The sequence below is a fragment of the Bos taurus genome, chromosome X (genome assembly GCF_002263795.3).
Source record: "Bos taurus isolate L1 Dominette 01449 registration number 42190680 breed Hereford chromosome X, ARS-UCD2.0, whole genome shotgun sequence".
Classification (NCBI taxonomy): domain Eukaryota; kingdom Metazoa; phylum Chordata; class Mammalia; order Artiodactyla; family Bovidae; genus Bos; species Bos taurus.
The window spans coordinates 29279583-29567940 of NC_037357.1; the positions used below are offsets into that span (position 1 = coordinate 29279583).

Consider the following 288358-nt stretch of genomic DNA (forward strand, 5'->3'; position numbering starts at 1 on the left):
CTGTGGACTGTAGCCCTCAAGTCTTCTCTGTCAATGGGATTTCCCAGGTAAGAATACTGCAATGGGTAGCCATTTCCTTCTCCAGGGGATCTTCCCAACCCAGGGATTTAACCCTTGTCTCCTGCATTGGCAGGCAGATTCTATACAACTGAGCCACCAGGGAAGCTCCATCCACCCTATAGATTATCATAAAACAATAAAAAGAACCAAATTAGGGCTTTATTGAGTGGTGAATTGGGAAGATTGCATGGTGTCCTTTTAAGCAAAAAGAAAAGTCTCAAAGTGTGCACAATCAATTTTTATGAGAAGATGATTAAAAACCACCTCCCTCTCTATATATACGATTAACAAAGATAGCTTGTTATAGGATTATGTAGACTTGGAGAAAAAAGTAGGATATGTTCTGGGTTTTTAATCTTGGCTACTCAGGGTGGTAGAGACACGACAAGAGAAGAGGGAATCAAGAAAAATGATCCCAAAATTAAAAACATAAAGCAGCTAGCCAATAAAGAGTATATTAATAAAACGAGGAAGTTTCATTTAAGTATGAGAAATATTCATGACCATAGATTTCATGTTACGCTATTTACAAAGGCATCCTAGGTATAAATTGTATTATATATATTAATGGTCAAAGTGGTGGCGGTGTTGTTTTCTTTTTTTTTTTTTTTTTTAATAACCAAAACATGTTCTCTCTTTGAGGAGAGAATCCTCACAATGTATTTTTCTGCTTACAGGTGGCAGGGCTCTTGCCCTCTCTCAACTTACTGGCCATATTCTTTACAAAAGGCTATTTGAGGATCTTATCTTAAGCCCCTTAACAGGAAAAGAGAATTGTTAAACACAGAGACATTTGTGGATTGCCCTACTTAATAGCATATTTATACACTATTTGGCATCACTGATGACAGACACCATGTTTGAACTTTTCAGTCTCTGACATGAATCATAGTTTTGCTCTCTTGATTATATAGAAAAATTACACTGTTGCAGAGTTCAAGCCTGGTTATTTTGCTTTCAAAAACATCAGAATATGTTTTTCTCTCTGTTATTTCTAATATGCATATATTTCACCATTGCTTATCAAGAAGTCCCAATATTATTCATCTGTTGTAGCTGTTGTGATATTTCTTTCCCTCAGCTTACAGTATAATCACTGAAACATCCTTTACCTAATTTAATAACCATATCAGTAATTTACAACTCCACTCTACTCCTGGAAATATACACAACTATTCACATACACAATTTTAAACTTCCTTTGCATTTAAGATTTCTTTCTTCCCGAAAATCTGCTGTGTGCTCAGTCCTGTCTGACTCTGCGACTCTTTAGACTGTAGCCTACCAGGCTCCTCTGTCCATGGGATTTTTCAGGCAAGAATACTGAAGTGGGTTGCCATTTCCTCTTCAAGGATCTTCCTGACCCAGGGATCAAACTTCTGTCTCCTGTATCTCCTGCACTGCAGGTGGATTCTTTACACTGAGCAACAAGAATTTGAGGGAAATCCAGGAGACAGTGAAGGACAGGGAAGCCTAGTGTACTGCAATCCTTGGGGTCACAAAGAGTCAAACAAAACTTAATGACTGAACAACAACAAAAATCTACTTTGCTTCTATCCTATACAATGTTCAGTTTACCTCCTTCATCAATCTGATAAAATATTTTAAATAATTCTGGACCTTTGGGCTGTACATAAGACATCTTTTCCCAAACTCAGAATCTTATTGTAGTAATAATTTGCCTTCCATACTGTTCTATAGCCAAACTAATTCACATCATATTTTTGTCAATTTTATCAAGGTACAATTTATTTATTTGAGTAACTATCACCACAATTTAGATACATATTACCACCAGTGATTACTTATATTATTTTCAGTTGAAGATGCAGAACCTCTATACAAGCAGCAAAAATAATACATGGAGCTGACTGTGGCTCAGATCATAAGCTCTTTTTGCAAAATTCAGGCTTAAATTGAAGAAAGTAGAGAAAATCACTAGACCACTCAGGTATGACCTAAATCAAATCTCTTATGATTATACAGTAGAAGTGATGAATAGATTCAAGGGATTAGATTTAATAGACAGAGTGCCTGAAAAAGTATGGATGGAGGTTCATAACATTGTACAGGAGGTGGTGACCAAACCTATCCCCAAGAGAAAGAAATGCAAGAAGGCAAAGTGGTTGTCTGAGTGCTGCCTGCTTGCTAAGTCACTTCAATCATGTCTGACTCTGCGACCCCATGGACTTCCAGGACCTTATAGCCTTCCAGGTTCCTCTGTCCATGGGAATCTCCAGACAAGAATATTGGAGTGGATTACCATGCCCTCCTCCAGGGGATCTCTCCAACCTGGGGATTGGACCCAAATTTCTTATGTCTTCTGCATTGGGAAGTAGATTCTTTACCACTATGCTACCTGAAAGCCCTGGTTGTCTGAGGAGGCCTTACAAATATCTGAGAAAAGAAGAGAAGCAAAAGGCAAAGGAGAAAAGGAAAGATATACCCAACTGAATGCAGAGTTCCAGAGAATAAATAGCAAGGAGAAATAAGAAAGAATTCTTAAGTGAACAATACAAAGAAATAGAGGAATGGAAAGACTAAAGATCTCTTCAAGAAAATTAGAGATACTAAGGGAACATTTCATGCAGAGATGGGCACAATAAAGGACAGAAACAGCAAGGACCTGACAGAAACAGAAAAGATTAAGAAGAGGTGGTAAGAATACAGATATGAACTATACAAAGAAGGTCTTAATGACCTGGATAACCATGACAGTGTGATCACTCACCTAGAGCCAGATATCCTGAAGTGTGAAATCAAGTAGGCCTTAGGAAACATTACTACAAACAAAGCTAGTGGAGGTGATAGAATTCCAGCTGAGCTATTTCAAATCTGAAAAGATGATGCTGTTAAAGTGCTACACTCAATGTATCAACAAATTTGGAAAAGTCAGCAAGGGACACAGGACTGGAAAAGGTCAATTTTCATTCCAATCCCAAACAAGGGTAATTCCAAAGAATGTTCAAACTACCATACAACTGCACTCAATTCACATTGAGCAGCAAGGTAATGCTCAAAGTCCTTTAAGCTAGGCTTCAACAGTACGTGAACTGAGAATTTCCAGATGTACAAGCTGGATTTAGAAAAGCCAGGGGAACCAGAGATCAAATTTCCAACATGCTTTGGATAGTAGAAAAAGCAAGAGAATTCCAGAAAAATATCAACTTCTGCTTCATTGACTACACTGAAGTCTTTGATTATGTGGATTAATACAAAGTAAAGCCTTTGACTATGTGGACAATTCTTAAAGAGATGAGAATACCAGTCCACCTCACCTATCTCCCAAGAAGCCTGTATAAATATCAAGAAGCAACAGTTAGAACTAGACGTGGAATAATGAACTGGCTCAAAATTGGTAAAGAAGTACATCATTGGTAAAGAAGTACATTTGTCACCTTGTTTATGTAACTTCTATGCAGAGTACATGCGTGCCAAGTTGCTTTAGTCATGTCCGACTGTTTCCAATGCTATGGACTGTAGCCTGCCAGGCTCCTCCGTCCATGAGATTCTCCAGGCAAGAGTACTGGAATGGGTTGCCATGCCCTCCTCCAGGGGATCTTCCTGATCCAGGGATTAAACCCACCTCTCTTGCAGCTCCTACATTTTTTTTACCTCTGAGCCACCAGGGAAGCCCTCTGTGCAGCGTACATCTGTGAAATGCTGGGCTGGATGAAGCTCAAGCTGGAATCAAGATCACTGGGAGAAATACCAATAACCTCAGATATGCAGATGACACCACCCTAATGGAAGAAAGGGAAGAGGAACTAAAAAGTCTCTTGATGAAGGTGAAAGAGGAGAAAAAGCAGGCTTAAAACTTAATATTCAAAAACTAAGGTCATGGCACCTGTTCCCATCACTTATTGACAATAAATGCAGAAAAAGTTGAAACGGTGACAGATTTTATCTTTCTGGGCTCCAAAATCACTGTGGACAGTGACTGCAGCCATGAAATTAAAAGACACTTGCTCCTTAGAAAAAAAGCTATGACAAACCTAGACAGCATATTAAAAAGCAGAGACATCACTTTTCCAAAAATGGTCCATATAGTAAAAGCTATGGTTTTTCCAGTAGTCATGTATGGATGTGAGAGTTGGACCAGGAAGATGGCTGAGCACTGAAGAATGTGGTGCTGGAGAAGACTCTTAAGAATCCCTTGGACTACAAGGAGATCCAACCAGTCCATCCTAAAGGCAACTCAGTCATGTTGATACAGTTCAACCTGTCCATTTTTTTTTCTTGTTGTGCTCTTTCCAAGGAATACTCCTAGTGTTGCCTATGAAAATAAACCCTGAATATTCATTGGAAGGACTGATGCTGAAGCTGAAGCTCCAATAATTTGGCCATGAAATGCAAAGAGCTGACTTATTGGAAAAGACTGATGCTGGGAAAGATTGAAGACAGGAAGAGAAGGGGACGACCAAGGATGAGATGGTTGGATGACATCACCAACTCAATGGACATGCATTTGAACAAACTCTAGGAAATAGTGAATTACAGGGTAGCCTGGCGTGCTGCAGTCCATGGGGTCACAAAGAGTCATGCATGACTTAGAGACTCAACAAGAACAACCACCAGTGAACAAAAAAGTTGCTTGGTGCTTCTTTGCAAGTCAATGCACTTTGCAAACCAATGCCCCATGCAACTGTTTATCTGCTTCCTCTCACCATAGTTTAGACTGGTTACGAATTTCATATAAATGGAATCAAATGGTTGGTTAATTTCTTCTGGCTTATTTCATTCATCCAAATTCTTTTGCAATTCAATCATATTGTTACAGGTGCCAGTTTTTCGTTTCTTTTTATTTTTGAGTAGTACTTCATTGTACGTGTGTACCACAATTGATTTATTTACGTGTTGGTGGACATTTGGTTTGTTTCCATTTTCTCAGCTTGACTAAGACTGCTCTGAACATTCATGAACAAGTCTTTGGACATATATATTCTTTTTTCTTGGATAAATATATGGGGGTGAAATCATTAGGCAGCAGAGTAAGTGCATTTTTAATTTTATGTGAAACTGCCTAACTCTTTACTGTGCTGGGCTATGCTAAGTCACTTCAGTAGTGTCCAACTGATTCTGAAGAACCCCCACGGACAGAGGAGCCTGGTGGGCTACTGTCCATGGGGTCACAAAGACTCAATCATGACTAAGTGACTAAGCACAACACAGCATATTTTCTTTGAGTTTTCAAATAATTTATCCATTTTTAGTAACTGGTTTGTCTTCTTATTGATATATAGAGGTTCTTTATGTAGTACGGTTACTAATTATTTGTCAGAAATGTGTATTGTGGATATTTTCTCCCAGTGTGTGACTTGCCTTTTCACTTTCTCAACTGTCTTTCCAATACCAGATGATTTTAATGTTGATACTGTTCAACCTGTCCATTTTTTTTCTTGTTGTGTTCTTTCCAAGGAATACTCCTAGTGTTGCCTATGAAAATTTTCTTCTCAGAATTCATCAGGAAATTTTTGTTTTGGCTTTCACTTTTAGATCTGTCATCTGTTTCACTTAATTATGTATATTGTGAGGTAAGGGCTTCCTTGCCTGGTGTCTCAGATGGTAAAGAATCTGCCTGCAATGCATGAGACCTGGGTCAGATCCCTGGGTCTGGAAAATCCCCTGGAGAAGGGAATTGCTACCTACTCTAATATTCTTGCTGGGGGAATCCCATGAACAGAGGAGACTGGTGGGCTACAGTCCATGGGATTGCAAAGAGTCAGACAAAACTGCATGACTAAGCACATACACACACACACATTGTGAGGTAAAAGTTAATTGTTTTTTTAAGTGGATATCCAATTGTTTCAGCATGGTTTTTTTGATAGAGTATTTTCCTCCTTGAGTTACCTAGGCAACGTCATCAAAAATCATGATGTATGGGTTTATTTCTGTAACTTCTAGTCTGTTTCATTGGTTTACATGTCACTTCCTTTCACCAATACTATACTATCTAGATTATCATAGCTTTCAGTACCAACTTTTTTCTTTTTCAAAATTATTTTGGCTATTTTTGGTTCTTTGTGTCTCAGTACAAATTTCAGAATTTGCTTAAAAATTTATACAAAATATACCATACATTTTGATTATGGTTTTATTGAATTGAGAGCCCAAATGGGGGTTAACTTAAATCTTAATGATTGAGTTTTCTGACCCATGAACATAGCATGTCTCAAATTTATTTCTTACAAATTTCATAAATGTTTTGTAGTTTTCAGGGCATAAGTATTAGATGTATTTTATAAATATTTCTTGCTTTTTGTTATCATTATAAATTCTACTTTGTATATTTCATTTTCTAGTTGTCTAATTTTTGTACATAGAGATAGAATTTATTTTTTGTATTGACCTGTATCCTGAGAGACTTTTGTATTGACCTGTATCCTGAGAGACTTTATGTTTCCTTACTATTTCTGGAGGTTTTCTATAGATTCCTTGTAATATTTTACACAGACAGTGATGTCATCTATGAACCAATCTGGTTTTATCTCTTCATTTCTAATCTCTATGTCTTGAATTTATTTTTCTTTCCTTATTACACTGCATACAGCATCTAGTATAATGCTGGAAATGTTCTGGAGAACATTTTTAGGTTTTTTTTTTTTTTTAGTGACATTGGTTAATTTGGTCACAATGAATCATATGAGGCCTTAACTATGAAGCCCATCCTACTGTGGATTAACTCTTAATTAGTAAATTACTGCTAACCTCACTAGCAACCAGAAATGTAGAAATCCAAACAACAATGTGATACTACTTTTTATCTATCAGATTTGCAAAATTTAGAGATGCAAATAATATCAACTGTTGCTGAAGATGTGGAGAAATGGAAGTGTCATAAACTGCTAGTGAGAATGTAATTTGGTACAGCCATTCTAGAGAGAAATCTGGCATTCACTAGTGTAATTAACAAATGTTTATGCCTATTTACCCATACATCATCCAGGTATTTGCCTTAGAGAAACTCTTATACAAGTCCAATTACAAACTTCCAAAATGGTAGCAAGATAGCTAGATGTCTGTCACTCAAGGAGTAAGCAAATGTAATGCACTGGGGGCACACCAGAAAATGCTCTGCAGATACTAAAAACCATGAACTAGGTTTATATATAGTGACACAGGTACATCTTTGAAACACATCACTGAGTGAAAGGAAAAGAAAGAAAACTAATTCTATAGTATAAGGCAAGTTATATGAATTAAAGCCATATATACACACTCAACCATAGTATATATTTCATAAGAATATATATATATTCTTATATATCTCCAAGAGAAAAGGCAGTAGCTTGTTAGGAATGATAATTGGAAAAATAAAATAAAATAACCCAAGGATCTTGAACCTATCATAATGATGAAAATACTCAGTGAACTGAAGAATATGATTAACTCAAGTCTTTATCCCTGAGTTTAAAATAATGAAAAAATAAAATCTCAAGCTATATTAAATGGAGAGTAGGATATACACCAAAATATGTAGTGTAGTCCCATTTTTTAAAGCTTTAAACATATGGGTAGAAAAAGAACTGTATAAAAAGCACAAATATATTAACACTGGTTGTCTCAACGGGAGCGTGGCTAGTAAGAGTGATTTTCAGTTTTTAGTTTTGCCATTACACCTTTCTCTTCTTCACAATAAGCATGTACAATGTTCACAATGAAAAGAATAACTGTTACTTTCCCAAAACCGTGTAAATGAGAAAATTATGTCTAACAAAATTTATGCAGATTAGCATGATCACCATGATTCCACTGAAGTGAATAAACCCCTGTTTCAGGTCACAGAACACCAATAGTCCATAGAGACATGGTTTGAGAGAATACCTGTTTTCTGGATGGTCAAGACATCACTATAGACATTTTTGGCTCCCTGAAGACAGCATTGCTTAAACACAGGTCTTTTGTGTTTTCAGGATGATAATTATTTCAATGGGTATGGGCTCTTTCTTTCTAACCAAGACTATCATGGTAATATTCAGAAACTGCACAAGTTAAAGTAATATGCTTCTAAAGCTGGAGTAAAACTAAATTAATAAGATCTTAAACCGTTAAGAAGTAATTAGAAATATAAAAGCACTAAGAGCAAAAGCTAAAAACCAACTAATGGACTATGGTGAGCATGAGAAAATTATTCCATGTTACAATAGAACCAGGAGTAGACTTCAAACTGGCAGGATAATAAGGTCTTAACATACTAGAAAACATCATGAAATACTAATAGCAACTATGGCATGGGGGTGATAAGAAAATATGGTTTTAATTCAACATTTCAGGGTCAGAATATTCTTCACTTTCCCATTTTTACCAAAGCTGATGTTGAATTTTCTGGTGTTTACTGAGGGAGTGGGAAGTCTCTATATTTCTATACCATCCTACACAGTGAATTATGAATAATTAAATGAACACATCACGAATTTTAAACTCAAGCTTTAAAAATTAAAATGATTGCATGCAACTCTATAAATGTCTTTATATTTTATTGTTTTTAAACCCAGTGTGCTTCTACCTCTGTGTCTAACATGAATTGCATGTTCATCATTTCTAAACAAACATTTCCTATGCAGTTGAAATGCTCCTACTTGCACAATTTTCTAACAATTTAATTCATTTCCTAACAGGCCATTCCCTGCCCCGTTATATTAATACTGTCTAATAATTTGTTTCAAAGTGTGGTTTCCTGAACCATAACTGTCTCTAACAGAAGCATTAGTGTATATTAAAAAATTCATTTACTTAGATCCCACCCCTGTCAGTTTCTGGATCTAAGATTTGTATAATTAACAAATGTTCCTGTTTAAGGACCATTGTTCTAGGTGTATGGAGATCCTCTACTTCTGCCCTCAAGGAAGAAGGGTGTTGATCAAAGTTCATAAAATTCAAAGGTACTAATTTGGTTCCTTGTGATGGTGGCTGGAGACAATATGCCTTGTTCAAAGACCTAGGGAACTTGACTTTAATATCTTTTCATATGATTAGATGATGAGGATGAGGTTAAAAGGCTGAGATCATCTCCCTTCTATTCTTTCTTCTTCTATTTATGAGGCCGTTGAAACAGAGAGAAGCCTAGGATCAGTTCCCCCAAATTCTAGAGGCCCTGGCCTGTCTCTCTTATGCTCTCCCTTCTCTATGTATTCTGCCATGTTTGAAGATTTGATTGGCTCTTCTCTAGGCAATGCTGGCAAATCGGTTTCTTGTTCTCTTTGGGTTCTTTTTTCCCCTGACACTCACAGGTGCATCTTAGACCAGCATTTTCTCTATAGCTAAGACAAGATTTGAGATTCAGGTTTGTACTTAGGGCAAAAAATAGTCTAATGAGCACCTTTGGGAAGTGTGTCTGTTTCAGATCTTTTTTAATGTGGTAAGAATACTCCACATGAGATCTACCTCTTAAAAGGTTTTCAAGTGTACAATACAATCCTTTCACCCATAGACATATATGTTCATAAGCAGATCTTTAGAATTTATTCATCTTTCTTAACTAAAAGTTTATGCTCATTAATTAGTAACTACCTATTCCTACCCCCAACCCAGGCCTCTTTCCTCTGAAGCCTGAATCCACTGACAAGTATTTTGAAGGACCATAGCAATCAACAAATCAACAGCTTTATGGCTGGCCGTGCTGGTTTCAAGATGGCAGATGGTTAGGTTTCTGACATCTTCCTCTTTTAAATTAATTTATGCACCTTGTCACAGACATCACAGCTGCCAGAGGACAAGCACAAGACTTCCCCACAGAGGGGCTGAGCTAGACTGGGTCTTAGTTTTGGCGTGTAGGATCTTTGATCTTCATTGTGGCATGTGGGATCTTTAGTTGGAGCATGTGAACTCTTAGTTGTGGCATGGGGGATCTATTTCCCCAACCATAGATCAAACCTGGGCCCTACTACATTGGGAAGGCAGAGTCCTAGCCACTGGACCACCAGGGAAGTCCTAGCACCATTTGTAGGACAGACAGATCTTTGTCTTGTCACCCTTATTGAAAATCAATTGACTGTGGCTGTATTTGTTTATTTCTGGATTCTCATTTCTGTTCTATTGATCTGTATCACGTGGTTTTGATTACTCTAAATTTGTCTTCACTTTTGAAAACTGCAGTGTATTTATTTAAGAGACTTCAACTTAATGGAATATTTCCATGGACTGTGCAGACCACTTCAGGAGTACTGTTGCCTTTGAGCCTGCTTTGGAGTATTTTCTGGTATTTTTAAAAATTTATTTATTTTAATTGGAGGCTGATTACAATGTTGTGGTTTTTGCCATACATTGATATGAATCAGCCACAGGTGTATTTTACTAGTACTAAAGTTTCAACCTCTGGTATGCTTCCAAGCTGAATAAAAATTTGGAGATAAGTGGAGGAATCATTAAAAGAAAAGATCATGTAAAATACATTAACATAAATTCCTGAGGACAGCCTTGAAAAAATCCTATGCTGTAGCATTAGTGAAGATAAGCAATAAACCACAATTATTTAAAAGATTGATATCATTTGTGATATAAATCTTGTATATACAGATCAAGACACTCAAAAAGGTCATTAGGGGGGTTTATTTAGTTTTTAACCACTGTATGCTCATATTTTTCTCCCTTACATATTTTGCTCCAGCGTATTTGAAATAAATGCTAAATAAATTAAAGGCAGTGAAATAGATTATTCTTTTGTATGAAAATAACATGTTTTACATTGAAGATGTTAATGAATTCTTTATACATTTTTTTCAAGTAAGAATCTATTTCCATATATCTCCATTATAGTCAATGACCTTCTAAGGTGAGAGATTTTTAATAGATGATGATAAAAGCCTGATTTTGGAAGGGGTGGTTGGAAGCTTAAAAGAGGATAAGTGAGTAAGACTGGGAAAATACACAACAGTTTTAAGAAGTTATATTTTAAAAGGGAGCAGAGAAATTGGACAGAAGCTAGAAAGGGATGTAGGGGCCAAGAGAGCTTTTGCTTTTTTAAGATGGAAATGATTGTGTCATATCTGCATGATGATATCTACTATATGGTGAAATATTGATTTTACAGAACACTGGGGTTAATTATAAGAGAAAATTCCTTGAGTAGGTAAGACGGCATGGGATCCCAGTAACACTCTAAAATATTACTCTAAAAAATAAATTAATTCTAAAGTGTTAATTTCAACATACTAACACCAGGATTGATCACCCATTGAAGTAGGGAAGGGAAGGTTTATAGAGAAGAATTCTATTATTGGGCAGTATTGAGTATACATTTGAGATTTATGACCTTAAATTTCATGTAAGAGTAGTCAGTATCCTTGGTATTTTTCTCCAGTCACTTTAAGCTGCATAAGTGAAAGCTCCAGAGATCTGTGTTTGAGCAGTGTTCAGGTTTTGTCAGAGAGAGAAAAGGATGTGTGAGTTCAAGGTGAGTATATTAAAGGCCATGATGCTAGGCTATGGAAGCCACTATGGGTAAACAAGAGGAGGGTTAATATTGAGAGATGACAATTTAAAAAGTAGTAGGGTAATTGTGTTAGAGGTCTCGATGCGGTCCCCAGAATTGTTGGAATGGGTGTCATCATTTAAGTAAGCTGGAAAGGTAAAAGATGGTTCATGAATGGGGTGACTGAAAATGAGATTTCAAAGCAGTTCAGTTATTAATGATGACAAAGTTTATAAATTAGGCTTAAATTTTTCAAGAAGTGATATCATATAGACTACACATGCAATCAATACAAATGTAGGTGACTAAGTGTCATAGGTTTAGATATTTTAAAATATATTGTTCATGGTTAGAGAATAAATCATAATATTAATTAGAAAATACCTATGGACAATGAAGAAAATATCACACATCAAAACTCACTGGACACAGTTCAAGCAGTACAGAGAGGGACAAGGATGGTCTTAAAACTTCTGTGAGAAGAACATTCTTAAAATTAATGAGCTAAGAGTCCTAAACAAGAAGTTAGACAAAAAAAAAAAAGAAGAAGAAACCCAAAAAACGAGAAGGAAGGAAATAATAAGAATAAAACAAGAATGCATTAAGTAGTAACATATATATATAGATAGATAGATAGTAAAAAGAATCAACAAAGGCAAATGTTTATTCCATGAAAAGACAGTTAAAGTCAATAAACTTCTGGTAAAATTAACAAGAAAAAAGAAAGCACAAAGAAAGCATAAATAATAAAAATTAAAAAGGGACATCATGACAAATAAAGTAGAGATTAAAATGATAATAGGATCTTATGAACAATTTTATAACAAGATATTTGAAAATTAGTGGCATATGGGCAAATTCCTAGAAAAGAAACATTATCAAATTTACTCAAGAATAAATAGAAAATAAACCTGATTTGTCTAATAAGCATTAAGGAAATGGAATCTGTAGATAAATGTCTTTCCACAAAAATAAAAACCCATCTCGGGTCCAGATGATTTTATAATTAATTTTTATCAGTCATTCAAGGAAGAGGTACACCTAATGTTTGCAAAATTCTTCAGTAAATGTAAACAAACAAAAATAACAAACACCTCACCTATACATTCATTTTATAAGACTACTAGACCATAATAACAAAGCAAGCCAAGAGTAATATGAAAATAATAGTAAGTAGAGGCCAATCCCACTTATGAACATAGACACGAAAATCTTAAAATATTAAAAGTAGATTTTAAATATATCCACTAACTGGCCACTTCTCACTACTTCTTCCACCACCATCCTGAGACAAAGCACCATCACCTTTTTTCTGAGTTAATATAATAAAATCCTTGCCACTTCTTTTGCCCCCATTCAACATGACAACCAAAGGGATCCTTTAAACGTGCAAACCAGGCCATGTGCCTCAGTTACTCAATATTCTCCAATGATTCCCCATCTCAATCAGTGAAAGCCTCACAACGATCTTCAAGACCCTAGATCAGAGTCAGCCAACTGTGGCCCATGGACCAATTTCAGTCTGCTATTTATTTTTATGTGGCTCATGAGCTAATATTTGTAAACATATTTTGCATAGTATTTTATATATTTTAATGCTTGAAAAATAATACAATAAAAAGAAAAAGAAAACTTCATTGTATGAAAATCACATAAAATGCATATTTCAGCATGTTTGGAACAAGGCTACACCCATTGTTTATAAATTGTGGATGCTTTTTTTTTTTAATTTTAATTGGAGGCTAATTACCTTACAATATTGTGATGGTTTTTGCCATACATTCACATGAATCAGCCATGGGTGTACACGTGTTCCCCATCCTGAACCTCCCTCCCACCTCCCTTCCCATTCCATCCCTCAGGGTCATCCCGGTGCATCAGCCCTGAGCACCCTGTCTCATGCATTGAACCTGGTCTGGCGACCTATTTCACATATGGTAATATACATGTTTCAATGCTATTCTCTCAAATCATCCCACCCTCTCCTTCTCTCACAGAGTCGGAAAGTCTGTTCTTTACATCTGTGTCTCTTTCACTGTCTGGCATATAGGGTCATCGTAACCATCTTTCTAAATTCTATATATATGTGTTAATATACTGTATTGGTGTTTTTCTTTCTGACTCACTTCACTCTGTATAATACGCTCCAGTTTCATCCACCTCATTAGAACTGATTCAAATGCATTCTTTTTAATAGGTGAGTAATATTCCATTGTATATATGCCTCTTGAGAAACCTGTATGCAGGTCAGAAAGCAACAGAACTGGACGTGGAACAACAGACTGGTTCCAAATAGGAAAAGGAGTACGTCAAGGCTATATATTGTCACCATGCTTATTCAACTTATATGCAGAGTACATCGTGATAAATGCTGGGCTGAAGGAAGCATAAGCTGGAATCAAGATTGCCGGGAGAAATATCAATAACCTCAGATATGCAGATGTCACCACCCTTATGGCAGAAAGTGAAGAGGAACTAAAGAGCCTCTTGATGAAAGTGAAAATGGAGAGTGAAAAGGTTGGCTTAAGCTCAACATTCAGAAAACGAAGATCATGGCATCCGGTCCCATCACTTCATGGCAAATAGAAAGGGAAACAGTGGAAACAGTGTCAGACTTTATTTTTCTGGGCTCCAAAATCACTGCAGATGGTGATTGCAGCCATGAAATTAAAAGATACTTGCTCCTTGGAAGAAAAGCTATGACCAACCTAGACAGCAAATTAAAAAGCAAAGACATTACTTTGCCAACAGAAGTCCGTCTAGTCAAGGCTATGGTTTTTTCCAGCAGTCATGTATGGATGTAAGAGTTGGATTATAAAGAAAGCTGAGAGCTGAAGAATTGATGCTTTTGAACTGTGGTGTTGGAGAAGACTCTTGAGGGTTCCTTGGACTGCAAGGAGATCCAACCAGTCCACCCTAAAGGGGATCAGTCCTGGGTGTTCATTGGAAGGACTGATGTTGAAGCTGAAACTCGAATACTTTGGCCACCTGATTCGAAGAGCTGACTCATTAGAAAAGACCCTGATGCTGGGAAACGTTGAGGGCAGGAGGAGAAGGGGACGACAGAGGATGAGATGGTTGGATGGCATCACCGATTGATTTACAATGTTGTGTTAATTTCTGCTGCATAACAAAGTTGTTCAATTATACTTTTTCATATTCTTTCCTGTTATGGTTTATCCTAGGATATCAAATACAGTTCCATGTCCTATATGGTAGGACCTTGTTGTTTATTCATCCTCTATATAATCTCTTACATTTGCTAATCCCAAACTTCCAGTCCATCCCTCCCCTCCCCTCTCCCCCTTGGCAGCCACAAGTCTGTTCTCTATAGACACTGTACTTTTGTATCATTATCCATAATTTGCACAACAACCTTGTAATTTAGGCATCATTAGGACACAACTGAGTGACTTCACTTTCGCTTTTCACTTTCATGCACTGGAGAAGGAAATGGCAACTCACTCCAGTATTATTGCCTGGAGAATCCCAGGGACGGGGGAGCCTGGTGGGCTGCCGTCTAGGGGGTCGCACAGAGTCAGACACGACTGACGTGACTTAGCAGCAACAGGCCCATTTTACAGTTTACAGAGCAAGGAGCTGAAGTTCAGAGAACTTATGTAACTTACCCAAGATGAGAAGAGGCACACAGAAATTCAGGGCACTGGTAAGTATTGCAAGCTTTAGGAGAAAGACATAAAGAGTGGAAGAGATTATTAGAGGAAGAATCTGGGCTGACCAAGTCCCCTTGACATCCTGGGACATTTACATATTCAAGATAAGGATTTTGCTAGTTTGAGGAGTGATTTAAACTGGGGCAGGCATCTTTATTCGATTGGCAATGAAGCAAATCTGATTTTATAACAATTCCAAAGGAATTTCAGTTCAGAAAGAGACTTCCGAATAAATCAGTCACTAGACACAGAGATGGCAAACATGCTTATCATGTTCCATAAGTACCGCCTGTCACGGTCGTATCACAGATAATGGCTATAAAATAAATATCACATGGAGTTAAAAAGAGCTATGGAGACAGAATGCATTGCTAAAACCTAATAACTAGTGCAAGTGAAATATTTTGTAGTATAGAGATGAAACTAATAACAGTCATTATGGACCAACACTGTTGCACTTAAGGATTACGATTCCATTTGCTCTGAGGATTGAGGATTATAATTTTATAGTTGGTAATTTCATAGCTATACAAGGTTCTTTTATGAAATCGTGTAGCAATGTTTAATGTTTCAATATCAAGTGCTGTATTTATTTGTTTCTCTTTCTTCTAGGGCAAATAAAGTTGTGAATGTTCTTTTCTGGGATTTATCAAAGTTTCCACATAAAGTTTTATAAATATGATTTCTCTATCAATCTCTTAGGTTTCTATGGTAAATCTCCATAAGACAAGTCAAACAATGTGTGGGTTTATCCCAGTGACTGATGCGCATCTGTTTTCACCTTAAAGTCACCAAGAAACTTTTTTTTAAAAAGTACTTATGCCTGTGCCTGGCACCCAGAGATTTTTATATAGTTAGTGGGATGGGGTCTGGGCTTCATAATTAAAAAAAAACAAAAAAAACAAAAAAACTTCCCCAGTGAATTCTGCCAGAGTTGCGAAGTGCTGCTGTGGAGCTAGACTTCAGCATTCAAGAGTCACATAGCTAAAGGTTATCTCGATATAGGCATGATTTGTCTGTGTAGCATAGCCGTACTGTTTGTTGCACAGTGAAATTTCTAGTTACTAAGTCTCCTTGGAGAATGTCTCTAACTAACTCCCATACATCATATCCTTTCTTTGGACTTCAAATGGGTTGTGTTGTAGCCTATGTGATAAGAATGACCAGAGACTAAGATGGAAAATAAGGAACTCAGGAATTTCCTCATTTACTCTCCAAACTGCCGAGAAAGGAACAATGATATTCACATGAGTCCATTTCATTTCATTTCAACAGATGGCAGTGTTTGGGAGGAACTGTCTTATAGTGATTAAGAGTATAGGATCTGTAGGCAAACTGATTTCAGTTCCAAGTTCAGCTAAGAAGCTCTGTGACTTGTCCTAAATTACTTCCCCCTCTGTTCCCTAGCTCACTTGTGTTAAAAACAGTGCTAGCATTAATTTTCAAGATCAGATTATGTGCATCAACAAATTCAAAAGGAAGCTCCCATTTCTTGAATGCCTTTTGTCTCCATTATATCCAGTTTCCTTTTGTTCAAGACAGGGCTAACATTAATTTCTACCACAAAAATAATAAATGCTTTCCCTATCAAGTATTATTATAATCTGTTTTAGGTGAAAGCTATAGCTGAGAGGTTCAATGAGGATGATAAACCTCTGGGTTTATCGTTACTAGATATCTGAGGGCCCGCAGTCTAGGAAGACTACAATGCTATTCCTAGGTGATCTCATTCACTCCAGTAAAAATAATTCTACATACATCCACTTGTATGTAGATGATTCTGAATCAGTATCTATGGTCTTGACCCTCTCTTAAATTCAAATTCCATACTTACAAGTTCCTTTGGGTAATCTCCAACTGGACATCCCACGTTGTTTTTTAGTTGCTAAGTTGTCTCCAAATTTTGCGACCCCATGGACTTTATCCCTCTAGGCGCCTCTGTCCATGAGATTTCCCAGGCAAGAACGCTGGAGTGGATTGCCTTTTCCTTCTCCACGGGAACTTCCAAACCCTGGGATCCAACCCACATCTCCCACACTGGTAGGCGGGTTCTTTACCACTCAGCCACTAGGGAAGCCTGGACATCCCACAGGACCCTCCAGTTCATCATGATGAAACTAACATTTTCCCTGTCATACTCCAGTTTCTACTCCCCTTCTCTTTGCAACATTGTATTACAGCCTTACCATCTACTTCAAAAACAAGCAGAAAGAAAAACCAAAGGAACAAAAGACAAAACAAAATATTACCCTATTCATCTACACCTCTAACAAGCTATTGGACTAACTAGTTTTATTTTTCTTCCAAATATCTTTTATATATATTTCCTCCTCTCTAGTCTTATTGAGCTCCAGTACTCTTGCCTGGAAAATCCCATGGGTGGAGGAGCCTGGTAGGCTGCAGTCATGGGCTCACTAGGAGTCGGACACGATTGAGCGACTTCACTTTCATTTTTCACTTTCATGCATTGGAGAAGGAAATGGCAACCCACTCCAGTGTTCTTGCCTGGAGAATCCCAGGGACAGGTGAGCATGGTGGGCTGCCGTCTGGGGTCGCACAGAGTCGGACACGACTGAAGCGACTTAGCAGCAGCAGTCTTATTGAGAATACCTTACCCGGCTTGGAAGGCAGCATGGCAGAGAGGAAAGAGAGTGATAAGTTAGTTATCTCATCACTTGTAGAATCATCATATAAAAACTATCTTTGGCAGCCTGAGAAGCAAAATGAAAAGAGTGCAAAGCCACAGGACCAGATTGTAGCTCTGCCACTGACTTGTTGCGTTGCCTTGGTGAAGGGACTGAACCTTTGGTCCTTGGTTGTTTCATCTGTTAAATGGTAATCCTAAAACCTATTCTGCATGTAACACATGGTATAATGGAGATAGAAGACATTCAAGGAATGGGAGACTCCTTTTGAAATTGTTGATGAAATCATCTGATCTGCCAAGTAGCATTGTTCAGCAGCCCAACAGAGATTTTAAAATAATTTTATCCTTTATCAGCATCTCTTGCAAAGTGTTAATGTGAGATCTAACTTGCAATCCATCGTTATGCCTCAAAAAATCTCCTTCTCATCTTTCTTCATTCCCTTGTACCACTATCTGCCCCATAGTCTTCCCCATTGTCAGCATTCTCTTTCCAACTCCAAACCCAATTAAAATACTGATTCACCAGGCTTAAAAACCATCCAACCAATCAAAAAAAAAAAAAAATCCTTATTCCACTATCACCTCATCTACTTCTTATAATACAGGTCTACCAGTCCTTCCTCCCAGTAAGCAAAACCCCTTAGGCATCAGGAGGGGAAACGAGGAGAGCAAGTGGCATTGGAGGGAGAGGGAGAAGAAACCAAGAGAATAAATATAGGACTCTCTTTTTCTTGGAGGGGGTGATGCCTATAAAATTTTATGTCCACAGTGTTTATCCTGTGACAAGTGTTATTGTTCAAAACATGGACATCTTTTCCCTTGTCTATTGCAACTACTTCTTAACCTGATTTCCATCTCCCTTCCACTAGTCTCTCCATGCCCTGATCTGGCCACCTTGACCAGTCCATCTTTCATATTGCTCTTGGAGGAATTGTTCTCCTACTCCCACACAACAGCACTCATCATAGGAATCTGTCTCTGCTCCCTCCAGCCCAGTTTTCCCACAGACCATAGGGTTAAAGCTAGAGCCCTTGAAACAATGTATCAAGTGAAGCACAATCTTCCCCTCCTCCAGTTCTCCAATCCCACACCCTGCCCCTGCCATTCACTCAGTGTACTAACTAGTGAGGACACCCTGTCCTATTCCAAGTTTCACTGAATCTGCACATGTTGTTCCCTAAGCCAAGATAATCATTCTGCCTTTCTTCTTTATGTGTATGTTTGTATGATCAGACTTGAGAGAAGTGGTATGCTTTTCTTTCCCTTATGATTCACAGGGACATCTATTTCTGGTATTTTGTATAATGCATTCATTAGCCAACAAATAGCTATCAAGTGTCTCCATGCCCCAGGTCACACAGTTCTCCTAGAACAGATCCAGGAGGAAAAATCTTGCTCCTCTTTGCCTTTCCAGTTCTGTGTTCTTTTCACTACATTATGTTACGTTCTAAGTGCCAGATGCTGTGTCAGGCATTAATGATAAAATTATCTTGGAATGGGCATCTGTTATGAAAGCCCTTAAAAAATACAATGTCTGCTTTACTTGTGTGGTAACTAGTTTTTTAATGTAACTTGAGTTGTAACTAGAGTTTTCTGATATTTCTTGGTAGCATTAGGGAGTACAGTCCTAATGCTAGGCCCCTCTTTTTTTTTTTTTTAATAACTGTGTCTCACCCTATTAGGCCACATGGTTAATCAAGACTGAAACATAATTTCTAATTTTTTTTTACTACTGGTGACATACATCCCTTTCTATGACCAGTGGAAATACATTCATATATTTACTTTCCTTTCCAGGCAAGGAAAAAAACCCTGAATGACCTTGCATGGCCTCAGGGAAGGGAGTGGATGAAACCCCAGCTGTGGCAGAGAGTTCCAATTTACTGCCACTCTGCTGATTATATGCTTGCATATTTCCTGAAATAGTGAAAAGCTGTCCAGGCTATAAAACAAATGGAAGACATACAATGTGGCTGAATGTGGGGGTTTTAGAATCTGGGAGAATATGGTGAACTGAGCCTCAGTATCTGTACTGATGCTCTCAGAATATGCAAGGAATGTTGGTACCACTTAGGAATCAAAGAGCAGAATGTGATTTCTTTTTGCAGACTTCCTAACTCAAGGTAAAGAGGTGAACCTGGCTGATACTCCATCAGCTTCCTGAAATGAGACCCAGGAATAAAGATACTGTCACATCAAATATCACAGTATTTGGAAAGCCTATCACTGTGACACTCATATTTACTATGCTTTTTAGCCTAGAGGGTGCTTTTGTAATCACTATCTAGTTTGATCATACTGACAACGGTAAGGACAATTATGATTGTCACTATTGTCCCCATGAGGTAACTGAGGCACAGAATGGAGATGACTTGCCCAAAGTCACTCAGCTTGTCTTTAGTGGAACCCAGATAAAAATCCGGATCTGTCATTTCATAGTATTACATTGCTGACTTTTGCTTAAATAAATCATTTTTACGTGTATGTGTGTGTGTGTGTGTGTGCTTGGTATGTGAATTCTTGTCTTATTATGAACATTAAAGTATTATGAGCCACAGGAAACTCAAACAGGGGCTCTGTATCAACCTAGAGGGGTGGGATGGGGAGGGAGATGGGAGGGAGGTTCAAAAGGGAGGGGATATATGTATACCCATGGCTGATTCATGTTGAAGTTTGACAGAAAACAGTAAAATTCTGTAAAGCAGTTATTCATCAATAAAAAATAAATAAAAAAAAATTATGAACCAGTGACCAAATCAGATTAAGAGACATAATAGCATAAAGTGGGATAGGTGACCAAAAGTGGGAATTAATTTTAGTGAATTCCCATTGGTAAGAGGAAGTGTTTAATTTTATACCAGACTCTAGAATAGGCTGATCTCCTCAAAGAGATTCAGAACAGTATTTTTTTCAGTTCTACATCTTCCTTGATTTAAAATAATGTGCTCTTTATAGAAACAGAGGCATGAGTAGAAGAGGCAGAGAAGAGAGCTACCTGTTTTGAACTTAAAATATCAGATGCCATGCTAGCTGCTGGTCATTTCATCTCATATCAGCCTCACAGCATCTCTACATAGTCCTCTTCTTCCTGGGACTGAGGAGATGTAGTACTTTTTGGGCTAAAACCAGGAGATGCGGTCAGCCTATTCGAGGTAAGCAGAATGAATGCCATTGAGTGACTTCGAGATCTGAGGCCCAGGGTGATGGGGAAATTGCCCCTAGAAGAGTATGGTTTGCAGGGGATATTTGTACATGTAAACAGAAGTTTCCAATCATTCTTTCCATGAAATTCACGTTTTAAGTTCATATGTTATGGGAATTAATATGCTGCATTGGGAAGCATCACCAACTCAATATACGTGAGTTTGAGCAAACTCCAGGATATAGTGAAGGACAGGGAAGCCTAGAGTGCTACAGCCCATGAGATTGCAAAGAGTAGGAGATGACTGAGCCACTGAACAACAACAATTTGCTGCACTGGAAAAACAAAACTTAAAATCAATTTTAGACAAAAAGATGTGGTTTGAAAATATATTCAATTAAAACGTTAACATTTACAGCATGTAGGCTCTGACTTTGATTTACACTTTTATAATTTAAATTATAAGAATAAGATAATATGTCCATCAACAGATGAATGGATAAAAAAGATGTGGTATATATACACAATGTGGTATATATACTCAGCCATAAAAAGAATGAAATATAGGGGGGAAAATGAATGAAATATTGCCATTTGCAGCAACATGAATTGACCTAGATTATCAAACTAAGTGAGGTAAATCAGACGGAAAAAGATGAATACCTTATGATATCACCTATATGTGGAATCTAAAAACATGGTACAAATGAACCTGTTTCCAAAACAGAGACTCACAGACAGAAAACAAACTATGGTTACCAAAGGGAAAGGGGGTGGTGGTGACAAATTAGGAGGTTGGCATTAACATATACACATTGCCATATATAAAATAGATAGTCAACAAGGACTACCATATAGCACAGGGACCTCTACTCAATATCTTGCAATAACCTATTAGAGAAAAGAGTCTGAAAAGAGTATATTTGAGAACCTTCTGGAAATGATTCAGTATTCTAGATGTCATTAAGAACATTTGTGATTCATGAGAAAGGATCAAAATATAAGGATTCATAGGAATTTAGACATTGATGCCAACCCTCATGGATGACTCTGTGGGGTTTTGTGGAGAAAATAACTGCAGATATGGTGGAAATAATAAGAGAACTAGAATTAGAAGTGGAGCCTGAAGATGTGATTGAATGGCTGCAGTCTCATGAGAAAAATTTAATGGACGAGAAGTTGCTTCTTATGGGTGAGCAAAGTAAGTGGCTTCTGGAGATAGAATCTACTCCTGGTGAAGATGCTGTGAAGACTGTTGAAATGGCAACCAAAGATTTAGAACATGACATCAGCTTAGTTGATAAAGCAGTGGTAGCGTTTGGAAGATTGACTCCAATTTGGAAAGAGGTTCTACTGTGTGTAAAATGCCATCAAACAGCATTGTATGCTACAGACAAATCATTTATAAAAGGAAGAGTCAATCAGTGTGGAAAAATTCCCTGCTATCTTATTTTAAGAAACTGCCACAGCCATCCTAGCCTTCAGCAACCAATGAGTCAACAACCAACTTCATCAACATCAAGGCAAGACCCTCCACCAGCAAAAATTTCATGATTCACTGAAGGCTCAGATGAGCTCAGATGATGGTAGTAGTTTTTAGTATAAAGTATTTTTAATTAAGGTGTGTACATTATTTTTTAGACATAATTCTATTGAACACTTAATGGGGCTTCCCAGGTGGTGCAGTGGTAAAGAACCCACCTGCTAATGCAGGAGACACAGGAGACATGGATTTGATCCCTGGGTCTGGAAGATCCCCTGGAGAAGGATCCCACTCCAGTATTCTTGGCAGGAAATTCATTGGACAGAGGAGCCTGGTGGGCTACAATCCATGGGGTCACAAAGAGTAGGACATGACTAAGCCACTGAGCACACATTGCACTCTTAGTAAACTACAATATAGTATAAACATAACATTTATGTGCATTGGGGAACCAAAAAATTGCATCGTTTGCTTTATTGCAATGTGTGCTTTGTTGTGGTGGTCTGCAACCAAGCCTGCAATATCTCTGAGGTTTGCATGAATTTGCATAGCTACCTATTGTCTACTCGTATCTATGGTTAGAAAACTAAAAGAGTGCATATGTGCCAAATAACTTCATTCAAGTTCGACTGTATGATCCTATGGATTCTAGTCCACCAGGCTCTTCTGTCTATGGGATTCTCCAGGCAAGAATACTATAGTGGGTTTCCATGCCCTTCTCCAGGGGATCTTCCAGACCCAGGGATCAAATTATGGTCTCCTGCATTGCAGGCAGGTTCTTAACCATCTGAGCCACTAAGCAAGCCCTAAAAGGGTGCAGAACTAAAAAAATGTCATGATGCATACAGTTTGAGATCCCTGACATAGAGGTCACAGCCCAAACCCACTATCTCTATTAGGGGGGTTGTGCATCGGTTTAAAACTGCTCAGTTCAGTTCAGTCAGTTGTGTCCAACTCTTTGTGACCCCATGAACTGCAGCACACCAGGCCTCCCTGTCCATCACCAACTCCGAGAGCCTGCCCAAACTCATGTCCATTGAGTCGGTGATGCCATCCAACCATCTCATCCTCTGTCATCCCTTTCTCCTCCTGCCCTCAATCTTTCCCAGCATCAGGGTCTTTTCAAATGAGTCAGCTCTTCGCATCAGGTGACCAAAGTATTGGAGTTTCAGCTTCAACATCAGTCCTTCCAATGAACACCCAAGACTGATTTCCTTTAAGATGAACTGATTGGATCGCCTTGCAGTCCAAGGGACTTTCAAGAGTCTTCTCCAACACCACAGTTCAAAAGCATGAATTCTTCAGTGCTCAGTTTTCTTTATAGTCCAACTCTCACATCTATACATGACTACTGGAAAAACCATAGCCTTGACTAGGTGGACCTTTGTTGGCAAAGTAATGTCTCTGCTTTTTAATATGCTGTCTAGGTTGGTCATAACTTTCATTTAACTCTGAATGCTAACCCCAGGGTCTCTGGCAGCACTGCCACCAGGAGTCCAAAAGTGTCTCAAGCCTTACTAGCTCTGACAGAGTCTGGGCACTTGTGGAATTCACACAAAACCTATTTTCTGAAGGAATTCACATGTGACAGGAGACTGTCAATTTAGAGCAAAAATCGAACTATTTATAAACTCCAAATATATTTAGACTGAAGAATAGCTTCAATAATACAGAAATTAATTTTTGAAAAGCCTTATGAATAAGAACAACTTTGTAGACCTGTTTCAACATGAGATCACCAAATATACAAAATAATAGTAAACTAACATCCTGTTGTTTTTCCTTTGTTCCCTTTAGAATCATGGGAAAGGTGGTTGATCCTTATCACTTTATGTATAAACAAAGCCCCATTTCTTTCTCCCTGGTGATTCTGGCAGAAGCGTAAATATAACCTTTAAAATGTAGACATTCCCTTAACCTAATTAAGGATGCAGTACAATAATTAGGTTATGTATAATTTCCTTTCCTTTCCAATCAACCTCAAGTCTAGTGATTTCCATTCCCTCAGTAATGTTTCTGGCATTTCCTTTACCTGTCATCTCTCTGGAGAGCCCCTGTCAGTTTTTTTCATCCTCTGTCAGAAAACGGAGCCAACTTCCTCTTCTCTTTCTCTAATTGTGTCCTGAACATAATCTTATACAAGACTGTAAACACCTTATGTCCTTGCTTGGAAACAATCATACCATAAATTGCCAAACATTTTTGTTACCACTCTTGGCATGGTGAAAGCACCCAATAAATATTTGTTGACTATTTTCTTGTTGAATACAAGAAGTGTGTTTATAAAATCTACCCTTTGCAGCCTGAGAAACCAAGTGGACTTATACAAGTGCTGACTTCTCCACCTGGCAATATGAAAATACTAAGGGATGTAGTTTTTCTGTCAAAGAGTTGGACATGGAAGCACCCTAAACCTGTAATATGTTAATATCGCACCCTTGAAACAAACACCTGGCAATGTAGATGCAATGGCATTGACAAATGATTGTGTGCTGAGTGGACTCCCTCTGAAGTTTTACACTTGCACTTAATTATCACATGTGTATTTCTGTTAAATTAGTCCCTTTCCTATTTTAATTCTCTCCTCCAAATTCAGAGTATAATCTAACACCATAATAGATGGCCCCTGGCACTAGTGGGCACATTCCTGCCAGACGACCAACTAGGACTGGAAAAAGCAGTGTCTTTTTTAAGGTGCTTTCTATAGAACTATACTTTGTATCACTGATGACATAGAGGTATGTCAGGCACAGGGGGATCTAGTTGTCTCTAAGCCACTGAATCCCTTAATCCCCTCGGAATGAGTGACACAATAGAGTGTTAATGCAGCCACAGATGAATACTATATGGGATCCCTCTTGTTTATAGCTTCATGTTCACAATACTATACAAGTAAAACTGTTCATAAGCAAGAGGGTACACTGGATACATCCTAGATAGACATCTGTCACTTCTAAAAGATATATAAACTAGGAAGGAAAAGAAAGAACAATTCAGATCCTTCCTTTCTCCTTCTCACACATCGTTAAGGACTCCCCATCCGTTCCTGGCTGGTCACTCAATGCTCTCGTTTATCTGGCCCTGCATTCCTTGCCTTTCCAACATGATCTTTGGTGACTATATAAGCAGCAGGGGAGTTTTTATTCTTAGTATTTGTATAAATCTTAAGATCTTTTCATAGTTGCAGGTGCTTTTTGATGTTTGTGTTCTCTGCCTCCAAATGAATTAGATTTTTATTTTAGTTAAGGGTAAGCTTGAGAATCAGTTGTCTCCTGCTGGTTTTTCTCTTTTTCAGGCTCATGTAACTGGTGGTGTTTATGGCTCAAAAGTTATGCTTGAATTAGGTCTGTTCAGTTGTTCTGTAGATGTCTATTCAGTAGCTACTTATTGTTTTCTGTGATCAAGATAAGCTTCTCTTATTTCACCTCTTTCTCTTTTTCCTCATCTGACATTTTACTTACCACCTGAGAAAAGACTGTGAACCAATTCTTTTTGTTATTTTTTCTATTCTATTAAGAGATAAAAAAAAAAAAAGTCTTCAAATTCCCCCAGAATGCTGCCCACTAAATTTAAGCATCCCTCTTTCTCCTTATCCCTGAGGAAAGCTGTCCCCTCATTCCTAGTTTCCATCTTCTAGTTTTCAGTATCTTAGAGTCTTTCCTTAAGCTGCCAAACAAGAATGGAGCAGAGACGTGGAGCATGCATGCATCACTGTTTAAACCTCCCACTTTTATTTTTAGTTTTGAAAACTTTATTACACCTAGTTATCACATTTAATGTGCCTTCTAAATTAGAACAGCTAAGAAGAAAACAGCATTTTAGGAAAGCCATCTTTTTTTTTTTTTAATCATAGCTTTGTTTCTAAGCTGCAATGATAGCAAACTTATGTTTGTTAGCTAATAGAAAATCACTTTGCCAACAAATGTCCATATAGTCAAGGCCATTGTTTTCAGTAGTCATGTATGGATGTGAGAGTTGGACCATAAAGAAGGTTGAGCACTGAAGAATTGATGCTTCAAACTGTGCTGCTGGAAAAGACTCTTGAGAGTCCCTTGGACTGCCAGGAGATCAAACCAGTCAATCCTAAAGGAAATCAAGCCTGAATATTCATTGGAAGATCTGATGCTGAAGCTGAAACTCCAATACTTTGGCCACTTGATGTGAAGAGCTGATTCACTGGAAAAGACCCTGATGCTGGAAAGGATTGAGGGCAGGAGAAGGGGATGACAGAGGGTGAGATGGTTGGATGGCATACTCACTCAATGGAGATGAGTTTGAGCAAGCTCCAGGAGATAGTGAGAGACAGAGAAGCCTGGTGTGCTGCAGTCCATACAGTTGCAAAGAATTGGACATGACTTAGTGACTGAGCAACAACAAATTAAAAAAGAAACAGCAGACAGTTAAAAAAAAAAAAAGGTAGAGAAATCCTGAAATCAAAAGAACCAAGCAGGTGAGTATGTTTCTTGTGAGAGAGAAAAGGGAAAAGATGTAAAGAAGATAAATTGCAGATGCCAAATAATCAAATTAACAGAAAAAGGTGATGAATAGGTAAAAGAGACACATGGGGCTCTGGTCAAGCAGTGCCTGTAGCTTTAGTACAGGTAGGGAAACAGGGAAAGGTTTTAGAAACCTACACAAGGTCCCATCCAGTCTTGTTGGCACTTGGTGGCACCAACCAGTCAATGTAGGTTGTAAACAAATGTTTAAAGTCCAGTTGAACAGCTCTTCATTAGTATTTAATTAGCCAAGTTGGATGTTGACTGCCATTTCAATCAGAAAATTTCTGTACCTACTATCTGGAAGGCTTTATCACACCTAATTCTGTTTTGAGCCATTTCATTTGTGAGGATGATTCAGTAGTCATAAATTATGGTGGAAAATATTGTTTCTTATAGGCCTGTCAAACCTCAAATCCAAACATGACGTATTTAAGGAGGGTGTTTTGTAGAAAGATTTAAAATTCATCTACACTCTTATTATGATTTTTTTATGTTTTAAATTCTAGCTGCTAATAATCAAAGCTTTATTAAAACCATCATCATATTAAGGACTTAGTGAGGTCTCACTCTCCCTGGTGAGGCATTCCTGGATTGAAATAATTGGGTTAGTGTCTAGAAAGAGCATTGTTTTATTTGAGTCAAGTTACAGTGTTATAACTGAATGCTACAACCTGGGGTCAAATTGCCTGCTTGAATTTTCAGTTTCACTGTTGATTTCTTGGATGAGTGACTTCACAAGGTGGGAATGAGAACATACTTCAAATATTTGCCCATGTTAACCATCATGGATACATTATATTACTGTGTGTGTATGCTTCCAAACCACAGGCCTACCAGTGATATATATTGCTACTATGTTCCCTTCAGATTTTATTACATAAACACAGGCACAGGCCTAAATGACTTTGTGAGCACAAGAACATAAGAGTTTTAGAGTTCTTAACATACATTTATCGTTTTATGATTCTTGCGACCACACTGTCCACTAATCAAGACAATGGTTTTTATCCATGCTGTTTACTTTTTGGACTAAAAAAGCTGAAAGATAGTATTATTCATTTAAGTTTGTTTTTGTTTTAAACTGAAGTGTAGGTAATTTTCAATGTCATGTTAGTTTCAGATGTACAGCAAAGTGATTCAGTTATACATATCTATGTATCTATTCTGTTTCATTTTTCCTTATAAGTTATTAGAGTATTGAGTATACTTCCCTGTGCTATACAGTAGGTCCTTGTTGATTTTCTATTTCATATATAGAGCCCCAGCAAGATGGTAGGTGCTGGAGTGATGGCTGCTTGGCACTGAAGCGACCTTGAGGAGATACCCCATGACCAAAGGCAAAGGAGAAGCCCCAGCAAGACAGTAGGTGGGGCAAAATCACATTTAGAATCAAACCCCATACCCCCCAGAGACACTCAGAGGGCTCAAACAAACCTTGTGCCCACCAGAACTCAGAGACCCCACAGAGACGGAGCCAGAACTGTGTTTGAGTGTCTCCTGCAGAGGTACAGGTCAGCAGTGGTCTGCCGCAGGGACAGGGGCTCTTGGTGCAGCAGACTGGGTATGACATAAGCCCTCTTGGAGGAGTTCGGCACTAACACCTTAGAGCCGCCAGAACTTACACAGGACGGGGAAACAGAAAAGAAAGGGCATAAACAAAACCTTGTGCGCATGAGGACCCAGGAGAAAGGAGCAGTGACTCCAGAAGAGACTGACTCAGACTTGCCCGTGAGTGTTCAGGAGTCTCTGGTGGAGGTGGAGGTCACTGTGGCCTGCTTCAGCTTTGGGGGCACTGTGTGCAGCCCTGCAAGCATGGGACCTTTTGAAGGAGGTTACCATTATCTTCATTACCTCCACCATAGTTTGGCCTCAGGTCAATTAATAAGGAGGGAACACAGCCCAGCCCATCAACAGAAAATTGGATTAAAGATTCACTGAGCATGACCCCACCCATCAGAACAAGACCCAGTTTCCCACTTAGTCAGTCTCTCCCATCAGGAAGCTTCCATAAGCCTCTTATCCTTCCCCATCAGAGGGCAGATGGACTGAAAATCACTGTAACAGAAAACTAACCAATTTAAGTTAAATTCACCCATTTCAGTCCATCTTAGTTCCTTGATTCCTAGTATCTAGTAGCATATTGGGCACCTACTGAGCTGGGGAGTTCACTTTCAATGTCCTATCTTTTTGCCTTTTCATACTGTTCATGGTGTTCTCAAGGCAGGAATACTGAAGTGGTTTGCCATTCCCTTCTCCATCTCCCTTCTCAAGACTGAATGTTGACATTCACTCTTGCCATCTCCTGTTTGATCACTTCCAATTTGCCTTGATTCATGGACCTAACATTCCAGGTTCCTATCCAATATTGCTGTTTACAGCATTGGACCTTGCTTCCATCACCAGTCACTCAGTCATGTCTGACTGTTTGTGACCCAATGGACTGTAGCCTACCTGACTCCTCTGTCCATGGGATTTTCCACACTAGAATACTAGAGTGGATTGCCATTTCCTTCTCCAGGTCATCTTCCTGACCCAGGGATTGAACCCAGGTCTCCCACATTGTAGGCAGACACTTTACTATCTGAGCCACCAGGGAAGCCCTCAACCAATCTAAGTTAAATTCACCCATTTCAGTCCATCTTAGTTCCTTGATTCCTAAAATGTTGACATTCACTCTTGCCATCTCCTGTTTGATCACTTCCAATTTGCCTTGATTCATGGACCTAACATTCCAGGTTCCTAGGCAATATTGCTCTTTACAGCACTGGACCTTGCTTCCATCACCAGTCACATTCAAAACTGAGTGTTGTTTTTGCTTTGGCTTCATCTCTTCATTCTTTCTGGAGTTATTTCTCCACTGATCTCTAGTAGCATATTGGGCACCTACTGAGCTGGGGAGTTCTCTTTCAATGTCCTAACTTTTTGCCTTTTCATACTGTTCATGGTGTTCTCAAGGCAGGAATACTGAAGTGGTTTGCCATTCCCTTCTCCAGTGGACCACATTTTGTCAGAACTCTCCACTATGACCCGTCCATCTTGGGATGGAAATGGACTGGAATGGGTGAATTTAACTCAGATGACCATTATATCTACTACTGTGGGCAAGAATCCATTAGAAGAAATAGAGTAGCCATCACAGTCAACAAAAGAGTCCAAAATGCAGTACTTGGATGCAATCTCAAAAATGACAAGATGATGTCTGTTCGTTTCCAAGGCAAATCATTCAATATCACGGTAATCCAAGTCTATGCCCTGACCAGTAATGCTGAAGAAGCTGAAGTTGAACAGTTCTATGAAGACCTACAAGACATAGAATTAATATCCCCCAAAAGATGCCCTTTTCATTTTAGGGGACTGGAATGGAAAAGTAAGAAGTCAAGAAACACCTGGATTAACAGGCAAATTTGGCCTTTGAATATGGAATGAAGCAAGACAAAGGCTAATAGAGTTCTGCCAAAAGAATGCACTGGTCATGGCAAACACCCTCTTCCAACAACACAAGAGAAGACTCTACATATGGACATCACCAGATGGTCAACACCAAAATCATATTGATTTTATTCTTTTCAGCCAAAGATGGAAAAGCTCTACATAGTCAGCAAAAACAAGACTGGGAGCTGACTGTGGCTTAGATCATGAATTCTTTATTGCCAAATTCAGACTTAAATTGAAGAAAGTAGGGAAAACCACTAGACTATTCAGCTACGACCTAAATCAAACCCCTAACATTTATACAGTGGAAGTGAGAAATAGATTTAAGGGACTAGATCTGATAGACAGAGTGCCTGATGAACTATAGATGGAGGTTCGTGACATTGTACAGGAGACAGGAATCAAGACCATCCCCAAGATAAATGCAAAAAAGCAAAATGGCTGTCTGAGGAGGCCTTACAAATAGCTGTGAAAAGAAGAGAAGCAAAAACCAAAAGAGAAAAGGAAAGATATACCCATTTGAATGTAGAATTACGAAGAATAGCAAGGAGAGATAAGAAAGCCTTCCTCAGTGATCGGTGCAAAGAAACAGAGGAAATCAATACAATGGGAAAGACTAGAGATCTCTTCAAGAAAATTAAAGATACCAAGGGGACATTTCATGCAAAGATGGGCTCGATAAAGGACACAAATGGTATGGACCTAACAGAAGCAGAAGATATTAAGAAGAGGTGGCAATAATACACAGAAGAACTGTACAAAAAAGAGCTTTATGACCCAGATAATCACGATGGTGTGATCACTCACCTAGAGCCAAACATCCGGGAATGCGAAGTCAAGTGGGCCTTAGAAACCATCACTACAAACAAAGCTAGGGGAGGTGATAGAATTCCAGTTGAGCTATTTCAAATCCTGAAAGAGGATGCTGTGAAAGTGCTGCACTCAATATGCCAGCAAATTTGGAAAACTCAGCAGTGGCCACAGGACTGGAAAAGGTCAGTTTTTATTCCAATCCCAAAGAAAGGCAATGCCAAAGAATGTTCAAACTACCACACAATTGCACTGATCTCAAATACTAGCAACATAACACTCAAAATTCTCAAGGCCAGGCTTCAACAGTATGTAAACCTTGAACTTTCAGATTTTCAACCTGGATTTAGAAAAGGCAGAGGAACCAGAGATCAAATTGCCAACATCTGCTGGATCACAGAATAAGCAAGAGCACTCCAGAGAAAACATCTACTTCTGCTTTATTGACTATAACAAAGCCTTTGACAGTGTGGATCACAACAAACTGTGGAAAATTCTGAAAGAGATGGGAATACCAGACCACCTGACCTGCCTTCTGAAATATCTGTATACAGGTCAAAAAGCAACAGTTAGAACTGGACATGGAACAACAGACTGGTTCCAAATAGGGAAAGGAGTATGTCACGACTGTATATTATCACCTGCTTATTTAACTTATCTGCAGAGTACATCATGAGAAATGCTGGACTGGATGAAGCACAAGCTGGAATCAAGATTGCTGAGAGAAATATCAATAACCTCAAATATGCAGATGACACAACCCTTATGGCAGAAAGCAAAGTAGAACTAAAAAGCTTCTTGATGAAAGTGAAAGAGGAGAGTAAAATGTTGGCTTAAAACTCAATATTCAGAAAACTAAGATCATGGCATCTAGTCCCATCACTTCATGGCAAATAGCTGGGGCAACAGTGGAAATAGTGAAAGACCTTATTTTGGGGGGGGCTCCAAAATGACTGTAGATGGTGACTGCAGCCATGAAATTAAAAGATGCTTGCCCCTTTGGAGAAAAGTTATAACCACCTAGACAGCATATTAAAAGCAGAGATATTACTTTGCCAACAAAGATCCGTCTAGTCAAAGCTATGGTTTTTCCAGTAGTCATGTATCAATGTGAGAGTTGAACTATAAAGAAAGCTGAGCACCGAAGAATTGATGCTTTTGAACTGTGGTGTTGGAGAAGACTCTTGAGAGTCCCTTGGACTGCAAGGCGATCCAACCAGTCCACCCTAAAAGAAATCAGTCTGGAATATTCATTGGAAGGGCTGATGCTGAAGCTGAAACTCCTCTATTTTGGCCACCTAATGCAAAGAACTGACTCATTTGAAAGACCCTGATGCTGGGAACGATTGAAGGCAGGAGCAGAAGGGATGACAGAGTATTAGATGTTTGAATGGCATCACCGACTCAATGGACATAATCTTCAGTAAGTTCTGGAATTGTTGATGGACAGGGAAGTCTGGCGTGCTGCAGTTCATGGAGTCTAAAGAGTCGGACACGACTGAGCGACTAAACTGAACTTAACTGAGTGGTTATATGTTAGGCTTCCCAGTGGTGCTAGTGGTAAAGAACCTGCCTGCCAATGCAAGAGACATAAGAGATGTGGGTTTGACCCCTGGGTCCAGAAGATCTCCTGGAGGAGGGCACAGCAACCCACTCTAGTAGTCTTGCCTGGGGAATCCAGTGGACAGAGGAGCCTGGCAGGCTACAGTCCATAGGGTCACAAAGAGACAGACACGACTGAAGCAACTTAGCATTCATGCACACATCATCTTTTGATGACAATATTAATTGGTAGTTTTCCTAATCACTCTAATCTGATTTCACTGTTGAGGAAACATAAAACTCAGAAGAAAACAAAAGAAGAAAATGAAAATCACCCATTATCTCACCGTTCAAAGATGCCCATTGACATTATGGTATATATCATCCTAGCCTATGTAATGTGCAAATGTGTATACACACACACACACACACACACACACATACACACATGGGGCTGGCCTTGTGGGTGTGCAGCCTGGGTAGTTGCACAGGCCCACACATTAGAAAGGACTCTGTGCTTGAGGTAATGCACTGCTGTCACCTTCATGAAAGTATTAATAAGTTTTGAACAAAGGGCCCCACATTTTTATTTTATACTTGGCCCCACAAATTGTGTAGCTGCTCCAGCATTCACATTAGAATTCAGACAAAATTGGAATGATCAGTTTAGTTCAGTCATTCAGTTGTGTCAGACTCTGTGACTCCATGGACTGCAGTGCGCCAAGCTTCCCTGTCCATCACCAACTCCTGGAGTTTAGTCAAACTCATGTCCATTGAGTCAGTGATGCCATCCAACCATCTCATCCTCTGTCATCCCCTTCTCCTCCTGCCTTCAATTTTTCCCAGCATCAGGGTCTTTTCAAATGAGTCAGTTCTTTGCATCAGGTGGCCAAAGTATAGGAGTTTCAGCTTCAGCATCAGTCCTTCCAATTAATATTCAGGACTAATTTCCTTTAAGATGGACTGGTTGGATCTCCTTACAGTCCAAGGGACACTCAAGAGTCTTCTCCAATACCACAGTTCAAAAGCATCACATGAGAGAACATTACTAAAAATGAAGAATTTCAAGATATATTTAAAATATACTATCTAAATGGTGGCTCAGAGGGTAAAGCATCTGCCTACAATGCAGGAGACCCGGGTTCAATCCCTGGGTCAGGAAGATTCCCTGGAGAAGGGAATGGCAACACACTCCAGTACTCTTGCCTGGGAAAATCCCATGGACTGAGAAGCCTGGTAGGCTACAGTCCATGGGGTCGCAAAGAGTCGGACACGACTGAGTGACTTCACTATCACTTTCACTTTCATCTAAGTAGGCAATTAGGTAAAGCTAATTCTCAAAAAATGCTATGTCTTTCAAACTGTGTCCAAAGTTTATTTTTCCCACTGAGTATATGAATAGTAGAAGAGCATTACCTTTCTATGTTAGTGGAAGTCTTGGATAGGTACCATTAAATGATCATTAGGGGAAGACAAGGACAATGTTATGTTCTTTGATGGAGACAGAATTTTGCTTGCCTTTCTTAGGCATATACAAACTGAGGGAAGAGTAAAGAATTTATAACTTACCTAACACTAAAATCTAGCCTGAAATATCCCATGACATGAACAGTATAATACTTTATTCAAGACAAAAATTACTAGACTTGAGAATAAATACGATAAAGTATGTCAGTCTCTAAATATAGTTAAATGAGGAGCTATCTCTTTTTCCCCCATATCTGAACAGTATAAAATGATAAAGGAAGAGCATTTGAAAAATGAGACCAATAAAAGATTCTCTAATTTTCAGAAAGAAAAGTTCAAAAGTGGTTTTGCAAATCAAAGAGTGAATTTGAGATTAGATCTCAAAATGAAGACTGGCGTCTCACATCTTTATCACAGCAAGAATGGTGAGCCAAGCAAGCTTAAAAGGTGGTCACGTGAAAGAAGGAAGAGAATAGAATCTTGATTGTAGTTAATTTAAAATTGGCCTGACTAGAAATGGTAGCTTTAGCAGAAAGGCAACGGAAATTACACTGAAACGTGGCATAGCTCTCAGAATGTAGATTCAATGAATAATAATAGTCACAATTTCATGGCTTTAAGAGCTCAGAGAATCATCAAATATACATGCATAGTTCCTTTAAAAAAATAACTGTGCTTTCTATCCAGTTTTGATTGGGAGAGTCTCTTTATAGATTCAGTTAAGTCAGTTTTATTAATCTATTGTAAATGTGATTAATTTCAGTAATATGCCCTCTTGTCCTCTTAAGGAATCTTACTAAACTGAAGGCAGTAATAGTGTCAAGTATCCAATCTGAACATCAGGGTCCCACTGGACATCATTTAACAGTGCTTGCCCATGATTTCCACTAACGAAGAAAAGCCATGCTTTTCCTGTCACTCATACTCTCAGTAGGTAAAGCAGACCCTTGACACAGTTTAAAAAATATAACATTTACAGAATTTATGGTATGGGAATTAACTTTACATATCTGTCTGCTTAGATGGTATATTTTAAATACTTAAATATCTTTCCACACATTTCTATATTATTGGTGTTGACTTTTTGCTTAATTGAACTATAGGGTCTCCTGTTTTCTCTTCATACAACTTACCACATTATAATAACTAATATGTGTGTGAGTGTGTGTGTGTGTGTGTTTTAGGAAGAAACTATTTTGACAGTCATGCAGTGTACTGGTGCCATCTTACTCTACCTATGGTCAATAGACCAGAAGTATCTGTACCACCTGAGAGTGCATTAGAAAGGCAGAGCCTTGTGCTCTGCTTCACATCTACTGTGTCAAAACCTGCTTTTTAACAACATCTCCAAGTGATTTCTATGTAAATTAAAGTTCTGGGGATCTAATGTACAGAGTGATGACCATAGTTAACAAGACCAGACTATATACTTGAAAGTCGCTCCAAAGAATACATACAGATGGCCAACAGGCACGTGAAAAGATGCTCAGCATTGCTAATTATTAGAGAAATGCAAACCAAAAGTACATTGAGGTATCACCTTACACCTCTCAGAATGGCCATCATCAAAAAGTCTACAAATAAATGTTTAAGAGGATGTGGAGAAAAGTGAACCCTTGTACACTGTTGCTAAGGACGCATACTGGGATATCCACTATGAAAAAAGTATGGAGGTTTCCTCAAATAAATTAAATAAAACTGTCATATGAACTGGGCTTCCCAGGTGGCACCAATGATAAAGAACCCTCCTGCCAATGCAGGAGACATAAGAGATGAATGTTCAATCCCTTGGTCAGGAAGATTCCCTGGAGGAAGGCAGGGCAACCCACTCCAGTATTCTTGCCTGGAAAATCCCATGGACAGAGGAGCCTGATGGGCTTCAGTCCATAAGATTTGAAGAGTCAGACGCAACTGAAGTGACTTAGCATGCACACACCATTTGATCTAGTAAACATACTCCTGGGCATATATCTGGAGAAAACTATAATTTGAAAAGACACATGCACCTGAATGTTCATTGCAGCACTGTTTACAATAGTCAAGACATGGAAGCACCCTAAGTGTCCTCCAACAGATGAATGGATAAAGAAGATGTGATATATATATATATATATATATATATATATATATATAAACAAACATACATTTATATATATACACACAATGGAATACTACTCAGCCATAATAAGAATGAAATAATGGCATTTAAAGAAACACTGATGGACCTAGAGATTATCATACTGAGTGGAGTCAGACAGAGAAAGACAAATATTATGTGATATTGCTTTTATGTGGAGTCTAAAAAAAACTGCTGGGCATACACACTGAGAAAACCAGAAGGGAAAGAGACACGTGTACCCCAATGTTCATCGCAGCACTGTTTATAATAGCCAAGACATGGAAGCAACCTAGATGTCCATCAGCAGATGAATGGATAAGAAAGCTGTGGTACATATACACAATGGAGTATTACTCAGCCATTAAAAAGAATACATTTGAATCAGTTCTAATGAGGTGGATGAAACTGGAGCCTATTATACAGAGTGAAGTAAGCCAGAAGGAAAAACATAAATACAGTATACTAACGCATATATATGGAATTTAGAAAGATGGTAACAATAACCCGGTGTACGAGACAGCAAAAGAGACACTGATGTATAGAACAGTCTTATGGACTCTGTGGGAGAGGGAGAGGGTGGGAAGATTTGGGAGAATGGCAATGAAACATGTAAAATATCATGTAGGAAACGAGTTGCCAGTCCAGGTTCGATGCATGATGCTGGATGCTTGGGGCTGGTACACTGGGACGGCCCAGAGGGATGGTATGGGGAGGGAGGAGGGAGGAGGGTTCGGGATGGGGAACACATGTATACCTGTGGCGGATTCATTTTGATGTTTGGCAAAACTAATACAATTATGTAAAGTTTAAAAATAAAATAAAATTAGAAAAAAAAATGATACAAATGAATTTATATCCAAAACAGAAATAGACTCATAGAGATAGAAAACCAACCAATGGTTATGAAAGGGAAAAGAGAAGGAGGGAAAAATTAGGAGTTTGAGATTAAAACATACACCCTCAGTTCAGTTCAGTTCAATCGTTCAGTCATGTCCAACTCTGCGACCCCATGAATCGCAGCATGCCAGGCCTCCCTGTCCATCACCAACTCCCGGAGTTCACTCAGACTCACGTCCATCGAGTCAGTGATGCCATTCAGTCATCTCATCCTCTGTCGTGCCCTTCTCCACTTGCCCCCAATCCCTCCCAGCATCAGAGTCTTTTCCAATGAGTCAACTCTTCACATAAGGTGGCCAAAGTACTGGAGTTTCAGCTTTAGCATTATTCCTTCCAAAGAAATCCCAGGGCTGATCTCCTTCAGAATGGACTGGTTGGATCTCCTTGCAGTCCAAGGGACTCTCAAGAGTCTTCTCCAACACCACAGTTCAAAAGCATCAATTCTTCAGTGTTCAGCCTTCTTCACAGTCCAACTCTCACATCCACACATGACCACAGGAAAAACCATAGCCTTGACTAGACAAACCTTTGTTGGCAAAGTAATGTCTCTGCTTTTGAATATGCTATCTAGGTTGGTCATAACTTTTCTTCCAAGGAGTAAGTGTCTTTTAATTTCATGGCTGCAGTCACCATCTACAGTGATTTTGGAGCCCCCAAAAAATAAAGTCTGACACTGTTTCCACTGTTTCCCCATCTATTTCCTATGAAGTGATGGGACCAGATGCCATGATGTTCATTTTCTGAATGTTGAGCTTTAAGCCAACTTTTTCACTCTCCACTTTCACTTTCATTGCATATAAAATAGATAACCAACAAGGACCTACTGTATAGCAAAGGGGGAACTATACTCAATATCTTGTAATAATTTATTAGGATAAAGAATCTGAAAAAAATATACATGTATAACTGAATCTGTTTGCTGTGCACCTGAAACTAACACATTATAAATCAAGTATATTTCAATAAAAATTTAAAAAGAAGAAAGTTGCTAAGAGAGAGACACTTTCCACAAAGAAATTTTTGTTTACTTAAAGCTGAAATACTGCCATATATTATTCAGTTTTCCAGCAGCTATCCACTCCCATTACAATGGCAACAATGTCAGAATAAGAGAGTTCTGTCTTACCACACCAAAATTGTTTAATCCTTTGAAATACCGATGTTTACACTACTACACACAAATTGTCATTATGCCTTGAAAATATCAGCTTACCTTAATTTATAAATCAAGGAAGATAACACCTATCAAAGATATATTAGAAATAGCAAATTTAATCAAACACAATTTGCTGATAAAATGAGCAGGTAAGTCACTTTGCAAATTTGGGGTTGGTGTCAATAATTTTGCCTTGAGGAAATAATGGAGGTAGAAGTCAATTGAAGTGAAAGTCACTCAGTCATGTCCAGCTCTTTGTGACCCCATGGACTATACAGTCCCTGGAATTCTCCAGGCCAAAATACTGGAGTGGGCAGCCTTTCCCTTCTCCAGGTGATCCTCCCAACCAAGGGATCAAACACAGGTCCCCCGCATTGCAGGTGAATTCTTTACCAGCTGAGCCACAAGGGAAGCCCAGGATCAATCCAAGAATGTTCTCCATTTTAGAGCTCCTTGATTAATATTTGTCCTCTGAAATCTTAATAAAGTCCTATTCTTGAACATTATGGTAAGTTAAACATTCATCTACATGTTCAGAGTTTTCATGACTTCTGCAGTTTTACATTTAGCTCTTTATTTAATCTATCTGAAATTTACCTTGGCATTTGATTTAAGGTGAGGATATATTAAAGTGATTTCCAAGTAGTTCTTTTCATAATATTTTTCATAATATTCTTTCATAATATTTTAAAGGAATAAATTTCTCCACTATAATAACTAATAACTACAAAGTTATTGATTTTTAATGGGTTGCATTTGTTTTTATAATAAAGTGTGTTTCAGGGCAATCTAGTATGTTCAAATGATCTATTTGTTGATTCTTGTGTCAGTGTCAACTTTTTTAATGCCTGTGACTTATAGTTCATTTTAATATCTCATTGAACAAATCTCCCTGTGATACCTTTTTTAAAAAATGTTTTTAACTATTGTAGATATTGACTGTTCACTTTTCCAGATGAATATTAGAATATAATTTTAATTCGGTTTTTTCTTTATTTTGATTTGATTTGCTTTAAAACTATGAACTAATTTTGGAGAATGGATTTATTTATAACATTTAATATCCTTCTTTAAAAGATAATTAAAAGTGTAAATTGATTGACAGTTGTAATATTTTCTAAAAAATATTTCATATCTCTTTTATAGTTTTCTTCATTTAGGTCTGATAAATCTCCTCAAGGGAATTTCCAGATATTTCATGTCTTTTGTTTCTATTATAAATGTAATTTTCAAATTAGTCATCTTTTCATTTTATATTCTAAATAATTATTGCCTTGTGCCCTGATCAACCCAAGAAAATTTTAAAACTCATTATTTGATTTCATTTTATTACCCTTCAATTGTTTCTGGCATATGCTTCAGGTAGACTATTAGATCATCTTGTATTTTTAACATTTTTCCAGTTCTGTTGTTCAGAGCATAAAAGTTCATGGCTGTAACTTCTTCATGGTGGAATGTAACTTTTATCCATGAACGATATCTTGACTTGGTAAAGAAAACTTAGGTCACAACCTTTTTCCCTCAGAACTCTGTAGACATTGCTTCACTTTCTTCCAGTGCTCAAGATTGTAGAGCAGAAGTCTGAGACCAGACTGGGTTTTGTTCCTTTGTAAGTTGCCTGGTTTTTCTGTTGAGCTGTATGTAGGATACATTTTTCTTTGTCCTTGTAATTCAAAAATACCACAGGGATAAGCCTAGATGGTGTGCTACTTTCATTAACTTTAACTGGAATACAATGGACCTTTTCAATCAGCAAACTCTTTATAGCTCGGGAAAATTTTCTTCTGTTATACATTTGATTATCATTTCAGCTCCATTTATTTTGGTTTCTTCCTCAGGATAGCCAATTACCTACAAATTGAATCATTCCTTTTTCTTCTCCTATACCTCATCTTCTCTCATCATTTCCATCTCTTTGTCCTTGTCCTGGAGAAAAATCTGCTTAGAGAATTCAGGGACTGCAAAGAGTAAGGGATTAGCAAATGATAACTGTATAATTAATTTTATTGGAATATAGTTGTTTTACAATGTTGTGGTATTTTCTGTTATACAATAAAATGAATCAGTTATACATATACATATATCCCCTCTTTTTTAATTTTTAATTTTCTTCCCACTTAGGTCAACACAGAGCATTGAGTAGAGTTCCCTGTGCTACATAGTAGGTTCTCATTAGTTATCTATTTTATACATTGAAGTGTTTATATGTCAATCCCAATCTACCAGTACATCCTACCCAACATAATTGTATAATTATTATTATATTAACAGCTCTCCTCTATTCAGTTTTCATTCAGTGAATGAAGTTGTTCATAAGTTTTATTGGTGTGGAACTTAGAATTTATAAAGCATTTTGCAGTCATTCTTTCAGTTGCTCCTCATGACAAATCTTGGAGGTGAGAATATTAAATCCGTACTTTAAAAATGGAAAAAGTGATGTTCAGAAAAGTTAGGTAATCTGCCTAAGATCACAGAGCTGGGTAGGGGTGAATGTTAGAACAGGGACCTCAGCTTTGGGTGGATGCCCTGGTCACTCTTATTTTTCTAGGGAGCATTGCTCCCTGGTTTCTGTTCCTTTTAGAGCACAAAACCCTCCAAAGAAAGCATTAGCTATGGAATTTCAGCTTGAGGGATTTGTACTCTCAGAAAGCAACAAATCATATTTTGTTACTTTTTTCTTTGTTTAGACAGACGTCATGGCATTTTCTTTTCTTCAAACAGATATTTTAATCGCTTGAGCCCCTCTAAGCAATATGAAGCAATTGTAATCACAGATGTCCTTGATCCTTCCTGCCGTTCTCATTTCCCAAAATAGAATCCTTGCTCAGGATTCCTCATGAAATAGTACAGTTGAGCCTTTGTGTTTTAAAATCCTTATTATTTGAAAATAGCTTTATCTGCAACTATAATACTCCTGAGAAAAGAACCAAAAAAGAAAAACCTCACTGTAGATTTTTGACATATCTCATCCTCTTATAAAAACTTTCTTCACACACTAACTGACAGTTAGATATTTAACTCTGAAATTCAATATTTCATATTTATTGGTGGGAATATGATTGTGCATTAGGATCTTAGATCAGATCCTTCATTAATTGTTAAGGATTGAGGCGCTGAACTGCTGAAATCTGTCATATGAATATGACATAGTGAATTTATATATGAAGTCTAACTATTGATCTGGCCTTGATCTATCTATAGCCCAGTTGCACTTAGGCTCATGTTGCTGTACTAGTCATGGGCCCTGCTGCTAGACCTAATTCTGTTTCCTGACCTCTCTCTCTTGGGTGGGTCTTCTTTGCAGACATACACATACATAAATCAATCACGACTCGTTAGAGTCCTGGAGTAACTGAGACAAGACAAAGACTCATCCTGCTGGGGAGATTTTATTAACCCTTTGAACCCAGAGGAACTTCTGGAGGGAGTTTTGTGATCTTTCTCCAGAATGAACAGTGGGAGCTGAGAGAGTTTTGCTCTTTGCCATTTCCAGGGAAATATCTTCTTTCTCACATTCTGAAGTTTACAGCCTCTCCACCCTGCCCCAGTACATTATTCCCATTTTGAAATGTCACATCCTTTGAGGTGTCAAGTTCTAGTTAGAATATTTGAAGATCCTAAAGTGCCCAACAGAGAAGGCAATGGCACCCCACTCCAGTACTCTTGCCTGGAAAATCCCATGGATGGAGGAGCCTGGAAGGCTGCAGTCCATGGGGTCACTGAGGGTCAGGCACGACTGAGTGACTTCACTTTCACTTTTCACTTTCATGCATTGGAGAAGGAAATGGCAACCCACTCCAGTGTTCTTGCCTGGAGAATCCCAGGGACGGGCATCCTGGTGGGCTGCCATCTATGGGGTCGCACAGAGTCGGACATGACTGAAGTGACTCAGCAGCAGCAGCAGTGAAGTGCCCAAATTGTTCATATCAGAGGGGCTGACCTTTCCTCAGAGATCCAGAAAATCCCAAAGATGAGAAACAGAGAAATCTACGCAGAAGTACTCTGAGCAATTTTACAGCCAACAAAAGGATCAAAACCATCTCATCATGTAAATGTCAGGCCCTCAAAGCAATTCTATCTACAAGAAGGAGATAAAGCCACCTTCCTGGTTGAGGCTCAAAGGGAAGGCCAAGAAATTTCCCAAGCCCTTTTACCTTTCTATTCATTCCAATTCCAACCTACTTTTCTTTAGGTTAATTTGAATTCTTTGTAGCATTTGATTTCTTCAATCTTAATACACAATAAACAACAGTGCATATATGTATGTGAGTATACATATTTTTTTCAAATGAATATTTTGAGTGCCTGTTCTGTGTCTGACTCCGTGTTCAGGTTCCTTTTGAATAGGAGACCTATTCTTTATAAGCTTCACTGTTTTATGCTGAAGGAGAACAGATTATCTCACCCTGCTGCTGATGCTGCTGCTAAGTCGCTTCAGTCATGCCCGACTCTGTGCGACCCCATAGACTGCAGCCCACCAGGCTGTGCCGTCCCTGGGATTCTCCAGGCAAATACACTGGAGTGGGTTGCCATTTCCTTCTCCATTGCGTGAGAGTTAAAAGTGAAAGTGAAGCCACTCAGTCGCCTCCACTCATAGCGACCCCATAGACTGCGGCCCACCAGGCTCCTCCATCCATGGGATTTTCTAGGCAAGAGTACTGGAGTGGCTTGCCATTGCCTTCTCCGTATCTCACCCTAAAATATGCCATTTTGGCATGAGGAGCTGAAGGCAATGGAGACCTAGTAAGCCCAGGAAGAACTTTGTATCTCACCCTTAACTGTCTAAAAGAATTTAGAAAGGGGGCCTTTGCCAGTGTTACAATAAAGAGGGACCCCTTCCAGGGCCTGAGAGTGGGCTCTTGTCTAACACTCAGAAATGAATTGGCTGAGAAGACACTGGTGCTGACAAAGCAAGAGACTTTATTGGGAAGAGGCGCCTGGGTGGAGATTAGAGATTAGGTGGGTAGGATTAGAGAACCCAAGAGAACTGCTCTGCCATGTAGCTCAGTCTTGGGTTTTATGGTGATGGGATTAGTTTCCAGGTAGTTTCTGGCCAATCATTCTGACTCTGGGTCCTTCCTGGTGATGCACATGTCACTCAGTCAAGATGGATGCCAATGAGAAGAATTCTGGGAGGTGGTCAGACATGTGGAATCTCCTTTGACCTTTCCCAAATTCTTCTGGTGGGTGGGTAGCTTGTCAGTTCCATGGTTCTTACAAGGACCTCCTGTTGTAAGATAACTCATGCAAGTGGTTACTATCATGCCTGGTCAGGGTGGGCAGTTTTGGTTAGTGGTTCCCCTAGCATCGGGAAGGCAGCTATTACCAGAGATAACTTGAGAGATAATCTCTCATCTGAGAGATTTATTTTTTGCAGACAGGGCAAACATTTGTTTACCAAACATTTCCTCTTCTCCACCTATAAATTGTTTTCTTTCTCTTGAAGCCCTGGACCCCTATCACTTGCTCAGCGCATGGTGACATACAAACCATAAGTGTCTGGCTGCCTTCAAGTCTCATATGTTTGTGGGATTCCTGTACATAAGTAATTAAATTTGTTTTTCTCCTGTCAGTCTATCCTTTTTATTATTATGGGGAGGTTTTAGCCAAGAACCTAAAGGGACAGAGAGAAAATTCTTTTTCCTTCCCTTCAGTGCTCTGTGTTTTCCTTTATTAATTACCCTCTAGGTATTTGCTTATCTTTGCCCCAACTTGTATCAGTTCTGCTGAGGCCTCTTTGGTTATCCACACTAAGGTTAGAATCTTCAAAGGGTAAACAATACCTGAGGGGAGAGAGGCATGTTGGTAGCAGTGTACATCCATGTAAGCACAGCCTAAGAATAGGAATGCCTGGGGACTTCCCTGGTGGTGCAGCAGCTAAGAATCTGTGCTCCCAATGCAGAGGGCCTGGATTCATCTCTAGTCAGATAACTAGATTCCACATACCACAACTAAGACCCAGAAACAGCCAAATGAAAGAATAAATATATATTTAAAAAAAGGATAAGAATTTTCACTGAAACAATTAATATTGTTTGACCCTCTTAAACTATTCCTCTACACCAGAGATTTCTTAGCAGACCTTGAGGACTTTTTGCTTTGTTTTAACTAAGGAAACCATTCCACTTGGTGAGAAAATTTGTTCTCTCATATATCCTGAATTTGTTTGACTTAGTTTCACAGAATATATATCAGATAGTAGTTAGATCCATACTGATAATAAGTTTCTTGGTACATGCAATCCTTATAGATTTTTGACACATGTTTTCTGCAGTAATATAATGAATAAGTAAGTCCCTAGACCTGAAAATGGTCTCTTAATAAAGATCGCCAGTCCAGGTTCAATGCAGGATACAGGATGCTTGGGGCTGGTGCCCTGGGATGACCCAGAGGGATGGTACGAGGAAGGAGATGGGAGGGGGGTTCAAGATGGGGAACACATGTACACCCGTGGTGAATTCATGTTGATGTATGGCAAAACCAATACAATATTGTAAAGTAATTAGCCTCCAATTAAAATAAGTAAATTTAAATTAAAAGAATAATAAAACTAAAAAAAAATGAAATAGTAAATTCATCAAAGGTATTCTGGACACCATAAATTATTTACCAAACCTAGCCTCCAGAAAGAATGCATCCCAAACAGAGAAACCTCATTTTAAAGGACACTCAAGGCCAAATAAACTGTCTTAATTTGACAAATGTTGCTTAACAAAGTGTTTACAGCACATATTTTCAGATATGAAATTTGTTGCCTTAACTAATCATCTTTGTCCTGGGGAAAATAAATGAAAGTCAACAGAAAACTGATCTCCTAGATGTGTGGTTTTAAATAAATAATGATGATGAGAGGGAACCATAGGTGCTGAACCACCCTGTGAATTCTTAAATCATTAAAGTAAGCAGCCCTGGCAGAACAGTCCTCCCCCATCCCTAAGTTTCTGCATAATAAGAGAATTGTGAAAAAAAAATCATTTCTTATCCAAATAAATCTTATGGTATTTTTTTTTAAATAGTAACAACAAAAGAGGGAAAGAAATAGGTTGCTTGAAAGCCAGGCTGTTTTGAAACAATATTTGCTTTTTGTTTGTTGATTGTTTTGTTTTGCCTTCTATTAGACAATTCACAATTGTGTTGAAACTCAAGTATTTTTAATTCTCCCATTTATTCTTGAAACCTAGGAAAGCAGAGACCATATGGCATAGCTATAGTTAAAATAAGCTTTATCATCATCCTCCCAGGGCCCTGAAAGTCATAAACTATTTAAGTCCCTTTGTTCAGTACTCTCTTCTCTCCCAAGGCTTCGAGTAATGGCAAAAACCAGCACAGAAACCAGTGGTAATAGAAAAACCAGCACAGATACCAACGAAGGTGTCTTAAGTTTCCATTTGATCATGTATCCCTTGCTCTCACCCATGCTTCCCTCAGCCAGAGCTTATGTTATTGAACATGGAAGCAAGAACCATGTGTTTAAATATTTTACAGATTTTGTCACCCTTGGCCACTATCTGCACTGATGTCTATCTCAGAGTGCTACAGAAGTATCCATAAGTGGAAATGACACTCCTGAGGTATTCAAGCCAAAGCATTTTTGTGACTATCTAAATACATGAAACTTGCTTTGCTGTATGAACTGACAGCATTTATAAAAGACACGAAGTTGAAATGGAAAAGGCCATTGTTAGCTAAATGAAATGAACATGTTTATTGACTGAAAATCACGTGGAAAGACTGTCTTATCTAAGTGTCCAGGGCACCTGCTGTTATTCTAATCTTCCTAGTTAATGGTCTCCAAAGCATGCTCCTTCCTCCTCTGTCTCAACCCCTGCCTGGGCTTGACACTAATGACTATATTGGCATTTTACATTATTTTGTGTGATTCTTAGTTGATCTCTGTCTCCCCAACTAGACAGTATAATCTACATCAGAAGGGGCCATACCTGTTTTGCTCATAGCTGTATCTCCTGTGCCTAGAATATTATCTTGTCCACTGTAAGTTTTCCATTAAGGGGAAGAAAGGAAAGGACAGATTCCTATGAAGTGGAAAATTAGGGGAGGAATGTAGTTAGAAGTTAGTTACTGGAATAGTAGATATGCTGAAGTTCAATGTAAGACACTGTATGATAGGTAGAACAATGATTGTCCATGTCTTAATTTCTGGATCTTATGGCTATGCTACCTTTATATGGCAAAACAAACTTAGCAGATGTGATTAAATTAACGGTTTTGAGGGTTTTGAGATGGGGAGATTATGCTAGATTATTCAAGTGGGCCCCCTATAATGACAAGGGTCCTTAAAGTAGAAGAGAGGGAAAGAAGTCAGAATGAAAAGAAGGATCTAGACTCTACTGTGGTGTTTGCTAATAGAGGAAGGGAGGAGCCTGAGCCAAGAAACATGGGCAGCCTCTAGTAGCTGAAAAAAGGCAAGGAAATGGATATCCCCTGGAGCCTCCAGGACAACACAGCCCTGTTCACAACTTGATTTTAGTTCAGTGATACTTTTGTTAGGCTGAGAGCCAAAGAATTGATGCTTTCAAATTGTGGTACTGGAGAAGGCTCTTGAGAGTCCCTTGGACTGCAAGGAGATCAAACCAGTCAGTCCTAAAAGAAATCAAACCTGAATATTCATTGGAAGAACTGATGCTGAAACCGAAGCTCCAATACTTTGGCCACCTGATGTGAAGAGCCAATTGTTTGGAAAAGACTCTGATGCTGGGAAAGATTGAGGGCAGGAGGAGAAGGGTGAGACAGAGGATGAGATGGTTGGATGGTATCACTGACTCGATGGACATGAGTTTGAGCAAACTCCAGGAGACTGTGAAGGACATGGAAGCTTGGAATGCTGCAGTCCATGAGGTTGCAGAGTCAGACACAACTTAGCCACTGAACAACTACAATCTTTGTTAGACTTATACCTCCGGAAATGTAAAATAATAAATTTGTTTCATTCAGGCTGCTAAGTTTGTGATACTCTGTTACAATAGCAATAGGAAAGTAGTACAGGACCCATTAACATTTTCCTTTCCTTTTCTTTTTTTTTTTTTTGGCATTTCCATTTCTGCTAACACTTTCCTTTCCTATATATTACTAGGGACTTCCTGCCAGTGTATCCCTGAGGTGACAGTTTGTTTAAGGAGCTAGTTTTTTTTTTTTTTTTTTTCCTGTAAGAAGTAACAATTATAATTATAATAAGAATAAAATAATAGGATTGTTTCTATAACAATTACATAGCATCAATTAATATATATTAGGGGTTTTGTAAAAGTGACATTGTACACAGAACACTTAACCCATAGTAGCTTACCATGGTTATGCTCTTAGATTTGGAGAAGAGGGCCTCCTTGACTGAACTCCATGACATAGAAGGTCCCAGGGAAGCCCCAGATAGTAGAATCACATATACCCACAATTAATTTATTAAAAAACAAAACAAAACAAAAAAACCTGAGTACCTGCATCACTCAGAATCTTTTCCTCAGTGCTGGCACAGCGTCACCATAGCACAAGTCAAGGGAGTGCTGAACCAGAGTAACTCACCAATCCTATGAGGTTATCACTCATGACTAACACTGATCAAACCCCAAGTCTTCTCCTGGGTCCTTAAACAAGAGGAAACTGCAAATGCAGTGGTGCCACTGCTCATGTCAGAGAGGGGCAAGGGACTTTAGAGTACAGGGAGCATTTGACTAGAGGTATTTAGGTAACAGAAAAGACAAATGAATCCTTACATCTTCTTTGATAGCACGAATGCACTGAATTCTTCCATAATATTGAAGAAGGAATTCATAGGGCCTGGACTCCATCTTAGGCCTGTTCATGCTGATCATGCTCAGCCACCTTTCCAATGGACTCTGAACTCTGTGTTTAATGCCTATTAAAACAACAACAGAAGGGTAAGACCCCCTCAAGACAGGGGAACCTTGAAGATCATATCTAGGTTACTTATTGCCTAAGAGAAAACATACAATAATCACCCCTTCTCCAGACAGGCCATAAATTTTTCTGTGTCTATCAGAGTGTAACCTCGGGTTTACTGATTATTGGCTAATTGTTTGACTCTTTGAGCACATGAGCACATAGCATGTGAATAATGGGGTTATTGGGATTGTATTTTCCTTGGTTTATGTGAAACTCAAGGAGTTTGGAGTGGCAGGTTCAGACACATACACATGGGGTATACAAGATTTTCACAAATGCTGGTCAGGGTCCTTGGCTAAGAGGAGACTCTGCCTTGGGCCCGCCGGTGTAATAAACTGCACTCAACTATCTGCGTTATCCTTCTGAGTGAGTTTGTTTTCCGGAACGCATGGCTACAACAATATCATTTCCTAGTGTTTATATGATTTTCTTTCTTTCATTTTCTTATGTTTATGGTTCTAGAAATACTTGCAAATTAATAGGCACATAGCTATTGAAGAACATCATTCAATATTAAATGACTCATGCTTTCATAATTTTACCTTTATATAGGTATAAAGCTTTTATATATCTGTATATGTATATATATATATATATATATATGTGTGTATATATATATATATATATACAGAAAATAGAAATTCTTTACATGCTAATAAGTATAAAGTATATCAATTTTTTACACGAGCAAGGATAAGGATATGGAAGACGAGAGTTGTGAATGGTGTTATTTTTATAAAACTATGTATAGTTGTTATAGTCACGCATTCCAGGAAACAAACTCACTCAGAAGGACAACGCAGATAGTGGAGTGCAGTTTATTACACCGTTGGGCCCAAGGCAGTCTCCTCTTAGCCAAGGACCCTGACTGACTGTTGTGAAAACCTTGTATACCTTAAGTGTACTGCTCAAGCTCACATCCCCAAATTCCTTAAACCTAGCCTGGAAAGTGTTAAAGGGAGATACAATCAGGTTACAGCCATGATTCATAATCAGAAGCATCAGCTGGTTATATATTGTAGCCTACACCAATGGGTGCCATAAAGATTATAAAGGTGACTGACTACATAGGGGAATATTACATTCTTTTCAGTGACGGGAAATCTTGGTATGGAATCTAGTGTTTATCAGTCCGGGACCCCAATTTGGCTGTAGGTATGTTATCCCCATGGCTACCAAGCACATGGTCCAAAGCTCACTGAAAGTGCAAGATGGAGTTTCCTTTTTCAAGATGGAGTCAGCTCAGTGTGTTCCTTTCCTCCCTCATAATGATTTCACTTTTAAAATTAATATGTTAAAGAATGTTTCCCTAAAATTAAAAGCTTTGTTTACCTAACTTTGATTTAAACATTTTACATTTGTTAATCATAATTTGCATTCTTTACTTTAACAGATGATTTTGACTATTTTAAAAATCCTGTTTTTTAAGTATGTTAACAAATCTTTATTTTAAAAATAATTTACATTGTTATAAACATATATTACATTTTGCATATTTTGAGTATAATTATATTTTTATTCTTTACAACATTACTAAAAAATTTTCACAATCTAAAAATTAAGAGTTCTGTTTTGAGATTCAATGGGAATTTTTAGGACTTAAGCCCAGGAAGCAGCATCTCAGGTTACCCTGAAAGAACTGCTCCAAGGAGGTGAAGGGGGAGCCAGGATATGTAAGAGTTTTGCAACAAAGGGCAGGTAGTAGGAACACAAGATTAGTATTAATAAAAGAAAACTAGGTATCTCAAGTTAAGAGGCAGTCCTGTCTGCCTCTTGGTGACCCCATGTATTGTTTGATAGGCTCTCATAAACTGGTGCAAGCCAGCTCCAGCACACCGTCTCCAAGTCACAGGGCTAATAGGTGGTCAGAGCAGAAGTGTGTCCCTGGGTCATATGTGAACTTCAGAGCACTCCCCCTCATAATTCTTTGGTTTCAGATCCAAGGGTTCTGATTCACTAATTGAGAGGTGAAATCACACACCTACTGGTCTTGCAATCTCTTCACTTCCACTCCCCTACCAACTTTGAGTTAGAAGAAAGCTAAGCACAAAATATCCTTGACTATGCAGCTAATGAATGTGATAAGCTCATTTGAAATTTCACACTTGCTTCTGAAATGGTTCCACTCAGTTCAGTGAGCCTTTAAATAGGCACCATTTCAAGGCTGTGATGGCTTACCCATTAGTGGTTAAGTGATTTGCCTTAGGCTACTTTAGGAAATTACTTTAAATCAAAACCTCCATATGATAGAAATCTGTATTGGAAGAGTCACTAGAACTTAAGGCAGCAGGAAGAATACATTTTACTTTCAAATACATTATTCTGGGGGAATCAAAAGGAATGCCGATTATCTAGGAAAAGGGTAGTCCACATCTAAACTACTGTTAGGAGTGGGCCAACAGGAGTTTCAATGGGTTCCAACAGCTCCCTTGTTTGGAACAGGGCCTCTCTTGTCCTGCTAAATCTTCCTGGCATTTGAAGAAGAATCATCACAATAAAATAGGATTTAAGTTCTAAGTTTATGTTGAAGCCAAGTAAAAGTGTTTCATATAGTGTCTCCTTAAAATAGTAACTTCTAGCTCTTAAAAAATTGTTTTGCATAACTTTTATCTCATTTGTCTGCTTTTTCTTTCTTGCTGACCTACTAGAAGGACACAGATGAGGAGAGGACAGAGGTGGCCCCACTCACCAACTGGAAAGAGGCAGGTGGCTTTGCCATCAGAGAAGCAGATGCATGGAAACAGTGCATTTATAAAATGCCTAGAAGAGGCCCTTAGAATTGGACATGGAACAACAGACTGGTTCCAAATCGGGAAAGGAGTACATCAAGGCTGTATATTGTCACCCTGCTTATTTAACTTATATGAAGTGTACATCATGAGAAACACTGGGCTGGATGAAACACAAGCTGGAATCAAGATTGCCAGGAGGATATGCAGATGCCACCATCCTTATGGCAGAAATCGAAGAACTAAAGAGACTCTTGATGAAAGTGAAAGAGGAGAGTGAAAAAGTTGGCTTGAAACTCAACATTCAGAAAACTAAGATCATGGCATCTGGTCCCATCACTTCATGGCAAATAGATGGGAAAACAATGGAAACAGTGACAGACTTTATTTTTTGGGCTCCAAAATGATTGCAGATGGTGATTGCAGCCAGAAATTAAGAGATGCTTGCTCCTTGGAAGAAAAGTTATGACCAACCTAGGCAGCACATTAAAAAGCAGAGGCATTACTTTGCTAACAAAGGTCTGTCTAGTCAAAGCTATGGTTTTTCATGTATGAATGTGAAAGTTGGACTATAAAGAAAGATAAGCACTGAAGAATTGATGCTTTTGAACTGTGGTGTTGGAAAAGACTCTTGAGAGTCCCTTGGACTGCAAAGAGATCCAACCAGTCCATCCTAAAGGAAATCAATCCTGAATATTCATTGGAAGGACTGATGCTGAAGCTAAAGCTCCAATATTTTGGCTACCTGATGCAAAGAGCCAACTGATTAGAAAAGACCCTGATGCTGGGAAAGATTGAAGGTGGGAGGAGAAGGGGATGAAAGAGGATGAGATGGTTGGATGGCATCACTGACTCAATGGACATGAGTTTGAGCAAGCTCCACGTGTTGGTGATGGACACGGAAGTCTTGTGTGCTGCAGTTCATGGAATTGCAGAGTCAGACATGACAGAGCAACTGAACTGAATTGAACACCTGCTTAAATCCTGTTTCTGAATGCAGGACAACACTGAGGTCCCCAGCAAATGCAGAGCCTGGGGGCCTGATGTTGCTGATAGAAATGAGGCTCCACTGAGGGAGTGTTTAGGGGAAGAACGGAGCTTAATGTTGGTGGGAATGTTCTGTGGCGTCAGTCTAAAGTGCAAGGCCAAGAGGTAATGAGTAAACAGGATTCCAATTATGGATAGCCTTTTGGTGTTTGGAATTGAGGGTAGTAGCTGAGTCAATGGAGCTTTTTGATGTGGCTGATGTACCCAAAGAAAGGCAATGCCAAAGAATGCTCAAACTACCGCACAATTGCACTCATCTCAAATGCTAGTAAAGTAATGCTCAAAATTCTCCAAACCAGGCTTCAGCAATACATGAACAGTGAACTTCCAGATGTTCAAACTGGTTTTAGAAAAGGCAGAGGAACCAGAAATCAAATTGCCAACATCCAATGGATCATGGAAAAAGCAAGAGAGTTCCAGAAAAACATCTATTTCTGCTTTATTGACTATGCCAAAGCCTTTGACTGTGTGGATCAAAATAAACTGTGGAAAATTCTGAAAGAGATGGGAATACCAGACCACCTGACCTGCCTCCTGAGAAACCTATATGCACGTCTGGAAGCAACAGTTAGACCTGGACATGGAACAACAGACTGGTTCCAAATAGGAAAAGGAGTATGTCAAGGCTGTATATTGTCACCCTGCTTATTTAACTTCTATGCAGAGTACATCATGAGAAACGCTGGGCTGGAAGAAACACGAGCTGGAATCAAGATTGCCAGGAGAAATATCAATAACCTCAGATATGCAGATGCCACCACCCTTATGGCAGAAAGTGAAGAGGAACTCAAAAGCCTCTTGATGAAAGTGCAAGTGGAGAGTGAAAAAGTTGGCTTAAAGCTCAACATTCAGAAAACGAAGATTATGGCCTCTGGTCCCATCACTTCATGGGAAATAGATGGAGAAACAGTGGAAACAGTGTCAGACTTTATTTTGGGGGGCTCCAAAATCATGGCAGAAGGTGATTGCAGCCATGAAATTAAACGACACTTACTCCTTGGAAGGAGGGTTATGACCAACCTAGATAGCATATTCAAAAGCAAAGACATTACTTTGCCAACAAAGGTCCGTCTAGTCAAGGCTACGGTTTTTCCAGTAGTCATGTATGGATATGAGAGTTGGACTGTGAAGAAAGCTGAGCGCCGAAGAATTGATGCTTTTGAACTGTGGTGTTGGAGAAGACTCTTGAGAGTCCCTTGGACTGCAAGGAGATCCAACCAAAGGAGATCAGTCCTGGGATTTCTTTGGAAGGAATGATGCTAAAGCTGAAACTCCAGTACTTTGGCCACCTCATGCGAAGAGTTGACTCATTGGAAAAGACTCTGATGCTAGGAGGGATTGGGGGCAGAAGGAGAAGGGGACGGCAGAGGATGAGATGGCTGGATGGCATCACCGACTCCATGGACGTGAGTTTGTGTGAACTCTGGGAGTTGGTGATGGACACAGAGGCCTGGTGGGCTGCAATTCATGGGGTCGAAAAGAGTCGGACACGACTGAGCGACTGAACTGAACTGAACTGAACTGATGTACCCATGGTGACAGTGGTCAATGATTTCGGCTACAAAGTTGCTTCCTCTTAGGGCTGGAAGATGTGTAAAGAGTGGCTCAGGAATAAATGGTCTTGGTTCCAATCCTGCTTCGTACAAGACCCAAATGTATCATTTAGTGCCTCAGCCTATCCCCTCGTTAGACTGAGCAGGACTCTGTGGGGCCCTCTTGGATACAAAATATTTCCTTTCCCTGGGAAAATGCTTCATTCAGCCTCCCAGACCTTCCCTGAATACCAAAGCGCACATTCAAATAGTTACTATTCAGGAAAGGGAGGGGATGCAGAAGCCTTGAGGGTGTGATCAAGAAACAATAGCGCAGCAATTAAAGCAGGGCCTGTTTCTTCCTCAAGGGATACACAGAACCAGATCTTTGACTTCTTCTGCAGGAACTAATCCACCCCCATCCGGTGGAGAATGGTAACTTCAGGCTGTGCACAGGATTCCTGGAGCCCCGCCCTATTACCTCACCACCAGCCAATCAGAAGAAAGTGTACATGGTTCAGTTCACTTCAGTCGCTCAGTCCTGTCCGACTCTTTGCAACCCCATGGACTGCAGCACGCCAGGCCTCCCTGTCCATCAACAATGCCTGGAGTTTACTCAAACTCATGTCCATTGAGTCAGTGATGCCATCCAACCGTCTCCTCCTGTCTTAAAACTTCTCAAATTTTGCTGTTGAGGAGACACTGCTTTGTGAAAGTGTTTTTACTTGTGGCGAGTAAGAAAGCCTTCTTCTGTGCTTTGGCTTGGTTGTACCTTTTGACTTGACACCCACCAAGAGGCAAACCCCATTTTCTTTCTCTCTTTTTAAAAGTTATGTGTTTGACTGCACCAGATCTTAGTTTCTGCATGCGGGATCCCAACCAACGATGGAACCCAGGTCTCCTGCACTGGCAGGGTGGAGTCTTTGCCACTGGATTACCAGGGAAATCCCCAAACCCAAGTAACACTAGGATTTCTGTCCAGAGGATGGAATTAGGTAGTTTAACAACTGCTCCAGGTGGCTGTTATCAAAAGGCCAATTCGGGAAACACAGCTGTGGTATCTTGTAACTTGACATGTCGTCCTGGCTATCGCCGTGCAGATTATTAGAAATGCAGAATCTCAGCCCCAGCCGGATACTGTGTGCATTTTAACAAGATCCACAGGTGATTTCTATGCACAACAACATCTGAGAAGCCCTGTTCTAAGTCTCTAGTCACTGCCAAGTAATCATGTGACCTGTTCTGGAAATTGAGCTATTGTGGTTGTCTTGGGAAAGCAGACAAGAGGAAGGTTATTGCTTTGGTAAATGTGGATAACTTTAAATGTTCTGCTTTATCTTTTAAATCTACCCGGTATTGTTGAGGCCAGTAAGGAAACGTAAAAGTGCAACATAAAATTGTAGACAATGCTTATGCTCAGTCAAGTCTGACTCTTTCTGGCCCCATGAACTATAGCCCACCAGGCTTCTCTACCGGTGGAATTCTCCAGGCAAGAATACTGGAGTAGGCTGCTATTTCCTCCTCCAGGGAATATTCCTGACTCAGGGATGGAACCCCTGTCTCTGGCGTCTCCTGCATTGGCAGGCTGATTCTTCACCACTGAGCCACCTGGGAAGCCCAACGTTGATTCCAGTGGAGTAAAAAAGATTGTTGCATAGTACGTATGATTTAGCTCGCCATTTCCTTGGAGGGAGGAATAATGGATATTCTTTTTCTGAAGAGGAGAGACTGAAGGTACACAGCAGAGTCCAGAAGAAATTCAACCTGGCGAACGAGGTAAGTAAGGTCATGTTCCCTTCAAGCATTTCATTTAGAAGATTTGTAGGATGGTGCTTCCTCATAATCTTTTCAGTTCTTCAAAAATATGCAACTGGGATTCTTCCTTCTGCTGTGATGGTATGAAAAGCAGTCAAGTAGTCTGTTTGAAAACCATAGTTGTCTTTATGAATTCAATGACCTACAAAACATCAAAATACATTTTCTAAAATCTTTATTCACAAACAGTTTGGGATTTAACAATTTCAGTTTCATGGAGCTGTAAGTTTTACCGTCTTGTCAGTAGGCATTACAGAGAAGGCAATGGCAACCCACTCCAGTACTCTTGCCTGGAAAATCCCATGGATGGAAGAGCCTGGTAGGCTGCAGTCCATGGGGTCACTAAGAGTCAGACACACTGGGAGACTTCACTTTCACTTTTCACTTTCATGCATTGGAGAAGGAAATAGCAACCCACTCCAGTGTTCTTGCATGGAGAATCCCAGGGACGGGGGAGCCTGGTGGGCTGCCATCTATGGGGTCGCACAAAGTTGGACATGACTGAAGCGACTTAGCAGTAGCAGCAGCAGCAGTAGGTCTTAAGCATTTATTGATCAACAAATTGTTTTTCAGCCAGTTTTCAATACCGTTCTTAGTCCACACTCAGACTTTTTGTACCAGTGTTAGCCAAAGTGATAAACCTACATTTAATGGAGAGAAGGTTATTTACCATAAGTACAATTTCTTGTAACAGTATCTTTGAAATATTTCATGTTGAACTCCTATTGCATTATTATTATATCAGATTATTCCTTTGATGGCTATCAGAGGATGAGAGACACATTGTTGAATCGCAGTTAATAATCATCAGATCAGATCAGATCAGTCGCTCAGTCGTATCTGACTCTTTCCGACCCCGTGAATCGCAGCACGCCAGGCCTCCGTGTCCATCACCAACTCCTGGAGTTCACTGAGACTCACGTCCATCAAGTCAGTGATGCCATCCAGCCATCTCATCCTCTGTCATCCCCTTCTCATCCTGCCCCCAATCCCTCCCAGCATCAGAGTCTTTTCCAATGAGTCAACTCTTCGCATGAGGTGGCCAAAGTACTGGAGTTTCAGCTTTAGCATCATTCCTTCCAAAGAAATCCCAGGGCTGATCTCCTTCAGAATGGACTGGTTGGATCTCCTTGCAGTCCAAGGGACTTTCAAGAGTCTTCTCCAACACCACAGTTCAAAAGCATCAATTCTTCGGTGCTCAGCCTTCTTCACAGTCCAACTCTCACATTCATACATGACCACTGGAAAAACCATAGCCTTGACTAGACGGACCTTTGTTGGCAAAGTAATGTCTCTGCTTTTGAATATGCTATCTATGTTGGTCATAACTTTCCTTCCAAAGAGTAAGCGTCTTTTAATTTCATGGCTGCAGTCACCATCTGCAGTGATTTTGGAGTCCAGAAAAATAAAGTCTGACACTGTTTCCACTGTTTCCCCATCTATTTCCCATGAAGTGATGGGACTGGATGCCATGATCTTCGTTTTCTGAATGTTGAGCTTTAAGCCAACTTTTTCACTCTCCACTTTCACTTTCATCAAGAGGCTTTTGAGTTCCTCTTCACTTTCTGCCATAAGGGTGGTGGCATCTGCATATCTGAGGTTATTGATATTTCTCCCGGCAATCTTGATTCCAGCTCGTGTTTCTTCCAGCCCAGCGTTTCTCATGATGTACTCTGCATAGAAGTTAAATAAGCAGGGTAACAATATACAGCCTTGATGTACTCCTTTTCCTATTTGGAACCAGTCTGTTGTTCCATGTCCAGTTCTAACTGTTGCTTCCTGACCTGCATACATATTTCTCAAGAGGCAGGTCAGGTGGTCTGGTATTCCCATCTCTTTCAGAATTTTCCACAGTTTATTGTGATCCACACAGTCAAAGGCTTTGGCATAGTCAATAAAGCAGAAATAGATGCTTTTCTGGAACTCTCTTGCTTTTTTGATGATCCAGCGGATGTTGGCAATTTGATCTCTGGTTCCTCTGCCTATAGCTAGCATGTGCTGTGCTATGCTATGCTAAGTCACTTCAGTTGTGTCCGACTCTGTGTGACACCTAGACAGCAGCCCACCGGGCTTCCCTGTCCCTGTGATTCTCCAGGCAAGAACACTGGAGTGGGTTGCCATTTCCTTCTCCAATGCATGAAGGTGAAAAGAGAAAGTGAAGTCGCTCAGTGGTGCCCGACTCTTAGCGACCCCATGGACTGCAGCCTACCAGGCTCCTCTGTCCATGGGATTTTCCAGGCAAGAGTACTGGAGTGGGGTGCCATTGCCTTCTCTGTAGCTAGCATATAATGCTTTACAATTAAAAAGTTTCAAACACCAAATCTTATTTGATGCCAGGAAGAGACTGTGATTTCCTCTTGGTGAACATGGGGCTTCCCTGGTGGCTCAGATGGTAAATAATCTACCTTCAATGCAGTAGAATGGGTTGGAAAGATTTCTGGGAGAGGCAGTGGCTCCCCACTCCAGTATTCTTGCCTGAAGAATCCCATGGACAGAGGACCCTGGCGGGCTACACAGTCCATGGAGTTGCAAAGATTCGGACATGACTGAACATGTATAAGAAAACTAAAATGGGATCCAGGAAATTGCCCAAGGTCACAGTACTTGTTATGTGGAGTTAGGACCCGAATCTGGCTCTTCATATTCTCAGTGTGATTTTCTTTCCACCAATGCACAATGCCTTCAGCAAGTTTTGGATGCTTCCATTAGTGTTGTATCGTATTGGGTGTTGGGCTGAATTGTTTGTTGTTATCCAACTTTACTGCCTTTCTATTTGAATTTCTAACCAGAAGCTGACAACTATTCCAGCTCCAGAATTCTCTTCACCAGTGGGTTTTCTAGTGAAGGCAAATTCCTCTACCTGACGAGCAGTGAGGCCAAACAGTAATGAAATGTCAGAATTTTGAGCAGAGAAACGTTTATTGCAGGACCATGCAAGGAAACAGGTGGCCCATACCCCCCAAACCCCCTGAACTCCTAGACAGATTTCAGCAAAACATTTTTATTTTTAATTTATTTTTAAATATTTATATATTTATTTAACTGTGCTGGGTCTTAGTTGAGGCATGTGGGATCTCTAGTTGTAGCTTGTGAACTCTTGATGTGTACTTGTGGCATGTGGGTTCTATTCCCCTGACCAGGGTTTGAACCCAGGCCTCCTCCATTGGGAACTTTGATTCTTAGCCACTGGACCACCAGGGAAGTTCAGCAAAGCAGTTTTAAAGGCCACGTGAGGGAGGGGGTCACAGGGTATGTGACAAGCTGGTACACAAGTCTCTGGTTGCTGTTGATGTAACAGTGCGATGAACTTTATCAATTGGTAGGTGCCAGAAAGTCAGGAGCTACGTGCTTGTGATCATCAAGTAGTTAATTTCTTCCATTGGGTGGTGGTTTTTAGCATCTGAAAAACTCAGGAAATATACATGAGGTACTATTATCTTGGTGCTTCTGAGAGGAACTACAGCAGAGGATGTTAGGAAAGGGCTTGTTCTGGGAAGACCCCATAGAATCCTGTTTGCTCAGGTACAGGTTCAGGGTTACAATCCTTCATCGAGGGTGACTCATGCCCAATATGGAATGCAGAAAAGAAATGGTCTTACATCCAGAAGGCAGTTGTAGGTGGACATGGTAGAGAGATCTTGGGTTTGAAGCCACTTAGTGGGGGATTTCTTGAGAACCACTTGCATCTCGAGGGGCTTCTGGGAAAGTACTTAAGAACAGCAGCTTTGCTGTTACCATTTAGATTGTGGTGACTTCCTTGATCATTGTATGCCAGTCCTTTCATTCTTGTATATGTTCCCATGTCTGGGGTGGGGATATCTGTGGGATGGGCTTCACACTAAAGTGGCTTCCACTTCCAGATGAAACCTTGAATAATAGAGGATTTGAAGTGAAAATGCATTCCCTCTTCCTCCTGTAGTTTCTAAAACAACATTTCCAGGGCTTTTATTTTTCATAAGTAATTGTAGTGCATGTGAAACTTATTTAATTGAAGAATATTTAGAAAGTCAAACATCTTTTCAACGCATACATAATGTTGCTTTCCATGGATATACCATAATTTATCCACTTGTGTTCCTATTGGGTAACACTTGGATTTTTCATTCCTATTTTTAAATTATGCTATACACTGCTGTGATGAACATCTGTGCATATCAATCTCTATCTGAATTTTGTATTTTCCCTTAGCACACATGCCTGCACTAGGTCATTTCTTTCGTCCCTTCATTATGCAAAATACTTAGCAATTGCTTTCTATGGGCCAGATATTGTATGAGGTAATGAAGATACTGTAATGAACCAGACAAACATGGACTCCACCTAATGGAGTTCATAGTTTAGCCTGGTGTTCCTTCCAGTCACTAGGCAAATGATAACAATTGTTAGGCTCTTTATGCAAAGGATTATATAGTAATAGGAGAGAACCTAGGAAGACTTCCCAAAAGAAGTGATATTTATTGAAATTACAAAATGGATGTGAATGAAGCAGAAAAGCATGGTACCCACAGCAAAAGCACATTACAGGCCAGGACATGGGAGAACAGGGTACTTGGGAGAAACTGAAAGAAGTCCATTACGCTGACAGCACAAGTTATGTGCTGATGGGCCAGATCATTCTGGGCTGGTTAGAGCATCTTAAAGGTTTTGGATTTTAACTTGAGTATAATGGAAGCCATTGTAGAATATTAAGTGCTTGTTCAAGGTCAATCTTGGGCATGGAATTTGAGGTACCTGTTGGGCATCCAAGAAAAACCCTCTAGCAGTAGGTTCACTAAATGAGTCTTGACCTCTAAAAAGGAGACATGACTGGAAATCTAGATTTGGACATCATCAATATTTATTTATGGAGAAGGAAATGGCAACCCACTCCAGTATTCTTGCCTAGGAAATCCCATGGACAAAGTCTGAGCCTGGTGGATGACAGTCCATGGGGTCACAAAGAGTCGGATATGAATTAGCAACTGAGCAGATTGTATATTTAAGCTGGATATGTTGAAGTGGTTGGGGGGTGACCTGCAGCATACTCTGGTGACCACCCACATCACAGTTATCTACCATCTGTTGGAAATGTGTATTTCTCAGCTCAATCCCAGGTCTGGGGAAGCTGACCACCTGTGGTTGGTATTTATGCAATTTACATTTTTAACAAGCTACCCAGATGATTTCTTTGCACACTAAGCATGAAAGTCATGGTCTAGGGAGGGCCTATATCAGTAATCCTCAGTCCTAGCTACATGTTTGAATCACTTGGAGAAATTAAAAATATACTTAAGCTGAGGATCATTCTGGGACATTTGTTTTCGCTCCTTCCCAGCTCCTCAGTCTTGTTTACTGCACCTGTGCTATGTGTTGCAATAACCCCCAACCCCTGCCACCACTGCCAAATTGGCATAGCAATACTTAACTGTAATTTCTCATGCCATCCTGTGTTGCACCACTAGCTGTAGTTGTATAAGCTTCCCATTTTCACTTGGCTAACTTCTAATCACTTTCTAAGACTCAATTTGGGTATCACCCCCAGGAAGGGTTCCCTGACACCCCTCACCATCTGGATTGGGTGTCCCCTCTTTGTGCTTCCAGAGGGTTTTCAGATGTCTGAGCATTTAGAACACTGCTTTAGCATTGGCCATTTGCATGTCTACTTCTCTATCAGTGGATGAGGTCCTCAGGACCAAGTTGTAGTTGGTTCTTCTTTCTAATTCCACACATCTTATCACTGTGCCTGTAACACAGTAAGCCACACACTGTGTCTGTTGAAGTGAACTGAATTCTGGCTCCACTGTTTGTTACTCTTAATATGTTTGAGCAAGTCAGCTAATCTCTCAGAGTGCCAATTCTTTATAAGTCTGATATTTTCTGTGCTGTCTGCATTGTATCATGGGGTTGTTATAGAGATTACACAAGATTAAAGATGAATGCATGCTTTGTTTAATAGAAAGCATTATTAAATCATGAGTTATTATTACAAAAAAATGGCTTTCATAAAAATGTGTGTTTTTTACAAGGCTTTGACTTTGGGAAGCTCAATGATGGTGTCACCATTGCTCAAAAAATGTGTGGCTCTACTCTTGTGGCACTAACCATATTGATTTATGATGACAGTAATCTGTGTGTTTGAAGCCTGCACCAACCTTGGAGACAATAACAATGGCACTTGACTCTAGGCACTTATGCAGCATTGTGATAACCCTTCCCTTCCCGTGGGTCACATCCACTGCCCCTAGGTAGCCAGCACAGTTTTCAAGTCCTTCTAAATCAATGCCTTTTTGTGTAATTCTTAACTGTGCCCTCTATTCCCAAGGGAAAGATGGCCTTCTGCCCAGGTATTTTAGCTATTTCAGCTGAACTTGAACCTTTAAATAACCATAGGCCTCACTGTCCCTGAAAGATTCCCTGGTTCATTCAACTTTCTAATTTCTCTGTGAAGGAATATAAATAGGTTCTTCTGGAAACCACCTTGGTGATTTCACTGGTTTAGGTCCACCATGAACCACTATCCCCAAATGGAGCCCAAATACCCCAACTCTTTATTCCCTTGGGGTGAGTTCCCAGCATTATCAGGGTACTCATTTCCTTATTCTCCCTCTTTCCACAGTGGTGGAGAAATTTTGATCCTCGGGAGGTTACATAAGTTTTGTTCCATGTCCCTTCAGGTCAGAGAATGAGGCTGATTAATTTCTGTAGCCTCTTTTTTGACAGGCTCATAGTCTTTCGTCCAGCAGGTGCTTGATAAAGATTTGTTGAATTAGAACCTAAAAGATGGGGAAACAGTGGAAACAGTAGCTTACTTTATTCTTCTGGGCTCCAAAATCACTGCAGATGGTGACTGCAGCCATGAAAGTAAAAGGCACTCATTGGAAGGAAAGTTATGACCAACCTAGACGGCATACTAAAAAGCAGAGACATTACCTTGCCAACAAAGGTCCATCTAGTCAAAGGTATGGTTTATCCAGTGGTCTTGTATGGGTGTGAGAGTTGGAATATAAAGAAAGCTGAGCACTGAAGAATTGATGCTTTTGAACTGTGGTGTTGGAGAAGACTCTTGAGAGTCCCTTGGACTGCAAGGAGATCCAACCAGTCCATCATAAAGGAGATCAGTCCTGGGTGTTCATTGGAAGGACTGATGTTGAAGCTGAAACTCCAATCCTTTGGCCACCTGATGTGAAGAGCTGACTCATTTGAAAAGACCCTGATTCTGGGAAAGATTGAGGGCAAGAGGAGAAGGGAACAACAGAGGATGAGATGGTTGGATGGCATCACCAACTCAATGGACATGGGTTTGGGTGGACTCCAGGTTTGGTGATGGACAGGGAGGCCTGGCGTGCTGTGGTTCATGGGGTCGCAAAGAGTCGAACACGAGTGAGTGACTGAACTGAACTGAATTGGAACACTCAAGTTCCAGCCTCATTATTATACGGTCAAACTTTGTATACTAAGACCCCAAACCTTCTTACTTGTTATAGAAACAATTTCAGTTTCACATTTTTCAAAAAACTGAGATTGAAATTGAATATTGACTTCTTTGGTAAGCAGGGAACCCTCAAAAAATATGTGGTGCCCATTTTCTATTGAAATGTGTTCACCAGACATGCTATTTGTGCTTATGCCATTACAAGAAGGTCAAGTCCAGTGAGCTTTTTCTGGAAATGAGGTTAAACATACACCAACCCTGCCTCTCTTGTTTGCTTACCCCTGTAGCCAGTAGTTTGAGAGCCAATGTGTAGAGAGGGAGAGCACTGCAAAGCTAATTAATCCAAATGGGGATCACAAGTAGGTCAGGCTCAATGTCCTACCCCAACCCCCTGGATGGAAGAATATGGCTGATGTCTGTCTGCATCTCGGTTGGCAGGCTTGAAGTCTCACCTGCCAAGAAGGTTCACCTTTCCACCTAGTACAAGTGTACCAGCTACAAGGAACCTGAGCTATGAAGAAGTAAGATAGAAAAGTGTGGCATAGCAGCCGTTTCTGTCGACTCTGTCTTTTGACCAGAATCATGACTCATTAGAGGTGACTGGGACCCTATGCTGTGTCTGGTCTCACTGCCTCATTTTACCCACAAATGACTTGGGGTTCAGTGAGCACAGCACAAGGGTAAAGAGCACGGGCCTAGGAGTCCCTTGCAAATCCCATCTCCCAGACTCACAAGCTGTGTGAGTTTGGGAAAGTCCCTTGAGTTCCCTGATCCTTACTCTCAGGCAGGTCACATGAGCTATTGTGTCTGATACAGGTGACAGGCACAGGTGGCAGGTGCCTGGTAACAGGGACTGGAGTCACTCTTGTCAGCCCCACTAAGGGCTGCATTCCAGAGTTCCTGATGGCATTCCTTCCTCTCCCTTGAACTTACAGGAGCTGAGAATACCTCCCAGCCTCCTTCCCATGGCTAGGCTGAGGTCTTCCTGCCTGTGCCAGTCAGTTGACCAAGCAACAGTCCTGGGTGGCCTTTCTGCATGTGAGGATCATTTTATCCAGACATTGGAACAAAGGACTTGAACTAGGCATGGTCCTGGGACATGAGTGGGGCTGGGGGGGGGGGTGACCCCGGAGAGTTGAGGTAGATGCTGTTTGAAAAGGGAGAAGCTGGTTGTATAATTCCTGTGAGTGGAGAGGAATGGAGGATGCCAGCTGATAGCTCGGCCAAGCTTTTAAGGGTGAGGAAGAGAGAAAGGGCAGCAGTGCGTTGGGGTGTAAGCTGTGTTGGGTGGATGGAGACTGGGAAATGGGGTTTAGTTACTCTGCTCTGTTTCAGTCACACTGGCCTCCTTGCAGTCCCCTGATCATGTCAGATTCATTACCTGACTAGGGCCTTCACACTGGCTGTTTCTTCATCCTGGAATGATTTCTCCTTATACATTTCCATCACTGGCCAACTTGTGCCTTTCAGGTCAATTACCACCTTTTCCTTGAGGCCTACACTAGACACTCTTTGAAAACTGAAACCTGTCCCTCAGTCCAAGGTACCTCCTGTTCCCCTTATCACACTCCATCTGTTCTCTATTTCTTTTTTTTTTTTTTGGTTTATAAGTTTTGTGTGTATTAACTTTACCAAATTCACATATTTATTATAAATATTTATTTATCCATCTGGAATTTTAAAATAAGTAATTAAGTATTCTAAAAATAATGGTATTACATCTTCCTTTTTAATTTTTAAACCTCTTAGTTCTCTATTTCTTAGCACTGTCTAAGTTCAGTTCAGTCGCTCAGTCATGTCTGACTCTTTGTGACCCCATGCATGCCAGGCCTCCCTGTCCATCACCAACTCCAAGAGTTTACCCAAACTCATGTTCCTTGAGTCGGTGATGCCATCCAACCATCTCATCTTCTATCGTCCCTTTCTCCTCCTGCCCTCAATCTTCCCCAGCATCAGGGTCTTTTCAAATGAGTTAGCTCTTCGCACCAGGTGGCCAAAGGATTGGAGTTTCAGCTTCAATATCAGTCCTTCCAGTGAACACCCAGGACAGATCTCCTTTAGGATGCACTAGTTGGATCTCCTTGAAGTCCAATGGACTTTCAAGAGTCTTCTCCAACACCACAGTTCAAAAGCATCAATTCTTCAGTGCTCAGCTTTTTTTATAGTCCAACCCTCACATCTGTACATGACAACTGGAAAAACCAGAGCCTTGACTAGATGGACCTTTGTTGGCAAAGTAATGTCTCTGCTTTTGAATATGCTATCTAGGTTGATCATAACTTTCCTTCCAAGGAGTAAGTATCTTTTAATTTCATGGCTGCAGTCACCATCTGCAGTGATTTTGAAGCCCCCCAAAATAAAGTCAGCCACTGTTTCCACTGTTTTCCCCATCTATTTGCCATGAAGTGATGGGACCAGATGCCATGATCTTCATTTTCTGAATGTTGAGCTTTAAGCCAACTTTTTCACTCTCCTCTTTCACCTTCATCAAGAGGCTCTTTAGTTCTTCTTCACTTTCTTCCATAAGGGTGGTGACATCTGCATATCTGAGGTTATTGATATTTCTCCCAACAATCTTGATTCCAGCTTGTGCTTCTTCCAGTCCAGCATTTCTCATGATAGTCTCTGCATAGAAGTTAAATAAGCAGGGTGACAATATACAGCCTTGACATACTCCTTTTCCTATTTGGAAACAGTCTGTTGTTCCATGTCCAGTTCTAACTGTTGCTTCCTGACCTGCATACAGATTTCTCAAGAGGCAGGTTGGGTGGTCTGGTATTCCCATCTCTTTCAGAATTTTCCACAGTTTATTGTGATCCACACAGTCAAAGGCTTTGGCATAGTCAATAAAGCAGAAATAGATGTTTTTCTGGACCTCTTCTTGCTTTTTTGATGATCCAGCGGATGTTGGCAATTTGATCTCTGTTTCCTCTGCCTTTTCTAAATCCAGCTTGAACATCTGGAAATTCATGGTTCACATATTGCTGAAGCCTGGCTTGGAGAATTTTGAGCATTACTTTACTAGAGTGTGAGATGAGTGCAATTGTTTGGTAGCTCAAACTACCGCACAAACTACCAAACAAAAAAACTGTCTAAGTTACTGTATAATTATTCATTATGTCTACGGTTGAATGTGTATCTCATGCTGCCAGAAGATAAATCAGAGGAGGGCAAGGATCTTTATCTTTTTTTTTTTTTCACTAATATATTCCACATGTCTGGATTAGTGCCTAGTTCAGAGTAGGTCCTTATGTGTCTTCTCTTTTCCATTTGCAATAACTCCTTCTGTCCTCTCACCCAGGATCGTGGCTTTCCATGACACCTATACTCTAATGACTCCCAGATTTCAATCTCCTGGTGCATGCCTGTGTTTTTCCCCCAATACATGTAACTAGCTGCTTGCTGAGCAGGTCCCACTGAACGTCAATTAGACATCTCAAAATCAATGTGTCCAAAACTGTCTTCATTTGTTTGGGCTGTAATTACAGAATGGCATAGACTGGGTGGCTTATAAAGAACAGAAGTTTATGTCTCACAGTAACTGAAATATGAAGTAAAGAGGATGGCGGATGGGGTGCCCCTTCCCTCACATCCCATTGGCTGTAACTTAGTCACATTGTCTCACAGTGACTGGAATAGACTAGGGTACACAGCTCTTACTTCTGGGAAGCTCTGTGCACAGCTAGATTAAGGTTCTGCTATCAAAGAAAAAGGCAAGAAGAGAGATTATGGACCAACAAGCAGGCTCTGGGTCTCTGCTTTTGTACCCCAATAAGGATCTGAGGCAAACAGCCTAAGGGTTCATTAACATTTGTTCAGTTTGGGTGGATGCATGGGTGTTTGTGATCTTTTTTTGTTCTTTTCTGTATCCTTGGAATGTTGCGGAATGACTAATAGGTATTTTAAAGGAGAAGAAAGATACTTCTGTTAGAGCATAAAATATTCTTCTCTACCTAGATACAACAGACATTCCTGGTCATGTGGCCCATGGCCTGTGGCTTTAGGCTGATGCCAGTGATATACACAGTGTTTTCATTCTGTGGAAACAAGAGATGGGTTACCATCCAAACTTCAGCATTTTACAACTTGCCTTCCTCTCCCTGCCTTTCTGTTTCTCACACTGACACCCTCCCACCACATGTATCCCATCACAGAATATTCTTCCAGAAGCAGACACTGGACAGGCCCCCTCTACTCCCAGGGCTCAAAGCCTGCCCTGAAATTGGGCAGCATTTTCCCCCTGTGGGTCTCAAGCACTGTTACGATCATCTGCTTTTCTTTCATCTCTATCCTCTGAAATCTCTGTTTTGATAAAAGCACTTTTATTTTCTTGTTTCCTTGAAATAAATAGTTGAATGGTTATGATGTTCCTTTTCACTTCAACTTCAGCCCATTTGCAGTTAATTGATGGAATCATTCAGAAATGAATAAATCTTTTAAAAGGTATGTGTGTGTGTAGGAGGGCTTGCAGTATGTGGTTTAAAATATCTACACCAAGTCAGAAAGATAGCATTATATTAAACTAGAGTGGAACAAATTGGTCCAACATAGCTGAAATTCCAGAGAGAGACTACAGTAATTTCATAAGGCATATGATGGCAGCTGCATCAGTTTACTGCTGCTACCACAAATCCCAAATGAAATGGTTTTCATGTGTGAATATTTTACATATTCATTATTTCTTATAATTCCATGTAATTTTAATTTGGGTGGGGGAGAGGGCCATATGGGTGGTGAATATAGAGCACACAAGATGAAAGTCATAGACAGTGATCAGTGATGTCCTGGCAGCTATGTTATGAACTAGAATGTCAGGTTACCCTGGTAGTTGTACTTTCTTTTATACCCACAAATGCACGCCTCAAGGAGCAACTCTGCAAAATTTCCTAATGCACTCAGCCATCAACTCTTGCCAAACCTTGTCCTTCCTACCTGGTTTCATAAACCAGTAAAACCCCTTTAATGGCTTCATAGAGTTTGACCTGATCTGTCATTTGCAACCAAAAGAATCTTGGCTACTGAATCAGTGTCACGGCCATCAAAACACAACCAGAGGAAAAGGATTGATTTGATATTTCAGTAATAAAGCGGGCAGATGAAAATTTCCAACCTCTGGCAATATGTGAGTGCAGACAAATTTTACTGTTTTGTTATGCATGCTATGTATGGCCTTAATTATGAATCAATAATGGAGAAATGCATTTGGAAAATATTTTAATAATCTTTTAAAAATGGGAAGCCCTCTTCTTCTCATCTTGCTCCCTGGGGTGCTGACTGGGCATCCTCCATCGTTTCACCACTTCTCCAGCTCTGGATCTCTTTGCTGTCTCTGCTGCTATGCTGGCCTCATTCTGCCTAGCTTGGGTATGTGTGCTGGTGCATGAGCACACATGCGTGCAAGAAGGAAGGAATATTGATGTATAGGGCATGTCTCAGATTTATCTGCTTTACCCTATGCAAATCCTAGCTTCCTTCCATGTTCTTTTTTTAAAATATTTACTTTTTTGGGGGGGGGCTATGCTGGGTCTTAGTTGAGGCATGCAGGATCTAGTTCCTTGACCAGGGATCAAACCTGGGTCGCCTGCATTGGGAACACGGAATCTTAGCCACTGGACTAAGAGGGACATCCCTCCTTTACACGTTGTAACATACAGAAAGGAGCTCTTTTTTTTTTTTTTTTTCCTCTCTTTGTGGAGCCGGGGAAGGTGCCAAAAGTAACTTAATCCCTTTGTGAATGAGGGAGGTTACATATTTTTGAGTCTTCCCATAAGAGAGGTTACCTGAAGTGTAATGAACTCGTTTTCACAGTGGACAATTCCCCTATATCCAAATTCACAGTGGACAATTCCCCATCCTGCCTCCAGGCACTTCTGTTAGCCACTTTGCTCACCTCACCTAAGGCCATTGTGAGAAATAGGAGCAAGAGGTCCTAAGAGAAAGGGAAAATAATATAGCAAGGAAAATAAAACTAGGCAGGGCATCCACACATTCTCATCAGAATCTGCTCCTTCCAGAGGCAACATGTGGAGCTTTTGGTTTTGTGGGAGAAATTTCTGTTTCTCATCTAGATTTGAAGATCAACTTGCTCTTTTAATGTATCCTCGCATTCTTTTATTCTTGCTCAGGCTTTCGTTGTGAAAAGTGGAAAAGCTCCTAATAACATTTTGCCACTTGAAGATGGTTATGGCATATGATGTGGGGCTTATAATCCAGGGTGAGGCCACAGTGTTTCTTGATTCAGAAGTAGTATAGATGGATGGAAGACCATCTCTGCAGAGGCTTTAGAGAAACTGGAATAAAGTGATGAAAGAGCAGGGCATTTACTCCGTGTATTCATTATCTGCCAGTAGGTTTTGACTTACATTGTACATATTCTACATTTATGTGATAAATATTTTGACCTTGTGGATTCTTTAGGAGAGAATTTTTTTAAATCAATGTAAATATACCTTCTGATTTTTTCAAATATCACAGTTTGCAAGTCTCTTTTCCTTTGATATGCACAAAAAGAGTTTCTCTGAAATAGGCTACCATTGAATTTATACATACTGAGATTTGGCTCATTCTGAACCAGCCCAAAGATTGAGAAGCTCTATACAGTCAACAAAAACAAGACCAGGAGCTGACTGTGGCTCAGATCATGAACTCCTTATTGCCAAATTCAGACTTAAATTGATGAAAGTAGGGAAAACCACTACACCATTCAGGTATGACCTAAGTCAAATTCCTTATGATTATACAGTGGAAGTGAGAAATAGATTTAAGGGCCTAGATCTGATAGATAGAGTGCCTGATGAACTATGGACGGAGGTTCATGATGTTGTACAGGAGACAGGGATCAAGACCATCCCCATGGAAAAGAAATGCAAAAAAGCAAAAAGGCTTTCTGGGGAGGCCTTACAAATAGCTGTGAAAAGAAGAGAAGTGAAAAGCAAATGAGAAAAGGAAAGATATAAGCATCTGAATTCAGGGTTCCAAAGAATAGCAAGAAGAGATAAGAAAGCCTTCCTCAGCAGTCAATGCAAAGAAATAGAGGAAAACAACAGAATGGGAAAGACTAGAGATCTCTTCAAGAAAATTAGAGACACCAAGGGGACATTTCATGCAAAGATGGGCTCGATAAAGGACAGAAATGGTATGCACCTAACAGAAGCAGAAGATATTAAGAAGAGGTAGCAAGAATACATAGAAGAACTGTACAAAAAAGATCTTCACGACCCAGATAATCACGATGGTGTGACGACTGACCAGAGCCAGACATCCTGGAATGTGAAGTCAAGTAGGCCTTAGAAGACATCACTACGAACAAAGCTAGTGGAGGTGATGGAATTCCAGTTGAGCTATTTCAAATCCTGAAAAATGATGCTGTGAAAGTGCTGCACTCAATATGCCAGCAAATTTGGAAAACTCAGCAGTGGCCACAGGACTGGAAAAGGTCAGTTTTCATTCCAGTCCCAAAGAAAGGCAATGCCAAAGATTGCTCAAACTACCGCACAATTGCACTCATCTCACAAGCTAGTAAAGTAATGCTCAAAATTCTCCAAGCCAGGCTTCAGCAATACGTGAACCGGGAACTTCCAGATGTTCAAGCTGATTTTAGAAAGGGCAGAGGAACCAGAGATCAAATTGCCAACATCCGCTGGATCATGGAAAAAGCAAGAGAGTTCCAGAAAAACATCTATTTCTGCTTTAATGACTATGCCAAAGCCTTTAACGACTATGCCAAAGCCTTTAACTGTGTGGATCACAATAAACTGGAAAATTCTGAAAGAGATGGGAATACCAGACCACCTGACCTGCCTCTTGAGAAATTTGTATGCAGATCAGGAAGCAATAGTTAGAACTGGACATGGAACAACAGACTGGTTCCAAATAGGAAAAGGAGTATGTCAAGGCTGTATATTGTCACCCTTCTTATTTAACTTCTATGCAGAGTCCATCATGAGAAATGCTGGGCTGGAAGAAACACAAGCTGGAATCAAGATTGTTGGGAGAAATATCAATAACCTCAGATATGCAGATGTCACCACCCTTATGGCAGAACCTGAAGAGGAACTAAAAAGCCTCTTGATTAAAGTGAAAGAGGAGAGTGAAAAACTTGGCTTAAAGCTCAACATTCAGAAAACGAAGATCATGGCATCTGGTCCCATCACTTCATGGGAACTAGATGGGGAAACAGTGGAAACAGTGTCAGAGTTTATTTTTTTGGTCTCCAAGATCACTGCAGATGGTGATTGCAGCCATGAAATTAAAAGACGCTTACTCCTTGGAAGGAAAGTTATGACCAACCTAGATAGCATATTGAAAAGCTGAGACATTACTTTGTCAACAAAGGTCTGTCTAGGCAAGGCTATCTTCCAGTGGTCATGTATGGATGTGAGATTGGACTGTGAAGAAAGCTGAGTGCTGAAGAATTGATGCTTTTGAACTGTGGTGTTGGGGAAGACTCTTGAGAGTCCCTTGGACTGCAAGGAGATTCAACCAGTCCATTCTGAAGGAGATCAGCCCTGGAAGGACTGATTAGTCTCTGGAAGGACTGATGCTAAGGCTGAAAGTCCAGTACTTTAGCCACCTCGTGCCAAGAGTTGACTCATTGGAAAAGACTCTGATGCTGGGAGGGATTGGGGGCAGGATGAGAAGGGGACGACAGAGGATGAGATGGCTGGATGGCATCACTGACTCGATGGATGTGAGTCTGAGGTGAACTCCAGGAGTTGATGATGGACAGGGAGGCCTAGCGTGCTGAGATTCATGGGATCACAAAGAATCGGACACGACTGAGCAACTGAACTGAACCAGCTAAGTACATCCTCATACTGCATCTCTTATCCTCAGCAGTTTAAAAATTGTGTATTCCTAGGTCAGTAAGGCGAGCACAAAGCTTTTATAGAACAATAGTTTCCGCATGAATCTGACTTATGTTTTCCCATATCAGTTTAAACATTAATTTGCTAAATTTCAAGTGTAATTGTACCTCAGTATAAAGAAAATATATGCCTGATTTTTTCATGACATGTGAAAAGAATTCTTGATTTCCAGAAAAAGTAGATGCTGTGTTCAGTGCTTTGATGTTTGTTTATTTCCTTTGGTCAATTTTGCCAATAGTTACTATGATGTTTGATGTACTGTGCAGCTCTCACGGAAAAGTGTCCAATAATTTGGTGAGGGTCAGAGTTTGGATAGTGGGTATCAAGTGACATGAAATTAGAAAGCTTAGCCTTTGGGAATGCTGCGATGAAAATTCCTGAAGACTCAACTGGCAAATAAATACAGGTTGAGCACTTGCTCTAGATTAAATGGCGTGAAAAGACATGAGATGCTTTCCAAACAAAATAGACAAGAAATCATTCCAAATGGAAGAAGGGAGGTATTTGACTCAAACATAGTCATCCTGGTGAGAGTTTTCAGTTTCTAGCACGTTGCTCTCTTGGCCTTCAGAGGTTGGTGGGGGTGAAGAATGGTGTCCTCAGTACTGACTGCCTGTCTGTGTCTCTCTGAGACCTCTGAGGGTCGTGCCTTTTCCTGGAGTCCTTTAGGGTTTTCAAAATTAAAAAGTCATGCTCTGCAGCTTTAATGCTGCTACAGTTAAATCAATTGATACCACTTCCTATACCATCTTTCCATATTCACTTTCATACTACTTAACATAACATACACATGACAGTGAGTTGGGAGGTTGAAAACTGAGTGGACAAGGCAGCCCAATGGCACAGGAAGTGGCTGCAGGAAGAAGAGCCATGGATGACCAGTACTTACAAAAGCAGTTAAATGTCCCTCATCCTGGGCTGTGCATGACTCTGGGTGGAGAATTGTCTAGATAAAAGAGCTGCTGTGAGCAATAGTAGCCATGAGCAAGCAGGGAGGTGTAGAATATCTTGCTGTGAAAGGTGACATTTTGACTGCACTGATCAAGGGGATGTACCTGGCAAGTGTCAAGGCTGAGAGCAAGCAGAGGCACCCTAAGTAAGCTGGGTCCCTTAATACAGGAGCAGGAGAAGGCAGGATCCAGTTGTTTGAATCTGTTTTAAGGTACAAACTTTTGAGTCTCCATTTCCTTCTGTAAAATAGGGGTAATCACATCATTTTGCAGAATTGTTGTGAGAATTATAAATACTGTAGGTAGAGCCCCTGCATACTGTCTAGTCCATAGATTGTTCTAAGGAAAGGGTAGGTATTACTTTGTTTTATGCCAGAGAGATTCAATAGCAAGCACTAGAAAAAAACAAGAGAGGCATTCAAAGTCCATGGCAAGGAGGTTAGGCAGGTGAGGGGGTGGTATGAAAAACAAAGGAGAAGAAATACTAACTCACAAAGTATCACCACTATTAGACAACCTAAAGTCTGTATCTGGAGGTGCTTCATTTTAATCCATCCAGCAGTTCATGGTTTAGATCTAAACTAACTGTGTCCTTCAAGGCCAAGCCTGTAGGTTAGGCTCACCAGTCAGAGTAGAAAACTTCCTGGGGTTGCCTTCATAACGTCACTCTTTCTTTCTGGCTGATGCAGTGTATCTGATTCAGATTTCTAGTTCTCCACCAACCCTCTGATATCTGACAATTGACACTCATTTCACAGGTCAACGTGATGTGACCCTTTTATCTTTATGTCCTCCTTACTCATATTGCTTATCTTACCTCATGCCCAAACCCTTTAATGAGCCCAGGTTTCCTTCTGTTTCCTTCAAGTCCATAGCTGCCTACGACGCAGCATGACACTGAGGCAGCAAGTTCACCCTACAGACTTTAAACTCCTGAGTCACAAACTTGTTTCCAACCTCCAGAAATCAATTGCAAGTGAAAAGACTTAAGAGGGGATGACTTATTATTAGGCCAGTGGTAAACAGATTTTTACATGTGTTGGTTTTGTCTGTACAACAGTTCTATTATGTCTCTGGCAAATTATAGAGGGTTTTGGTGCTGAACAAAATGGGTATATTGTTCTCATTTAGACACTTTTAGCTAGAAATCCAGCTCAAAATAGGCTCTTAAATAAACCTGTTTGAACTATTTGTGAAAAGACAGACTTAAGAACATCTTAATGTATGTTTATCTCCTTCCACTTCCCTTCTATACATGAGCCAATGTGAGATATTTCTCAATAATTTAACAACATACTTCTGATGTGGGCTTTGCTTGTCAGGCCTAACACATTTATTTTTCTCTAATGGGAGAATGTTTCTCTATTGTTTATGCTATTGACTACTATTGTCTTCAGATAAAATGTCTGTTGGCCCAAGAAAAGCAGCTACTGACACCCAGAAGCTAAACTGGTATGAGCACGAGGCCTTGTTTTTGCCATGAAGTAGTCTGGCACTCACTCATTACTAGGCCTTGGCATTCTTCTGTTGAACATAAACAATGTCATAGAACATCAACATCCAACAAGGCCACTCTGGCCATGATGGATCAGGAGAAGACCATTCCACAACCTTGTCTGAACAGAGACAAAATATAAACATTGTCCAAGTCAAAGAATACTAAACATTCCCCCATTCTGTTTAATATGAGTGACTGATTTTTTTTAAACCAATTACAGCTTTAGCTCAACTCTGGTCTGCCTTCTCCATAGATAATGTTTATTAATATAGCTAACTGTAGAATTATCCCACTTCCTGATAACGTCTGACCCAGGGACAAAGCCCTGCTTCATTAAAGTCTCCACAAAATCACCTAATACAAGCCCTAAACCTTCCTATATAAGACTTTTCTAAAATCAGTCCTTTCTAATACCCTCTCTTAGAAATGTCTCATGGTTCCTCATGTTGTGTGCTCTTCCTTCTTATGGTAAATAATATACATAGCTTGTTTAACCAGTGGTGTGTTCCTAGTGGTCTTTTGTTTGGAGGGCCTTGACTGAAATGGCGGTTCCATTGAGATTCAGGACCCTCAAGACAGTAATAGTGCACGAATCTGTGGTCCATTGTGTTTTCCTATTTGATATGCATCCTGCCCAGACCGGAAAGGTAAATTCATGCTTAATTGGACTCCAACATTTCATGAACCCCTTCAACACTGGGTTTATTTTGTTTCCCTAGGAATAAGGTCTCTTGGAAGGACTGATGCTGAAGCTGAAACTCCAATATTTTGGCCACCTGATGTCAAGAACTTACTCATTTGAAAAGACCCTGATTCTAGGAAAGATTGAAGGCAGGAGGAGAAGGGGATAACAGAGGATGAGATGGTTGGATGGCATCACAACTCAATGGACATGAGTTTGAGTAAACTCTGGGAGTTGGTGATGGACAAGGAGGCCTGGCGTGCTGTGGTTCATGGGGTCGCAAAGAGTCGGACACAACTGAGCAACTGAAGTGAAGGTCTCGGTTCAGTTCTTTGTTACCCAATCTGCTTTGAATTATTCCTTGGTAAAATTGGCTTAGCATCTAATACCTCCTCTCATAGTCTGCTGTGCTAACATCTTGAATGTTGTTTGTTCATAAGAAAAGTTTGTAGGAAGCAGGTAAGTATAGTTCAATAGATTGTCCATGACCTGGTCTCCTCAGACCAGTGTGCTTGAAACAAATACTTTCATGGGACACCATTTTAAAAACCTTCAAAGGACTTCCTTCTCAATCCTGGCTTTGTGTTCTGGAGAATTTCCCTGCTTAGTTTCATCTACTCAGAATCAGCAGGTTTTGTTTGATCCCTGACTGATGATGATTGCCCTTTGGCCAAACATCAGAGACACCAAGTTAACACAAGTACTGTTCTTACAGATTTTTCAGTTCTCAGAGGAGTATTCTTTTTCTCCAGCGATGCCTTTTACAGGCTGAACACCTGCTTCCATCAGCCTTTCTCACTCTAAAGCTAAACTGTATGCTTATCAGACAGTTTCAAGAGACAGTTTGGAATAGCAGTGGCTGTTTTGGGGAGCTTTTGACATGACCAACATGGTTCATATGAGGGGTACCTTAGAACAAAAAGCAAAGAAAATCCTGATGAGAATGTTTGTCTATCTTGTTTGTCTCAAAGATAGATCATTTTTTTAAACATGAGTGATATCCCCTCCTTGTTTTCTATAGTTTGAAGACTAATAAGTGCTGACTTTTTAACTATATGATTTGATACAATTGTCAAGGGTCCAAGTTATGTCAAAACCAGCTATATGGCATTCCCCTTTGTGTGGGTGTGTGTTTATATAAAACTCTCTTTCTGCATCTAAGTGTTCTTCCCTCTCTAGTCTGCAGCTGGCTTCCTCCTATCCCAACAGTCGCTTCTTATGAAATTTTAACTGATTAACCAATCAAAAAATAATTCAGATATTTTGCGTGCATTCTGGGGATATCTAGTCTAGATAAACAGAATGGTTTAAAAGGTAAATATATATATGTAAATAAATAAAGTTACTAAACGGTGTTTTTGTGGAGACTGAAAACTGTATACTTAAAAGCATTTGTTGCTATGGCTATAAGAGAATAAGTCTTCAGTTTCAAGACAAAATAAGATAGTTGGCATGTTTCAAAGTCTTTATAAAATGTTTGCCATGAGAAAAAAAATATTAGCATAATATTTTGGTCTGTTCAACACTAGGGTTAAGTTCCTTGTAATTCAAATTTCCAACATTTCCCATATTGGTTTAATTAGTTTAAAAATTTATCATGTTTCTACAAATTGTGGAAAATTAAAACTTTTTTTAGAAATGCTATTAAACGAAATTGGATCATAATAGTGGATGTCTTTTTAAAGGATATAATTTTATGAAATTCTTAAAATACTATCAGTCATAAGTATTTAATGTGCTAACTAGGTTGCAACGTTCTGATTCTTAACCAACTTGTATATCTTATACCTCAGTTAAATAATCTTTGAATGTACATTTGTGCATAATCAGTTGCTTCAGTTGTGTCTGACTCTTTGCAACCCTGTGGACTGTAGGCAGCTAGGCTCCTCTGTCCTTGGGATTCTCCAGGCAAGAATACTGGAGTCGGTTGCCATGCCCTCCTCCAAGGGATCTTCCTGACCCAGGGATTGAAACCATGTCTCCTGCATCTCCTGCATTGCAGGCAATTCTTTACCCACAGAGCCACCTGGGAAGCCTGTCGTTTCTTAAAATAAAGACATTAAATAAACTAACAAACTATGCAAATACTTTTCAGTGGTGTTTCAGGATATAAAACCCTACAAAAATTAGTTGTTTTTCTATATTCTAACAAGGAAATATCTGGGAAAGAAATTAAGAAAACAGTCTCATTTGCAATATCTCAATAGCATCAAAAAGAATAAAATACTTAGGAATATAAATTTAACCAAGAAGGTAAAATATCTTTACTCTGAATTATAAAATATTGATGAACAAAAAGGAATACATATTTTAATGGAAATATATCCTATGTTCATAGATTGAAAGAGTTAATATTGTTAAAATGTCTATACTCCCCAAAGCCATGTATAGACTGCATGCAATCTCTATCAAAATTCTAATGACATTTTTCACAGAAATAGAAAAAGAATCATAAAATTCGTATGGAAAAGACCTTATATAGCCAAAGTCATCTCAAGCAATAAAAACAAAGCTAGAGGGCTTCCCTGGTTGTGCACTGGTAACAAATCTACCTGACAATGCAGGAGATACAAGTTTGATCCCTGATCTACGAAGATCCCACATGTGTGCAAAGAATCTAAGCCTGTGTGCTACAATTACTGAAGCCTGAGGGCTCTAGAGCCTGTGCTCTGCAACGAGAGAAGCCACCACAATAAGAAGATCGTGTACTACAACTTGTGAGTAGCCCCTGCTCTCTGCAAGTAGAGAAAAAGCCCATGGGGCAATGAAGACCCAGAACAAGCAAAAATAAATAAGTAAAATAATCAGTTTTAAAAAGCTAGAGATACCACACTGCCTGATTTCAAAATATACTATAAAGTTATAGTAATAAATATAGTATGGTACTTTCATTAAAAGAATCATATGGACCAATGGATAGAATAGAGATCCCACAAATGAACCCTCATATGTATGATCAATTAATCTGGATAAAGTTGCCACAAACACAAAGGTAGGGAAAAGATAGTTTCATTAGTAAATGGTGTTGGAAAAACTGGACGCTCACATCAAAAAGAATATAATTGTTTCCTTATATACAAAAAGTAACTCAAAATGGATTAAACACTTAAACATACAACCTGAAACTGTAAAACTATAATAAAAAAGGTACAGAAAAAATTTTTAACGTTGTTCTGGGCAATGATTTTTTAACATCATCATTAAAAGCCCAGGCAATAAAAGCAAAAATGAGTATATGGAATTGCCTCAAATAAAAGCTTCTGCCCCCAAAGGGAGACAATCAACAGAATAAAGACAGAACCTACAGAGAGGTAGAAAATATTTGCAACCCATATATCTGGAAAGAGATTAATATCTGAAATATATAAAGACCTCAGTAGCTAAACAAGCAAAATGAAATATGGGTAAAGTACTCCAAAACCCATTTCTCTAAATAATACATACAAATGTCAGTAGGTATATCAAAAGGTACACAGCATCAAGAATCATCAGAAAAATCAAAATCACAGTGAGATATCACTTCACACATGTTAAGATGACTATTGCCAAAAAGACAAAAGTATTGGTGAGGATGTGGGAAAAAGGAACCCTTATACACTACTTATGGGAATGTAAGTTGTTATTGCCATTATGGAAAACAGAATGGAGGCTACATATAACAGAAAAACTATTATATGATCCAGCAATTCCACTTCTGGTATTCTTTAATATCCAAAAGAAATAAAATATCTTGAAGAGTTATCTGCACTCCCATGTTTATTGCAGCATTATTCACAATAGCCAAGATATGGGAACAATCTAGGTGCCCATCATTGGATGAATAAGAAAAGGAAATGTGAGAAAAAACATATAAAACAATGGAATTTTATTCAGCCTTAAGAAAGAAGGAAGTTTTTTCATTTGGACAATGGATGAATCTTGAAGGCATTATACTAAGTGAAATAAGCCACATACAGAAAGACAAATACTGTATAATCTCATTTATATGTGTAATGTAAAGAATAAAATTTATAGTATCAGAGAATAGAATGGTGGTTACCAGGGACTAGAGAGTGAAAACAATGGGGAAATGTTAGTCAAAGGGTACAAAGTTTCAGATATTCATGATGATATATGCAGAAAAAGCACAGGAGGTAGAAAGTAAACGTGTTAATCGTTCAGTCTTTTGTGACCCCATGGATGATATCCCACCAGGCTCCTCTGTCCATGGAGTTCTCCAGACAAGAATACTGGAGTGGGTAGCCATTCCCTTCCTCAGGGGTTCTTTCTGACCCAGGGATTCAACCTGGGTCTCCCACTCTGCAGGCAGATTCTTTATCATCTGAATTGCAAGGGTAAGCCCTAACATTCAGTATTACTCTCTCATACTTTTATAAGTATTTGGTTGTGAGTGATATTAAAAAGACAAGTTCTGTTTATATGGGACATACTTGATAATATAGGTTCCTCCTCATTAAAAATTCAGTGTTCTGATCAACTATATAGCAACATACAACTTACATAGCATCATAACACCTGCCACAAAGTGCCTAAAGATAGCAGAGGAAGTTGTGGAACTTCTGTATCATTGTGCTTCAGCTTTAGCTCTGGAGGTATCATGTGTTTAGGCAGTTGTTTTAGTTGCTAAGCCGTGTCAGACTTTTGTGACCCAATACTATAGCTCTCCAGGCTCTTCTGCCCAAGGGATTTCCCAGGCAAGAATACTGGAGTTGGTTGCCATTTTCTTCTCCAGGAGGTCTTCCTGATCCAGGGATCGAACTCATGTTCTGCACTGGCAGGTGAGTTCTTTACCACTGAGCCACCGGAGAAGCCCTTGTATAGGCAGGCAACAATCAATAATTCAGTGCTAACAGAACTTTTTTGTGGACCCAATTCTAGGTAGTACCTATTCTTTAATGCAAGATAGAAACACAAACTTAATAGTCAGTCAATTTCAACAAAATTATCCTACGCCTGTAAGTGCAATGCAAAACAAGATGTGATTCAGGAGTAGGGTATTGTGATGGAAGGAAATTTTGTTAGAAATGTAGAAGACAGAAACTTCCATAAGCCCTACATGGAAGCAGTAGGGTGTCATCTAGAAAGAGTGCAGACTTTAATTTTAGTTAGAAATTGACTTTAATCTTAACCAGATAATTAATAGCTTGGTGACCTTAGGCTAGTCAGTTAATCTTCTTGTGCTTCACTTACCTTGCAGAGTTGTTGTAATAGTTGTAAATGTGTAATAAATCACATATCAAAATGCATGGCTCCCAGTAGATATATATCATAAGTGGTAGGTGTTGTTTTCTTGCTGGTGGCGTAATCAATATTACTGCCTTCTCACCTCAGCTAAGTGTAGAAATTCACAATAAAAGAAATGCATACCAGAATTTCAATGTCACAAATCTTTTAAAGATTTTTTTCTAGCTTTATTGAGATATGATTGACACATTATACTGTATAAGTTTAAGGTGTAAGGTGTAATGTTTTGATGCACATATATTTTGCAAAATATTTATCAAAATAAAATCAACCATCTTTCAGTTCAGTCCAGTTAAGTCACTCAGTTGTGTCCAGCTGTTTGTGACCCCATGGACTGCAGCTCGCCAGGCTTCCCTGTCCATCAACAATTCCTGGAGCTTGTTCAAACTGATGTCCATTGAGTTGGTGATGCCATACAACCATCTCATCCTCTGTCATCCCCTTCTCCTCCTGCCTTCAATCTTTCCGAGCATCAGGGTCTTTTCCAATGAGTCAGTTCTTTGCATCAGGTGGCCAAAGTATAGGAGTTTCAGCTTCAGCAAAAGTCCTTCCAATGAATATTCAGGACTCATTTCCTTTAGGATTGACTGGTTTGATCTCCTTGAAGTCCAAGGGACTCTCAAGAGTCTTCTCCAACACCACAGTTCAAAAGCATCAACTCTTCAGCACTCAGCTTTCTTTATAGTCCAACTCTCACATCCATACATGACTACGGGGAAAACAATAGCTTTGACTAGATGGGCCTGTGTTGGCAAAGTCATGTCTCTGCTTTTTAATATGCTGTCTACGTTGGTCACAGCTATTCTTCAAAGGAGCAAATATCTTTTATTTTCATGGCTGCAGTCACCATCTGGAGTGATTTTGGAGCCCAAGAAAATAAAGTCTGTCACTGTTTCTATTGTTTCCCATCTATTTGCCATGGAGTGATGGGACCAGATGTCATGATCTTAGTTTTTGAATGTTGAGTTTTCAGCCAGCTTTTTCACTCTCCTCTTTGACTTTCATCAAGAGGCTCTTCAGTTCCTCTTCACTTTCTGCTATAAGGGTGATGTCATTTGCATATCTGAAGTTACTGATGTTTCTCCTAGCAATCTTGATTCCGCCTTGTGCTTCAACCAGCCAGGCATTTCACACAATGTACTCTGCATATAAGTTAAATAAGCAGGGTGACAGTATACAGCCTTGATATACTCATTCCTAATTTGGAACCAATCTGTTGATCCATGTTGGGTTCTAACTGTTGCTTCCTGACCTGCATACAGATTTCTCAGGAGAAAGGTAAAGTGGTCTGATATTCCCATCTCTTAAAGAATGTTCCACAGTTTGTTGTGATCTACACAGTCAAAAGCTTTGGCATAGTCAAAAAAGCAGAAATAGATGTTTTTCTGGCACTCTCTTGGTTTTTGGATGATCCAGTGGATATTGGCAATTTGATCTCTGGTTCCCCTGGCTTTTCTAAATGCAACTTGAACATCAGGAAGCTCACAGATCACTTACTGTTGAAACCTGGCTTGGAGAATTTTGAGCATTACTTTGCTAGCAAGTGAGATGAGTGCAATTGTGCTGTAGTTTGAACATTCTTTGGTATGACCTTTCTTTGGGATTGGAATGAAAATTGACCTTTTCCAGTCCTGTGGCCACTGCTGAGTTTTCCAAATTTGCTGGCATACTGACTGTAGCACTTTCACAGCATCATATTTTAGGATTTGAAATAACTAAACTGGAATTCCATCACCTCCACTAGCTTTGTTCATAGTGATACTTCCTAAGGCCCACTTGACTTCACATCCCAGGATGTCTGGCTCTAGGTGAGTGATCACACCATCATGGTTATCTGGGTCATAAAGATCTTTTTTTGTGTAATTTTTTCTGTGTGTTCTTGCCACCTCTTAATATCTTCTGCTTCTGTTAGGTCCAAAGTATTTCTGTCTTTTATTGAGCCCATCTTTGCATGAAATGTTCCCTTGGTATCACTAAGTTTCTTGTACTGATCTCTAGTCTTTCCCATTCTATTGTTTTCCTCTATTTCTTTGCATTGATCATTGAGGAAGGCTTTTTTGTCTCTCCATGCTATTGTTTGAAACTCTGCATTCAAATGGGTATATCTTTCCTTTTCTCTCTTACCTTTAGCTTCTCTTCTTTTCTGAGCTATTTGAAAGGCCTCCTCAGACAGCCATTTTGCCTTTTTGCATTTAGTTTTGTTCTAGATGGTCTTGATCCCTGCCTCCTGTGCAGTGTCACAAACCTCCATCCATAGTTATTCAGGCACTCTATCAGATCTAATCCTTTGAATCTATTTGTCAGTTATGCTGTATAATCGTAAGGGACTTGATTTAGGTCATACCTGAATGGTCTAGAGGTTTTCCCTACTTTATTCAATTTAAGTCTGATTTTGGCAATAAGGAGCTCATGATCTGAGCCACAGTCAGTTCCTGGTCTTGTTTTTTTCCTGACCGTGTAGAGCCTCTCCATCTTTGGCTGCAAAGAATATAACCAATCTGATTTTGGTGTTGACCATCTGGTGATGTCCATGGGTAGAGTCTTCTCTTGTGTTGTTGGAAGTGGGTGTTTGCTATGACCAGTGTGTTCTCTTGGCAAAACTTTCTTAGCTTTTGCCCTACTTCATTTTGTACTCCAAAGCCAAATTTACTTGTTACTCTGGGTATCTCTTGACTTCCTACTTTTACATTCCAGTCCCCTATAATGTAAAGGAAAACTTTTTTGGGTGTTAATTCTAGAAAGTCTTGTAGTCTAGAAAGCCATTCAACTTCAGCTTCTTCAGCATTAGTGATTGGGGCATAGGCTTGGATTACTGTGATATTGAATTGTTTGCTTTGTAAACGAACAGAAGTCATTCTGTTGTTTTTGAGATTGCATCTAAGAATTGCTTTTCGGACTATTTTGTTTACTATGACAACTACTCCATTTCTTTTTCTTTATTTAATTTATTTATTTTAATTGGAGGCTAATTACTTTACAATATTGTATTGGTTTTGCCATACATCAACATGAATCTGCCACAGGTGTACATATGTTCCCCATCTTGAACCCCCTCCCACCTCCCTCCCCACTGGGTCCCTCCCCAATGGGTCATCCCAGTGCACCAGCCCCGAGCATCCTGTATCATGCATTGAACCTGGACTGGCGATTCATTTCACATATGATAATATACATGTTTCAATGCCATTCTCCAAAATTATCCCACCCTTGCCCTCTCCCACAGAGTCCAAAAGACTGTTCTATACATCTGTGTCTCTTTTGCTGTCTTGCATACAGGGTTATGGTTACCATCTTTCTAAATTCCATATATATGTGGTAGTATACTGTATTGGTGTTTTTCCTTCTGGCTTACTTCACTCTGTATAATAGGCTCCAGTTTCATCCACCTCATTAGAACTGATTCAAATGCATTCTTTTTAATGGCTGAGTAATACTCCATTGTGTATATGTACCACAGCTTTCTTATCCATTCATCTGCTGATGGATATCTAGGTTGCTTCCATGTCCTGGCTATTATAAACAGTGCTGTGATGAACATTGGGATACACATGTCTCTTTCAATTCTTGTTTCCTCGGTGTGTATGCCCAGCAGTGGGATTGCTAGGTCATAAGGCAGTTCTATTTCCAGTTTTTAAAGGAATCTCCACACTGTTCTCCATAGTGGCTGAACTAGATTGCATTCCCACAAACAGTGTAAGAGGGTCCCCTTTTCTCCACACCATCTCCAGCATTTATTGCTTGTAGGCTTTTGAATAGCAGCCATTCTGAATGGCGTGAAATGGTACCTCATTGTGGTTTTGATTTGCATTTCTCTGATAATGAGTGATGTTGAGCATCTTTTCATGTGTTTGTTAGCCATCTGTATGTCTTCTTTGGAGAAATGTCTCTTTAGTTATTTGGCCCATTTTTTGATTGGGTCGTTTATTTTTCTGGAATTGAGCTGCAGGAGTTGCTTGTATATTTTTGAGATTAGCTCTTTGTCAGTTGCTTCATTTGCTATTATTTTCTCCCATTCTGAAGGCTGTCTTTTCACCTTGCTTACAGTTTCCTTTGTTGTACAGAAGCTTTTAATTTTAATTAGGTCCCATTTGTTTATTTTTGCTTTTATTTCCAAAATTCTGGGAGGTAGGTCATGGAGGATCCTGCTGTGATTTATGTTGGAGACTGTTTTGCCTATGATCTCCTCTAGGAGTTTTACAGTTTCTGGTTTTATGTTTAGATCTTTAATCCATTTTGAGTTTATTTTTTGTGTATAGTGTTAGAAAGTGTTCTAGATTCATTGTTTTACAAGTGATTGACCAGTATTCCCAGCACCACTTGTTAAAGAGATTGTCTTTTCTCCACTGTATATTCTTGCCTCCTTTGTCAAAGATAAGGTGTCCATAGGTGCGTGGATTTATCTCTGGGCTTTCTATTTTGTTCCATTGATCTATATTTCTGTCTTTGTGCCAGTACCATACTGTCTTGATGACTGTGGCTTTGTAGTACAGCCTGAAGTCAAGCAGGTTGATTCCTCCAGTTCCATTCTTTTTTCTCAAGATCGCTTTGGCTATTTGAGGTTTTTTTGTATTTCCATACAAATTGTGAAATTATTTTTGCTAGCTCTGTGAAAAATACCATTGGTAGTTTGATAGGGATTGCATTGAATCTATAGATTGCTTTGAGTAGTATACCCATTTTCACTATATTGATTCTTCCGATCCATGAACATGGTATATTTCCATCTATTAGTGTCCTCTTTGATTTCTTTAACCAGTGTTTTATAGTTTTCTATATCTAGGTCTTTTGTTTCTTTAGGTAGTTACATTCCTAAGTATTTTATTTTTTTCGTTGCAATGGTGAATGCAATTGTTTCCGTAATTTCTCTTTCTATTTTCTCATTGTTAGTGTATAGGAATGCAAGGGATTTCTGTGTGTTGATTTTATATCCTGCAACTTTACTGTATTCATTGATTAGTTATAGTAATTTTCTGGTGGAATCTTTAGGGTTTTCTATGTAGAGGATCATGTCATCTGCAAACAATGAGAGTTTTCCTTCTTTTCCAATCTGGATTCCTTTTATTTCTTTTTTTGCTCTGATTGCTGTGGCCAAAACTATTTTGAATAGTAGTGGTAAGAGTCGGCACCCTTGCCTTGTTCCTGACTTTAGGAGAAATGCTTTCAATTTTTCACCATTAAGGATAATGTTTGCTGTAGGTCTGTCATATATAGCTTTTATTATGTTGAGGTATATTCCTTCTATTCCTGCTTCTTCTAAGGCATTCTTTCCCACCAGAAAAAATACAGAAAGCCCAGTAAATCTGAACTACAGATAAACAACAAATATATATTTTAGTATGTATATGCCATGCAATATTTGGGACATACTTACCATATAATTATTTTTGTTATCTGAAATTCACATTTAATGGAACATTTTATATTTGCTAAATCTGACCACGTTACACTGGTTCCTTTTTTAGGTCTCATTTATTTTGGGGGGAAACAACTTAAGGAATGTGTTGGAAAGCTCATGTTGTCAGGCTGTAGCTTGTTCCTTGTATATTAACCGCTTGGTGTTGAGAAGTGATAAAGCAGATATATTCTGGAGTTGTCATCTGGAAAAAGAAGACTATTGGTTATATTTAAGTATTTCCTCTCTTCTATATTTGGTGTAATGTGCTTTAATATGATTATTGTGTTTATTTTTACTATAACTACCAAAGATCTTGTGTGGTCATTGCTATTGATACAGCAATTTCAGTTTACTTAATTAATTATAGGCGATGTGGCTTGTGCGATCTTAATTTCCCTTACTAAGGATTGAACCCACGCCCTTGGCAGTGAAAATGGGGAGTCTTAGCCACTGGACCAGCAGGGAATTCCTTGATTCAGCCATTTTAAAGAGGAGGAAACTGAGGTTCAGAGAGGTTAAATGATGCTCCCAGTGAGAAGAATTAGTAAGTAGGGGAACTTACACTTGAATCCCAGTAGACTAGCTTGTCATCTCACACTCACATGCACTGTGCTAGGCTGCAATTGGATACTAAATATGAAATGAAGTCTAAAACTATGGCAGATCATCCTGGAGGAAATACTGTGGAGAGTGTCGGATTCCCTTAGATACCAGGCTGAGAAGGCCAGCTATCCTGCCTGTCTGGGAGTCAAAGCCTGGCTCAAGTTCTTTGACACAGGGAACCGCCTGTCAGCTCACCCTTCTTCTTACAGCGGAGGCTGGACTCCTGCACCTGTGACGAGAATGTTTAATTCCATTCATGAAATTCAAATCTCTGAAGCAGACACTGTAACCTTTTGTTACCTCTCACCTGTTAGTCTCACAGGAAACAGAGACAGCAACATAAAATATTCCAGCATGTGCTTGGGTTCCATTGATTATTGGAAATGTAAACCATATTTTTTTCTGGATAGTCTGTTTTTTTTTTTTATTCTTTAGAGCCAGAATAGAAACCTCTCAGCATAGCCATCCCTGTCAGAGGTCTGACTAGTCTCAGTGAGACCCCAAAGGAGGCATTTTAAACAGGTTTCATGACCAAGGCCCCATTCAATTGTTCTTCAGAACTACACAAGAGTGGGTTAACCCTGCCCTTGCTGCTATGCATATTTTTTCTTCTTTTGGCTTTCTTTCATTTTTTTCTTACAGCATTCTATCCTTGCTAAGAGGTGTTATATCAGCTAGCAATGAAGCAGGAGATACAGCCTTTGACAGCCCATTATTAGAACCAAGGCCACTCAACCAAAGTCCTGTGTTATATGCCAACTTCTGAAATTATAAGTGAAGAAAAACACAAGACCAACATTGAACCAAAGTACCTTGTGTTGTACACGTGACATCCTATTCTTCCTCCCCATTTTCCCCCTCCCTGGCCTGTACCTCAATGATCTATCCCTGTTCCCCTTTTATCATTCAAATTTCAGGGCCCACAAAACCTTGCCTGGATGACTAATTCCATCTTTTCCCCACTCCCTGTGATGAGCACGTATCTTGCATTTGTTTTAAGAGCATGCTTTGTTCTCAGATTATTGGTGTGAGCAGAGAGAACATGATTAGCTTGGATTCCACCCCATACAATCTGAGGACAGTTCCTCATCATGACTTTTAATAAGGGTTTCCTGGCTTAGCTTCAGAATCCAAAGTGTCCTCAGTTGCATACTGCCAGCCGCTTCCCTTGTCTTGAAATATAATGGAATGAAGCTCTGGGAGGGACAGGGGCCAGATGCAGCTCGAGTGTAGGGACACTAGGACCCAGGCTGAGAGGGATGCTCTTGAGTCCTGACAGAGACCCAGTCACACTGTGCTGGGAACAGCACCAGCTGGGGGCCTGGGAAAGTTTCATAGAGATATTCTGTGACTCTCCCTAAAATGTTCCCTATCAGCCACGTAGCTTTGCAGTTTGGGAATTTGTTGTTGTTGTTGACTCAGCAATAGGAAGACTCCAAATTGAGGGTTTTATTTCCCGGGACAAAATAGATCTTTGGAATTTAAATTCTCCCCAGTATACCCATAAGTAACAATTTAAATGTAAGAATTCAGGACTGGGAGTGGATATAGATACTGTTATGGGCCATAAATTGTATATACTTTCAGAATATTTGTCGGTTTTTTTCTTTCCAATGATGCACTTACATTCTTTAATATTTACCCTTCAGGAAAATGTTAGTCCAAGACTGTGAACTGTTTGTGATGCCCTCTTTAACATTACCTGGGTAAACCCTCAACTGGCCTACAAAATACAATGGGTATTTCAGTCTCTTTTTTCCCTTCCCAAAGGGCCATGGATTACTAAATAGCTCTATACATTCAAGGATTTAGAGTTTCCTGTGAGTCCTTTGTGCTCACAAAAAGACATTGAGTACAAGTATCCCTCTGAATTGGTAATTCATCTCTGTTTTCTTTGGGCTGTTTTTGATGATATTCATCAATTTCAATGATACCCCTGCACAGGTCATGTTATTTTTTTTCACATACTATAGCTTTCTAATTTATGAAAAAGCAATATGAATTAGCTGTTTCTTATTGATAACACTGGACAATAACACATCTTAATAAGAAAAAACATCTCTCCTAGAGCTTCATTACACATAGGAAATTAGCAAAGGTTGCTTTAAACTCCTAATATAGCTCTGTGTGAACTTTCCAAGAACAACTCAGACACCTCTTCCTGCTACTTTATGCATAAATTATCCTATCAAAGAGCTGGTATTTATTCTGGGCTCTTTGAAATTCTAATCACTTGTATACACCTCCCCAGGCTAGTTGTCTTTTTGAAATTTGGATTACTTACAATTGGCTATTCATAAGTGTATAAGAATAAACAATGTGGAGTGCCGCCCATTTAGGAGTCTTTAAAGATTCATTGTTCAATTTTCTTTAATGGAAATTTAAATGTTTGATAATGATTTTAAAATGACTCTGCAATTTTCTTTATTTTAATATTAACAGCCTTTTTAATATCTTGCATGCATGTTGAATAGTTTTTAATTAAACAAATATGGTACCCAGGAATCACAGGCTGGAAAACACCTAGAGATGTCATCAAGTTCATTTCTCTTAATTTGCCCCACTTGGAAGAAGAATGTCCTGGAGCGTGGGTTTGTGTACAGACACAAAACAAAATCTGTTTTCCTAAAAATATCTAAAAAAGAAGGATTCATGATCTTAATATCAACTTTTGCTTCCATTCAGCAATATTTCAGTACATGCTTTCTGATACCTGCTTTGATCAACTCTTCCTGTAATTTTTAATTCTTGCCCTGTATCTGAGATGAAATATGCTGAAACTCATCCTTATTTTGTCACTTACTGGAGGATCATACTTGCAATCACTTTGATTCTTCCTGCATGCTCTCAGGAAACATCAGAGGAACTTATAGCAGGGCCCATGTCACTTCTGATTTACATAAGTGCTTCAGTTCAGTTCAGTCGCTCAGTCGTGTCCAACTCTTTGCAACCCCATGAATCACAGCACGCCAGGCCTCCTTGTCTATCACTAACTGCTGGATTTCATTCAGACTCACGTCCATTGAGTCAGTGATGCCATTCAACCATCTCATCCTCTGTCGTCCCCTTCTCCTCCTGCCCCAAATCCGCCCCAGCATCAGAGTCTTTTCCAATGAGTCAACTCTTCACATGAGGTGGCCAAAGTACTGGAGTTTCAGCTTTAGCATCATGCCCCCCAAAGAAATCCCAGGGCTGATCTCCTTCAGAATGGACTAGTTGGATCTTCTTGCAGTCCAAGGGACTCTAAAGAGTCTTCTCCAACACCATAGTTCAAAAGCATCAATTCTTCGGCGCTCAGCCTTCTTCGCAGTCCAACTCTCACATCCATACATGACCACAGGAAAAACCATAGCCTTGACTAGACGGACCTTTGTTGACAAAGTAATGTCTCTGCTTTTGAATATGCTATCTAGGTTGGTCATAACTTCCCTTCCAAGGAGTAAGCATCTTTTAATTTCATGGCCGCAGTCACCATCTGTCGTGATTTTGGAGCCCCCCAAAATAAAGTCTGACCCTGTTTCCACTGTTTCCCCATCTATTTCCCATGAAGTGATGGGACTGGATGCCATGATCTTTGTTTTCTGAATGTTGAGCTTTAAGCCAACTTTTTCACTCTCCACTTTCACTTTCATCAAGAGGCTTTTGAGTTCCTCTTCACTTTCTGCCATAAGGGTTGTGTCATCTGCTTATCTGAGGTTATTGATATTTCTCCCAGCAATCTTGATTCCAGCTTCTGTTTCTTCCAGTCCAGCGTTTCTCATGATGTACTCTGCATAGAAGTTAAATAAGCAGGGTGATAATATACAGCCTTGACGTTCTCCTTTTCGTATTTGGAGCCAGTCTTTTGTTCCATGTTCCGTTCTAACAGTTGCTTCCCGACCTGCATATAGATTTCTCAAGAGGCAGGTCAAGTGGTCTGGTATTCCCATCTGTTTCAGAATTTTCCACAGTTTATTGTGATCCACACAGTCAAAGGCTTTGGCATAGTCAATAAAGCAGAAATAAATGTTTTTTCTGGAATTCTCTTGCTTTTTCCATGATCCAGCGGATGTTGGCAATTTGATCTCTGGTTCCTCTGCCTTTTCTAAAACCAGCTTGAACATCAGGAAGTTCACGGTTCACGTATTGCTGAAGCCTGGCTTTGAGAATTTTGAGCATTACTTTACTAGCATGTGAGATGAGTGCAATTGTGCGTTAGTTTGAGCATTCTTTGGCATTGCCTTTCTTTGGGATTGGAATGAAAACTGACCTTTTCCAGTCCTGTGGCCACTGCTGAGTTTTCCAAATTTGCTGGCATATTAAGTGCAGCACTTTCACAGCATCCTCTTTCAGGATTTGAAGTAGCTCAACTGGAATTCCATCACCTCCACTAGCTTTGTTCATAGTGATGCTTTCTAAGGCCCACTTTACTTCACATTCCAGGATGTCTGGCTCTAGGTCAGTCATCACACCATCATGATTATCTGGGTCGTGAAGATCTTTTTTGTACAGTTCTTCTGTGTATTCTTGCCACTTCTTAATATCTTCTGCTTCTGTTAGGCCCATACCATTTGTATCCTTTATCGAGCCCATCTTTGCATGAAATGTCCCCTTGGTATCTCTAATATTCTTGAAGAGATCTCTAGTCTTTCCCATTCTGTTGTTTTCCTCTATTTCTTTGCATTGACTGCTGAGGAAGGCTTTCTTATCTCTTCTTGCTATTCTTTGGAACCCTGCATTCAGATGCTTGTATCCTTCCTTTTCTGCTTTGCTTTTTGCTTCTCTTCTTTTCACAGCTATTTGTAAGGCCTCCCCAGACACCCATTTTGCTTTTTTGCATTTCTTTTCCATGGGGATGGTCTTGATCTCTGTCTCCTGTACAATGTCATGAACCTCATTCCATAGTTCATCAGGCACTCTATCTATCAGATCTAGTCCCTTAAATCTATTTCTCACTTATTTATGATATATTAGTTCCCAAGTATTACCATCCACATGTTGATTGGTTCTCATCATTCAATGCATGCATTATCATAGCGATTTACTAATGTAAATTACTACATTAGTAAATTTGGTTTTAGACCTACTGCCCACACCATCCCAACTTCCATCCTCCCAACTTGCATTGCTATGTAACCATGCTCTTAATGACTTTGACTGGATTGTTCTTCTTTTCAAGATACTTCAATGACTCTCCATTGGTTATAGTGGGAGCAAGCCCCTGCTTCTTGCCTTCAGAATTATTTATAGTCTGGCCCCAGTGGGTCTTCCCAATCTTCTCTTCCTCTATTCACTACCTAAATTCCTACTACAGGGTCCTTAAACACATGCTATTTATTGTTGTTGTTGTTCAGTTTCCAAATCATGTCCAGTTCTTTGAAATACCATGGACTATATCATACCAGGTTCCTCTGTCTTCCACTATCCCTCAGAGTTTGCTCAAATTCATGTCCACTGAGTCAGTGATCCTATCTAACCATCTCATCCTCTGCTGCCCCCTTCTTTTGCCTTCAATATTTGTCAGCATCAAAATCTTTTCCAATGAGTCAGCTCTTTGCATCAGGTGACCAAAGTATTGGAGCTTCACTTTCAGTATCAGTCCTTCCAATGATATTTGTATCTTCCTATTTACATTTCTCTATGCTATTCATCTGACCACAAATACTTATCTCCCTCTATAATTATCTCAGTACTACCAATTCAAAGGGTCAGCTTCACTTCCATTCCCTACATCAAGCCTCCTGCATTTTCACCAGACCATCATAAGCTCCCTTTCTTCTTGCTCTCTCTTTCTTCTGAAGTAAGCATTGCCATTCTGCTCTTGAGGAAAAATTTTGAAGTTGATGTTTATTGTTACTTACAGCTGCAATGCATATGTCTCATTCCCAGTGTAGGAATAGTAGATCCTCAGAGCAGGAATCCTGCTTGATACTTCCTAATATTCCTGCGAGTACCCAACACATGGCTTTCACTGGGATAACTGTAACTTTATATTTATATACAAGTTAACATAAGCAGTTAAGATGATAGTAGGCCCTCAATGTGTCAGCCCTGGGATTTCTTTGGAAGGAATGATGCTAAAGCTGAAACTCCAGTACTTCAGCCACCTCATGTGAAGAGTTGACTCATTGGAAAAGACTCTGATGCTGGGAGGGATTGGGGGCAGGAGGAGAAGGGGACGACAGAGGATGAGATGGCTGGATGGCATCACTGACTCAATGGACGTGAGTCTCAGTGAACTCTGGGAGTTGGTGATGGACAGGGAGGCCTAGCGTGCTGCGATTCATGGGGGTCGCAAAGAGTTGGACACGACTGAGCGACTGATCTGATCTGAATGTGTTTGTATGTGAAAATGAAAAGAAAGTAATATTTTAAATGATTTCTATTGAAATAACTCCTGTTTCTGAGAAGTGGAATACTTTCATGATTTAAGTTTTCTCTGTTATGATTTCATCTATTGAAGCAGAAAAGATAGCCTACATTATTTTCCATTTTTTCTGGCCTTTATAAGTGGTCATTTGCTCTCTACCTTGACTCATGTGTTATGACTTAGGTTCTGGTGGTTTCATTACTTGGTCAAACTTCTTACTATTGTTCTGGCATCCTCTTAGCTGCCTACTGTCATCACATGATAAAACAGAGGTAAGGGAAACATGGAGAACTTTCAGGAGCAGCTCCAGAAAAGCTACCCTATGTATTTTGAAAAGTGAAAGTGTTAGTTGCTCAGTCGTGTCCAACTCTTTGCAATCACATGGACTGTAACCCGCCAGGCTCCTCTGACCATGGAATTCTCCAGACAATAATACTGGAGTGGGTAGCCATTCCCTTCTTCAAGGAATCTTCCCGACTCAGGGATGGAATCATCTCCTGCATTGCACACAGATTCTTTAGCATCTAAGCTACCTGTTAGGCCTAGATAATATGGGAGATTGATCAGACAATAGATCCCATTACTTATGCTTCTGTTAGCTTCACTCAGTACTAAAACAGAGTACTTACACTGACATCACTGTACATAGCCAGAGTTAGCACAGCTTAGATCTACTATTTTATGCCTACATACTGTTTATACTTGTCCAAGGGCAAAGGAGAAGCTGCAACAAGATGGTAAGAGGTGCGAAATTACATTTAGAATCAAACCCCATGCCCACCAGAGATGCTCGGAGGGCTCAAACAAAACCATGTGTGCACCAGGAACCTGAGGCTCCACAGAGACTGACCCAGACCTGCCTTAGAGTGTTTGAGTGTCTCTTGTGGAGGCACGGGTCAGCAGTGGCCTGCTGTGGGGACAGGGGCTCTCACTGCAGCAAACCTGGGACACGTGTCGTGTTGTATAAGCCCTCTTGGAGGAGGTTGCCATTAGCCCCACAATAGAGCTGCCAAGCCAATGACCCACAAACTCTAGAACAATTTCAGTTCAGTCACTCAGTCATGTCCGACTCTTTGAGACCCTATGGACCACAGCATGCCAGGCTTCCCTGTCCACACCAACTCCCAGAGCTTGCTCAAACTCATGTCCATTGAGTCAGTGATGCCATACAACTGTCTCATCCTCAGTCATTCCCTTCTCCTTCTGCCTTCAATCTTTCCCGGCATCAAGATCTTTTCCAGTGAGTCAGTTCTTCACATCAGGTGGCCAAAGTATTGGAATTTCAGCTTCACCATCAGTCCTTCCAATGAATATTCAGGACTAATTTCCTTTAGGATTGACTGGTTTGATCTCCTTGCAGTCCAAGGAACTCTCAAGAGTTTTCTCCAACACCACAGTTAAAAAGCATCAGTTCTCTGGTGATCTGCTTTCTTTATAGTCCAATGCTCATATCCATACATGAGCAATTGCACCAAAGAAATTCTCCGACTGATAGAAAGTTCTAGGATCCATAACAGATTTCCCAACCTGGGGATATGGCAAAAGGGCTGAGAACCCCCAGGGAATTTCACTTTGGAGGCTAGTGGAATTTGATTACAGAACTTCCACAGGATGGGGGAAACAGACTCTTGGAGGGCACAAAAAAACCTTGTGTGCACCAGGACCCAGGAGAAAGAAGGAGTGTACCCACAAGTGACTGTATGACACTGAAAGATGAACTCCCCAGGTTTGTAGGTGCCAATATGCTACTGGTGATGAGTGGAGAAATAACTGCAGAAAGAATGAAGAGATGGAGCCACAAGTCACAAGCGACTGTGAGTGTCCAGGAGTCTCCTGTGGTGAACAGTTTGGCCTCAAGCCAAACAGCAGGGAGGGAACACCACCCCACCCATCAACAGAAAATTTGATTAAAGATTTACTAAGCATGGCCCTGCCCATCAGAACAAGACCAGTTTCCCCCACAGTCCATCTCTCCCATTAGGAAGCTTCCATAAGCCTCTTATCCTTATTCATCAGAGGGCAGACAGAATGAAAACCACAGTCACAGAAAACTAATCAAACTGATCACATAGACCACAGCCTTGTCTTAACTGAATGAAACCATAAGTCATGCCATGTAGGGCCACCCAAGATGGATAGGTCATGGTGGAGAGTTTTGATCAAACGTGGTCCACTGGAGAAGGGAATGGCAAACCACTTCAGTATTCTTACCTTGAGAACCCCATGAACAGTATGAAAAGGCAAAAAGGTACGACACTGAAAAATGAACTCCCTAGGTTTGTAGGGGATAATATGCTACTGGTGAAGAGTGGAGAAATAACTGCAGAAAGAATGAAGAGATGGAGCCACAGTAAAAACAATGCCCAGTTGTAGATGTGACTGGTGATGTAAGTAAAGTCTGATGCTATGAACAACAATATTCCTTTAGGAACCTGGAATGTTAGGTCCATGAATCAAAGTAAATTAGAAGTGGTCAAATAGGAGATGGCAAGAGTGAACATCGACATTTTAGGAATCAGTGAATGAAAATGGACCAGAATGGGCAGATTTAATTCAGATGACCATTATATCTACTACCATGGGCAAGAATGCCTTAGAAGAAAATGAGTAGCCCTCATAGTCAACAACAGAGTCTGAAACGCAGTACTTGGGTACTATCTCAAAAATGACAGATGATCTCTGTTCATTTCCAAGGCAAGCCATTCAGTATCACAGTAATCTAAGTCTATGCCCCAATCACTAATGGTGGAGAAGCTGAGGTTGAAAGGTTCTATGAAGAACTACAAAACCTTCTAGAACTAATGACAACAAAAAAAGATGTCCTTTTCATCAAAGGGGACTAGAATGAAAAAGTAGGAGGTCAAAAGATACCTGGAGTAACAGGCAAATTTGGCCTTGGAGTACAAAATGAAGCATGGCAAATGCTAACAGAGTTTTGCCAAGAGAACACAGTGGTCATAGCCAACACCCTCTTCCAACATCAGAAGAGAAGATTCTACAGTTTCAAAAACATAAGAGAAGACTCTACACATGGACATCACCAGATGGTTAACCCAGAAATTAGATTGATTATATTATTTGCAGCCAAAGATGAAGAGGCTCTATACAGTTAGCAAAAACAAGACCGGGAGCTGACTGTAGCTCAGATCATGAACTCCTTATTGCCAAATTCAGACTTAAATTGAAGAAAGTAGGGAAAACCACTAGACCATTCAGGTATGACCTAAATCAAATCCCTTACTACTATACAGTGAAAGTGACAAATAGATTCAAGGGATTAGATCAGAGAGTGCCTGGAGAACCATAGAGAGGGGTTTGTGATGTTGTACAGGAGGCAATGATCAAGACCATCCCCAAGAAAAAAAATCCTAAACGGCAAAATGGTTGTCTAAGGAGGTCTTTCAAACATTTGAGAAAAGAAGGGAAGTGAAAGACAAGGGAGAAGAGGAAAGATATACCCATCTGAATGCAGAGTTCCAAAGAATAGCATTGAGAGATTTTTAAAAAGCCTTCCTCAGTGATCAATGCAACGAAATAGAGGAAAATAGAATGGGAAAGACTAGAAATCACTTCAAGAAACTTAGAGATACCATGGGAACATTTCATGCAAAGATGGGCACAATAAAGAACAGAAATGGTATACACCTAACAGAAGCAAAAGATATTAAGAAAAGGTGGCAGGAGTACTTAGCAGAATTACACAAAAAAGATCTTAATGACCCAGACAACCATGATGGTGTTATCACTCACCTAGAGCCAGACATCCTGGAATGAGAGCTCAAGTGGGCCTTAGGAAGTATCACTACACACAAAGCTAGAAGAAGTGATAGAATTCAAGCTGAGCTATTTACAATTCTAAAAGATGATGCTGTGAAAGTGCTGCACTCAATATGCCAGCAAATTTGGAAAGCTAGCAGTGTCCACAGGACTGGACAAAGTGAGTTTTCATTCCAATCCCAAAGAAAGGCAATGCCAAGGAATGTTCAAGCTACCACACAATTGCACTGATCTCACATGCTAGAAAAGTAATGTTCAAAATTCTCCAAATGAGGCTTAAACAGTACGTGAACTGAACTTCAAGGTGTTCAAGCTGCATTTAGAAAAGCCAGAGGAACCAGAGATCAGATTGCCAACATGCGTTGGATCATCAAAAAAGCAAGAGTGTTTCAGAAATACATTTGCTATAATGCCTATGTTAAAGCTTTTGACACTGTGGATCACAACAAACTTTGAAAAATTCTGAAAGAGATGGGAATACCAGACCACCTGACCTGCCTCCTGAGAATTCAGTATGCAGCTCAAGATGCAACAGTTAGAACCAGACATGGAATGACAGACTGGTTCCAAATTGGGAAAGGAATATGTCAAGGCTGTATATTGTCATTGGCCTTATTTAACTTACATTCAAAGTTCATTTCAGTTCAGATGCTCAGTCGTGTCCAACTCTTTGTGACCCTATGGACTGTAGCATGCCAGGCCTGCTGTCCATGACCAATTTCCAGACTTTACTCAGACACATGTCCATTGAATCAGTGATGCCATCCAACCATCTCATCCTCTGTTGTCCCCTTCTCCTCTCGCCTTCAATCTTTCCCAGCATCAGGGTCTTTTCAAATGAGTCAGCTCTTCGCAGCAGGTGGCCAAAATATTGGAGTTTCAGCTTCAATATCAAGCCTTCCAATGAACATTCAGGACTGATGTCCTTTAGGATAGACAGTTTGGATCTCCTTGCTGCCCACAGGACTCTCAAGAGTCTTCACAATACCACAATTCAAAAGCATTGATTCTTTGGCGCTCAGCTTTCTTCACAGTCCAACTCTCACATCCATACATGACTACTGGAAAAACCACAGCCTTGACTAGATATATCTTTGTTGGCAAAGTAATGTCTCTGCTTTTTAATATGCTGTCTAGGATGGTCATAACTTTTCTCCAAGAAGTAAGTGTCTTTTTATTTCATGGCGGCAGTCACCATCTGGAGTGATTTTGGAGCCCCCCAAAATAAAGACTGCCACTGTTTCCAATGTTTCTCCATCTATCTGCCATGAAGTGATGAGACTAGATGCCATGAACTTTGTTTTCTGAATGTTGAGCTTTAAGCCAATTTTTTCACTCTCCTCTTTCAATTTCATCAAGAAGCCCTTTAGTTCTTCTTCAGTTTCTGCCATAAGGGTGGTGGCATCTGCATATCTGAAGTTATTGATATTTCTCCCAACAATCTTGATTCCAGTTTGTGTTTCATACAGCCCAGCATTTTTCATTATGTACTCTGCATATAAGTTAAGTAAGCACGGTGACAGTATACAGCCTTGATGTACTCCTTTTCCTATTTGGAACCAGCATGTTGTTCTATGTCCAGTTCTAACTGTTGCTTCCTGACCTGCATACAGATTTCTCAAGAGGCAGGTCTGGTGGTCTGGCATTCCCATCTCTTTCAGAATTTTCCACAGTTTGTTTTGATCAACACAGTGAAAGGCTTTGGCATAGTCAATAAAGTGGAAATAGATGTTTTTCTGGAACTCTCATGCATTTTTGATGATCCAGCAGATGTTGGCAATTTTATCTCTTGTTCCTCTGTCTTTTCTAAATCCAGCTTGAACATCTGGAAATTCATGGTTCACGTATTGCTGAAGCCTGGCTTGGAGAATTTTGAACATTACTTTACTAGCATGTGAGATGAATGTGATTTTGTGGTAGTTTGAACAATCTTTGGCATTGCCTTTCTTTGGGATTGGAATGAAAACTGACCTTTTCCAGTCCTGTGGCCACTGCTGAGTTTTCCAAATTTGCTGGCATATTGACTGTAGCACTTTTACAGCATCATCTTTCAGGATTTGAAATAGCTCAACTGCAATTCCATCACCTCCATTTGCTTTCTTTGTAGTGATGCTTCCTAAGGCCCACTTGACTTCACATCCCAGGATGTCTGGCTCTAGGTGAGTGATCACACCATCGTGACTATCTGGGTCATTAAGATCTTTTTGTACAGTTCTTCTGTGTATTCTTGCCACCTCTTCTTAATATCTTCTGCTTCTGTTAGGTCCATACCATTTCTGTCCTTTAATGTGCCCATCTTTGCATGAAATATTCCCTTGGTATCTCTAATTTTCTTGAAGAGATCTCTAGTCTTCCCTATTCTATTGTTTTCCTCCATTTCTTTGCACTGATCACTGAGGAAGGCTTTCTTATCTCTCCTTGCTATTGTTTGGAACTCTGCAATCAAATGGGTATATCTTTCCTTTTCTCCTTTGTTTTTTGCTTCTCTTCTTTTCACAGCTATTTGTAAGGCCTCCTCAGACAGCCATTTGGCTTTTTTGCTTTCCTTTTTCTTGGGAATGGTCTTGCTCCCTGTCTCCTGTACAGTGTCATGAACCTCTGTCCATTGTTCATCAGGCACTCTGTCTATCAGATATAGTCTCTTAAATCTATTTCACACTTCTACTGTGTAATCACTAGGGATTTGATTTAGGTCATCCTTGAATGGTACAGTGGTTTTCCCTACTTTCTTCAATGAAAGTCTGAATTTGGAAATGAGTTCATGATCTGAGCCACAGTCAGCTCCTGGTCTTGTTTTTGCTGACTGTATAGAGCTTCTCCATCTTTGGCTGCAAAGAATATAATTAATCTGATTTCTGGGTTAACCATCTGGTGATGTCCACATGTAGAGTCTTTTGTTGTGTTGTTGGAAGAGGGTGTTTGCCATGACCATTGCATTCTCTTGGCAGAACTCTATTAGCCTTTGCCCTGCTTCATTCTGTACTCCAAGGCCAAATTTGCCGGTTACTCCAGGTGTTTCTTGACTTCCTACTTTCTTGACTTTCCTACTATATGCAGAGTACATCATGCTAGATTTTGGGCTGGATGAAGCACAAGCTGGAATCAAGATTGCCGGGAGATATATCAATAACCTCACATTATGGAGATGACACCACCCTTATGGGAGAAAGTGAGGAGGAACTGAAGAGCCTCTTGATGAAAGTGAAAGAGGAGAGTGAAAAAGTTGGCTAAAACTCAACATTCATAAAACTAAGATCATGGCATCTGGTCCCATCACTTCATGCAAATAGATGGGGAAACAGTGGAAACAGTGACAAGCTTTATTTTGGGGGGCTCCAAAATCACTGCAGATGGTTTCTGCAGCCATGAAATCAAAAGATGCTTGCTCTTTGGAAGAAAAGTTATGACCACCTAGACAACATATTAAAAAACACACACATTACTTTGCCAAGAAAAGTCCATCTACTCAAATCTATGGTTTTTCTAGTAGTCATGTATGGATGTGAGAGTTGGACTAAAGAGAGCTGAGCACCTAAGAATTGATGTTTTTGAACTGTGGTGTTGGAGAAATCTCTTGGGAGTCCCTTGGACTGCAAGGAGATCCAACCAGTCCATCTTAAAGAAAATCAGTCCTGAATATTCATTGGAAGGACTGATGCTGAGGCTGAAACTCCAATTCTTTGGCCACCTGATGTGAAGAAATGACTCCCTGGAAAAGATCCTGATGCTGGGAAAGACTGAAGGTAGGAGGAGAAGGGGGTGACAGAGGGCTAGATCGTTGGATGGCATCACTGACTCAATGAACATGAGTTTGAGTAAACTACAGGAGTTGGCAATGGAGAGGGAGGCCTGGTGTGCTGCAATCCATGGGGTTGCAAAGTTGGACACTACTGAGTGACTAAACTGAAATGAACACAGCTTAGAAGCTCCTTCTGCATTTCTTTTTTTTAAATTTTTTAAAAATTTATTTATGTTTTTTAAATTAATTTTTTATTGTATTTTATTTTTTAACTTTACAATATTGTCTGCACTTCTTAAATGGATTTATTCCCTTGGGAAAGTCAAGAACTGCTTTGTTTTGCACTTGAAGCAAAGAAACAAAGTGTTTTATTTTATTTTACTTTAGTTAATGATTCTAAACTCAAAAGTTTATTGCATGTTAATGATTCTAGAGTGGGATATTTCAGGAGATCACAAATTATCTTGTCTCTGCATTTTAAAATTTAGGTCAGCCTTGTTTTGTTTAATTTTCTGTGTAAAACAGAGTTTTGAGCTAGATTATCAATGTAGCAAGGCATGAAAATCAGTCTAAGGTACTACAGTAAACCATCATATTCTGATTACTATATTCATATCTAATTTCATGTCATGAGTTCAGTATAATAAAAAAAAAGCAACTAACATTTTAAAGACTTTACCTTGTATCCAAAACAATGATTGAAAGTTATCTTTTCTACAGTCAGTTAAAATTTAACTGCTTAGGTTTTTACTAGAGGAAATTCAATATCAAGGATGCTTACACAGCAAGTATCTAGATGTTTTTTGGGAGGCATTCTGTTGTTAGTCTTAAGAATGAACTTTAAGTATCCAGACTTTGTTAGTTTTAGTAGAACATTCACATGAAAATCCTAAACTTAGAATTTTCTGCAAGCTAAGTGCATCAAGGTGGTTTGGCTACAAATAATAGAATATCCAAGTCAAAGAGACTTAAAGAATAAGGAGACTTATTGTCTCATTATAACATCTAGGGCCTATGTTCTTCTTTTTAGTTTATTGCAGTATAGTTGATTTATAATATGTGAATCTCTACTGTCCAGCCAAGTGATTTAGTTATATACACATATATTGTTTTTTCATATTCTTTTTCATTATGATTTATCTCAGGATACTGGATGTATTTCCTTGTGCTATATGGTAGGTCCTTTTTGATTATGCATCCTACATAGAATAGTTTGCATCTGCTAATCCCAGACTCAATCCTTCACTTCCCCATCCCCCTTTCTCTCCCCTTTGGCAACCAGAAGTCTGTTCTCTATGTCTCCAAGTCTATTACTATTTCATAGATATGTTCATTGTTGTCACATTTATTTTAGATTCCACATATAAGTGATATCATATGCTTGTCTTGCTCTTTCTTACCTCACTTAGTATGATCATCTAGGTCCATTCATGTTGCTTCAAATGGCATTATTTCATTATTTTTATGGCTGAGTAATATTCCATTCTATATATGTATCACATCTTTATCCATTCATCTGTTGATGGATATTTAGGTAGCTTCTGGCTACTGTAAATAATGTTTCAATGAACACTGGGGTGCATGTATCTTTTTGAATTATAATTTTCTTTGGGTATATGCCCAGGAGTGTGATTGCATGATCATACAGCAACTGTATTTTTAGTTTTTTGAGGAATCTCCACACTGTTCGTCCTAGTGACTGTACCGATTTACATTCCCACAAATAGTGTAGTAGGGTTCCCTTTTCTTCACATTCTATCCAGCATTTGTTATTTGTCAACATTTTGATGATGGCCATTCTGGCTGATGTGATACCTCAATTTAGTTTTGATTTGCATTTCTCTAATGATGGTAATTATGTGAGGTGAGGATTGTTAACTAATGTTTTTGTGGTAAGCATTTCATAATATTTATGTGTTTTACATCATCACACTGTACACTTTATGAGATAAAGCATATGACTACCTCATAATGTACACTTTCAGTTCAGTTCAGTCTCTCAGTTGCGTCTAACTCTTTGCGATCCCATGAATTGCAGCACACCAGGCCTCCCTGTCCATCACCAACTCCCGGATTTCACTCAGACTCACGTCCATCCAGTCGGTGATGCCATCCAGCCATCTCATCCTCTGTCGTCCCCTTCTCCTCTTGCCCCCAATCCCTCCCAGCATCATAGTCTTTTCCAATGAGTCAACTCTTTGCATGAGGTGGCCAAAGTCCTGGAGTTTCAGTTTCAACATCGTTCCTTCCAAAGAAATCCCAGGGCTGATCTCCTTCAGAATGGACTGGTTAGATCTTGCAGTCCAAGGGATTCTCAAGAGTCTTCTCCAACACCACAGTTCAAAAGCATCAATTCTTTGATGCTCATCCTTCTTCACAGTCCAACTCTCACATCCATACATGACAACAGGAAAAACCATAGCCTTGACTAGACGGACCTTTGTTGGCAAAGTAACGTCTCTGCTTTTGAATATGCTATCTAGGTTGGACCTAACTTTCCTTCCAAGGAGTAAGCGTCTTTTAATTTCATGGCTGCAGTCACCATCTGCAGTGATTTTGGAGCCCCCAAAAATAAAGTCTGACACTGTTTCCCCATCTATTTCCCATGAAGTGATGGGACTGGATGCCATGATCTTCATTTTCTGAATGTTGAGCTTTAAGCCAACTTTTTCACTCTCTACTTCCACATTCATCAAGAGGCTTTTTAGTTCCTCTTCACTTTAAACATACACAATGTTCTGTGTCAGTTATATATCAATAAAGCTGGAAAAAAAGAAAGATAAACTCAGGACCTTTGTGGAAGGTGATAAATGTTGAAGAAGTATATGAAGAGTTGTTCAGTATTGTTAATCATCATGTAATTGCAAAGTAAAGACACATGATAACAATAAATCCTCATCTGAATGGCTAAATGAAAAGGACTTCACAACATGAAGTGTGGCAAGGGTGCAGAGCAACTAAATACTCAGATACTGCTGGTGAGTGTATGAATTGGTTCAGTCTCACTGGAAATATGTTTGACAGTGTCTACTGAAGCTAAACATATGTATATGCTGTGACCTAGCAATTTTCTTCCTAGGTATATAATCAAACAAAATGACAGCTTATCTGCCAAAACACTTGTACACGAGTGTTCTCCAGATGTATACATAATAGCTTAAATCTGGAAACAACTATTAGTCCATCAACAGTGGAAAAGATAAATACATTTCCCTATATTTGTGTATTTTTATAATTGATGACAGGCAACAATATTGGTTAATTTCCCAGACATGCTGAGTGACAGAGATGTGATGATAAGGACACATGTTGTTTACATGAAATTCAAGAAAATGTGGAATTAATTTATGGTCCTGTATTAGAGGTCAGAGGATATAGTTTTAAACTTTGAGAGAGTATTGACTTGTTGAAACACTAGAAGAGCTTTACAGGATACTTGAAATGTTCTCCATTTTGATCTATATTAAAGCCCCCAACATACAGATATCGTGTATTCATTGAACACACAATTCAAATATTTTATCACACTGGTATATCAATTATTCTTACTGAAAAGGAAAAATATTAGTTCATAATTTTGGTTTTTAAACTGTCATATAACAGGTAAATTTTTGAGGAGAAGGGGATGACAGAGGATAAGAGGTTGGGTGGCATCACCAACATGATGGACATGAGTTTGAGTAAGCTCTGGGAGCTGGTGATGGACAGGGAAGCCTGGAGCACCGCAGTCCATGGGGTCACAAAGAGTTGGACATGACTGAGTGACTGAACTGAACTGAACTCAATACTAAGCACTAATGAGAAAAACAGCATTCTAATGGCAAAATCTTTGCCCTCGATGACTTGACTCTAGTCGATGGAAACAAATATGGATAGGTAAGTGCCTGGAAATACTGTAGGTTTTAAAGAACATATACAGGGTATAGTTCTCTAAAGGGGGAAGTTGGATTATGAAAGACTTCATTAAAGAGGAGACAATTCACTTGTGAAAAATGACTAGATAGATAGTGTGGGCACAGGAGTTGGATGATATTTCCCATAAAGGAAACAATGCAGGTAGAGGCCTAGAGTTCAGGGTTTCATAAATGAACATATGGAGCTAAGGAGCCCAGATTCTAGAGAGCCTGGAATATACTGTTAAGTACTTTGGACACAGTTCCAAAGTCAGGGGAATCATTATGAGATGAAAGCTCATCTCTCATGTGTTCATGGATTTCTTGATTACTAGTATAACCTAAAAGTGAAAAATAATTTTACCAGCAAAATTTTAAAAGTTTTTATTGTTCATTTGTTTCCTGCCACATGGTAGTCAAATTATACCCTCTGTTCAGAGAAAGGAGGTGTTCCCCAAAATGTCATAATTTCCAAATTACAGTAACTTCCCCTCAATTTCTCTCCTTGACTTTATCATTCTCATGATAAGATTTTAGTGATGTGCAGGGAAGGGGATGGGTTAACGTGTCTGACTGAACAATGACAACACAGTTAAATAAAATTCTGGAATATCCTACTATGTCCATTGTTGATAATCCAAACCAGGACCCCAGGTTGTATGCTCTTTTCTTATGGTTAACAGACTCTAAGCAAGGCCACAGATGAAACCTAAATAGATATTCTAATTATGGCACAAAATGAACAAAGAAAAGCAATTATGCAGAAGCAATGACATTTAAATCCTTAAGAACAGAGTCCGCTACTGGGAGGGAGAGGGCAAAGTGTGAATTTTTCTAACATCTTTTATTTCCTTGCTAATTATATTTTCATATTGATATTTAGTAACATTATAGCTCATTCTTTACCTCATGCAGAATGACATGGCTGAAGCTATGTCTCAGATAATTCTGGATTCTTTGCAAAGGATGGATGGCAGTAAGTTAATGTCAGAGGCAAGGTGACCAGTTAAAAGCGTCCTAGAAAATCTTCCTTTAAATTGGCTTAAAATCTGTCTGGCTGTGACTTCCAACAGTACGGTTCTTGATTTGGGGAAAATGGATGGCATCTACTTGTAGTGCATTTTGCTGCAACTGGCAATGCTCTCCCTTCAGTCTAACTCCCTCCTGACACAGTACCCAATCAATATTGCTCTTCTTTTCTCAAGAGTTTATGCTCTGATCTGTTTCATAATCTTATCACTTCGGTTCCTCTAATTTTCTCCCAAGGATTCCCTCTGAACCTGATATATTCTTTTTTGGACAGCAAGTTATCATACTTCCTTTTTTATTTAAATTAATTTATTTTAATTGGAGAATAATTTACAATGTTATGATGGTTTTTGCCATACATTTTTGAACTACTTATTTTGAATAATGTAAATCCTTACATTGTCATTTTTAACTCATAAATTACATTTTAGGAATTAATTCATCCCTTCCTACCAAGTTTTGAGACCACTCAGAAGTGAGTTGAATAAATATAGTAAGCAATTTCAACTAAATTAAGTAAATTCAAGTAAATGGTCTTTGGAACAGTCTATATTTTTTGTTGACCTTTGTCTCCATTGTTCTTTGTTTTGTTTCCTTCGTAAACTCATTGGATTCCAATGTATAAAATAATTCCTAGGAACACTCATTTTATATTTTGTAGAACATTTGTTTTACATTATTGTGACTTTTGATCAAGATAAACAACTTGTTAGTGTACTCATCTTGGTTGAATGTCAATACCTATAATTTTCTGGGAAGCAAAAGATATTGCACAGTAAGTTTAAGAAATAATATTACTTAGTGACTTCTGCTTTTTAAAACATATTTCAAAAAAAAAACTGTATTTGCACATATACTTCCACAGAAGCAGTGCATTTTCCCCAGGAATTATTATATTCATGTTGTCTAAGCTTATTTCGAGAGAAACTTAAGGGAGAACCCATTGTCAGTTTTTCATACTGGTAGTTTTGTTATATGTAGGAACGTGCAGTTAGTAACATAGAAAATAAATTTACAGTGTGAAATATCAGTAGTATATTTAATGGTTAATTATATTGTTTGGATGGTAATAAGAAACAGGTTTTGAATTCTCTTTTCTAGGTAATATAGTTGTTACTGTTATCTAAAATATATATATATATATTTATTTTTGCTTTTTAAGTCACTATCTGCATATTTGCATTGAAAATATTTTTATATTCCTTCCTTCCTTTCTTGATTGTGTGTGTGTGTGTGTGTGTATGTGTGTTTCTGTGTAGGAGCATTGAGTGAATGTTTATGATAGTAATATAGTATTCACTTTTTTCCCTTCTAGTACTCCCACTACATATCACCCTCTGACAGGCAATTAGTTCCTGTTGTGTAATTAATTATTAAAATCATCTTATTGCATTTTTAAAAACCAGCGCACAATATAGTATAATCACTGTAATTTCTATTCTACTAAAGTGTGTAATGCTATTCTGTCTGAATAAAAAAAAATTTGTCCTTAATGTAAAGGAGATAGATTGTTGTTCCCATGTGAATACTAGTGTAATTTTCTTTAATGTCATATCAGCAAATATTATAGCAATACTATGTCTATATTGGTGAAAAGGTTTGCCTGACTGAAGAAATGTGTATGAAAATTTGGCTCAATAAATATATAGATATTTCCTTAATTTTTCAAGTTTGAAAAATGATCAGTACAGTTACTAGAAGTCCTTATTTTCAGATATCAGGTACAACTTGATCAAAAGTGGAGGTCATCTGACTTAATACCAGAAGTCAGGCTAGTTACTATACAATTAGAAAGGTAAGTTGAGAGAGGTCCTAGGTAGATACACAATCAATAAGAACTTTTCTAGCTCCTGTATTAGGAAGTTTTCTAAGTAACAATACACCTTGATAGTACTGAAACTTACTTAGATACACTTTGTAGTTTGGAGATTTTAACACACTCCTCAGCATTTAACCACTTCCCAGATGAGAAATCAGACAGATCAAATGAATGACTTACAATGGAATGTGAGTTTGGCAAGTGAAGAGATCAGACATTGTTTAAAGAGAGTCACATCTACTCATCTTTCTTCCCCGCCCTTGAGCAAAAATCCAGATCCAGTGCTGTGATAACTTCTAATTTTTCAAGTGAAAATGAAAGTGTTGATTTTTATGTAAACTCACCTATTTTTTTTTTAAGACTGCTCTTTTCCCATGGCATGGTTTAGGAAATCTTGTCATAAATACATAAAAATGTAACAATATATTTCTGGACTCTCAAGTCAATGCCATGGATCTAAATGTTTACCCTTATGCCACTGCCAAACTCTCTTGCTTTAGTACTGTCATTTTGTAGTAAGTTTTGAATTAGGAGGTATGAACACTCTTTGTTCATCCTTTTAAAGTTTGTTTTAGCTGTTCTGGGTTCCTTGTAGAAGGGCTAGAATATGAATATTGTTGTTGTTCAGTCACTAAGTCACATTCGACTCTGCAACTCTATGGACTGCAGAACGCCAGGCTTCCCTGTCCTTCACTATCTCTTGGAGTTTGCTCAAATTCATATCCACTAAGTCAGTGATGCTGTCTAACCATCTCATTCTCTGTTGCCCCCTTCTCCTCTTGCCTTCAATCTTTCCCAGCATCAGGGTTTTTTCCAATGAGTCTGTTCTTTGCATCAAAGAACTTTGTGATCAAGGTATTGGAGCTTCAGCTTCAGCATGTCTTTCCAGTGAATATTCAGGGTTGATTTCCTTTAGGATTGACTGTTTTTGTCTCCTTGCTGTCCAAGGGACACTCAAGAGTCTTCTCCAGCACCACAATTTCAAAGCATCAATTCTTTCAGCTCTCAGCCTTCATTATGGTCCAACTCTTACATCCATACATGACTACTGGAAAAACCATAGCTTTGACTGTACAGAACTTTGTTGGAAAAGTGATGTCTCTGATTTTTAATATGCTGTCTAGGTTATTCATAGCTTTTCTTTCAAGGATCAAGTGTTTTTTAAATTCATATGTTGAAATTCTAAACTTCAGTACCTCAGAATGTAACCATATTTGGAGACAGCCTTTTCACAGAGGTAATTAAATTAAAATGAAGTCATTAGGATGGACCCTAACCCAATATATCTTCCCTGGTGGCTCAGACGGTAAAGCGTCTGCCTACAATGCAGGAGATCCAGGTTCAATCCCTGGGTCAGGAAGATCTCCTGGAGAAGGAAATGGCAATCCACTCCAGTATTCTTGCCTGGAAAATCCCATGGATGGAGGACCCTGGTAGGCTACAGTCCATGGGGTCTCAAAGAGTCGGACACAACTGAGCTGATGTTCCTACAAGAAGAGGGAAGTTGGACACAGAGGGAGGAATAGGTGAAGACACAGAGAAGATGGCCATCCACAAGCCAAGGAGAGAGGCCTGGAATAGATCTTTCCCCCATGGGCCTCAGAAAAACCAATGCAACTGTTTCCTTGATCTCAGACTTCTATTTTCCAGAACTGTGATTTCTCACAGTTTATGTTGTTTAAGTTGTCCTGTCCATGATACTTTGTTGTGGGAGACCAAGCAAATGAATACAAGTGGCAAGATGTATTGCCTTTTCTTAGGCCTGATGTTATGGAAAATGTGTTCAATCTTTTACCAGTAAGTATATGGTGAAAGTGAAAGTGAAAGTGAAAGTGAAGTCACTCAGTCCTGTCCGACTCTTTGCGACCCATGGACTGTAGCCTATCAGGCTCCTCCATCCATGGGATTTTCCAGGCAAAAGTGCTGGAGTGGATTGCCATTTCCTTCTCCAGAGGATCTTCCTGACCCAGGAATCGAACCCAGGTCTCCCCAATTGCAGGCAGATGCTTTACCGTCTGAGCCACCAGGGGAGCCCAAGCATATGGTGACTTATTTATTTGGGACTTATTTTGGGACTTAATCAAAGGGAAAAAAAAAAAAAACGTGACAATGAGGTGGCAGTATTGCTCAATAAGTTTTATTGGGCAAAGTTTAGACAGAATTGCATGAGAGGGGAAATTCCTTAGAGCAGGAGACTGTCCAGAGACAGGAGGGCTTGTTTACCACCCAGAAGAAGAGAGGGCAAAGGATTCTCTTGCAAGAGGGTACTTGGAGAGGGGGCTTATGTGTTTAGGTGATGTTACTCAGTAGCACGGGATTCTGTGTCAGAGAGTTCCAAAGGCTAGTAGTGGTTGTGGTATATTAATAGACACAGGGTTTATTTTACTTATGACCAGCAGATATTGGGTGCAGTTTTGCAGAATATGAAAAGCAGAAAGGCTCTAAATAGCTAAAAATCTTCCTTTTAAAGTTATATTTAAAGCAATTGCATGTGTAAAAATTTGAGTTTGGTACCAGTGGGCTTCCTAACCTGCTATGAAAAACTAAAGAACAAAAGGCAAATATACAGAGGCTATCCTTTACCCACGTATAAAACAAATATGCTAGCTGTGTGTTTTTATAACTAGTCTTAACAAGTTGAGGATGTTTCCTTGTATTTCTAGTATTTGATGGTACTTATGAAACAGACACATGCCAAAAGATTTTTTAAAAAAGCCAGTTTCATTTCTCTACACAAACAACTATCTGAAAGAGAAATAAGAAAAGTCATATTTATAAGAGCATCTAGCAATTAAATACTTAAAAATAAATGTAAACAATGAGCTAAAAAGTCTGTACACCTCAAGTTATAACACATTGATGAAAGAAATTGTTGAAGAGACAAGTCCATGGAAAAATGTTCTATGTACATACATCAGAATAATAATATTATTATTAAAATGTCCACACTATCCAAAGACATCTATAGATTCAATGCAATCCCTATCAAAATTCCAATGACATTTTCCACAGAAATAGATACATCAATCCTAAAAATTTTATGAATCACAAAAGTCCCCAAATATCCAGAAGTAATTGTAAGAAAAAACACAGCTGAAGGCATTACATTTTCTGTTTTCAAACTACATAACAAAGGTATAGTAATAAAAAGCCAGTATGGTACTGGCATAAAACAGACACCCAGACCAATGCAACAGAATTTAGAGTACAGAAGTAAATCCACACATATACCATCAACTAACATTTGACAAGAAAGCCAAGAATACTCAACAGGGAAATTATATGGAAAAGGATGAAACTGGACTGATATCTTACACAACATACAAAAATTAACTCTAAGTGGATTAAAGACATGTAAAATCTGAAACCATAAAACTCCTGGAAGGAAACAAGAAAAGGCTTCTTAGCATCAGCGTTGGCAATGATTTTTTGGATATGACACCCAAAATACAAGCAATAAAAGCAGTAAACAAAAAGTGGGATTACATCAAACTATAAAAAGCTTCTGCACAGCAAAAGAAACAACCAAAAAACTTTAAAGGGCAACCTACCAAATGGGAGAAAATGTTTGCAAGCCACATATCTGAGAAGGGGTTAATATCCAAATTATATGAGGAACCAATACAATCCAATAACAGTGAGACAAATAATCTGATTTTGAAATAGGCAAAGATTTGAACAGACATTTTCCCAAACAAGACATACTAATGGTTAGTAGGTGTATTAAAAAAGGTGCCTAACATCACTAATCTCAGGGAAATGTAAATCAAAACCACAATGAGATATCACCTCACATCTGTTAGATTGGCTATCATCAAAAAGTCAAGAAATAACTAGTTGAGGATGAGGAGAAAAGTGGGAATGTAAATTTGTACAGTTACTATAAATAAAGCAATATGGAGGAGCCTCAAAAATTAACGATAAAACTACTGTATGATCCAGAAATCCCACTTCTGGGTGTATACTGGAAGGAAAAGAAAATACTATCTTGAAGGGTTATCTTCAATTCTATGTTCATTGCAGTGATAATAACAATAGCCAAGAAATGGAAACTATGTAAGTATCTGTCAATGGATCAGATCAGATCAGATCAGTCACTCAGTCGTGCCCGACTCTTTGCAACCCCATGAATCGCAGCATGCCAGGCCTCCCTGTCCATCACCAACTCCCAGAGTTCACTGAGACTCACATCCATCGAGTCAGTGATGCCATCCAGCCATCTCATCCTCTGTTGTCCCCTTCTCCTCTTGCCCTCAATCCCTCCCAGCATCAGAGTCTTTTCCAACGAGTCGACTCTTCGCATGAGGTGGCCAAAGTAGATGGATGCATAAAGAAAATGTTGTGTGTGTATACACACACACACACAAACACACACATATAATGGAATATCTTTCAGCCATAAAAGAAGGAAATCCTGACATTTCCTATAACATGAATAAAACTTGAAAGTGTTATACTAAGTGACATAAGCCTAACAGAGAAAAATAAATACTGTATGATTTCACTTATGAGTGGAATCTAAAAATCTGAACTCATAGAAACAGTAGATTGGTGGTTGTCAGGATCTCTGGGATAGGGGAAATGAAGATATATTGCTCAAAGGATACAAACTTTCAGTTATGTTATGAATAACTTTGGGGATCTTATGTACAGTATGGTGATTACAGTTAACAATACTGTACTGTATACTCAAAAGCTGCTGAGTAAATCTTAAACTTTCTCACTAGATACATAAACAACAGTTACTTAGTAAGATAATGGATGTGTTAACTAACATTATTGTGGTAATCATTTTGCACTACACATGTAAACCAAATCATGAAGTTGTATACCTTAAACTTACCCAATGCTGTATGTCAATTACATCTCAATATAGCTGGAAAACATCATAAACTTGGCCTACCTTTTAGGGACAGCCAAATCATGATTGAAACACTCGGAATTTCCAATCTTTGAGCATTTCTGTGACTTCAGAAGGGCTCTTCTTGGTTTCTTTTTCTGTTGTTCTCCCTTAAAATTCTAGGTGGAATCTACTGTTTCATTTGTTGGTTACAACCTAGACTTCCATTGTTTTCCTTAATTCCCTTATCTATGAACTTTCCTATGTTGTATGCAAAATAAAGTCAGTTTGCTTAGGAAGAGCTATGGATATCTCTGCTCTTATGTCCTGCTTCTCCACCTGAGCAGAGCCTCGGTACCACTGCACCAGAGAGGGGGCGGGCAAGGACAGTGACTTGCTTCTCCTGAAGTATCCTCTTGGTCTTTGAATGGGGGAACTGAGCTGTGATGGTTAGCCCCTGGTCATTTCACCTTGCTATTCTGGTTTGGAACCTTCACCCTATGAGCAAGACGTAGCTGGGGCTATTGGGTCCAAGTACACTTGGCCTGGGCTTCCCTGGTGGCTCAGTGGTAAAGAAAGCTGCCTCCCAGTGCAGGAGATATGGGTTTGATCCCTGGGTCAGGAAGATCCTCTGGAGAAGGAAATGGCAACCCACTCCAGTATTCTTGCCTGGAGAATTCCAAGGACAGAGGAGCCTGGTGGGCTAAAGTCCATGTGGTTGCAAAAGAGTTGGACATGAGTTAGAGACTAAACAACAACAGTACTCGGCCCACCTCATCTTGGATGAAGCTTCTATGTAAATAGAGGCTGATAAGGTGAAGGGAGACCCAGTCCTTTAAGTTACACCAGTAAGAAATAGAAATTCTGCAACACAGAGCCATTGGTGAATGAGAGATTCTATGGTATCTCTCTTTCAAGGTGCCATCAATTGTAATATTTTAAAATTGTAAGATGACTTAATATTGGATACTTAGAAAAGAGAAACTGTCATATTAAATTTTAGGTTTCAGAAACCTTAAAATATATGGCCCCAAATCAAGTAAGTTAGAAACTGTGAATAATTGAACTCATATTGTGAATATAGAACTCCATATGGTGATTGATTGCATAACTTAGGCAGAATTTTTGTGTCTGGAAATAACTTTGAATTAGGTAAACTTCCTCTGTAATACCCGTATTTCATCTCACAAAGAAATGGTTGCATCTTTGTATTGTGGCTGTTAACAATTATTGCTCAGAATTGCTCACAGTTTTCATGTCTGGGCTTTCAGAGAATTGCAAAGAATGTAAAATACGTCAATCTCTTCCAAAATGCCCTGCAAAGTATCTTTCATCTACTATCTTGAAAAGGGTTTCACCCTGGTCCTTCCCCTCTCCCAATGCAGACAGCTCTTTCATGCTCTGTTTTTCAGAATTTCATGGCTTTGTCTCATGATGAGAGAATAGAAAGTTCTAGATGATGTCCTCTGGCAAATGTCCCCAGTATTATATAATTCAACAAATGATTCTGTAGCACTCACTACTTTATAGTCACTAACTGAATCCTCGTAACAACTCGGAGCAAAGAGTCAGATGTGACTGAAGCGACTTAGCGACAACTTGGGAGTTTAAATTGAGGCATGATTATTATATCATTTTAGAAAGGAGCTAACTATTAGCTGTAGGATGCACAGCTGACAAATGTCAAGGCTGGGCTCTGAACTGGTAAAATCTGGCTTTAGAATCTACCTTATTAACTATTGTAATCTATGAGGAAAAGTAAAGCAAAGGGAGGTGGAGTGAATTGGCCAAAGCTCTCTAAGGGAAGCAGAATTTCCCTCTGTACTCTTGACTCCTTGTCTGGTGTTTCCACACTTCCCCCAGTCTCCCCCACCCCCACTATTAGTTTTTTTCTCTGCTGTAAGGGGCTGCATAAGAGGTTGGAATCCTTTCTGGATGGCCTCCAGTGGAAATCTACTTAACAGTAAAGAGCTAGAGGGAAGCTTGTGTGTATTGGTTCCCAGGGTCTTAAGCTTTATCTTTCCTGCCACTACTGCTCCTGCTTCCATTCCAGCTGGCTCCTCCACCCCTCTTAGATGGCTGCCTTCATTCACCTAGCCACTGAAGAATCACAGCTGTGCCCTCTTTTCATAATCCCCAAAGCTCCCAAACCAATATTCACTTGAACGAGCTTCTATCACTGTACACATACACACCAGAAGCTATTCCTGGGTGAGATGAATGAAATCGTTCTTTGTTGCTATGACAAGTTCACAGGCAGCCAAGATTTCCCTATCCCATTTAGAAATAGAGGCAGGAAGTTACTAACATCTATATAAGTACTGAAAATTAACTGATTTCGTGTGAGATGCCCTTGAGGTACCCAGGCCCCCAGCCAACTTAATTCCCATTGGCCCTCCTCAGTCTCAGTACCTTAGACTTTTTGCCAAAACGGCTTGCCCAGCTGTAAGACCTCATGCTGTGACTAAGATAACTGACTGTATAAATTAGAAGTGGGACCTCTAGCAAGCACAATGAGAGCTAAATAATCTCACAATCTAACAGAATGTTTCACACCTATCTTGCCAAAGTGAGTATTTATCTATGAATGAGGGTACTCTTTAACAGTAAAAACCTCTATTTCTCTATTACCATATTATACTTCTTTTTTTTTTTTTTTTTTTTGCCTTTCCACTCATTTAATCATATGGACTCATTGAAAGCAAACGAGAATCAAATAATAAAACTTCATTCTTATTTTTACATCAGGTTGTGAATTTTTACTATATAAGTTTAAACAGGAGTTTAAATTTTTTATTAGAGTATAGTTGATTTACAATTTTGTGTTAGTTTCAGGTATACAGCGAAGTGAATCAATTACATATATATCCACTCTTTTTCAAATTTTTCCATATATACCATTACAGAGTATTTAGTAGAGTTCCCTGTGCTATACAGTAGATTCTTATTATATTATACTTATCTCTTGTTCTCAGAAGGGTTATTCTCTGCTCAAATATTTCCCAGAAGAAAATATGAAGCCAGTAAATATTGCAACCCTCCAAATTTCAACTCAGTGAATTTCATATTTCACCATTTTGTCCTCTAAACCTATCAAATCTTAGATTAGGTTCATCCTCAAAAATTGATAGCTCCCTTCCTTGGAAATCTGGCTAGAGAGTTCACTGTGACTTTGCTTTAACCTCCTGTACCCTGACTACACTGTTCTCATGACATTCTACACATGTGTATATGTAAATTGAATGCTAAAAATATTTTGGTTCATTTTTGGTCATGAAATGTGAAGAAAAGTAGTTTACTAAATTGTAAAATACATAATAATTTAATTAAATTTAAATAATTAAATATATATTTGCTATTTTATTTTTGAAACTAATTTTCTTCACATTTCACAGCTAGAAATTGAACTCAATTATTAATTTTGAGTATTATTAATGGAGTTCTATTAGAATTAACTTTTTCAGAGCAAACAGTTGAGGAAAGAAAACATTCAGATTTTCAATTTGTCATTTCATCTAAATTAATCAGATTGTATAAACATTATAGTCTATATCCCCCAAAGTGTTTAAAAGTAAAATAGAAGTCTAAAATATGTACAGAATTGTTAATTCAGCAATGGTCAATCTGATGAAAACATTTTCACTGATGAGAGAAACTTTACCCATGTCAGATCAGATCAGATCAGTCGCTCAGTCGTGTCCGACTCTTTGCGACCCCATGAATCACAGCACGCCAGGCCTCCCTGTCCATCAACAACTCCCAGAGTTCACTGAGACTCACGTCCATCCAGTCGGTGATGCCATCCAGCCATCTCATCCTCTGTCATCCCCTTCTCCTCCTGCCCCCAATCCCTCCCAGCATCATAGTCTTTTCCAATGAGTCAACTCTTCGCATGAGGTGGCCAAAGTCCTGGAGTTTCAGTTTCAACATCATTCCTTCCAAAGAAATCCCAGGGCTGATCTCCTTCAGAATGGACTGGTTGGGTCTCCTTGCAGCCCAAGGGACTCTCAAGAGGCTTCTCCAACACCACAGTTCAAAAGCATCAATTCTTTGGCGCTCAGCCTTCTTCACAGTCCAACTCTCACATCCATACATGACCACAGGAAAAACCATAACCTTGACTAGACGAACCTTTGTTGGCAAAGTAATGTCTCTGCTTTTGAATATGCTATCTAGGTTGGTCATAATTTTCCTTCCAAGTAGTAAGTGTCTTTTAATTTCATGGCTCTAAAATAGTTTGACCAGGACTTCCCTGGTGGTCGAGTGGTTGAGATTGTGCTTCCACTACAGGGGGCACAGGTTTGATCCCTGGTTGGGGAATTAAGAACCTACATGTTGTATGGCATAAAAATAAAACAAAAATTTAAATTAAAAAAGTTAATGTGTTTTTATGGTGTTTTTTAGCACCAAAACAGAATGACCAGTTTCTGTTAGTAGTCCTCCATGATCTCAAGGACTATTTTCTAATGGCTTTACTTCTCTCAGAACCATTTCTTCTACTTGTCCTTCAAGAAGACTTTTACAGTTAGAACTAGATGGAATTTATGATTCTGAAATTGTGGGTTTTATTTATCCACCTGTTTAAAAAAAAAAAAAAAAGTTAAAAAGAATTGTTTGACCAGTTATGCTCCAGAGCTCTGGAGCATAGAGATGGTGAAAGAAGCAGAAAGCCATCAAAAAATAGTTGTCATATAAATACTATTTATTCCTCAAATGTGTATAGAATTCTCTAGTTTCCAGATATTTTCATGTCTCATTTGATCTTCACAAAAACCAAACAGAAAATTACCTTTAGCAATATAATTTTGAGGAATTGTGAGAGCTAGCCACACCAACACATTAGGCTAGAACCAGTCTTGTTCTTCTGTCACTCAGTCGTGTCCAACTCTTTGAAACCCCATCGACTGTGGTCTTTTCCAATGAGAACCAGTCTGCCAACTGCTAATTCCGTTGATCTGCTCGAGAGCAATGCTGTGTATCCCCAGTGCCTGGCACACTGTGCAGCAAATACTTGGTGTTTGGTAGGTGTTTTCTGAGTGTAGAATCAAAGGCCTTAGAGGATGTTCCATGATTTGTCAATCACCTCTGTGGGGGTTTGTGGGTGACTATAACTCATTGACAGAGACCATGGACTTAGACATGGTAAGGTTGCAAAAAAATGACCATTATGAAAAAAAAAAATTCAGTCATTGCTTTATGTCTGTATCCCTGAGCCCTTCACCCTAGCCAGTGATGGTCACCAAGTATCCTGCAAGTGTGCAGGCTGGGCTTTTTGGGGGGTCAGTGTCTCATTACTCTGGAGGGAGTGCATGTGATCATTTTCAGAGCTTTATTGCTAAGAGGATAATCCTGACATGGTCTGTATCTTGTGTTTGGCTTTCTAAAGTAGTCTTGCTCCTTGTGATGTGGGCTGATTTTCCCTGGGATGGCCATTACTTACTTCAGCCTTCTTAGCAATGACAACATTCCTGGCCTTAGCCCGGGACCTCAAGGATGACTCAGCAGTTTTCTGCTGCTGCTGCTGCTGCTGCTGCTGCTGCTAAGTTGCTTCAGTCGTGTCTGACTCTGTGCAACCCCAGAGATGGCAGCCCAGCAGGCTCCCTCTTCCCTGGGATTCTCCAGGCAAGAACACTGGAGTGGGTTGCCATTTCCTTCTCCAATGCATGAAAGTGAAAAGTGAAAGTGAAGTCGCTCAATCGTGTTTGACTCTTAGAGACCCCATGGACTGCAACCTACCAGGCCCCTCCGTCCATGGGATTTTCCAGGCAAGAGTACTGAAGTGGGGTGCCATTGTCTTCTCCGAGTTTTCTGCTATTTCACCTGAATCCTGTGAGCTGCAATTTATGTGGTAACCGATTTCTCTCTTCAAGAGTAACATTTTAAAGCCTCATTCTAAAGGAGGAGACTTTCCTGCTTGGAGAAGAAACTTAAAATAGATCCATTTGTGAGGCTGCAGGAACCTTCCTGGGAAATAGTACAGAGCATGTTCCAGGTGTGTCTGTCACATGGGTGTGTTGCTCAAATATCCCTTCAAGAGAGCATGCTGCAGGGCTCACAGTAGCCTGACAGCGTGTATCTGCTTTGTCTTTGGATTCACTATGGTACTTTGTTCCAGGCTATACTTCCCCCAGGGACTCCTCCAGTTAAGCTCTGATAGCAACAGGGGTCCCAGAGCCAGAGCATCTTTGTCTGATGTGGGCCTCCTCTAATGAAGAACCTTTGCCTGGAGCCCCTTCACTGATCAGGTTGAGAATATCTCACTACTGTATTGTCGTCAGTCTAAACTCTTTTCCTGTTTATTCCACCCCTTCCCGCTTTAACAATATATCTCTTTCATGTTTTTAATCTTACCTCTACATCTACTTCTCAAAGGACCCAGATTGACATGGGTCAGGGGGCAGGAGTGGTCTGAGAAATAAAAAATGGTAAGATGGGTTTACAGCCTGGATCACTCATTGCCTGGCTGGAAAGCTCAGTGCCTTCCTGAGTGAAACATGAGGTAAGGACAAGCCATGAGCACGACATGGACGGCCCAGTTACTGGAGATTTCATCAGTGATGATATCAGAGAATGTAATGGTGAGAGGAATGCACTAGCTAGAGCGAAGTTTCAGGCATTTGAAAGATTTGGTGGGGGTGTATGTGTGGTGGGGAAGGGTGCAATGTCTAGAAGAACAGTAGAATTGATTATGCATCATTGAATCATACTGGCACTGATGGGGGCTTCCTAGGTGATGTTCAGTTCAGTTCACTCAGTTGTGTCTGACTTTTTGCAACACCATGGACTGCAGCACACCAGGCCTCCCTGTCCATCACCAACTCCCAGAGTTTACTCAAACTCATGTCCATTGAGTCAATGATAACATCCAACCATCTCATCCTCAGTTGTCCCCTTCTCCTCCTGCCTTCAATCTTTCCCGGCATCAGGGTCTTTTCAAATGAGTCTGTCTTTGCATCAGGTGGTCAAAGTATTGGAACTTCAGCTTCAGCATCAGTCCTTCCAATGAATAATCAGGACTGATTTCCTTTAGGATGGACCGTTTGGATCTTCTTGCAGTCCAAGGGACTCTTAAGAGTCTTCTCCAACACCACAGTTCAGAAGCATCAATTCTTCAGCACTCAGCTTTCTTTATAGTCCAACTGTCATATTCATACACAACTACTGGAAAAACCATAGCTTTGACTAGATGGACCTTTGTTGGCAAAGTAATGTCTCTGTTTTTTAATAAGCTGTCTAGGTTGGTCATAAATTTTCCTCCAAGGAGTAAGCATCTTTTAATTTCATAGCCACAGGAGACACAGTTTCCATCCCTGGATCAGGAAGATCCCCTGGAGGAAAGCATGGCAACTCACTCTAGTATTCTTGCCTGGAGGATCCCATGGACAGAGGAGCCTGGCATTCTACAGTCCATAGGATCGCAAAGAGCCTGACATAACTAAAGTGACTTAGCATGGATGCATGCACACCACTGTTGACTGAAAAAAAAAAAAAAAAGCACAACCTAAAAGTTGACAATTATATTTTATTTGGTGGACAAAACTGATGACTTAAGCCCGGGACACAGCATCTCAGATAATGCTGATAAACTGTTCTGATTAGGCAAGGGGGAAGCCAGGATATGTAGGAGTTTCTACAATAAAAGACCAGGTAGTTAGAACATCAAATGATTATTGTTAATAATAAAAGAAAACCAGGCATCTCAAATTAAGGACTTTAGCTCTTTTCTATGTATGGGAAGATGCAAGAGTCTGGGCTCACTGAAATAACTCCTTGGATATGCACCTCAGCTATCTGGGGCCAAAGTCTTTTGCTTTCGCATCCTGAGTTTCTTCCAGGTGCACCTTGTGGGGTGGCTGCAGGAGCTCACTGCTAGGGGGCAGGTGTTCTTTTCCTCCTTGAATTCCTTCAGGGCTCATCAGCTCACTGATTGCGGGCTTGCAATTGCTGATGACTGTGACATCCTTTGTTTACTGATATGGCAGGCAATATTTTAGTTCTTTACCACCTTGAAGAAGGATTTACTGAGGGTAGTTAACAAATAGTTATGATCTAAGAGTATGAGCCAGAGAATCTTGCTGATAGCTTACAAAGAGGTCTTTTCCTACAGTGGAAGAGCAAACATTTGAAGACAGACTCAAGACTTGATAGCTGAAGTTCCAGAGTTCCAGAGACATTTTTATGCTTATTCAGGGTTAGTTTGTTATGTTAAGTTCAGGACCTTGGCCTCTAAAATATGAAAGGAGGATGTTTGTCTAAGTGTATGCCCCTTAGGATTTTGTCTCTGAAGACACCCCAGAAACATCAGAGCTTGTAGAGGTCTCCAAGCACTCACTAATATGAAAAAGCAACCTCTTTCTCCCTTCTCTACAGAGGATTCTATAGAGACCTTGTTCATGCAGGCAAGAGGTGATCCCCTTAGGAACAGCCACCACCTACTTTCTTGGTTGCCAGACCAATAATTAGGACTAAGTCCCAGCAAGATATAGCTAGGAAAGTTTGGGGATTGATAATGGAGGAAAGAGTTTACCACTCAAAAGAGCTGCAAAATTAGCTAGTGTGTACTGGCAGGAGCTAAGGATTGGACTTCGGAGGTACTTGATCAACAGGTTCAGATCAGAATACCAGATAAGACTTCATTAATATGGAGCACGGGGGCTTTTTTTTTTTTTTTCCCCAAAACAAGGAATTTAACACTTTTGTGAGGACTTCAATGGATGGACCAAAATTGCTGTTAGGATGGCTCTTTAGAGACCAGGAGAAAGCAATGGCACACATAGAGTGAAATAGAATTTCCAAGTTTCTCTGGGAGATGACAATGAAGGAATAATAAAAATCTTAGGGACATGAGCATGCTTGAACAGCTATGATACATGATGCCAAAAGATTTTCTAGATGGTGGGCCCAGATGACACATTTTTGTGTGTTCATAAAAGGACACCAGTGAGTGTTGACTCGCTTCTGCAGACCAGGGCTTATATTATAGAAGTGATCACAGAAATGAGTTTTTTTTAGTATTCAAGGGAATGATGAGGCTCCCAAATAATAGAGGCCAGGTGGCAGTGCTTAATTGCCAGAAGCCATGATGATAAAATTACTACAGTGACCACCAAGTTTGGAGAAGCAAACAAGGGGCTTGACCTAAAGAATCTGTAGAGATTAATAGAGCATATTGGAACTATTAATAAGAACAAAACAGAAGGTAGACAAAGGGGTGTTGCTTAATATCTACAACTAGAAAAAATGGCAAGAATGGAGGAACAGGGGGCTGGTGGTCATTGGTCCAATAAAAATTCATGATCCCTTGCTCAGTGCCTGAATCTGAGCCAATTTCAGATGTATAACCCATTAACTGAAGACTTTGAAGGATCTCTAGGAGTAATGACCATGCCACACAATGGCCGTGTATACTGTAATGATTTTTCCAGGCCTTTCCTAAGTGGACCTGTGGCTATTTTTACTTGGATGAATTTACACTGAGGAAAAGGGAATACTCAACATTTTGTGGAATATTGGGCACATATTCTGGTTTGGTTTTGGTTTGGTTTGGGTTTTATTTGGCCATGCTGCATGGCTTATGGGATTTTAGTTCCCTGATCAATGTTTGAACCCAGTCCCTTGGCAGTGAAAGTATGGAGTCCTAACTACTGAACAATCAGGGAATTCCCATGGGCACACATTCTGAGTAGACATTAATATCTGGAAACCTGAGATATCATCATGGTCTCCTTGCTAGAGTCAGATTTTCTAAGCCAGGTAATATTGGGTTGGCCAAAGAGTTCATTTGGATTTTCCTGTAACCCAGTAAATGAAGTACTGGCTAATGTCTTGATTACAATGGATCTGCTGGTTCTCCAGAAACCACCCAGTGTTCATTACTCCAGTTCTCAAGTTTGATTGAAGTTGACATACTTGTTAATTGGAGTGACATCCAAATAGTATACTTGGCTTGTTAAGAGGTATCACAGACAGCAATACTAAGTAGATGCCTCCAAAACTGTCCCCCACATCCTGAAGTTAAAATATGGACATTAGTATTTAAATCATGTAATAGGCACAGTACCCAGAGTGATTCTTGGCATATAGAAGAATAATTCATTTCTTCTCATTCAGCAAATGGTTACTAATAATTTCTTGTGGACTAAATACTGTGCTAGATAAAATGGTAAACAGGAAAAAAGTCTTTCCTACTTCCATAGACACCAGAGCTTGGTATGTTGTTATTGCTCGGTCATGTCCGACTCTGTGACTCCATGGAGTGCAGCATACCAGGCTTCCTGTAGTTCATCACCTCCTGGAGCTTGCTCAAACTCAGGCCCATTGAGTTGATGACACCATCTAACCATCTCATCCTCTGTCATCCCCTTCAACTCCTGCCTTCAATCTTTCCCAACATCTGGGACTTTTCAAATAAGTTGGCTCTTTACATATGGTGGTCAAAGTATTGGAGCTTCAGTTTTAGCATCAGTCCTTCCAATGAATATTCAGGACTGATTTCCTTTAGGATTGACTGGTTTGATCTCCTTGCAGTCCAAGAGACTCTTAAGTGTCTTCTCCAACACCACAGTTCAAAAGCATCAGTTTTTTAGCAATCAGCCTTCTTTATGGTCCAATTCTCACATCCATACATGACTACTTGAAAAACTATAGCTTTGAATATACAGACATTTATTGACAAACTAATATCTCTGCTTTTTAATATGCTGTCTAGGTTGCTCATAGCTTTTCTTCCAGAGAGCAAATGTCTTTCAATTTCATGGTGACAGTCACCATCTGCAGTGATTTTGGAGCCCAAGAAAAGAAAGTCTGTCATGGTTTCCATCATTTCCCCATCTATTTGCCATAAAGTGATGGGAAGAGAGGCCATGATATTTTTTTTTTTGGATGTTGAGTTTTAAGCCAGCTTTTTCGTCTCTTATTTCACCTTCATCAAGAGGCTCTTTAGTTCCTTTTCACTTTCTGCCTTTAGGGTGATGTCATGTGCATATCTGAGGTTATTGATATTTCTCCTGGCAATCATGATTCTGGCTTGTGCTTCATCTAGCCTGATATTTCGCATGATGTACTCTGCATACAAGTTAAATAAGCAGGCTGACAGTACACAGCCTTGACATACTCCTTTCCCAGTTTGGAACCAGTCCATTGTTCTCTGTCCAGTTCTAATTGTTGCTTCTTGACCTGCATACAGAGTTCTCAGGAGGCAAGTAAAAGTGAAAATGAAGTCCTCAGTCATGTCCTAGTCTTTTGCAACCCTATGGACTGTAACTTGCCAGGCTCCTCCTCCATCCATGGGATTTTCCAGGCAAGAATACTGTAATGGGTTGCCATTTTCTTCTCCAAGGGGTCTTCCCTACCCAGGGATTGAACTCAGGTCTCCCACATTGCAGGCAGACTCTTTACTCTCTGAGCCACCAGGGAATCCCAAGGTAAGGTGCTCTGGTATTCCCATTTCTTGAAGAATTTTCCACATTTTGTTGTGATCCACACAGGCAAAGGCTTTAGTGTAGCCAATATAGCAGAAGTAGATGGTTTTCTGGAACTCTCTTGCTTTTTCTATGATCCAACGGATGTTGGCAATTTGATCTCTGGTTCCTCTGCCTTTTCTAAATCCAACTGGAGCATCTGGAAGTTCTCATTTCACAAGCTAGTTGAAGCCTAGCTTGGAGAATTTTGAACATTATTTTGCTAGTGTGTAAAATGAATGCAACTGTGTGATAGTTTGGTGACTCAGATGGTAAAGAATCTGCCTGCAATGCGGGAGACCCGGGTTTGATCCCTGGGTCAGGAAGATCCCCTGGAGAAGGAAATGGCAACCCACTTCAGTACTCTTACCTGGAAAATTCCATGAATGGAGGAGCCTGGTGGGCTACAATCCATGGAGTCGCAAAGAGTCGGAAACAACTGAGCGACTTCACTTTCACTTTGAACATTCTTTGATATTGTCTTTCTTTGGGATTGGAATGAAAACTGACCTTTTCCAGTCCTGTGGCCACTGCTGAGTTTTCCAAATTTGCTGGCATATTGAGCGCAGGAGTTTCACAGCATCATCTTTTAGGGTTTGAGATTGAATTGCTCAGCTGAAATTCTATCACCTCCATTGCTGCTGCTGCTACTGCTAAGTCGCTTCAGTTGTGTCCAACTCTGTGTGACCCCATAGATGGCAGCCCAGTAGGCTTCCCCGTCCCTGGGATTCTCCATACAAGAACACTGGAGTGGGTTGCCATTTCCTTCTCCAATGCATGAAAGTGAAAAGTGAAAGTGAAGTCACTCAGTTGTTTCCGACTCTTAGTGACCCCATGGTCTGCAGCCTACCAGGCTCCTCCATCCATGGGATTTTCCAGGCAAGAGTACTGGAGTGGGGTGCCATTGCCTTCTCCACCTCCACTAGCTTTGTTCATACTGATGCTTCCCAAGGCCCACTTGAGTTCATACTTTAGAATGTTTGACTCTAGGTAAATGATCACACAATTGTGGTTATCTGGGTCATTAAGATCCTTTTGCATACTTCTTTCTATTCTTGCCATCTGTTCTTAATATCTTCTGTTTCTGTTAGGCCCCTACCATTTCTGTCCTTTATTGAGCCCATCTTTTCATGAAATGTTCCCTTGGTATCTCTAATTTTCTTGAAGAGATCTCTAGTTTTTCCCATTTTATTGTTTTCCTCTTTTTCTTTGCATTGGTCTCTTGGGTAGACTTTCTTATCTCTCCTTGCTATTCACTGGAACTTTGCATTCAGATGGGTATATCTTTCCTTTTCTCCTTTGCCTTTCACATCTCTTCTTTGCTCAGCTATTAGTAAGCTTTCTCAGATAGCCATTTTGCATTTTTTTGGGGGGGATGGTCTTGATCACCACCTCCTATACAATGGCACAACTTCCGTCCATAGTTCTTCAGGCACTCTGTCTATCAGATCTAATCCCTTGAATCTGTTTGTCACGTCCACTGTATAATCATAAGGGATTTGACTTAGATCATACCTGAATGTCCTTGATGTACTCCTGTCCTGATTTGCAACCAGTCTGTTGTTCCATGTCCAGTTCTAACTGTTGCTTCTTGACCTGCGTATAGATTTCTCAGGAGGCAGGTAAGGTGGTCTGGTATTCCCATCGCTATAAGAATTTCTCACAGTTTGTTGTGATCCACAGAGTCAAAGGCATTGGCATAGTCAATAAAGTAGAAGTAGATGTTTTTCTGGAATTCTCTCACTTTTTTGATGATCCAATATTTGTTGGCAATTTGATCTCTGGTTCCTCTGCCTTTTCTAAATCTGATTGAACATCTGGAAGTTCACAGTTCATGTAATTCTGAAGACTGGCTTGGAGAATTTTGAGCATTACTTTGCTCTTAAGAAATCTATATGCAGGTTAAGAAGCAATAGTTATAACTGGACATGGAACAACAGACTAGTTCTAAATCAGCAAAGGAATGCCTCAAGGCTGTGTATTGTCACCTTGCTTATTTAATTTGTATGTAGAGTACATCATGAGAAATGCTGGACTGGATGAAGCACAAGCTGGAATCAAGATTGCTGGGAGAAATATCAGTAACCTCAGATATGCAGATGCCACCACCCTCATGACAGAAAGCAAAGAATGAAAGAGCCTCTTGATGAAAGTCAAAGAGGAGAGTGAAAAAGTTGTCTTAAAACTCAACATTCAGATAACTAAGATCATGGCATTGGGTCCTATCACTTCATGGTAAATAGATGGAGAAACAATGGAAACAATGACGGACTTTATTTTCGGGGGGTCTCCAAAATCACTGCAGATGAGGACTCAGCCATGAAATTGAAAGATTCTTGCTCCTTTGAAGGAAATTTATGACCAAACTAGACAGCATATTAAAAAGCAGAGACATTACCTTGCCAACAAAGGTCCATCTAGTCAAAGCTATGGTTTTTCCAGTAGTTATGTATGGATGTGAGTGTTGGATTATAAAGAAAGCTGAGAACCAAAGAATTGATGCTTTTGAACTGTGGGTTGGAGAAGACTCTTGAGAGACCCTTGGACAGCAAGTAGATCCAACCAGTCCATCCTAAAGAAAATCAGTTCTGAATATTCTTTGGAAGGATTGATGCTGAAGCTTAAACTCCAATACTTTGGCCACCTAATGCAAAGAGCTGACTCATTTGTAAAGACCCTGATGCTGGGAAAGATTGAAGGCAGAAGGAGAAGGGGATGACTGAGGATGAGTTGGCTGGATGGCATCACCAACTCAATGGACATGAGTTTGAGTAAACTCCAAGAGTTGGTGATGGACAGGTAAGCTTGGTGTGCTGCAGTCCATGGGGTTGCAGAGTCCAACATGACTGAGCAACTGAACTGAACTGAACTGAAGTGAATGACCTAGTGGTTTTCCCTACTTTCTTCAATTTAAGTCTAAACTTTGTAATAAGGAGTTCACAATCTGAGCCACAGTCAGCTCCTAGTCTGTTTTTTTTTTTTTTTTTTTTTTTGCTGACTGTGTAGAACTTCTCCATCTTCAGCTGCAAAGAATACAATCAATCTGATTTGGTATTGATCATCTGGTGATGTCCATGTGTAGTGTCATCTCTTGTGTTGTTGGAAGAGGGTGTTTGCTATGACCACTCTGTTCTCTTGGCAAAACTCTGTTAACCTTTGCCCTGCTTCATTTTGTGCATCAAAGCCAAACATGCCTGTTATTCCAGGTATCTCTTGACTTCCTACTTTTGCATTCCAGTCTCCTATGATGAAAAGGACATTTTTTTGGGTGTTAGTTCTAGAAGGTCTTATAGTTCATCATAGAACTCTTCAACTTCAGCTTCTTCAGCATTAATAGTTGGGGCATAGACTTAGATTGCTCTGATATTGAATGGTTTGCCTTGGGAACAGCAGAGATCATTCTGTTTTTTTTTTTTTTTTTAATGCTTTACTTGCATTATCTATTTTTTTAAATTTTATTTTATTTTTAAACTTTACAATATTGTATTAGTTTTGCCAAATATCAAAATGAATCCGCCACAGGTATACATGTGTTCCCCATCTTGAACCCTCCTCCCTCCTCCCTCCCCATACCATCCCTCTGGGTCGTCCCAGTGCACTAGCCCCAAGCATCCAGTATCGAGCATCGAACCTGGACTGGCAACTCGTTTCATACATGATATTATACATGTTTCAATGCCATTCTCCCAAATCTTCCGACCCTCTCCCTCTGCAACAGAGTCCATAAGACTGTTCTATACATCAGTGTCTCTTTTGCTGTCTCGTACACAGGGTTATTGTTAGCATCTTTCTAAATTCCATATATATGCATAAGTATACTGTATTGGTGTTTTTATTTCTGGCTTACTTCACTCTGATTGCACCCAAGTACTGAATTTTCAACTGTTTTGTTGACTATGAGGGTTACTCCATTTGAATAATATAGCAGTATACTCTAACTTAGAATAGTATACAAATGAATAAGTACGCAATTACAATGCACGCAATATTGTTATGGTAGAAGACAGGGTGCTGGGGAACATAGAACAGAGCATTTTACCCAGAGCTTGTGGATCATTGTAATCTTATCCAGGGGGAATGGTATCCAAGTTGAGCCCAGAAGGGTGTACCGCTAAGTGGACAATGAAGAATATTTTAGACAGTAAATGGAGCTTCATGGTGACAGAATAAGAGTGGGAAGCCCTAGTTGGGCTTTAGCATTATTCTTTTTGAATATTTTCTTGCTTCTCTGCCTAGTTTTCCTTTTTGGTCCTTCAAGAAATTCATTCTATTTCTATTAGAATAGTAGAAATTCTATTACATTCTATTACTTCATTCCTAGAAATGGAAGATTCCCAATCTACCTTCCAGGACCTGAATTTGTGTTGACAGTCATCTTACTTGATAGTATTAACAGTCATATTTATTAACTTTCCCATTATTGGAAACTACTGTAACCAGCTGCCATTGTGGTCACCCCTGCATACGTGGAGATTCCTCTTTTTCCTGACATAGGGATAAGACTATCCATTTCCCTTAGCCTTCTTGCAAAAACTTTAGGGTAGGATTCTTTCTTCAATACATTATATATTAAGAAGCACAAGAACAGCATTTTTGAAGAAATAAATCCCCAAAAGATTTCTTAAGGCAGTACAAACACCAAGGATTTATTTGCCAGTGCTAGGTAATGAGTGCTCCTCATGCTGCTGCTGCTAAGTTGCTTCAGTCGTGTCCGACTCTGTGTGACCCCATAGACGGCAGCCCAGCAGGCTCCCCATCCCTGGGATTCTCCAGGCAAGAACGCTGGAGTGGGTTGCCATTTCCTCCTTCAATGCATGAGAGTAAAAAGTGAAAGTGAAGTCGCTCAGTCATGTCCGACTCTTAGCAATCCCATGGACTGGAGCCCACCAGGCCCCTCCGTCCATGGGATTTTCCAGGCAAGAGTACTGGAGTGGGGTGCCATTGCCTTCTCCAGAGTGCTCCTCTTAGACTTGAATAAATCTTGTTACAATATAGGATGATTATCTCATTTACCCCTTCATTTACCAGACTCTTGAAAGCAATATTGTAATAATACCTTAAACTATTTTACTATGAGATTAGTTGGATGAATATATAAAGTGGGATAGTATACATATATATATGTATATGTATATATATATATATATATATACACACACGTGGGTGTGAATATATATGTGTATGTAAAATAAATATTAAGATATACTATATTAGTATATAATATATATACACACATATACATATACATATTCACATATATATGTTGCACACACACAATTCTAGTCTGGGTCTAGTTGTGTTGTTGTTTTGGTTATGTGTTATTTATCAGTTGTCTTCTGTGCCTCATGATAATCTGCATTTTGTTACTATCTGCATTGATGTGACTGTTGCTTCATATTATTTTTCCTGCATTGGTGGCAGGGAATTCTTGGTCATGCTGCCTGCAGTTACCTAAGTTCATACATTGACTACACAGTCTTTATTTGTATTTCTAAGGTTGGTTTTCCTCCATTGGACAGTCTCTAAAATTCAAGTTGTCAATTTAGAGCCCTCTTTGTTATTCACTGTGCCCATTTTTTCTGTATAAATGAGAAAGTATTATTAATCTCTGAATTATTTTTGGGAAGAGAGTGCTTAAAAGTTTTGATTTAATCTAAGAAAAAAGAAAATTTTCCATTGTGAAAAAATTATGGAAAGGAAGATCCTTCATCTTTCACCAGACATTATCTCTCCTGACTATAAGCATGTAATGGCTTCTTTTAGCTGTTTTATACTGACCATGTGTAGGCCACATATACTTGACACAGCCAAATTTATGAAGCAGAAAGTGTGATAGAACAGATATGTTTGACTCAGTCTCTAAAAGTCATCCAATAACACTTATTCTCCCTAAAAGTCACCCTAGAGATACACTACAGGAGCACCTCTTAAGTTAATGACCAGTATGGGGATATATTTTTTGAACCATCCTAAATATAATTACATGGTTTAATATTACTTCAATAAAAGTTATCCTTTAGAAAACTTTATATAACAAAAACACATTCAAAAAGTATCAGTGTCTGTACACCCAGCACTTAGCACAACCTCTGGTATATAATAGGTGGTCAGGAAATTTTCTCAATGAATGAATGTAAAATAATAAATCTTCATATTTTGTATTGCCTGAGCTATAATTCTTTGTATATACATATATACATCTCATTTCCCTTACTGGTTTGTGAGCTTACAGATCATGAGGTAAAGATGTGCTTTGCTGTGTTCCCAGTAGAAAGGACACTGCCAGGAATATTGTAGATGTTCAAAGAATGTGAGTTGAGTGGATAGTTGTACAAATGAGTAGAAGAATGAATGAAGAAATAAATCAATGAATACATTTACAGTTGTCTTATTCCAAGTTAAATGTACTATTTGGAGCCACCTAAAATAACTGGGTATGTATGATGAAGTTGTAAATTATGAACATAATCACATATTATAAATTTTTCCCAATTTTTAATTTAAGTAAAGTTGATTTACAATATTGTGTTAATTTCTGCTGTACAGTAAAGTAATTCAGTTAGATACACATGAACACACACATATATACACACACAATCTTCATTTAAAATATTCTTTTTCATTATGGTTTATCATAGAAAATTGAGTCAAGTTCCCTGTGCTATAGAGTAGGATCTTATTATTTATCCATTCTCTATATAAAAGTTTATATTTTCTAACCCTGAACTCCCACTCCATAAACTTTTTTAAAGGAAAATCTGAGTTGCATTGTTTCGGTTTATAGCCATACTGCAAAGGTTTTCTGTTACACAGGACTTACAGTTTACACCAAGTCCACAAAAGTGGGACAAGTGGATCACTTTTTCAGAACTACTCACTTTCCCCACCTCTCCAGATATTTGTACCCATCTATATTCAAACATCTAGAAAGACTCTTATCCAGAATGATAACTTCAGCATCCACATAAGAAAACAATTTTGAAGTAATAGACAAGGGATACAGACATTATTTCTGTCAGTATAATACATTTTTTACTCAAAAAGAATTGTGACATAATTCTTCACCTGTCCCTAGATTCTGATATTTTCCTCAACATGAAAACATGGCCCATTTTTATTACAATAAATTGAACTTCATAAAAAAATAAATAAAACTTTTTTCTCTATAAAAAGCCCTGCAGTGGGAATGAAAAACCAAGTTATAGACTGGGTGAAAATATTTGTAATCCATATATCTTACACATTACTTATATCTAGAATTTAAAAACCCTCAAACTTAACAGTAAAACAACCACCAAATAAGAAAATGGACAAAAGGCATAAAGAGACATTTCACCAAAGAGAGCATACAGGTGGCAAATAAGCACATTAAAAAATGTATAGCATTACTAGCTATTACAGAAATGCAAATTACAGCCATAATGAGACATAACTACATCTAACAGCTAAAAGTAAAAAAAAAAAAGAAAAGCTTGCCAATACCACAAACTTTTGAGGATGTGGAGAAACTGTATCTCATACACTGCTGTAAAATACTATATGTAAAAACATGTAAAATACTGTAGCCATGCTGGAAAATAATTTGGCAAGTTATTAAATAAAACTAAACACAGTTACCACACAATCTGACAATGATCCTCCAAAACGACTCTTATCCTGGAGAAATGAAGGTTTATGTCCACACAAAAGCCTGTAGATGAAGGATTTCCTGCTGATGCAGTGGATAAGAATCCACCTGACAATGCAGGAGACACCGATTTGATCCCTAGTCCAGGAAGATTCCACATGCAACTAAAGCTCACATGCTGCAACTGCTGAGTCCATGAACCTAGAGCCTGTGCTCTGAAACAAGAGAAGCCACCATGAGAAGAAGCCTGTGCACTGCAACCAGGAGTAGCCATCGCTCACTTCACCTAGAGAAAAGACCAAGCACAGCATGGAACATAGTATCCATCTCACTTAGTTGTGTCCAACTCTTTGCAACCCCATGTACTGTAGCTCACCAGACTCCTCCGTCCACGGGTATTCTCCAGGTTAAAATACTGGAGTGAGTTGTCATACCCTCCTCTGGAGGATCTTCCCAACCCAGGGATCAAACCCAGGTCTCCCACATTGTAGGTGGATTCTTTGCCATCTGAGCCACCAAGCAAAACACATAAATAAATAACTAAATATTAAAAAACCTGTAGATGAATGTTCCTAGCTGTTTTAATCATAACAGCCCCAAACGAGAAACAATTCAGGTATTAACTAATGGATGAATGATTAAACAAACTATAGGGTACATAGATACCATGGCATAAAATTAACGAAAAGAAACCAACTGTTGATACAACAGCTTGAATGGATCTCAGGTACATTTTGCTGTGTGAAAAAGTCAATATCAAAAGATCCATGGTATAATATATATATATATATATATATATATATATATAATTTTGTATTATATATATTATATATATTATATGGTATATATATAATGGTATATATATATATGGTTTTATATATATATATATATAATTTTGAGCATTACTTTACTAGCTTGTGAGATGAGTGCAATTGTGCAGTAGTTTGAGCATTCTTTGGCATTGCCTTTCTTTGGGATTGGAATGAAAACTGACCTTTCCAGTCCTGTGGCCACTGCCAAGTTTTCCAAATTTGCTGGCATATTGAGTGCAGCACTTTCACAGCATCCTCTTTCAGGATTTGAAATAGCTCAATTGGAATTCCATCACCTCCACTAGCTTTGTTCGTAGTGATGCCTTCTAAGGCCCACTTGACTTCACATTCCAGGATATTTGGCTCTAGGTGAGTGATCACACCATCGTGATTATCTGTGTCATGAAGATTTTTTTGTACAGTTCTTCTGTGTATTCTTGCCATCTCTTCTTAATATCTTCTGCTTCTGTTAGGTCCATACCATTTCTGTCCTTTATCGAACCCATCTTTGCATGAAATGTTCCTTTGGTATCTCTAATTTTCTTGAAGAGATCTCTAGTCTTTCCCACTCTGTTGTTTTCCTCTATTTCTTTGCATTGACTACTGAGGAAGGCTTTCTTATCTCTTCTTGCTATTCTTTGGAACTCTGCATTCAGATGCTTATATCTTTCCTTTTCTCCTTTGCTTTTCACTTCTCTTCTTTTCACAGCTATTTTTAAGGCCTCCCCGGACAGCCATTTTGCTTTTTTGCATTTCTTTTCCATGGAGATGGTCTTGATCCCTGTCTCCTGTACAGACTTTTTTTGGGGGCTCCAAAATCACTGCAGATGGTGACTGTAGCCATGAAATTAAAAGACGCTTTCTCCTTGGAAGAAAAGTTATGACCAACCTAGATTGCATATTGAAAAGCAGAGACATTACTTTGCCAACAAAGGTCTGTCTAGTCAAGGCTATGGTTTTTCCATTGGTCATGTATGGATGTGAGAGTTGGACTGTGAAGAAGGCTGAGCGCCAAAGAATTGATGCTTTTGAACTGTGGTGTTGGAGAAGACTCTTGAGAGTCCCTTGGACTGCAAGGAGATTAATTTCTTTGGAAGGAATGATGCTAAAGCTGAAAGTCTAGTACTTTGGCCACCTCGTGCGAAGAGTTGACTCATTGGAAAAGACTCTGATGCTGGGAGGGATTGGTGACAGGAGGAGAAGGGGACGACAGAGGATGAGATGGCTGGATGGCATCACTGACTCAATGGACGTGAGTCTGGGTGAACTCCGAGAGTTGGTGAGGGACAGGGAGGCCTGGCGTGCTGTAATTCATGGGGTCACAAAGAGTCAGACACAACTGAGTGACTGAACTGAACTGAACTGAACTGATATATATAAATGCATGTGTGCTAAGTTGCTTCAGTCGTGTCCTACTCTTTGCCACCCCATGTACTGTAGCCTGCCAGCTTCTTCTGTCCATGGGATTCTCCAGGCAAAAATACTGGAGTGGGTTGCCATGCTTTCCTCCAGGGGATCTTCCCAACCCAGGGATCGAACCCTCATCTCTTATGTCTCCTGCATTGACAGGTGCATTCTCCACCAAAAGGGCCACCTGGGAAGCCTATATATATTTTGATATTTGTCCCCAGTTCCTGGCACAGAGCTCCTACAATCCTTGGAATTTCCTGAGCAATAGGGAATGTATTGGGTTGGCCAAAAAGTTATTTTGGGTTTTCCTAACATCTTACAGAAAAACCTGGATGAACTTTTTGGCCCACTCAGTATTTTGTTATTTATACCAAGCCGTTTCAATCATGCTTGCATTTATGCTGATGAGATGACCCAAGATGGGGGTCCTAGATAGCCTTGGATTGGGGTTGGTCACCAGAAACAGTGATTAGGGGGTTGGAATTTTTATGCCCACCCCCTACTTGTGAGAAGGTGGGGGGGGGGTGGGCGGGACTGGACCTTGAGCTCTATAAAAACTAAACAGTGAGAGTCAGAGAGCTTGTGGGTGCGTGAACACTGAGGTACTACATGGGGAGAAGCTCTTTCACCTTCTCTGGCTCCCAACCCTCACCCTACACATTTGGCTTCTGCTTGGTTGTTCCTGAGCAATATCCTTTATAAGAAACTTGTATTGGAAAAGATTCTGATGCTGGGAAAGATTGAGGGCAAGAGGAAAAGGTGATGACAGAGGATGAGATGGTTGGATGGCATCATCGACTCAGTGGACATGAGTTTGAGCAAACTTTGGGGGATGGTAATGGACAGGAAAGCCTGGCATGCTGCAGTGCATTGGGTCTCAAAGAGTCAGACATGACTCAGTGACTGAACAACAACAGCAAATGTAAGTAAAGTGCTGTTCTGAGTTGTATGAACTATTCTAGCAAATTAATGAAACTGAGGGGATGATTGTGGGCACCCTCAAAATTTTAGTTGTCTGGGAAGAAGTTTGGGTAGCCTGAATACCCCCTTTGTGGCTGGCATCTGAAGTTGAGGTTAGTCTTATGGGAATGAGCCCTTTAACTTATGGGATCTGATATTAAATATTAACTCTAGGTAGAGGTGTCAGGATTCAGATAATTGTGAGAACCCTAGGTGGTCAGAATTACAATGTCCCAAACAGCATGACTTCATTTATATAACATTCTTAAATGATAACATTATGGAGCTAGAGGAACATTAGTAGTTCCCAGGGTTTAGGAGTGGTGAGGCTCAGGGAGATAGTTTTGACTATAAAGGGGTAGTATGAGGGTGACGTTTGTGGTGACTGAATAGTTTGTGTCTTGATTGTCATGGTGAACTTTACACAAATTTACACATATGATGAAATGACAAAGTAATATACTCACACTTCACACGCATGTTAATTTCCTGGCTTTTATATTGTCCTCTAATTATATAAGATGTAACCATGGGCCAAGGGGATGGGGTGAACCATGTGAAGGTTGTGACTGCATGGCATCTCTCTCTACCACCACACTGTCTTTGTACCTTTCTGTGAATCTACAATTACTTCAAAACAAAAAGGTGAAAAATCCCTCATAGTCACTGTTGACTTCTCCATCATCTTCTCCACCACTGGCATCTAATGACCAAGTGTTACACATATCATTATTTATATATATATTTTCTCCATACCCACTACTGCTGTCTCAGGACAGGCCACCATAATTTCTTTCCTAAGTTATTATCATACCTTTCTAATGCTCTAGGCTTCCATTCAGACTCTTTCCAATCAAATCCCCATTCTAGAAAAATGAATTTCAAAAATATGTATATCCTCTTAGCATGGTTCCTTATAAACTGCTTTAGATTCTTCATTGTATACAGAATTAACTGTCAATTCCTCAGCATGGCATTTAAGGTATCTCATAGCTTCTCTTTAGCCTCACTTCCCATTCCACTGCACCAGGGGTCTTTTGTTAACTACCAAATGAGGCTAATCGTCCTTTTCATAATCATAACCTACACATTTGCTCAGGCTGCTGCTGCTGCTACCGCTAAGTCGCTTCAGTCGTGTCCGACTCTGTGCGACCCCATAGACAGCAGCCCACCAGGCTCCCCATCCCTGGGATTCTCCAGGCAAGAACACTGGAGTGGGTTGCCATTTCCTTCTCCAATGCAGGAAAGTGAAAAAATAAAGTGAAGTAGCTCAGTCGTGTCTGACTCCTAGCGACCCCATGGACTGCAGCCCACCAGGCCGCTCCGTCCATGGGATTTTCCAGGCAAGAGTACTGGAGTGGGGTGCCATCGCCTTCTCCGTTGCTCAGGCTGCCTACCCCCTTTACCTAGATTCCCTTTCTTTTACTCTCACAGGCATGCTGAAAACCCAGACTTCAGCTTCTGGCTCAAAGATTCTATTTTCCATGAAGCTTTTCTCACTTACTCAAATTTGAAATTTATTTACAAAGTAGCATTAATTTCTTTATTTAATATATGAAACTGTGCTGTAATAATCACATGTTTCCTGACTCCAAGTAACTCATATTTTAAAAAAGCTTATTTACACTCTATAAGGATATTTAAGCATTTCTATAAATGTATTTATTGCAAAACTATCAAAATACTATGGTTAGGACAAAGGGACTACTTGATTAGAATAGTAACATTTGGAGTAAAATTAACACATAAAGTGAGTTGAATTCTAGTAACAAAAGATGGTTTGCAAATTTGATGGCTTTTACTATCATTTTGGCTGGAGGTGCTTGATACGGATATGTTAATAGATAAATTATAATGTAATCTGGTAAATGATCTAATAGGGTTATAAGTGAAGAAAGAAGCTGGAAGTGGTAAGCTACTGCCTAAGAAAATCAGGATTTGTTTATGGTTATAGATGGTTGAATTGTAGTTTTCAAAGGGTGGGGGATGGGTAGAGATTTTAGAGGGAATGATGTATATAATGGCATATTATGAAAGGGGAATATGGCAAATTTAGTGTAGCGTAATTATAGGGTCCATGTAGGTAAAGTGACTGGTATGGTTGGAGTTAACACAAAAGAGAGGCACACTCCTTGCTGTTACCCCTCTTATATATAGCAGATAAGGAATTTTTATTCTATCTTTAACTTGTGTTCATATAAGCTGTGTTTTAACTCCGTGATGACATTTATAACACTTTTGTATCACATCTAGTTGAATTCATTTTTTCCTTTCCTCATGATACTATGGAATCTTCAAAGCAAATGGACATTTCCCATTGGTTTTTGTATACCCAACAATTAAAACTCTCTTGATTATGCAGTCCATGTTTGTTGACTGGCTAAAGAAAAGTGAACTCTGGTTAAGGCAGAATAAATAGAGTCCATGGTTTTTCTCCCCTTTGTTTACAAGCACCTTGTTTTACTGTCTCTAATTCAGGAATGCCATCTGCCTGTATTTGTGATGGTACACAGTGGTAAGATAATAAGCATCTTCACCTGTGCTGAAAACTCCCAGCTCTGCTGTCACAAAGTAACACAATCCTGGTAGTTGCTACCGTAGAGAAAATTTCCTTCCACAGAGCTTGTATTTAAAACTGTTTTTACAGATGACTAAGAAACTGAAATTAAATATTCATAACCATTAATTGTATTGCAGAACTAAAAGGGTCCATGTCAACCATCTAGTCTAACCATCTAATATTTTAGAATTTGAAACTAAGTCCAAAAAAGGTTAAAGAAAAAATCACTCGAGTTGACACATTTAGAGAGTCTAAGGTAATACCAAAACCCAGGACTCCTAACACTCTGTCCATTGCTTACCTTTAACACAAAGCCTACGTTTCCTCCACTTTTTTTCAGGAGAAAGCATTGCCATTTAGGATTGTGTATGAGTATGTGCATGTGTGTGAGTGTGTATGTGCTCACTACTGACTGACTCTTTGTGACTCCATGGACTATAGCCTGCCAGGGTCCTCGGTCCATGGGATTTTCCAGGGAAGAACACTGGAGTGGGTTGCCATTTCCTAATCCAGGGAACCTCCCCAACCCAGGGATCCAGCCTGAATCTCCTGCATGGTAGGCAGATTCTTTACCACTGAGCCACCAGTGAAGCCTGCTATTAAGATATCACATTTGAACCAGTAAATCAAAGTGCCTGGAAATATAGTTTTTTTTTTTTTTTGATTGGCTACATGACAGGGAACTTTCTACTTTATTATCTTCACCCTTGATTTTCTCAAAACAAATGAAAAATATCTACAAATAGGCATTTGTATCATTTCAGAAAAAAATATATAATCCAACTTTTACTGTCCATCTAAAATTATGTAACTATATGAGTGTGATTTTTATTAATAATTTCCCCTACTTATTAATAAAAATCACGCTTCCCTAGTGGCTCACACGGTAAAGCATCTGCCCGCAATATGGGAGACCTGGGTTTGATCCCTGGGTCTGATCCCTGGGTCGGGAAGATCCCCTGGAGAAGGAAATGGCAACCCACTCCAGTACCCTTGCCTGGAAAATCCCATGGATGGAGGAGCCTTGTAGGCTACAGTCCACAGAGTCACAAAGACTCGGACATGACTGAACAACTTCACTTTCTTTCTCCTACTTAAAAATTGAAAACATCAAATCAATTTTTTTTTACTTATGCTCCTCTTTCTTAAAAAAGGTAGGCTTTTTTTTTCTGGTGTGTGTGTGTCACTTAAAAGTCACTAAACAATTAACTTCAGTTACCCAGAAAATCACCTGATTTATTACAAGGATCTGTCTCCAAAGGAAGTTACGTGGTACTCAAAGGAAAATGTTTGAGCATCCTTTGGCATTGCCTTTCTTTGGGATTGGAATGAAAACTGACACTTTCCAGTCCTGTGGCCCCTGCTGAGTTTTCCAAATTTGCTGGCATATTGAGTGCAGCACTTTCACAGCATCATCTTTCAGGATTTGAAATAGCTCAACTGGAATTCCATCACCTCCATTAGCTTTGTTTGTAGTGATGCTTTCTAAGGCCCACTTGATTTCACATTCCAGGATGTCTGGCTCTAGGTCAGTCATCACACCATCGTGATTATCTTGGTCATGAAGATCTTTTTTGTACAGTTCTTCTGTGTATTCTTGCCATCTCTTCTTAATATCTTCTGCTTCTGTTAGATCCATACCATTTCTGTCCTTTAATGAGCCCATCTTTGCATGAAATATTCCCTTGGTATCTCTAATTTTCTTGAAGAGATCTCTAATTTTTCCCATTCTGTTGTTTTCCTCTACTTCTTTGCATTGATCACTGAGGAAGGCTTTCTTATCTCTCCTTTCTATTCTTTGGAACTCTGCATTCAAATGGGTATATCTTTCCTTTTCTCCTTTGCTTTTTGCTTCTCTTCTTTTCATAGCTATTTTAAAGGCCTCCCCAGACAGCAATTTTTCTTTTTTGCATTTCTTTTCCATGGAGATGGTCTTGATCCCTGTCTCCTGTACAATGTCATGAACCTCCGTCCATAGTTCATCTACCAGATCTAGTCCCTTAAATCTATTTCTCACTTCCACTGTATAATCATAAGGGATTTGATTTAGGTCATACCTGAATGGTCTAGTGGTTTTCCCTACTTTCTTCAATTTCAGTCTGAATTTGGCAATAAACAATCCATGATCTGAGCCACAGTCAGCCCCCAGTCTTGTTTTTGCTGACTGTATAGACCTTTTCCATCTTTGGCTGCAAAGAATATAATCAATCTGATTTTGATGTTGGCCATCTGGTGATGTCCATGTGTAAAGATTTCTCTTGTGTTGTTGAAAGAGGGAGTTTGCTATGACCAGTGCATTTTCTTGGCAAAACTCTATTAGCCTTTGCCCTGTTTCCTTCCGTACTCCAAGGCCAAATTTGCCTGTTACTCCAGGTGTTTCTTGACTTCCTACTTTTGCATTCCAGTCCCCTATAATGAAAAGGACATCTTTTTTTGGGTGTTAGTTCTGAAAGGTCTTGTAGATCTTCATAGAACCGTTCAACTTCAGGTTCTTCAGCATTACTGGTTGGAGCATAGACTTGGATTACCATGGTATTGAATGGTTTGCTTTGGAAACGAACAGAGTTCATTCTGTCGTTTTTGAGACTGCATCCAAGCACTGCATTTTGGACTCTTTTGTTGACCATGATGGCTACTCCATTTCTTCTAAGGGATTCCTGCCCACAGTAGTAGGTATAATGGTCATCTGAGTTAAATTCACCCATTCCAGTCCATTTTAGTTCACTGATTCCTAGAATGTCAATGTTCACTCTTGCCATCTCCTGTTTGACTACTTCAAATTTGCCTTGATTCATGGACTTAACATTCCAGGTTCCTATGCAATATTGCTCTTTACAGAATCAGACCTTGCTTCTATCACCAGTCCCATCCAAACCTGGGTATTGTTTTGCTTTGACTCCATCCCTTCATTCTTTTTGGAGTTATTTCTCCATTGATGTCCAGTAGCATATTGTGCACTTACCAACCTGGGGAGTTCCTCTTTCAGTGTCCTGTCATTTTGCCTTTTCATACTGTTCATTGGGTTCTCAAGGCAAGAATACTGAAGTGGTTTGCCATTTCCTTCTCCAGTGGACCACATTCTGTCTGACCTCTCCACCATCACCCATCCATCTTGGGTGGCCCCACATGGCATGGCTTAGTTTCATTGAGTTAGATAAGGCTGTATTCCATATGATCAGATTGGCTAGTTTTCTGTAATTATGGTTTGTGTGACTGCCCTCTGATGCCCTCTTGCAAAACCTACCATCTTATTTGGGTTTCTCTTACCTTGGACATGGTATATCTCTTCACAACTGCTCCAGCAAAGCGCAGCCTCTGCTCCTTACCTTGGACGAGGTCACCCCTCCTGATCTTGAACGTGGAGTAGCTCCTCTTGGCCCTCCTGTGCCCATGCAGCCGCCACTCCTTGGATGTGGGTTTGCTCCTCTCGGCTGCCACCTCCGACCTTGGGCGTGGGGTAGCTCCTCTCAGCTGCACTTCTGCTCAAACTACTGCACAATTGCACTCATCTCACACACAAGTAAAGTAATGCTCAAAATTCTCCAAGCCAGCCTTCAGCAATGTGTGAACCGTGAACTTCCAGATGTTCAAGCTGTTTTAGAAAAGACTGAGGAACCAGAGATCAAATTGCCAAAACCCGCTGGATCATCAGAAAAGCAAGAGAGTTCCAGAAAAATATCTATTTCTGCTTTATTGATTATGCCAAAGTCTTTTACTGTGTGGATCACAATAAACTGTGGAAAATTCTGAAAGAGATGGGAATACCCGACCACCTGACCTGCCTCTTGAGAAACCTATATGCCGGTCAGGAAGCAATAGTTAGACCTGGACATGGAACAACAGACTGGATCCAAATAGGAAAAAGAGTACATCAAGGCTGTATATTGTCACCGTGCTTACTTAACTTAGATGCAGGGTACATCATGAAAAATGCTGGGCTGGAAGAAGCACAAGCTAGAATCAAGATTTCTGGGGGAAATACCAATAACCTCAGATATGCAGATGATACCACCCTTATGGCAGAAAGTGAAGAGGAACTAAAAAGCCTCTTGATGAAGGTGAAAGAGGAGAGTGAAAAAGTTGGCTTAAAACTCAACATTCAGAAAACGAAGATCATGGCATCTGGTCCTATCACTTCATTGGAAATAGATGGGGAAACAGTGGACACTGTGTCAGATTTTATTTTGGGGGGCTCCATAATCACTACAGATGGTGATTTCAGCCATGAAATTAAAAGACACTTACTCCTTGGAAGGAAAGTTATGACCAACCTAGACAGCATATTCAAAAGCAGAGACATTACTTTGCCAACCAAGGTCCATCTAGTCAAGGCTATGGTTTTTCCTGTGGTCATGTATGGATGTGAGAGTTGGAATGTGAAGAAAGCTGAGCACTGAAGAATTGATGATTTTGAACTGTGGTGTTGGAAAAGACTCTTGAGAGTCCCTTGGACTGCAAGGAGATCCAACTAGTCCATTCTAAAGGAGACCAGTCCTGGGTGTTCATTGGAAGGACTGATGCTGAAGCTGAAACTCCAATACTTTGGCCACCTCATGCAAAGAGTTGACTCATTGGAAAAGACCCTGATTCTGGGAGGGATTGAGGGCAGAAGAAGGGGACAACAAAGGATAAGATGGCTGGATGGCATCACCGACTCGATGGACATGAGTTTGGGTAAACTCTGGGAGTTGTTGACGGACAGAGGCCTGGCTTGCTGTGATTCATGGGGTCGCAAAGAGTCCATGACTGAGCAACTGAACTGAACTGAACTGAAAGGAAAATGTGCATAAACCAGTCAGTGTGGGTTTTATGTGTTACCTAGTTCACATGTAAATTGTAACTAGCTGTTGGGTTCACATCAAGAAGTGATTAAAAATCACTAAATAACATATTTAGAAATAGCCTTACTACAGTAAAAGAGGACAGAATATTGCTACGAAAATTGAGATCAAAAACAGATTAAAACATGACAATATATCATCTTGTTTCATTGATCTTAGATGGAAGCTGGTAATCAACTTGGTCCAGAAGTCCTGGGTAGAAGCTTGAGGTCTCTGTTAGGGATCGTCACTCAGAGTAATCCTTGTGGAATTGGAATACAGATTTCTCTTAGCAATCATTTCTTGACTTAGACTCAATGTCTGGCATTCCATAATATTCTCTTTGAACTTCTCTAAAGATTTAGTCTCTTGAGCTATAATAGGCGTTAGGATCTTAGTGAGGGCTTAGAGATGAAGACCTCTCTAAAGTCTAATTTCTATTTATCTGTTGACCACAGATAATTGGATTTACACTGAAGACAGGAATGTTAGCTGTTTCTGACTCATTCCAAAATTGTGAACAAACTCCCAATTTATGTCTGCTGCTGCTGCTAAGTCACTTAAGTCGTGTCCGATTCTGTGTGACCCCATAGATGGCAGCCCACCAGGCTCCCCCGTCCCTGAGATTCTCCAGGCAAGAACACTGGAGTGGGTTGCCATTTCCTTCTCCAATGCATGAAAGTGAGAAGTGAAAGTGAAGTCGCTCAGTCATGTCCGACCCTCAGCGACCCCATGGATTGCAGCCTACCAGGCTCCTCCGTCCATGGGATTTTCCAGGCAGGAGTACTGGAGTGGGGTGCCATTGCCTTCTCCTTCTGTCTGCTACTAGTATATATATTTACCCTCTCGCCTCTAGCTAAGCAGCAATCTCTGATGAGCATAATGAGTTTGGAAACCTAGAAATATTTTGCTATTGGAAAATAGAATTTGGTTTGTGTGCTGTAGGAGAGCAGAGAATGGCTACTTTAATTATGACTCTGAAGCTGCAAACAAATCTACATCTCTGCACAATGGGTTTTCTGACTACAAGTTTAGTAGCTTGATAGAAAGATAGAAAACTACAAGGTTTTCTATCAGTTACAAGACTGATAGAAAATCTAGATACTTTTTCTAATAGGCTCCTAGCTATTCTGTACTTCTGCAGCTTATGGTTTATGTGGGTATCATATGAGTTTCGATAGAGATTTAAATCGGGCAGTCTGAACGTCCATGGTTTCAGTCCCAATAATCCTACATATATCAGATTATTTTTCCCTCAAAAAAGGCTCTTACTTCTTTGAGATCTTCCATTTTGGCTTGATTTAGACACAACTGTGGCTCTGATCTTATGAATAAAGGAGTTTCGATGATTCTGAGGAACAGATGATCAGGAGATCCCTTTACCTGTCGATTTTTTTTTTTTTTTTTTGCATAGTAAATCTCTTTCTATGAAGTTAGGGAGTGTGCTATCACAAAGGAGGATATATATATATATACACACACACATACACACACATATATACACATACATATACATATATATATACACATTGGTTAAAGATCTGAGGATGGTTACTATGGACCAGAACATGGGGAATGTTCATGAATTATTAGAGTTAACCACCCCTGAGAAGTTTGATTTTGTGTAACTATGATAGGCTTAAGGTTTATATTGTAGTGTTCACCTTATTCAAGTTGTCCTTTTATAGTTTGAGAAATTTCTTGTTGTGTGTTTAAGGGTAAGGACTGGAAATTTGGTATTTTATTTCCCTCTTTTTTTAAAATTTTATTTTATTTTTAAACTTTACATAATTGTATTAGTTTTGCCAAATATCAAAATGAATCCGCCACAGGTATACATGTGTTCCCCATCCTGAACCCTCCTCCCTCCTCCCTCCCCATACCATTTTATTTCCCTCTTAAGGATCTTTGTTGATTAATCATAATTACATTTCCCTTTGTTTTCTTAGCTAAGACAGGATACTTTTTTCCAATATAATTTCAGTTTAGAATGTGTACAAATGTCTGTTTTTTTTTTAATAAAACCCATGCAATAGTTTTTAATTCAACAAATTAAAAAAAAAACAAAACAAAACCATAACGATGCTAACACAAAGGCATACTGGTCAGGCGCTACAAGAAACTGCATAGAAATTTTTTTTGGCTTAAAATTTTTAACAAGTAAGTTATATGAAAATGCATGTTGCTCCAGCAGAAGTTATAGCAGTGAATAAAACAAACGAAGTGCTTTACATTACATGTCTGTTTTGAGAGACTCCTTCCAGTATGCAATGATGGGGTGTGGGCGGAGGCAGAAACATCATTTTTTTTTTTTTTCCTATAAGGCCATCAATGTATTTTGAGTCATATTTTGTCTCTATTCTAAAACCCTTTCAAAATGTTCAGAGAGATGTTGGAAAAGTGTGCATGAGGCTCTTTCCATTCTAATACTGGCTTGCCTTTAAATTCCTTTCCAATTTCTGACTTAAGATACTTCATAAAAAGCAAGGTAAGAGATGAGAACATTTTGCTTCAGGGTTTATTCTGAATACTGTAAAAGGTGGTAAGGTGCTCAACTTTGGAGTCCAGACCAATGGACTCCTTCTTTCTTTTCTTCCAGGACTGAACCAGAGTCCAAACTACTGTCGTGATAAACACTGAAAATAGGCTACAAAATGCATTGTCCAGTAGTGAAAGATTTTCTAAACTCCTCTGGGAATGGGCTGGTCAAAGACTTGAGTGGATAATGTCACAGTTTAAGATTAGATGGTCTCTACACTCTTACACACAGATTTGTGTAAAGTGCTGGATTTCACTTGAAAATTGCAAAATTGGATGGTTCACATATATTTGTAACAAGATAATTTAAAGTTTTTCCATAAGAAGAAAACTTAAGACTACTTATTTGAAAGTGAAGATGAAGTCTCACTTTCTAATTTTATTTTCTCATTAGTTCCTTCCAGAGTAAGGGCTTGAAGTTGTGAATGATATTTTTCTCATAATGAATCCTCTCAGGACATTGTGTAGCCTATGAAAAGTACTAAGGAATAAGACATTTTAACAGTTTTATATTCAGTCAATGCCTCCCTAATATTTTTCTCTTCTTGTTTTATTAAGACAAAATACACACCAGCATGGTTATTCAGTTTCCAGTAATTTAAGATGTGACTCAAAGAAAATATTTTGCATAAGGTTGTGTATGTATTTGGTATATACTTCAAATTCAACTTGACGTCTTTGATTTATGTTTGAAAGAAAAGTGAATAACTCAAATATAAGTGCTGATGGTCATAGAGAGGTTACTTTCAAAAAGTAATAAAACACTCTGATCAGCAAGTAGAGAAATATCAATGTGCTAAAAATGTCTCATCTTTACTTTATATATTTGGCATTTCCAGCATCTTTTTTAATTTTAGTGACTGAGATGATATTAGGGTGATTTTATTCATTAAACATGATTCAGTTACCATTTACTGAAAATTTTGATGTAAAAATGAAATTGGTGAGTTAATATAGTGATCTATATTTTATAGCTGAGGAATTTTTACTTCTGGGAAGTTAATTAATTTCACAATATGGAATGAAATCGAATTTTAAAGCCAGGTTTATCTTAATTGAAGAGCTGGGATCTTTCTGCTGTAATATGCATTCCTCTCATAATATAAATAGTAACTCTGGTAATAAAAGTTGGTAATTACATGCACATATCACTATTTTTCCATTCTATTTTATATATAAAATACCAAATTTCAGCCTTTATATGAAGCTCACACTCAGTGAGCTTTTTCATGGATGTTACTTTAAATTTCTCTCAAAATATCTAGTTTAGTTTGAAACCCGAGGTTCCTGTCATCTGATTTATCCAGTCACAAATTACTGAAGTCAAAAAATCAATTAATTTTTGTCACTGTTTCTATCCTTAATCTTTCATGTGTTTCCTAAGTAATTTCCTTGTAATTTATTTGGCTTATGGAAATTGGTGTTGGAATTATTTTGAGATCACCTCAAAAGAGAATTTCATCAAAGTTAAGAGGTGAGGTTGAAAAAATTTTACTTACATTGTTCAAAGACATATTGGGGTCAAATTTTCCATAAATTCAGTTCAGTTCATCTCTGGGCATTTATGGCCATGTACTTCTGACACTGGAAGAATTGGATATAACATAATTGTGTGGTTGATCCAATGTTTTGTGATTTTTTATGATGTCCCCACATATAACAAAGTCAGTATTACTACAGTGCATTACTCATGGATCTATGCACACAGGCAACTGTTTTATAGTGAATGTTTCATTCATGCCACTTTGGGCTTAAGATACAGGGTGAGGAGTTGGTTGGATCAACTGAAATGACTTATTTCCATGTTGAACATTCTAAACCACTACAGCTTTCAGATTGTCAATTTACTTCTATGACTGTAACTTTATTATCATTATCTGATTTCACTCATATTCTAAATGTGCACAGAACATTGAGTGAGGAATAGGATGACCTGAGATATAGAAAATACTGTTATCTACGGTATCTTTTTTCTCTTTACTGGACATCAGTTTCCTCCTCAGCTATAAAAGGAAAGGATTGACTAAAATAAGCTGAAGTCCTTTCAAGCTTTGTTTCTTTCAGTATAAAGGAAAAGTAAGGAAACATGTGGCATATTCACCAGCAGAATTAGTCAGACTAATGTCTAAGCAATCAGTTCAGTTCAGTTCATTTCAGTCGCTCAGTCATATCCTACTCCTTGCAACCCCAGGAATTGCAGTACACCAGGTCTCCCTGTCCATCACCAACTCCTGGAGTTCACTCAGACTCACATCCATCAAGACAGTGATGTCATCCAGGCATCTCATCCTCGGTCGTCCCCTTCTCATCCTGCCCCCAATCCCTCCAATCATCAGAGTCTTTTCCAATGAGTGAACTCTTCGCATGAGGTGGCCAAAGTACTGGAGTTTCAGCTTTAGCATCATTCCTTCCAAAGAAATCCCAGGGCTGATCTCCTTCAGAATGGACTGGTTGGATCTCCTTGCAGTCCAAGGGACTCTCAGGAGTCTTCTCCAACACCACTGCTCAAAAGCATCAATTCTTCGGCACTCAGCTTTCTTCACAGTCCAACTCTCACATCCATACATGACCACTGAAAAAACCATAGCCTTGACTAGATGGACCTTTGTTGGCAAAGTAATGTCTCTGCTTTTGAATATGCTATCTAGGTTGGTCATAACTTTTCTTCCAAGGAGTAAGCGTCTTTTAGTTTCATGGCTGCAGTCACCATCTGCAGTGATTTTAGAGCCCAAAAAAATAAAGTCTGACACTGTTTCCACTGTTTCCCCATCTATTTCCCATGAAGTGGTGGGACTGGATGCCATGATCTTCGTTTTCTGAATGTTGAGTTTTAAGCCAAGTTTTTCACTCTCCTCTTTCACCTTCATCAAGAGGCTTTTTAGTTCCTCTTCACTTTCTGCCATAAGGTTGGTGTCATCTGCATATGTGAGGTTATTGATATTTCTCCCTGCAGTCTTGATTCCAGCTTGTGCTTCTTCCAGCCCAGCATTTCTCATGATGTACTCTGCATAGAGGTTCAATAAGCAGGGTGACAATATACAGCCTTGATGTACTCCTTTTCCTATTTGGAACCAGTCTGTTGTACCATGTCCAGTTCTAACTGTTGCTTCCTGACCTGCATACAAATTTCTCAAGAGGCAGGTCAGGTGGTCGGGTATTCCCATCTCTTTCAGAATTTTCCACAGTTTATTGTGATCCACACAGTCAAAGGCTTTGGCATAGTCAAGAAAGCAGAAATAGATATTTTTCTGGAACTCTCTTGCTTTTTCCATGATCCAGTGGATGTTGGCAATTTGGTCTTTGGTTCCTCTGCCTTTTCTAAAACCAGCTTGAACAACTGGAAGTTCACAGTTCACGTATTGCTAAAGCCTGGCTTGGAGAATTTTGAGCATTATTTTACTAGCGTGTGAGATGAGTGCAATTGTGCAGTAGTTTGAGCATTTTTTGGCATTGCCTTTCTTTGGGATTGGAAGGAAAACTGACCTTTTCCAGTCCTGTGGCCAGTTTTGAGTTTTCCAAATTTACTGGCATATTGAGTGCAGCACTTTCACAGCATCCTCTTTCAGGATTTAAAATGGCTCAACTGGAATTCCATCACCTCAACTAGCTTTCTTTGTAGTGATGCTTCCTAAGGCCCACTTGACTTCACATTCCAGGATGTCTGGCTCTAGGTCAGTAATCACACCATCGTGATTATCTGAGTCTTGAAGATCTTTTTTGTACAGTTCTGTGTATTCTTGCCATGTCTTCTTAATATCTTCTGCTTCTGTTAGGTCCATACCTTTTCTGTCCTTTATCGAGCCCATCTTTGCATGAAATATCCCCTTGGTATGTCTAATTTTCTTGAAGAGATCTCTAGTCTTTCCCATTCTGTTGTTTTCCTCTATTTATTTGCACTGATCACTGAGGAAGGCTTTCTTATCTCTTCTTGCTATTCTTTGGAACTCTGCATTCAGATGCTTATATCTTTCCTTTTCTCCTTTGCTTTTTGCTTCTCTTCTTTTTGCAGCTATTTGTAAGGCCTACCCAGACAGCCATTTTGCTCTTTTGCATTTCTTTTCCATGGGGATGGTCTTGATCCCTGTCTCCTGTATAATGTCATGAACCTCAGTCCATAGTTCATCAGGCACTCTATCTATCAGATCTAAGCCCTTAAATCTATTTCTCACTTCCACTGTATAGTAGTAAGGGATTTGATTTAGGTCGTATCTGAATGGTCTAGTGGTTTTCCCTACTTTCTTCAGTTTCAGTCTGAATTTGGCAATAAGGAGTTCACGATCTGAGCCACAGTCAGCTCCTGGTCTTGTTTTTGTTGACTGTATAGAGCTTCTCCATCTTTGGCTGCAAAGAATATAATCAATCTGATTTCAGTGTTGACCATCTGGTGATTTCCATGTGTAGAGTCTTCTCTTGTGTTGTTGAAAGACAGTGTTTGCTATGACCAGTGCATTTTCTTGGCAAAAGTCTATTAGTCTAAGGAATGATACTATGTAATTACTGACTTTTGATAATCCTGGTCAGATTTTTGTGGTTCAGTTTATGGTAAGATCGTAGGGAGACATTGTTATCCTTTGAGGTTACTCATAGAGCATTCTATGTTGAATCCAGCTAACCATCTCTAAAACATGACCAACACAAGGAATTGGTTCAGTGGATGAAAACACCAGCTTAACATTACTTTAAAAACATGGCTAGTCCCCCATATTATCTGAATGAGTTTGTCCCTCTTTGATAGTTCTCCTAATCTGATAAAGATGTAATCTCAAACTGAAAGCATCAGGAAGAAGACAAAAATACCTCTTTAATGGTATTTTTTTTTAATTCATGAAAGCTCATAAAATAGACTATAATATAGAAAAATATGAGGACATTAAAGTGACTTTGAGCCAAAAGTCTGAAACAGATTAAATTATATTCAGAAGTTATGCTAATGAAATGGAGTCACTGTTTAGAATATTTCGTTTTTGACTGTGTAGTCTTGGCTGCTAAAAACAGTGATAAAACACAGTGTCACTGCACTGATTCAGCAAACACCTGTTTGGCCCTATGCATGCTGGTCTTTACTGGACAGCACAAAGAATGCCTACAGTTGTCCAAAAGGTCATTTGAGAATGGGCTTAGCATTATTACATGATTGGGGAAATTTCAGTCTTAATGGTATTTCATTTAGCAAGGAGGCATTTTTAGAACTATAATCAGGGCCTTGAAGAATATTTGCATTTGTAATATTCAGTTCTGAATGGAAAGCAAAACTTCTTAAAAATCAAAAGGTAAATGGCTATCAGTGTTGAGGAGATCAGAGTACAAGAGAATGGCTACTATCTCAGGTTCCTGTAAAGGATGGATCTTGATATTTGACTTTTCTCACTCTTTACTTAGAGAATTAGGGGGAAAAAAGATACAACATAACTTTGGCCGTAAAAAGGATCTCAGCACTGAGTCAGGCAATTTCAGGGAGGTAGAAAGGTGGGGGCATAATCTTCCCATGAAATGGTTTCTACACAAGAGAAGTACTGAATTAATCAAACTCCACACACTTCTTCAAAGAGGGCATTTCCAAATGTCTTTGTGGACTTATATTCTATTTCATGGTATTTTGAGGAAAACATATCATAGCACTGTAGCAGATTACTGTGGAAAATTTAAGGAAAGGAATTTGAGTACAGAGAAGAATTTATTCCATAAAGCTATGAAATTCTGAATCAAAAAACAAGAAACATTACAAAGAATAATGTTAATCTATAATCAGTGCATATGCATACACAGAAACATGAGCCTGATAAGCACAGTCTGTGCCTTCAAATTTTGATGGAAATATTGCCTTTTGAAGCCATCAGTGTTATTAGCATGTTCTGCAGTGTTGTGGAGGACTTTGGCATTGACTACTGGGCTTCCCTTGTGGCTCAGCTGGTAAAGAATACGCCTGCAATGCAGGAGACCTGGGTTCGATCCTTGGTTTGGGAAGATCCCCTGGAGAAGGGGAAGGCTACCTACTCCAGTATTCTGGCCTGAAAAATTCCATGGACTGTATAGTCCATGGGGTCACAAAGAGTCAGACACGACTGGGTGACTTTCACTTTCACTGGTATATACGTAGCAAGAGAAATGTGAATGCTGTCGCAAATTCATATTTGTGAGCTAAAACATTAGGCTGTGTATTACAAAATGTATAGATTGTATATTATAAAGTATATAAAATTCCTTCCAATAATTTAATACCTAAGGATGAGTATTTTTACTAAAAGGACAACATATATACTTAGTTATCTATAAAGAAAATAAATACAGAGTGCTACATAGTGTTTAATAGGGAAAACTGATTTGTTCCAGAGTATCAGTGAAGATCTGCTCTGTTACAGGAAGCTGACCTGTATGGAATACACAGTGTCCTCTAATTTCTGGTAGAGTTTGGCTAGTGGGGATTGTTTGGTAGAATAGAACAAGACAGGATAAAAAGGTAGATATATTCATTTCTCTAGCTCCCTCCTCACATGACTATCTTGGGCTGGTTTTGTCCCTTGACTATCTGTGCTTCTCCATGTCACACTTATCATTTAATTCCCTCCTACTTGTCTCCTGCTGTAGTGGTGTTAGTTGCCCTAAGGTATGGAGTCTCTTGAAATTTGCCTATATATGTCCATGTCTGTATATAGTGTCTTAGTTAACCTAAACTTCTTTAATTATTCTAGTTTGGACATGCCATCTGTTTCTTGCTGAGTCCCTGACTAATAGATGCTTTATTAAGAGTGTTTAAACTGGGACTAAAAAAAATGACTAGAGGCTTTGCTGACAGAGAGAGTTGTCTGTGGAGGCATAGGAGGCAGATTGGTAATGAGAATACAGCCAGCATGGAACCAGAATATAGAGAGTCCTCAAGGCAGGAATGAGACTGGTATGTTTTAGGGAAACAAAGAAAAGTCAGTATGGCTGAAGCCAATATTCCTGAGAAAAGAGTGCTGTGAGTACACCAGAGAGAGTAGACCAGAGTTAGGAGTTTTATGGTATAAGGATTATAACTAGCTGGTTTGTACCTCACCAGAGGGGGTAACTTCATGAGTGAATGAGTAATTGATTGTTTTCCTATCACTAACACTAGAAAGCAAGAAAGAAATGTTCTCATTTTCCAACATGAGGTACAAAGAGTCAGAGAAAAGAAGTGGACTCATTTTGAGAGAGTTGTAGATAAAGCAGCATTTTATGTGAAAGGGGAGTTTCACTGGCAGATTATTTAGACTGGATCTAACTAGTTACTACTCTGACTACAAAACTAGTAAATGATATAGGATGGATATCAGTAAGATCTAGGATACCTGGTGTAAGGGAGGAGGCACAGCTCCCCATGCAATCAATTGTTCTCCCCATGCAATGAGTTGTTCTCCTATTATCACTAGAAAGCAAGGAAGAAAATATTCTAATTTTCCAACTCATAGGTACAAAGAGTCAGAGAAAAGAAGTGGGCTCATTTTGAAAGGGTTGTAGATAAACAGCATCTTATAGGAAAAGGGGGTTTCACTTTAAGGTGGGAGATGAGTCATGCTAGAGAGGGGCTGCTCCCTGTGATGTCAGAGTTCTAGAAGGAAAGGAATGTACTTGGTTCCGTACCAAACGAAGTTCATAACAGTGTGAAGACACATGGAGGAGATAGTAGAGCTCTCCTGGAGCTCAGAATTTGGATCAGGACAATGGATAGGTGAGAAATGGTAGAATTTAGTCCTAAACTAGGCCAGGTCTGAAGAGGTTTGATAACTGGCAAATGATTCAGACAGGATCTAATGGGTTACTACTCTGTTTGACTACAAAACTAGTAAATGGTATGGGATGGATATCAGTAAGATCGAGGATACCTGATGTAAGGTGGGAGGAATAGCTCCCCATGGTGCCTACTCTCTTACAGAGGACTGCCCAGAGTTTAGAGTTTGGCAGCCTTGTTAGATTGACTGGAGTGAAGCACGGTGGTCAAAGGCAGGTTTTGAAGCATCACCAAAGCATACTAAGATCGATTCATAATGTTTTGTCATATTAGCTGCTTCAGCATTTGCTGGAGAGTAGGGTAGAATTATCGGAGAAAGCAATGGCACCCCACTCCAGTACTCTTGCCTGGAAAATCCCATGGACAGAGAAGCCTGGTGGGCTGCAGTCCATGGGGTCTCTGGGAGTCGGACACAACTGAGCGACTTCACTTTCACTTTTCACTTTCATGCATTGGAGAAGGAAATGGCAACCCACTCCAGTGTTCTTGCCTGGAGAATCGCAGGGACGGCGGAGCCTGGTGGGAGGCCATCTATGGGGTCGCACAGAGTCAGACACGACTGAAGCGACTTAGCAGCAGCAGCAGCAGGGTAGAATTATGAATGGCTTGCCAGAATGGGACAGTGATTGTCTAGTTGCCTTTCAAAACACATTAATGTGTAGTCATTTTGCTTGTCATCTCAACAAATCACACAGTGCCTTGTGAACTAAACATCTATTCCATGGTAATAACAAGGCAAGCTAGACACTTTAAGAGAAATTCAATTATTTTTAAATTAAAAAAAAATAATTAATTTTAACTGGATGCTGGATAATTACTCTACAATATTGTGGTGGTTTTTGCTATAAATTGACATGAATCAACCACAGGTGTACATGTGTCCTTCCATCCTGAAACCCTTTCCCACATCCCTCTTCACCCCATCCCTCTGGGTTGTCCCAGAGCACCAGCTTTGAGTGCCCTGCTTCATGCATCAAACTTGCCCTGGTCATCTATTTTACATATGGTAATATACATGTTTCAATGCTATTCTCTTAAATCGTCCCACCTTTACCTTCTCCCACATACTCCAAAAATCTTCTTTACATCTGTGTCTCTTTTGCTGTCTTGCCTATAGGGTCATCATTACCAGCTTTCTAAATTCCATATATATGCGTTAATATACTCTGCTAGTGTTTGTCTTTCTGACTTACTTCACTCTGTATAATAGGCTCCAGTTTAATCCACCTCATTAGAACTGACTCAAATGTGTTCTTTTTTAAAGCTGAGTAATATTTAATTGTGTATATGCACCACAACTACCTCATCCATTCATCAGCCGATGGACATCTAACTTGCTTACATGTCCTAGCTACTGTAAACAGTGCTGCAGTGAACATTGGGGTACATGTGTTTCTTTCAATTCTGGTTTCCTTGGTGTGTATGCATAGCAGTGGGTTTGCTGGGTCATATGGCAATTCTATTTTCAGGTTTTAAGGAATCTCCACACTGTTCCCCATAGTAGCTGTACTAGTTTGCATTTCCACCAACTGTTCCCCATAGTAGCTGTACTAGTTTGCATTTCCACCAACAGTGTAAGTTTCCTCCACATCCTCTCCAGCATTTATTGTTTATAGACTTTTAGATGGCAGCCATTCTGACTGGCATGAGATGGTACCTCGTTGTGGTTTTGATTTGCATTTCTCTGATAATGAGTGATGTTGAGCATCTTTTCATGTATTAGCCATCTGTATGTCTTTGGAGAAATGTGTGTTTAGTTCTTTGGCCCATTTTTTGATCAGGTTGTTTAGTTTTCTGGTATTGAGCTGCATGAGCTGCTTCTATATTTAGGAGATTAATTATTTGTCAGTTGTTTCGTTTGGTATTAATTTCTCACATTCAGAAGGCTGCCTTTTCACCTTACTTATAGTTTCCTTCATTGTGCAAAAGCTTTTAAGTTTAATTAGGTCCTATTTGTTTATTTTTGTTTTTATTTACATTACTCTGGGAGGTGGTGGTTCATAGAGGATCTTGCTGTGATTTATGTCAGAGAGTGTCCTGCCTATCTGTTCCTATAAGAGTTTTATAGTATCTAGTCTTACATTTATATCTTTAATCCATTTTGAGTTTATTTTTATGTATGATGTTAGAAAGTGTTCTAGTTTCATTCTTTTACAAGTAGTTGACCAGTTTTCCCAGCACCACTTGTTAAAGAGATTGTCTTTTCTCCATTGTATATTTTTGCATCCTTTGTCGAAGATAAGGTGCCCATAGGTGCGTGGGTTTATCTCTGGGCTTTCTATTTTGTTCCATTGATCTATATTTCTGTCTTTGTGCCAGTACTATACTGTCTAGATGACTGTACCTTTGTAGTGTAGTCTGAAGTCAGGCAGGTTGATTCCTCCAGTTCCATTCTTCTTTCTCAGGATTGCTTTGGATATTTGAGGTTTTATGTGTTTCCATACAAATTGTGAAATTATTTGTTATAGTCCTGTGAGAAATACCTTTGGTAGCCTGATAGGGATTGCGCTGACTATAGATTGCTTTGGGTAGTATACTCATTTTCACTATATTGAATCTTCCGAAGCAAGAACATGATATATTTCTCCATCGATTTGTGTCATCTTTGATTTCTTTCTTCAGTGTTGTATAGTTTTTTACATATGTAGATCTTTTCTTTATGTAAAATTTTTCCTAAGTATTTTATTCTTTTTGTTGCAATGGTGAGTGGGATTATTTCATTAAATTCTCTTTCTGTTTTCTCATTGTAAGTGTATAGGAATGCAAGGGATTTCTGTGTGTTAACTTTATATCCTGCAACTTTACTATATTCATTTATTAGCTCTAGTAATTTTCTGGTGGTGTCTTTAGTGTTTTCTATATAGAGGATCATGTCATCTGCAAAGAGTGATAGTTTACTTCTTTTCCAATCTGGACTCCTTTTACTTCATTTTCTTCTCTGATTGCTATGGCTAGGACTTCCAAAACTATGTTGAATAATAGTGGTGAGAGTGGGCACCCTTGTCTTTTTTTTGATTTTAGAGAAAATGGTTTAAAATTTTTGCCATTGAGGATAATGTTTGCTGTGGGTTTTTCATATATGGCTTTTGTTATGTTGAGGTATACTCCTTCTATGCCTGCTTTCTGGAGAGTTTTATATCATAAATGGGTTTTCAGTTTTGTCAAAGGCTTTCTTTGCATCTATTGAGATAATCATATGTTTTTTGTCTTTTAATTTGTTAATATGGTGTATCACATTGACTGATCTGTGAATAGTGAAAAATCCTTGTGTCCCTGGGATAAAGCCCACATGGTCATGGTGTATGATTTTTTAACTATGTTGTTGGATTCTGTTTACTAGAATTTTGTTCAGAATTTTTTGCACCTATGTTCATCAGTGATATTGGCCTGTAGTTTTCTTTTTGGGGGGCATCTTTGTCTGGTTTTGGTATTAAGGTAATGGTGGCCTCATAGAATGAGTTTGCCAGTTTACCTTCCTCTGCAATTTTCTGGAAGATTTTGAGTAGGATAGGTTTTAGCTCTTCTCTAAATTTTTGGTAGAATTCACCTGAGAAGCCATCTGGTCCTGGGCTTTTGTATATTTGGAAGATTTTTAATTATAGCTTCGATTCCCATGCTTGTGATGGGTCTGTTAAGATTTTCTTTCTTCCTGGTTCAGTTTTGGAAGGTTATACTTTTCTAAGAATTTGTCCATATCTCCCAAATTGCTCATAGTAGTCTCTTATGATCTTTTGTATTTCTGTGTTGTCTGTTATGTTTTCTCCATTTTCATTTCTAATTTTATTGATTTGATTCTTCTCCCTTTTTCTCTTGATGAGTCTGGCTAACAGTTTGTCTATTTTATTTATCTTCTCAAATAACCAGCTTTTGGTTTTGCTGATTTTTACTATAGTCTCCTTCATTTCTTTTTCACTTATTTCTGGTCTGATTTTTATTATTTCTTTCCTTCTACTAACTTTGGAGTTCTTTTCTTCTTTTTCTAGTTGCTTTAGTTGTAAAGTTAGGTTGTTTATCTGATGTTTCTCTTGTTCTTGAGGTAGACTGGTATCACTATGGACCTCCCTCTTAACACTGCATTTACTGAATCCCATATGTTTTGGGTTGTTGTGGTTTCATTTTCATTTGTTTATATGCATAATTTGATTTCCCTTTTGATTTCTTCTGTGATCTGTTGGTTATTCAGAAGTGTGTTGTTTAGCCTCCATATGTTTGTATTTTTAATAGTTTTTTTTCCTGTCAGTTCAGTTCAGTTCAGTCGCTCAGTCATGTCGACTCCTTGCAACCCCATGAATCGCAGCACACCAGGCCTCCTTGTCCATCACTAACTCCCGGCGTTCACCCAGACTCACATCCATCGAGTCAGTGATGCCATCCAGCCATCTCATCCTCGGTCGTCCCCTTCTCCTCCTGCCCCCAATCCCTCCCAGCATCAGAGTCTTTTCCAATGAGTCAACTCTTCGCATGAGGTGGCCAAAGTACTGGAGTTTCAGCTTTAGCATCATTCCTTCCAAAGAAATCCCAGGGCTGATCTCCTTCAGAATGGACTGGATTTTTCCTGTAGTTGATATCTAATCTTACCACCATATGATCAGAAAAGATGCTTGAAATGATTTCAATTTTTAAAATTTTACCAAAGCTAAATTTATGGCCCAGGATGTGATCTATCCTGGAGAATGTTCCTTGTGCATGTGAGAAAAAATAGAATTCCATTGTTTTGGGGTGAAATGCCCTATAGATATAAATTAAGTCTAACTCATCCATTGTATCATTTAGAGATTGTGTTTCCTTGCTAATTTTCTGTTTGGTTGAACTATCCAAAGTTGTGAGTGAGGTATTAAAGTCCCCCATTATTATTGTGTCACTGTTAATTTCCCCTTATACACTTGTTAGCATTTGCCCTGTGTATTGAGGTGTTAATATATATTTATAATTGTTATATCTTCTTCTTGGATTAATCCTTTGATCATTACATAGTGTCCCTCTCTGTCTCTTATCACGGTCTTTATTTCAAAGTCTATTTTATCTGATATGAGTATTGCTACTCCTGCCTTCTTTTGCTCCCCATTTTCATGAAATAAGTTTTTCCAGCCCTTTGCTTTCAGTCTGTATGTGTCACTAGGTTTGAGGTGGGTCTCTTGTGGACAGCATATAAAGGGGTCTTGTTTTTGTATCCATTCGGCTAGTCTTTGTCTTTTGGTTGGAGCATGTAACCCGTTTATGTTTAAGGTAATTATTGATAAGTATTATCCCTTTACCCAGAGAAGGCAATGGCACCCTACTCCAGTACTCTTGCCTGGAAAATCCCATGGATGGAGGAGCCTGGTAGGCTGCAGCCCATGGGGTCGCTAAGAGTCAGACATGACAGAGCGACTTCACTTTCACTTTTCACTTTCATGCATTAGAGAAAGAAATGGCAACCCACTCCAGTGTTCTTGCCTGGAGAGTCCCAGTGATGGCAGAGCCTGGTGGGCTGCTGTCTATGGGGTCGCACAAAGTCGGACACGACTAAAGCAACTTAGCAGCAGCAGTAGCATCCCTTTACCATTGACTTTGTTGTTTTGGGTTCATTTTTGTAAACCTTGTCTGTGTTTTCTGTCTAGAGAAAATCCTTTATCTTTTGTTGAAGAGCTGGTTTGGTGGTGCTAAATTCTCTCAGCTTTTTCTTGTCTGAAAAAAATCTTGGTTGTAGGATTTTCTTTCATCAGTTTTAGTATGTCCTTCCATTCCCTGCTGGCCTGAAGGGTTTCTATTGAAAGATCAGCTGTTATCCTCATGGGGATCCCCTTGTGTGTTATTTGTTGCTTTTCCCTTGCTGCTTTTAGTATGTGTGTTTGATCTTTGTTAGTTTGATTAATGTGTGTCTTTGGGTGTTTCACCCTGGGATTATCCTGTTTGGCACTCTTTGCATTTCTTGGGCTTGGGTGGCTATTTTCTTCCCCATATTAGAGAGGTTTTCAACTATTATCTCCTCAAGTATTTTCTCATGCCCTTTCTTTGTGTCTTTTTGTGGGACACCTATGATTTGAATGTTGTGGTGTTTAACATTTTCCCAGAAGTCTGTGAGGTTGTCTTCATTTCTTTTAATTCTTTTTTCCTCTCTATTTCACTTATTTCCATCATTCTCTTCCACCTCAATTTTCCTCTCTTCTGTCTCAGTTATTCTCCTGTTGGTTCCCTCCAAAGTGCTTTTGATCTCAGTTATTGCATTATTCATTATTGATTGATTCTTCATTATTTCTTCTAGGTCCTTGCTAAACATTCTTGCATCTTCTCAATCCTTGTCTCTAGTCTATTTATCTGTAACCCCATTTTGCTTTCAAGATTTTGAATCATCTTTACTATCATTATTCTGAATTCTTTTTCAGGTATATTCCGTATCTCCTCCTCTTTTGTTTGGTTTGGTGGGTTTTTATCATGTTCCTTCACCTGCTGAATATTTCTCTGTCTTTTCATTTTGTTTGGATTACTGTGTTTGGGGTTCTATTTCTGCAAGCTGTAAGTTCATGGTTCCCCTTAATTGTGGAGTCTGCTCCCTGTGGGTGGGGTTGCACTAGTGGCTGGTCAGGGGTTTCTGGTTGGGGAAGCTTGTGTCTGTGTTCTGGTGGATGCAGCTGGATGTATTCTCTCTGGAGTGCAGTAATGTATCAAGTAGTGAGTTTCGGGATGTCTATAGGTTTGGCATGGCTTTGGGCAGCCCATCTTTTCATGTTCAGGGTTGTGTTCCTGTTTTACTGGAGAATTAGCATGGTGTGTCTTTCACTGGTACTTGTTGGCTCTTGACTGTAGCTTGGTTTCAGTGTAGGTGTGGAGACTTTTGAGTGAGCTCTTGTCTATTAATGTTACTTGGAGTCAGGAGTTCTCTGACGTTCTAAAGTTTTGTAATTAAGCCTCCTGCTTCTGGCTTTCAGTCCTCCTCCTGCAGTAGCCTCAAGACTTCTCCATCCATATAGCCTAGAAGATAAAACCCCTAGGTTATTTGCAAAACAATTCTCCACAACCAGGAACACCCAGAGAGATCCACAGAGTTATATAGAGAAGAGAAGAGGAAGGAAGGAGATAGAGGTGACCTGGAGTAGAAAAGGGAGAGTCAAAAGGGGAGAGAGCAATCAAGTTGGTTATCAAATCCCTCAGGGAAAATTGATACTGAAAATTAGATTCTTAGAGGTAAAAGATTGATAAAGAAATGTCAAGAAGCAGAGATTAAAAACCTAGAATAAATGTTAGACTCTCAAAAATACAACATAAAAAATACAAAACATAATCACAAACAATTTTTAAAATATGTGGAATTTGTTTTAAAAAATAGGTTTTTTTTGGATAGGTAATAGTAGGCTATAAAAATGAAAGTTAAAGAAGTAATAAAGAACTAAATTTTAAAAAATTAGTAAGTGATAATAGTAAAAATATATCTAGGAATTTCTCTGGAGCTGTTGTGGGCAGTGTGGGGTCAGTTCAGTGTCAGATAGTCTCTTGTTCCAGCTTGTACTTGTTCTCAAGGTCTATAGGTGCCCCTCAAATGCACAATCTCCAGTATTAAATGCAGGGTTTTAATCTGATACATCTGTCACTTCCAGAGCAGTTCCCCCTTCTTTGTTTATTTTGGCTTCCTCTGTTTGCAAGTCTCTTCTGTTTCTAATTTCTGCCCTGACACTAGGGGCTGAAGGTGGCCACTTATTTAGACTCACTTGTTCAATTGTGTTGTGGGGAGGGAGGAACACTGCAAACAAATACCACTGGCATGTGTGGGTAGTGTTCGCAGTGGATGGACCACACCGGGTTTGCCACAGCCCAATGAAGTGTGTACTTCCCAGGTCTACACTGGTCAGGCTCCAGGGTACTCTGCAGGGGCACTGTCCCAAGTGGGCCCTGCATTTCATGCAGTTCCCAGGACTAAGCACTCCGGTTCTCATGTGCTCCACAGGGGCACAGACCCAGATGGGCTGTGCATTTTGTGCCCTTCCCAGCTCTGTACAGCTCAGTTGACTGAGTGCTTGGCAAGTGCACTGTCCCAGGTGGGCCATGCATCTTATTCACCTCCCTGGTCCTGGCCACTCAGTTTCCTGGGTGTGCCACGAGAGCAGAGTCCCAGGTGTGCCATGTCTTTTCTGGGGGCTCATCTCAGGCTCTGACACTCCTGGCAGATGTCAACTGTCCAGGATCCTAGGAAGATATGGTTAGCAACTGGGAGCCTGCTCACAGTTTGGTGGAAGATGCAGTCTCTTGGGACAAGATTGCCACAGCCCCTTGCCTTCTAGCTCTGGCTGTTGCACAACTGCCTCTCTGCTTCCAGGAGGTAGGGCCCTATATGGCAGCCAGTTTGCTCAATCCTTTGTTCTGTGAGTCCACCAGGGTCATCATGAGGCCTTAGAGCCTTTTGTGGAAATGATCCTTTATTTTTGTCTCTCTGGTGATCCCAGGGTTTGGGTTGCTGTCTCACATTACTCCCTCAGATTGTCCTCATGGCATTCAGGCCTGGTCCTTACCCTAAGGACTGATGATTGAGTGTGCTCCTCCTTGCCCAGTCCCCACTCACTGGTGGTGGACACAAGCAACTGAGCCACTTTTCTGTCTCCCCTAGTGGTTGTGGTTAGGTGTGTATTCTGTGCTTTTTTTTTTTTTTTTCTCCTCCTGGTTATGTTGCCCTCTGAGATTCCAAAACTCCCCCTACATACACCTGTGAGAGGATCTCCTACTGTGTGGAAACTTTTCCTCCTCACGACTCCCTCCCCAGGATGAGTCTCTGTCACTAAATTTTGTGTCTCTGTTTTTATCTTTTATATTTTGTACTACCTCCTCTTGAAGAGATTGGACTGCCTTTCTGGGAGCCTAGTGTCCTCTGCCAGCATTCAGAAGTTGTTTTGTGGAAGTTGCTCAACTTTCAAATGATCTTTTGATGAATTTGTTGGGGGAAAAGTGGTCTCTCCTATTCCTCCACCATCTTGGGACCTCTGGAAGAGAAAGTCAATTTTTAGAATATAATTTATTACTGCTACCTACTTAATAAGAAAGTTAGGATAGTATTCAATAATTTGATCGATTAGCTTTTTCTTAAAGCCTATACAAATAACTTTTCAGCATTCCTACTTGGATTGCAATTATTATACAGTCCTGTGTGCCTCCAGAGAAATCTAGTTTTATTTCTCAAGCTTTCTTTACTTTGATACCAATTTTTGACCTTGATGAGATAGAATTTTAGTGTACTTTAATATGACAATTATTGTGTATGCAATAAATTATGCTCATTTTTTTTCTATGTTATTGTTGCCAGTATGTTTAATTTCTAATTCTTTTGTTATATTATGGTTTTATTTTGTGTGTATATGAACATTTATTTATTATTATTTTAATACTATTTGTATTGAACTATGGTTAAGTTACAATGTTGCATTTCCGGTATATTTACGCTTTTTTTTTTTTTTTTTTGACTCTGTGATACCTTGGAATTTACATTGTTTTGAAAGAAGACTCCAATTTGGTATTTTTTCTAAAATGTTGATAACTTGTTTAAGCAGTGTTCATGCAATGATCTACCCTTCTACATTGATTACTGGTGGTCTTTTAAATGATTTATTAAATAAATTCTTGGGCTACCTCAGATATCTGTTCACTTCTACTCATTTTCAAAGTGTTATGATAGTTCTTTACTGTATTATTGTAGCTTCATGTTATCAGCTCCCTTGTGGAAATTCTTTTCACTCTTCTTGCAGTTGAATTTTATAATAATTTTGATAGATTTAAAGAAAATTATCCTGCTGAAGTTTTTATTGTGATCTTACTAAATGCATGTAATAATTTGGAAATATTTGACATCTTTACAATATTCAGTTATCTTTTCAGAAATCATGAAATCTTTCTTCATGTTTTCAAGTCTTCTTTTATATCTGTTAGTACTATTTTGATATTTATGCCTCCCTTTCCAGTCTCTTACTAAGTAATATTTTGTTGTTGTTATTTCCTGTGGGAATAGAACTATCCTAGAAGTATTTTATTCTTCCAGATTTTGCATAAAGGTAGTGAAGGATATATTATTACTTTCTGTGCCTACTAGAGGTCTCCAAGAAGAATTAAAAAAAAAAGCATTTGTACGTACACTATAACATTATATGGCTGAATATATTTCAGTAGTTAATTGATTTTTCTGAAGTATTTTGCATTCTCCCTGCAACAGTGATTTCACTTTCTAAAATACAAAAATACTGGGACATTAACAAGAACATGAAAAAATTCTTAAAGAGAAACAGAACATCTCACTGTCATTAACAGACTTAATCTAACCTCTTGGTGTGACAGTAATATATTTTTTCCAGGAGAAAAGCAAAGGTACTATTATTCATTCTTTTGACAAATATTTTAGAGAGTGCCTTCTACTTTGCACCTGCTAATTCTAGAGGGAGGTACTAGGGACAAAAAAAAAAAGGATCATGCAAATTTGTGTAGAATGTAGTTGCCACAGGTATGGAATCAGAATTTAGTAGAGGAGACAGACACATGAGTAATAAATGATAAGATGTGTGGTGTTTTTCATAGATCCACTGTGCTTTGGGACTGTCATGAAGGGAAGTATTAGTTTTGAGTAGAGGAAGGTCATATGGATGGATGAGTAGAAATTTAATGGGCTAAACCTAATATGAATGACACAAGTAGAGAGTATTGATGATGCCCTCATTTGCTCAACAAATGATGGACATTTAGGTTGTTTCTATGTTTTTGCTTTTGTGAACAATGCTGCAATGGACATGGGAGTGGAGATATATCTTTGAGATCTCGTTCATATTTCTTTTGACTATATACCCAGGAGTGGGATTGCTGAATCACATGGTAGTTCTATTTTTAACTGATTAAGGAACTTCCATACTGTCATTCATTGTAATTGTACCAATTTATGGTCCCACCAACAGTTCATGAGTGTTCATTTTTCCACACATCCTGACCAACACTTGTTATCTCTTGTCTTTTAGATGATAGCTATTCTGACAGGTCTGAGGTGCTCATTGTGATTTGATTTGCATTTCCCTGATAATTAGTGATATTGAGCACATTTTCATTAATTTTACTCTCTAAGTAATGAGAACTATGACTTGTTTTAGAGTACAGTTGATTGGAATCATAGTTGATATTTTGAAGACAGAAAGAAGAAAAGATGGCAGGCAAGAAATCAAGTTAGGAAGAGAGGACATGATGTTGGATAAGATACTTTTGGCCTAAATTATGACAATAGCTGTAGTGTGGGAGAGGAAGGGGTGGATTTGAATGTTATGCAGAAAGACTTGGTAAGAATGTAAGCAGTATGAGAACAAGGATTTTTGTTTGCTTCTGTTTTGTTCATTGTCATATTCCCAAACATCTAGAGTACTGTTGGGCACATGATAGATATTAGATAACTATCTATTGGATGAATGATGTATTTGGTGGCTTAATAATTGTTTTGGAGGGAAATTAATGAGAAGTATATTTGAGGGAGTAGCAGAAGATGACGTTGAGGTTTTCTAGTTGTGTGATAAGGTGAAAGATGCTGCCATCAGTAAAGGTTGACAAATCTGAGAATAAGATGGGCTAGGAATGTGAAGACATTGAGGAGGGAGAATTGTGCCTTATATTTTTTAGGGTGAAATTTGTTGGAACTGGTTGGAATTTCTTATAATCTGTGTGCATTCTGTAATTCCACTGTACATCTCTAGCATGCGTGGCTGCAAGATTTCTTTCAGCATGGGCAATTTTACCTGGGTAACCCTGTGATCTGTTGAGGATCATCTTTAGGAATAATGCAAATAAGCAGAATAATGGGCAGAAGAGGCAAGCTAAGGAGCTGAAAATTCCTTCTATTCATTGGTGATGGTTAGTTGAGAAAGAGAAATGAGCACCTCTAAACTGTTGGCTTTTACCCACTATTTAAACAAAATAGTGTGTTTAGCTATCAAGTGAGATCACCTGTTGATAGGGCAGGCTCAAATCCCAAGGAGGATTCAACAGCCCACGTGCATGTCAGAGTAAATGCAAGGAGAAATTAATGTTAATTATATTATGTGGAAGCCCTCTCTAGTTTCCATAAGCTTGAGACCTCTGTTAATCCTCCCATTAAGTACTTCTACTTGATGTTGGGTTTACTGGGAAGAGATTATGTACTGAGCTCAGAGAATAATTCAGCACTTTCCACTTAAAGTTAACAGTTCCTCCTGAAGAGGAATGAAAAATGTGAAAGGAAGAACATAGGAGAGTGATTAGATCTTTCCACCACATTTACCTCTCCAAGTTCTATGTCAACCAGGCACTTCTTGCTTTTGTTACATGGGTGAAAAGTCTCTTAGTTTTATAAACAACAGCCTAAGAGAAACATTTTCAGCCAGAGAAAGGCATTCTTTTCTGAAGTATTTTACTGTGTAAACTTTGATCTTTACAGATATGACTATATGAAAGCTTCCGGAGGCAGAGAAGTGGGGAAAGTGGTGCTTCAGGAAAGAGCGGTGGCAGTGGATGAGGCAGAGGGTACAGAGCGAAGGCAAGCCCATGGCTCTGTGCTACTCAGGCAGCTTCCTAGGCCAGCCATTCAGGCAACTGATTCCTGTGGCAACCATGGAAACTCAGTAATGCCTCAGACTTATCTTCCGTTCCAAGGACTCCCAGAGCTTATGAAAATTCCCCCAGACAATTCACCTACTGAAGGATACAGGTTTCACCTTCAGTTGTCAAATGTGAATAAAGACAACCATCAAGACCATATGCAACAAGATATCTCCAGCTGTTATCCTTTACAGCCCAGTTGCTTGTATCAGATGCAAGAAAACGAGACGGACTGTACAGCAATCTACTCTGAGCTCTTGATGCAAGTGAGAAAAAGCCAGGCAGACAAGAAACCCTACAACAAACAGAAATACATAAGACCATATGTAGCAAATACAATGCCAATTCGGAAAGCACCTCAAGTCACTCCAGATCCAGTGCCTGAGAGAAAAAGAACAACTCCTATTAACCTGGCTTACACAATCCGTAAATCACGTGTGCCCTATAGTGTTCATGCGCGAACCTATCGGGACAGGGTAATTCACTTATTAGCACTGAAGGACTACAAGAAACATGAACTTCTTGTTCGACTTCAGAGAGACGGAATGACTGAAGAGGAGATGGACTCCCTTGGAAAAATTTTGCAGGAAGTAGCTCATCTGAATACTCAGAATCGTTCATATTCTTTAAAGAATTGTGTTTTTAAAGAGCTCCAAAAAGACTGGCCTGGGTACAGTGAGGTGGACAGGCAGACATTGGAGTTAGTGCTTTCCAGAAAAGTACATCCACTTCTCAATGTTACTGGCACTGACCATCCACAATTTTCTACAGATTCTAGTACAGATGAAATATCTTTTCATTCTCAGGAACAACTTTACAATTCAGCTGACATTGATTATTCAAAGAACAAAAAAGTTAGAATATCTCACCTGACAACTAAACAACAGCCAGCATCAAGTGATTGTTTGAATAACACTAGTGAAATATCTGCCATGGGTCACCCACCATACTCTGAATCTACCACCAATCTTAGCTCTCCGTCATTGTCCAACATCCACCTTCCGACTTCAAATTATCTTCAGCCTGTCTATTCTAAGTGTAGTTATTCTAGCATTACAGAAGGACCTGAGACTCAAGACCCACCTGTTGACAGGTTTAGTCAAAGCAGTAGAATTTTTGAGTGCCAACAGAGTAAACACTCTCTGCAAAAAGTAACCTCTATTTCGGTTACAATGAAGTATCCGAAGCATATGGAGAAACAGCATTCACTGACTAGTGAGGAATTCAAATACAAATTTACAGAATATAAAGCAAAACGCAAAGAGTGCAGTATTAAGATTTTGGAGAAACAGCAGACAGATAGTGAAAGACAAGATGAAGGTGCAAAACCAAATTCAAGTGAAGAAGTTGCAAAGGTTTGCACTCCCACTGGGAAGACTTGTTCAACATCTGAGCTTCCAGATTTTCTGACTAGCTACGTCACTATAACTTCCTCTGAGCAACGTGAGCGTTATGAGAAGGAATTTAGAGTAGATTATGAGGAATATAAGGCCTTGCATGAAACGTTGATGCCTTTTTCTAAAATATTTGTTTATCTAACTTCACAAAAGGAGAAGTTTCCTCCAGATTCAAGAGAATATGAAGATATTAATAAAAAAATCTCACTAGAATATCAGAAGATGAAACGGATGAATCATAATTATTTTAAAGAAAAACTCAGATGCCAATATCTCTATAACAAGCTGGCTCACATTAGAGAGCTGATAAATAATTATGACCAGCAGTGAATACAGTCATAGCCTGAGAATAGTTCTAGAACCAGAGTAAATAAATGTAAGCTTATTTATTTAAAATTTCAAGTTACTAACTCTAAGATTCAAAAAGGATGAAGCCTCGCTGTTGAAACAATCAGTAGTACTATTGTAATTTTCCTTTTTCTTTTTTTTTAATTTTATTTTTATTAGCTTTATGTTTCTTTATTTTTATTTGATTAGTTTGTTTTATTTTATGTTGATTTATGTTTCTTTTTTTAAGTTTCTTTTTATTTATTCTTATCATTTACTTTTTATTTTATTTTGCCTTTTATGTACTTCTGAAGCTGTTTCATCTGTTCTTTTCTACCTCAAAATTTGTTTTCATTCTTTTTGTTCTTTTCAAAACATCTGAGGATCCAGTGACTTTGAAACAAACTTGTACACATTTAAAAAATAAAAGCTTATAATGAGCAATGGATAGTACTTTTGAATAAATATAGCCTCTTTTGCTTTTTTAACACTTATGCAAGTTCATCCTTAAAACACAGATGTTTAGAAAATTATAGAAAATACCATGATTCTTCAAGCAGTACACATTTTCGTTTCATTAAGTTTGTTGATCAAGGATGAAACTTGATTTTATCTTAGAGAGAACAACTTATGTGGTCAAACATGCAAAGCTTTTAACTAACAATTCTATGTTATCTCCTCAAAGTACTGCCAGTTGAAACAGGGAATATTGTTTGCAAATTTAAGTTTTCATATGTTTTCCACAATATGAATATTGTCTTTAGTAAATGTTTGTTTCCATCATCTAACAGAAAGTTAGTACATAGCAAAGAATGACAGTTTTGTACAATGCTATGCTATGCTAAGTCACTTCAGTCGTGTCCGACTCTGTGTGACCCCATAGACGGCAGCCACCAGGCTCCCCCGTCCCTGGGATTCTCCAGGCAAGCACACTGGAGTGGGTTGCCATTTCCTTCTCCAATGCATGAAAGTGAAAAGTGAAAGTGAAGTCGCTCAGTCGTGTCCGACTCTTAGCGACCCCATGGACTGCAGCCTACCAGGCTCCTCCATCCATGGGATTTTCCAGGCAAGAGTACTGGAGTGGGGTGCCATTGCCTTCGAGGCTAAAAATAAAATTAACACCTAACAACTTGAAAATCAATTTAGGAAGCAGAAGATTCCCAAGTCCTTTGCAGGTACCTTTATTCTCTTATTTTTCCTGTGTCCCTGTCCCGCCTCCCCTGAAAGTGATAAACACTCCCCCAAATTTATGTTTACCTTTGATTTTCTTTTTAAATCAGTTCAGTTCAGTTAAGTTGCTCAGTTGTGTCCGACTCTTTGTGATCCATGGACTGCAGCACTCCAGGCTTCCATGTCCATCACCAACTCCTAGATCTCACTCAAACTCATATCCACTGAGTCAGTGATGCCATCCAATCATCTTATCCTAGGTCATCATCTTTTCCTCCTGCCTTCAGTCTTTCCCAGCATCAGGCTCTTTTTCCAATGAGTCAGTTCTAAGCATCAGGTTGCCAAAATATTGGAGTTTCAGCTTCAGCATCAGTCCTTCCAATGAATATTCAGGACTGATTTCTTTTAGAATTGACTAGTTTGAACTCCTTGAAGTCCAAGGGACTCTCAAGAGTCTTCTCCAACACCACAGTTCAAAATCGTCAATTCTTCAGTTCTCAGCTTTCTTTATGGTCCAACTCTCACAACCATACATGACTACTGGAAAAACCATAGCTTTGACTAGATGGACTTTTGTTGGCAAAGTAACATCTGTGCTTTTTAACATGCTGTCTAGGTTGGTCAGAGCTTTTCTTCCAAGGATCAAGTATCTTTTAATTTCATGGCTGCAGTCCCAATAAGCAGTGATTTTGGAGACTAAGAAAATAAAGTCTCTCACTGTTTCAATTGTTTCCCTATCTATTTGCCATGAAGTGATGGGACCAGATGCCATGATCTTAGATTTTTGAATCTTGAGTTTTAAACCAACTTTTTCACTCTCCTCTTTCACTTTCATCAAGAGGCTCTTTAGTTCTTCTTTGCTTTCTGCTATAAAGGTGGTGCCATCTGCGTATCTTAGGTTATTGATATTTCTCCCCAAATCTTGATTCCATCTTGTGCTTCATCTGGCATTTCACATGATGCACTCTGCATATAAGTTAAATAAGCAGGGTGACAATATACAGCCTTGACAAATGCCTTTCCCAATTTGGAACCAGTCTGTTCCATGTCTGGCACTAATTGTAGTTTATTGACATGCATAAAGAGTTCCCAGGAGGCAGGTAAGTTGGTCTGGTATTCCCATCTCTTGAAGAATTTTTCAGAGTTGGTTATGATCCACCCAGTCAAAGAATTTGGTGCAGTCAATAAAGCAGAAGTAAATGTTTTTCTGGAACTCTCTTGCTTTTTTTTTTTAATGATCCAGTGGTGTTGGTAATTTGATCTCTGTTTCCTCTGGCTTTTCCAAATCCAGCTTGAACATGTGGAAGTTCATGTTTCATGTACTTTTGAAGCCTGGCTTGGAGAATTTTGAGCATTTCTTTGCTAGCGTGTGAGATGAGTGCAATTGTGCGGTAGTTTGAACATTCTTTGGCATTGCCTTTCTTTGGGATTGGAATGAAAACTGACCTGTTCCAGTCCTGTGGCCACTGTTGAATTTTCCAAATTTGCTGACATATTGAGTGCAGCACTTTCACAGCATCATCTTTTAGGATTTGAAATAGCTCAACTGGAATTCCATCACCTCCACTAGCTTTGCTCATAGTGATGCTTCCTGAGGCCCACTTGACTTCACATTCCAGGATGTCTAGCTCTAGGTGAGTGATCACACCATTGTGGTTATCTGGGTCATAAAAATCTTTTTGTATAGTTCTTCTGTGTAGTCTTGCCATCTCTTCTTAATATCTTTGGCTTCTGTTAGGTCCATACCTTTTCTGTCCTTTATGGAGCCCATCTTTGCATGAAATGTTCCCTTGGTGTCTCTAATTTCTTGGTATCTCTAATATCTACTATATTTATAAGCATCTTTAAACAGTATATTGTTCACTTTTTTAATCTTTGGGAAAATGATCTCAATACTGTAGCTAGTTGTCATCTTGTTTTTTCAGCCAACCTTTTTTTTGTTGCAATGGCCTGGAATGGAATCTGCAATATCACAGAGGCATACTTGTACTGCCAATGAAAATAATCATCAACTTGGAATTCTTCAATTTAATAATTAATATGTTCTTTAAAAGGAAAGATAGATTAAAAGCATATACAAACTAAAAAATAAAATAAAATAAACCTTTATTTTACTAAAATAAAAATAACCTTTTATTTTATAAAAATAAAATAAACCTTTATTTTACTAAAATAAACCTAGGATTTATTTATGCTGATGTGTAAATAAGTAGATTATTTGTTTTTTCACTTATATGTTGGATCATCATATGCCTTTTGCATTATTTAGCCACCCATTTTCTTGTTACTAGAGATTGGGTTTTTTCTCTTTCTCTCTCTTTTCTTTCTTTTTTTTTATTATTACAATGTTGCTGTGAACATTTTTTGCAAATTTACCCTTTTCCATCATCTGTGCTTTTATTTTCATTTAATTTTATTTTATAGCCTGTAGGAACTTACTGCTTCTGTATGATCACTATTTAGTTTTACCTGAATTTTCCCTTGGTTTTCAGGCTTCCCTCTATTTTCTGATTTCTGGCTCATATGATTTTCTTTTTTCTTGAAAGCTCCTTTTATTCTTTTATATGGTTTGACTGGCAGTGAATCCTCTCAGTTTTCTAGTTTGTATATGCTTTTAATCGATCTTTCCTTTTAAAGAAGATGTTAATTATTAAATTGAAGAATTCCAAGTTGATGATTATTTTCACTGGCAGTACAAGTATGCCTCTGCGATATTGCAGATTCCGTTCCAGGCCATTGCAGCAAAGTGAATATTGCAATAAAGCAAGTCACACAATATTTTTATTTCCCTGAGATTCAAACCCCATTCTAATTTAAACTCTTACGTGAGGTAATCCAATAGCCATGCTAGGGAGAGAGCTTCTAAATGAGCAAGTAAGCAGGACAATTAACAACAAAGACTTTGCCTGCTAATGCATTGTGGCAGGGGACTAGGTTTTGAATTCATAACTTGAATTGAATCCCGACCCTGCCACTTTCTATGCAAATTTGGAGAGGTTGCATGATACCTTTGGAGGTTAGTTTTCCTATCTGTGTGTTGGTAATAATAATACTCAACTCAACTCAAAAAAAAAAAAAAAAAAAAAACAACACTCACCTCACAGAGTAATTGTGTCTAGTGCAAGGTAAGCAATCAATGAAAAAAAGAGCTGATCTTGATATAATTACTTTTCCCTGTAGGCAACAAAAATACAAATCAGTGAGCAGCAGTGTTAGCTTCCAAGTTATCTGAAGAACAAGGAATATTACTCTGGCTTGGGATTCGTACAGAAAACACTTGAGTTAACAACATGAAAAAGATATCAAATGGACTGTTTGACGAATTCAGGTGCATGCTGTCTCTGAAGTCAATATAAATTTGTGGAGGAAAGTTTCCCCTAGGCTATACAGAAAAAAAAAAAAAAAAAAAGATCTTGTTCTAGTTCATGACCAAAACCTAAGCACAGCATATCAGCCAGGCATTTTCTTACAATGTCACATCACCTCTTAGAAGCAATATGAGAAAAGTGACAGTCCAGTTGCTTGGTGACTCAGGTGACCAACATTCTATTTTCTTTTGCTGAGTTTTTTCAAAAAGGACATTTAACAGGGCTATATTGATGTACCAATGTAGTGATGACCACATTAGATGAAAGAGCTAGTAGAGATGCATTAGCTGTGTGAGGTGGCATAAGGGATATACTACTGATAGCAGTATTTGAAGCTATGAGATAAGAGACTATAATTGCTAAGGAACACAATATCGAGAAGGAAGTCAGTGACTTGTTCTGTCCTGAAGAAGGCACATACATTTAGGGTATAAGAGAAGGAACAGAAGTGAGCAGAATGGCCAGATAAGGAGAATGAAAACTTCAGTGACCAGGATCCAAAGCAAGAAGGTAATCCACAGTTGCAATTGATAGAAAGAAGTCAAGACACTTAAGATCAGCTCCCCAGAGTAGCATGAAGATGCAGAACTATGGAGATGTCACACAACTCCATTAGGATCCCTCATGTTTTCCCAACATAAATCAAAATCTACATTGATTTCACTTTCAGAAACTTTCAATATATTTACTTTATTTAAAAGATATGAAATATCTACCTGGAGAAGGACATGGCAACCTGCTCCAGTTTTCCTGCCTGTGAAATCCCATTTACAGAGAAGCCTGGCAGGCTACAGTCCACAGAGGTTGTAAAAGTGTTGGACGCGACTTACTGATTAAACAAAAACAAACACAAAAGTAAAAGCACTGGGCAGACTGCTCAGTTACTTCTCTGGAAGCATTATATAGAAAACTTAATACATAAAAAGGCCCATGATTCCCCAATACCCCCCACATCTTCATCTTGTTGAAAAAAGGTTAAATTCAGTATGTTAACTATAATGATGGCATTATATCATTTCAGATTAGAAAATTTATTATACCAATCAGCTTAAATTCAGTGTTATCATCTCTAAATAGTTTATCCCTGAATGTATTTCACAGGCAGATGAGGACTGAAACTATTTTGTCTCATCTGAGGGAGAATGGATTTTGTATGTGGAGAATGGTATTTGTATGGCTGAATCCCTTTGCTGTTCACCTGAAAGTATCACAACATTGTTAATCAGCTATATACCCCAATACAAAATAACAAGTTTAAAAGAAAAAAAAAGCAAACAAAAAATGAAATATCTGAATTTCACATGAAATTTTCAGTAATTAAGTTGATGGCACAGTGGTAAAGAATCTGCCTGCAATACAGAAGACCTGGGTTTGATTCCTGGGTCAGGAAGATACCCTGGAGAAGGAAATGGCAACCCATGCCAGTATTCTTGCCTGGAGAATCCCATGGACAGAGGAGTCTGTCAGGCTACAGTTCATAGGAAACACAGTCAGACATGACTGAAGCAACTTAGCCACATGCATGCAACACTTCCTGTTTAAAATATAACATTAGAATTTAGAAGTTAATTACTTTGTAATTTCATTTGGGGTGGTCTTTCATCATAAACATGATTAATTTTTTTTTTTCTCTTTGCACATACATGAGTCTTTTCCAGGTACAGCTGAAGTTTCAAGTGGCACCTCTCTGTTAGCCCAGCAAGGTATCCCTTTAATAGAATGTCTGTCCTTCTCTCAAGAAGATGAGATATCAAAACCCAACTTAAAATCACCCTTCTCTGGAGACGCAGATATAGAAAACAGACTTGTGGACACAGAGGGAGCAGGAGAGGGTGGGATGAATTGAGAGAGTAGTATTGAAACTAGCCAGTGGGAATTTGCTGCATGGCAGAGTGAGCTCAAACCCAGTGCTCTGTGACAATTTAGAGGGGTGGGATGGGATGGGAGGTGGTAAGGGCGTTCAGGATGGAGGGAACATATGTGTGTCTATGGCTATTCATATTGATGTATGGCAGAAACCAACACAACATTGTAAAGCAATTATCCTTCAATTAAAGTAAGTAAATTTTGGAAATAAATTCAATTTTAAAAAGTGAAGTAAAATCACCCTTCTCAGATCCATGTCCTTGTCTGCCATTTGTCTAATTGGGTGCTTACTTGATACAAAGCTAGCTTTCCTTATCCATTAAAGATGTTGGACCTGAAAAGTGTGTTTCTCCCTTTGCTTTTCACAACATCTCAAATTAACCTCCAGTTTAAAATAAAATAGAAATAGTGATGGTCTCAGCTGCCTGTTTCAGTGACACTTTTTGTCAAATAATGGGTGGCTTTAAAATCGAAACTAACTGGTCACAGCTAGTTCAGGAGCAGTTAGTAATCACTGTCTTGAATCTTCTAGCTTTATTTAATAAGGGTAATTCAGCTCCAAAAGAGATGATAATTGGTAACCTATATCTCTTCATGGGAAATAGATGGGGAAACAGTGGAAACAGTGTCAGACCTTGTTTTTTGGGGCTCCAAAATCACTGCAGATGGTGACTTCAGCCATGAAATTAAAAGATGCTTACTCCTTGAAAGAAAAGTTATGACCAACCTAGATAGCATATTGAAAAGCTGAGACATTACTTTGCCAACAAAGGTCCGTCTAGTCAAGGCTATGGTTTTTCCAGTGGTCATGTATGGATGTGAGAGTTGGACTGTGAAGAAGGCTGAGCGCCGAAGAATTGATGCTTTTGAACTGTGGTGTTGGAGAAGACTCTTGAGAGTCCCTTGGACTGCAAGGAGATCCAACCAGTCCATTCTAAAGGAGATCAGCCCTGGGATTTCTTTGGAGGGAATGATGCTAAAGCTGAAACTCCAGTACTTTAGCCTCATGCAAAGGGTTGATTCATTGGAAAAGACTCTGATGCTGGGAGGGATTGGGGGCAGGAGGAGAAGGGGACGACAGAGGATGAAATGGCTGGATGGCATCACTGACTCGATGGACGTGAGTCTGTGTGAACTCTGGGAGTTGGTGATGGACAGGGAGACCTGGCATGCTGCAATTCATGGGGTCACAAAGAGTCGGACACAACTGAGTGACTGGACTGAACTGATGCTTCCCCTAAAGCCATCAGAGTTAGTTGGTTACCTAGATATGATGGACTTCTGAAACCTTTACATCTGTTTCTCACAACAAAAGTGTATATATACAGTACAAATATTTTGAACAGCTAGGCACTGTAAATTGTATCTTTATTGGGCTTCTGATGGTGTAACAGGAAGAGCCAGTGTGTGTGGTGCTATTCCTCTTCAAGTACTTTATTTATTTTGACCGCATGGTGTGACATGTGAGGTCTTGGTTCCTGGATCAGGGATCGAACCCATGCCTCCTGCAATGGAAGCATGTTGTCTTAATCACTGAACACCCAGGGAAATCCCCTTAAAGTACTTTTAAAATGACTACAATTTATACAGTTTGTAAGACCTTGTATATATGGTAAATTCCCTAATAAGAGGTCAATCAAGTCAGTAGTAGATAAATAAAATATGCTATGCAATGTTATCTACCCCACTCCGGTACTCTTGCCTGGAAAATCCCATAGACGGAGGAGCCTGGTAGGCTTCAGTCCATGGGGTCGCGAAGAGTTGGACACGACTGAGCAACTTCACTTTAACTTTTCACTTTCATGCATTGGAGAAGGAAATGGCAACCCACTCCAGTGTTCTTGCCTGGAGAATCCCAGGGATGGAGGAGCCTGGTAGGCTGCCATTTATGGGGTCACACAGAGTTGGGCACAACTGAAGTGACTTAGTAGCAGCAGCAGCATGCAATGTTATCATTTTCCATAAAAGAACTCCATGGGACATAAAACTTTTGATACTGATCTGTAAAACGTGAAAGGTAGATCTGTGCAATCAATTATTTAATAGTACTGTGGCTTGGGGTTTATGGAGAAACACTTGAATAAGCAACACAGACAAAAATCAAATGGACTGTTGGATAAACTCAAGTGCCTGAGGTCTCTGAAGGCAATCCAGAAATGAGAAGGAAAACTTTACTCACTCTATACAGATAAAAGAATCAAAACAGGTATTGTATTGTATTAATAGTTTGTTATCAAAACATTAGCAAATATTTCTGGCCAGGCATTTCTCACAATGTCACATTGTCTCTTGGAAGCTGTGTGATGAGACTGACAGTCCAGTTGACTGGGAGTCCCAGAGACCAGCATTCTATTCTTTTGCCAGGTTTTCTCAAGCAAGTCACATTTATCCTATCTCTGTATCAGATGCTTCTGAAATGGGTTTGAAAATAACTGCTGCTTCTAAGTCATTTTGAACTGTATTGAATGTTTTAATACTCTTCCACAAGTGCAATTCATTATATTGAGCTTATTAGTGGAGAGTTTTTGAGACATGGGCTTCCCTGATGGCTCAGATGGTAAAGAATCTCCCTGCAATGCAGGAGACCCAGGTTCCATCCTTGGGTCGGGAAGATCCCCTGGAGGAGGAAATGGCTACCCATTTCAGTATTCTTGCCTGGAAATTTTCATGGACAGAGGAAACTGGTGGGCTATAGTCCATGGGGTCACAAAGAGTTGAACATGACTGAATGATTAACACTTTCACACTTTCACTTTTGAGACATGATGAAAATCTTTTGGAAACCAAAACCTAGAGAAAGAAAGTGATTTGCTTAATTTACGGTTTCTTAATCTTGGCAGTACTGATGTCTTGAGCTGGGTAATTCCTTGTCCTAAGTGTGGGTGTGTCCTGCACATTGTGGAATGTCAAGCAGCCCCTCTGGCCTCTATTCATTAGATCCCAGTGGCAACACCCTAATCGTGATTATGAAAACTGTCTTCAGATATTGCTAACTGTCCCCTGGGGGACAAAATAAGTTACATTTGAGAACCACTGGCCCAGATCACACAGCAGAATAGCTGCAAGACTTAGGAATGGAGTTCAAGACCTCCTGACTCTTCAGTTCAGTTCAGTCGCTCAGTGGTGTCTGACTCTTTGCAACCACATGAATCGCAGCACGCCAGGCCTCCCTGTCCATCACCAACTCCCAGACTTTACTCAAACTCATGTCCTTCGAGTCGGTGATGCCATCCAGCTATCTCATCCTCTGTCGTCCCCTCTCCTCCTGCCCCCAATCCCTCCCAGCATCAGAGTATTTTCCAATGAGTCAGCTCTTTGCATGAGGTGACCAAAGTATTGGAGTTTCAGCTTTAGCATCAGTCCTTCCAATGAACACCTAGGACTGATCTCTTTCAGGATGGACTGGTTGGATCTCCTTGAAGTCCAAGGGACTCCCAAGAGTCTTCTCCAACACCACAGACTCCTACTCTGATGTAAATCTTATTCAGCTACATTACCTTACACGTGTGTTGGTACTTTGAGTGCGGGTAGGTATCGTTAGCATCTTTAGTTTACCAAGAGAAACTTCTTGAAATTTGGGTCTTCACATTTCTGTGTCATATTGCCCTTTCTAGAATAATGAAAATGTGTAGATAGAAAAAAGCGAAGTTGACAAAAGTGAGTGATTTATTGAAAAGAGCTCTGATTGTTTACAATTATTAAAATGTAGCATGTGTGTCTCATTAACAATGAATATACTTAGCAGTATATGTCTGACAAAATTAGGAATTTCAGTAAACACACCTTTCAGTATGCAAAAGTCAGATTCAGTAGCTACTTCATAAATACTTTAAAGTGGTAAATTTCATCTCTGTGAATAAGAGTTAAATAGCTTCATAAAATGCACACAATATTCTAATAATATTTATATTCTATTTATACTTATGCCAAACATTATTATATTGTAATATATATTATATAATTACAAGATTATTACAAGATGTTATTTATACTTATATTCAAATTATATTTATGTGTCAAACTTTTTAGGGTTTGGCAGATGACCTGTGGATGCACAAGATAAGACTATGACACAGTTCAGGACAACAATTTGCTGAAACATAATTTACCACAATTTAAAAGAACTGAATGATGTGATAATTAATATTTATTCCAATAGGAAGATTTTTATATGTTAACTGAAAAGTAGGTATTAATACAGTTTTACAGTGTAATCTGAAAGCAGTATCAGGATGGTAAGGATGTGTCTTGGTGGTGAGGAGAGTGACTTCTCTTTAAAATTATTTTCCCTCTCTCTATGCTTTCTAACTTGTATTATTTTTATATTATAAGGTTCTATGGAGAGAACTAAAGTGGGGTAGAGGAGGATGGGGGTGCCAGTTAACAGGACAGAAATTACAACTTTAAATAGGGTGTTTAGGGAGAACCTCATTGAGAAGCTGATATTTGAACAAAACATCAAAGAGGCATGGGAGTGTGTCATGCAGCTAGCTGGAGAAATAGCATTCTCAAGTATAGGGAAGGGTCAATGCAACAGCCACAGAAGAGAAATAAGTTTCTGAAGTGCTTGACTGACTTCAGGAACAATAGTGTTTCTGAAAACAGAGTGAGTAAGTAGTTGGCTTGTGAAAGAGATAACACAGACAAATCACAGAAAGCCTTATAGCCATTGCAAGGACTTTGGTTTTTCTGAGTGAGATGAAGGGATACTGGAAGGTTTAATGGTGAAATGCTCAGTTCAGTTCAATCACTCCGTCATGTCCGACTCTTTGTGACCCCATGGACTGCAACACGCCAGGCTTCCCTGTTCATCACCAACTCCTGGAGCTTGCTCAAACTTATGTCCATCGAGTCAGTGATGCCATCCAATCATCTCACCCTCTGTCATCCCCTTCTCCTTCTGACTTTAATCTTTTCCAGCATCAGGGGCTTTTCCAATGAGTCAGTTCTTTGCATTAGGTGGCCAAAGTATTGGAGCTTCAGCTTCCGAATCAGGCTTTCAAATGAATATTCAGGACTGATTTTCTCTAGGATGGACTGGTTGGATCTCCTTGCAGTCCAAGGGACTCTCAAGAGTCTTCTCCAACACCACAGTACAAAAGCATCAATTCTTTGATGCTCATCTTTCTTTATGGTCCAACTCTCACATCCATACATGACTACTGGAAAAACCATAGTTTTGACTAGATGGACTTTTGTCAGCAAAGCAATTTCTCTGGTTTGTAATATGCTGTCTAGGAGAAATGCTAGGATCTACTTAGTTTTAGAAGCATTGCTCTGGCTTCTGTGTTCAGAATATACTATAAGGGACAATAATCAAAAGAGGGACAGCAGTTAGGATGATACTAAAATAACCCAGGCAAAACACAGTGACAGATAGGTTGAAAAACAATCAGTGAAAGAAGTGGGGAAAATAATTCAATTCTGGATATTTTGAAGGTATAGAAAATATACTTTTCCTAATGGATTGAATATGGAATGTAAGAAAGTTAATAATAACTCTAAGTTTTTGGCTTGAGAAATGTAAAGGATAGAGCTAAGACTGGGAAACCTATGTGAGAAACAGGCTTGGGAAAAAGAAGGAGCATGATTGGTATAGGTTATGTTTGAGATGCCATTATTTATCCAAGAATATATATGAGTTTTTACTTTAGAGGAGAGGTTCAGGATACAGATATATATTTTGGAGTTGTCTGTGGATAGTTATATTTAAAGCTGCAAGGATGGACAAGATCACCAAATAAGTGATAAACCATTCCAAAAATGAGCCCTGAGGTCCTCCCACCCTTGGAAGTTTGGTGAGATGAGGAGGAATTTGCTATGGAAACTTAGGAGAAACGACCACAGCCATAGAAAGGCTATTAGGAGAGTGTGGTGTCAAGGAAGCAAAGTTAAGAGACTATGTAAAGGTTTCATAGATCAAGTGTGTCAAACACTGCTGATAGGTTAGATAAGACAAGGAGTGAGACAATGGCTGGGTTTCAATCCATGAACATTATCTGTTACATTGGCAGATATGGTTTTGGTGTAATGGTGAGAGTTGAAGGCCTGACTGAAATTGGCCCAAGATAGCATGGGAGGATAAGAACTGGAGACTTGGAGTGTAGGGCAAGCCATGTGAGGAAATTTGAAGTTAAGGGGAGCAGAGAAGAAGGGTGTAGCTACAAGTAGATGTAAGGTCAGAAGCAGTTTGAGATGATAGGAGAAATTATAGCACGTTGTGTGCTGATGTGATAAATCCAACAGAGATGAAAATTATGATTTTGAAAAGAGGGAGGATTGGAAGAGTGTTGTTCTCTTCCTGAGTTTGGGTCTTGAGGCAAAGAGGAGGAGATGACCTTTCAGTGGGATGTTACTACTATTAACAAGAAGAAAGGCAGAACTTATGTGTGTATTTATTGGGTATATATAATCTGGGTTGTCATAACTTGTGAGGTTCTTTTCTGGACTCATCTGTCTGTCCCCCCTCTTTTATTTTTTTCAAGCAATGCCATCATCTGAGAAAAGGTTGAGAAGGAAGTGTTGGATATTTGAAGTACAAGGATAATGCACAAAATAATTTTATATGAGAGTCTGGGAAGGAGTGAATTACAGAAATACTGTAAAATTGTCTAGCAGCATTAAGGACCTTGCCTAACTTCAAGAGGTATAAAATGATAATCTTTCTCAGTTTCCAGAAGTGGAAGAAAACCAGATATTAATAGATAGTTGTAATGTCTAGCATACAGATGGACTGTGAAATTTAAACTAGAGGGAAATGAAGACATGAAAGGGCAAGGTATAGTGAGAAGTTACTAAGGATACTGGGTCTTGGTTGGAAGGAAATAATTTGAGCTGGGTTACTGGAAGAAGTGAACTGCAAATATAGGATGTATTCTGTAGACAGAATGGAATGTTTGAAATTATGGAGTGGTTACATCTTTGGTTCTAATGAGGTCTTGGGTATACCCATGGGAGTAAGCGGATAACACAGGGTGGAAGATAGAAACATTTGGGAAGAAGAAATCAAAGAAATGAACTTTCAGGGTATTTGAAGCATCATCCATGTGGATAATGAAATTACCAAGAATTATGGTTGGAGTAGTAACGGAGAGAGTGACAGCCAAGAGATAAAATCTCCAGGAATGATAGTGAGTGACACTGACGTCTACAGATGGTTGCAACGGGGAGTAATTTAACCTGATAACATGATATTCAAAGCAAGGAGATTTAGGGAGGGAGGGAGGATAATAGAATTAAAACATTTTATAGTTTGAGTGGGAGCAGGCTTGGCCATTTTCAAGGTCATTACAAATACAGAAGATTGACTGTTAATCTGATGTCATCTCCTCCTCTGAATAACTAAAGCCTCCAGGGTTACTTTTATCCTCAGTCACTAAATTGTAACATTTCTTCAGATAATCAATAGATTGTTCAGCAGTCACCCATAAGTGATCTGGAAATGATTCTCTAAGTGTGGAGATTTTCGTCAGAGTAGAAATACAAAACTTGAAATTGTGTATCATTAGTTTAGCTGAAGGAGAAGGCAATGGCACGCCACTCCAGTACTCTTGTCTGGAAAATCCCATAGGTGGAGGAGCTGGTAGGCTACAGTCCATGGGGTCGCTAAGAGTCGGACACAACTGAGCGACTTCAATTTCACTTTTCACTTTCATGCATTGGAGAAGGAAATGGCAACTCACTCCAGTGTTCTTGCCTGGAGAATCCCAGGGATGGGGGAGCCTGATGGGCTGCCGTCTATGGGGTTGCACAGAGTCGGACACGACTGAAGTGACTTAGCAGCAGCAGTCTAGCTGAAGAATTTGGAAATCCAAGGGAAAGCAATTCAACCAAGATCATATTGTTAATAAGCAGCAGAGTTGAGTATAGAACTAAAGTTTCTGAGTTAAGGTTAGAAGATTCATCCAAAAAGCAAACTAAAACAAAAGCAGCAACAGCAGTAACAATAAGTCAAAAGGAAAACTGGATGACCGGTTAAATTTGGATTCCACATAAACAGTGATTTTTTTGAAAGGAGTAGTATGTCTCACATATTGCCATGGAACGTTCTTATATTTATGTATTAGCAACAAGGTCCTGAGTCAGTTCACCTGCTTTCTCTCTACATCTGTCCCTGGTACTAGATAGCCTTAGTTGTAGAGGTTATGTGGGGGTTCGTGTGTGTGTGCTAAGTCACTTCAGTCATGTCTGACTCTTTGTGACCTCCATGGACTGTAGCCCACCAGGCTACTCCATCCATGGTTTTCTCCAGGCAAGAATACTGGAGTGCCCTGCCCTCCCTCCATGGAGTCTTCCTGACCCAGGGATCAAACCCACTCTCCTGAGTCTCTTGCATTGTCAGGCAGGTTCTTTACCACTAGCACCACCTGGGAAGCCCCATGTGTGAGGGATGGTTGTTCTAATATCCATATAAGAAGCATTTGTGTTTCCTTTGTGCTTAAGTATGATAGCTTCATGATGTTTTATGATAGAAGCAATTAGAATAAAAAATCAGATGAGCCAAACAGATGTGGCAGGTAAAGTCTTTGTTTAAAGGCTTCATCATCAGACTAAATATGTATCTCTTACAAGCACTGCTTCTAGTTTCTCCTTCTGATATTCTTGCAATTTAAGAGATTCTTGGCAAGAATAATTGCAATTTCTGGGAAAAAGAGAAATTTTATTGAAAGGTCAGTCAAGTGTACTAATCTTTACCATTTTCTTTGCCATGATTTTTGTATTTATTTAGTACCATATTATTAGCATACATAGATATTATTTATTACTAAGGACAATAAATGTTCACCAACTGACATGTATTTTCTATTAAACCTTTTTCTGAAACTATTGCCTGTTCTCTTTCAGTGACAGACCCTTTGGTTCCACAGCCATTCAAATTATTTCTAAATGAGTTACCACATCATTAGAGATTACAACTCTCTCCTGGACAAAATCGATCCATTTAAATAGGAAATGATTTGCTCCCAGATTAACACAACATTAGCATTTCAAACTATTGACTAAAAATGTCAGCCTTTCACATTTTAAGTGAATAGACTTGCAGTTATCAAAATGATGAGGTGGCCAAACAAATAGTGGTCAGTCTCTTGTTATTATCCACAAATGGCATTTTAAAAATAGGTATGAAAAACGTTATTTCCTTGCTATTAGTTTGGCTCTGCTCATATGCTCTACTTAATTTGAATTGGGATTAATCAATTATTAGGCATTCTTTTTCTAACAATCTTTCACAAATTCTTGATCTTTAAGGACATGAGATAATGTTTTGGTTTTTTTAAGATGTTTTAAAAACAGTGATCATTTACAAATAGAAGAAAATGTCACATAAGGAAATATTCAATATTAATTAGTATGTTGAAAACTCCATAAAAATGAATTAGTACCTAAATTTCCCAATGGTAGTAAGTTAAGTTTTCAGAAATCGGTATTAGCTTTCCCAAGTTGGTAATAATGTTCCCTTAACTTCTGGGTGCATGTATTGTAACATATATTTCTTATAATGAAGCTGTGTAATTATTTTGATATCAAAATCAAAGCTCAGAAAGTTAAATAACTTGCTCAATATCTTGTATCTGGTAGAGCTGAGATACAAATTCCAAAGCTTGTGATCTGTCTCCTGTGGAGTTACACAAACCTTTGAAAAAGAACTCAATAGTAATGGGTGATGTGTTTTGCAAGATGTTTTCTGATTTTTCTGAGAAAAATCATTATTACCAATAGACAGTAACTCATTTGTATAATGCACTACCATTCTCAAAATAATTTTATTTATATGACCACATGTATATAGTACATGTAGGATATATGTACATACATTATGTATAGAGTATAAGTACTGACGCTACTTCAGTTTCATTTTAAACTCTTATCAACCATCAGAGCTAGATAAGGTCAGCATATATATGGCTCAATGTCTAAAAAAGTAGCCAAGATATTAAGTGATGGTGGCAAAGTCATAGACGATGCAACAGAGCCAGGGGTCAAATCCAGAGCTCCCATTTCTAAGGTCTTGTACTATACTTTGCTGATCATGCCCTTTGGATGCCACGCCTGCTCTGCTTGTGTTCTGACAGACTGCACTGGCCATCCTTCTTTTGCACATACCCTCATTCTTCCACTTGCTTTCTGCTTCCCCAGGCTGGGCTTCCCTTCCATGGTGACACCCACTTCACATTAGTCAGGCTTGGACACCTTTCCTTGTGCCACCATAGCTTCTTTCAGATCCCAGACATGGGAAGCTGCCTTGCTTGGCTCGTTTACTATTTTGAGGAATGAATTGTTCTGGAATAGAAGGAGAAAAGAAACTCTTTTAAGGGATGTGATCCCTGGAAAAAAGAGAAGCATGCATGAGCAGCTGAAAACACTTCCCACTTGGCTGAAAAAAAATGGCGGCCTTACTGGACCGATCCTCTAGAAGCCAGTTTGTGGCTGTTAGAGTGAATGGATACTGAGGGGGAAAATCAGAGAGGAGAGAATTATAGAATGAGAAATCTTCCAATATGTTTCCCGTTAAAAATATAACTGGCTCACTCCAGATCTGCACAAAAGCAGGGCGATACTGTAAAGAAGCAAGCAGCAGTTAGCAACTGGGAGGCTAAAGACATGAACAGAGATTTCAACTGCTCTGTTTCAAGGTGTTCTGCTTCTGTAATGTTTTGTCTAATTTTTTCTTACCACATGAAAGAAACTATGTGATTCTTTCCCCTCCCATCAACCTCTGGATTTCATAAACCATATTAATGCAGTATAGCTATCAGCACTCATTACTTTCAAAGAATCATGTTTTACCATTATAGTCTCTTCTTTAACAATTAGTTTTACATGGACATAAGGCTTCCCTTGTGGCTTAGCTGGTAAAGAATCCGCCTACAATGTGGGAGACCTGGGTTCAATCCCTGGATTGGGAAGATCCCCTGGAGAATGGAAAGGCTACCCACCCTGGTCTTCTGGCCTGGAGAATTCCATGGACTGTATAGTCCATAGGATCTCAGAGTTGGACATGACTGAGAGCCTTTCACAGAATTTCATAAACAATATAAGTTTGAAGACTAACTATAAATCTCAATGATACTTGCTTATGGTGAACTCTCTGTTTTAGGTAAAGCATTTGAAATTAATCATCTTAATAGCTTGATTCTGTATCCATAGGTTACATACTTATATTTTCTAAGAGAGATAGGGATATTTTTGGTTGTGGGTATTTGGGTTTGGGGATACTCTGAGACCTCTGTATCCTTGCTATTATCTATGATCAGCTTGTTTCTGTTCATTGCCATAACATTTCTAGTATGGAATGGATGCTGCTGCTGCTGCTGCTAAGTTGCGTCAGTCATGTCCAACTCTGTGTGACCCCATAGACGGCAGCCCACCAGGCTCCGCTGTCCCTGGGATTCTCCAGGCAAGAACACTGGAGTGGGTTGCCATTTCCTTCTCCAATGCATGAAAGTGAAAAGTGAAAGTGAAGTCACTCAGTTGTGCCCAACTCTTAGCGACCCCATGGACTGTAGCCCACCAGGCTCCTCTGTCTATGGGATTTTCCAGACAAGAGTACTGGAGTGGGGTGCCGTTGCCTTCTCTATGGAATGGGTGAGGCTGTGTATTTAACTGCAGTTGTGATTTGGCAACTCACAGGATCACGTTAAGTATTGGGTTTTCTTCTTAACCCCATAAATGTGAGAAACAATAGATTTGTTTAGCATCATGGTCTTATAAATCTTTGCCTTGATTCTAGATGTAGGGATTTGAAAATCTTGTTCTTTTTCCATAACATGTCCAGAGCTGTTGGAAGCAGCCACCTCTGCGCCAGGGTCCTTGAATGTCTGCCTGTGTCCTAAAAAGTGACACCACTCCCCCCAAATTTTACCTTCAATGATTAACACATTCTGGATGCCTAGATGTCTAATTTAATAATCTGCTTTGTCACTGTATGCCATGGGATATTGGATGTTATCTGTAAATATTTATAGGATCTATCATGGCATTCAGTCTACACTGAGTAATCCTAGCTTTTAGTAAATCCCTGGGTACCTGTGGCATGGAACTCACTGTTCTGCTCTCAGTCTCAGTTGATGTTCTTGGTTGCAAACAATAGAAGCAAATTCTAGTTGACTTAAGCAAAAAGATAAAAGATATTGAAAAAATACCAGTTATCCCACAGAACTGACTGTGGGATAGAGAAGCAGCCTTAAAAAATACATAGAAAACAAGGATACTAAGATTTACCTTCAAGTGCATTCAGATAACAGCTGAAAACGAACTAAGAAAAGTAACAAATGACAAGTATAGTGAAAAAAGATGTGACTTTAAGGCCTAGTATGTGATGTCACTTGATGAAAGTGAAAGAGGAGAGTGAAAAAGTTGGCTTAAAACTCAACATTCAGAAAACAAAGATCATGGCATCTGGTCCCATCACGTCATGGGAAATAGATGGGGAAACAGGGGAAACAGTGTCAGACTTTATATTTTGGGGCTCCAAAATCATTGCAGATGGTGACTGTAGCCATGAAATTGAAAGACACTTACTCCTTGGAAGGAAACTTATGACCAACCTAGATAGCATATTGAAAAGCTGAGACATTACTTTGCCAGCAAAGGTCCGTCTAGTCAAGGCTATGGTTTTTCCTGTGGTCATGTATGGATGTGAGAGTTGGACTGTGAAGAAAGCTGAGCGCCGAAGAATTGGTGCTTTTGAACTGTGGTGTTGGAGAAGACTCTTGAGAGTCCCTTGGACTGCAAGGAGATCCAACCAGTCCATTCTGAAGGAGATCAGCCCTGGGATTTCTTTGGAAGGAATGATGCTAAAGCTGAAACTCCAGTACTTCGGCCACCTCATGCGAAGAGTTGACTCATTGGAAAAGACTCTGATGCTGGGAGGGATTGGGGGCAGGAGGAGAAGGGGACGACCGAGGGTGAGATGGCTGGATGGCATCAATGACTTGATGGACGTTGCCGGGGTCCAGCCCCGGCTGATCCAGGGTATTCAAAGGGGAGACGGCTTAGGCGACTAAATATTCATCAAAGATATAAAGAGTAATAGAATGAGGATAGCTTAGTAGGAAAATTCAGTGGAGAAAAGAGGCTGAGTAGCTTGGTTTACGCGGGAGACCAATAAAACTTCAAGACAAGAAGCTTGCACCACTTACGTAGGCCGCAGGCGTCCTTCCGTTCTCCCAAAGGAGAGGAGACACTGAGGCCTCCCCGGTCGGATCTTAGAAGCCCAGGCATAATAAGTAAGCATGGCGGGTTCCGCGCTCCAGATGGAGACTCAGCCAGAGTGAGAGAGAGAGAGACATGGGGAGACCAGTCTTTTGAGGAACTGATCCCAATTCTTTATTTTCCAGAGTCTGTTTTTATACACTGAGATGTTATACAAAAGTCACGTGGGGACAGCAGTCCTGACTTTATCAAAGTCAGGTGCTTCACACAAATGTATACAGAGGTCTTAGGGGTGTTACATCATCTTCTGGCTGGCGGGGGGGCCTGCTGACAATTTACGACCCTCTCCTTGTGACAACGGTCAGTCAACCAGGACACTTATTTCTCCAGGGGTGATTATTCTTAAAACAGACGCCACCCAAATAAAGTTACATTCCTATAGGGTGAGGATGTAGTGGGTTTTAGTTACGGAAAGAATTTACTTAGCCTAAGGTCTAACGTGATTAATATCAAAGGTTAATACTTATTTCTTCTATATACTCATTAACGTGTGTAAGGGCAGGGGATGAGGAGACTTAGCAACAAACATTGGCTCAACAAATGAAAAACCCTTCACCAATACAATTTCTAATCAGCCCATTATACTTACACTAATAGTTTTCTAACTTTTCTAAGGAACCTGTTTTTAGAAGGTTTAAAGCATCTCGTGCCTCTCACGGTTGGGAGGCTGTGAGCAATCACATGTGGCCGGACAAGCCTGTCAGGCAGGCTAGAGAACCTTCAGAGGAGTTTGTAGGTTAAAACACTCTTATCACGCCCAGGAATTATTATTAACTGGAGCTCTAAGTTAACTCCTTCTCCGAAAGTGGTGGTGGGGGACAGCCCCCCGTAAAGTCAGAGATGTAGGTGAGAGTACAAAGTAGTAAAGTAGGCAGGCTCTGGTTATGGGGGTAGATGCTTGAGGAGTTCCAGGGGGACTCCTGAGGCTCGATCCCGCCTTTGCGTATGCCAAGCCTCCTTCCTCATGACCTTTGTCACGGGCAGAGTACCTCACTCTGGCTCCCAACAGGACGTGAGTCTGAGTGAACTCTGGGAGTTGGTGATGGACAGGGAGGCCTGGCATGCTGCGATTCATGGGGTCACAAAGTGTCGGACACGACTGAGTGACTGAACTGAGCTTAACTGATGTAATGTCATCAGGAACTGGCCAAGCAATGAAGCAAGTTGCTTTAAGAAAGGAAAGATGAGCATCAGGAAAAGTGAAAGTGGCTCAGTTGTATCCGACTCTGCGACCCCATGGACTGTATAGTCCATGGAATTCTCTAGGCCAGAATACTGGAGTGGGTAGCCTTTCCCTTCTCCAGGGGATCTTCCCAACCCAGGGATCAAACCCAGGTCTCCTGCATCGCAGGAAGATTCTGGACCAGCTGAGCAAGGGAAGCCTGGAGCATCAGGATGCTGCTGCTGATGCTGCTGCTGCTAAGTCACTTCAGTTGTGTCTGACTCTGTGCGACCCCATAGACAGCAGCCCACCAGGCTCCCCCGTCCCTGGGATTCTCCAGGCAAGAGTACTGGAGTGGGTTGCCATTTCTTACTCCAATGCATGAAAGTGAAAAGTGAAAGTGAAGTCGCCCACTCGTGTCTGACTCTTAGTGACCCTATGGACTGTAGCCTACCAGGCTCCTCCATCCATGGGATTTTCCAGGCAAATGTACTGGAGTGGGTTGCCATTGCCTTCTCTGGGAGCATCAGGAGAGCCAGTCCAAATAGGACATTAACATATTTACAAAGTAATCAGATACAAGACACAAAATAGGAACTCAATCCAAACTGGAAAGAAAGAGACAAATACAAATTCACTTCCAATATGTCATCAGGCTCTTTTGAATAGCACATTAGAGCTATGGCTATAACCGAATGGGTAAAGCTTTGCGAGCTTATGTTCTAATCTCCAAACACCACTCTACTTTGTGTAGAAAGTTAAGTGGTTGCATCCTGAAAGTAAGAGGTAGAGTCCGCTTTTCACCTCTCTTGGGACTCTAGCAATTGCCCCTAGCAGATACAAAACAACTGAATAGCAAGTGGTTAGGTTAAGTTAGATAAGAATCATAACATGGTTTTGCTGTGAAAACTTTCTTTATTACAAAGGAGCATGAAAGCACTAAAAGAGTCTTTATTGTACTGGAGGCAAAGCTCTGGGATTTTTGGCTTTTAGATTTCCTACTCTTCCTTTCTAGTAAAGTTCCTCAAAACACACTCAAGCACTTGCCCCTTAATAATTACTACCTGTTTTCCCATTTGAACTCTCTTTACCTAATTGGGCAATGCTTCTAATATCCATCATTCTCAGCACAATAAGCCCATTAATTAACCTGGAGAGGGAGAAACAGGTGAAACCGTGTTCCCTCTTCTTCCCTTGTCCACATGTACAGTTTTGTCCAATTAGAAGAGACCTTTGGGAGAAATGGTTATACTTTGAGCTCAAAACATGATATTTGAGTAGTACAGCATTTGGGGATACCAGTAATTCTCAACAGCTATGAAGTTAATCCTCTAAAGGGCAATTATAAAACCAATTTTAAATTGGAATATTATTTTTAGGAAGCTAAACTGAAAACCAGGTTAGGTTTAAAATCTGATTTCTAAAGCATCATTCATGTTTCAATATGCTAGTTTTGAAATATAGGCTTGCCTTAAGCATTTTGTTTGACTTTTTCAGTGTTAACCTCAAATGCCATCTTCTCTGAGATATTAAAATTTTAACTTCTTCCTTGTCAAAATGATAAAAAAAAAATTGTAAACAACAGCTCTTCAGATTTGGCAGCCTTTATTTCAAAAGCAAAATTAGGATAAGGTGAGTGTTTTGGGGGTCTTAAATCCCTGTTGTATCTTAGGTCTTTGGAGAAGAATAATTGGAAAAGTCTAGTTTTCTCTAGGGATAGTCAAATCTAAGGATTAAAAATTGTATGCCATAGTGCTTATCATACTGTATTGGAATTACATGATGTGAGCTGTTTGGAAAGAAGGTATAGAAACAAACTTCAATATGGCTTCCAATGGTCTTTTTGTTTGTATTTATACCCCTATGTTTTCCTCTCCCATAGTAAATCAGGGCTGACTGTAATCAATAGGATATGACAAAAGTGGTAGTTTATGATTTCCAAGGCTGTTGTAAAAAGCAACATGGCTCCACATTGCTCTACTATCACTTGCAATGGGAAAAGTCAGCTGCCACATGAGAAGAACACTCAAGTAGCCCTGTGGTTAGGACCACATAGAGAAGAACAGTACTCTCCTGCTCTCAGCCAGCACGAACTTGTTAGTTATGCAATTGAGTGACCTTGGAAACATATCTCAGCCATAGTGAAACCTTTAGATGATTGACATCTGATTGAGAAACATGTAACCATAACTGCCCAGTGAAGTGAACACTGGAATTTCTGACCTAGAGAAACAATAAGAGATAAAATTTACTGTTGTTTTAAGCCACTAAGTTTTGGTGTTATTTGTTAAGCAGCAATAGATAACTAATCAATAAGGCAATGTGTCTGACTTATTAGCAAGATTTAGCAACCAATAAATGTTTTCTTTTAAATGAATGAATGTTCATAGAAGTAGAGAATCTCTAAAAAGCAATGGTGATTATAAGTATCTACTTCTCTGTCAGAGGGGAAGAAAGGTTGAATCTTTCCCAGTCCATCATACACAGTTAATATTATCAGTTGAAATGAAGAAGATAGTGCTATTTGTGTTTTTTTCTTGGTCTTCCTGTGGTATCAGGATGTTTCATTGGCTAAATTATACTAAGATGACCTAATTTTTAGCATTCTGAATAGTTTTGTAGTTACAAGGGTACTTTCTCATTTTATGGGAAATAAGCTGCATTTCCCTGCATTTGTCTTCTTTTCCATTATGTCATATTGTCGTGCCAAAGTTAAAACCATTTTAGAAAGCAGTATTTTAGGTAGGGAAGAATCTGCCGGTTTCCCCCCTCTCTTTCACCTAATGAAAGATGACCATAAACCTTTTATTCTAATGTAAAATTATTCCAAAGCTATTCTAATGAGGCTGTTTATGAAATGTTACTTGCAACTTACTAAAGTATGTACAATTCTGTCTCATGATAGCCATTTAATAATTTCTACTTAATAAACTAGTCAAAAAGCAATAAATTCTCCAAATGATGCTTTTTTATGTTTATTTTTCCTCCTATATTGACTAATCTTGGACTAAATCAACTGAATCAACTAGATGTTTTAGTGTCACATATACACAATATTGAGAAGATTCCCCTGGAGGAGGTCATGGCTCCAGTGTTCTTGGGGCTTCCCTGGTGGCTCAGTGGTAAAGAATCTGTCTACAATGCAGGAAACATGGGTTTGATCCCTGAGTTGGGAAGATCACCTGCAGGAGGGCATGGCAACCCACTCCAGTATTCTTGCCTTGAGAATTCCATGAACAGAGGATCCTGTCAGGCTACATACATTTATGGGGTCACAAAGAGTCAGACACAACTGTGTGACTAACACTCTAACACTGAGAAAGCAGGCAAGGGAAGGTTTGGCTGAGCATACACATGAGTAATGCCATGAATAGTCTGTCCTGCTCTGCCATATGAATTATTGGATCAGCTTTTCAGCCTTTGAGAAAGCCTGTTGGGTTTTTTGACTGAGATCTAGAGATTGAATTCATGTCTTAATTTGAGAACTATCACATGTTTATTCTCATTCTAGAACATAGATATTTATGTCTGCTCATGTTTTTGGATAAAACTTATGAATTTCTTCATAAGGGACTTGAACTTTTAAATATTCATTCCTAGGTATTTATTGTCTTGCTATTAATGTAATTTTCATATTTTAAATAGATTTGTTTTACCTTTTATTGATGTACACTACTGATTCCTGTCTGTTTGCTGGAATATAAATTTCATGAGGGAAGGAACTTTTGTGTTTACTGCTGAGTTCTCAGTGTCTATAACTATGCTGGTATATAGTTTGTGTTTAATAAATATTTGTTCAATGAATGAATTAAATATTTGTTCAATGAATGAATTAAATGATTGGTCTAATATCTGGGAAATTTTGAATCTCCCTTTATCTTTATAATATAAAATGCTGTCTTGTAGATTGTCTTGCTGAAGCTTACCTGTGAATAATAACTTTTTTTTTTTCCTTTCTAAAGCTAATACAGGGGGGCAGTCCTAAGATGGTGGAGGAATAGGATGGGGAGACTACTTTCTCCCCGAAAAATTCATCAAAAGAACATATGAATGCTGAGAAAATTCCACAAAACAACTTCTGAATGCCGTCAGAGGACATCAGGCACCCAGAAAAGCAGCCCATTGTCTCGAAAGGAGGTAGGAAAAAATATAAAAGATAAAATGAGAGACAAAAGAGGTAGGGATGGAGCTCTGTCCCGGGAAGTGAAGTGAAAGTGAAGTTGCTCAGTCGTGTCCAATTCTTTGGGACCCCATGGACTGTAGCCTATCAGGCTCCTCCGTCCATGGGATTTTCCAGGCAAGAGTGCTGGAGTGGATTGCCATTTCCTTCTCCAGGGGATCTTCCCGACCCAGGAATTGAACCCGGGTCTCCCACATTGCAGGCAGACGTTTTACCATCTGAGCCACCAGGGAAGCCCCAGGAAGGGAGTCTTGAAAGAGAGAGAAGTTTCCAAACACCAGGAAGCACTCTCACTGCCAAGTCTGTGGTGAGCTTTGGAACCACAGAGGGCAACATAACCGGGAGGGAAAATAAATAAATAATTAAAACCCACAGATTACGTGCCCAACAGTAATTCCCCCAGCGGAGAAGCAGTGCAGATGCCTGCATTCGCCACTAGCAAGTGGGGGCTGGGCAGGGAGGCGCAGGCTGCACTGCTTAGAGTAAGGACTGGGCCTGAATGTCCCGAGGACAATCTGAGGGAACTAACTCGGGATAGCAAACCAGACTGTGGGATAACTACCATGCGAAAAGCCCTAACCCAAGACACCGCCAGGCCCGCTCACAGAACAAAGGACTGAGCAGAGATAGCTGGCCACAGGCCGGCCCATCCCACTCCGGAGACAGGCAGGCAAGGGCAGCCAGAGTCAGAAGGGGATAATTGCGGCCCCAGAGAGGCATTATCTACCAAACTACAAGCAGACTTTGTTGCTAACCAAGATTTCTTGGGATTCTGGACGGCCAACACCCGCCTGAGAAGGTGCGCAGGTTGTACACTCAAAAAACCGAGCGGCAGGGATGGGGGAGGCGATAAGTCACAGCAACCACGTTTGCCAAACACCTGGTCACCTGAGCTGCTCGGATTTGGGAAGGGCACAAAACACAGGCCCAACCAAGTTTGCACCTCTGAGGACTACCTGAGTACATGAACCTGAGCAGCTTAGATCTGGGATGTTTATACAACCCAGGGCTGGCCTCAGACAGTTCTTGGCAGAGCAACCTAGAGCCTGAGCAGTGAAGACAGGGCAAGCACACACGCCGTGAGCCGGGGCAAACCCAGTGTGGCCGAGACACTGCAAGCACGCACCAGTGTTACTTGTTTGCAGCATCCCTCCCTCCCCACAGCATGACTGAACAAGTGAGCCTAAAAAAGTGTCCACCACCGACCCCTTGTGCCAGGGCAGAAGGTAGACACTGAAGAGGCCAGCAAACAGAAGAAGCTAAAACAGAGGGTCCCACCTTGGAAGTGACAGGTGCAATAAATTAAAACCCTATAGTTAGTACCAACTACATAGGAAGGGGCCTATAGATCTTGAAAAATATAAGCCAGATCAAGGAACTATCCAAAAATGAATTGATACCACACTGCCCACAACAACACCAGAGGAAGTCCTAGATATATTTTTACTATCATTATTTTATTTTTTTAAGTCCAATATTACTCCTTTAATTTTCATTTTTATAACCTACTATTACTTTGCAAAAAAAAAAAAAAAGAGAGAGAGAGACAGAGGCCCTATTTTGTAAAGCAAACTTCATATATATATATATATATATATATTTATAATTTTTGTGACTATTTTTTAATCTTTTTCTTTAATATTGTATTTTTGAAAATCTAACCTCTACTCTAGATTTTTAATCTTTGCTTTTTGATATTTGTTATCAATTTTGTACCTTTAAGAACCCAATCTTCGGTACCCATTTTTACTTGGGAGCTAGATGACTGGCTTGACTGCTCTCTCCCCCTTTGGGCTCTCCTTTTTCTCCACCAGGTCGCCTCTATCTCCTCCCTCCCCCTTCTCCTCTTTACCCAACTCTGTGAATCTCTTTGTGTGATCCGGATGGTGGAGAACACTTAGGGAACTGACTACTGCCTGGATCTGTCTCTTTCCTTTTGATTCCCCCCTTTATCCTCCTGGCCACTTCTGTCTCCTTCCTCCCTCTTCTCTTCTCTGTATAATTCCATGAGCATCTCTGCACGGTCCAGACTGTGGAGCTCACATGAGGAAGGGGTTACTGGCTGGCTTGCTCTCTCCTCTTTAGATTCCACCTCATCTCATCCTGGTCATCTCTCTCCCTCCTCCCTCTTCTCTTCTCCATGTAACTCTGTGAACCTCTCTGGGTGTCCCTCACTGTGGAGAAACTTTTCATCATTAACCTAGATGTTTTATAGCCGGTGCTATATAGATGGAGAAGTCCTGAAGCTAGTGTAAGAATAAGACTGAAAACCAGAGGCAGGAGGCTTAAGTCCAAAACCTGAGAACACCAGAGAACTCCTGACTCCAGGCAACATTGATAAGAGCTCATCCAAAAGTCTCCATACCTACACTGAAACCAAGCACCACCCAAGAGCCAACAATTTCCAGAATAAGACATACCATGCAAATTCTCCAGCAACACAGCAACATAGCCCTGAGCTTCAATTTACAGGCTGCCCAAAGTCACTCCAAACCCACTGACATCTCATAACTCATTACTTGACACTTCATTGCACTCCAGAGAGAATAAGTCTACCCCCACCCACCAGAACACCTACACAAGCTTCCCTAACCAGGAAACCTGGATAAGCCACCCATACAGTCCCACCCACAGTGAGGAAACACCTAATAAAGAGAACACCACAAACTTCCAGAATACAGAAAGGCCACCCCAAACACAGCAATATAAACAAGATGAAGATACAGTGGAATACCCAGCAGGTAAAGGAATAGGATAAATGGCCACGGAACCAAACAAAAGAGGAAGAGATAGGGAATCTACCTGATAAAGAATTCCAAATAATGATAGTGAAAATAATCCAAAATCTTGAAAACAAAATGGAATCACAGATAAATAGCCTGGAGACAAGGATTGGCAAGATGCAAAAACGGTTTAACAAGGACCTAGAAGAAATAAAAGAGAGTCAATATATAATGAATAATGCAATAAATGAGATCAAAAACACTCTGAAGGGAACAAATAGTAGAATAATGGAGGCAAAGATAGGATTAGTGGAATAGAAGATAGAATGGTAGAAATAATCAGAGAGGAAAAAAGAAAAATGAATTAAAAGAAATGAGGACAGTGAGACCTCTGGGACAGTGTTAAACGCCCCAACATTCGAATCATAGGAGTCCCAGAAGCAGAAGACAAAAAGAAAGACCATTAGAAAATACTTGAGGAGATAATAGTTGAAAACTTCCCTAAACTGAGGAAGGAAATTATCACCCAAGTCCAAGAAACCCAGAGAGTGCCAAACAGGATAAACCCAAGGCAAAACCCCAAGACACATATTAATCATATTAACAAAAATCAAACACAAAAAACCACAAATATTAAAAGCACCAAGGGAAAAACAATAAATAACAAACAAGGGGATTCTCATAAGGATAACAGCTTATCTGTCAATAGAAACTCTTTAGTCCAGGAGGGAATGGCAGGACATACTTAAAGTGATGTAAGAAAATAACCTACAACCCAGATTACTGTACCCAGCAAGGATCTCATTCAAATACGAAGGAGAAATCAAAAGCTTTACAGACAAGCAAAAGCTGAGAGAATTCAGCACCACCAAACCAGCTCTCCAACAAATGCTAAAGGATCTTCTCTAGACAGGAAACACAAAAAGGGTGTATAAACTCGAACCCAAAGCAATAAAGTAAATGGCAACAAGATCATACTTATCAATAATTACCTTAAACGTAAGGTAAGGGGTTGAATGCCCCAACCAAAAGACAAAGACTGGCTGAATGGATACAAAAACAAGACCCCTATATATGTTGTCTACAAGAGACCCACCTCAAAACAAGGGACACATACAGACTGAAAGTGAAGGGCTGGAAAAAGATATTCCACACAAATAGAGACAAAAAGAAAGCAGGAGTAGCAATACTCATATCAGATAAAATAGACTTTAAAACAAAGGCTGTGAAAAGAGACAAATAAGGACACTACATAATGATCAAAGGATCAATCCAAGAAGAAGATATAACAATTATAAATATATATGCACCCAACATAGGAGCACCACAAAATGTAAGGCAAATGCTAACAAGTCTGAAAGGGGAAATTAACAATAACCCAATAATAGTAGGAGACTTTACTACCTCACTCACACCTATGGATAGATCAACTAAACAGAAACTTAACAAAGAAACACAAACTTTAAATGATACAATAGACCAGTTAGACCTAATTGATATCTATAGGACATTTCACCCCAAAACAATGAATTTCACCTTTTTCTCAAGCACACACGGAACCTTCTCCAAGATGGATCACATTATAGGCCATAAATCTAGCCTTGATAAGTTCAAAAAAAATGAAATCATTCCAAGCATCTTTTCTGACCACAATGCAGTAAGGTTAGATCTCAATTACAGCAGAAAAACTATTAAAAATTCCAACATATGGAGGATGAATAACATGCTGCTGAATAACCAACAAATCACAGAAGAAATCAAAAAAGAAATCAAAATATGCATAGAAAAGAATAAAAATGAAAACACAGCAACCCAAAACCTGTGGGACACTGTAAAAGGGGAAAGTTCATAGCAATACAGGCATACCTCAAAAACAAGAAAAAAGTCAAATAAATAAACTAACTCTACACCTAAAGCAATTAGAAAAGGAAGAAGTGAAGAACCCCAGAGTTATTAGAAGGAAAGAAATCGTAAAAATTAAGGCAGAAATAAGTTGCAAAAGAAACAACAGACACCATAGAAAAAAATCAACAAAGCCAAAAGCTGGTTCTTTGAGAGGATAAATAAAATTGACAAACCATTAGCCAGACGCATCAAGAAACAAAGGGAGAAGAATCAAATCAACAAAATTAGAAATGAAAATGGAGAGATCACAACAGACAACACAGAAATACAAAGGATCATAAGCAACTACTATCAGCAATTATATGCCAATAAAATGGACAACTTGGAAGAAATGGACAAATTCTTACAAAAGTATAACTTTCCCAAACTGAACCAGGAAGAAATAGAAAATCTTAATAGATCCATTACAAGCACGGAAATTGAAACTGTAATCAGAAGTCTTTCAGCAAAAAAAAAAAAAAAAAAGCCTCAGTCCAGACGGCTTCACAGCTGAATTCTACCAAAAATTTAGAGAGGAGCTAACACCTATTCTACTCAAACTCTTCCAGAAAATTGCAGTGGAAGGTAAACTTCAAAACTCATTCTATGAGGCCACCATCACCCTAATACCAAAACCTGACAATGATGCCACAAAAAAAGAAAACTACAGGCCAATATCTCTGGTGAATATGGATGTAAAAGTCCTTAACAAAATTCTAGCAATCAGAATCAACCACACATTAAAAAGATCATACATCATGACCAAGTGGGCTTTATCCCAGGGATGTAAGGATTCTTCAATATCTGCAAATCAATCAATGTAATACACCACATTAACAAATGGAAAAATAAAAGCCATATGATTATCTCAATAGATGAAGAGAAAGCCTTTGACAAAATTCAACATCCATTTATGATAAAAACTCTCCAGAAAGCAGGAATAGAAGGAACATATAGCAACATAATTAAAGCGATATATGACAAACCCACAGCAAACATTATCCTCAATGATGAAAAATTGAAAGCATTTCCCCTAAAGTCAGGAACAAGACAAGGGTGCCCACTTATACCACTACTATTCAACATAGTTTTGGAAGTTTTGGCCACAGCAATCAGAGCAGAAAAAGAAATAAAAGGAATCCAAATTGGAAAAGAAGAAGTAAAACTCTGTTTGCAGAAGACATGATCCTCTACATAGAAAACCCTAAAGACTCCACCAGAAAATTATTAGGGATAATCAGTGAATATAGTAAATGTGCAGGATATAAAATCAACACACAGAAATCCCTTGCATTCCTATACACTAATAATGAGAAAATAGAAAGAGAAATTAAGAAAACAATTTCATTCACCATTGCAACGGAAAGAATAAAATACTTAGGATTATATCTACCTAAAGAAACAATATACCTATATATTGAAAACTATAAAACACAAGTAAAAGAAATCAACGAGGACACTAATAGATGGAGAAATATACCGTGTTCATGGATCGGAAGAATCAATACAGTGAGAATGAGTATACTACCCAAAGCAAACTATAGATTCAATGCAATCCCTATCAAGCTACCAACGGTATTTTTCAGAGAGCTAGAACAAATAATTTCACAATTTGTATGGAAATACAAAATACCTTGAATAGCCAAAGCAGTCTTGAGAATGAAGAATGGAACTGGATGAATCAATCTGCCTGACTTCGGGCTCTACTACAAAGCCACAGTCATCAAGACAGTATGGTAGTGGCACAAAGACAGAAATATAGATCAGTGGAACAAAATAGAAAGCCCAGAGATAAACCCACTCACCTATGGACACCTAATCTTTGACAAAGGAGGCAAGAACACACAATGGAGAAAAGACAATCTCATTAACAAGAGGTGCTGGGAAAACTGGTGAACCACCTGTAAAAGAATGAAACTAGGACACTTTCTAACACCATACACAAAAATAAACTCAAAGTGGATTAAAGATCTAAATGTAAGACCAGAAAATATAAAACTCCTATAGGAGAACATAGGCAAAACACTCTCCAACATAAATCACAGAAGGATCCTCTATGATTCACCTCCCAGAATATTGGAAATAAAAGCAAAACTAAACAAATGGGACCTAATTAAAATTAAAAGCTTCTGCAGAACAAGGGAAACTCTAAGCAAGGCGAAAAGACAGCCTTCAGAATGCAAGAAAATAATAGCAAATGAAGCAACTGACAAAGAACTAATCTCAAAAATATACAAGCAACTCCTGCAGCTCAATTCCAGAAAAATAAACGACCCAATCAAAAAATGGGCCAAAGAACTAAACAGACCTTTCTCCAAAGAAGACATACAGATGGCTAACAAACACATTAAAAGATGCTCAACATCACTCATTATCAGAGAAAGGCAAATCAAAACCACAATGAGGTACCATTTCACGCCAGTCAGAATGGCTGCTATCCAAAAGTCTAAAAGCAATAAATGCTGGAGAAGGTGTGGAGAAAAGGGGACCCTCTTACACTGTTGGTGGGAATGCAATCTAGTTCAGCCACTATGCATAACAGTGTGGAGATTCCTTAAAAAACTGGAAATAGAACTGCCATTTGACCCAGCAATCCCACTGCTGGGCATACACACTGAGGAAACCAGAATTGAAAGAGACACGTGTACCCCAATGTACATCGCAGCACTGTTTATAATAGGCAGGACATGGAAGCAACCTAGATGTCCATCAGCAGATGAATGGATAAGAAACTTTTGTACATATACACAATGGAATATTACTCAGCCATTAAAAATAAAATATTTGAAACAGTTCTAACGAGGTGAATGAAACTGGAGCCTATTATACAGAGTGAAGTAAGCCAGAAAGAAAAACACTGATACAGTATACTAACACACATATATGCAATTTAGAAAGATGGTAACGATAACCCTGTATGCAAGACAGCAAAAGAGAAACAGATGTATAGAACAGTCTTATGGACTCTGTGGGAGAGGGTGAGGGTGGGATGATTTGGGAGAATGGCATTGAAACATGTATAATATCATATGTGAAATGAATTGCCAGTCCAGGTTTGATGCATGATACAGGATGCTCGGGGCTGGTGCACTGGGATGACCCAGAGGGATGGTATGGGCAGGGAGGTGGGAGGGGGATCAGGATGGGGAACACGTGTAACCCCGTGGTGGATTCATGTTGATGTATGGCAAACCAATACAATATCATAAAGTAATTAGCCCCCAATTAAAATAAATGAATTTATATTAAAAATAAATAAATAAAAAATAAAGCTAATACAGTGAAACCTCCATGTCTGTGTGTTCTACATCTGCTGATATGAAGGGCTGATTGTATTTATTTTCTTGTCTTATGTTATCGAGGATCTCCAGTATTATGTTGCTAATGATAACATTAGACCATTTAGAAGTGAGTGTTCCTATAGTTTCACAATTAAGTGAGATACATACTACTAATGTTAGATATATACCCTTTCTCATGTTTAGGAAGTTCTTTCCATTATCAGTTTGATGTTATTTTTTAAAATCAATTATCTATTAATATAATTCATAAAATTTTAGTTGAATTAAATAATATATTTTCTGTTGTTATCTTTGTATTCCTGCCTTCAAATATATTTGGCCATGATATATTATTTTTTAAACATTGATGGAATCACTTGGCTAGTATTTAGTGTTTTAAGTCTATCTATAATTATTATCAGAATTTACTTATAATTTTTGTTCCTTGATAGTCCTTGTCTCATTTAATATCAGGTTTGTTCTAGCCTCATAAAATGAGTTGGAGGAGTTTATTTAGTGTGCATGCGTGGGGCTGACATGGTTCACAGAGAGACTCTTTTGGGTTATTATACTCTCTAGAGGAATGCTGACAGTCATACCAATAGCGGTGGTGTTAGGTGGGTGGAAACGGCAACTTACTCCAGTATCCTTGCCTGGAAAATCCCATGGATAGAGGAGCCTGGCAGGCTACACTCCATGGGGTCACAGAGTTAGACGTGACTGAGGTGACTAAGCATGCTCAGCTGTGAATTTTCTAAGAACCGAGATGGCAAGTGGCCTGTCATGTTTACCTTTTAATATGTGTAGTATTTAAACTTATGGCCCTGGAAGCAGGCTGTCTTCTTAATCCCAAGCTTTGTCACTTAATAGATTTGTATCCTAGTCAAATTACTTAAAATTCAGTTCAGTTCAGTTCAGTCACTCAGTCGTATCCGACTCTTTGCGACCCCATGAATTGCAGCACGCCAGGCCTCCCTGTCCATCACCAACTCCCGGAGTTTACCCAAACTCATGTCCATCGAGTCAGTGATGCCATCCAGCCATCTCATCCTCTGTCGTCCCCTTCTCCTCCTGCCCCCAATCCTTCCCAGCATCAGGGTCTTTTCCAATGAGTCAACTCTTCGCATGAGGTGGCCAAAGTACTGGAGTTTCAGCTTTAGCATCAGTCCTTCCAATGAACACACAGGACTGATCTCCTTTAGGATGGACTGGTTGGATCTCCTTGTAGTCCAAGATTCTCTCAAGAGTCTTCTCCAACACCACAGATCAAAAGCATCAATTCTTTGGCACTCAGCTTTCTTCACAGTCCAACTCTCACATCCATACCTATTTTGTTGCTTCCTTCCAAAAATCATTTATTTCATCAATTCAGGAAAGAATTCATCCTTTCCATTCTCTATTTCTGACATTTGATAAGCAATATGCTTATTTTCTGATTCTCTCTTCCATATCTAATAACTTCTTAGTTTATTTCTTTCCTCTCCATTATGTATTCTGGCTAACTGTGAAAGGTTGTTGCTGACCCATGAAAAGACGCAGGGATTCTTGGCCTCTGGAAGAGTTCAATCTGGCACCAGAGATGAGGCTTGGTTGCTCAGAGCTTTTGTGCAATAGAAAAAGCTTCTGACATAGATATCAGAAGGGGGCAGAAAGAGTATGCCCTTGCTAGTGTTAGCAATGAAATTATAGACCTTTTAATTTGTTATTACAATGAATCAAAAGAATGTCTCAAGTTTGTGAAAATTTTACCAGACCTTCTCCAGCAATTTACATTTTAGGATAACAAGATTAGAGTTTAACAATAGAAAGATCCTCCAGACAGGATTAGTCAGAAAGTTTTCAGGAAGCAGAAACTATCCTCCAGTATTGTTGTTGTATAATCCCTATACAGAGTTTAAACTGAGTTGTGTAATTGACTGAGACTAATGGGACCCCACTCCAGAACTCTTGCCTGGAAAATCCCATGGACGGAGGAGCCTGGTGGACGGCAGTCCATGGGGTCGCTAAGAGTCAGACAGGACTAAGTGACTTCACTTTCACTTTTCACTTTCATGCATTGGAGAAGGAAATGGCAACTCACTCCAGTGTTCTTGCCTGGAGAATCCCAGGGATGGGGGAGCCTGGTGGGCTGCCATCTATGGGGTTGCACAGAGTCGGACACGACTGAAGCGACTTAGCAGCAGTAGCAGTAGCAAAGAATGTAAAGGAAAAAAAAGTTTGTCCTTTTCTCCTCTTTGAGAATTCCAGACCCCGAATGTCCACTTTGAGAGCCCCAGACCCCTTTCTCCTCCTTAGGGACCCTGAACTTCTTTTCAGTTTGCCTAGGGATTGACTCTATCAACTGAATCATATGTAGCTTCTTATTTAGTACTTTTTGTTATGTTTGATAACTTAATTATATTTTTAAACCTTAAAAATCAGTTTGATTGTTTTCCTTATCTACCCGTTATTCTTCAGTGAGATTTTATATTGCAGTGAGTAAGAACCCAGTTTCTGTAGCCAAACTGTTTCCACCATTTACTATGAGAGCTCAGTCAATTCACTTCTCTTGATAACTCCATTACCTCTCAGCCATAAAATTAGGATGTGGTTTCCTGATGTAACTAATCTCTTGGTTTATTCACTACACCCTACTTATCTTTCAGCCCTTTATTATGTAACCAATTTCCTAATTAAATTACTTGTTTTATTTTCAATAATAGTTTCTATTTTCCTGGATGTCTGGACTCGGCTTCTTCTAGGTTTTTAATCCTCTATTCATTTTTATAACAGGAAATTACCATTTATTTCTTATAAATGTAGCAATGCATGCTTATAAAATTCTTATATTCTGCTTTATATTTCTGGATTTCTACCATGAAAGCAATTTCAGCTTACCTTTTTTGGGCTTTATGCCAAACACGTGCATTTATATTATATATTAGTTAGCAAAGGAAGTTATTGTCATAATATCATCAATGCATTAGGCTCATGGAAACAAAAGGCAAACAATTAATGTGAAAGTCACATCAGGCTCTTTACAACCCCATGGACTGTAGCCTGCCAAGCTCCTCTTTCCATGGAATTCTCCAGGCAAAAGTATTGGAGTGGGTAGACATTACATGGAAGGGATCTTCCCAACCCAGGGATCAAACCCAGGTCTCCCACATTGCAGGCAGATTCTCATACAATCTGTGCCACCAGGAAAGCCCAAGAATACTGGAGTGGGTAGCCCTGTCTCTTCTCCAGGGGATCTTCCAAATCCAGGAATTGAACTGGGGTCTCCTGGATTGCAGGTATATTGTTACCTTGCTTATTTAACTTATATGCAGAGTATATCATGAGAAACGCTGAGCTGGATGAAGCACAAGCTGGAAATCAAGATTGCCAGGAGAAATATCAACAATGTGAGATACGCAGATGACACCAACTTTATGGCAGAATGTGAAGAAGAACTAAAAAGCCTCTTGATGAAAGTGAAAGAGGAGAGTGAAAAAGTTGGCTTAAAACTCAACATTCAGAAAACTAAGATCATGGCATCTGGACCCATCACTTCATGGCAAGTAGATGGGGAAACAGTGTAAACAGTGACAGACTTTATTTTTTTAATTATTTCCCAAAATCACTACAGATGGTGACTGTAGCCATGAAATTAAAAGACACTTACTCCTGGAAGAAAAGTTATGACCAACCTAGACAGCATATTAAAAAACAGAGACATTACTTTGCCAACAAATGTCTATCTAAACAAAGGTATGGTTTTTCCAGTAGTCATGTATGGATGTGAGAGTTGGACTATAAAGTAAGCTGAGTGCCAAAGAATTGATGCTTTTGAACTGTGGCGTTGGAGAAGACTCTTGAGAGTCTCTTGGACTGTAAGGAGATGCAACCAGTCAACCCTAAAGGAAATCAGTCCTGAATATTCATTGGAAGGAAGTCAAGAGATACCTGGAGTAACAGGCAAATTTTGCCTTGGAGTACAAAATGAACCAGGGAAAGGCTAACAGAGTTTTTCCAAGTGAACGCACTGGTCATAGCAAACACCTTCTTCCAACAACACAAGAGATGAGGCTTCACGTGGATATCACCAGATGGCCAACAGTGAATTCAAGTTGATTATATTCTTTTCACCTAAATGCAGAGAAGCTCTATACAGTCAGCAAAAACAGGACCAGGAGCTGACTGTGGCTCAGATCATGAACTCCCTTTTGCAAAATTCAGACTTAAATTGAAGAAAGTAGGGAAACCGACTAAGCTACTTAAGTATGACCTAAATCAAATCCCTTATGATTATCCACAGGAAGTGACAAATAGATTCAAGGGATTAGATCTGATAAACAGATAGACTGAAGAACTATACAGAGGTTGTGCCATTGTACAGGAGGCGGTGATCAACACCATCCCCAAGAAAAAAGAAATGCAGAAAGGCAAAATGGTTGTCTGAGGAGGCCTTACAAATAGCTTAGAAAAGAAGAGAAGCTAAAGGCAACAGAGAAAAGGAAAGATATACCCATCTGAATGCAGAGTTCCAAAGAATAGCAAGGAGATATAAGAAAGCCTTCCTCAGTGAACAATGAAAAGAAATAGAGGGAAACAATAGAATGGGAAAGACTAGAGATGTCTTCAAAAAAATTAGATAATCTAAGGGAAGAATTCATGCAAAGATTGGCACAATAAAGGACAGAAACAGTATGGAACAGAAGCAGAAGTGATTAAGAAAAGGTGGGAAGAATACTCAAAAGAACTATACAAAAAAAGATCTTCATGACCCACATAACCACGATGGTGTGATGAATAACTTAGAGCCAGACATCATAGAATGTGAAGTCAACTGGCCCTTAGGAAGCATAACTACAAAGAAAGCAAGTGGAGGTGATGGAATTGCAGCTGAGCTACTTCAAACCCTAAGAGATGATGCTGTAAAAGTGCTGCACACCATATGCCTACAAACTTGGAAAACTCAGCAGTGGCTACAAACCTGGAAAAGTTCAGTTTTCAGTCCAATCCCAAAGAAAGGCAATACCAAAGTATGTTCAAACTACCTCACAGTTTCACTCATCTCACACACTAGCAAGGTAATGGTCTAAAGTCTCCAAACGAGACTCCAACAGTATGTGAACCGAGAACTTCCAAATGTTCTAGCTGGATTTAGAAAGGCCAGAGGAACCAGAGATAAAATTGACAACATCTGTTGGATCATTGAAAAAGCAAGAGAGTTACAGAAAAACATCTACTTCTGATTTATTGACTATACCAAAGTCTTTGACTGTGTGGATCACAACAAACTGTGGAAAACTATTAAAGATGTGGGAATACCAGCATACCTTACCTGATTATGAGAAATATGCATGCAGGTCAAAAAGCAAAAATTATATCCAGACATGAAACAATGGACTAGATCCAAATTGGGAAAGTTGTAAGTCAAGGCTGTATATTGTCACTCTGCTTATTTAACTTATTTGCAGAGTACATCATGCGAAATTCCAGGCTGGATGAAGCATAAGCTGGAATCAAGACTGTGGGGGAAAATATCAATAACCTCAGATACGAAAATGATACCACCCTTGTGGCAGAAAGTGAAGAGGAACTAAAGAGCCTCTTGATGAATGTGAAAGAGGAAAGTGAAAAAGTGGCTTAAAACTCAACATTCAAAAATCTAAGATCATGGCATCTGGTCCCATTACTTCATGGCAAATATTTGGGGAAACAATGGAAACAGTGACAGACTTTATTTTCTTGGGCTCAAAAATGACTGCAGATGGTGACTGCAGCCATGAAATTAAAAGACGTTTGCCCCTTGAAAGAAGAGCTAGGACCAACCTAGACCACATATTAAAAAGCAGGCTTAGCACTGAAGAATTGATGCTTTCAAACTGAAGTGCTGGATAAGACTAGTGAGAGTCTCTTGGACAGCAAAGAGATCAAACCTGACGATCATAAAGGAAATCAGTCCTGAATATTCATTGGTGTAACTGATGCTGAAGCTCAAACTTCAATACTTTGACCACCTGATGGAAGAACTGACTTATTGGAAAAGATCCTAGTGCTGGAAAGATTGAAGGCAGGAGGAGAAGGGGTTGGCAGAGAATGAGATGGTTGGATGGCATCACCAAGTCAATGGACATGAGTTTGAGCAAGCTACTGGAGTTGGTGATGGACAGGGAATCCTAGCATGCTGCAGTCCATTTGGTCGTGAAGAGTCGAACAGGAATTAGTGACTGAACTGAACTATACATAGTATCAGAGAAATTAGCAAGCTAATGAAGTAAAAATATGTCATACTTCTATTTTTTTTTTTTATTTAGCTACTCAATTGCAATATCATGTTATTTCCAGGTGTAGAGCTTCACCTTCTTTTCCATTATAGGTTATACATGATATTGAATTGGAAAAGGAAATGGCAACCCACTCCAGTGTTCTTGCCTGGAGAATCCCAGGGATGGGGGAGCCTGGTGGACTGCCGTCTATGGGGTCGCACAGAGTCAGACATGACTGAAGCGACTTAGCAGCAGCAGCAGCAAGATATTAAATATAGTTCCATGTGCTATTGTGTAAATCTATGTCTGTGAGTCTGTTTTTGTTTTGTAAAATGTTCATTTGTAGCAGGTTTAGATTCCATATATGTGATATCTATATTTGTTTTCCTCTGCCTGACTTAGTATGATAATTGCTAGGTCCATCCATGTTGCTGCTAATGGCATTATTTCATTCTTTTTTATGGCTGAGTAGTATTCCATTTCGGAGAAGGCAATGGCACCCCACTCTAGTACTCTTGCCTGGAAAATCCCATGGACAGAGGAGCCTGGTAGGCTGCAGCCCATGGGGTCACTAGGAGTCGGACACGACTGAGTGACTTCACTTTCACTTTTAACTTTCATGCATCAGAGAAGGAAATGGCAACCCACTCCAGTGTTTTTGCCAGGAGAATCCCAGGGACAGGGAAGCCTGGTGGGCTGCCGTCTATGGGGTCGCACAGAGTCGGACATGACTAAAGCAACTTAGCAGCAGCAGCAGCAGTATTCCATTTTGTGTATATGTGTGCGTGTTTGTATGTATACATATCCATTCATCTTTTGATAGACATTTAGGTTGGTTCCATATCTTGGCTACTGTAAATAGTGCTGTTATGAACGTTGGTATGTGTGTTTCTTTTTGAAATAGTTTTTGTCTTTTCTGGATATATGCCCAGAAATGAGATTGCTAGACAGAGAAGCCTGGTGGGCTACAGCACATGGGATTAGAAAAGAGTCAGACACAACTTAGTGACTAAAAACAACAGGGTAAGAGAATTTCCTTTTATCCACACCCTCCCCAGTATTTGTTATTTGTAGACTTTTTGACGATGGCCATTCTTACAAGTGTGAGGTGGTACTTCATTGTATTTTTGATTTGCATTTATCTAATAATTAATGGCATAGAGCATCTTCTCATGTGCCTGTTGGCTATCTGGATGTCTTCTTCGGAGAAATATCTATTTAGGTCTTCTGAACATTTTTTGATTGGGCTTTTTAAAAAATATTGAGTTATATGAACTGTCTACATAAAAAGTCACGCTTCTTAATAATTATTTTTGATAGAATGCAAGAGACAGATTGTCATCCTTTCATTGAAGACTTAGTCAAGACAATAATTCATGTCAAAACAGAATGTCAAAGATTCTCATAAACTAAGCTCAATTATCATATATGTGAAATATCTTTCTAATTATCACATGAGTTATTAGTATTTCAGTAATAATACATTTAAAGATATTTAAAAGCTGGGCTTCCCTGGTGGCTAATATGGTAAAGAATCCATCTGCATTGCAGAAGACTTGGGTTCAATCCATGGCTTGGAAATATCCCATGGAGGAGGGCATGGCAATCCACTCCAGTATTCTTGCCTGGAGAATCCCCATGGACAGAGGAGCCTGATGGACTACAGTCCATGGGGTTGCAAAGAGTCAGACATGGTTGACCAACTAGGCACAGAACACTTCTAGGAATTTTAAAATGTTAGGACTAAATATAATCTGGGATAATAGTGGAGGAACTCTCTTAATTTTATTTCTTCACAAATATAGATAGTGATATATTGCATGTTTTACAAATTACTGGGTCTTTCAAGTCATTTCATTAGAAAGAAAGTGTTGAATGTGATGGTTCTTCCTCATAATGTAAATATCACTTATTATGAATTTTATGTAGACTTTTTTTTTTATCTAAAGAGATGCTGAATTTATTAGGCAAAAAAGACATGCAGGATTAATCTCAATAAATGCAATATATGCTAACAGAAGCAAAAGATATTAAGAAGAGGTAGCAAGAATACACAGAAGAACTATACAAAAAATATCTTTATTACCCAGATGACCACGAAGTTGTGATCACTCACCTGGAGCCAGACATTCTGGAATGCGAAATCAAGTGGGCCTTAGGAAGCATCACTACAAACAAAGCTAGTGGAGGTGATGGAATTCAAGTTGAGCTATTTCAAATCCTAAATGATGCTGTGAAAATGCTTCACCCAATATGCCAGCAAATTTGGAAAACTCAGCAGTGGCCACAGGACTGGAAAAGGTCAGTTTTCATTCAAATCCCAAAGAAGGGCAATGCTTAAGAATGTTCAAACTACCGCACAATTGCACTCATCTCACACACTAGCAAATTAATGCTCAAAATTCTCCAAGCCAGGCTTCAACATTATGTGAACCGTGAACTTCCATATGTTCGAGATCGATTTAGAAAAGGCAGAGGAGCCAGAGATCAATTGCCAACATCCTTTGGATCATAGAAAAAGAAAGAGAATTCCAGAAAAACATCTACTTCTGTTTTATTGATTATACCAAAGCCTTTGCCTATTCAGATTACAAAAAAAAAAAAAAATTGTGGAAAATTCTTCAAGAGATGGGAATATCAGACGACCTGACCTTTCTCCTGAGAAATCTGTATGTAGGTGAAGAAGCAAAGTTAGAATTGGACATGGAACAACAGACTGGTTCCAAATTGAGAGAGGAGTACATGAAGTCTGTATATTGCCAGCCTGCTTATTTAACTTATATGCAGAGTACATCATGCAAAATGCTGGAGTGGATGAAGCACAAGCTACAATCAAGATTGCTAGGAGAAACGTCAGTAACCTCAGGCACTCAGATGACACCACCCTTATGGCAGAAAGTGAAGAGGAACTAAATAGTTTCTTGATGAAAGTGAAAGAGGAGAGTGAAAAAGCTGGTATAAACTCAGCATTCAGGAGGCAATCCTAAGATGGTGGAGGAATAGGACGGGAAGACCACTTTCTCCACACATAGTCATCAAAAGAACATTTGAACACTGAGCAAATTCCATAAAACAACTTCTGAATGCTGGCAGAGGACATCAGGCACCCAGAAAGGCAGCCCATTGTCTTCCAAAGGAGGTAGGACAAAATATAAAAGGTAAAAAGAGAGACAAAAGAGGTAGGGATGGAGATCAGTCCCGGGAAGGGAGTCTTTAAAGAGGAGAAGTTTCCAAACACCAAGAAACACTCTCACCGGTGGGTCTGTGGGGTGATTTGGACTCTCAGAGGGCAACTTAACAGGGAGGAAAAATAAATAAATAAATAAACCCCACAGATTACATGCCTAACGGCAACTCCCAGCATTCGCATCCACCACCAGCAGGCAGGGGCTGAACAGGGAGGCGCGGGCTGCATTGCTTAGGGTAATGGCCAGGCCTGGATGCCCTGAGGGCAATCTAAGGGAAATAACTTGAGATAACAACCCAAACTGTTGGAGAGCCAGAGAGAGAGAAAAAAAAAGAGAGAGAGAGAGCAGAGAGAGAGAGAGAACTATCCCATGAAAAGCCCTAAGCTAAGGCACTGCCAGGCCTGCTCACAGAACAAAGGACTGAGTGAATACCAGAGGAGAGAATACCTGCTGTGGACCGGCCCATTCCCCGCTAGAGATAGGGAGGCAGGTGGGGGGCAGCCAGAGCTGGAAAGAAGCAATTTTGGCCCCAGAGAGGCATCCTATAACAAACTGCAAGCAGCCTCCCAGTTCTTAACCAAGACTTCTTGGGATTCTGGATGGTTGACATCCACTGGGAGGGTTGCAGCCGGTGATTAGCTCCCCAGAAGAGACACAAGACGCAACTGGGACAGGCGTGCCAGCTGCCACCCAGGACTCCAAGCGGCTGGAACTGGGGAGGTGATAAGACTCACTCCCCACCTGGGGAGACTGAGCTTGGCAAGCCCTTGGTCACCTGAGCTGCTCGGAACTGGGAAGGGCACAAAACACAGGCCCAACTGAGTCTGTGCCCTTGTGGAGTACCTGAGATCCTGAACCTGAGCAGCTTAGACCTGGGAAGTGCACTCAACCCAGGGCCCACCTCAGACAGTTCCCCAGCAGAGTAATCTAGAGCCTGAGAAGTGTAGACTGGGAAAGCACACGCGGGAGCAAACCTAGTTTGGCTAAAACACTGCGAGCACTCCCCGCACACGCCAGTGATATTTGTTTGCAGTGTTCCTCCCTCCCCACAGCACGAATGAACAAGCGAGCCTAAATAAGTGACCACCTTCGCCCCCTTGTGTCAGGGTGGAAATTAGACACTGAAGAGACCAGCAAACAGAAGAAGCTAAAATAAACAGAAGGAACTGCTTTGGAAGTGACAGGTGCAACAAATTAAAACCCTGTAATGCAATGGTTTACATGCAATGGTGCAATGTAGTTAGCACCAACTACATTGGAAGGGGCCTATAGATCTTGAGAAGTATAAGCCGGATCAAGGAACTGGACTTTGAAACTGGACTGACCCCACACTGCCCACAACAACTCCAGAGAAATTCCTAGATATACTTTTACTATTATTATTTTTTTACTTAGAAAACTTTTTTTTTAATTTTCAGTCCTCTATTACTCCTTTATTTTCATTTTTATAACCTATTACCTTGCAAAAAAAATCCTATTTTTAAAGCAAACTTCATATATATATTTTATAATTTTTGTGACTTTTTTTTTTTTTACTATTGTAGTTTTGAGAGTCTAACCTCTACTCTAGATTTTTAATCTTTGCTTTTTGGTATTTGTTATCAATTTTGTACCTTTAAGAACCCAATCTTCAGTACCCATTTTTACTTGGAAGTGTGATTACTGGCTTGATTGCTCTCTCCCCCTTTTGACTCTTCTTTTTCTCCACCAGGTCGCCTCTATCTCTTCCCTCCCCCTTCTTTTCTGTACCTAACTCTGTGAATCTCTTTGTGTGTTCTGGGCTGTGGAGAACACCTAGGGAACTGATTACTGGCTGGATCTGTCTCTCTCCTTTTGAATCCCCCTTTTCTCCTCCTGGTCACCTCTGTCTTCTTCCTCTCCCTTCTCTTCTCTGTGTAACTCCGTGAACTGCTCTGAGGGGTCCAGACTGTGGAGAGCACATAGGGAAGTGATTACTGGCTAGCTTGCTCATTCCCCTTTTGATTCCCCCACTTCTCCTCGTGGTGACCTCTATCTCTCTCCTCCCTCTTCTCTTCTCCATGTAACTCTATGAACCTCTCTGGGTGTCCCTCACTGTGGAGAAACTTTTCATCATTAACCTAGATTTTTATAGCCGGTGCTATATAGATGGAGAAGTCTTGAAGCTAGTGTAAGAATAAGACTGAAAACCAGAGGCAGGAGGCTTAAGTCCAAAACCTGAGAACACCAGAGAACTCCTGACTCCAGGCAACATTGATAAGAGCTCATCCAAAAGTCTCCATACCTACACTGAAACCAAGCACCATCCAAGAGCCAGCAAGTTCCAGAGCAAGACATACTGCACAAATTCTCCAGAAACATAGGAACATAGCCCTGAGCTTCAATATACAGGCTGCCCAAAGTCACACCAAACGCAGAGACATCTCAAAACTCACTATAGGACACTTCATTGCACTCCAGAGAGAAGAGATCCAGCTCCACCCTCCAAAACACCGACACAAGCTTCCCTAACCAGGAAATCTTGATAGGGCACCTGTCCAACCCCACCCACAGCGAGGAACCTCCATAATAAAGAGGAACAACAAACTGCCAGAATACAGAAAGGTCACCTGAAACACAGCAATATAAACAAGATGAAAAGGCAGAGAAATACTCAGCAGGTAAAGGAACAGAATAAATGCCCACCAAACCAAACAAAAAAGGACAGAATAGGGAGTTTACCTGAAATGAATTTAGAATAATGACAGTAAAAATGATCCAAAATCTTTAAAACAAAATGGAGTTACAGATAAATAGTCTGGAGACAAAGGTTGAGAAGATGCAAGAAATTTTTAACCAGGACACAGAAGAAACAAAAAGAGTCAATCAATAATGAATAATGCAATAAATGAGATCAAAAACACTGGAGGGTACTGAGAGTAGAATAACAAAGGCAAAATATAGGATAAGTGAGGTAGAAGATAGAATGGTAGAAATAAATGAAGCAGAGAGGAAAAAAGGAAAAAAAAAAAAGAATTAAAAGAAATGAGGAAAACCTCAGAGACCTCTGGGACAATGTTAAATGCCACAACATTCAAATCACTGGAGTCCCAGAAGAAGACAAAAAGAACGACCATGAGAAAATACTTGAGGCAATAATAGCTGAAAACTTCCCTAAAATGGGGAAGGAAATAGTCACCCAAGTTCAAGAAACCCAGAGAGTCCCAAACAGGATAAACCCAAGGTCAAACACCCCAAGACACATATTAATCAAAATAACAAAGATCAAACACAAAGAACAAATATTAAAAGCAGCAAGGGAAAAACAATAAATAACACACAAGGGGATTCCCATAAGGATAACAGCTGATCTTTCAATAGAAACTCTTCAGGCCAGAAGGGAATGGCAGGACATATTTAAAGTGAAGAGAGAGAAAAGCCTACAACCCAGATTACTGTACCCAGCAAGGATCTCATTCAAATATGAAGGAGAAATCAAAAGCTTTACAGACAAGCAAAAGCTGAGAGAATTCAGCACCATCAAACCAGCTCTCCAACAAATGCTAAAGGATCTTCTATAGACAGGAAACACAGAAATGGTGTGTAAACGTGAACCAAAAGCAACAAAGTAAATGGTAACGTGATCATACTTATTAATAATTCCCGTAAATGTAAATGGGTTGAATACCCAACCAAAAGACAAAGACTGGCTAACTAGATAAAAAAAATAAGACCCTTATATATGTTGTCTGCAAGAGACCCACCTCAAAACAAGGGACACATACAGACTGAAAGTGAAGGGCTGGAAAAAGATATTCCATGAAAATAGAGACCAAAAGAAAGCAGGAGTAGCAATATTCATATCAGATAAAATAGACTTTAAAACAAAGGCTGTAAAAAGAGACAAAGAAGGACAGTACATGATGATCAAAGGATCAATCCAAGAAGAACAAATAACAATTATAAATATATATGCACCCAACATAGGAATACCACAATATGTAAGGCAAATGCTAACAAGTATGAAAGGGGAAATTAATAATAACACAATAATAGTGGGAGACTTTAATACCCTCCTTCAAACCTATGGATATATCAACTAAACAGAAAATTAACAGGGAAACACAACTGATACAATGGACCTTAGATCTAATTGATATCTATAGGACATTTCACTACAAAACAATGAATTTCACCTTTTTCTCAAGTGCACATGGAAACTTCTCCAGGATAGATCACATCATAGGTCATAAATCTAGCCTTGGCAAATTAAGAATAAAAGGAAATCATTCCAAGTATCTTTTCTGACCACAATGCAGTGAGATTAGATGTCAGTTACTGGAGAAAAACTGTTACAGATATCAACATATGGAAGCTGAACAACATGCTGCTGAATAACCAACAAATCACAAAAGAAATCAAACAAGAAATCAAAATATGCATAGAAACGAATGAAAATGAAAACACAACAACCCAAAACCTATCGGAAGCAGTAAAAGCAGTGCTAAGGTTCGTAGCAATACAGGCTTACCTAAACAAACAAGAAAAAAGTCAACTAAATAACCTAACTCTACACCTAAAGCAACTAGAAAAGGAAGAAATGAAGAACCACAGGGTTAGTAGAAGGGAATAAATTTTAAAAATTAGGGCAGAAATAAATGCAAAAAAAAAAAAAAAGAGAGAGAGAGAGAGACCATAGCAAAAATCAGCAAAGCCAAAAGCTGGTTCTTTGAGAGGATAAATAAAATTGACAAACCATTAGCCAGACTCTTCAAGAAACAAAGGGAGAAGAGTCAAATCAACAAAATTAGAAGTGACAATGGAGAGATCACAACAGACAACACAGAAATACAAAGGATCATAAGAGACTACTATCAACAACTATATGCAAATAAAATGGACAACTTGGAAGAAATGGACAAATTCTTAGAAAAGTACAACTTCCCAAAACTGAACTAGGAAGAAATAGAAAATCTTAACAGACTCATCACAAGCACAGAAATCAAAACTGTAATCAGAAATCTTCTGGCAAACAAAGACCCAGGATGAGACAGCTTCACAGCTGAATTCTACCAAAAATTTAGAGAAGAGCTAATACCTATCTTACGCAAACTCTTCCAGAAAATTGCAGAGGAAGGTAAACATCCAAACTCATTCTATGAGGCCACCATCACCCTAATACCAAAACCAGACAAAGATGCCACAAAAAAAGAAACCTACAGATCAATATCACTGATGAACATAGATGCAAAAATCCTTGACAAAATTCCAGCAAACAGAATGAATATAATAAAATACTTAGGATTATATCTACCTAAAGAAACAAAAGATCTATATAGAGAAAACTATGAAACACTGATTAAATACATCAAGGATGACACACAAATAGATGGAGAAATATACCATGTTCATGGATTGGAAGAATCAATATAGTGAGAATGAGTATACTACCCAAAGCAATCTATAGATTCAATGCAATCCCTATCAAGCTACCAATGGTATTTTTCACAGAGCTAGAACAAATAATTTCACAATTTGTGGAAATACAAAAAGCTCGAATAGCCAAAGCAATCTTGAGAAAGAAGAATGGAACTGGAGGAATCAGCCTGCCTGACTTCAGGCTCTACTACAAAGCCACAGTCATCAAGACAGTATGGTACTGGCACAAAGACAGAAATATAGATCAATGGAACAAAACAGAAAACCCAGAGATAAATCCACGCACCTATGGACACCTTATCTTTGACAAAGGAGGCAAGAATATACAATGGAGAACAGACAATCTCTTTAACAGTGGTGCTGGTAAAACTGGTGAACCGCTTGTAAAGGAATGAAACTAGAACACTTTCTAACACCATACCCAAAATAAACTCAAAATGGATTAAAGATCTAAATGTAAGACCAGAAACTATAAAACTCCTAGACGAAAACATAGGCAAAACACTCTCCAACATAAATCACAGCAGGATCCTCTATGACCTACCTCCCAACATAATGGTAATAAAAGCAAAAATAAACAATGGTAATAAAAGCAAAAATAAACAAATAGGACCTCATTAGACTTAAAAGCTTTTGCACAATGAAGGAAAACTATAAGGGAGGTGAAAAGACAGCCTTCAGAATAGGAGAAAATAATAGCAAACGAAGTAACGGACAAAGAATTAATCTCAAAAACATATAAGCAACTCCTGCAGCTCAATTCCAGAAAAATAAATGACCTAATCAAAAAATGGGCCAAAGAACTAAACAGATATTTCTCCAAAGAAGACTTACAGATGGCTAACAAACACATGAAAAGATGCTCAACATCACTCATTATCAGAGAAATGCAAATCAAAACCAGAATGAGGTACCATCTCACGATGGTCAGAATTGCTGCTATCCAAAATATCTACAAGCAATAAATGCTGGAGAGGGTGTGGAGAAAAAGGAACCCTCTTACACTGTTGGTGGGAATGGAAACTAGTACAGCCACTATGGAGAACAGTGTGGAGATTCCTTTAAAAAGCTAGAAATAGAATTGTCATATTACCCAGCAATCCCACTGCTGGGCATACACACCAAGGAAACCAGAATTGAAAGAGACACGTGTACCCCAATGTTCATCACAGCACTGTTTATAATAGCGAGGACATGGAAGCAACCTAGATGTCTATCAGAAGACGAATGGATAAGAAAGCTGTGGTACATATACACCATGGGATATTACTCAGACATTAAAAGGGATACATTTGAATCAGTTCTAATGAGGTGGATGAAACTGGTGCCTATTATAGAGTGAAGTAAGCCAGAAATAAAAACACCAATACAGTATAATAATGCATATATATGAAATTTAGAAAGATGGTAATGATAACTGTATATGTGAGACAGCAAAAGAGACACAGATGTATAGAACAGTCTTATGGACTCTTTGGGAAAAGGTGATGGTGAGATGATTTGAGAGAAAAGCATTTAAACGTGTATTATCATATATGAAACAGATCGCCAGTCCAGGTTTGATGCATGAGACAGGATGCTCAGGGCTCATGCACTGGGATGACCCAGAGGGATGTGATGAGAAGGGAGGTGGGAGAGGGGTTCAGGACTCTAAACACACGTACACCCATGGCTGGTTCATGTCAATATATGGCAAACCACTACAATATTGTAAAGTAATTAGCCTCCAATGAAAATAAATTTAAAAAACAAAAAACTCAACATTCAAAAAACTAACATCATGACATCTGGTCCCATTCAGTTCATTTCAGTCTCAGTCGTGTCCAACTCTTTGTGACCCCATGAATTGCAGCACTCCAAGCCTCCCTGTCCATCACCAACTCCTGGAGTTCACGCAAACTCATGTCCATCGAGTCAGTGATTCCATCCAGCCATCTCATCCTCTGTCATCCCCTTCTCCTCCTGCCCTCAATCCCTCCCAACATCAGAGTCTTTTCCAATGAATCAACTTTTCGCATGAGGTGGCCAAAGTATTGGAGTTTCAGCTTCAGCATAATTCCTTCCAATGAACACCCAGAACTGACCTCCTTTAGGATGGACTGGTTGCATCTCCTTGCAGTTCACGGGACTCTCAAGAGTCTTCTCCAACACCAGTTTAAAAGCATCAATTCTTCGGCGCTCAGCTTTCTTCACATTCCAACTCTCACATCCATACATGACCACTGGAAAAACCATAGCCTTGACTAGACGGACGTTTTTTTGGCAAAGTAATATGGCTGCTTTTGAATATGCTATCTATGTTGGTCATAACTTTCCTTCCAAGGAGTGAGCGTCTTTTAATTTCATGGCTGCAGTCACCATCTTCAGTGATTTTGGAACCCAAAAATATAAAGTCTGACTCTGTTTCCCCATCTATTTCCCATGAAGTGATGGGACCAGATGCCATGATCATTACTTCATGGCAAATAGATGGGTAAACAATCGAAACAGTGAGAGACTTTATTTTCTTGCGCTCAAAAATCTTGTTTATGCTGACCGTAGCCTTGAAATTAAAAGACACTTGCTCCTTGTTAAAAACTCTATGATCAAGCTAGATAACATATTAAAAAGCAAAGACATTTGACTGTGCAGATCACAATAAACTGTGGAAAATTCTGAAAGAGGTGGAAATACCAGACCACCTGACCTGCCTCTTGAGAAATCTGTATGCAGGTCAGGAAGCAACAGTTAGAACTGGACATGGAACAACAGACTGGTTACAAATAGGAAAAGGAGTACTTCGAGGCTGTATATTGTCACCCTGCTTATTTAACTTCTATGCAGAGTACATCATGAGAAATGCTGGGCTGGAAGAAGCACAAGCTGGACTCAAGATTGCTGGGAGAAATATCAATAACCTCAGATATGCAGATGACTCCACCCTTATGGCGGAAAGTGAAGAGGAACTAAAAAGCCTCTTGATGAAAGTGAAAGAGGTGAGTGGAAAAGTTGGCTTAAAGCTCAACATTCAGAAAACTAAGATCATGGCATCTGGTCCCATCATTTCATGGCAAATAGATGGAGAAACAGTGGAAACATTGGAGATGATGATTGCAGCCATGAAATTAAAAAACGCTCACTCCTTGGAAGGAAAGTTATGACCAACATAGATAGCATATTCAAAAGCAGCTATATTACTTTGCCAAAAAAGGTTCATCTAGTCAAGGCTATGGTTTTTCCAGTGGTAATGTATGGATGTGAGAGTTGGAATGTGAAGAAAGCTGAGCACTGAAGAATTGATGCTTTTGAACTATGGTGTTGGAGAAGACTCTTGAGAGTCCCTTGGACTGCAAGGAGATCCAACCAGTCCACCCTAAAGGAGATCAGTCCTGGGTGTTCATTGGAAGGAATTATGCTGAACCTGAAACTCCAATACTTTGGCCACCTCATGCGAAGAGTTGACTCATTGGAAAAGACTCTGATGCTGGGAGGGATTGGGGGCAGGAGGATAAGGGGACGACAGAGGATGAGATGGCTGGATGGCATCACTGACTCTATGGACATGAGTTTGGGTAAACTCTTGGAGTTGTTGATGGACAGGGAGTCCTGGCTTGCTGCAATTCATGGGGTGGCAAAGAGTCAGACACAACTGAGTGACTGAACTGAACTGAACTGGGTGACTGAACTGAAGTGAACTGAAATGAGATATTGAAGTTTTTTCATATGTATCTGTGTGCACGCGCATGTGTGCTATGTGCCCAGTCGTGTCCAACACTTTCGCGACCCCATGGACTGTAGCCCACCAGGCTCTTCTGTCCAAGGGCTTTCCCAGGCAAGAATACTGCAAAGGGATACTTCTCCAGGTCATCTTCCTACCCAAGGATAGAAACCGTGTCTGCTGTATTGGCAGGCATATTTTTTACTACTCTGCTATGAGGGAAACTCAACAAAGCAGAGTGAAATGAAAATTAACAAAATCAGTTTGAAAATTCAATGAAGCAAAATAATTTATAATTGTCGAGTAAAACCTAATGTACTTTTATGGTTTGTTTGGCTTCTGTATGATGATTTATTTTTCTATAGATAAACATTATATCTTGCAATTAGATTTATATAACTGCTCAGGTTTTCACCTCATTCTGTGTAGTTTCTTCCAAAAGGTCTAATTCAATGTTAACTTTTTTTTTTTTTAATTCAGGAGTTTTTATGATCCCCTAAGCTCTTCAACCCTTAAAATTCCACTGAATTGTTTTCAACTTTATCTCCTATATACATTGAGAGAATTTAAATACTCTTGGAAATTATAAGGTTAAATTGTTGGTATCAATAGAAATATATACTTTAAAAGTGCTGGTGAGGAATCTAAATATAACCATAGTTCAAATCTTATGATAATGAAGCAGTTCTTAGGAAAAATAATATCAGTCTGACCAAAACACAGTTTTAGCTGTGATTTCCATAACATATTGGGATGAAGTTTCCTGTCCCATTAAAAATAAATTAAAAATTAAGTCATTAAATTATCAAAATAATAATGATGTTCAAATAGTTTGATGCTTTGAGAAATACAACAGCAAAAGTAATATTGTGTTGTGTATTAATCATATCAGGAAAAAAATTCAATAATGAATCATGGACCTACTCTCTAATTAATGTAATTGGCCATGTTGCAGATACACAACAAGCTCCAATCTCCAATCTATATATTCAGCCAAATTGCATAAATGAGACGTATTTATCTTGGTAAGATCACAATAAAGATTTTTCAAGACTGAAATCAATCCTAATTTTTTTGGCAACTAATTTAATAACAAGTTATCCCAAAATATGTACCATAATTAAAGTCCCCTTTCTAAGAAGTTTACTCAGATCCAGGATTTTATACTAAAGCGGGGAGTGGGGTAACCTTAGAGGGTCTGCCTTTCTGGAGAAGTCACATGACTGAAATGGTCCCAGCTGTGGGGGAGACTGAAGAGGCAAGGCCTGTCAGAGTACACTTGTCATTCCTAAGGATTTAATGTTAAAGCTTGTAGTTATTAAGAATATAAATATACAGAATGGAATGCATGTTGTTGTTCAAGATATCTTTGACCTTTATACAGTATGAACATTTTGAAAGTGGAAATTTTCGTCATTTTATGTAACTTTGTCAGTTGTATTTTACTTTATTGGATATAATGTAGGTAATCAGTTGGAATACATAGTGGTTTTGAAGATAGAGTTGGATTTCTATCACCATTACTGAATTTATTAACCATGTAATCTTGAGTAACCTTGACCCACTGGGTCTTCAATTTGCTATGTTTGCAAAAAGAATACGTACATCACATTAAAAGAGATAAGGCATATACAATGTCTAACGGAGTGCTAGCGTATATAAAAGACTCAAAAATGTTAGTAATCGACTTTTAAAGAGTTTACTGGAATGTCTTTTACCACAGGGTGAGTTGTCCACCCCCTTCTCCTTTCTCTATACATCAACCTGAAATTGCCTTTCCCAGAATCACTTGTCTCCACCATTCTGGGTTATATTCTGCTTCTTCTAGATGCTCACATTGGCCACCTGATCTAAGAGCTAACTCATTGGAAAAGACCTTGATGCTGGGTAAGATTGAAGGCAGGAGAAGAGGACAACAGAGGATGAGATGGTTGGATGGTGTCACCAACTCAATGGGCATGAATTTGAGCAAACTCAGGGAGACAGTGAAGGAAAGAGGAGCCTAGCATGCTGCAGTCCATGGGGTCGCAAAGAGTTGGACATGACTGAGAAAATAAACAACAAAACCACTCACGTGAGATTTGGGATGTGGACTAGAAAGAGAAGCCATTATTCTCTGTCGGTGTGTGTGGGCATAAGTTTAGAAATTGGCAGCCTCTGGATCGTCTTCAGGGTTGAAAGCAGGTGAAATTATTGATGGTGTTGGGGTCCTAGTAACCACTCTTTTTCCAGATTTCCTAAAAAATCAGCTATAGCCCTCTTTTCTCCCCTAGGCTTTCAATAGGTGCATAAGCCTCTAAATCCCTATATTTGCTCAGAGTACCTAGGATAGCTAGTGTTCTCATGACAGAACTCTGGCAGATTCTTCAAAGACACCGTTGTCCTTCTAGTTGTGTCTCCTGATGGTTAGTGCCATGACCTCTCTGTTGAGATTGATGATGTTGCTATTTTGCTGCTTTGACTGGTTTCTGGCCACTGCTTAGCATGAGCTTATGTGAGATCCTTTTTCTTAGTCTCTTCTTAAATATTATTGCAGCCCTGAGTTCCATTCTTGAGTCTTCTTTTACTGTAAGCATTATCCTTATGTCATTATCCACTCACTCACTATCTCAAGAATCTGCATCTCTCACTCAGAAAAAAAATTTAAATGAATGCGTAAATGAGGTAGAGAGAGAAAATTGAATAGAAAGAGGAGTGTACCTTTAATATACATTGATTTAAATGAGTGTATTCATCCTATCTACAGGAAGGAGAACACCTAAATTCTAGAGTTATTTTAATCATATTTGCAAGGTTCAATTTGCTGAAAATATTTCTAGTGAGGAAAAATGTAACCAAATAAAGATGCTGATTTCAGGAAACTAAGAGGAAATTTTATCTTTTAAGGAATCATAGAAGAATGTATTTTCTAACTCAACTTGCTATTCTTGAGGATTAATAACAGATAATGACAACCGAGGGTGAACAAAGTAGACCCTTCTGTAATGTTGCTGCTGCTGCTAAGTTGCTTTAGTTGTGTCCGACTCTGTGCGACCCCATGGATGGCAGCCCACAGGTTCCCCTGTCCCTGGGATTCTCCAGGCAAGAACACTGGAGTGGCCTGCCATTTCCTTCTCCATTGTATGAAAGGGAAAAGTGAAAGTGAAGTCGCTCAGTCATGTCCGACTCCCAGCGACCCCATGGACTGCAGCCTACCAGGCTCCTCCGTCCAAGGGATTTTCCAGGCAAGAGTACTGGAGTGGGGTGCCATTGCCTTCTCCAGTCAAAAGCAATCCATAATCATGTAAAATGGGGATTTTCAAATTGGGATATGAGGAACTCTAGAGTTCCAGGTATCTGCCCAAGTGTTCTAGGCAGAATTCTAAGATGTCTTCCAAGATTCTCATCCCCTAATATACGTGCCCTGTGTAATCTCTGGAACTTTGAATATGATTTGTTACCAGTCCTGTATTTAGGTTATGTTATATGCCACAGTCAACTTTATTAAGGGAGGTGGTCTAGATGGGGCCAACCTAATCATGTTAGCACTTTATATCTGGATCTTATTGGTCAGAGAGATGCTCCTGATAGTCTGGAAAAAAGCAAGCAGCCTTATTGTGACCTGCAAAGATCCATTTGTCAAACCCTAGGTTCAGAACTCTTGAAGCCAGGAGATGCAGGGAATGGTAAATGGGGAGGGATGGTCAAAGGGGACAAAGTTTTAATCATACAAGATGTGTAACTTCTGGAGATCTACTAATGACCATAGTGCCTGTAGCTAACAAAACTATATTGTATACTTAAAATTTGCTAAGAGGATAGATTTTATGTTAAGAGTTCTTACCACAACATACACACACGTACACACACACACACACACAAATAACAGCAATAAAACAGGCAAAAGGAAACCTTGAGATGGAATGGATGTGTTTATGACTGAGATGGTGGTGATTTTACAGGCATATCTTATCCCCAAATTCATTGAGTTGTGTACACTAAATAACTACAGCTTTGTATGTGTCAATAAAGCGGTTTTAAAAATACATTAAAAACAACCCTAGAGGCACCCCAAGTATGTGCCAAGCCATTGTGCATAATGTCTGTGTGCTGTGCCTATGGAGTTTCCCAGTGTTTCCACCAATATCTGTGCTTCAAGCATGGCAACAAAGAGCAGAGAGTGAGGAGTGAAGATGGAGAAGGCAATGGCAAGCCACTCCAGTACTCTTGCCTGGAAAATCCCGTGGATGGAGGAGCCTGGTGGGCTGCAGTCCATGGGGTCGCGAAGAGTCAGACATGACTGAATGACTTCACTTTGACTTTTCACTTTCATGCATTGGAGAAAGAAATGGCAACCCACTCCAGTGTTCTTGCCTGGAGAATCCCAGAGATGGCAGAGCCTGGTGGGCTGCTATCTATGGGGTCGCACAGAGTCGGACACGACTGAAGTGACTTAGCAGCAGCAGCAGAGGAGTGAAGAGGTCTGTTTATGGAGGTTTTATTGGTTACAAGTACAAACAGATGACATGTGAACTATGAGGCCCACTTATTCCAACTCACTGCTTTATATCGCTGCTAGATAAAATCATGGAGGGAGGGTAGGGATAAAATTCAAGAATTACTGAGATAAAATTAGCTATCAAGTGGTGTTATACAAGTTTTTATTTGGAAGATGATGGGAATAAACAAATGTAGTATTATTACACATCTACCTGTGTTTTTGAACTTCAACTCATAACTATTACAATATATCAGGATTTGATGTGAGATTTCACTGGAATGAAATAGGGGTTGACAAACTACCACTTAACATCCAACTTCAGCCCATCACCTGTTTTTGTAAATAAAGTTTTATTGAGACACAGCCAGGCCCAACAGTTTATGTATTGACTATGGCTGTTTTCATGCTACAATGGCGGAAGTGAAGAGTTGCAACAGAGATTACATGGCCAACAAAGTTCAAAATACTTGTCCATTTTCCTGCTACATTTACAGAAAAAGTTTGCTAACCCTGGAACAGGATTCTGTGGTTATAATAAATTTGAGAATTCCTGAATAAAGCAACCATAATCATTGCAAACATACAAGAAAGAAACACGCCCACGATTTTGGATGAATACCAGAGACACTAAGATTTCAAGTGTCTATTATTGGAATGTTTTGACCTCAAAACCATTTTAGCTTTATTCTACTCTTAGGTGTAACCACCATATCCTCTAAATACTATCTTACTTGCATTTATCCATAAGCACAATACATGATGCCCCAAATCTTGCAACAATTACACGTATTTAATATGTATTTTCAGAAATTGTGTGCTCCACACTCCCCTGGAATCATTCCACAGGGCATTGAGTGCTACCCAGTCTGATTTTGGAATGTATGTTTTGCTTTTAGGTGGACATGCAGATTTCAATATTGATATGGAATTGTGTTAAGTCTATCTATAAATCTGTATTTTCAGACAACACAATTCCATATCAATACTGAAATCTGCATGTTCACCTAGAAGTGAGTGAGAACTTAAAACATGACTGGATCTAGATGAAACCAAAATAATTCAAAACTGAAAAATTTTACTTGTCTTTTCTAGATGCATGAGTAAATGACCTAGATGAGTGAATCACATATCTAGATAATTAAGGGAAATTATCATTTCCTTCAGACTATTTGGTATGTCGCAGATCCAGTCTTTGTCCAGCAATAAGGGATATATCAGAGGAAATTAGAAAAGAGTACTGTGTAGAACTGATGTTGTTGTTGTTCAGTCATCCAGTTGTGTCTGACTCTTTGCGACCCCATTGACTGCAGCATGCCAGGCCTTCCTGTCCCTCACCATTTCCTGGAGTTTGCCCAAGTTCATGTTCATTGCATCAGTGATGCCATCCAGCCATCTCATCCTCTGATGTCCTCTTCTCCTTCTGCCCTCAATCTTTCCCAGCATCACAGAGTTTTCCAATGAGCCATCTGTTCACATCAGATGACCACCAAAATACTAGAGCTTCAGCTTCAGCATCAGTCCTTCCAGTGATTACTCAGGTTTGATCTCCCTTAGATTGGTTTGATCTCCTTGCTGCCCAAGGGACTCTCAAGAGTCTTCTCCAGCACCACAATTCAAAGACATCAATTCTTTGGGGTTCTGCCTTCTTTACAGTCCAGCTCTCAAAACTGTACATGATCACTGGGAAGACCATAGTCTTGACTATATGGATCTTTGCTGGCAGAGTAATGTCTCTACTTTTCAATACACTGTCTAGATTTGTCATTGCTTTCCTGCCAAGAAGCAATCATCTTCTGATTTCATGGCTGCAATCACCATCCACAGTGATTTTGGAGCCCAAGAAGAAGAAATCTGTCACTACTTCCACCTTTTCCCCTTCTATTTGCCATGCATTAATGGGGCGGGATGATATGATCTTAGTTTTTTTTTTTTTTAATTTAAATTTATTTGTTTTAATTAGAGGCTAATTACTTTACAATATTGTATTGGTTTTGCCATGCATCAACATGAATCTGCCATGGGTGTACACATGTTCCCAATCCTGAACCCCCCTCCCCGTTCCCTTCCCATACCATCCCTCTGGGTCATCCCAGTGCACCAGCCCCAAGCATCCTGTATCCTGCATCGAACCTGGACTGGTGATTAGTTTCATATATGATATTATACATGTTTCAATGCCATTCTCCTAAATCATACCCTCCTTCCTCTCCCGCAGAGTCCAAAAGACTGTTCTATACATCTGTGACTCTTTTGCTGTCTCGCATACAGGGTTATCGTTACCATCTTTCTAAATTCCATATATATGTGTTAGTATACTGTATTCGTGTTTTTCTTTCTGGCTTAGTTCACTCTGTATAATCGGCTCCAGTTTCATCCACCTCATTAGAACTGATTCAAATGTTTTATTTTTAATGGCTGAGTAATACTCCATTGTGTATATGTACCACAGCTTTCTTATCCATTCATCTGCTGATGGACATCTAGGTTGCTTCCATGTTCTGGCTATTATAAACAGTGCTGCGACGAACATTGGGGTACACATGTCTGTTTCAATTATGGTTTCCTCAGTGTGTATGCCTAGCAGTGGGATTGCTGGGTCGTATGACAGTTCTATTTCATTTTTTAAGGAATCTCCACACTGTTTTCTATAGTGGCTGTACTAGTTTGCATTCCCACCAACAGTGTAGGAGGATTCCCTTTTCTCCACATCCTCTCCAGCACTTATTGCTTGTAGACTTTTGGATCACAGCCATTCTGACTGACATGAGATGTTTAGTCTTAAGCCAGCTCTTTGACTCTCTTCCTTCACCCTCATCAAGAGGCTCTTTAGTTCCTCTTCGCTTTCGGCCATTAGAGTGGTATCATCCACTTATCTGAGGTTGCTGATGTTTCTCCTGCCTATCTTGATTCCGGCTTGTAACTCATCCAGCCTGGCATTTCTCATGATGTGCTCAGTGTATAGGTTCAACAAACAGGGTGACAGCAGACAGCCCTGTTGCACTCCTTTCTCAATCTTAAACTGATCAGTTGTTCCATACAGGGTTGTAACTTTTGCTTCTTGACCCACATACAGGTTTTCTCAGGAGACAGGTAAGATGGTCTGGTATTCTTATCTCTCTAAGAGCTTTCCACAGTTTGTCATGATCCACACATTCAAAGGCTTTAGTGTGGTCAATGAAACAGTGATAGGTTTTTTTTTTTTTTGGGGGGGGGGATTCCCTTTCTCTCTCTATGATCCAGTGAATGTTGGCAATTGGATCTCTAGTTCCTCTTCCTTTTCTAAACCCAGCTGGGACATCTGGAAGTTCTTGGTTCGCATAATGCTGAAGCCTAGCATGCAAAATTTTAAGCATGACCTTACTAGCATGAGAGATGAGTGCAATTGTCCAAAGGTTAGCACATTCTTTGGTACTACTCTTCATGGGAATTGGGATGACGGTTGATCTTTTCCAGTCCTGTGGCCACTGCTAGCTCTTCCAGATTTGCTGACATAATAAATGCAGAACTTTTATGGCATCATCCTTTAGGGATTTGAATAGTTCTGCTGGCATTTCATCACATCCACTGGTTTTATTAACAGCAGTGCTTCTTAAGGCCCACTTGACTTCACACTCCAGAATGTCTAGCTCTGTGTGACTGAACACACCATCATAGTAATCTGGTTCATTAAGATCTTCTTTATACAGTTCTTCTGTGTATTCATTCCATCACTTGTAGAAGTGATACATCTGGTCAAAGTCTCCCTAAGTTTTATGAGTCTGATAGAATATCTTTGTTCCACACCTTTAACAAAATGAAGAAAAATCCTAGCTTAAAAACAGAGCTCATGTCATTCATGCCTTTGTTTAAGAAAATCTGCTATACCTGATATTGAGGAAAGAGGCCACTAGTGATTCTAATCCTTTTCTGTCCATAGTTCATGAGGACAGCCGGATGAATGGCAAAGCAGACTAAAACAAAAATCATTCATAATATTTGTGGATATTGGACTTAAGCGGTGCTCAGAGAGTATCACACAGCCATTTAGATGCATTTTTTTCTGGGATGAAATTACATCACTAAGGGTTGCAGGCCAACCCTGCAAGTGGAAGAGTGGAAGAGAAGATCATGCTGCTTCAGCAGAAGAATTTCAAAGGTAATTTAATCTCCAAGGGAAATATCACGGTATGAATTCATTCAGTGAATTCACAACATCACTTAGCATATGTAGTCATGTTGTGCTGCTACTATGTCAAGAAAATTGCTTGTGCTAATTGAAAATGAGGGAAAATATAGCACTGACTGACAAGATGGAGTATCTCCCCTGTGTTTCCAGCATTTAAGTTATCTGTCTTGTATGTTGATAATCACACACAATGATTATCAACCAATGATGCCAATTGGAATCTAATAAAAGTTACCAGTATCATGGTTTAAACTCTGAGAAAATGATGTAACATTTTATTTAGCTTCAAACAGATTCCCTCATTAAATAAGGAATTGTTTAGCACATACTACAATAAGCAAACTATATTTCATAGTAATTTCCTTTGAAAAACATGATATTAAGGGAGATGACAGAGAGTTAAAGGATTTTCAAAACTGTTACCTAACATATGCTCCAAATTAGTACAGAGCAGCAATGTCCGATTTGTGTATCCTTGTATGTGATTCTAAATTTTCTAGAAACCACATTAAAAAAGATAAAAGGAAATGAGTGAAATTATATAATATATTTTCTCTTATCTAATACAATATATCCAATATAGTGTCAAATAGTGTCATTAAAAGCATGTACTCAATATAAAATGCAATAATTTGTCCTCAAAACATGCTGTGCATTTCACACTAGTGGCACATCACAATCAGCCATATTTTGAGTGCTTAGTAGCTTTATGTCACTAGTGGCTATGGTACTGACAGCAAAGGACTGTCAGATTGTTTTACTGTCATATACAATGGGATCTCTATATACAAAGGAATATCTATATTTTTTATATAGGTGTATATAATGGAATAGCTTCCCAATTAACACTGATAACTCTATATGCTTCTTTGGCCAGTATTTAGCTATGGTATTGGATAGAGCATGTCCACAGGGTATATGAGAAGTTGTTTAACATAACACTTTTTTTTTGTAGTGAACTAAGTAGAAGATTTCAACATAAAAGTAGTTATGTTTTGTGACTCTACACTTTAAATGTGTCTTTACACAGTGATAAAAGACTGTTTTAAAGAGATTGTTTTCTACTTTCTTAGTTGAACAAAGGCTGACTGTCCTGCTTACTGATAACTGCAATGAGAGGGGATATAACTTACTGGGAATTCTTGTTATGGTTATTATTTTTATTTGGGTGATTACACAAAGGTCTATTGGTAGTCATCAATTCCTGAAGTAGAGATCCTGGAGATGTGTTTATGTATGTGTGCATATATATACATGTTCAGTTTGGTTCAGTTCAGTTGCTCAGTCGTGTCTGACTCTTTGTGACCCCATGAACCACAGCATGCCAGGCCTCCCTGTCCATCACCAATTCCTGGAGTCCACCCAAACCCATGTCCATCGAATCAGTGATGCCATCCAACCATCTCATCCTCTGTTGTCCCCTTCTCCTCCTGCCCTCAATCTTTCCCAGTATCAGGGTCTTTTCCAATGAGTCAGCTCTTCACATCAGGCAGTCAAAGTATTGGAGTTTCAGCTTCAACATCAGTCCTTCCAATGAACACCCAGGACTGATCTCCTTTAGGAAGGAAAGTAATGCTTAAAATTCTCCAAGCCAGGATTCAGCAATACGTTAACAGTGAACTCCCAGATGTTCAAGCTAGTTTTAGAAAAGGCAGAGGAACCAGAGACCAAATTGCCAACATCCGCTGGATCGTCGAAAAAGCAAGAGAGTTCCAGAAAAACATCTATTTTTGCTTTATTGACTATGCCAAAGCCTTTGACTGTATGGATCACAATAAACTGTGGAAAATTCTGAAAGAGATGGGAATACCAGACCACCTGACCTGCCTCTTGAGAAATCTGTATGCAGGTCAGGAGGCAACAGTTAGGACTGGGCATGGAACAACAGACTGGTTCCAAATAGGAAAAGGAGTAAGTCAAGTCTGTATATTGCCACCCTACTTATTTAACTTATATATAAATATATATATATATATATATATATATATATATATATATATATAAATGTATACACACACACACACATCTTCTTGGTGGCTCAGTGGTAAATAATTCACCTGCAAAGCAGGAGCCACAAGAGATGTGGGTTCAATCCCTGGGTCAGGAAGATACCCTGAAGGAGGGCTTGGAACTCACTTAAGTATTTTTGCCTGGAAAATCTCATGAACAGAGGATCCTGGTGGGCTAAAATCCAGGATTTTATTAATAAAAACACATTTTTGTCATCAAGACAAGATACAGGCAAGACAAGGAAGAAGCTACTTTATACTTCCATGTTTATATGACCTCAGAAGTCAGGTTAGCAAGGAACATAATTTGAGACTAAGTAGAAAAGAGGTTTTGGTCATGATAAGCTCTGCACATGCCACCCTAGGTTGCCCGGGTTACTGCTTCCCTTCATGCTTATGACATGACAATGGACAAAGGTGTGGGCCAGAGATGAGCAATAATATAGGGTGAAGCTATGCATATGCCTTGTAAGCGTTCATGAGAGAGACGGGCTTGGACGCCATTCAAGAGAACTTTGGCTTTTTTCCCTTTGTGCTAAGATCTGTGTTTTCTAACTTCTAGCTACAACTCTATTCATGGCACAGAGTATAGATTATGACACAATAGAACTACTGCTTCTCCTTATTATTATCAGTTGGACTCTCTTGTTTCTGTGTTTGTTAATCTACTGCCTGAAGTTGTGTTATTCCCTCTTCTTTTCATAGAAGACCAAGCCCTCCGACCTTTCACTAAAGAGAATGTGACCATGTTGGAAAACAACAAATATAGACAATAATGGATGGAGCTCTTCCAAGGGGACCAAGCAGACAGGTCAGTATTGCCTTGGGTTATTAATGAGCCAAAAAAGTGTTGTTTCCAAGAAGTTACAGGAAGTGATGCCCTGATGGATAGAGGTAGACTGATCTTTGTGAAAAATAATAAGCAAACAGATTTTACTGCCAGGCTACAGTTGAATTATGGGAGGAGATCAGAATCTGAGGAAGAAAATTAACTGTTTGCAGAGATGGAGGAAGCTTCGGGTAATTAAAGACTTGGATTTAAAGTTAGGTGGAATACTTAACGATATCTGGAAAAGCATCCTGACCCATTACATGTAAATAGACCATCAAGGGAAAGTGGGGAAATTTAAGAGGATTTTTTTTTTTTGAAGACCTGAATAGACATTTTTCTTTTTTTTTTTAAATTTTATTTTATTTTTAAACTTTACAATATTGTATTAGTTTTGCCAAATATCGAAATGAATCCGCCACAGGTATACCCGTGTTCCCCATCCTGAACCCTACTCCCTCCTCCCTCCCCTACCCTCCCTCTGGGTCCTCCCAGTGTACCAGGCCCAAGCATCCAGTACTGTGTATCGAACCTGGACTGGCGACTCGTTTCATACATGATAGTATACTGGAGACTTTCAAGAACAAAGGGCAAATTTTGACAATATTTTGCAGTTGTGCCATCCGGCACCAAAAGAAGAACGATCTTGAAGCAAAACCCATTCAAGATGGGATGGAGTGATTGGAGTGATACTGGGCAGGAAAGTTTTTCATTGACTATCCCAAGAAATGATTAAAGAGAGAAAGAAGATTAAGAGTAAATATTAGAAAGCATTGAATAAATTTAGGCCCTGTACTGGTCACAGGTTTTTTTTTTTTTTTTAATTTTATTTTGAATAACTGTTTCAACAGTGTTATATTTAATCTTCTCTTGCAGGAAAACAACTGTGGAATCTAAATAAAGAGAACTGACCATGAAACTGTAACTTGGGCCAATTTACTGAGTGCTAATTATTTTTAAAACATGTTTAGGGATTTCAGATTTTCAAAAATAGTTACCAACTTGAAAAGTGCCATTTCAACCAACAATTATAAGTGCTTAAATAGAAAGATAAAATTTTCATTGATAAAATTTTAAGAAACTGGTTCAAAAATAGTTCTGTACTGTATTTGAATGTCCCGCCCTAGTTAAATGTTTGGATCTTGAGTCAGAAGAATTAAAAGGCTATACATACTGTCAGTCTGAGGATTCACTGTGATCCTGGAGTATACACGTCTGTATGTGTCCACTCAGTCACTCAGCCATGTCTGACTCTTTGTGACCCCATGGACTATAGCCTACCAGAATCCTCTGTGGGATTTTTCAGGCAAGAATACTGGAGCGAGTTGCCCTTTCCTACTCCAGGGGATCTTCTCAGATAGAATAGGATGAGGATAATTGATTGCAGTGTTACCATAAGTTAATCATATCTAAGTCACTACTCTTCGTACTCAAGTTATATGTAAAGACTTAGCTATGTTAGAAATAATGTCTGAATCCTCACCTATATTTTCAACTGCCTGCTTGATATCTTCATCTGACTATCTGATAATAACCTGAGCTTGTTGCTGCTGCTGCTGCTGCTGCTGCTAAGTCGCTTCAGTCGTGTTCGACTCTGTGCGACCCCATAGACGGCAGCCCACCAGGCTCCCCCGTCCCTGGGATTCTCCAGGCAAGAGTACTGGAGTGGGTTGCCATTTCTTTCTCCAATGCATGAAAGTGAAAAGTGAAAGTGAAGTCATTCAGTCATGTCCGACTCTTCTTGACCCCATGGACTGCAGCCCACCAGGCTCCTCCATCCATGGGATTTTCCAGGCCAGAGTACTGAAGTGGGGTGCCATCACCTTCTCCAGGGTTTCTTATAGAGAGCATATATATGGGTCTTGTTTTTGTATCCATTAAGCCAGTCTGTGTCTTTTGCTTGGAACACTTAATCCATTTACATTTAAAGTAATTATTGATATATATGTTCCTATTGCCATTTTCTTAATTGTTTGAGGTTGATTTTGTAGATCTTTTTTCTTCTCTTGTATTTCTTGACTATGTAAGTCCCTTTAACATTTGTTGTAAAGCTGGATTGGTGGTACTGAATTCTCTTAAATTTTGCTTGTCTGAAAAATCTTTATTTCTCCATCAATTTTGAATGAGATCCTTGCTGGGTACTATAATCTTCATTGTAGATTTTTCCCTTTAACTGCTTTAAATTGTCCTGTCATTCCCTTCTGGCTTGCAGAGTTTCTGCTGTAAGATCAGATGTTAAGCATATGGGATTTTCCTTGTATGTTACTTGTTGTTTCTCCCTTGCTGCTTGCAGTATTCTCTCTTTGTGTTTAGTCTTTGTTAGTTTGATTAGTATGTGTCTTGGTATGTTTCTCCTTGGGTTTATCCTATATGGGACTCTTTGTGCCTCTTGGACTTGATTGACTATTTCCTTTTCCATGTTGGGGAAATTTTCAACTATAATCTCTTCAAAAATTTTTTCTGATACCCTTTATTTTTCTCCTCTTCTTCTGGGACCCTTATAATTTGAATGTTAGTGCATTTCATATTATCCCAGAGGTCTCTGAGACTATCCTCAGTTCTTTTCATTCTTTTTACTTTATTCTGCTCTTCAGAAGTTGTCTCCATCATTTTATCTTCAAGCTTACTGATTTGTTCTTCTGTTTCAGATATTCTGCTATAGATTTCTTCTAGAGAATTTTTAATTTCCGTAATTGTGTTGTCTCTGCATGTTTATTCATTAATTATTCTAGGTCTTTGTTAATTGATTCTTGCATTTTCTGCATTATGTTTTCAAGGTTTTTGATCATCTTTACTATCATTATTCTGAATTCTTTTTCAAGTAGTTTGCCTATTTCCTTTTCATTTATTTGGACTTCTGTATTTCTAGTTTGTTCCTTCATTTGTGTAGTATTTCTCTGCCTTTTCATTATCTTTTTTTTTTAAACTTATTGTGTTTGAGGTCTCCTTTTCCAAGGGTTCCAGTTTGAATTCTTTCTTCCTTTTGGTTTCTGCCCTCCTAAGGTTAGTCCAGTGGTTTGTGTAAGCTTCATAAAGGGTGATATTTGTGCTGAGTTTTTTATTGATTGTTTATTTTTGCTCTCATGGGCAAGGCTAAGTGAGGTGTTAATCCTGTCTCCTGATGATTGAGTTTGTATTTTTGTTGTGTTTGTTTCTTGTTGTTTACATGAGGTGTCCTGCACAGGATGCAAATGTTGGTTGGGTGATGCTGGGTCTTGTATTCAAGTGGTTTCCTTTATGTGAGTTCTCACTATTTGATAGTCCTTAGGGTTAGTTCTCTGGTAGTTGAGGGTCTTGGAGTCAGTGCTCCCATTCCAAAGGCTCAGGGTTTGATCTCTGGTCAGGAATGAAGATTCCACAAGAGGTTTGTTATGGCTTTAAGTGAGATTAAAACAAATATCCAAAAACGAGACAACAAAGATGAACCCCAGACAAATATCAGTTTCAAAATCAGGCAAATAATAATTAAAATAATGGGATATACACATATACATATACACCCATGAACGAGGTGAAAACAGTCCAACAAAAATAAAGTACAGTGGATTGCCCCAGTGAATAAAGTAAATCAAAAATCATATTTACCAGTTAAGAACAAAGCTAACTAAAGTACAAACTGGAAAACAAAACTAAAGCAAGGTACCAACTGGGGAATAAAGCAATGAAGATAAAACTAACAAATATGTTGAGAGGAAAGGAAAAAAGAAAATAAAGAAAGAATAGATAGGCAAAGTTAAATATTGGTAGATGAAGAAGATTTATATACATTAAAGATTAACTGCAAGGGGAAAAGAATAGTAGGAAAGGCAAACAAAGGATTAAATGTAGAAAATACAGTAGGTTTTTTAAAAAATTAAAAATTAAATTTATTTTAAAAAAAGATTTTTAAACAATGGAAGAAGAAAGAATAAAGTGGAATAAAAAAGAAAACTCCACAGAACTTCAAAAGCCCAATGTAGACACAGATTTATAACAGCAATAAAAATTGTGACCAAAAAAAGCTCAAAAGCTAAATTAGATTTCATAGTGACAATAAAATTGACAGACACAACAGAGGGGGAAAAAGGGGGGGAAATAGGGAAAAAATCCAAAAGAATATGCAGAGCAATTCAAAACATAATAATAAATGTTTGTCTTGAGTCACTGCTGTCAGAGTCCTTTGCCTCACTAGGAGTCATGGGCCACCTCAACTCCCTAGGATGCCCTCCAACACTGTGCTGATCTATGGGCCTGCTGTAGGGGCAGCTCAGATTCTAATCTATGTGTTCTTGCCTCTGTTGTCCACAGCTATCAGAACTAGTGCATTTTCTTTGGTGGGAGCTCTCAGAGACCTTTTATATATTCCATAGACACAGAGTCTACCTAGTTGATCATATGGATTTAATCTGCAGCTTTACAGCTGGTGGGAAGGTTTTGGGTCTTCTTCCTTACCCACACTGTCCCTGGGTTTCAAATGTGGTTTTATTTCCACATCTGAATTGGTTTGTCCACTGGGGACTGCTTCTGAAGCTGCCCTGGAGGACTTGGGTTTGCCCCTGTGAGGGTCTGGTGTGGAGGTGGTGCAGCTGCTTAGGTCACAGGGATTATGGCAGCACCATGTACTCAGAGGAGTTGGCGGCTAGGGCTGCAGGAAATATAGTGCCCCAGAAGGGTATGGCAACCAGCATTGGCCAATACACTCTAGCATTCTTGCCTGGGGAACCCCCCCTCCCTGACAGAGAAGCCTGGCAGGTCCCAGTCTACAGAGTCACAAAGTCGGGCACTACCAAAGTAACCCTGCACACACAGACACAAGTCTCTGTCTCTCTCTCTCTCTTTTTTTTTTTTTTCTTTTGCTTGTGGCAGCTCTGCCCCAGTGAGAGTTGAGCATGAAGGTGGCACAGCTGCTTGACTTGCGGGGATCCTGGTAGGGCCAAGTGTGCAGGGACACGGACTGCCCCCACCGCAGGAGTTATGATTCTATCGGAGTCTTTTTTCAAGCCTCTTATAGCTGGTGATCAGGAGGCCTCTTTGCCTAGTCTTTCTCCATAGCTCTGCCCATTCAGGCACTTAGAGGGCTCCCTTGCCTGGGGTCCTTCTTTGTTGTTCGGCATGTCAGGCACATAGAGGGCCCTCCCTGGCTGGGGTCCTACTCTGTAGATCTGAGCATCAGGCACTTAAAGGGACACCTTGGGTGGGGTCCTGCTCAGTAGTTCAGTGTGTCAGGCATTTGATGGGCCAGCCTCTCTATTGTTCAGCTGCTGATGCTGGCATGTGGCAGGAGAGGCTATGGTGATGGCTCCACCCCCTACGCATGACTCAGCAGTATCACCTTGCTTCCATGGCTGCCCAGCTTTCCTCCACAGGTATTTCCCACCACAACCTCCTCCCTCACATCCCCTCGATTCATCTCTCCACAGTCAATAGCAACGCTTGCCCTGGGATTGCTCCACAATCCCTGAACTCCAGCTTCTAGCCGTTGCACCTTCCAGGGGACCTGCTTCCCTGTTCAGGGTATGTATGGCCGTGGCAAGAACTGTCTGATTCTCATTCCATTTAGGCTGCCACAGATCAGCTGTTTCACTCTCAGCCTTCAGTGTTTCTCCTCTGACTCAGACAGTTGCCCTGTTGTGAGTATTGGACCCCTGATTCAGTTCCCCCACCTCCCAAGGGCAGGTCCAGCCCTACTAACACTCCTGATTATTCCCCCTAGTTCCTTCATCCTACCAAGTTTTGTGTGGTTCTGTATATTCTTTTCCTCTGGTCAGGTCTTCCTGTCTGCTCTCAGCTGGTGTTCTGCATGCACGTCTGTGTCTGAAGGTGTATTCCCAATGTATCCATGGAGAGAGATGTACTCCATGTTTACCTACTCCTCCTCCGTCTGTTCTCCTCCCTTCCTTCTTCTGCAATAATCTCTTAAATGGTCTCCCTATGTCCTTGCCCCACTTTAGTTTAGTCTCAATATAAGATATCAATTAGATTATGTCACTGCTGCTGCTGCTGCTAAGTTGCTTTAGTTGTGTCCGACTCTGTGTGACCCCATACACGGCAGCCCACCAGGCTCCCCTGTCCCTGGGATTCTCCAGGCAAGAATACTGGAGTGGATTGCCATTTCCTTCTCCAATGCATGAAGGTGAAAAGTGAAAGTGAAGTCCCTCAGTCCTGTCCAACTCTGAGCCACCCCATGGACTGCAGCCTACCAGGCTCCTCTGTCCATGGGATTTTCCAGGCAGGAGTACTGGAGTGGGGTGCCATTGCCTTCTCCGGATTATGTCACTAGTCTCTTTAAAACCCTCCCAAGACTCTCTAGCTTATTCAGAGTACAAGGCAAAGCCTTCACTATGACCTGAGTGGCTCTGCATCATCTGGTCCCCTTCATTCCCTCTGACAACTATGACCCTTACTTCTCTTCCTTTTAGTCATACTGATCACCTAGCTGTGTTATTCTGATATTTGTTTTTGTATTTAAATTTTTTTCATTATTCTGACCTAAATATTATGTTTCTTTTTCTAATTTTAGCTAACTCAGTTTCACTTTTTTTTTTAATATAAAAGGGGCACTTTAGCTGCATCTAACAGGTTTTGTTATTTTGTATTTGGTCCTATTTTTACATGCTTTCTAATTTTCATCATAGTTTGTTTTTGATATGAACGTGTTTTTGAGTTTCCAAATGTATATTTTAATGTCATCTTTTTTATAACATCTCTAATTGGAATACATCAAGGTCAGAAAATCAGTCTGGGTGTCACTAAATACTTTGAAATTTGTTGATGGGGTTGATAGCCTAATAGGAGGTTAACTTTTATAAATTTTTTCACATATGCTTGAAAAGAATGATTTTTTTTAATTTTGGAGTATGGGAGTAAGCCTGTAAATTTTGTTGCTCAAGTCATTCTCAGTCCATTTGTGCTTACTGTAATTACTAATATACTTGGATTTTCTATTTTATTTTCTAACTTATTTTCATTTCTATCTTATCATATTACAATTTTTCCTTGATTATTTTCCTTTCTTTCTTTTATTTGAATTGGGTTTTTTTTTTATTTCTTTCATTTCACTTTTTCTCCCTATCTGCTGCTTCTGAAAATATACATTATGTTTCTTCAAACTGTTACACTGGTGATTTTGCTTAGCAGTACCACTGAAAACAAAATTTGAATTAAACTCTCCAGTGGGGTGGAAAAATAGACTTTCTTGCAGGCAAGTTACCTTAAATCTCTTATTTTGCTGAATTTCTTCTATGGCTTTGAATGTAGGAGGTCAGTGGTAGTTTGTCAAGATGATATTGACAGGGAGGTTTCTCTAGGCCAATTCCATTTAAGCCAATTTAAATTTCAAAGTGTTAATTGCTAATTCTGAATATGGCATATAGCATAGTTAAGTTAAAAAGTTAAAGAGATATTCAATATATACTTATTTTTAAAATATATTTTAAAATTGATTGAAAGTTCTTATATTGAAGAAATTAGTAAAGTTAAATTAGAACCCAGTATATCAGCTCTTGGCTTTGTTATCACTATAATTATCCAAACTGTCTTAATCTTTTTGTAATCTACAAAACAAAACATAACAAATATACATTTTGTTACCAAGTGTTGATCATACTTCTCACTGCATGACAGCTCAATAAAAGGAGAGACAAGTTTTTGGGGCAAGGAATGGTGACTTTACTTGGGAAACTGGCAGACTGAAAAGATGGTGGACTCGTGTCCCAAAGAATCATCTTCCCTAAGTTAGAATTCAAGCTTCTCTTAAACTTGGAAACAGTGGAAACAGTGGCTGACTTTATTTTTCTGGGCTCCAAAATCAGTGAAGATGGTGATTGCAGCCATGAAATTAAAAGACGCTTGCTCCTTGGAAGGAAAGTTATGACCAACCTAAACAGCATATTAAAAAGCAGAAACATTACTTTGTCAAGGAAGGTCCGTCTAGTCAAGGCTCTGGTTCTTCCAATAGTCATGTATGGATGTAAGAGTTGGACTATAAAGAAAGCTGAGCACCGAAGAATTGATGCTTTTGAACTGTGGTGTTGGCGAATACTCTTGAGGGTCCCTTGGACTGCAAGGAGATCAAACCAATCCATCCGGAAGGAGATCAGTCCTGGGTGTTCATTGGAAGGACTGATGTTGAAGCTGAAACTCCAATCCTTTGGCCACCTGATGCGAAGGAGCTGACTCATTTGAAAAGACCTTGATTCTGGGAAAGACTCAGGGCAGGAGGAGAAGGGGGCGACAGAGGATGAGATGGTTGGATGGCATCACCAACTCGATGAACATGAGTTTGAGCAAACTCCAGGAGTTGTTGATGGACAGGGAGGCCTGGCATCCTGCAGTTCATGGGGTCGCAAAGAGTCGGACATGACTAAGCGACTGAATTTTGTTAAAGTAAAATTAAACAGTTACTGTTTCTGGTCAGCCTCTGGAGAGGATGTGTTAATTTCTTCCTTTTTGTAGCTATTCATAGGTGGCCCTGATCAGGATGTTTCTTGAGTGCTAAACAAAAGTATTTTTGCTTAAAACTCATTACCTGGGAGACAGCATTCCCAGAGATAGGCCCTAATGTGTACTATAAGCTTATAGGCAATATCCTTTTAATGATGAACTTGCAATATAATACAAAAATTCTTTCCTATTAGAATTTTACCCAAATAATATTATTTAAATCTAAGTACAAGAGTCTCCAAGAAGTGAAGGGTAATGGGAAAATATAGAAACAATGTTCTTTTTATAGGGAAATGAAGTGTGAAAGACAGATGTAATTGGTTGGAAAATGGTGGGTCACATTTACCTGAAGAGAAGCATTGTGGTAAAACAGGAAATTTTTTATATTAAGTTTAAGTTTATTCATTATGTTTGATTATACATGATATAAAATAAACAGGAAGGTATCGTCATACATTTATATATTTGGAAATCCTTTGTTAATTAAAATAAATGTACTAAATTAGTGGGATTAGTTGAATGTGGGTTTATACTACTCAATTTTCATCAGCAAGATTCATAGAGATACAGGCAATATAAGCAGGAAAAGATTATATAAGTTTTGCATTTCAGGGAACTCAAAAAAATGAGCTAAAAAACTTTGTAGCCAGATGAATCGGAATAGGATTAAATGGAGCAAATTCTTAGTCAACAGACTGCAAGCACTACTCTCAATTGCCCTGGGTCCTGGTATTCTTCCTCATCCTATGTCATTATCATGAATCAACAGCATGAGAATAAAGTAACTAGCATTTAGGGTAGAATAACAAATGTAGCTAGGTTGTTCAGCCAAGAGGAAGAAGTATGGTAGAATTTGGGAGACGTTTGTATAAATAACGTGGGGAAAAAAGATTCAGTTGGGAACTCAAGAATATTTTTTCTGTATCTTCTGTTTGTCTCTTCTCTTACTATGCTATCCTATTCCTTTCACCTCTTGGCATTACAATGAGGAGGCAACTCTGAAATGGGAGATGGAAGAATTCATTCTTTAGAGAGGCTTTCAAAAAAGGCTTGAGTTTCTAAGCCTGCTGTTACAGTAGCTCTCTCTAACCTCTTGATACTATTAAAGGGGGCTGAGCCTTCCCAGAATATGTGTAACATTGAGTTTAACAAATGCCCAGTTGCATGTTCACTCACTTCACAGAATAGACAAAGCTGAGGAGAAAGATGGTCTTCATCAGGATAGTCTATGAGCAAATGCATGTGATCTAACGACTGACTTGACCAAACTTTTGTCAGGCTTTTCTCCCCCATAGAGGTCCCTGAACTTTGGTTCTCCCTTGCTTAAGCAAGCAGTAAGATGCAGACATCCTTCTTTATTACACATTCTCTGGATTGTTTGACTGCAGAAACTTTTTTATTGTTGAAGTCCTGCATTTTTCTACCTTCTCACGCCCACTGCTTGTCTCCCTTCCCCATGAAGTTCCAGTTAACTCTCTTAACCCTTCCTATTTAAAAAAACAGAAAGCTTTTACTGTTTGATCTTGAGATACTTTGCAGATCCTAAAGTCAGTGTGTTTTCCTGATTCTGATAGTCTTTTTGAATACAGTCTTTCCTTACTTAAGTATAGATTTGTTGGTATTTGGCAGCTGCTACAAACAATCTCTATTTTTCAATGTTTAATTTTTCCTCAAAGATCACAGACCAGTGATCTATTTCACGCAGTCTTTCAAGGACACAAGTTCTTTCTATCTATTTGTTCCATTGTTTTTTAGGTTTTAGAGTCCTTCAATGAATCATTTGTATTTGTCTGGGAGACAAGAGGAGAGAGGGTGAAAAATTGCAAATGCGTTTTTACAGGGCTTCCCAGGTGGCACTAGTGGTAAAGATCCTGCCTGCCAATGCATGAGACATAAGAGACGGGGGTTCAGTCCCTGATCCTCTGGAGAAGGAAATGGCACCCCACGCCAGTGCTCTTGCCTGGGAAATCCTCTGGATAGAAGAGCTCAAAGAGTCCAACACGACTGAACAGAATCATATATATTTTACAGGTCAGGTCTACAAGTGATACACTTCATGGTTACCCACATGCCATTGGCCAAAATTCAACTACCTAACTGCAAGATCCCTAAGAAATTTAGGATAGAAACAGTTTCTTTAAAAAAAAAAAAAAAAGGTATGTCTCTGTCAGGACTAAATATTAATTTAATAGCCTGGCATAATGAATGAACTAAAAATTTAGCAATAATAGAAACTTTAGCAAAAATATTTGAGTTTCAAAATCCAGCTACACAAATATCAGGTTCAAAGAAAGTGATAATAAGGAGGATTTTATGTAGTGCAAAAACAAGATAAAATGATTTAGGCCAAAAGCTTGTGGCATGGGTGTGATATCAATATATTCTTAAGAGAAAGAAGTGACAGTGAAAGTCGCTCAGTTGTGTCCAACACTTTGTGACCCGTGGACTGTATAGTCCATGGGATTCTCCAGGATAGAATACTGGAGTGGGTAGCCTTTCCCTTCTCCAGGGGGTCTTCCCAACCCAGGGATCGAACCCAGGTCTCCTGCATTGCAGACAGATTCTTTAGAAGCTGAGCTAAGAAAGAAGCCTGAGAATGCTGGAGTGGGTAGCCTATCCTTTCTACAGCGGATCTTCCTGACCCAGGAATCAAACCAGGGTTTTCTGCATTGCAGGGAGATTCTTTACCAACTGAGCTGTCAGGGAAGCCCTAAGAGAAAGAAAAATGATTCAAATATTGTGGTACTTCCCTCTACGCCAGAACAGTAAAAATCTAATAGTGACAAGGAAATAGAAAGTTTCTTTTAGCAAGCAGAGGAAATTCATATTGATGTTTTAGCAAAATGTTAAATATACTGAAAGGATACTGTTGTGTCTTAGAGTTTCAGTGAAAGACTTCAATAGAAAGACACAGGAAGGGTTGGTGTCATAGTGGATCTGGGATGTTCTACTTTAACAGTAGAATATTGTGTATTTTCTTAACATTCTGACATTGATATGATTTGGCTCTGAAGACTCCTAGTCTCTATTTCAATGTTTATAAATGCTCTGTAGAGATTTAGTGTATGGATCAGTCAGCTACAGTTAAGATCGAAAGTTCATCTCATCATTAGTTCTGGTTTCCTCTCAGTACTGAAGATTTTACAAAGGAAGATAATGAGTATTTTGAATCAGATGTTTACCCAAAGAAGAGTGTACTGTAGGTTTGAAATAAAATAATAAGATTTTTGTTAAGCCCAAGAGAACCAGAAGATGATAAAGCATGATTTCAACCCTGCTAATGGGGTCTCCATTTATTATAATGTCCTATGTTGGGAGTGAAGCAGGGCAAAGACTAATAGAGTTTTGCCAAGAAAATGCACTGGTCATAACAAACACCCTCTTCCAACAACACAAGAGAAGACTCTATACATGGACATCACCAGATGGTCAACACTAAAATCAGATTGATTGTATTCTTTGCAGCCAAATATGGAGAAGCTCTATACAGTCAGCAAAAACAAGACCAGGAGCTGACTATGGCTCAGACCATGAACTCCTTATTGCCAAATTCAGACTGAAATTGAAAAAAGTAGGGAAAACCACTAGACCATTCAGGTATGACCTCAATCAAATCCCTTATGATTACACAGTGGAAGTGAGAAATAGATTTAAGGGCCTAGATCTGATAGATAGAGTGCCTGATGAACTATGGAATGAGGTTTGTGACATTGTACAGGAGACAGGGATCAAGACCATCCCCATGGAAAAGAAATGCAAAAAAGCAAAATGGCTGTCTGAGGAGGCCTTACAAATAGCTGTGAAAAGAAAAGAAGTGAAAAGCAAAGGAGAAAAGGAAAGATATAAGCATCTGAATGCAGAGTTCCAAAGAATAGCAAGAAGAGATAAGAAAGCCTTCTTCAGCGATCAATGCAAAGAAATAGAGGAAAACAACAGAATGGGAAAGACTAGGGATCTCTTCAAGAAAATCAGAGATAGCAAAGGAACATTTCATGCAAAGATGGGCTCGATAAAGGACAGAAATGGTATGGACCTAACAGAAGCAGAAGATATTAAGAAGAGATGGCAAGAATACACAGAAGAACTGTACAAAAAAGATCTTCACGACCCGGATAATCATGATGGTGTGATCACTGACCTAGAGCCAGACATCCTAGAATGTGAAGTAAAGTGGGCCTTAGAAAGCATCATTACAAACAAAGCTAGTGGAGGTGATGGAATTCCAGTGGAGCTATTCCAAATCCTGAAAGATGATGCTGTGAAAGTGCTGCACTCAATATGCCAGCAAATTTGTAAAACTCATCAGTGGCCACAGGACTGGAAAAGGTTGGTTTTCATTCCAATCCCAAAGAAAGGCAATGCCAAAGAATGCTCAAACTACAGCACAATTGCACTCATCTCACACGCTAGTAAAGTAATGCTCAAAATTCTCCAAGCCAGGCTTCAGCAATATGTGAACCGTGAACTTCCTAATGTTCAAGCTGGTTTTAGAAAAGGCAGAGGAACTGGTGATCAAATTGCCAACATCCGCTGGATCATGGAAAAAGCATGAGAGTTCCACAAAAGCATCTATTTCTGCTTTATTGACTATGCCAAAGCCTTTGACTGTGTGGATCACAATAAACTGTGGGAAATTCTTCAAGAGATGGGAATACCAGACCACCTGACCTGCCTCTTGAGAAATCTGTATGCAGGTCAGGAAGCAACAGTTAGAACTGGACATGGAAAAACAGACTGGCTCCAAATAGGAAAAGGAGTATGTCAAGGCTGTATATTGTCACCCCGTTTATTTAACTTATATGCAGAGTACATCATGAGAAATGCTGGACTGGAAAAAACACAAGCTGGAATCAAGATTCCCAGGAGAAATATCAATAACCTCAGATATGCAGATGACAGCACCCTTATGGCAGAAAGTGAAGAGGAACTAAAAAGCCTCTTGATGAATGTGAAAGTGGAGAGTGAAAAAGTTGGCTTAAAACTCAACATTCAGAAAAATGAAGATCATGGCATCTGGTCCCATCACTTCATGGGAAATAGATGGGGAAACAGTGGAAACAGTGTCAGACTTTATTTTTCTGGGCTCCAAAATCACTACAGATGGTGACTGCAGCCATGAAATTAAAAGACACTTACTCCTTGGAAGAAAAGTTATGACCAACCTAGATAGCATATTCAAAAGCAGAGACATTACTTTACCAACAAAGGTTCATCTATTCAAGGCTATGGTTTTTCCTGTGGTCATGTATGGATGTGAGAGTTGGACTGTAAAGAAGCCTGAGCGCCAAAGAATTGATGCTTTTGAACTGCAGTTTTGGAGAAGACTCTTGAGAGTCCCTTGGACTGCAAGGAGATCCAACCAGTCCATTCTGAAGGAGATCAGCCCTGGGATTTCTTTGGAAGGAATGATTCTAAGGCTGAAACTCCAGTACTTTGGCCACCTCATGCGAAGAGTTGACTCATTGGAAAAGACTCTGATGCTGGGAGGGATTGGGGGCAGGAGGAGAAGGGGATGACAGGGGATGTGATGGCTGGATGGCATCAATGACTCGATGGACGTGAGTCTGAGTGAACTCCGGGAGTTGGTGATGGACAGGGAGTCCTGGCGTGCTGCGATTCATGGGGGTCACAAAGAGTCAGACACGACTGAGCGACTGATCTGATCTGATCTGATGCTAGGAGTATATGATACAAAGATCAGTGCAGTTCAGCCACTCAGTCGTGTCCATCTCTTTGTGAACCCATGGACTGCAACATGCCAGGCCTCCCTGTTCATCACCTACTCCTACTGGAGTTTCAGCCTCAGCATCAGTGCTTCCAGTGAATACTCAGGACTGATTTCCTTTAGAATGACCCCAGAACTGGAAAACGTCACTTTTCATTCCAATCCCAAAGAAAGGAAGTGCCAAAGAATGTTCAAACTACCACACAATTATATTCATTCCACACACTACTAAAGTAATGATCTAAATTCTCCATGCTAGGCTTCAACAGTATGTGAACCAAGAACTTCCAGATGTTCAAGCTGGATTTAGAAAAGGCAGAGGAACCAGAGATTCGTATAGTCAAACGTATGGTTTTTCCAGTAGTCATGTATGGATGTTAGAGTTGGATCATAAAGAAGACTGAGCACAGAATTGATGCTTTCTTTCAAATTGTGGTGCTGGAGAAGACTCTTAGAGTTCCTTGGACAGCAAGGAGATCAAACCACTCAATCCTAAAGAAAGTCAACCCTGAATATTCATTGGAAGGACTGATGCTGAAGCTGAAACTCCAGTACTTTGGCCACCTGATGCAAAGAGCCAGCTTATTAGAAAAGACACTGATGCTGGGAAAGATTGAAGGCGGGAGGAGAAGGGGACGACAGAAGACGAGTTAGTTGGATGGCATCATGGACTCAATGAACATGAGTTTAAGCGAACATTGGGAGTTGGTGAAGGACAGGGAAGCCTGGCACGCTGCAGTCCAAGGGTTCACAAAGAGTCAAGCATGACTAAGCAACTGAGCAATAACAAAAGTGTTATTGAAACAAAGTTAGTCATTAATATATTGTCTAGCATATAAAGACTACCTATTGTTTATTACATGTTGAGCAGTTGCAACAGAGACCATATGATCTGTAAAGCAAAACTATTTACTACCTGGGCCTTTGCAGAAAAAGTCTGATGACCTCTGGTCTAGACTGTGTATTGTAAATAATAGAGGGGAAAAGGAAATAATGGCTAAGAATATTTGCTAAAGTCAATGTTGAAGGTCTTACAAGTCAAAATGAATGAGGCAATGTGGAACTATTACAGCTATTTGGAAAGGTGAGTGATGTCCTTAAATATTTCTAGAAATCACATTGTAGGATGACACTGACAAACTAGAGTGGTCAAAGGCCAACACAGATGTAAGTGAAGGGTCTGAAATCAGGTCATAAGTGGGAATGGTTGTATAATCTATAAATATTGATCCAGGGCAAAAGATTTAAGGTTTACAGTATGTAGGTATTCAAGTATCTAAAAGCCTGACTGGTGGGGAAAATTCCAATTTATTTGCAAATACCCAATTCAGTATCTTATCAGAAGGCAGTGCTCCTCTAATGCAGATACTTGAGTGGAGAGGTAAACTGAGATTCTTTAAGAGATCAAATCAGATCAGTACAAATATACTTTAAAAATATCTAGCACAAAATCCTGCCATCTATTTTTCATGTTGAAATTTCATCCTATATTTTCCCATGAATCCAATACAATATGATTTTAATCATCACCACGGCCACTCCCCTGAATTTACTTTTACCTAGGTTACCACTAGTATTTGTGTTGAAAAATTGGTTGAATACTTTATATACATTTACACTATTCATGACTTGCTTTTAAAATCTTCCTGTCACTTTGATTTTGTGACACAAACCTTGCTGTGTTTTCCTGTCCCTGGACATTGCATGTTAATCTCCTTCAAAGGCTCTTGTCTAGTTGGCCTTCAATTACATACTAGTTTTACTCACTAGTCTGCCATAAATTCTCTCTTTATTCTCCCCCATCTCTACTGATGGTGGCTTCATATTCTAAAAGTAGATGCTAAAGCCACATCATATCATGTTTTCAAAGTCATTTTAAGAATGCATGAAATTTTAGGATTAAGTTTTAAGAGGAGTTCGTCTAAATGACTTTATTCATTTACAATTGAGTGGCCAGTTGGCTCTGACCTTGGTGCTGGAGATCCAACAGTGAGGGAAAAAAAGACATGAGTGTTTGACACTTGTGAAATTTGCATTCAAGTTGGAGGGGAAGAGAAATAAACAAACATTAGGATAAATGTGAAGACTTCAGAGAAGATCAAGTGCTGTGAAGAAAATAGGGCATGATAATTAATTAGGGAGAAGCTGGGAAAATGACTAATTTAGATGAGATGATCAGTTATGTTTTCTTTGAGACTTGAATAAGGAAAAGCTAAGATTTTTGACCTAGGACCTAGATAATAAGAAGGAGCTAGTCATGTGAATGGTGAAGGTGAAGGACAGGGAAGCCTGGCATGCTGCAGTCCATGGGGTCACAAAGAGTCAGACATGACTGAGTGACTGAACAACAAGTCATGTGACTATCTGGGTGAATAGTATTGCCAGTGGGTTGAATAGTGAGTCTAAAGAGCTGAAGATGGGAATGAGTGTGGCATATGAAGGAACAGAGAGATTAAAATGTAGTTAACACTGGGGAAAGTAATACTTGATCGGACTAGAAAAATAATAGGAGCCAAAGGATGTTGTGCTTGTAGGCTACATGTGAAGTCTGAATTATCTGTAAGTGCAATGGAAAGCCATTGGGGATTTTAGCATGGTTGTAACATGATATCACGTTGCCTTTATTTTTCTATTTGGCAAATGATACAAATTATATAACATTCAACTTTGCTGCAAGGAAATTTAAATCCACAGTAAACTCTTAACCAAAGGATATAGATTAGTTTATGACTTCGTGTACATTTATTATCTTATTCTTTTTTATTTATGTTATGATTTTTGTTTGTATGTAGCATCTATTATCGTAGAAGGCAATGGCATGCCACTCCAGTACTCTTGACTGGAAAATCCCATGGACGGAGGAGCCTGGAAGGCTGCAGTCCATGGGGTCGCTGAGGGTCAGACACGACTGAGCGACTTCACTTTCACTTTTCACTTTCATGCATTGGAGAAGGAAATGGCAACCCACTCCAGTGTTCTTGCCTGGAGAATCCCAGGGACAGGGGAGCCTGGTGGGCTGCCATCTATGGGGTCACACACAGTCGGACATGACTGAAGCGACTTAGCAGCAGCATCTATTATAAAATGCCTCAAAGTATTTTTGAAGAATTGATATTATGAATCATAAAAGACATTTTGATTTGACATGTGAGCATTGAACTTGGATTTGGTAACCTGCATGCTGTGCTGGTTTTAACACTGAATTATTCATGTAAATTTAGGATAATCATTTAAACTCTTGGAGCCTTAATGCATTCATCCAAAAATGAGGAAATTAACACTTATTTCTCTGCTTCTAAAGAATACTGTATGGAAAAGACTGAGACTGGATATAGGCAGATAGTATAAAACTATAAATATTCAGTACATATTTCTTAAACTTTTTCTATGGGATTCAAGATGTACTTTCACAAAAAGGATCTGATAAAGTTATGTTAAATATATAGGAATCCAGCATTTTTAATCCATGTATATTTCATATGTAAAATAAATATAGGATGTTTTCTCAAGTCTATGAATTCTTATTGGATTTTTTTTTTCTAAAAGGAGATTGAAGATCCTGACAAACATGTGAAATTTGAATCAGGAACAGTTCAAGTTCAATGCTAAAATTAGGAGAAAAGTTTGAACAAATTCTCTGTATGCATCCTCATCAGAATTACTGCTAATGGCTATGAGCAAAGTTTAGCTGATGAATTATTCAGTTTAGTGTCAATCTTGTCTGTTGCCACAAAATTTTGAAACAAAGACTGCTTTGCAACTCTTAAGAATATACCTTTAGGCAATGATGGAAATATTACTTGACATCCATAGTCCATGCTTTTAAAATTTATTTAAAGTTTAAGTAAATTGCATAAGAAGCTTTTAATTCCTATAATTTTTGAATAATTTATCTTACCTTTTGTATTATCAAATCCTCATGTATGTTTTGCTATGAAATACAGTTAGCTCCATGTTAGAACAACAGACTGGTTCCAAATAGGAAAGGGAGTATGTCCAGGCTATATTGTCACCCTGTTTATTTAACTTATATGCACAGTACATCATGAGAAACCCTGGACTGGAAGAAACACAAGCTGAAATCAAGATTGCCGGGAGAAATATCAATAACCTCAGCTATGCAGATGACACCACCCTTACGGCAGAAAGTGAAGAGGAACTAAAAAGCCTCTTGATGAAGGTGAAAGTGGAGAGTGAAAAAGTTGGCTTAAAGCTCAACATTCAGAAAACAAAGATCATGGCATCCGGTCCCATCACTTCATGGGAAATAGATGGGGAAACAGTGGAAACAGTGTCAGACTTTATTTTTCTGGGCTCCAAAATCACTACAGATGGTGACTGCAACCATGAAATTAAAAGACACTTACTCCTTGGAAGGAAAGTTATGACCAACCTAGATAGCATATTGAAAAGCAGAGACATTACTTTGCCAACAAAGGTTCGTCTAGTCAAGGCTATGGTTTTTCCTGTGGTCACGTATGGATGTGAGAGTTGGACTGTGAAGAAGGCTGAGCGCTGAAGAATTGATGCTTTTGAACCGTGGTGTTGGAGAAGACCCTTGAGAGTCCCTTGGACTGCAAGGAGATCCAACCAGTCCATTCTGAAGGAGATCAGCCCTGGGATTTCTTTGGAAGGAATGATGCTAAAGCTGAAACTCCAGTACTTTGGCCACCTCATGTGAAGAGTTGACTCATTTGAAAAGACCCTGATTCTGGGAGGGATTGGGGGCAGGAGGAGAAGGGGATGACAGAGGATGTGATGGCTGGATGGCATCACTGACTTGATGGATGTGAGTCTCAGTGAACTCCGGGAGTTGGTGATGAACAGGGAGGCCTGGCATGCTGCGATTCATGGGGCCGCAAAGAGTCGGACACGACTGAGCGACTGATCTGATCTGATCTGATCTGATACATTATTTTGACCCTAGATAGAACTAACTATAAATAGTGGGTTGGCCAAAAGAGTTATTCAGTTTTCCATATCATTTTATGGAAAACACCCAAACAAACTTTTTGGCCAACGCAATATTAACTCTACAGAGGTGGCTAATGAAAGGACTCCATAAAAATCAAGTGTTCCATGAATCACATTTTGGAAACCACTGGATTATAGAAAACTACTATGTATGCAATGATCCCAACCTTCAGAACTGCAATGATTAATGTCTTTCCATTTTGTTCATATCAATATTTAAGTGCTTTTTGGTATTCCACATGGTATTCCACAACTTAAGAAATCTACTCTCGTCATATTTCCTTATACTTCTATAGAACTGCTTTGATCTGTCCCCCTATACTTTTCTCCTCATCAATAGCCACTGCTTGCCAACCTTAAACTTTGCAGCACTGAAGACTCAGTCTTTGCTAATGTTATTTCACATGTCTGGAATACATACGTACTCCTTCCTCTGCCCTGATTCAGGGCTTTTCCAACTGATTATTTATTCAATGTTTCTTCACAACAGTCACTAAAAAGTGGTTGCAGCCCTGAGGAAACAACCAGTGAATGCTGCCCAAGAAAATCATTTATAGAAGGAAACTGCTCTTTAGATAACTTCTCATAGGATCCCTAGGATACACAGAAAAAACATCAATGTTCTGGATCTGTGCTGTCACTCCCAATGAGTGGGATACAATGAAACCACCCACATTGTTATGCCCAAGAAAGGGACCTATTGCCATGACTATAAATTTTTTGAAGATAGAAGTTGTATTATTTATCTTTATATTCATATTTCTCTGCATATCATGTGGTACAAATGAGGCCTTCCCACATACTTGTTGAAATAAAGTGCAGTGGATTTCTGAGACATTGCATACCATTTATAGTTGTTTCATATCATGGCTCATTCTTTTCATAGAAGGAAAACAATAAAGGGTTTTTCTAACTAGGTATATACAGTAAGTGAGATTGAGATTGATGTTTACTAGCAGTATAGTATGCAGACAGAAGTGATAATACTATAAGCTTTTAGAATATTGGTTATTGGAGAAGCGTTGGCATGCAATTTTTTTTTTTTTTTTTCTGTAAAGCACGGATTTGAGATGGGACAAATCTAGATTCACGTGCTAGATTTACCACCTAAAGGCTGTGTTATCTGGACCAAGACTCCAGCTTCTTTAGTTGTACAATGGACATAATAGTAGTACCTGCTCTGAATATCTAACTAAGATAATGTGTAGGACATACCAGGCACTATAGCACTTTGCAATTGTTGCTTCTTTTAGAGGAAAATTAGGTATTGGGTAAAACATTAGGTTAGAAAACTTACTAGGTCCATTTTCACACTTAGCATCTAATTCTTAGAAAAGTTCTTACAGCCTGGGCTGGGCAGACAGAATTGTGGTCATCTGACAACTACTTCCTGCTACTTCACACTGTTTCATTTTCAAGGAGCTCCCTGACAACAGGCCCTGTATAGGCTCTGTCCCCACATCCCATACCCAAATTCAGCTACCAGCAGTCTCTGTTTCTGTCCCTCTTCTCTTCTCCATACTGACTGATTCCTTGTCCTTGTTTTTCTTTTTATCCCTCAATGCCTTGAAGAATGTAATTTAACTCACCTTGTTTTTCTCACCTGTGAAACAAGGATAATAACCTTCCTATCACCTTTGCTTGAACAACCATGGTGAGAATTAATGAAATAAAGTTTAGTCTCAGCCTTAGAGATAATAAAGTCTAAGAAATGTCAAAGTACTTTGAGTTCTTTAGAAAAAAATAAATTTGAGAAAGTTCAAAGATAACATTATAGCACTGATAGGCTGAATTTGTTGTCAGAAAAATTATTTTGTATTCCTAGATACAAAGTAAAAACTGCATGCATTACTTCACCAGATTTAAATTAGAAATTATCAAATCCATAGAATATTTAGAGTTGGATGGGAGCTCTCAGATGATGTACTTCAACTCCAGCATGTTGACATGAAAACCGAGGCCCCAAGAAGGGAAGTGACCTCCTTAAGTTTCATGCAGCAGTTTAGGGAAAGAACCAGGCAAACTTCCGTTATGCTGTTGTGAAACAAGACAAAAAGTATACTACACCAGTATTTCTTTGGGTAAAATTACCATAACTCAAAACCTCACAGTGGAAGTCATTTGACCTTAGTGCAAAGTTTCAGAAAATTATTCTATCAAGAATTCCAGGGACTTCCTTGCAGTCCAGTGGTTAGAACTCTGCACTGTCACTGCCAAAGGCATGGGTTTGATCCCTGGTCAGGGAACTAAGGTCCCACAAGCTGCATGGTGAGACCAAAAATTTGGTCAAAAGTTGGCAAAATGTTGGAGAGAGAAACAACCCTGACATCCCATCCTTTCATGACTCTCAAGACATCTCAAAAAAAAAGGGGGGGGGGAGGGTGCTGCTTTTGATAAACTTCAGAATACAGGACAGTATGGTGATCATTTTCAGCAGTATCATCTAGACCAGTGAAAGTTCTACTTATCCAGCAAAGACTGAAATCAAACTTAGTGCAAGGAACCAAATGGAGTATTTCATTGTTCTCAGTCAATGACAATTACATAATGTTTGGACTACCTTTGTCTCCTCAATGATCTGTGGCTTTGGTTTAGCATGAAAGTGAAAGAATAATGGAACTATTAATCTTCATTACACTAATAGTCCTCAAAGTCCTATTAGGGTAATGAAGATAGAAACTATTCCAGTTTCTTCTCATCATTATGGTCATTGATGACTTGAGAAGCAATATCAGCCCCTCTCCACATCGGTGCTCTCTTATTTCCAACTCTAAACTGGAGGGGATTTTCTGAAGGCAAGGGGTGATGACTTTGAAATTGAGATTGATGTTTACTAGAAATTTTACCTTCTAGCCTAAAAAATTGCAGCAGAAACATGTCTCTCGAGGTATTCAATGTACACATCAAAATATCTAATACGTGTGCCCCCAACATAATATATATTTTGGAAGAAGCTCTTTGGTAAATGTCTAAAATGTGTTTAGAAACTCAATTGGTGAGATTCTTTATGATTATAAGCACAAAGGAGGCTTATATTAAAAAACAAAAAATACACCTCAATAAAATTTTGTCACTCAGTGGGAAAAACAGTATTCAGCTCCCAGCATTGATAATGAATACTACTGGGATGTAGCACTGTCCAAATCTTATGGAAATATTGAAACCTTTTCCCCACCCTCCCTCTCACTGTTACCAGTCTTAGCTGTACAAGATCTTTATTCACCAAAACCCTGAGAAACTATTCACTGGAATCTTCAGATCCATAATAGTGTGCTTCTCACACCCTTCAGAGTGAGCTTCCACTGACACTTGACTGATAAAAGACACAGTGATTTTCTTTTTTTTTAAATATAAATTTATTTATTTTAATTGGAGGCTAATTACTTTACAATATTGTATTGGTTTTGCCATACATTGACATGAATCCACGACAGGTGTACATGGCTCCCCATCCTGAACCCACCTCTCACCTCCCTCCCCTTCCCATCCCTCTGGGTCATCCCAATTCACTGGCCCTGAGCTCCCTATATCATGCATCAAAACTACACTGGTGATTCATTTCACATATGATAATATACCTGTTTAAATGCCATTCTCCCAAATCATCCCACCCTCGCCCTCTCCCACAAAATCCAAAAGACTGTGTCTTTTTTGCTGTCTCTCATACAGGGTTATCATTACCATCTTTTTAATTCCATATATATGCATTCAGTTCAGTTCAGTTCAGTTGCTCAGTCGTGTCCAACTCTTTGCAACCCCATGAATCGCAGCAAACCAGGCCTCCCTGTCCATCACCAACACCTGGAGTTCACTCAGACTCACGTCCATCGAGTCAGTGATGCCATCCAGCCATCTCATCCTCTGTCGTCCCCTTCTCCTCCTGCCCCCAATCCCTCCCAGCATCAGAGTCTTTTCCAATGAGTCAACTCTTCTCATGAGGTGGCCAAAGTACTGGAGTTTCAGCTTTAGCGTCATTCCTTCCAAAGAAATCCCGGGGCTGATCTCCTTCAGAATGGACTGGTTGGATCTCCTTGCAGTCCAAGGGACTCTCAAGAGTCTTCTCCAACACCACAGTTCAAAAGCATCAATTCTTCAGTGCTCAGCCTTCTTCACAGTCCAACTCTCACATCCATACATGACCACTGGAAAAACCATAGCCTTGACTAGATGGACCTTTGTTGGCAAAGTAATGTCTTCAAAGTAATGCTTTTGGATATGCTATCTAGGTTGGTCATAACTTTTCTTCCAAGAAGTAAGCGTCTTTTAATTTCATGGCTGCAGTCACCATCTGCAGTGATTTTGGAGCCCCCAAAAACAAAGTCTGACACTGTTTCCACTGTTTCCCCATCTACTACGAATGAAGTGATGGGACCAGATGCCATGATCTTCATTTTCTGAATGTTGAGTTTTAAGCCAACTTTTTCACTCTCTTCTTTCACATTCATCAAGAGGCTTTTTAGTTCCTCTTCACTTTCTGCCATAAGGGTGGTGTCATCTGCATATCTGAGGTTACTGGTATTTCTCCTAGAAATCTTGATTCCAGCTTGTGCTTCTTCCAGCCCAGCCTTTCTCATGATGTACTCTGCATATAAGTTCAATAAGTAGGGTGACAATATACAACCTTGAGGTACTCCTTTTCCTATTTGGAACCAGTCTGTTGTACCATGTCCAGTTCTAACTGTTGCTTCCTGACCTGCATACAAATTTCTCACGAGGCAGGTCAGGTGGTCTGGTATTCCCATCTCTTTCAGAATTTTCCACAGTTTAATGTGATCCACACAGTCAAAGCCTTTGGCATAGTCCATAAAGCAGAAATAGATGTTTTTCTGGAACTCTCTTGCTTTTTGATGATAAAGTGGATGTTGGCAACTTGGTCTCTAATTCCTCTACCTTTTCTAAAACCAGCTTGAACATCTGGAAGTTCACTGTTCACATATTGCTGAAGCCTGGCTTGGAGAATTTTGAGCATTACTTTACTAGCGTATGAGATGAGTGCAATTGTGCGGTAGTTTGAGCATTCTTTGGCATTGCCTTTCTTTGGGATTGGAATGAAAACTGACCTTTTCCAGTCCTGTGGCCGCTGCTGAGTTTTCCAAATTTGCTAGCATATTGAGTGTAGCACTTTCACAGCATCATCTTTCAGAATTTAAAATAGCTCAACTGGAATTCCATTACCTCCACTAGCTGTGTTTGTAGTGATGCTTTCTAAGGCCCACTTGACTTCACACTCCAGGATATCTGGCTCTAGGTGACTGATCACACCATCGTGATTATCTGGAATATTACTCAGCCATTAAAAAGAATACATTTGAATCAGTTCTAATGAGGTGGATGAAACTGGAGACTATTATACAGGGTGAAGTAAGCCAGAAAGAAAAACACCAATACAGTATACTAACGCATATATATGGAATTTAGAAAGATGGTAATAATAACCCTGTATGTGAGAAAGCAAAAGAGACGCAGATGTATAGAACAGTCTTTTGGACTCTGTGGGAGAGGGAGAGGGTGGGATGATTTGGGAGAATGGCATTGTTATTATTATTATTACCATCTCTCTCTATTCCATATATATGCATTAGTATACTGTATTGGTGTTTTTCTTTCTGGCTTACTTCACTCGGTATAATAGGCTCCAGTTTCATCTACCTCATTAGAACTGAACAAATGTATTCTTTTTAATGGTGGAGTAATATTCCATTGTGTATATGTACCACAGCTTTCTTATCCAGTCATCTGCTGAGGGACATCCAGGTTGCTTCCATGTCCTCGCTATTATAAACAGTGCTGTGATGAACATTGTGGTACATGTGTCTCTTTCTATTTTGATTTCTTCGTTGTGTATGCCTAGCAGTGGGATTGCTGGGTCATATGGCAGTTATATTTCCAGTTTCTTTTTTTTTTTTTTTTTGCAAAATTAATCTGCCACAGGTATACATGTGTTCCCCATCCTGAACCCTCCTCCCTCCATCCTCCCCATACCATCCCTCTGGGTCATCCCAGTGCACCAGCCCCAAGCATCCAGTATCGTGCATTGAACCTGGACTGGCGACTCATTTCATATATGATATTATACATATTTCAATGCCATTCTCCCAAATCTTCCCACTCTCTCCCTCTCCCACAGAGTCCAAAAGACTGTTCTATATATAAGTGTCTCTTTTGCTGTCTCGTATACAGGGTTATTGTTACCATCTTTCTAAATTCCATATATATGCATTAGTATACTGTATTGGTGTTTTTCTTTCTGGCTTACTTCACTCTGTATAATAGGCTCCAGTTTCATCCACCTTATTAGAACTGATTCAAATGTATTCTTTTTAATGGCTGAGTAATACTCCATTGTGTATATGTACCATAGCTTTCTTATCCATTCATCTGCTGATGGACATCTAGGTTGCTTCCATGTCCTGGCTATTATAAACAGTGCTGCGACGAACATTGGGGTACACATGTCTCTTTCAATTCTGGTTTCCTCAGTGTGTATGCCCAGCAGTGGGATTGCTGGATCATAAGGCAGTTCTATTTCCAGTTTTTTAAGGAATCTCCACACTGTTCTCCATAGTGGCTGTACTAGTTTGCATTCCCACCAACAGTGTAAGAGGGTTCCCTTTTCTCCACACCCTCTCCAGCATTTATTGCTTGTAGACTTTTGGATAGCAGCCATTTTGACTGTCATAAAATGGTACCTCATTGTGGTTTTGATTTGCATTTCTCTGATAATGAGTGATGTTGAGCATCCTTTCATGTCTTTGTTAGCCAACAAACATGTGTTGTATGTCTTCTTTGGAAAAATGTCTGTTTAGTTCTTTGGCCCACTTTTTGATTGGGTCTTTTATTTTTCTGGAATTGAGCTGCAGTTGTTGCTTGTATATTTTTGAGATTAATTCTTTGTCAGTTGCTTCATTTGCTATTATTTCCTCCCATTCTGAAGGCTGTCTTTTCACCTTGTTTATAGTTTCCTTTGTTGTGCACTATTGTTTATTTTTGCTTTTATTTCCAATATTCTGGGAGATAGGTCATCGAGGATCCTGCTGTGGTTTATGTCAGAGAGTGTTTTGCCTATGTTTTCCTCTAGGAGTTTTATAGTTTCTGGTCTCATGTTTAGATCTTTAATCCAGTTTGAGTTTATTTTTGTGTATGGTGTTAGAAAGTGTTCTAGTTTCGTTCTTTTACAAGTGGTTGACCAGTTTTCCCAGCACCACTTGTTAAAGAGATTTTCTTTTCTCCATTGTATATTCTTGCCTCCTTTGTCAAAGATAAGGTGTCCATAGGTGCATGGATTTATCTCTGGGCTTTCTATTTTGTTCCATTGATCTATATTTCTGGCTTTGTGCCAGTACCATACTGTCTTGATGACTGTGGCTTTGTAGTAGAGCCTGATGTCAGGCAGGTTGATTCCTCCAGTTCCATTCTTCTTTATTAAGATTGCTTTGGCTTTTGAAGTTTCTTGTATTTCTATACAAATTGTGAAATTATTTGTTCTAGTTCTCTGAAAAATACCATCGGTAGCTTGATAGGGATTGCATTGAATCTATAGATTGCTTTGGGTAGTATATTCATTTTCACTTTATTGATTTTTCCAATCCATGAACACAGTATATTTCTCCATCTATGTGTTTCCTCTTTGATTTCTTTCACCAGTGTTTTATAGTTTTATATATCTAGGTCTTTTGTTTCTTTAAATAGATATATTCCTAAGTATTTTTTTCTTTACTTTGCAATGATGAATGGAATTGTTTCCTTAATTTCTCTTTCTGTTTTCTCATTGTTAATGTATAGGAATGCAAGGTATTTCTGTGTTTTAATTTTATATCCTGAAATGTTACTATATTCATTGATTAGCTCTAGTAATTTTCTGGTGGAGTCTTTAGGGTTTTCTATGTAGAGGATCATGTCATCTGCAAACAGTGAGGGTTTTACTTCTTCTTTTCCAATTTGGATTCCTTTTATTTCTTTTTCTGCTCTGATTGCTGTGGCCAAAACCTCCAAAACTATGTTGAATAGTAGTGGTGAGAGTGGGCACCCTTGTCTTGTTCCTGACTTTAGGGGAAATGCTTTCAATTTTTCACCATTGAGGATAATGTTTGCTGTGGGTTTGTCATATATAGCTTTTATTATGTTGAGCTATGTTCCTGCTTTCTTGAGGGGATTTAGCATAAATGGATGTTGAATTTTGTCAAAGGTTTTCTCTGGATCTATTGAAATAATCATATGCTTTTTATTTTTCAATTTGTTAATGTGGTGTATTACATTGGTTGTTTTGCAGATATTGAAGAATCCTTGCAGCCCTGGGATAAAGCCCACTTGATCATGATGTATGATCTTTCTAATATGTTGTTGGATTATGTTTGCTAGAATTTTGTTAAGGATTTTTGCATCTATGTTCATCAGTGATATTGGCCTGTAGTTTTCTTTTTATGTGGCATCTTTGTCAGGTTTTGGTATTAGGGTAATGGTGGCCTCATAGAATGTGTTTGGAAGCTTACTTTTCTATGCAATTTTCTGGAAGAGTTTGAGTAGGATAGGTGTTACCTCTTCTCTAAATTTTTGGTAGAATTCAGCTCCGAAGCCGTCTGGTCCTGGGCTTTTGTTTGCTGGAAGATTTCTGATTACCGTTTCAATTTCTGTGCTCGTGATGGGTCTGTTAAGATTTTCTGTTTCTTCCTGGTTCAGTTTTGGAAAGTTGTAATTTTCTAAAAATTTGTCCATTTCTTCCAAGTTGTCGATTTTATTGGCATATAGTTGCTGATAGTAGTCTCTTATGATCTTTTGTATTTCTATGTTGTCTGTTGTGATCTCTCCATTTTCATTTCTAATTTCGTTGATTTGATTTTTCTCTCTTTGTTTCTTGTGAGACTGGTTAATGGTTTGTCAATTTTATTTGTCTTCTCAAAGAACCAGCTTTTGGTTTTGTTTATTTTTGTTATGGTCTCTTTTGTTTCTTTTGCATTTATTTGTGCCCTAATTTTTAAAGATTTCTTTCCTTCTACTAACCCTGTGGTTCTTCATTTCTTCCTTTTCTAGTTGCTTTAGGTGTGCAGTTAGGTTGTTTATTTGACTTTTTTCTTGTTTGTTTATGTAAGCCTGTATTCCTATGAACCTTCCCCCAGCACTGCTTTTACAGTGTCCCATAGGTTTTGAGTTGTTGTGTTTTAATTTTCATTGGTTTGTATGCATATTTTTATTCCTTCTGTGTTTTGTTGTTTATTCAGCAGTGTTTTGTTCAGCCTCCATATGTTGGAATTTGTAATAGTTTTTATCCTGTAATTGAGATCTAATCTTACTGCACTGTGGTCAGAAAAGATGCTTGGAATGATTTCAATTTTTTTTGAATTTACCAAGGCTAGATTTATGGCCCAGGATGTGATCTATCTTGGAGAAGGTTCCATGTGCACTTGAGAAAAAGTTGAAATTCATTGTTTTGGGGTGAAATATCCTATAGATATCAATTAGGGCTAACTGGTCTATTATATCATTTAAAGGTTGTGTTTCCTTGTTAATTTTCTGTTTAGTTGATCTACCCATAGGTGTGAGTGGGGTATTAAAATCCCCCACTATTATTAGATTATTGTTAAGTTCCCCTTTCATACTTGTTAACATTTGTCTTACATATTGTGGTGCTTCTATGTTGTGTGCATATATATTTATAATTGTTATATCTTCTTCTTGGATTAATCCTTTGATCATTATGTATTGTCCTTCTTTGTCTCTTTTCACAGCCTTTGTTTTAAAGTCTGTTTTATCTGTTATGAGTATTGCTACTCCTGCTTTCTTTTGGTCTCTATTTGCATGAAATATCTTTTTCCAGCCCTTCACTTTCAGTCTGTATGTGCCCCTTGTTTTGAGGTGGGTCTCTTGTAGATAACATAAATAGGGGTCTTTTTTTGTATCCATTCAGCCAGTGTTTGTCTTTTGGTTGGGGCATTCAACCCATTTACATTTAAGGTAATTATTGATAAGTATGATGCCATTGCCATTTACTTTGTTGTTTTGGGTTCGAATTTATACCCCCTTTTTGTGTTTCCTGTCTAGAGAAGATCCTTTAGCATTTGTTGGAGAGCTGGTTTCGTGGTTCTGAATTCTCTCAACTTTTGCTTGTCTGTAAAGTTTTTGATTTCTCCTTCATATTTTAATGAGATCCTTCCTGGGTACAGTAATCCAGGTTGTAGGTTTTCTCTATCTTCACTTTAAATATATCCTGCCATTCCCTTCTGGCCTGAAGAGTTTCTATTGAAAGATCAGCTGTTATTCCTTAGGGGAATCCCCTTGTGTGTTATTTGTTGTTTTTCCCTTGCTGCTTTTAATATTTGTTCTTTGTGTTTGATCTTTGTTAATTTGATTAACATATGTCTTGGGGTGTTTCACCTTGGGTTTATCCTATTTGGGACTCTCTGGGTTTCTGGGACTTGGGTAACTATTTCCTTCCCCATTTTAAGGAAGTTTTCAACTACTATCTCCTCAAGTATTTTCTCATGGTCTTTCTTTTTGTCTTCTTCTTCTGGGACTCTGATGATTCAAATGTTGGGGCATTTAACATTGTCCCAGAGGTCTCTGAGGTTGTCCTCATTTCTTTTAATTCTTTTTTTTTTCTTTTTTCCTCTCTGCTTCATTTATTTCTACCATTCTATCTTCTACCTCATTTATTCTATCTTCTGCCTCCATTATTCCAGTGTTGATTCACTCCAGAGTGTTTTTGATTTCATGTATTGCATTATTCATTATTGATTGATTCTTTCTTATTTCTTCTAGGTCCTTGTTAAACCTTTCTTGCATCTTCTCGATTCTTGTCTCCAGGCTATTTATCTGTAACTCCATTTTGTTTTCAAGATTCTGGATCATTTTCACTATCATTATTCAGAATTCTTTAACAGGTAGATTCCCTATCTCTTCCTCTTTTGTTTGGTTGGGGGGCATTTATCCTGTTCCTTTACCTGCTGGAAATTTCTCTGCCTTTTTGTCTTGTTTATATTGCTGTGTTTGGGGTGACCTTTCTGTATTATGGCAGTTTGTGGTTCCTCTTTATTGTGGAGGTTCCTCACTGTGGGTGGAGTTGTATGGGTGGCTTGTCAAGGTTTCCTGGTTAGGGAAGCTTGTGTCGGTTTTCTGGCATGTGGAACTGGATTTCTCTCTGGAGTGCAATGAAGTGTCCAGTAATGAATTTTGAGATGTCAGTGGGTTTGGTGTGTCTTTGGGCAGTCTGTATATAGAAGCTAAGGGCTATGTTCCTGTGTTGCTGGTTAATTTGTTTGGTATATCTTTCTCTATAACTTGTTGGCCCTTGGTGGTGCTTGGTTTCAGTGTAGGTATGGAGGCATTTGATGACCTCCTATCGATAATGTTCCCTGGTATCAGGAGTTCTCTGGTGTTCTCAGGATTTTGACTTAAGCCTTCTGCCTCTGGTTTTCAGTCTTATTCTTACAGTAGCCTCAAGACTTCTCCATCTATACAACACCAATGATAAAAAATGTAGATTAATGATGAAATGTTTCTCCACAGTGAGGGACACCTGGAGAGGTACACAGAGTTACATGGAGAAGAGAAGAGGGAGGAAGGAGATAGAGGTGACCAGGAGGAAAAGAGGGGGAATCAAAAGGGGAGAGAGCAAGCTAGCCAGTAATCACTTCCCTATGTGCTCTCCATAGTCTTCATCCCTCAGAGATGTTCATGGGGTTACACAGAGAAGAGAAGAGGGAGGAAGGAGACAGAGGTGGCCAGGAAAATTAAAGGGGGAATCAAAAGGAGAGAGACATATCTAGCCAGTAATCAGTTCCCTGATTGTTCTCCACAGCCTGGAACACACAAAGAGATTCACAGAGTTGGGTAGAGAAGAGAAGGGGGAGGGACAAGTAGAGGTGACCTGGTGGAGAAGAAGGAGAGTCAAAAGAGTGAGAGAGCAATCAAGCCAGTAATCATGCTCCCAAGTAAAAATGGGTACTGAAGATTGGGTTCTTAAAGGTAGAAAATTGATAACAAATACCAAAAAGCAAAGATTAAAAATCTAGAGTAGAGGTTAGATTCTCAAAAATACAATATTAAAGAAAAAAACAAAGTCACAAAAATTATTATATATATATATATATATATATATATATGAATTTTGCTTTAAAAATAGGGTCTTTTATTTTCCAAAGTAATAGTAGTTTATAAAATGAAAAGTAAAGGAGAAATAGAGGACTTAAAAATTTTAAAAAAATTAAAGTTAAAAAAATGATAATAGTAAAAATATATTTAGGACTTTCTCTGGTGTTGTTTTGGACAGTGTGGGGTCAGTTCATTTTCAGATAGTTCCTTGATCTGGCTTATATTTCTCAAGATCTATAGCCGCCTTCCTATGTAGTCGGTGCTAACTGCAGGGTTTTAATCTATTGCACCTGTCACTTCCAAAGGTTTCCCTCTGTTTATTTTAGCTTCTTCTGTTTGCTGGTCTCTTCAGTGTCTAATTTCCACCCTGACACAAGGGGCCGGTGGTGGTCACTTTTTTAGGCTTAATTGTTCAGTCATGCTGTGGGGAGGGAGGAACACTGCAAACAAACATCACTGGTATGTATGGTGAGTGCTTGCAGTGTCTTGGTCACACTGGGTCTGCCCCCACTCAAGCTGTGTGTGCTTTTTCCCACTCTACACTCTTCAGGCTCTAGGTTGCTCTGCCAGGAACTTTCTGAGGTGGGCCCTGGGTTACATGCACTTTCCAGGTCTAAGCTGCTCAGGTTCAGGTTCTGATGTACTCCACAAAGGCGCAGACTTGGTTGGGCCTGTGTTTTGTGCCCTTCCCAGGTCTGAGCAGCTCAGGTGACCAGGTGCTTGGTAAGCACGGTCATCCCCAGTTGGGGGCTACATCTTATCACCTCCCCAGTCCCAGCCGCTCGGTTTTCTGGGTGTACAACCAGCGTGCCATCTCAGGTGTGCCGTGTGTCTCTTCTGGGGAGCTGATCTCTGGTTGCGACCCTCCGGCAGATGTCGACCATCCAGAATCCCAAGAAGTCTTGGTTAGTAACGAAGCCTGCTTGCTGTTTGGTAGAGGATGCCTCTCTGGGGCCACAGTTGCCCCTTCCAGCTCTGGTTGCCCTCGCCTGCCTGTCTCCAGTGGGGGATGGGCTGATCCACAGCTGGCTAGCTCTGCTCAGTCCTTTGTTCTGTGAGTGGGCCTGGCAGTGTCTTAGGTTAGGGCTTTTCGCAGGATAGCTATCCCACAGTATGGGTTGCTATCTGAAGTTAGTTCCCTCAGATTGCCCTTGGGGCATTCATGCCCAGTCCTTACCCTAAGCAATACAGCCCGTGCCTCCCTGTCCAGTCCCTGCTTACTAGTGGCAGATGTGAGTGTCTGCGCTGGTTCTCCCCTGGGAGTTGCCGTTAGGCACATAATCTGTGGGTTTTAATTATTTATTTATTTTTCCTCCCGGTTATGTTGCCCTCTGAAGTTCCAATGCTCGCCACAGATTCTCTGGTGAGAGTGTTTCCTGGTGTTTGTCCACTTCTGTCTTTTTAAAGACTCCCCTCCCAGAACAGATCTCCATCCCTACCTCTTTTGTCTCTCTTTTTATCTTTTATATTTTGTCCTACCTCCTTTGGAAGGCTGCCTTTCTGGATGCCTGAAGTTCTCTTCCAGTATTAGAAGTTGTTTTGTGGAATTTTCTGTGTTCAAATGTTCTTTCAATGAGTTTTGGGGGAGAAAGTGGTCTCCCCGTCTTATTCCTCCGCCATCCAGACATAGTGATTTTCGAGTTTGGTTTCACAATAATGTCCTCTGAGGAGCTTTGCAAAACCCCATTTACTCAGCCCTACCCTGGGCCAATTAAGTGAAAGGCTGAGGTTAGAACCCAGATATAGGTATTTTTGAAAGTTCTTCAGGTAATTGTAGTATGAAACTAGGCTTGGGAATCCATGTTTAATAGTGTATCTTCTGCAGGCCCCTGCCACTTCAGAACCTGGAAGAAATATGTCCTTCTCCCCATCATCCCCAACTCCACCTATGTTAACTTACTGAACCAACATCTGTGGAAGGTTCTGGAGTACATGATATCTTTTCCTCTTGTCTTACTGTTCAGCCAAGATAAATGCCAAATGAGAAATAATTGCTAAGTTGTCACAAGATAGAGATGGACCAGGGCATAGACTCAAACTTGTGGAAATCACCCAGTGCTAGAGCAGATCAATATGGAAGAAAGCCAAAATGGTCTCTTAAAGTGACAGCTATGGACCCGATTTGGGAATCATCAAGCTCTGGTTAACACTGAGCTTGCAGGTAATGATAAGCCCCTTCCATCTCTAGGAAATAAAGTCAGGGCCAGGATTGGGCTCAAGCATCTGAAACACTCAACAAGGACACAGAATTTTAGGGGCCATGAAAACGTCAGTCAGTCGGACTTGCTTGGTGGTCCAATGGTTAAAACCGTGCTTCTACTGCAGGGCGTACAGGTTCTGATCCCTATTGGGAAACTAGGATCCCACATGGTGCACAACAGGGCAAAAAAAGAAAATTAAAGTAAATTAAAATGCACATTATTTTAATGTCATGTTTTAAAAATTCTAAATCAATGAAAAAATCTATGATGGACAAAACTTTACATAAATACAGGATCCAACCCTGCACTCACATAGCTTAGTTACTTCCCTCATTCTAACCTAGGCTCTGTCCTGATCTTTCACCTTAATCCTAGCCCTGAGACAGATGCATCCAGATCCCAAACCCACCTACCACCCAGAAGAGGAAGATACTCTTATTCAGGAGAAAGGTAATGGGACTCCTACTCCAATACCTCATGAGATGAGTGGGCATGAAATACTCTGTATCCTGAGCTTCTTACCTACAACTGTTCAGGAAAGCAACCCTCCTTTACTTCCAAATAAATCTCATGAAACCTCACCATGATCCTTCCAATATAAATCAAAAGCTGTGAAATGAGAAAAAAGGGATAAGAGACCCTACAGAAGGAATTTTCCCCAAAGCTCTGCTTGGTGTACTGGAGGGGAGTGGAAGAACTGAATGGAATGGCTAGAAGGAGCCAGTTATTTGCCTGTTGCTTGACTTTTTATAGTTGAACCTCTTGATAACTCTGTCTCCAGATCAATAATCCCTAAAATGATTCTCTAATGGTTACATTTCAGGCATCCAGCAGCTTTGGGAGAGGTGTAGGGATGGAAAATTTCCAAGTTCTCTCCATGGGGTACTAATTAAAATAATAGACTTAAGAATGAATAAATGAGTGAATGGATGAATGGGTGGGCACCTGCTGTCTCTGCATTAGAATCAAATCTGTTGTCTACATTTTCAAGGTCACACAGAAAGATATGGTGGAGTCTGCAATGAGAACCCTGGCTTGTCAATTCAGTGTTGATTATTGCTCAGAAAATGTTATATGAAGTAAAATTGTACTATCAAGACAAGTGTTAGCAATAGATACATATGGGGAAAGAGGATTTTTGTTTTTGTAATGCTTGGAAATTTTAATAGCATTTTAAATTGTTTTATTATTAAAACTTCATATATTAATAAGAAACCTGAGATTCTGATTTGAAAAGTAGGAACTAAACAAGTCATGGGTATATACATCCAAAATTAAAATTATGAAATAAACATTGAAAACTATGATCACAGAAATGCAAAACTAAATATTTATGATATACCATTTTTTACTTATTGAATTCTAAAAGGAGACAGATACTCAGTTATGACAAGGTATTATGAAAAAAAGCACCAAAAATTGCTGGTTGAACTTTAGTACAAATTTTATAAACTTATGGAGACAAACAGCAATCTGTAGCAATGTTCAAAAAATCTCAATCATTACAATGTAGAAATTACACTTTGGGGACTATATTATAAGGAAATAATCAAAAATGCAGACATATATTAATAAATACTGATGGCCTCCCCAGAGTTATTGTATAAGAAGGAGAAATAGAAAATTTTAAACATTTAAGTGTAGGGAATGGGATAAAATAAATTAGAGCACATTCATATAATCGTGTAAAATTCAGACCTTTAAATTTTATTTGGGAAAAATGTGGGGGAAATGTAGATTAGATAATGCAAATAGGACTAAAACAGAATAGAGAGCTGTATATCCAATTCATTCTAAAAGATAGACTGGAAAAGAGTAACCCTATGTGGAAAAGCTGTTATCTCAGATATTATACATATATATTCTAAAGTATCAATAGTGAGCTTATATCATTTTTATAATGCAACATGGAAATAATACATAATTTAATTGGATCCTCATAAAGGAATGGATTTCTGGATCATCATACCTCTGTCTTTGTTTTCTTGATATAACCTGCTCTCACCTCTTTGAAAATCATTTGTTAATTGTGGCTTTACTCCCTCTATGAAGGATAAAATATTACATCTCTTATGAAGCCGTAATTGAACTACTGTCTATAATATTCTCCAATTTCTTTTATCAAAATTATATCCATATGACATAGTATTTGTTTTTTAAGTAAAATTTTTGGTTCAGGAATGTTTCTTTGGTTATACGGTGACAAGATTTATTACCAAGCATTACACCAGCCTGGGAATGTAGCTCAGTGGTAGAGCACATGTTTTGCATGTATGAGATCCTGGGTTTAATCCCCAGGATCTCCACTTGATTCCTCCTTGTTTAATTCTTGGAAAATTTGGCTAATGTAAGTGCAGATCTGAGTTTTAAAAAAATATATATTACAAGACAAATATAATTAACATTTCTATATCTTATATTTGAAAATTAAGAGTAAATCCAAGGGAAAACATTTGTTTTTTCTTCAGATTATAACAGAGTGCAAGAAGGTTAACAGAGCCGTGATATTATAAATGCATGCTATTGATTCTATATAAATGAAAATTATTTCTGATACACTTGGCTAATTAGAATGTAAAAGAGTATTTCCCTTGAATCAGTGGTGGCATGGGATGCATCAGAGGGTTTGTTAATATGCTCTGGCAAAGGGCTTCCCTGGTGGCTCAGCAGTAAAGAATCTGCATGCAATGCAGGCGACATGGGCAAAAGACATGGGTCTGATTCCTGGGTCAGGAAGATCCCTTGGAGAAGGAATTGACAACCCGCTCCACTATTCTTGCCTGGAGAATCCCATGGACAGAGGAGTCTCGTGGCTACAGTCCATAGAGTCACAAAGATTTGGACACGATTGAATACGCAACAAAGATACCATGTCTGACACGGTTTCTACAATCAAGATGACTACTTTTGGTTGTATTCAGTCATTTTTCAGGATCTGGCCATTTTCTGCAGGGTCCAGTTTGGAAAATTAAATAGAAATATAAAGGCTATGACTCCTGTATCCTTCAGATGTTTGATGATGTCACTAATCTTAACCATATCCTCCCTCACGATTATAAGATACTGTTTGGATTTAGTATCATTTTCAGGTGATTTCAGGGGTTTCTGTATGGTCTTCCCTAACATGACAGTTCTTACTTCCCAGACCAGGGGCCCAATGTGGGGTTTATCTCAATTTTCAAGTGTACTCAGGGCTTCCCTGATAGGTCAGTTGGTAACAAATCCACCTGCAATGCAGGAGACCCTGGTTCAATTCCTGGGTCGAGAAGATCTGCTGGAGAAGGGATAGGCTACCCACTCCAGTATTTTGGGGCTTCCCTTGTGGCTTAGCTGGTAAATAATCCTCCCACAATCCAGGGACCTCAATTTGATCCCTGGGTTGGGAAGATCCCCTTGAGAAGGGAAAGGCTACACTCCAGTATTCTGGCCTAGAGAGTTTCATGGACTAGACAGTCCATAGAGTCACGAAGTGTCAGGGCATGTTCAACTTTAAGGGATCCAATATGTTGTTTTCTTCCTTTGTGTGCTGTTTCTCAAGGACTCACTGTTCCTTATCAATTCCTGGAAAACAGGAACAAACAGAGCTGCACGCACCTCTCAGGACTGAGATCATGGGAAAGAGTACCTGCTTGGATTCCCTTCAGTGATTCCCTTCAGTGACCTTTTAGGACTATCCATTTTGTTGCAACTAGTGGAATTTCATTCTTTTTAATGGCTGAGTAATCATTTTATTGACTATATATCAGCATGCATTTCTGCAAATAAAGTACCCTTGTTTCATTCGAGACTTGGGTCCCCTCCGTCCTTTTCTCATCGACTCCAGTCCCCAGGTCCCAGTCTATGAAGACCGTGACAGCGAAGGGTCAGACACAACTGAGCGACTTTCACTTTCAAGTGTATTCATTTCAATTGTTCATGTGGGGACTAAGGTCCATCCTAAAATATCAACACTCTCCCACCTTCAGGAGACATATGCTACAACAGAAAGAAGCACTGGGCCTTATGGTCAGACAGAAAAAGAGGAGGCACCTGGCTCAGCATTAATAGCTGAAAGAGAGCAGGGTCAGGGAAGATTTCCTGGAAGAACTAGAACTGGAACTGAATGTTAAGATGGCCTTTGTCTAATCATCTCTCATTTTGCACTATTTAAGTGTGTGGGCATGCTAAGTTGCTTCTGTGTGACCCTATAGACTGTAGCCTGTCAGGCTGCTGTATCCATGGGCTTCTCCAGGCAAGAATACTGGGGTGGATTGCCATGCCCTTCAGGGATTTTTCCTGACCCAGGGATCAAACCCGCATCTCTTATATCTTCTGCATTGGATGATGGGTTCTATACCACTAGTGTCACTGGGAAGTCCATTTAAGAGTGACTAAGCCTTAAATCATTTTGAAAGTATTCATGACACATAGTTCAGTTCAGTTCAGTTGCAGAGTTGTGTCTGACTCTTTGCAACCCCATAGACGGAAGCAGGACAGGCTTCCCTGTCCATCACCAACTCCTGGAACTTTCTCAACTTCATGCCCATTGAATCGATGATGCCATTCACACATCTCATCCTCTGTCGTTCCCTTCTCCTGCCACCTTCAATCTTTCCCAGCATCAGGGTCTTTTCAGATGAGTCAGTTATTCATGTCAGATGGTCAAAGTATTGGAGCTTCAGGTTCAGTATCAGTCCTTCCAATGAATATTCAGGACTGATTCCCTTTAGGATGGACTGGTTGGATCTCCTTGCAGTTCAAGGGACTCTCAAGAGCCTTCTCCAACACCACAGTTCAAAACCATCAATTCTTTGGTGCTCAGCTTTCTTTATAGTCCAACTCTCACATCCATACATGACTACTGGAAAAATCATAGCTTTAACTAGATGGACGTTTTTTGGCAAAGAATTTCAGAATTTTCTACAGTTTATTGCGATCCACACAGTCAAAGGCTTTTGCATAGTCAATAAAGTAGAAGTAGATGTTTTTCTGGAACTCACTTGCTTTTTTGATGATGCAACAGATGTTATCAATTTGATCTCTGGTTCCTCTGCTTTTCTAAATCCAGCGTGCACATCTGGAAGTTCATGGTTCATGTTCTGCTGAAGCCTGGCTCAGAGAATTTTGAGCATTACTTTGCTAGTGTGTGAGATGAGTGCAATTGTGTGGTAGTTTGAGCATTTTTGGCATTGCCTTTCTTAGGGATTTCACAGGATTTCCACTCCTGTGGCCACGGCTGAGTTTTCCAAATTTGCTGGCATATTGAGTGCAGCACTTTCACAGCATCATCTTTTAGGATTTGAAGTAGCTCATTTGGAATTCCATCACCTCCACTAGATTTATTTGTAGTGATGTGTCCTAAGGCCCACTTGACTTCACATTCCAGGATGTCTGGCTCTATGTGAGGGATCACAACATCATGGTTATTTGGGACATGAAGATCTTTTTTGTATAGTTCTTCTCGTATTCTTGCCACTTCTTAATATCTTCTGCTTCTGTTAGGTCCATACCATTTCTGTCCTTTATTGTGCCCATCTTTGCATGAAACATTTCCTTGGCATCTCTAATGTCCTTGAAGAGATCTCTATTCTTTCCCATTCTATTGTTTTCCTCTATTTCTTTGAACTGATCACTGAGGAAGGCTTTCTTATCTCTCCTTGCTATTCTTTGGAACTCTGCATTCAAATGGGTATATCTTTCCTTTTCTCCTTTGCCTTTCACTTCTCTTCTTTTCTCAGCTATTTGTAAGGCCTCCTCAGACAACCATTTTGCCCTTTGCACTTCTTTTTCTTTGGGATGGTCTTGATCCCTGCCTCCTGTACAATGTCATGAACCTCCATCCATAGTTCTTCAGGCACTCTGTCTATCAGATCTAATCCCTTTAATCTATTTATCACTTTAACTGTATAATTTTAAGGGATTTGATGTAGGTCATACCTGAATGGTCTAGTGGTTTTCCCTACTTTCTTCAATTTTTTTCAGATTTACTGAGCATGGCCTCACCCATCAGAACAAGACCCACTTTCCCCTCAGTCAATCTTTCCCGCCAAAAAGCTTCCATAATCCTCTTATCCTTCTCCATCAGAGGGCAGACAGATGGAAAATCACAATCATAAAAAACTAATCAAGCTGATCACATGGACCACAGCCTTGTCTAACTCAATGAAACTATGAGCCATGCCTTGTAGGGCCACCTAAGACAGATGGGTCATGGTAGAGAGTTCTGACAAAAGATGGCCCACCAGAGAGGGAATAGCAAACCACTTCTTTATTCTTGCCTTGAGAACCCCATGAACAGTATGAAAAGGCAAAAAGATAGGACACTGAAAGATGAACTCCGCAGGTCGGTAGGTTTCCAATATGCTACTGGAGATCAGTGGAGAAATAACTCCAGAAAGAATGAAGAGATGCAGCCAAAGAAAAAACAACACCCACCTGTGACTGCTGATGGAAGTAAAGCCCGATGCTGTAAAGAGCAATATTGCATAGGAACCTGGAATGTTAGGTCCATGAATCAAGGCAAATTGGAAGTGGTCAAACAGGAGATGGCAAGAGTGAACGTCGACATTTTAGGAATCAGTGAACTATAATGGACTGGAATGGGTGAATTTAACTCAGATGACCATTATATCTACCACTGTGGGCAAGAATTTCTTAGAAGAAATGGAGTAGCCATCATAGTCAAGAAGAGAGTCTGAAATGCAGTACTTGGACGCAATCTCAAAAATGACAGAATGATCTCTGTTCATTTTCAAGGTAAACCATTCAATATCACAGTAATCCAAGTCTATGCCCCAACTAGTAATGCTGAGGAAGCTAAATTTGAACAGTTCTATGAAGACCTACAAGACCTTCTAGAACTAACACCCAAAAAAGATCATCTTTTCATTATTGGGGACTGGAATGCTAAACGTAGGTAGTCAAGAAATACCTGGAGTAACAGGCAAATTTGGCCTTGGAGTACAGAATGAAGCAGGACAAAAGCTAATAGATTTTTGCTATGAGAACACACTGGTCATAGCACACACCTTCTTCCAACAACACAAGAGAAGACTCTGCTGCTGCTGCTGCATCGATTCAGTCGTGTGTGACTCTATGCAACCCCATAGACGGCAGCCCACCAGGCTCCCCTGTCCCTGGGATTCTCCAGGCAAGAACACTGGAGTGGGTTGCCATTTCCTTCTCCAATGCATGAAAGTGAAGAGTGAAAGTGAAGTTGCTCAGTCGTGTCTGACTCTTAGCGACCCCATGGACTGCAGCCTACGAGGCTCCTCTGTCCATGGGATTTTCCAGGCAAGAGTACTGGAGTGGGTTGCCATTGCCTTCTCTGAAGAGAATACACATCCCAAAGTCAGATTTATTATATTCTTTGCAGCCACAGATGGAGAGCCTCTATACAGTAAGCAAAAACAAGACTGAGAGCTGACTGTGGCTCAAATCATGAACTCCTTATTGCCAAATTCAGACTTAAATTGAAGATCACGACACACATTATACCTAAAGTAATATCTCTAGAACATTTTGAATATATCCAGTTAGATTACATGTGCACTAAGTACAATGTTTTCCTGACCTGGAACCAGGATATTTGGTGCTAGACTGGATTTTGTTTTCATGGGCCATTTTTTTTTTTTTTTCCATCCAAAACATTTTAAGACAGTATGGTCAATGTCAAAATAGTCACTCATACTGTTTTCTTCGGAGTCTTTCACTTGCCCCACCATGAAATGTCTCCTCACCCCAAGCTGTTCCTCCTAAGAGAAGTTAAAAAGAAAAAGAAAAGTCCTTATGGAGGAAAATTTTATTTGGGAAGGAAAAATAGGATCCCAGTAGTGTGAACTGTACAAACTGGGCACTGCAGTGGTTCCTGTAAATGACGGACTTAAATATGTGCCCAGAGGTCATAGGGAAATATTTGTTTTGTTTGTATAACTCAATTTTACCTAACTTTCAACATCCCTCTTTTCCTTCAATAGTCAAAAGAATGACAGAAAGAAAATATACTATCAACAATTATAATTTTAAAAGTTATTGCTTATAAAATACAAACATTTCCATACATCTCATCCCCTCCTCCCCTCCCCCATGTTCATAAGTCTATTCTCTATGTCTGTTTCTCCATTGTTGCCCTGTAAATAAATTCCTCAGTTTGACAGAAAACAGCAAAATTCTGTAAACCAGTTATCCTTCAATAAAAAATAAATTAATTTAAAAAATAGAAACATTTATCTTGTATATCTCAAATAAGAAACACAGCAAGGATGGTTACTATGGACCAAAAACCTGGAGTATTACTGTCCTTCTCCAACCTCCCATCAAAACCACTCCCATTGAGCTATACTCTTTTTTTGGAAATCCCTGTTATCTCTATCCAGGCTTCACATACCCTGCCTTAAGATCTCTTCACCTGCCTCCCATTTCTTAGATATAACCTTAAGTCTGGAAAACTATATATTGTAAACGTTGTTCTTCTTTAATCTGGTTCAGGTGGCCCTCTTTTTAGCTGTCATAGCACTTGCCCCAATGCATTCTTCTTCCTGCATCATGTCTTTTCATGTCTTGGGATCCACCACAAACTTTACCTCTAGGTATTTGCTGCAAGATTACCAGATCCAGGGACTGGATTTTATTCACCTCTTTATCCCTTTCATCTGGCACAATCTGAGTACATATATTCAGTAAGTATTTAATAAATATAGGAATAGAAAAAGGAAGATAGTTAAATAGAATTCATCCTTTAAGACTTCCTGTCCCTGTCCATCGGAGAAGGCAATGGCACCCCACTCCAGTACTCCTGACTGGAAAATCCCATGGACAGAGGAGCCTCGTAGGCTGCAGTCCATGGGGTCGCTAAGAGTCAGACACGACTGAATGACTTCACTTTCACTTTTCACTTTCATGCATTGGAGAAGTAAATGGCAACCCACTCCAGTGTTCTTGCCTGGAGAACCCCAGGGACAGGGGAGCCTGGTGAGCTGCCATCTATGGGTCTATGGGGTCACACAGAGTCTGACACGACTGACACGACTTAGCAGCAGCAGTCCCTGTCCATATGGAGATTTTTCTGAATTTAGGCATAACTTGAAATTTCCAAGATTGCTATACCTCATTATTCAATCAAGTACTAAACTAGGTACTGCTGTAAAGCAACTTGCAGATATAATTAGGTTAGTCATCAGGTGACCTTAAATTAGGAGTGGAGCCTACCTTTTCCAGGTGGGCACAATGTAATCATGTATCTTATAAATAGGAGAGGATGGCCAAAGAATGTCAGCGATGCATCAGACATAGAGGTAGGGAGGTGCAGCAAATGGTAAGTCAAAAATATTCCAAAAACAAGAAAGTATTTGATGTACAATTGTTGGTTCTGAGATGTGGGCTATCTGTGAGAATGAAAAAAACTGCTCTTCTCCTGGTTGTCTGATTTTTTTTTTTTTTAATCGTGATAGGCATTGGATTTTATCAAACGTTTGTTCTACAGTTACTAAAGTTATGTGGTTTTTCTTCTTGATATGGTGGATTACATTAACTGACTTTTCAAATGTTGTACTAGTTTTACACACTTAGAATAAAAACAACTTGCTCATGGTAATTATCTTTGCCAGGTTTGATTTTCAAATATTTTGTTGATGAATTTGGCAGCTTTGTTTGAGATATTGACCTAGGTTTTTCCCTTTTCATTTATTTTTTTTTTCCTTTCTACTTCAGCCTGATATTAGTAACAGGGTAACACTAAATTCATAAGGTGAGTTGGGGAGTGCCTCTTCTTCAGCTTTCTAGAAGAAATTATGTAAATTTGGAGTCAATTCTCTTTTAAATATTTGGTGGAATTCTCCTGTGAACCATCTGGGCCTGGAGATCTCCTTTGCAGGAGTTCTTTAATTGCCAATTCAACTTCTTTAATGGTTAGAGGACGACTCGGATTGTCTGCTTAATTTTGGTTAAACTTCAGTAGTTTGACTTTGTGGTTTGCAAGGAATTTGTCCATTTCTCCTCAGTTTCCAATTTATGTGTGTACCTACAGCTGTTCATGACATTCCCTTACTATCCTTATTATTACTGCAAGATCCATAGTGATATTACTTTTTCCATTCTTGATGTTGGAATTATATGTTTTTAAAATTTTAAATTATTGGTCTCTTTAGAGGTCTGTCAGTTTTACTGATACTTAAAAAACAGCTTTTCTATTGATTCTTCTCTATAGCTCTTTATTTTCAATTTATTAATTTCTGCTCCTTTTGTTTACTTTCTTCTTACATAGAATTTATTTTGTCCTTTGCTAATTTCTTGATGTGGGAAATTATTGATTTTTGATTATTCCTTTCTAATCTAAAGATTAATGTTAAAAATTTAACTCTGCACTGATTTAGCTGTGTCCTATGTAATTTGACATATCGTATTTTTGTTGTCATTAAGATCTATGTATTTCTATTTTCCTTAAGAATTATTCTTTGACTCAGGGATTATTTATAAGTGTTTAATTTTCAAGTCCTTAAAGAAGTTTTTTGACATTGTTGACTTCTAGTTAGATTCCTCTATGGTTGGGGAACGTACACTGTATGTCCTTGGGATTTGTTGGTTGCTTTTTTGATTTGTGTTGAGTTTATTTTTTCCTGGTTCTTGATTAATTTTTATTTTTATATCATAGCTTTGGGGGAATGTTGCTATAAACTGAATGTTTGTGTTACCTGGAAGTTCATATGCTGAAACCAAATTCCCAACATGCTGTTATCTGGAGGTGAGATCTTTGGGGAGTCGGGGATTAGGACACAAGGGCAGAGCCTTGATGAACAAGATCTATGCCTTCATTAAAGAGGCCCCAGAGAGATTACTTACCCCTTCCTCCATGTAAGACACAGTGAAAAGACTGCCATCTATGACCCAGGTACGAGATCTGCTGGTGCCTTGATCTTGGACTTCTGGCCTCCAGAACTGTGAGTAATTCTTCATGGCAAATAGATGGGGAAACAATGGAAACACTGACAGACTTTATTTTTGGGGGGCTCCAAAATCACTGGAGATGGTGACTGCAGACATGAAATTAAAAGATGCTTGCTCCTTGGAAGAAAAGTTATGGTCAACCTAGACAGCATGTTCAAAAGCAGAGACACTGCTTTGCCAACAAAGGTCTGTCTAGTCAAAGCTATGGTTTTGCCAGTAGTCATGTATGGATGTGAGAGTTGGACTATAAAGAAGGCTGAGCACCAAAGAATTGATGCTTTTGAACTGTGGTGTTGGCGGAGACTCTTGAGAATCCCTTGGACTACAAGGAGATCCAACCAGTCCATCCTAAAGGAAATCAGTACTGAATATTCATTGGACAGACTGATGCTAAAGCTTAAACTCCAATGCTTTGGCCACCTAATTGGAAGAACTGAGTCATCTGAAAAGACTCTGATGCTGGGAAAGATTGAAGGCAGGTGGAGAAGGGGATGACAGAGGATGAGATGGTTGGATGGCATCACCAACTTAATGGACATGAGTTTGAGTGAACTCCAGGAATTGGTGATGGACAGGTAGGCCTGGCATGCTGGAGTCAGTGGGGTCGCAAAGAGTCAGACATGACTGAGTGACTGAACTGAAGCCATCTAATCTATGACATCCTGTCACAGCAGTCTGAACAGACTAAGATGTTGAATTCCAATACTGTGGATCATATTTAATACTGTCTCTTAGCAGGGACTTCCCCTGTCAAGATGTAGTGCAAGATTCTGGTGGATGCATGGGTTCAACTTCCCTGTGTCTCACCAACACCTCTCCAGCAAATGTGGAGTCCTGACAAACAGCCTTGTGATGCATGCACAGAGTGGAAGTTCAGCTTGCCCACCAGGATTACTGACAGCTTCACAGAAATTGAGGCCCAATTTACAGTGTCTCATTCCTTGGTCCTTCTTTGTGGTGTAAGCTCAGTTACACCCTGGGCTCATGCCACTGAGGGAGGGGGATGTAAAGTTGTTAGCCTCACCTGGCAGCACTTCCTTATACCTTACTGATGCTGCTTGGCTGTGGGTGTTCAGTGTCCTACCCACTGACACAAGGGCAGGGAGAAGCACGGTCATGCTGAATCACACTGCCTCACACCATATTCAGTGTGTCTGTTGCTTCCAGTTGGGTGTGGATGCTAAGTTCCCCATTGGGCCTCACTGACACCAGTGGTGGGAAAGGGGAAATTGTGTCCACTCCCCTTACCACCTCCTTGAGTCTTGTTGCTGCCAATTGAGGGTGGAGGGTCAGCTACGTGCTAGATCTGCTGAAACTTGGGATGGGTGGGAGGGAAGAAGAGTGCTGATTAGCTGTGACTCATGCATCATTGTGAAGTCTGCTTGTGGCTATGTGGGAGTTGAAGCTCAGCTTTCTTATCTGTGCTAACAGTGTCACCTAATTCTATTGGGTAGGGGATGAAAGAGCAGCTCCTTGCTCAGCTGTACCTACTCTAACTTAGGCGATCATTCAGACGATCACCTGCCTCTAAGTGTGGGCTGGGTGATGTGATCTCCTCATGGTTTTACCAACACTACACCACTAGGGGAACAGGGACACTCACCAGCATTTTTGTGCATTTGGCGGGGTGGGGGGGGGTGCGGAATATTGAGAATATGGATTTCCTTCTCAGGCCAGCTGAAACCAGAAAAGGGGCTGTGCATTTGCCATTAGTGTTTTGACTGGAGCCAGATGGGTATTGTCTAAAAGGCTTTCTGTTCTGAGGCCATTGTTTTTCAAGTCCTTTGGCTTGGGGAAACAAGCTTTTTAAAAATCATTTTTATCTGTGCCTGTTGATGGCTTGGGTTGAAAGCTTCTTAGGTGCCCTGTTCAGGATACATGAAAATAATTACAAAACAGAGAACACACTACTGTGTCATTCCTCAAGTTGCAAGGTCCCTATGTAGCTTGCCATTTTCCTTTTGTTGGATTTTTTAGTTGTCTAAGGGGAGACCTGGAATATGGGGATTTTTCATCTTGGCTAAAACCAGCTTGTCATAACTCCTGTCATAATCCTTGATTTTAGTATCCCCATGGGTGATCTTCCCAATATCCATGATTTACTTTCTTCTTCACCAAAGGATCTTGTCCTCCACTCTGCCTTAGCTGCTCACTCCCATGTTGCTCTTGTAGAGAGTGTCATTACCAATAAACTGAGAGCCCTCTATAAATTCCATTTCATAAATCTCAGTCTGTGACCAAGAACACCTGTATTTTCAGGTCACCCTCTCTCCTACACACTTCCAACCATATTTAACCCTCATTGGGACCTCAAACCCATTGATCCTGCCACCTTTATCTTGTCCTTCACCTGCCCCATGTCCTTATCTTCTGAATACTCAGCTTCAGTTCCAAGGTCTGTCATTGTAATCACTTGCTTATACTCAACTTTCTTGTTCCCCTTGCCCTCTCTAGTCATCCAGGAAAAAAGCAAAACCCTCATTTTAACTTAAATTCTTCCCCACCTATACTCCTGCAGCTGAACGTTAACTGTTGGAAAACACTTAAGCATACAATAGTTTTCACTTAAAATTCATAACACCTCTCCTCAGATGATTATTTAATACTGCCTGGAAGTACTACCAGCTTTCCATATTCCACTTCCTCTATGTATTCCTACCTAACCAAGAAAAGCCAAGCAATCAGAAGACAACTTCTACAAGCCCCCAACATCATTATCAACTACCTGCATCTGTGTCTACAGTTGACCTGTCTACCATAGTAAATCTCATTCCCCTTCACCTAGTTGAGGGCATACTTCCAGAAATTCTTCCCTCTCTTGAATTAGCTTTTGCACTACTGCATATTTCCTTCAGCATAAAATATACTATTCCTGCCATATTACCATAGCCTTTCTTTGGACCCTTTATCTCCCTCCACCTATTTCAATATTGTTCTGTTCCCCCTTAAAGTAAAACCTTTTGAAATGGTTATTTATACTTGCAGTTTCCAATGTCTCTTCCTCTTAAACTGACTGGAGTGGGATCAGGAGAGAAATCATTTGAGGTTTCTCTTGTTATGGAGATCAACAGTCTGTATTCACATTTTTTTTTTTTTTTTTTTCTCAACAGGCCCCCCAGGTTACCGAAGCCAGCACCACGATGAGAAGCAGCCGAAGGAGCCCCATCGCTGCCCGGGCCGGGCCCCGCCGTCTCGCCAGCGCTACCCTGGGTCGCCCGCGCCTGGGGCCATCACTTCTCAGATGCACTCGCTGCACACCTGCCAGCCCCGAAGAGCCCGCGCGGCCGGGGTCCAGCAGACCGTTCCAGTTCCGGCAATTAGCCCGGCTGTGCCTCACAATTCTTATTATGAAAGTTTTCAAACTTGTAGAAAAGCTCAAAGAATAATAAACATATGTGACCTAAGTCATGTTGGACAAATGTTAACATTTGCAGTATTTGCATTGGAATTTTATTTATTTAAAAAAGTAGATACACATTTGAAACCTACTTTATTACCTTCCCTGATCCCTTTCTTCATCTCTATCCAAATTAACCACTCTACTGAAGCTAAGATGAGCTTTCATGTCCACATTTTTAAATACATGTATTATATTGGCAGTTATACATAACACAAATACTCCTATGTTTGGTTTATGGCCAAAATTTACATAAATGTGTTACTGGGTATTATGCACACTAGATTTTTTGCAAAAATGTTCAATTACTATGAAATTTGCCAATTATTTTCTTTTCATAGATTATCCTTATCTGGTTTTGTATGGAGGTTGAATTGGCTTCATAAAATGAGTCTAGAAGCTCTTTAGTATCTCTGCTCTTAAACTCTATCCTACATACATTATTTATCCTTAGAGTGTTTGGTAACAATAGTATGGTGCTTTATTAGTGATTTTTGAATACTAATGAAATTTTAAAATGATTATAGGTCTCCGGATTTTCTGTTTGTCTTTGAATCAGTGTTAGTAATTCATCTTTTTCTAGAAAGCAGTTTGTTGTTCTCTTGCTGCTCTTTCCTAGATGTCCCTTTATTATAAGGACAAACTATCAGGGCTACTCCTGAGAACCCTTTACCTAAGTAACTTTTTGTCTTCCCATTTCCCTTTTACATTTTCATCACTTAGATATTTTTAGTTTTTTGCTGTTTGATCTTTTTAAAAAAAGTCTTTGTATATATTTATTGGAAATCTGTAATATTAATTAATATTTTTTATAAAGTTAAGTTTTATAAAACTTTATATTTTGTTGGAGTATTGCTAATTAGGGCTTCCCAGGTGGCACTAGTGGTAAACAACTCATCTGCCAATGCAGGAGATGTAAGAGACACAGATTCAACTCCTAGGTTGGGAAGATCCCCTTGAGGAGGGCATGGCAACCCACTCCAGTATTCTTGCCTGGAGAATCTCATGGACAGAGGAGCCTGGTGGGCTATGGTTCACAGGGTCACAAAGAGTTGGACGTGGCTGAAGTGACAGCATGCACACATGCATTGCAGATTAACAATGTTGTGATAGTTTCAGATGAACAGTGAAGGGACTCAGCCATACATATACATGTATCCATTCTCCCCCAACTCCCCTCCCATCCAGGCTGCCATATAACATTGAGCAGAGTCCCATGTGCTATATGGTATAGGTCCTTGTTGGTTTTCCAGTTTAAATATAGTAGTGTGTACATGTTCAGCCAAACTCCTTAACTATCCCTTCCCTCTGTCCTTCCCACTGCTCCCTCCCACTACCTCAATGATAAGTTCATACTCTGAGTCTTTCTGTTTTGTAAATAACTTCATTTGTATCATTTTTTAGATCCCACATTTAAGGGATGCCATATGCTATTTCTTCTTCTGTTTGACTTCACTCATTATGACAGTCTCCAGGTCCATCCATGTTGCTGCAGATGGCATTATTTCATTCTTTGTTAATGGTTAATATTCCATTGTATAGTTGTACCACATCGTCTTTATCTATTCTGCAGTTGATGGACTTTTACATTACTTCCATGTCTTGGCAATTGTAAACACTGCTGCAATGTACATTGGAGTACATGTATCCTTTTGGATTGTGTTAATTTTTATTGGGCTCATCACTGGTTAATTGAAAAGTTTTCTATCAGATATAACATGACTAAGTTTTCTGGTTTTTAACAGTGAATGATCTGTACTTAACCTCTGATATATAGAGAAACAAATGCATATGTGGATAATAATTAAAACAAAATTATCTACATATATAATATAAAATTGGTCAGCATCACTATCAATTTGTGCAACTTGGATTAAGATACAATCAAGATGTTTTCACTATGGAAATGGAAAAAGTAAATACATGATGAAAATGTAGTTAAACACCTTAATGTACATTCATACCATTGTTTCAGATGGTAATTTACTTAAACATTTGTTATAGAAATGTAGCTTCCAAAATACATTACAAGAGAATAATTGGAAGAGATAAACAGCTTTATCCTGTTTATTTAATGAACTGAAAAAAATTGAATATAGAAGAAATTAAATTTTTAAAACATTTTCACTCTAGAATGATATAGAACTGTTAAATTACTCATTATTAGGGTTATATGGAAAAATGGGAAAATGTTCATGAAATGCTATTAATATTGAGCATATTTATCTTTTTATATTCTTGCAACCATATATATACACATATATGTATGTGTCTCTCTATGTATATATATCTCAAGCGAGAGAGAAAAATAGCATATGAGTAAAGTCTAGATGTATGGCCGTGGAAATAAAAATTGTATTGGGTAGAAGGGATTATCAGTACTTTGGTAGAGATTGCCACTTAATATTAAGAGTTGCCGTAATTAAATTTTGGGCTGTTGGCCAACTAAGAAGTGAGATTTTTAGTTCAGTCTTCATTGAGCCTCTAAGAGGTTTAACTTCAGGTAAAACTCAAGTTTCTATTTTTAAATATTTCTATATTTAAAGGAAAACCTATTTATGTACGCTTTTCAGTTAGAACAATCTGTCAGTCTATTCTTGAGCCACTAACATACTGCCTTAATTATTGCAGCTTTGTAATAAATTTTAATATCTAGTAGAGTTGATGGGCCCAGTCAGTCTCCTTTCTCAAAATTTTGCTGTGTAAGCTCTAATGTTTATTTCCACATAAGTTTTACTCTCATTTTGTCAAGTTCCGAAATTGTTTAAATTTCAAGTGCTATTGCATAAAATTTATAGTTTAATTTGGAATAATTGGCACTATTACTATGTTGTATCTCCCAATCCAAAAGCAAAATATGCTTCTCTATTTACTTATGTCTTCTCTTCTGTCTTAATTAAGTTTTATAGCTTTCTTCAGTATAGTTTATGCATTTCATATTGAGTTTACTTCTGTATGTTTCACATCTGTTTCTTTAGAAATTAGAGGTTTATTTAATTTTTAACCTAGCTTTCATTTATCAATTGAAAGACTATTGATTTCTGTGTATTGGTTAGGATAGTGACCTTGATGAACACTTTTGTTGTAGTAGACTTAGGACTTGTCTTTCAGCGCATTCAAAGAATAAACTATCTGTAAGTGATATTAATTCAGTTTTTTTCTAATTTTTCGTACTTTAAATTTAATCAGTCCTTGATCCCTTGATCTCAGTAAAATCCTGTTGATTGCTCAAGTCACTGAATTGTAGAACACATATTATTGATGTCACCACAGAGTGGCCATTAATTAAGCAGGCCATAGTTGTGCTAGAGTAGGCCAGACAGGCCTGGGTTTATGGCCAAGGATTTCTGAAAGCCTGTACTGCACATAAAATCTAAAATCTTATTGTGATTTTTCAATAGAGGTGAAAAGTACACTGGACATGTCAGTTTAACATTTAAGTACCCTCGATTTCAAAGTAGTAAAAACAAAAGCTTAGTGAAATGTTAATAGATTAAAAACTGTATAATGAAACTTCAACATGACATCAAAAGCACAGGTAACAAAAGTAAAATAAATTATGAGCACATCAGCCTTATAAACTGCTGAGCATAAGGGGAAAAAATAGAGTGAAAAGGTAACCTATGAAATGGGAATAAATGTTTGCAAACCATGTCTGATAAAAGACTAATATTCAGAATCTATAAAGAACCCCTACAACTCTAAGAAATCAAATAACCCAATTAAAAGTTGGGCAAAGGGATTGAATAGACATATCTCCAAAGAAGATATGAAAGTGGATAACAAACACGTAAAAATATGCTCAACCTTATTAAGCATCAGAGAAATAGAATCAAAACACAATGAGATGACCTCGGACACACCAGACATTAATGGATAAATGGATAAAGAAAATGTAGTATATACAAACACTGGGATGTTAGTCTTAAATCTTGTCACATGACAATATGGATGAACCTTTAGAACATTATGCTAAGTGGTATAAAAGGATAATCACAAAAGGACAAATACTGTATGAATCCACCTAGGAGGCATCTAAAGTAGTAAAATTATTGAAACAAAGTAGGATGGTGGTTGCCAGGAACTGGGAAGAGGGGGATATAGGGAATTGTTGTTCAATGGATATAGAGTATCCATCTTGCAAGATTAAAATTCTTGATCTATTGTACAATAATGAGCATATTTAATAATTTAATGTACAAGTAGAAGTTGTTAAAAGTGTAAATTTGTGTTTTTACCACAATAAAAAAGAATGCAGTGAAGACATTTTTATGGAGGAATGGAAACTTTCCCCCATATAATTAATTTTGAATTCATTGGTGGGTTTTTGTTTCTTTAATTAATGGCCAGATAGACAAATGGAGCCCATAAGAAAGGGAGATAGCCAGCTGCACTGGCAAAAAGAAAAGAAACATGAATTTCAAACATTGTTTTCACTATGATTAAAAAATATTCATGGATTATTAAACACAAGGAACCACTTCCTCTAGAAATGATCTTCTCTTGACTAAAGTGATGTCATACTCAAGATTTTTGAACTTCATAAAACATTTATCTGTCTTGCACTGTTTTTTTTTTTTTTTAAACTCACTATTCAAATGCTCCAGGGCTACACCTTGAGCCCTCTTCATACTTTGTGCTTTCTATCCTTAAGTGATCTATGTATTTCCTTTGCTTCAGCTACCATCTATATACTAATGAATACCTAAAGTTATATCTTGTGCTTTATCTCTTCACTGAGTTACAGATTTAAATCCAAAAGGCTTCTCAGATGTCTCCACTTGGACTTTTTAATAGGGATCTCAGAAATCTACCCAGTTAATAAAGCCAGAAATCTGACTCATCCACTATTTTCATTCTCTCTTATTGTCTTATCAAGAAATCATGTTTACTCTATTTCCCAACCTCACCTTCTGTCAACTCTCTCCTCATTGTCAACATACTAGTTCAAGCTGTAATGGTTCAAATCTAGACTGGTCAATCTGCTCATGCTGGTGTACCATCATTAATTTCTTCAGTTACTCCTTATAACCATTCTTTATCACTACCCATCTCCCCTTGTCATTATTCTCTACCACTGCAATCCATCTGTTTTCTTCATAGTAATTGTTTTTATTATCTCTCCCACTGGGTTTTCAGTTTTGTATGGATAGAATCTACATGTGTCTCACTAAGCATTAAAACCTCAACATCTAGCATTGTGCCTGGATCCTAAGTAAGTGTTAACTGAACAGTTGTTGACTTAAAACAATACATATTTGAGTACTTACAAGATTATAACAACTGTGGGTGGTACTTCATATGTTATCTTCACCATAATACTCTGAAGTAATTATTTCTTTCCTTTTTAAAATGAGTTAACTGCAATTCATTTCATATGGCCACAGCCATACAGCTATAAAAGAGAATCTCGGAATTTAGACTTATTTCTGTCTAGATGCAAAGCATTTTAGAATGTACCACACTGCTATAGGATAAAACACTGGTAGTCAGGAAACAAGGTTCTGGTTTGGCATCTACCATCATATAATTTTTTGGAATCTTGGGCATGATGTGTAAATCTTTCATTTATAAATGATATGACCAACAAGGGATTAATATGCAAAATACATAAACAACTCATACAACTCAATATTAAAAAAACAAACATCACAAAAAAGAGCAGAAGACCTGAATGGATATAGCCTTCCAAAATGCTATAATACTTTAAACTCTTATCAACAGTTTTTGGATCAAAGTACTTTATTAATAATGTTACTATCTAGGGTTTGAATGTTGCATCATCGATCTAACAATCTATAGAGTAATTTTTGTTGTTTCTGGTTTTGGATGCAAACTTTTATTCCAGCATTTTTATTTGGCTTGGTTGAATTCTTCTGATACCCATTTTTCTTTAATATTCTGTACCTTGAAGTGACTTTTTTCCCATTAGTCTCTTACACATTTTATTTCATTTTTTCACTTTCTTATCTAAGTTGCTTTTTTCTTGATTTAAAGTGATTATATAAAGCAGATGGTCACTAAAGTTTCCTTATTAGATGAAGTTTTTCTCAAGCATAGGTTTGTTTTCTTTATCCCTTGACTATGAAATTTTTTGAAAGGCTCATTACTTGTCGTTTCTCTTTCATTAGTTTTGAAATAATGAGTTTCATTCACATCTATGGTTTTCCATTAAACAATACAGATTATCTCTCTTTGATTACCGTCAGGTTCCACGAGTGCTCCTAGCATTCTTTCTCTTTGATATTACACTGATTTTTTGCTTGAGATACTTAACTGTTTACCATTATTTCTGAAGTCTGGTATAGTTTAATGGCCTGGTACTGCTAGACTGAGGGGGAGGTATCTTATTTCCCTCTATTGCCTGGTTATCTGATTCTACAAAGGGATATTAACTTTTGGGGCCCAGCTATCTGATTCTACACAGGAATATTAATGTCTGAATATTTAGAGTCTATAATTTTTCCCTTGAAGAAAGTCATGAAAGACAAACTACAGTACAGATGGCCCTTTTCCCAGGATTTATCCTTTCAATACATTTGCAGGAGAAGCTTGAGAATACTGTGAGACATATCCTATATGTTCTGCTGCTTATTTCACTGCATTTCAAGAACAAAAAGGGGAGAAATATTAATGGTCATGATGGAGGTGAAGAGGAAAAAGAGCCTTGTATGCCTCTTTAGAAATCAGTTCTGATGTCCTGAGACAATGGAATGTGTACTTTATGGAATATAACTGGGAATCTCTTCCTATCTTCTTACCTGTTGTCTTGTATTATGTATGAGTTCCCCATGCCTATTTTGTGTAATTTTTTTCTGGGATTGTCAGGACCTGAATTAACATTCTTGACTTGCATTTGTAATATAACTTTTGATATATTTATGGGATTCTATAAATATTTCGTTTGAGAATTGGAGACTTACTTGACTGTCATCTTTTATATATCAAAGGAAATGATTTTATGGTCAACACATAATGCATGAAGTCAACGTAAATATCACCATTGTTATAAAATGTTTTCTGGACCAGAAGCAGAGAAAGCAAGTTTATGGTGAAACAAGTTTATGATTAGAGCCTTACCTATGATATTAGGATATCTAAAGACATTTTCTGGAACTTGGAAAAAGGATAGACCAGTTTCCTTGGGTCCCATCTAAGATCCATTCATGTGGTGTCCATTCTGGGCTATCTCTTTTTATTGATATATCAGGATATTACAGCTTATAGCCATTAGTCAGTCAGGTTATATTTTTTATTGCCATTCTTCAGATAAAGAATCTGCTCATGAAAAATATAATCTGTATGTTGGTTAAACAATTTGCAAGCCATCTCAAAGTGAAGTCCTGGTTGGTCTAAAAATTGTTTTTCAACATAAACTGAAATACTGTGCTTATAAAAAAAAATTTGGTCTGTAAAATTTTTGTTTCTTAAGATTGCAGAAGTTCTGCTTAAATAGAGGCTTGGATGACCTGCACACACAAAAGAAGTAGCTTCCTTCGTATCATTGTATCTTTGTCACAGGTGCAATTTTTTGTCTAGGCTAGGCTGACCTGAGTCTCCCGTTTGCTTTGAGAACATTTACTGTCTGCGGTAGAGGGTTAAGATATATCTTTAGTTCCTGATTTTGGAGTTCTCCTTAGAGAATGGTGCTACTAAAAATTAACTATCAGAGTATATGTGAATTCTCAAACAACTTTGAAAACCAGAAAAATGAGTTTAGTTATTCTGCGTACTAACTATATTTTAGACAGCCACAACATTTTATTTATAATTACAGTATGTATCAAGTCCTCTATTTCATTAAGGACATTACAATAAAGAAACATATCTTGGGTTTATAGGTGGATTCAATCTTACATTCAGTTCAGTTCAGTCGCTCAGTCATGTCCGACTCTTTGGGACCCCGTGGACTGGGGCACACCAAGTTTCCCTGTCCATCACCAACTACCAGAGCTTATTCAAGTTCATGTCCATCAAGTTGGTGATGCAATCCAACCATCTCATCCTCTGTCATCACATTCTCCTCATGCTTTCAATCTTCCCAGCATTAGGGTCTTTTCCAATGAGTCAGTTCATCGCATCAGGTGGCCAAAATATTGGATCTTCAGCTTTAGCTTCAGTCCTGCCAATGAATATTCAGGACTGATTTCCTTTAGGATGGACTGGTTGGATCCCCTTGAAGTTCAGGAGACTCTCAAGAGTCTTCTCTAACACCACAGTCCAAAAGCATCTTTTCTTTGGCTCTCAGCCTTCTTTATAGTCCAACTCTCACATCCATACATGACTACTGGAAAAACCATAGCTTTGACGAGGCGGACCTTTGTTGGCAAAGCAATGTCTCTGCTTTTTAATAGGCTGTCTATGTTCTAATATTACATTAGGGTTTTATAAATACTATCTACTAAAGGGGACCCACTCTGAAAACATTTTCAAAATCTGCAGCAGGGCAAAACCTAACCAATTTCTCAAACCTAACCAAGTCCTTTTGGAGAAGGCAATGGCAACCCACTCCAGTACTCTTGCCTGGAAAATCCCATGGGAAGAGCCTGGTAGGCTACAGTCCATGGGGTCACTTAGAGTCAGACACGAATGAGCGGCTTCACTTTCACTTTTCACTTTCATGCACTGGAGAAGGAAATGGCAACCCACTCCAGTGTTCTTGCCTGGAGAATCACAGGGACGGGGGAGGCTGGTGGGCTGCCATCTATGGGGTCGCACAGAGTCAGACACAACTGAAGCGACTTAGCAGCAGCAGCAACCAAGTCCTTTAGAAGCAGATGGCCACTTGTTAAACTGCAGGTGCTGACATCAGAGAATAGTTTGCATAACTGCATACAGAGTAATCAGTGGTATGTATACCAAAAGTCAGTCTATATTCTATCTAAGCATCAAAGACTTTGGTAATGCCACTATTTTCTCCTGGCCTGTATGTGGAAATATGGAAGTGTTTTTGTTTTTAACAGCTGGTTGGTACCAGATGTTCTCTGCACATCTCAACTAATAAGTAATTTTTAATTTTTATTCTTGGAAGGTGAAATATTTTCTCTGCGATAATACTAAATTGTTGTTGTTGTTTGGTCACTAAATCCTTTCTGACTCTCTGTGGCCCCATAGATAGTAGCATTCCAGGCTCCTCTGTCCTCCACATCTCCCGGACTTGCTTAATTCGTGTCCATTGGGTCAGTGATGCTATGTAGCCCATTTCATCCTCTGCTGCCCCCTTCTCCTTTTGCCTTGAATCTTTCCCAGCTTCAGAGTCTTTTCCAGTGAGTCAGCTCTTTGCATCAGGTCATGAAATTTGTTGGCTCATCAGTCCTTCCAACAAATATTCAGGGTTGATTTCCTTTAGGATTGACTGGTTTGAGCTCCTTGCTGTCAAAGGGATTCTCAAGTGCCTTTTCCTGCACCAAAAATTTGAAAGCATCAGTTCTTTGGCACTCAGCCTTCTTTACGCTCCAATTCTCACATGCATACATGACTACTGGAAAAAACATAGTTTTGACTATATGGTCCTTTGTTGGCCAAGTGATGTCTCTGCTTTTTAATATGCAGTCTAGTTTTCTTATAGCTTTCCTTCCAAGGATCAAGGATCCTTTAATTTCATGGCTGCAGTCACCATCTGGTGCAGTGATTTTGGAGCCAAAGAAAATAAAATCTGCCACTGCTTCCACTTTTCTCCCTTTATTATTTGCCATATAGTAATGGGACCAGATGCCATGATCTTAGAGGCCATCTAGTCAAATCTATGGTTTTTCCAGTAGTCATGTATGGATGTGAGAGTTGGACTATAAAAAAAGCTGAGCACAGAAGAACTGATGCTTTTGAACTGTGGTGTTGGAGAAGACTCTTGATAGTCTCCTGAACTTCAAGGAGATCCAACCAGTCCATCCTAAAGGAAATCAGTCCTGAATATTCGTTGGAAGGACTGATGCTAAAGCTGAAACTCCAATACTTTGGCCACCTGATGTGATGAACTGACTCATTGGAAAAGACCCTGATGCTAGGAAAGATGGAAAATGGGAGATTTTTTGAATGTTGAGTTTCAAGTCAACTTTTTCACTCTCCTCTCACCATCATTAAGAAGCTTTTTAGTTTCTCTTTGCTGCTGCTGCTGCTGCTGCTAAGTCGCTTCAGTCATGTCCGACTCTGTGCGACCCCATAGACAGCAGCCCACCAGGCTCCCCCGTCCCTGGGATTGATTCTCCAGGTAAGAACACTGGACTGGGTTGCCATTTCCTTCTCCAATGCATGAAAGTGAAAAGTGAAAGTGAAGTCGCTCAGTCCTGTCCGACTCTTATCGACCCCATGGACTGCAGCCTACCAGGCTCCTCTGTCCATGGGATTTTCCAGGCAAGAGTACTGGAGTGGGGTGCCATTGCCTTCTCTGAGTTTCTCTTTACTTTCTGCCATTAGAGCAGTATCATCTGCATATCTGAGGTTGTTGATATTTCTCGCAGCAATCTTGATTTCAGCTGTGATTCATCTAGCCCAGCATTTCGCATGATGTACTCTTCATTTAAGTTAAATAAGCATATCATCTATCATCACAGATGTAGATCAAATTTAAGATTTTGGAAAATAGTAGAGTTATAATAACAAAAATTTCCATAATATTTAGTATTATTTGGCACTATTCTATGGCTTCCCAGGTGGTACTAGTGTTAAAGAATACACCTGCCAATAAGAAACACAGGTTCGATCTCTGGGTCAGGAAGATCCCTTGGAGGAGGGCATGGCAACCCACTTCAGTAGTCTTGCCTGGAAAATTCCATGGACAGAGGAGCCTGGCAGGCTACAGTCCATAGGGTCACAGAGTCAGAGATGACTGAAGCCACTTAGCATGCATGCATGGCACTATTCTAAGCAATTTGCAAACCCTAACTCATTTCATCTTTATATTAACCCAGTAGGATAGGGGCTATTTTTACCTGTTACATAAGGGTAAGAAAATCAAGGCAGAGAAATTCAGTAGTGACTGTGAGATTTGAACCGAGGCACTCTGGCTTGACTTTGTACTTAACCATGACATTTTGGTACCTCCTGAAATCAAAACTGAGCTGTTGACATAAATCATTGTTGAATCTTGTTACTTTGTTGTTAATTAAACAAATTGGATTTAGTTTTTGTGCTACCTTTTTATATTACTTGCACATTTATTCACTAAACATCACAAAATAGTAGGTATTATTATCTATATAATAATATAGAGAATCTGATCTCAGTAGAAAACCATGATCCGTAACACTGACTCCACAGCACCCAAGATACTGACACTGGATATGTCTTCTTTCTTGATCCCACTTTAATGGACCTTGTTTCAATATCCCTTTTTAATATTCTTGCTTCTGATATTAAACTAACATGTACTGTTTTTACTGTACTATCATGGCATCACATTAATAAAGAGATTTATATAGTGACTTGTGGTTTATATAGTGCTTTCATTTTACGTTTTTTACATTTTTTGTTCTTCATAACAACACTGATAGACGGTCAGGCAGCTGTGATGTCTTTTCAGGAGAAGGCAATGAGTTAGCATTTGAATTAAGGGTTGGACTAATTTCACTTGGCATATCCTTGTGCAATATCCTTTCCACAATAACTGGCTGGCTGTCTTTTCACAGCTTTCCTTTTCACATCTTCTCTCATGGAATGGAATGGCATAGCCTTGTTTACTTTGTGTATTAATATTTAAGTAATCATGTAGGAGATATACTTCAATGTTTGATTTATTAATTTTATGTTTTAAAGTCCATTTTATTTATAGCATATTATTTGGCCACAGGTCAAAGTGCCTTGTGTGTGGGTAATGTTCATGAAATACATGAATGAGTGAGTGAGTTGATGTATGAATGAATGGCAGTTCAAGTTGTTATCATGCATGCTTTTCAGCTAGTGCTAAGTATTGAAGGAACTCAAATCACTATCACTTCTTGAAGTGTTCACTCAAGCTTTTGATCAGCTACCTCAGCTGTTTGCAAGTTTTGGAATTACCTTTGTTTCTTCTATCCAAATTGCTCTGTATACCTGTGGCAGATTCATATTGATATATGCCAAAACCAATACAATATTGTAAAGTAATTAACCTCC

The 288358-nt window shown here is 39.2% G+C and overlaps 1 protein-coding gene and 1 non-coding gene across 2 annotated transcripts; both read left to right on the plus strand.

Moving 5' to 3' along the window:
- The first annotated feature begins 22019 nt into the window (after positions 1-22019).
- On the plus strand, positions 22020-165699 carry LOC527529 (RNA polymerase II elongation factor ELL2-like). The gene is made up of 3 exons (XM_059883819.1): positions 22020-22247; positions 51989-52140; positions 163812-165699. Exons 1-3 carry the CDS (start codon positions 22020-22022, stop codon positions 165697-165699), a joined length of 2268 nt encoding a protein of 755 aa, XP_059739802.1.
- TRNAC-ACA (transfer RNA cysteine (anticodon ACA)) lies at positions 107927-107999 on the plus strand. Its single transcript has one exon. It is a non-coding gene; the product is annotated as a tRNA-Cys (tRNA).
- Positions 165700-288358: the final 122659 nt, after the last annotated feature.

Excerpts from the sequence above, each read along its gene's own strand:
- LOC527529 (XM_059883819.1), top strand. The coding sequence starts at position 22,020 with ATGGTGGAAATAATAAGAGAACTAGAATTAGAAGTGGAGCCTGAAGAT. Across the intron at positions 22,248-51,988 it reads GCTTAGTTGATAAAGCAGTG|GACAACACTGAGGTCCCCAG; the intron begins GTAGCGTTTGGA and ends TTCTGAATGCAG. Across the intron at positions 52,141-163,811 it reads CTAAAGTGCAAGGCCAAGAG|ATATGACTATATGAAAGCTT; the intron begins GTAATGAGTAAA and ends TGATCTTTACAG.